The following is a 280,877-nucleotide window of genomic DNA, read 5'->3' on the forward strand; positions in this document are numbered from 1 at the left end:
TCCCAGTCTTAGTCCGTAGGGTTCAATATTGAGTCAGCCCACTCTTTGCAGCTATAACAGCTTTAACTCCTCTGGGAAGGCCGTCCACAAGGTTTAGGAGTGTGTCTATGGGAATGTTTGACCATTCTTCCAGAAGCGCATTTGTGAGGTCAGGCACTGATGTTGGGTGAGAAGGCCTGGCTGGCAGTCTCCACTCTAATTCATCCCAAAGGTGGTCTATCGGGTTGAGGTCAGGACTCGTTGCAGGCCAGTCAAGTTCCTCCACCCAGTATGTCTTTTGGGTGTTAGGAGGAAACCGGAGTACCCCACACAAGCACAGGGTGAACATGCAAACTCCAAGGAAGGTAGTGCTGTGGTTGAGATTTGAACTGATGACCCTAGTGCTGATAGGTGGAAGTGCTAACCACTTAGCCACTGTGCTGCCCGATTTATAGTTATTTATATGTGTATGTAGGAGAGACAGGGGCCTTAGATTGTAATGTGCAGCACAAATGGTTGGCCTTCATTGCAGGATCACCAGGTATTACTTTAGGGCAGATGTGTGGAAAAGACTGCCACTCCCCTGAAAAGCAGGAAGGCTGTCCACAAGGTTTAGGAGTGTGTCTATGGGAATGTTTGACCATTCTTCCAGAAGTGCCTTTGTAAACTCAGGCACTGATGTTGGACGAGAAGACCTGGCTCACAGTTTTGACTCGAATTCATCCCAAAGGTGTTCTGTCAGGTTGAGTTCTGGACTCTGTGCAGTCCAGCAGGCCAGTCAAGTTCCTTCACCCCAAACTCGCTCATCCATGTCTTTATGTACCTTGCTCTGTGCACTGGTCCAAATCATTTGGTGGAGGGGGGATTATGGTGGAGGGTTGTTTTTCAGGGGTTGGGCTTGGCCCCTTAGTTCCAGTGAAGGGAACTCTTAAGGCATCAGCATACCAAGACATTTTGGACAATTTCATGCTCCCAACTTTGTGGGAACAGTTAGGGGGTGGCCCCTTCCTGTTCCAACATGACTGCGCACCAGTGCACAAAGCAAGGTCCATAAAGACATGGATGAGTGACTTTGAGGTGGAGGAACTTGACTGACCTGCACAGAGTCCTGATCCCAACCCGATAGAACACCTTTGGGATGAATTAGAGCTGATACTGGGAGCCAAGCCTTCTGGAAGAATGGTCACACATTCCCATAGACACCCTCCTAAACCTTGTGGACGGCCTTCCCAGAAGAGTTGAAGCTGTTATAGCTGCAAAGGGTGGGTCAACTCAATATTGAACCCTATGGACTAAGACTGGGATGCCATTAAAGTTCATGTGCGTGTAAAGGTGGGCGTCCCAATAATTTTGGTAATATAGTGTAGATAGGGACTGAATAACTGCTACAAGATCCGTGTCTTCATGGACCTCCAATATTGAACCCTACAGACTTATGCCCTGTACACACGACCGGACGGAAAATGTGCGATCGGAGCTTGATGTCGGAAATTCCGACCGTGTGTGGGCTCCATCGGACTTTTTTCATCGGAATTTCCGACACACAAAGTTTGTGAGCCGGCTCTAAAATTTTCCGACAACAAAATCCGTTCGTGTAAATTCCGATCGTGTGTGTACCCAATTCCGACACACAAAGTGCCACGCATGCTCGGAATCGAGCAGAAGAGCCGCACTGGCTATTGAACTTCATTTTTCTCGGCTCGCCGTAACGTGTTGTACGTCACCGCGTTCTTGACGTTCGGAATTTCCAACCTACTTTGTGTGACCGTGTGTATGCAAGACAAGTTTGAGCCAACATACGTCGGAAAAAAATCCGATGGATTTTGTTGTCGGAATGTGCGATCAATGTCCGACCGTGTGTACAGGGCATAAGACTGGAATGCCATTAAAGTTCATGTGCGTGTAAAGACATGTGTCCCAATACTTTTGGCAATATAGTGTACAAAGGCCTATTTATGCCGCGTACACACGAGCGGACTTTTCGACCGGACTGGTCCGATGGACCGAGTTCCGGCGGACAACTCGACCGTGTGTGGGCTCCATTGGACCTGCAGCGGACTTTTTCGGTCGAAAATCTGACGGACTTTAGGTTTGGAACATGCTTCAAATCTTTCCGACGGACTCGAGTCCGGTCAAAAAATCCGCTCGTCTGTATGCTAGTCCGACGGACAAAAACCCAACGCTAGGGCAGCTATTGGCTACTGGCTATCAACTTCCTTATTTTAGTCCGGTCGTACGTCATCACGTTACGAATCCGTCGGACTTTGGTGTGATCGTGTGTAGGCAATCGCGGTCGTTAGAAAGTCTGGCGAAAGTCCGGCGGAAAGACCGTCGGACCTTTGTTGTCGAAAAGCCCGACCGTGTGTACGCGGCATTAGACAGGAGCCAGTTGACCTACCAGCAGGGGCGTTGCTAGGTCTACAAAAGATCTGGGGCTAGAGCCCATTAGCAGCGTAGTAAAGAAAGTTATAGGCTTGGGCAGGCATACACATGTATATAATCTACGCTTGTGTGTGAGTGTATATATATATATATATATATATATATCCCCAGAGAGCCCCCCTTACATCAGGGCCCCCAGAGAGCCCCCCCTCTTGGAGACCCCTGCAGAGACTCGGGGCTATGGGCCCCAGATTCGGGGCTATAGCCCCAAAAGCCACCCCCCTAGCGACGCCACTGCCTACCGGCATGTTTTTAGAAGTGGCGGAGGAAACCTGCACAGGAACAAGGAGAACATGCAAACTCTACACAGGTAGTGTCTTGGTTGGAATGTGAACCATGGACCCCGGTGCTGCAAGGTTAGACCACTAAGGCACTGTGCTGCCCCAGTTATGGGGTGACAACTGTCTCCCAATTGTGCTTCTGCATTTCTCGCTCTCTCATATGTGCCCCGGTGGAGTGACCAGACATTACGCAGGTAGGAAGCCGGTCCACAGCAAGAAATGGGCAGCTGATGCCTATAGACATGAAGTGGCTGAAAGAGGCTGCAGGTGATCAGCAGCACTGAGGTGAAAAAAAAAAAGTGAGTGTGAGTGATTTTATGGAAAATTTTTACTTTTTTTCAATGACACTCAATGCTTCAGCAGACTAAAAGTCTCCCATTCAGGGTTTATATTAAACCTTTGAGGTAATGTGTAATCTCGCGCCTGGCATGGCAGGTGGGTTTTTGCTTTGACCTTTCAGAACTTTTTCCCGGTCTGCAGATTCCAATCTGAACCAGGAAATAAGTGAAGAGAATTTTATTTTGAGAATTTCCTGGTTTCATTTCTCGCCTTCTGCCGTCACTGCCAGCCCTAAACATAGAAAAGTACGTCCGTCCCAAACCGGAGAGAGGAATGCGTCTAGTCAAAAAAACCTGTTCTGTGCGCCTGTTCACCTACATATTACGTGTTCTGTGATCACACTGCATGTTCTGAATACTTCTGGGGCCCCGCTGATTGACAAAAAAAAAAAAAAACGTAGAAGCCCACAGCAACCAATTTTTTTTTTTTTTTTCTCATATCGGTGCGAAAATATAACCACACCCGAAAAAGATACAGCAAACCAATCTAAGAATAAATCCCCCTGTCCTTTTTATTTAATGACTTGCCGAGGGCGTTGTTCCTGATGACGTGACCACTGTGAATGGCTGTTCCAGCGATCACAGGATCGGGAGCCCCTCCCACCAGCTCCTGATTGTAAGCACCGGGGGGCTGTCAGTGACAGCTCAGTCACTGTGCTGGGAACGCCCCCTGAGCGCCCTCTTGACACACGACAGCGGAGCTCCAAGAATGCATCTACAATTTATTGCCAAAAGTATTGGGACGCCTGCCTTTACACACACACATGAACTTTAATGGCATCCCAGTCTTCGTCTGTAGGGTTCAATATTGAGTTGGCCCACCCTTTGCAGCTATAACAGCTTCAACTCTTCTGGGAAGGCCGTCCACAAGGTTTAGGAGTGTGTCTATGGGAATGTTTGACCATTCTTCCAGAAGTGCATTTGTGAGGTCAGCCACTGATGTTGGATGAGAAGGCCTGGCTCGCAGTCTCCACTCTAAGGCTCGGTTTCCAGTATGGCAACCCCAAAGTTGCGCGATTTTACCGCGATTTTTTGCCGCGACTTGAAGCAATGCCTGTGTATTCTTGAGGTCTATGGACCTCAAGTCGCATCAAAGTGGGACCAAAGTAGTGCAGGGACTACTTTGAAGTCACACAGATATGAACGGTACTCATTGGAAATCAGGGGGTATGACTTGTCATGCGACTTTGCAGTCCCAAGTCGCACAACAAGTCGCACTAGTGGAAACCGAGCCTAATTCATCCCAGAGGTGTTCTATCGGGTTGAGGTCAGGACTCTGTGCAGGCCAGTCAAGTTCCTCCACCCCAAACTCGCTCATCCATGTCTTTATGGACCTTGCTTTGTGCACTGGTGCGCAGTCATGTTGGGACAGGAAGGGGCCATCCCCAAACTGTTCCCACAAAGTTGGGAGCATGAAATTGTCCAAAATGTCTTGGTATGCTGACGCCTTAACCTCCCTGGCGGTATGATTATTTCGGATTTTAGGTGCTGAAAGCGGTACCATTATTTTGCATGGAAATTTGGCGTTTTATATTGTAGGTCTGTAATTCTTAACAATAACACACTTAAATCTGTCCAAACCAGAGTCTAGTAGATATCCCGGGTATGATAAAGTTTGAAACACAAAAACATAAATTATAATATAATAAATAAAAATAAATAATTAAAAAAAATTAAAAAAAATAGTAATAAAATAAATTTCCCCACAATTCACTATCGCTCAATTCTGCAAGTGTTCTAATTTACTATCGCTGTTTTCTAGCTGGTCTAAAGCCACTTTTGACGTAAAGGGACACTTTTTGGTTGCTATGGACAATCTCCAGTTTCCAGGCAGAAAGAACAGTGTATATCATGTAAAACTGCATGCAGGGCATGGACCAGAGCACTGGGGACAAAAGGGATGTGAAATCATTTCATACAGTACTGTAATCTGTAAGATTACAGTACTGTATGTGTTATGATTTTGACATTTTTTTGAATTTGCCGCCAGGCTCCGCCCCCGTGCGTCGCGCCGCTCGCAGGGAACGGAGCCTGGCACGGAGAGGCTTCGGAGGAGGACGGAGCCCTCGGACACTGCGGGGGACATCGCAGGATCCCGGGGACAAGGTAACGCCGCCCCAGGATCCTGCAATGCGATCCCGAGTGTGGCTCGGGGTTACCGCTAATGGTACTGAATTTTAACCCCGAGCCACACTCGGGAAAAACCGCCAGGGAGGTTAAGAGTTCCCTTCACTGGAACTAAGGGGCCAAGCCCAACCCCTGAAAAACGACCCCCACATCATAATCCCCCCTCCACCAAATGATTTGGACCAGTGCACAAAGCAAGGTCCATAAAGGCATGGATGAGCGAGTTTGGGGTGGAGGAACTTGACTGGATCTGCATGAGCTGCTACACACATAAGGTTTTTTCTAGGGTTGCCATCTGTCCGGGATTCACCCGGACAGTCTGGGTTTTGAATCATGTGTCCGGGTTTCAGTCCACCTACACAATATTCAGACAGGAATGTGGCTCAGAACAGGGCTTGACAGGAGGGTGAGGGGGGAGGGGGGCACTATGTGCGCCGCATTACTATTCTCTTTGAAGTGCCCAAAGGCAGGGCAGGGTGGTGGGGGCCCCTGGGCTTGAGTCACTTTTGGGCCCTACCCTTCTATACATGTGCACAGCTCTATAAAACAGAAATAGAAATAAAGGACAAGGTGCGCCAGACACAGTGCAGTATTAAAGAACTTCTGTTTAATTGGACAAAACAGCCAAATGGCTACTCACAAAAGTAGATAATATATAAGCGTATAAGTGGGGGATACTGTACTGGTATTCGTCCTGGGTCCACGATTAATAAAAGCAATAAAAATGGATAAAATGATCATTACCGTATTTATCGGCGTATAACACGCACCCCAAGTTTTGGAGGGAATTTTAAGTAAAAAAAAACTTTAAGGAGGGAAGTTTAAGGAAAAAAACTTACATTTAAATGCCCATCAATGCAGCCTTATCAGTGTCCATCTGCAGCCTTGTCAGTGTCATTGCAGCCTTTCAGTTTAAAAATGACGCCGCCGAGATACAGAGCCGGATGTCCTAAAACAGCGGCTTTCGGCCGCTCTCGCCAGCTTTTGAAACGGACGGGGCCCCTATTGGCCGGGGTCCATGGGCTTGAGCCCAGTCAAGCCCAATGGTAAGTCCGGCCCTGCCCAAAAGGTGTCCCAGGTCTGTCACAATCCTATAGTGTATACGAAAAAACTAAAGTGTTCGGGTTTGGCTAGAAAAAAAAGTGGCAACCCTAGTTTTTTCCCTCATACATGAGATATGTGTACTTACATTGTGCCAAGCTGAATAAAAAAAAAAAAAAAAAAAAAAAAAAAAACATGCAAGGAGTTCAGCTTTAACCTCCCTGGCGGTATTCCCGAGCGTGGCTCGGGGTGAATTTTTATGACCAAAAGCGGTAACCCCGAGCCAAACTCAGGATCTCATCGCAGGATCCTGGGAAAGTTACTTACCTTGTCCCCAGGATCCTGCGATGTCCTCCCGCTGTGTCCGCGGGCTGTGTACTCCGCCTGATTCATCACTGTGCCGGGCTCCGTTCCCTGCGAGCGTCGCAACGCATTGGTCGGAGCCCGGCGGCAAATTCAAAAAGTGCAAAAAAAAAAAAACACATACAGTACACTGTGATCTTACAGATTACATTACTGTATCAAATCATTTCACCTCCCTTTTGTCCCTAATGCTTTGTCCAGTGCCCTGCATGTCGTTTTATATTATATATACTGTTCTTTCTGCCTGGAAACTGGAGATTGTCCATAGCAACCAAAAAGTGTCCCTTTACGTCAAAAGCGGTGTTAGACCAGCTAGAAAACAGTCATAGTAAATTAGATCACTTGCAGAATTGAGAGATAGTGATTGCTGAGGAAATTCATCATCAAACACTGAAAGTAACGACAGCGACAATTCTGCAACTGAGCAAATTTCAGTGTTTTTGATTTGATTACATTATTGAATAAAATGTATTATTATTATATTATTATTTGTTATAATTATTTATAGTTATTTATTATAATATAATTTATGATTTTGTGTTTCAAACTTTATTAGATCATGTCTACTAGACTCTTGTTTGGACAGATTTAAAGCGGAGTTCCACACAAAAATGGAACTTCCGCTTTTCGGAACCCTCCCCCCCTCCGGTGTCACATTTGGCACCTTTCAGGGGGGAGGGGGGTGCAGATACCTGTCTAAGACAGGTATTTGCACCCACTTCCGGCATAGACTCCCATGGGAGTCTATTCCTCTTCCTGTCCCTCCGCGCTGTCTCCTGGGAACACACAGCTCCCAGGAGATAGCGGGGACCAGTTACGATGCGCATGCGCAGTAGGGAACCGAGAAATGAAGCCGCAACGCTTCAGTTCCTGATTCCCTCACCCAGGATGGCGGCGGCAGCTGCCGATAACCGAGCGGGTTCTCGGCGTCGGCTGCCGACATCGCTGGACCCTGGGACAGGTAAGTGGCCATTTATTAAAAGCCAGCAGCTGCAGTATTTGTAGCTGCTGGCTTTTAATATTTTTTTTTTTTAGGCGGTTTAGGTGGACTCCCTCTTTAAGTGTGTTATTTTTAAGAATTACAATATAAAACGCCAAATTTCCATGTGAAACATTGTACCGCTTTGAGACGCAAAAAGCTGACAAAATCATACCTCCAGGGAGGTTCAAGCAGTATTAAACCCAAAAACAAACATTTATTATATTACAGCTTACCAACTCTAATTTTTTAATTAAGCGATTCCCAAATAGATGTGTACCTAAGACAGGGTGACACTGCAGGTACACAAGTAGCAGTGTGCCAACGTCCCGATATTAGACATTGAAGACCTAGACAACTAAAAAATGGACTTTGAGGGCGCACAAGTATGTTGTGTATAAAAGATAAAATTGTTTTATTTAGGTATATCTTCCATAAAAAAGGGGGGAACAATTAATGCATATGAGCAAATGTTACATTCTTTTTTCTTTCAGGTATTTTTGTGTTTATATATTGTTATACCATACATTTACTGGTGTATTTTTCTTATGTATATTACTAGAATCTCCTAGGCTCCAGAGGAAGCGTTTTCATGCGCGCAACATGTCGAGCCATTAAGAAAACACATGCCCGGATCCACAACCTGACCCACAATCTGCTCATTCACATCCTTAATTGGAATATCCTTAGGGGAATTTGTTCTCCACCCGTTTGTTGGATGTGTTGTTCTATATATATTGTATGCAGTGCTGGTTTCGTGTAGGGTATACAGTATCAATTGTTGGAAATGTTTTTTGTGTAATGTATTCATATGCATTAATTGTTCCCCCCCCCCTTTTTTTATGGAAGATATACCTAAATAAAACAATTTTATCTTTTATACACAACATACTTGTGTGCCCTCAAAGTCCATTTTTTAGTTGTCTAGGTCTTCAATGTCTTACCAACTCTAATGCTGTGTACACACGGGCGGACTTTCCGACCGGACTGGTCCAACGGAACTAATCCGTTGGACAATCCGACCATGTGTGGGCTTCATCGGACCTTCAGCGGACTTTTCCTGTCGAAAATCAAACGGACTTTAGATTTAGAACATGTTTCAAATCTTTCCGACGGACTCGAGTCCGATCAAAAAAATCCATTCGTCTGTATGCTAGTTCGACGGACAAAAAAAGACGCAAGGGCAGCTATTGGCTACTGGCTATGAACTTCCTTATTTTAGTCCGGTCGTACGTCATCACGTTCAAACGAACGGACTTTAGTCCGTTCATGTGTGGGCAAGTCCGGTCGTTCGCAAGTCCGTCGTAACTCCGTTGAAAGTCCGTCGGAAAGACCGTTGGACGTTTGATGCTGAAAAGCCCGCCCGTGTGTACACGGCATTAGATGTGATGGCTGCATTCGTTTTCTTTTTTAGGCTTTCTTTCTTCTATTTTCATCTGATGATCCAGCCATTAAGTCTGTTTATTTTTTACAAGCACAAGCTCTCCAGCAGAATGTACCGGTTACATGGATGGCACAAACCACTTAACACTGACAGGAGTGATTAACCACTTCCTGCCCTCACTATAGCCAAAAGAGGGCTATAGCGCAGGCGTACTTTGCCAGGAGAGTATAGATGGACGTCCTCCCGTGATCACGCTGCCCGCGCACCCCCTGCAGTGCCCTCTGTGATCACCGAATCCTTCGGACTTAGCTGATCACAGATCGGGGTAAAGGGCCAATCACAGCAGGCCCTTTACCCTGTGATCAACTGTGTCCCATGACAGCTGATCATGGTTGTAAACACACTGGCTTTTCTTTCCTCACGCTGACAGCAAGAGGAGAGAAGAAGAGAGACGATAACTGGCTTGTGTTAAAAGGACATCTACACTGTTAATCAGGGCACTGATTATCAGTGCAGTCCCAACAGTGCCCATCAGTGCTGCCAATCAACCAGTACCCATCAGTGCCCCCTCATCAGTGTCACCTAACAGTGCCGCCTACCAGTGCCCATCAGTGCTGCCAACCAGTACCGATCAGTGCCCCCTCATCAGTGTCACCTATCAGTGCCGCCTACCAGTGCCCATCAGTGCTGCCAACCAGTACCCATCAGTGCCCCCTCATCAGTGTCACCTATCAGTGCCACCTACCAGTGCCCATCAGTGCTGCCAACCAGTACTCATCAGAGCCCCCTCATCAGTGTCACCTATCAGTGCCGCCTACCAGTGCCCATCAGTGCTGCCAACCAGTACCCATCAGTGCCCCCTCATCAGTGTCACCTAACAGTGCTGACTACCATTGCCCATCAGTGCTGCCAACCAGTACCCATCAGTGCCCCCTCATCAGTGTCACCTATCAGTGCTGCCTACCAGTGCCCATCAGTGCTGCCAACCAGTACCCATCAGTGCCCCCTCATCAGTGTCACCTAACAGTGCTGACTACCATTGCCCATCAGTGCTGCCAACCAGTACCCATCAGTGCCCCCTCATCAGTGTCACCTATCAGTGCCGCCTACCAGTGCCCATCAGTGCCACCTATCGGTGCCTCCTCATCAGTGCCTTAAAAAAAGTATTCATACCCCCTTGAAATTTTCCAAATTTTGTCATGTTACAACCAAAATGTATTTTTTGGGGATTTTTTGTGATAGACCAACACAAAGTGGCACATAATTGTGAAGTGGAAGGAGAATGATAAATGTTTTTCAACAATTCAAATAAATATGTGAAAAGTGTGGTGTAAATTTGTATTCAGCCCCCCTTTACTCTGATACCCCTAACTAAAATCTAGTGGAATTACCTTCAGAAGTCACCTAATTAGTAAATAGAGTCCATCTGTGTGTAATTTAATCTCAGTACAAATACAGCTGTTCTGTGAAGCCCTCAGAGGTTTGTTAGAGAACCTAAGTGAACAAACAGCATCACGAAGGCCAAGGAACACACCAGACAGGTCAGGGATAAAGTTGTGGAGAATTTTAAAGCAGGGTTAGGTTATTAAAAAAAAATGGGTAAAGTGGGGGGAAAAAAACTGCGCTAAACCAAATGTGATAGAAGGTGATAAGATAATAGCTGCTAAACACTCAAACAAAGAAAGTCCAAATAAATGTGTAAAAATGAGTGTAGCGCTGAAAGGTGAAATACCTCTGTGTGCACGAAAGCACACAGTAATAAAAATGTACTAATAAGAGAAAGTGATGTGTCACTCACTAAAGTGCATGTGCAAAAGTGCTAACAGAGAACAATTCAAAAAACAATAAACCATCATTTCAATGGTACACAAAAGGTGAATACACTGATATGCATGAAGGAAACAGTTCACTATACTGTATGTTAAAAGAAGAACACATGATGTGTATTTCCAAGGGTTGTAAACAACAAAGTCCAGAAAGCGTCAACAATAAAAAATTCACTTCTGAAGACGAAGGAGGACTCAATTCCAATGAGATAACTGAGATACATGCGAAGATCGATTTTCAAAGTGGATGAGATAAAACGCTCTTACCAGATGTGATGGACACACCTACCATACAGCAGTGAGTCTGACGGGCGTTGGGCGCTATATTCCTAGCGCTCTAGTATAATGGAGATGCAAAAGCGGGATGGAACCGAAAGATGGATCCCAGGACTCCGAACCATGCGACCAGACAGCATCAAGGGACTAACTGGTAGGTCGATCCAGAGGACAGCCGTAAAGGTGAACATTCTCAAAGGAAGGCGGGTAAGCAGGAAAATATAAAAAGAGGGTGGCTCCCAATGGTGCAGGTCAATCAAAAAAAAAATTATGTAAGATCATACATCAAAATGACAGATGCAGAGAAGATAAAAGATGTGATCACAAAAAATCGTATAAAAGCAATGTGGGAGGCATAAGATAAGCAGGTCCGACGCGTTTCGACACCATAGGTCATCAACAGGGGCATATCTCCTGCCTCCCCACATTGCTATGATATTTATAAACTGGTTCATAATTGTGTAAATTGCTGGCAACGCCCCCAACAGGGCGCAACCGAAAATGAGGCCAGAAGCTTGCCCACCAAGCCTATATATCAGTCTCAGTGGCTACATGAGGTAAAAACAAACAAATGGTCTCTGAACTAAACACTAATGTTAAAACACCCCTACTCATACCGTGGGGTGAGTAGCATTTCAGCTCATATATCCAATAGGTCTCGAGCCGCGAGACACCCCGCACACAGGAGTCACCTCGCCAATGTGGTACAAATTTGTCTATGACCTGGAACTGTGTACCTGTGGGATCTTTTGTTGTGATGTTCCAGGTAATGGCATGGCACGCTATGCTTTATACAACCCTTTTTAATCTTAGCTAAATGTTCATTGACTCTTATTCCAAAAGTCCTAATCGTATGACCAACGTACTGTTTCTTGCATGGGCACGTGATGAGGTACACTATGAACCTAGTGGCCTATCTTTATTCAACCCACCCAATAGTACATCACATTTTGTCAATGTGTTTCGTAATCTGGTGCTCAAAGATCTTGATGCACTTCCTAAAAAAAGGGTTCATCAAGATCCTGCTATCGCATCGGGACTTAAAGAGGAAGTAAACCCTCCTGCAAAAAAAAAATTAAAAACACACCCTGCAAGATAAAGGCATAATGAGCTAGTATGCATAGCATACTAGCTCATTATGAATTACTTACCTGAGAACGAAGCCCTCGCAGCCATCCTCGTATCCCCCTCAGGCCGCCGACATGTTGCACTGGGCTTGTTTCTGGGTATCACGGCTCCGGCGCTGTGATTGGCCGGAGCCGCGATGACGTCACTCCCGTGCATGCGCGCGGGAGCCGCTGTGAACGGCACAGTACAACTGAAGCAACGGCACGTACGTGCCATTGCTTCAGTTGGCTAAAGTGCGCATGTGCCTGACGTCGGCACATACAAATACAGGGAAATCTCCTAAACTGTGCAGGTTTAAAAGATATCCAATGCAGCTACAGGCAAGCCTAATTATAGACTTGCCTGTAGTTTAAAGTGGTTGTAAAGGGTTTACAACCACTTTAAATGCCTGTGCGAGAGAAAAAAATCTCATTATCCGCCCTGCTGATAAGGGGGGTGGGATAGTCGTGTTGGACAAGGAGGATTATATTAAAGAAATGATGAGACTTTTAGATGATCGTACTACCTATGAGGTGCTCCCTGGAGATCCAACTGTGAACTACAAAAGGGCTTTGATAGAGATAGTGGACGAGGGCTTTTCTTTGAATATTCTGGACAAGTAAGAAAAAGAATATCTGATCCAATTGAGATGGAAAAGGAAAGGAAATTAAGAGTCCTTAGGGCATAGACGACATCCTCCTCCCACTGGGCCATGAACAAGTTGGCCAAACTTGGGGCATTTTTCGCCCCCATGGCCACACCCTTGATTTGAGAATAGAACGGATCCCCATTAGCTACTATCTACCCAAGGTTCACAAGAATCTAGCTAATCCTCCTGGTCGCCCGATCGTCAGCGGCATCAATTCGGTGACCTCGAGGATTGGACGCTACATTGATTTCTATCTCCAACCACTAGTCAAACTTATCCCGTCCTATTTGAAGGACACTCGTGATACCATCAAACTATTGGAATCAGTGGAGTACCAGGACAGCTTCAATATGGTCAATGCGGATGTCTCCGCCTTATATACGTGCATCTCCCCACGATTTGGGTCTCACTGCGGTTGAATTGTTTTTGTCCCCGAATTCAGCCCTTCCCTTGATACAGAGGAACTTCATCATGGAGTTGTTGAGGTTCGCTACTGAACACAACTATTTTTGGTTCCAGGGTGTGTTCTATTCTCAAATCAAGGGTGTGGCCATGGGGGCGAAAAATGCCCCAAGTTTGGCCAACTTGTTCATGGCCCAGTGGGAGGAGGATGTCGTCTATGCCCTAAGGACTCTTAATTTCCTTTCCTTTTCCATCTCTATTGGTGTCGGTGTCTGTACATAATTGCTGCACCTCTGCGCAGTCAAAGTGACAGAGAAAGACCTGCAAAAAGAAATATGTAGTATTTAGACAGATTAAAATTTTGAAATTTGCATTAACAAAATGTACAAGTAAAAAAAAAAAAACGCATTTCATTGCTTTGCAAAGAACCCGAAACGGTGCAGATCCTCTTTCAGACCAGCCATGCATGTAAATTAGGCTTAGGATGTAAATTAGGGTTAAAAATATAATAATAATAATAATAATCGCAGTGGCATTCCTCGGTTCAGCATCAGGGGCCGGGGACAAAGAGGGGACTATTTACTCAGTTTTGGTATTGGGCGCAGTCAGGGCTTTTGCCAGAACGCGGGTGGACGCAGTCCCGGCACCTCCAGCACTGAATGTATGTAATGACAAGGGGCACTAGGGTGTGAAGGGGGGTCTATTAATGCTGGATTCTGGGGAATCTATTGTCCCTGGGGGAGATCTATTGTTGCTGGGGGTTAAATTGTTGTTGGGAGGGATCTACTGTTGAGGGAGGTGTCTACCGATGCTGGCTGCTAGCAGATTGATTGTTGTTGGTGGGGTTCATTGTTGCTGAGTGTATATTGTTGCAGGGGATCTATTGTTGTTGTGCTAAGGATCATATATTCTTGCTGTGGGAGATCTATTGTTGCTGGTTGATCTATTGTTGCTGAGGGAGATCCATTGTTTCGGGGGGAGGGCTTTATTGTTGCTGAGGGGAATCTACTGATGCTAGGGGAGATATAATGTTGCTGAGGGGGGCTATTGTTGCTGGAAATATCTATTGTTTTAGGGGGGGGGCTCTATTGTTGCTGAGGGAAATCTATTGTTTTAGGGGGGGGCTCTATTGTTGCTGAAGGGGTCTATTGATGCTAGGGGAGAGCTAATATTGCTGAGGGGGGCTATTGTATCTGGAAATATCTATTGTTGCTGGAGGAGATCTATTGCTGCTGGGGAGGACTACTGCTGCTGGGGGAGATCTATTGTTCCTGGGGGGTCTTTTGTTTCTAGGGGAGGTCTATTGCTGCTGATGGGGATCTATTGTTGTTGGTGGAGATCTGTTGTTGTTGGGGGGGCTCTCTATTGTTGCTGGGGGGGAATCTATTGAAGCTGGGGGAGATCTAATGTTGTTGAGGGGGGCTGTTGTTGCTGGAAATATCTATTGTTGCTGGAGGAGATCTATTGTTGCTGGGGGGTCTATTGTTTCTAGGGGAGTTCTACTGTTTCTGAGTGGGGTCTATTGTTGTTGGGGGGGGGGATTTAATCTTGCTGCCTACAGGGGATCTATTTTACTGTCTTACTAACAAATTCCATACAAATTACTTAGCACCACAAAATGATACTTGGTTCTCTAAAAGGGGTGATACTGGAGGGTGGGTAGGGGGCGGAGACAAGGGGTGATAGGCAACGCGGGGGAGTACCTGCACCTATTCTTTGGGCGGTGTAATCCTCCATGCTGTGGCTCCCGACAATTAAACTAAAGTTCCTGCCTAGAATCTGGAATCTGTATCTGGAAATATCTATTGTTGCTGGAGGAGATCTATTGCTGCTGGGGAGGACTACTGCTGCTGGGGGAGATCTATTGTTCCTGGGGGGTCTTTTGTTTCTAGGGGAGGTCTATTGCTGCTGATGGGGATCTATTGTTGTTGGTGGAGATCTGTTGTTGTTGGGGGGGCTCTCTATTGTTGCTGGGGGGGAATCTATTGAAGCTGGGGGAGATCTAATGTTGTTGAGGGGGGCTGTTGTTGCTGGAAATATCTATTGTTGCTGGAGGAGATCTATTGTTGCTGGGGGGTCTATTGTTTCTAGGGGAGTTCTACTGTTTCTGAGTGGGGTCTATTGTTGTTGGGGGGGGGGATTTAATCTTGCTGCCTACAGGGGATCTATTTTACTGTCTTACTAACAAATTTTTCTATGTTGGTCCTCTGTTGCCATTGGGAAAGTGGTCATTCATTTATTTGTCAGGAGCCGCAGCACCGAGGATTACTCTGCCTGATCCTAATGATGAATAAATAGCTTCCTCTCCATCCCCTCTGTGACCAAGTCTATATGACGAAACGCGTAAGCTGCTATTAATCTCAACCTATATGTAACAATAAAGACTTTATATTTTGGATTTCTGGAATTGCCGGCTACGTTTCTTTTCTGAGCCTCCTCTCTATGCCCGCCCCCCCTGCTGTTGAACTGATGGGGCCCCAGGGGAACTTCTATTTAATTACTGGGAGCCGCGGCTGGCTGGAATACTGTTTGTGCAACATCCTCCAGCTTCTGCATTTTCATGCATTCTTTGGATATATTTTGGGTGCATTTTTCATTCATTTTAATGGGTTTTTGTGTGTCTTTTTTTCATATTCCATTGAAGTCTATGGAGGCCAAATATGTGCATGATTGCATAAAAGAAAAGAAAAAAAAACACCTATACTTTTTTTTCAAGGTGCATCCCAGAGAAATACATAGGTGTGAAGGGCCCTATAGAAAAGAATGGTATATCTCTTGCGTTGCGTAGTTGCATCAGCCAAGCCACATAAAATCGTTCAGGTGTCAATGTGGTCTCAGAGTCACTGGTTTATATATACTGTATATATATTTTTTATATAACATATATATATATATATCACACATATAAAGCATAGGTGTGCGCAGCCTATTGCATTAGGGTGTGCACCCCAAAGCTCAAACATATATCTGTGTGTGTGTATATGTATTGTATATATATATATATATATATATATATATATATATATATATACAGTGGTACCTTGGATTGCGAGCATAATTTGTTCCAGAAGAATGCTTGTAATCCAAAGCACTCGTATATCAAAGTGAGCTTCCCCATAGAAGTCAATGGAAACTCAGATAATTCGTTCCACATTGACTTCTATTGTATGCAGTACCGCATTTGGCCAGAGGTGGGGGGCGCCGGAGACACTCGGAAACCGCTCAGAGCCATTTGGATGCACTCGGAGAGGCTCGGAACCACTCGGGAGTGGAGTGTTACCGAGTGCATCCGAACGGCTCCGAGTGTCACCGGTGCCCCCGCACCTCTGGCCAAATGCGGTACTGCACACTGCAGAGGCTTAAATCCTGCTTGTTTTGCAAGACAGCGCTCGCAAACCGAGTCAGGATTTTTAAAAAATAATAGCTCGTATTGTCACCTGTTAACCGTGTTACTTGCAATCTGAGGTATTATTGTGTGTGTGTATATATATATATATATATACACACACACATACACACACACACACACACACACACACACACACACATACACACAGTGTATATTTGTATGTATATATACACAGTGTAGGTAGGGTAAATGACAGTGTCTGTAGAGCAGTGGACGGTGTCAGTGGGGCAGAGATTAATGTTAGTTTATTTTTATTATTTTTTTATTGGTGAAATATCAGGGGAATAAATCGACCCCTGATGGCTCACTTTTGAGACAGAGTTTCCCCTGTCCCTTTCTCTGCAGCCAAGCAGCAGGGGAAATCTGTGCAGCACAAGGTGACTAGGGTGTGCCCGGGCACACCTAGCACACCCTGTGCGCACGCCTATGCAAATATGAGGAATGCCAGTGAATTTGTGGCTAATCCAGGAAGACAGATGCTCCTACATGTGGCCAGACATCCGAAGTTCCCAAAGGTTTCTACTAAAATGTGACTCAGGGTGCTCTCTCTAGGCTTATATGTGTGCGCCACCTGCTGTCCGAAATGCAGTATTACAGTTAAGTGCAACCTATAACTTTCACATCATCAGGTACCCAGTTTTAAATGTTTTTTGGTCAGTTTCATCTGTCATTAATTTTTACGTTTTTAAACTATTATTTTATATTTTTTTTTGGATGTGCAAAGCTATCTGCACCACTGAGCATGCAGAAGAAAAAAGGGAACGGCACTACTGCCTTGCTAAAAGAATATAAATTCATAATACAATAAAATATAAATAAATACATCTATAGACATATACTAAAAACGAAATAAATACAAATATAATTATATAATTAAAAATGAAAGAATAAAAATATATAATAAAATAAAATGTAAGCAAAAAATAAATAAATACAAAAATGCATAATAAAATGAAACATAAATAAATAAAAGAATAAATATACATAATAAAAAGAAATAAACAAATAAAATAAAATGATATAATTAAATATAAATAAATATAAATATATAATAGAATCAAATATAAATAAATAAAAGGATCAAAATACATTATAGAAAATAAAAAATACAAGAATATAAATTAAATATAAATAATTAAGACAATGTAAATATATAATAAAATAACATATAAATAAATCAAAGAAATAAATGCAATATATAAAGGAATGTGTGTGTATATATATATATATATATATATATATATATATATATATATACATTATTCACTGGTTGTCACCGCACACAAATCAGGGGATATAAAATGGGCCCAGAGACACAGCAAAATACTGTAGTGCATATAAATCAAAAAAGAGTGCGGCACTCACGGGTCTTGAAAGGTGAACACACGATGGCGGATTTTATATATATATATATATATATATATATATATATATATATATATATATATATATATATATATATATATATATATATATATACATATACATAATAATTAAATTATTAAAACATAAATTAATAAAACAATATAAATACCTAATAAAATACAACAATGAAAGTAAAGGAATATAAATATATGAGAAAATAAAATCTAAATAAGTAAAAGAATACTATATAAAAATATTTAAATAAATAAATGAAATAATATAAATGCCAACACATATACGTACATAAAAAAACAAAATGCAAAAAAAAATGTTAATACATAATAAAATCAAAATAAGAAAATAAATATAATCTATAATGAAATCACATAAAAATAAATGAAATAAATGTAATAATAATAATACAATAAATAAATGTTATAAATTAAATATAAATAAGTAAAACAATGTAAATGCAGAAAAAAAAGTATATATATATATATATATATATATATATATATATATATATATATATATTAAGTATAAATACATAATAAAATACAAAAAAGAATGCAAATATTTAATGAAATAAATAAATAAATAAAATAAAATATATAATATGAGTAAATAACAGAATATAAAACGTCCCCCCTGTAAAGCTCTGTGATGACAGGTCCTCTTCAATAGAACAGCGGGGTTCAGGGAGGAATGTAGCACAGAATGTATGGAATGGACTATATATCAGTGCTGTATTGTCTGTCATTCTATGACATTCTCATGACATTCCATAGACTTGCCCAGGCCGGTCTGGTCTCCGGGAAGATGGCGGCGCCCCCCCTGTGTTGCGGACATGTTCCGGGGTGTTGGAGGTGATCAGCTGACAGTGACGTTGTTTCCGCATCTGCTGAGTGTGTCTGGGGGGAGATGTGAGCTGAGCGGGGCGGCCCGGGGCCGGAGGTAAGACCCCCCTCTCCGCCCTCTCCCAGACCGGGCATATTAGAGGAGGGGGAGGGGTGAGAGACGTTCTAGGGGTGGAAAATCAGTGCTAGGGTGTGAGAGAAATCTGTGTCTGGGGGTGGAAGATTTGCCCCGGGGGTGGAATATCAGTGGTAGAAGTGGAAGATCAGATTTGGAGCGAAATATCTGTTCAGGGGTGGAAGATCGGGGGTTGGTGTGTAGAAGATCTGTGCTGGGATGAGAGATCGGGGTTGGTGTAGAAGATCTGTCCTGGGATGGGAGATCGGGGTTGGTGTAGAAGATCTGTCCTGGGATGGGAGATCGGGGTTGGTGTAGATCTGTCCTGGGGTGGAAGGTCTGGGTTGGTGTAGAAGATCTGTCCTGGGATGAGAGATCGGGGTTGGTGTGTAGAAGATCTGTCCTGGGATGGGAGATCGGGGTTGGTGTAGAAGATCTGTCCTGGGATGGGAGATCGGGGTTGGTGTAGAAGATCTGTCCTGGGATGGGAGATCGGGGTTGGTGTAGAAGATCTGTCCTGGGATGGGAGATCGGGGTTGGTGTGTAGAAGATCTGTCCTGGGGTGGAAGGTCTGGGTTGGTGTAGAAGATCTGTCCTGGGATGGGAGATCGGGGTTGGTGTGTAGAAGATCTGTCCTGGGATGGGAGATCGGGGTTGGTGTAGAAGATCTGCCCTGGGATGGGAGATCGGGGTTGGTGTAGAAGATCTGTCCTGGGATGAGAGATCGGGGTTGGTGTGTAGAAGATCTGTCCTGGGATGGGAGATCGGGGTTGGTGTGTAGAAGATCTGTCCTGGGATGGGAGATCGGGGTTGGTGTAGAAGATCTGTCCTGGGATGGGAGATCGGGGTTGGTGTAGAAGATCTGTCCTGGGATGGGAGATCGGGGTTGGTGTGTAGAAGATCTGTCCTGGGGTGGAAGGTCTGGGTTGGTGTAGAAGATCTGTCCTGGGATGGGAGATCGGGGTTGGTGTGTAGAAGATCTGTCCTGGGATGGGAGATCGGGGTTGGTGTAGAAGATCTGCCCTGGGATGGGAGATCGGGGTTGGTGTAGAAGATCTGTCCTGGGATAGGAGATCGGGGTTGGTGTAGAAGATCTGTCCTGGGATGGGAGATCGGGGTTGGTGTGTAGAAGATCTGTCCTGGGATGGGAGATCGGGGTTGGTGTAGAAGATCTGTCCTGGGATGGGAGATCGGGGTTGGTGTAGAAGATCTGTCCTGAGGTGGGAGATCGGGGTTGGTGTAGATCTGTCCTGGGATGGGAGATCGGGGTTGGTGTAGAAGATCTGTCCTGGGATGGGAGATCGGGGTTGGTGTAGAAGATCTGTCCTGGGATGGGAGATCGGGGTTGGTGTAGAAGATCTGTCCTGGGATGGGAGATCGGGGTTGGTGTAGAAGATCTGTCCTGGGATGGGAGATCGGGGTTGGTGTGTAGAAGATCTGTCCTGGGGTGGAAGGTCTGGGTTGGTGTAGAAGATCTGTCCTGGGATGGGAGATCGGGGTTGGTGTGTAGAAGATCTGTCCTGGGATGGGAGATCGGGGTTGGTGTAGAAGATCTGCCCTGGGATGGGAGATCGGGGTTGGTGTAGAAGATCTGTCCTGGGATAGGAGATCGGGGTTGGTGTAGAAGATCTGTCCTGGGATGGGAGATCGGGGTTGGTGTGTAGAAGATCTGTCCTGGGATGGGAGATCGGGGTTGGTGTAGAAGATCTGTCCTGGGATGGGAGATCGGGGTTGGTGTAGAAGATCTGTCCTGAGGTGGGAGATCGGGGTTGGTGTAGATCTGTCCTGGGATGGGAGATCGGGATTGGTGTAGAAGATCTTCCCTGGGATGGGAGATCGGGGTTGGTGTAGAAGATCTGTCCTGGGATAGGAGATCGGGGTTGGTGTAGAAGATCTGACCTGGGATGGGAGATCGGGGTTGGTGTAGAAGATCTGTCCTGGGATGGGAGATCGGGGTTGGTGTAGAAGATCTGTCCTGAGGTGGGAGATCGGAGTTGGTGTAGATCTGTCCTGGGATGGGAGATCGAGGTTGGTGTAGAAGATCTGTCCTGGGATGGGAGATCGAGGTTGGTGTAGAAGATCTGTCCTGGGATGGGAGATCGGGGTTGGTGTAGAAGATCTGTCCTGGGATGGGAGATCGGGGTTGGTGTAGAAGATCTGTCCTGGGATGGGAGATCGGGGTTGGTGTAGAAGATCTGTCCTGGGATGGGAGATCGGGGTTGGTGTAGAAGATCTGTCCTGGGATGGGAGATCGGGGTTGGTGTAGAAGATCTGTCCTGGGATGGGAGATCGGGGTTGGTGTAGAAGATCTGTCCTGGGATGGGAGATCGGGGTTGGTGTAGAAGATCTGTCCTGGGATGGGAGATCGGGGTTGGTGTAGAAGATCTGTCTTGAGGTGGAAGATCGGGGTTGGTGTAGATCTGTCCTGGGATGGGAGATTGGGGTTGGTGTAGAAGATCTGTCCTGAGGTGGAAGATCGGGGTTGGTGTAGATCTGTCCTGGGATGGGAGATTGGGGTTGGTGTAGAAGATCTGTCCTGGGATGGGAGATCGGGGTTGGTGTAGATCTGCCCTGAGATGGGAGATCGGGGTTGGTGTAGATCTGTCCTGGGATGGGAGATCGGGGTTGGTGTAGAAGATCTGTCCTGCGGTGGAAGATCTGATTCAGAGTGGAAGATCTGTTCCTGGGTGTGGAAGATCATTGTTGGAGTGAAACATCTGTCCTGGTGTGTAAGATCTGATGCAGGGAAGATCTGTCCTGGGGTGGAAAATCAGTGTCAGGGTGGAAGATCTGATCTGGGGTGGAAAAACAGTGTTGGAGCGAAACATCAGTCCTTGGGTGGAAGATCAGGGTTGGTGTAGAACAGGGGTCTTCAAAGTACGGCCCTCCAGTTGTTCAGGAACTACAATTCCCATCATGCCTAGTCATGTCTGTGAATGTCAGAGTTTTACAATGCCTCATGGGACGTGTAGTTCCGCAACAGCTGGAGGGCCGTAGTTTGAAGATTCCTGGTGTAGAAGATCTGTCCTGGGATGGAAGATCAGGGTTGGTGTAGAAGATCTGTCCTGGGATGGAAGATCAGGGTTGGTGTAGAAGATCTGTCCTGGGGTGGAAGATCTGCCCTGGGGTGGAAGATCAGGGTTGGTGTAGAAGATCTGCCCTGGGGTTGAAGATCAGGGTTGGTGTAGAAGAGCTGCCCTGGGGTTGAAGATCAGGGTTGGTGTAGAAGAGCTGCCCTGGGGTGGAAGATCAGGGTTGGTGTAGAAGATCTGTCCTGGGATGGAAGATCAGTGTTGGAGGGAAACATCTGTCCTGGGGTGGAAGATCTGCTGCATTTGAGGGACATGATCCCTCCTCTCCCACCAGTCATATGTGCTTTTCATCATGTGTGGGCGTGGTCTCCAGGACTGGTATCAGTTTACTGTACTGTTGTCCTCAAATGTGTGAAAGAACAGATCCCCACCATTCCTTTAGATATGCATACTCCTGCCTGCTGACCATTGGATTTTGCAGACTTTAGCTGTGCAAGCTGCTGGTCATTTGCTTGATTATGCTCTATGGCCTCATGCACATGGTCTGGCATGTGGAGCCTGTGTGCTGACATTTGCAGGACCTGCTGCCGCCAAGTACAGCTGATGAGATGCATTAGAAGAGGGTAGCTATGGGGGGGGGGGGGAGGGGTGTGTAAGTCACCCACATGCATACAGTGCTCATGTCAGTGATTTACATAACTCCTGGTGCAGCCACCTCAGAAACATGCACATCTAAAGGGATGCTTGGGACTTGTTCTTTCATCTGTCACTTTTACAGGAACCCCCCACCAAGATTTGATTGAATAATTTTAATTGTATATTGATATTTGGGGGGGGGGGGGTTTAGGGAAGGTATTATATGTGTACAATACACTTCAGCTGTAATGTTGATAATAATGTGGATACAATGTAGAACTAAGAGGGATCCTTATTTGTAAACGGCTCTCTTTTTATCTTTTTTCTTTCTCTTTTTGCAGTTTCCTCTGACTTCTTATCGGTTCTCTGTAGTGTTACACTAAGTAGCGATGTGGTGGTTTGCTATCTTCTAACGTCATCTCTCTCTTCCTCAGTAGTGCAGGAGATCGGGGAAGGAGGGTCCAGTATGTGCGCCTCGGTTAAGTACAACAGCCGGGGTCCCGTCCTGATCCCCAGAATGAAGTCCAAGCACAGAGTGTACTACATCGCCCTCTTCTCGGTGGTGCTCCTGGGGCTCATCGCCACCGGCATGTTCCAGTTTTGGCCTCACACCATCGAACCGTCCAGCGACTGGAGCCCCGAGAAGCAGAGCGTCCAGGACGTCCCCGCCGTGAGGATTCCCGAGGACAGCCCACTGCCGGAGCGCGGGGACCTGAGCTGTCGGATGCACACCTGCTTCGACGTCTACCGCTGCGGGTACAACCCGAAGAACAAGGTGAAAGTTTACATCTACCCCCTGAAGAAGTACACGGATGAGTATGGGGGGTCGGTGGGCAGTACGATGTCCCGGGAGTACAATCAGCTGCTCACTGCCGTATCGCAGAGTGAATTCTACACGGAGGATGTGAGCAGAGCCTGCCTCTACCTCCCTTCCATTGACGTTCTCAATCAGAATAATCTGCGGATTAAGGAGACGGCACAGGCCTTGGCGCAACTCCTAAGGTAAAAGGGTGGGGGGGGGTCAATTCTGTGAATGTTCTCTGAAGAAAGGTTTGACACCTGATCATCATCACACATACCATATACCCAACCGCGTGGACACCTGACCATCATCATACGTACTATGTGACCAACAATATGAACACCTGACCATCACACCTACTATGTGACCAACAATATGAACACCTGACCATCACACCTACTATGTGACCAACAATATGAACACCTGACCATCACACCTACTATGTGACCAACAATATGAACACCTGACCATCACACCTACTATGTGACCAACAATATGAACACCTGACCATCACACCTACTATGTGACCAACAATATGGACACCTGATCATTATACCTACCATATACCCAACAGTATGTGAACACATGACCATCATACCTACAATATGACCAACAATGGGAACATCTGACCATCACACCTACTATATGTACACCTGAACATCACACCTACTATATGACCAACAGTGTGGACACCTGACCATCATCACACCTACCATATACCCAACAGTATGTGAACACCTGACCATCACACCTACCATATACCCAACAGTATGTAAACCCCTTGACCTTCACACCTACATATGACCAACAATATGTACACCTGACCATCACACGTACTATGTGACCAACAGACACCTACCACACACCCAACAGTATGTGAACATCACACCTACTATATGACCAACAGTGTGGACACCTGACCATCACACCTACTATATATACAACAATGTGAACACCTGACCATCATCACACCTACTATGTGACCAGCATGTGAACACCTGACCATCACACCTACCAACAATATGGACGCCTGGCCATCATCACACCTACCATATACCCAACAGTATGTGAACACCTGACCATCACACCTACTATGTGACCAATAATATGAACGCCTGACCATCACACATACTATGTAACCAACATGTGGTCAGGCCAACAGTATGTGAACACCTGACCATCACACTTATATGGCCAACATTATGTGGTCACCTGACCATCACACCCACTATATGGACCTGATTGAGTTCGGGTGTTTCCAGGGAAGGATCCTGTTAATACTTTCTGCACACAAAGACATTTTAGACAATTGTGCTCTTCTAACCTTGTGGTGACGGTTTTGGGGATTCCCTCCTCTGGTAAGGCTTAGACGTTATTTCCTCTATTGATGGATTATTGTTGACTTCAAGCTGTTTTGCATTCTCCTACAAGTTTATGGGAATGTAAAACCCACTTGAATAAGGTCAACTGCAGGTCTGAGGGAGGTTAACTGCAGGTCAGATGCGCCTGTCATTCTGAATGTTCCCAGAAGCGTCTCGCACTGATGCCACCATCAACCAAATCCCATCAACACAAGCTCTTCCAGCCACCAAAACCATTTCTACGTGATACAGCACAGCCGGCTGTTTAACTGGAACTTTGCCCTGAACTGGAAGTCTTATAAGCGGCGAGGATTCTTTATTGCAGAAGAAACCTATTATGGTTTCTTACCTTCCTCCTCGCAGAATGCATGGCATGCTTAGGTGCCGGGAGGAATTATCTCACATGCGCTAGAGTTTCGTTATCCCAGCATGGCCAATCACGGTGGATAAAGTCTCCTAACCTGGAAGAAGCCATGAAGAAGTTGGTGAGGGCGGTGAGGGAGCCTGCAGACGTCATAGCGCTGGATCTGGAGGTGAGTATTGAAGCTGCTTTAGTTCTGCTTTACATTTCAATACAAGGTGATGGCTGGAATCTTTTTTTTTTTCAATGCTTTGGTTGCCATGAAGTGCAGGACACATCCTTGGTCAGCAAAGCATTTAAGTGGAACTCAAACTCGGGGTGGATTTGATTTAAATCTCTAGTAAAAAGGCTGGATTAAAATCAACTCGACTTAAATCATAACTTTTAAAGAGCAACTGTCATCTCTGTCCCGCAGAGGCTCCTCCTCTGACCCGCTGTTGACTCCCCGACAGTCTCATTCATTTTAATGGGACGGCTGGTGATGTGGCAGGGACACAACAAGGGGAGGGACGTGGTGGCAGCAGGTGAGTGGACGCCGTTAACAGGCGCTGCCATGATGGATCTGAAATGACAGGTGCTCTTTAAATGTAAGGACTTATTCTTGCTGGGAGTTAGAATCTTTAACATTTGCAAACAAAATGAAGGTTTTTTTATTTAGAATAATAAGCTGTCAGGTTAGTAAAACAGCAACATCAGAACTGATTCAATCATACAGTTTGTAGTGTACATAGATTTGCAAAACAATGGGATAAAGGAATATTCCTGAACTTTGTTTTATCTCATGGTTACTGTGACATTGTGTGAATGCATCAATGCAGTGCATGTTATCTCAGCTTGCAGAGCTTGGATTCATTGCATGAGTTTACCAAAAATGGAAATCTTGCAGAATATACAGCCTCATGCTACATAACTAAGCTCCATTTCATGCCGAATAAACTAAATTATTAATGCATATTAAATAGAAAACTATCTTTGGATAGATTTTTTTACTCCAAATGCATTTTATTCAAATAAATTTGATCAAAATCAAAAAATCGATTTTAAATTAAAAAAAAAAAATCAGATTTGTTTTTTATTTTTATTTTTATTTTTATTTTAAAAAATAAATAAAAATCATTGATTTATATCCACCCTGCTCAAACCAAAACTTGTATTTGTTTGTTTGGGATAGCGTGTGGAAGGGTTGGAACCCTGCTAAGATAATAATAGTAATAATAATAATGATATCAATAGTATAAAATGTATAATAATAATACTCTTAGCATAAAGTATATAATTACTGATTGTTGTTTTTATTATTATTATCTGAATAGGGTTACAACTCACTAATAATAATAATAAAAACTATAACAGTAATTTTATATATTTTATATTACTACTACTGCTATTAGTATTATTATTATTATTATTATTATTATTAATAATAATAATAATAATAATAATAATAATAATAAATATTAATATTATTAACCACTTGACCTCCGGAAGATTTTACCCCTTCATGACCAGGGCATGTTTTGCTATTCAGCACTGCGCTACTTTAATGGGGTAATTGCGTGGTCATGCAACATTGTACCTAGATTAAATTTATATCATTTTTTTTTTTCACACACATTTTTCCTTTTGGTAGTTTGATCACTGCTGTTGTGTTTTTTTTTTTTTCTAATTATATAAATGAAAAATTCACCAAAGATTTTGAAACCCCCCCCCCACTATATTTTCTACTTTCTGTTATAAAAAATATCCGATAAAATCAAATTTCGTCATAAATTTGGGACAAAATAGGTTTTGCTACATGTCTCTGGTAAAAAAAAAATAAAAATCCCAATACGTGTATATTAAGTGGTTTGTGTGAAAGTATATAGCGTCTACAAACTATGGGATATATATGGGAATTTATTTACACAGCTATACCAGTGATGGTGGGGATCAGTGACTTATAGTGTTACTGTGATAGTGTGGTGGGCAATATGGTGCTAACAGACACTGACTGGGAGGGTCACTAGCTGACTGACATCACTGATGACACTAATACAGTGATCAGTGGTAATACTTAATGATGGGATTGAACCCGCCAGGAAGCCGTCACTGCACACAGCCAATCAGAGGCAGGGAGGCATTTCCTGTCCCGCAGTTGCACATACACACGCTGCCTCTGATTGGCGGTGTGCAGTGCTCGCTTCCTGGCCGGGTCCGATCCGGACACGCTCAAATCCCATCATTAACTTCTTCCTGTCCTCGCTATAGCCGAAAGACGGCTGCAGCGCGGACCTACTTTGCTGGAAGGGGGTCCATAGATGTCCTCCCGTGCTTGAGTGGCCTGGGCGTCTGCTGCAGGGCGTGCGCGGCGCCCTCTGTGATCAGCGAGTCTATGAGCTGATCATGTGATGTAAACAGAGTCGGTATTCACCGGCGGCTGCGAGAGGGACATTGGTCCCGATCGTGGAGAGCCTCTGCAGAGGCTTCTGTGCCACCTACCAGTGCCCACAGTGTCTCGTCACCAGTGCTGCCCATCAGTGACATCTATCAGTGCCCATCAGTGTTGCCTTATCAGTGCACCCTCATCAGCGAATATCAATGAAGGAGAAAAATTACCCGTTTGCAAAATTTTATAACAAACTATGAAACATGTATTTTTGTTTTTTTTTTCAAAAATTTCTGTCTTTTTTTGTTTGTTTAGCAAAAAATAAAACCCCCAGTAGTGATTAAATACCACCAAAAGAAAGCTCTATTTGTGGGAAAAAAAGATAAAAATGTCATTTGGGTACAGTGTTACATGACCGCGCAATTGTCATTCAAAGAGTGACAGCGCTGAAAGCTGAAAATTGGTCTGGGCAGGAGGGGGGTTTAAGTGCCCGGTAACTAAGTGGTTAATAATACTGTACACTCTGCTAATGTCACTGGCTGGGAAGGGGTTAACTGGGTGCCGAACAAGTGTAATGTGTGCTGCTGTGATTCACAGAATCTGGCTGATTTTTCTCCATGAACTCCATGTTGATTTCAGGGAGAAGAAGCAGCCAGATCGCTGTCTGTGCACCGAGTTCTGTGTGTTTGTCCTGTGATTGGCCTCAGCTGATCAGCAGGTGTGCAGCCATAATCATTGGCTGTAACCTGCTGATCAAACTCATGCTGTGTCCAATTACAGCACAGAGCAGCAGGGGCGGTGCGCGCTTGCGCACCTGAAAACCAGGAAGTACGCAGCGGCGTGCCAGTACGTTGGCATGCCTGGCTCTGCAGCCCGCTGTCAGTAAAAGTACTGTGGGCGAGTGGTTAAATGCTGTATTTGATTACTGATTTGTAGTTGATTATTAATATTGTCATAATTTTTAAATAATTGATTCTATTATCTTGTTTGTATTTCTCTGTAAAGGTCACTTGTCAGTTCTAGAACCTCTGAATTGTCTTTTCTCTTTTAGGTGGGATCGAGGGACCAATCACTTACTGTTTAACATGTTACCCGGAGGACCCCCTGATTATAACACCGCCCTGGACGTACCTAGAGACAGGTAAAGGTGTAATATTTATTATTTATATATATATATGTGTGTGTGTGTGTGTGTGTATATGTGTATGTATATATATATCTATATATGGTGCCATCAATGTACGCAGCACTTTACACATATTATACATTCACATCAGCCCCTGACCTCAAGGAGCTTACACTCTAAGGTCCCTAACTCACATTCATACATACACATACTAGGGACAATTTAGATAGGAGCCAATTAAGCATGTCTTTGGAATGTGGGAGGAAACCGGAGTATCCGGAGGAAACCTGCACAGGGAGAATGTGCAAACCCCAGGTGTTGTAATGGTTGGGATCTGCCAGGCGGAAGTGCTAACCACTTAGCCACCGTGCTGCCCAATTATTGATCACTAACTCATTATTATAAAGAGGATTTTTCCAGTGTGGATGGAAAGTTTTGGAAGGAATAAAAAGAGACAGAAAATAATATTGTTTGCAGTTTGTTTATTCTGATCCTTCATTTTTCCGTTCTTTTTTAAAGGGTTTGTAAAGGTTCATGTTTTTTCACCTTAATGCATCCTATGCATTAAGGATGAAAAAGCACCTGGCAGTCACCGCCCCCCCCCCCCCCTCTCCTGTTTTACTTACCTGAACCCCTTCATTCAGTCGGCAGGGATGCGCTGTCTCTCTCTCCACGGGCTCCCATCTCTTGATTGGATAGATTGTTAGCAGCGCAGCCATTGGCTCCCACTGCTGTCAATCAAATCCAATGAATGGGGGCGGGGCCAAGTCCTGCATTCTGTGTCTATAGACACAAATGCTGGACTCGGGAGCGTGCCTGCAAAGGTAACCCCCTCGGGGAAGCGCTTCTCCTAGGGGGTTATCAGATGTGGGGAGGAGGTGGGAGAGTCGACGAAGGACCCCAGAAGAGCAGGTTCGGGGCCACTCTGTGCAAAACGAGCTGCACAGTGGAGGTAAGTATGATATGTTTGTTATTTAAAAAAAAAAAAAAAATTACCCTTACAATCACTTTAGGATCTTAATGATATATTTGTCGTTTAAAAAAAGGCCTTGGTATTCTCTCCGACGTCCACAAGGTGGCAGTCATGTTCCAAAGAAATGGATCAGTTCTGTTCTATAAATGCACATCCAACCTGTTTAGGTGACCCTTCTACTCCTTCATTCTTTATTTGCAGAGCACATCACAGAAATCACTAAACCACTTAAGGACCGGGCCTATTTTTCAAACTTGTTGTTTACAAGTTAAAATCATCTATCGATCTATCCTCTCTCTCCCTCTCTCTCTCTCTATGTATGTGTGTGTGTGTATATATATATATATATATATATATATATATATATATATATATATATATATATATATATATATATATACATAGAAATGTATTTTTTCAGACACCCTAGAGAATAAAATAGCGGTTGTTGCATTACTTTATGTCACACCGTATTTGTGCAGCGGTCTTACAAACGCAATTTTTTGGGGGGAAAAAATACACTTTTTTGAATAAAAAAAAAAAAAACAGAAAAGTTAGCCCAATCTTTTTATATTGTGAAGGATAATGTTACGCCGAGTAAATTGATACTCAACATGTCACGCTTCAAAATTGCGCCCGCTCGTGGAATGGCAACAAACTTTGACCCTTAAAAATCTCCATAGGCGATGTTTAAAAATTTCTAAAGGTTTAATTTTAAGTTACAGAGGAGGTCTGGTGCTAGAATTATTGCTCTCGCTCTAACGATCGTGGCGATACCTCACATGTGAGGTTTAAACACCATTTTCATATGCGGGAGCGATTTATGTATGTGTTCGCTTCTGCAAGCAAAGACGGCGAAACGGGGCACATTAAATTTTATTTTTTAATTTTTTCTTCTTTATTTTACTTTTCATTTTTTTTTTTTTAACACTGTCCTTTTGAAAAAAAATTTGGGTCACTTTCCCTCCTATTACAAGGAATGTAAACTTCCCTTGTAATAGAAAAAAAGCATGACAGGACCTCCTAAATATGAGATCCGGGGTCAAAAAGACCTCAGATCTCATATTTACACTAAAATGCAATAAAAAAATAAATAAATGTCTTTTTTTTTTTTTTTTTTTTTTTCCAAAAATAAAAAATTTCCCCTTTAAGACCATTGGGTGGAAGTGACATTTGACGTCGCTCCCGTCATCCAATGTTATGGAGCCGAGCGGGGGCCATCTTTCCCTCACTCGGTTCCATGATACTGAGGGGAGAGGATCGGATCATCTCCGCCGCTACCGGCAGCTCCGGTAAGTGGTGGAGATGATGGTAGTGCGGTGGGAGGGGCACCTCTCCCACCGCCGATAAAAGTGATCCCGCAGTGAATCCGCCGCAGAGACCACTTTTATCTGAAAGAGGACCGCCCGCCATTTAACCGCTTCCCGACCACCTCACGCAGATATACTGCGGCAGAAGGGCTCGTACAGGCAGATTAACGTACCTGTACATTGCCCTTTAAGAGGTGGGAGCTCCGTGATCGCGGGTCCCGCGGACCCAATGTCCGCGGGGATACCTACGATTGTCTCACAGTGAGGAAGAACGGGGAGATGCTAATATAAACAAGCATCTCCCCGTTTTGCCTAGTGACACTGTCACTGATCTCTGCTCCCTGTAATCTGGAGCGGTGATCAGTGTCGTGTCACACGTAGCACCTCCCCCCCATAGTTAGAAACACTCCCTAGGACACACTTAACCCCTACAGCGCCACCTAGTGGTTAACCCCTTCACTGCCAGTCACATTTTTACAGTAATCAATGCAATTGTTTAGCATTGATCGCTGTATTAATGCCAATGGTCCCAAAAATGTGTCAAAATTGTCCAATCTGTCCGCCATAATGTCGCAGTTACGATAAAAATCGATGATCGCCGCCATTACTAGTAAAAAAAAAAAAAAAAAAAAAAATTACTAAAAATGCCATAAATCTATCCCCTATTTTGTAGACACTGTAACTTTTGCGCAAACCAATCAATTAACACTGATTGCGATTTTTTTTTTTTTTTTTTTTTTTAGCAAAAATATGTAGAAGAATACGTATCGGCCTAAACTGAGGAAAAAAATTGTTTTTTTATATATAATTTTTGGGGATATTTATTATAGCAAAAAGTAAAAAATATTGTGTTTTTTTTTTTCAAAATTGTCGCTCTTTTTTTTTTTGTTTATAGCGCAAAAAATAAAAACCGCAGAGGTGATCAAATACCACCAAAAGAAAGCTCTATTTGTGGGGAAAAAAGGACGTCAATCTTGTTTGGGAGCCACGTCGCACGACCGCGCAATTGTCAGTTAAAGCGGCGCAGTGCCGAATCGCAAAAAGTGCTCTGGTCAGGAAGGGGGTAAATCCTTCCGGGGCTGAAGTGGTTCAGAATATACCGGGGTTACTGCAGCGATCTGCTGCCATAACAACGGTATTCAACGTCAAAGTACCGACATATAACAACGGCGGGCGATCCGTAAGTGGTTAAAGCGGGGGTCCACCCATCAATCGTTTTTTTTTTTTTTTTTTTTGAGTTCATTCACAAACTTTTCTTCTCAGCATTACATAGTCACATATTGTGTGTAATATGTCCGCCTGTGTCAGATTTCGTCGGAAAGAATAACTTTTATTATTCACTGCAGGCGGTTTCCATCTTCATTGTGGGCATTTGAAGCCCACAAGCATTTATTTCCTGGATGCGGTGAATGCTGTGCTCCCAGCATTCACCGCTCATTCCCGCACATGCTCAGTGGCATCCTGGGAAGCCTGAGACTAGCTCCCAGGAGTCTGGGAGAGGCTAGAAACACGCCTACTCCCACGGGAGGAGAACCAGGAAGTGCAAAGAAGAATGGAAAAATAAAAGGTAATTACGGCGATTTAAATTTTTTTAAACGGCATGTCAACATCTAGGCAAGGAAGAGAATACATACAGATATTGTTCAAAATTTGGGTGGAACCCCGCTTTAAATCTGACCCCCGACCTTCTCTCCAGTCTTGCATAGTTATACCGGCTCCTCTCCTGGACTGGAATGACTTACTCTGACTTCACTGCACACTGTGAGCTTCTCACAATGTGCATTAGAACCTGCTGCATTTCCTGGCTGAAGGGGCACTCAGCATCATTTAGCACTTTCCTCCCAAGGGTCGGTCCACAATAGAATGTCCGGTTTAGTTGAATATCCATGTATGTAATTGATAAATTGTAGCCTCACAAAATAAGTATAAAAATCTCCAATCACTTTATCTGGTATAATTCAGCAGGTGGAGGGAGATGGAGGCTGATCCTACAGTCCAGCAGGCGCAGCAGATCCCCCTCCTAGACGGGAAGGGGCGAACTCCCAGGAGCAGGGTGACAACACAGGAGGACAGTTTGTGAGATAAACCTCGAGCGTTGTCACCCTGTGACAGGAAGTGCCCCAGCAAGGACCTTCATGGCAGGATTACCAGATGGTATATGAATTCCTTCCCTTTTTAACTGGGTCTTGACGTCCAAGGGGGTTGGAAGGACCACCCAATCATGTGACCACTATGATTGACTGTGAGAGCGATCGCCTTATCAGGAACTGGTCAACGATCATTACTAGAGATCAGAAACAATCTATGACCGCTCGGTCACTGTGCAGGGGGGGCATATACCGTATATACTCGAGTATAAGCCGACCCGATAATAAGCCGAGGCACCTAATTTTACCACAAAAAACTGGGAAAACGTATTGACTCGAGTATAAGACGAGGGTGAGAAATGCGCAGCTACTGTAAGTGGAAAAGAGGGTCAGCAATGCCCATTTGCAGTCATAGGTCCCCCGAACTTCAAACTCGGTAGTTAAGGGTTCCTAGATGCCCCCTAGCTGCAGCCAAAATTTGGGGTCTCTGAACCCAAAGGGTCCCGAAATGACATTGCTGCAGATGGACACAGTTGGCCGATATTGGGGCCCTGTATCTCGGGGCCACTTAGTGCTAGTAACCCCAAATTTGCTGTGCAAACCCAGTGGAACTAGCACCACAATATACTCAAAGCTGGGGTTCCTAGCATCAAGTGGCCCTGAGATACGGGGCCGCAAATCTGGTTCAGAAAATGTCAAGCACTTTTCTGCAGCAGAGAATGACATTTTCCGAACTGACTTTGGGGCCCCGTATCTCGGGCCACTTGGTACTAGGAACCCCACATTTGGTGTGCAGACCCAGTGGAACTAGCACCACAATATACCCAAAGCTGGGGTTCCTAGCACCAAGTGGCCCTGAGATACGGGGGCCCCAAAGTCGGTTCAGAAAATGTCAAGGACTTTTCTGCAGCAGAGAATGACATTTTCTGAACCGAATTTGGGGCCCCATATCTCGGGGCCACTTGGTGCTAGGAACTCCAGCTTTAATTATGTTGTGGTACTGGTTCCACTGGGTTTGCACACCAAATTTGGGGTTCCTAGCACCAAGGGGCCCCAAAATCGGTTCGGAAAATGACATTTTTTGCTGCAGAAAAGTGCTTGACTCGAGTATAAGCCGAGGGGGGCACTTTCAGCACAAAAAAATGTGCTGAAAAACTCGGCTTATACTCGAGTATATACGGTAAGTGGTATGTGAGTGTTAAAGCCCGCCCTATTTGCTGCTGGACCTGTGTGTTACGTGGGCTGCAAGGGGTTAAAAAAAAGCTGCTGATTAAATAGGATTGAAAGTTACTTTTGAAACAACATTAACTATGTTAAAACTTTATATGAAATTTAAGGGGTATATTTATTAAACAAAAAAAAAAAAACAAAAAAAGTGCATGTGATCTGTGGGGGACAAAATGAATGTTATTGGGCTATTTCCAGTGCTGTTCGAATGTTATTAGTTAAAAGAGGAACTTGATTTCCCTTCATGCTGGTCCCATCCCCCCTCCCCTCCCCCTCCTTACTGGCACTGCCATCCTTGATGGTCCTGGAGCAATAAAACAATGTGAACAAAATCAAATTTCTTCATCACTTTAGGCCAATATATGTATTCTGTTACATATTTTTGGTAAAAAAAAATCCCAATAAGCGTATATTTATTGGCTGCACAAAAGTTATTGCGTCTACAAACTTTGGGAATTTTTTTTTAATTTTACTTTATTTTTACTAGTAATGGCGGCGATCAGCGACTTATAGCGGGACTGCGATATTGCGGCGGAGAAATCGGATACTAAGGCAGGCCATACAGCGGTCCCGCTTATAACTACCTTCAAATACGTAGTATAAGGGCCTGTCTGATCGCATACAAATTAAAAGTGTTTAGATCTGACCTCATATTATAGGGTTTTTGGTAAATCTAAAGGAAAATTGTACAAGGAAGTTGTATAATGTGTGGCCAGCCTTAGTGATTGGGTTTACATCTCTATTACTTATTTCAAGTTTCTTAAGAGCTTTTTCCCCTCCAGGTACAGGTTTTATATTTTATAAGTATGGGCAATATTCCTTGAATATTACAGAGAAGAGCCTCATCATAGCAGAGGACGTCTCCAGCCTGACCTGATAGTGACATTGATGTCTGTGGGGTGTACGCCCCCCCCCCCGCCCCCCCAGGACCTCTTCTGTCCATTGTTTTTGCTCTGTAATTATAGTTGATGGGGCGGCTGGTGTCTCTGCGCTGACAGCTCCTCACACTGACTCTGATCATCAGATGTTATCACCGTCTATAGGGGTCATCAGTACTATATGTCAGTCTGTATAGAGATCACAGCACACGCCAATATTGCTTGTCCCATGAATAACCCGTGTGGATCTTATCTGTGTAATGTGCCAAAATCTTCTATATTGTGTATTCACATCACCCGTACATTGTGTCATTCTGCACTAGGGGGCGCTATTGTTAGAGCTCTGCGGAGCTCACCATTAAATCTGACTCCGGCCTTCCCTTCAGTCTTGCTCAGTTGTACGGACTCCTCTCCTGGACTGAAATGTCTTACTCTGATTTCACTGCACACTGTGAGCTCGTCACAATGTGCATAAGAAGCTGCAGCAAGTCAGACTGGAGAACATCCAGCATCATCTAGCTCTTTCCAACCCAGACTGCCTGTCCCTGGCCCGCCCAACATTCAGTTCTTTCAATGGTGGAGGCTCAGCATCACCTATGCAAATGCAGCTTGTCTTGGAAAACCCATTCCTCCAGACTGAAAACCAACCATCAGAGCGTTTTGATATTTGCATAACTCCTCCCAAGAGCCAGCCCACTGCTTGCATTTTAATATTTGCATAACTCCTAAGAGCCAACCCACTGCTTTCATATTTGCATAAATCCTCCCAAGAGACAGCCCATTGGTTGCATTTTATTTTTTGCAGAACTCCTCCCAAGAGCTAGCCCACTGCTTTCATTTTAATATTTGTATAACTCCTCCCAAGAGGCAACCCACTGCTTTCATTCTAATATTTGCATAACTCCTCCCAATGACCAGCCCACCGCTTGCATTTTAAAATTTGCAGAACTCCTCCCAAGAGCCAACCCACTGCTTTCATTTTAATATTTGCATAACTCCTCCCAAGAGCCAGCCCACTGCTTTCATTTTAAAATTTGCAGAACTCCTCCCAAGAGCCGGCCCACTGCTTGCATTTTTAATATTTGCATAACTCCTCCCAAGAGCCAGCCCACTGCTTGCATTTATAATATTTGCTTCCGGCCCACTGGACTGCTGTGATGTTTTCAGGAACCTATGTACAGCACCCTCTCAGCCACTCCTACCAGCCATGATCTACCTGTATCGTATAGAGAAGCACAGAGACTCGGTGATGACTTTACTGGGTCTATGATAAGACATGTAATAAAAATACAAAGGTGTTGTTTAAAAATGTAATTAGCATGTTGATGAGGGGGGAAATATAAGCAGATTAAACTTTAGCTTTAGTTATTAGACTAGTAATATTAAATGTATATTAGATCTCTGCCATCTATATTATTATTTATATTTTACAGTGCCTTGAAAAAGTATTCATATGGTATTTGATAGGATTTTATGTGATAGACCAACACAAAGTGGCACATAATTGTGAAGTGGAAGGAAAATGATAAATGGTTTTCCAAATTTTTTATAAATAAATATCTGAAAAGTGTGGCGTGCATTTGTATTCAGCCCCCTAGCTATTGCCTTCAGAAGTCACCTAATTAGTAAATAGAGTCCACGTGTGTGTAATTTAATCTCAGTATAAATACAGCTGTTCTGTGAATCCCTCAGAGGTTTGTTAGAGAACCTTAGTGAACAAACCGCATCATGAAGACCAAGGAACACACCAGACAGGTCAGGGATAAAGTTGTGGAGAAGTATAAAGCAGGGTTAGGTTCTAAAAAAATATTCCAAGCTTTGAACATCTCACGGAGCTCTGTTCAATCCATCATCTGAAAATGGAAAGAGTATGGTACAACTGCAAACCTACCAAGACATGGCCGTCCACCTAAACTGACCGGCCGGGCAAGGAGAGCATTCATCAGAGAAGCAGCCAAGAGGCCCATGGTAACTCTGGAGGAGCTGCAGAGATCCACAGCTCAGGTGGGAGAATCTGTCCACAGGACAACTATTAGTCGTGCTCTCCACAAATTTGACCTTTATGGAAGAGTGGCAAGAAGAAAGACATCGCTGAAAGAAAGCCATCTTAGGCTTGAAGAAGGAACCAATCAGAAGTTCCGAAACGCGTCCCTCTTTGATGACCCCATTTCCTGTTTGCGGTCCATGCTGGTTGTAGGTCCCCTTCTGCTGACGTCACTTTCGGTATTCACGTCCAACGCTGATTCTGACAGCACAGCCGCTCCATTGGTGCCTCCAAAGCTGTGGCGTCTTCCTGCTGGCCCGGCTGGGACGTTCTTTTGCTGCATAGTGACTTCTCTGGGAATTCCTGATATACACTGGGACCACATGATGCCGGATCACCCTCATTCATACATATGATGCATTCTTCTTATCATCCATTCTGTAAGTGTTCTTAATCTCTTTTGAGATATTAAAAGTTTTTTTTAACATTGCACTTGGAGGCGCCTCTTTTTTATTTATCCTGAAAGAAAGCCATAAGAAGTCCTGTTTTTAGTTTGCGAGAAGCCATGTGAGGGACACAGCAAACATGTGGAAGAAGGTGCTCTGGTCAGATGAGACCAAAATGTAACTTTTTGGCCTAAAAGCAAAACAATATGTGTGGCAGAAAACTAACACTGCACATCACCCTGAACACACCATCCCCACCGTGAAACATGGTGGTGGCAGCATCATGTTGTGGGGATGCTTTTCTTCAGCAGGGACAGGGAAGCTGGTCAGAGTTGATGGGAAGATGGATGGAGCCAAATACAGGACAATCTTAGAAGAAAACCTGTTAGAGTCTGCAAAAGACTTGAGACTGGGGCGGAGGTTCACCTTCCAGCAGGACAACGACCCTAAACATACAGCCAGAGCTACAATGGAATGGTTTAGATCAAAGCATATTCATGTGTTAGAATGGCCCAGTCAAAGTCCAGACCTAAATCATATTGAGAATCTGTGGCAAGACTTGAAAATTGCTGTTCACAGACGCTCTCCATCCAATCTGACAGAACTTGAGATATTTTACAAAGAAGAATGGGCAGAAATGTCCCTCTCTAGATGTGCAAATCTGGTAGAGACATCCCCAAAAAGACTTGCAGCTGTAATTGCAGAGAAAGGGGGTTCTACAAAGTATTGACTCCGGGGGGCGCTATACAAATGTACCCCACACTTTTCACATATTTATTTGTAAAGGATTGTGAAAAACATTTATCATTTTCCTTCCACTTCACAATTATGTGCCACTTTGTGTTGGTCTATCACATAAAATCCCAATAAAATACATTCACGTTTTTGGTTGTAACATGACAAAATGTGGAAAATTTCAAGGGGTATGAATACTTTTTCAAGGCACTGTGTGTGTGTATGTGTATATATATATATATATATATATATATATATATATATATATATATAATATATATATATATATGTGTGTGTGTGTGTATGTATATATATATATATATATATATATATATATATATATATATATATATATATATATATATATATATAATATTTTATTTACAGAGAAATATACACATTGACTATGAAGCTCCCGGCACATTATTTTATAGCGTCTGTCATTGATCTCTCTTCCAGAGCGGTGTTGGCCGGCGGAGGATTCTCAACGTGGACTTACCGCCAGGGATATGATGTCAGCATTCCCGTCTTCAGTCCTCTGTCTGAAGTGAACCTACCTGAACGCTCCCCAGGGTCAGTGTGTCTCAGTTTCTGGCTTGGTGTTGTGTTTGAAGCGGAGTTCCGGTGATCTGGTAATGGTGCCGGGATGAGCTTATGGGGAAGGGAGATACTTTGCAACTCACAAAATATACTCCAGCTTTAAGTGGATTGAACATCATATATATATATATATATATATATATATATATATATATATATATATATATATATATATATATATATATATATATATAATTTCAATTTATGTCCATGCATGACAAGTAATGTGTCCAGGTATTACCTCCCAACAGAGATCAAAGTACTCCCCCTGACAATGCCTTCATCTGCTTCTCTCTCCAGTAGAACGGTGCCTTTATTGTTCAGGCATCATCTAGGGTCACCACCTACGTCCCGGGCACAGAGATTACACCATCATGTAAATCCTGGTGTCTGGGCATTTCTTAGCAGTGTTCACAAATGCCTGACACAGATCAGCCCCTGCTGCAGCCTCTCACCTCGTGACTTGCTACAAAGTTACAAGATTGCAGTCTGATCAGTGAGGAAGAGAGGAGACTGAGGAAATGCTGCAGCAGGCTGATGACATCATCTCATTCTAGGCAAAATCACTGATTGGTGCTCAAGGACAGCTTTGTAAGGATAAAAGTTGAAGCTTTTTTTTTTTTCTGCCAGTAACACATCCTGTCCTCGGTTTCAATGCTCACCCACTGTATGGTATGTATGGAGGAGCAGCGTTGTCACCCTAAGACAGGATGCACATTACGACTACAGAACACTCCCTCTTCATCCCCATAATATAACGGATAGGTATTTGGTGGTGCACAAAGATCGCTGAGAGCACTGTAACTGATAACAGTACAGCACAGGCGGAGAGCTAAGGAAGTTTAGCTCACAGGATTTCCGGCAGGATCAACAGGTAACCCAGGATAAATGCTTAAGCATCCCACCTAAGGCTATCAAGGTCCAATAAGTTGGATGCCGCTGAGGAGAGGTCTATCCAGACCCACAGCATGCTGCAGAATGAGTAGTTAGCAGGTAAAAGCAGCCTCAGCTCGATTCATCCAGGCCACGTCCCCAACATGTTTCGCCCCACCGCTGGGACTTATTCATGCAGGGTAGGGCGAAACATGTTGGGATCATGCCCTGGATGAATCGAGCGGAGGCTGCTTTTACCTGCAAACTATTTGGCCCGGTTGAGGTGTGCGGCGACCAGGCTATCTTTTTCTTTCTATTCCTGCAGGATCAACAGGTAACAATCAACCCTTCCAATTTTTTTTTTACCACTTAAGGACCAAGCCTATTTCTGACACGTTTTGTTTACAAGTTAAAATAAGTATTTTTTGCTAGGTTATGGCAGCTATATACCCCGGTATTTAACATCAAAGTAGCGATGAATATCCACGATGGGCGGTCCAGAAGTGGTTTTAGCAGACCAAAAAAGATCAATTAGTAAGAGTTCATTGTTGGGTTTTACAAACACTTAGGAGTTTATTTATTAAACATTTGTTGCACAAATGTCAGGAACTTTCATGCCAGCTGAGCAAAATGCCACTGTATGTTTTCAAATAGATCAATTCTTGAATCATCAGCTCCATCTAATAACCAAAATGCGGTATCGTTTTTTCAATGAGAGGTATCACATTTTGGCCACTAGATGGAGCTGATGATTCAGGAGTTAAAGGGGTTGTTAGGTTTCAAGATTTTTTTTTACCTTTTAATGCGTTCTATGCATTAAGATGAAAAACCTTTTGTGCTGCAGCTGACCCCCCTCCCCCCCCCGAGTCCCCCTTTTCTTACCTGAACCTGATCGTTCCAGCGACGGGGACGAGCCCAGCAGCTCCAGACACTGTCTCGGGTCCTGATTGGATAGATTGATAGTAGCGGGAGCCATTGGTAAAGAGGGGGGGGGGGGGGGGCCTGAGTCCTGCTGTCTCTGTCAATGGATGCAGCAGCAGGACTCAGGAGCGCGCCTGCACGGGTGCCCTCAGGGTAAGCGGCTCTCTCAGGGGGCACGCGATGAAGGGGAGGAGCCAGGAGCGCCACCAGGGGAACCCCAGAAAAGGAGGATCGAGGCCGCTCTGTGCAAAACCCTTACACAGAGCAGGTAAGTATAACATGTTTGTTATTTAAAAAAAAAAAAAAACCCTTACAATTACTTTTAATATTTTTAAAAGCATAAGATGACACTTCATTCAGTCTGCATACAGTACACCCGGAAAGTATTCACAGCGCTTCACTTTTTCCTCATTTTGTTATGTTGCAGCCTTATTGGGACTTTTTTCTGTTTTTTATTTTTAAAAAAATTTGCAAAGATTTCAAACAAACTCTTCTCACATTGTCATTATGGGGTATTGTTTGTAGAATTTTGAGGAAAAATAATGAATTTAATCCATTTTGGAATAAGGCTGTAATGTAACAAAATGTGGAAAAAGTGAAGCACTGTGAATACTTTCCGGATGCACTGTATATGTGACTGACATTCGCGCAGGGAATGTTTTATACGGCTCCATTCACACTTGTGTGACTTGTCGTGCAACATTGGACATCAAAGTTGCATGAACAGTCGTTCCCCTTAGTTTTCCAATGATAACCGTTCATAGATGCGCAACTTAAAGTTGCAGCGACTTCAATGTAATTCATTCACTACTTTTTGTCCGACTTTCGTGCAACTTGAGGGCCATTAACGTCAATGTTTTTTTTTTGGTTTTTTTTTTAATTCTATTTTTTATTTTATTTTTTCCATCAATTTTTATACATATAAACAAACACACTTTAGTTGCATGCGTATCACAGAGTATATCTTAACATAAATCAATTCTATTTACATCCGATATATATATGACTGATGTTAAGGAAAAGAAAAAAAAAAAGAAATGAATTTGTCCATTCTACCATTCATAAAAAAATTTACTCCAATGTTAATCCTCAGAAGTTGCATGAAAGTCGTACCTGAATGTTATGCAATGCAACTTGTGTGCAACAGTTGTCTATTATCATTGGTCAAAGCCAAAGTCATATCTAAGTTGCACCCATCCAAAGTTTCACCAAAGTTGCACCCCAAAGTTGGTGCAACTTTGGAGTTGTACAAGTGTGAATGGAGCCATAAAGTAAGCTTATTATTATTATTATTTTTTTTTTTTTTTCTTACCCCGTTTAGCATTAGTGTTGCTCAAAGGTCTCAGAAAGAACCCCCCCCTTAGTATTTTGGGGTTCCCAGGAGGCTGCCAATACATCTGCCTCTAAAAATGCTTGCTGCCTGGCTATTATTGTGACAGGTCAGTATTGAAGCTGGGCTAGTCTAAATAACAGTCATGCGTTTGCACAATGAGGTCACCAATGGTGGTCCCTGTATATTTCTTATAACGAGGTCTGGAAGCCTCTTAGGAACTAGATGACATTATAGAGAATTGTATGATGGGTGTGTTCTTCATACCGACGGACATCACTGTACGGAGTCTGACCATCCTTTCCTCTCTCTTTGCAGCCCCCGGACATTCTTCCTACTCTCCTCCCAGACGGCTCTGCACCCCGAGTTCCGCGCCGATCTGGAGGCGATACGAGCGGAAAACGGAGAGTCGGTGCTGATCCTGGATAAGTGCAGTAACCTGTCTGATGACGCATCGCCGCATCGGAAACGCTGCTATAAGAATAATGTCTACGACTACCCGCAAGTTCTTCAGGTAGATGTTGTCATTGAGGGGGCGAGGTGTGATAGGTGCAGAGGTCCAGTGTATATTTAAAGTGATTGTAAACCTTCAGTTTTTCTTTTCCTTTAAAATAAAAAAGATGTTATACTTACCTGCTTTGTGCAGTCAGTCGTATTGCAGAGAGCAGACCATTCCTCCTCTTCTGTGGTCCCCTGCTGGCCAGTGGACTTTCTTTCACCTAGGGCAAAGACCCCATTCTTTTGCATCCCCTGACACCTCCCTCATCATGTTCTTCTCCCCTTCCCCCCACCTTGTACACCCCACCACCTTGTGCAGTATCTCCACCCCCCTTCCATGTCCTCCTTCACCTTGTGCAGTTTCCACATGGCCCCTGGAGCCTTGACCTTGTGTCTGTGGTGCCGGATCTCCTCCAGACACAGGTAGAACACGGGGTCTTACGCTGCAGTACATATTGTGGTTCTCCAGCTTGTATCTGTACAGGTGGAGATCTTCCAGTGGCTCAGTCTCCGGCTCACCTTGTCCTGGGCAGGCGGTACCAGGCGGTGTTTGGCCAGCTGTTTCGGGGCTGATGACAGGGGAGGTGGAAGGACAGTTGAAGACGTCACACTGCTTTGGGCTTTGGAGGTGGGCCGCCTTGCTCTGCTGGTAGAGCTCCAAGATGCCCTCCAAGACCTGGTGTAGCTACACTAGTTCTTGGTGATGCTGCAGAGGCAGGAGAAGGGAACAATGACACTGCAGGCAGGTCAGGCACTGGTGGTGGGGAAGGGGGAGCAGGGCTCAGGAGGAGTGGTGGCGAGGTTGGTGCGGGGTGAGCATGGTCAGAGGAAGAACAGCACTCCTTTTGGGGATCAGTGCAGTGCCCGGGGCACATGCCCCCCTGCCCCCCCCCCTTATTTTCACCTCTGGCTCCAGCGCTATCTGCTTGTCTTTTCTCTTTTCCTGCGTGTGCCCCCATAGCAAGCTGGTTGCTGTGAGGGCTTACATGCAGGTTTGCTGCCCACCCAGACTGTGTGCGTCTATAGACACATACAGCACGGCTCAACCACTCCCCCTGCTCCCTCCTCTGAGCAGAGAGTAAGGAGAGCTGCAGACAGGCACAGCGCTGGATCGTGAGAGGGCTCAGGTCATTGTTTAAAGTGGTTGTAAATGCACAAAAAATACCCCCTGCAGAACAAACGAATAATGAGTTAGTATGCAGAGCATAGCATACTAACCTTAGATAAAAGCCAACAAGCATCGGTTCCTGTACACTGCTCAGGTTGGCGACATCGCTCCCGGAGTTATTTCCGGGTATCGCGGGCTCCGGTGCTGTGATTGGCCGGAGCCACGATGACGTGCATGTGCGCGGGAGCCGCCAGCAACGGCACGTCAGCTGAAGCAACGGCACGAATGAGCCATCACTTCATGCGCATGACGTGCAGGTTTAGGAGATATCCACAGTAGCTGCAGATAAGCCTTATTATAGGCTTACCTGTAGTAAAAAGTGGATTGTAAGGGTTTACAACCATTTTGGCGGGGGGGCTGCACTGGTATAGAAAGATTTTTTTTTTTATCCTAATGCGGAGAATTTGATCCCGCTGAGCAGGCGGATGACAGATCCGTGTCCACTCCGCTATACAGAGCAGACAAGGACTGAGCCCGCTCTCCTCTATGAGCGATCTGATGGAAGCGTGCTGCATGTCCGATCCATCGCCATCTGTCCAGCGAGTCAGATCAGAACGTATCTCCATACATCTCTTTTTAGCGGATTTTGTTGGATTGGATGCCCTGCGGGTGTCCGCTGAAAGCCGTCATCCCATAGAGGACGATGGGTGGCCCAAACGGGTCCTCCTGAAAAAACAGACAGGCGGACCCGATGGGCCTTAATCTTGCAAGGTATTCTTATCTATCCAAGGGCTCTTGTTGGCTCCTCACTGCAGAAGTTCACCCTGGTGTTGGAGTCTAACCAGGTGGATGACGTCTCTGCCCCCATCCACCCACATGCCTGAGCACTGGTATATGGGGAAGGGGCAAGCGTGGGGGGGGGGGGGGGGGGGCACATGCTCCTTCATATATAGTAGACCCCCCACTCTGTTAGAGCAGTAAAGCTAGGGCTTACATGGAACAGGGGGAGGGAGCACAGATGGGTACAAATAACTTGCTGGGGGGGTGTTGCACATCCTAAGTGTAGAGAGTGAAGCTGTGGGAGGGGCCATCATGCTCCACCCACTACAGGCTGCCTGCAGAAAACCACAGGAGGGGGCGGAGACCAGACCAGTCACCTTGCACAAGGAGAGAAATCGGCAATGAGCGGTCTTTTATTACAGAGTAAAAGTCTCACACTGGATTACTGCACAGATCTGGAAGAAATGCGCACTGAGATTCAAGAAGATTCAATACACGACAAATGTACTTGTATTAAAGTGGTTGTAAACCCAAAAATAAAACTAACGGAAAAAAAAAACCTGCAAGACAAAGGCATAATGAGCTAGTATACATAGCATACTAGCTCATTATGTATTACTTACCTGAGATCGAAGCCCCCGCAGCGGTCCTCGTTCACCGCTCCAGCCGGCGACATCGCTCCCGGAGTAACCTCCGGCGATATGATTGGCCGGAGCCGCGATGACGTCACTCCCGCGCATGCGCACGGGAGCCGCCGGTAACAGAACAGTCTAACTGAAGCAACGGCACGTACTGCTTTGTGCATCAGTGTGCATGTTCCGATGACGTCGGCACATGCAGATACAGGGGATATCTCCTAAACCGTGTAGGTTTAGGAGATATCCAGAATAGCTACAGGTAAGCCTTATTATAGGCTTACCTGTAGCAAAAAGTGTGTTGTAAGGGTTTGCAACCACTTTAAGTACAGGTAAAGGTCCAATGTACTGGACAGTATCAGTAGCGTACTAAGGGCTACTTGGTGCCTGCATTCACCTGCCGTACAAGCAGCTGCCACAAGGAGTGCAAGGGAGCCATGCTGCATTTTGAAATGGAAAGTTCAGGATGACTTGACGGAAGCTGGAGAAGTTGCCCGTTGTGTCCAACCACATTTCTTGGTTGATGAAATTCTGGGGTAACTGCTTGACTGCTTTACACTGGCCAGTCACCCCAGCTGCTTCTGCTGTTTGGTTCTAGTAACATGATATAAAATAATAATGCTTTGACCTGTCCTCTGTTTCCATTTGTAGGAGGCCACATTCTGCCTGGTCTTCCGTGGCGCCCGCTTGGGTCAAACGGTTCTCAGTGACGTCCTTCAAGCTGGTTGTGTCCCCGTTATCTTGGCCGACTCCTATGTACTGCCCTTCTCTGAGGTGCTGGACTGGAAGAGGTAACATTCCCCATTTATTAGGTTTCTTTATCCAATCATTACTTAAGTGATTGTAAAGTGTTGTTTTTTTTTACCCTATAAAAATAATAAACATGTCATACTTACCTGCTCTGTTGCAGTGGATTTGCACAGAGCAGCCCGGATCCTCCTCTTCTCAGGTCCCTCTTCTGTGATCCTGGCCCCTCCCTCCTGTTCAGTGACCCCACAGCAAGCAGCTTGCAGTGGGGGCACCAATGTTGAGTCACAGCTCCCTGTGTCCATTCAGACACGCAGCCCCGCCCCCTCTCTCTGTTGATTGGCTAGCCAACTTTGATTGACAGCAGCGGGAGCAAATGGCACTGCTGCCATGTTTCAGCCAATTAGGAAGGAGAATTTCGGATGGCTGAGGCACTCGTGGACATCGCCGGACAGAGAGGGACCTCAGGTAAGTGTTAGGGGGGCTACACACAGGAGGCTTTTTATACTAATGCATAGAATGTATTAAGATAAAAAACCTTCTGACTTTACTACCACTTTAATATAAAAGCCCAATGAGCTCCACTTTAGTAATGGGTGTTTTCTACCTTAAAGTATTAATAAACTCAATTACATTTTTTTTTTGTTAAATAACAAACATGTCATACTTACCTGCTCTGTGCAGTGGTATTGCTCAGAGCGGCCCCGATCCTCCTCTTCTGGGGTCCCCAGAAGCAATCTTGTCTCCTTCTCTTCTTCTGCGGGACTACCATAGCCAGCCACTGGCTATGGGCAGAGGTCGTCCCCGTGCTCCCGACCTGTGTGTCTACAGAAGCCGTGCTCCATAGACTTACACTGCGGGACTTAGGTCCGCCCCCCCCCCCCCACTTTCTCTGATTGACAGCAGCAAGAGCCAATGGCTCCTGCTGCTGCTCGAATGTGTAAAGAGGAAGTAAGGGGAGAAATGATGTAGCCGTGTACAGCGCTGATCTCTTCTCCCCTCTCTTCCCTTTCACACAGCGAGGGGGAGGGGCACAGGGACACTTAAAAGATTATTAAAAGATTTTAAAAGATTTTTACCCTAATGCAAGCAATGGATTAAGGTAAAAAACATTTTTAGGTTTAGTAATATTTTAACCCAGGGGTCTCAAACTGGCGTCCCTCCAGCTGTTGCGGAACTACAAGTCCCATCATGCCTCTGCCTGAGGAAGTCATGCTTGTAACTGTCAGCCTTACAATGCCTCATAGGACTTGTAGTTCTGCAACAGTTTGAGACCCCTTTAACCACTTCCGGACCGCCCGCCGTCGTTATGCGTCGGTACTTTGACGTTTGGTATCCGTTGTTATAGCAGCAGATGGCTGCCATAACCCGGGTTTTTTTAAAAACGGCGGGTGGACGGCTTTCAGAAAAAAGTGGTCTCCGTGGCGGATTCGCCACGAGATCACTTTTATGGGCGGTGGGAGAGTTGCTTCCCCCCCCCCGCCGCATTCCGGTCGTCTCCGCCACTTATTGGAGCCATCGGTAGTGGCGGAGACGATCCGGTCCTCTCCCCTCTGAGGCTGGAAGTTGAGTGAGGGAAAGATGGCCCACCACTCGACTCCACCATACCATTGGATGACGGAAGCGACATCAAACTTCACTTCCGGCCAATGGTCTTAAAGGGAAAAAAATTTTTTATATATATATATATATATATATATAATGTTTGGGGGTTCTAAGTAATTTTCTAGCAAAAAAAAAAATTATTTAAATATTTTAACTTAAAAAATGTAAAAATAGGCCTGGTCCTTAAGTGGTTAACATATCAAATTTATTAAAGGTGGAGTTCCAGGCGATTGCTAATCAAGCTGAAAGCAAAAATGCAAAAATGTATTATATTGCAGCTTACAAATTCTTAGATGTGATGGCTGCATTCGTTTTCTTGTATTAGGCTTTCTTTCTTCTATTTTCATCTGGTGATCCAGACAGTAAGTCTGTTGTTTTTCAATAGAACTTGCTTTCCAGCACAATGCATCAGAGATGAGACAAACCATTTAACACTGGCAGGGGTGCTTAAAATGATCAGCTTTTATTTATTTATGTAAAACCTTTATCCCAAAAGGAAAAACACTGTTTGCTGTAACTTCTTATAATGTATTAGCAGAAGTTTGTCTTCGGTTTGTTAGTATTTAAAAAAATTGTATGAAATTTGTATTTAAATCTGATAGTTCATCTAACACTCCCCTTCCCACAGACTGATGATGCTGCTGTCCAGTGGGTGCCCCCTGTGCTCCTTCATCCGGGGGGGGGTCACTCTAATACAGGAGGTGTGTTACTGGCCAGATCACCAGGTGAAAACGGAGGGAACAAATAATTTAGCAGTTATGCAGCGGGACTTTTAATTGTTAATGACACCCCATGCTTCTGCAAACAATGTGCCATGCTGCGCTCACCAAACTGCATGGTGCGGCATGTTTTTTTTTTTTTTTTTTAAACGTCTGGGACTTCTGTTCTCTGTTTCTTGCGGAAATAAAATGAAAAAAAAAAAAAATCGATCGCCCTACACGTTATGGTACGTATAAGACATGTCCATTCCTCTGATTCCAGGGCGTCGGTGGTGATTCCAGAAGAGAAGATCTCGGAGATGTTCAGCATTCTGCAGGGAGTTTCTCAGAGACAAGTAGAGGAAATGCAGAGACAGGTAAGGATGTGTCTTATGCTGAAATAAATGTATCGTTTTAAAGTGTAACTCCAATTTTGTTTGGGAAAAAAAACATTCCTCTCTGGGTGATCGATGTACATTGCAAGGATTTTAACAAACTTTTGTTGCAGATTCCTATCTTTTTGTTATGGAAACCATAAGGAGACACACTCCCTACAGGACCTCAGATTATGTGCTGAGTGTCCCCAATAGGAGTTTCCCATCTTCGTGTTCATCTTTTTTTGCCAATTAGACTCTCTGGTCTATTTATGCCCTCTATGATTGCCTGCAGTCTGGTGTTTGGTCTTATGGTATCTGCCTGTCCCCTTGAACCATTATCAATTGCAATATATCTTGGGAAGGCTCTGATACTCATTTGGACAGTGTCCCCCGAGGAAGCCCCATTGTAGGGCGAAACGTGTTGGTAACCACACCATCGTGCTGTACCTTTAAGGACTGCACTGTATGAGTCCTTTCTAATGCAACTGCGTTGTTTTAATAAAATGTACACTTTTTAACAAATCTCCAATATACAAATTATTTAAAGCGGAGTTCCGCCGAATTTTTTTTTTTGAAAGTCAAAAGCTACAAATACTGCAGCTGCTAACTTTTAAAATATGGACACTTACCTGTCCAGGGCACCCGCGATGTCGGAACCCGAAGCCGATCTGTCCCTCAGCTCTCGGGTGGAGTCACCACCATCTTCAGTAAGCCTTGCAGCTTCACAGCCTGGTTCCCTACTGCGCATGCCTGAGTCACGCTGTGCAAACTCACTGGTCCCTGCTGTCTTCTGGGACCTGTGTGTCTCCCAGAAGACAGCGGGTGGGGGGGGGACGGAGGAGACGCCGGATATGGCCTAGATATCCGGGGGTACTGCGGCTATCTATGCCCAGAAATTGGAGCAAATACCTGCATTACACAGGTATCTGCTCTCCCCCCCCCCCCCGCCCCCCCCCCCCCCCCCCCCCGAACGGTTCCAAATGTGACACCGGAGGGGGGGGGGGAATCCAAAAAGTGGAAGTTCCGTTTTTGGGTCGAACTCCGCTTTGAGGTATGTGGTGCTATATTGTTGTTGGTATAGTGTCCAGAAGCTGAGTGAAGAAATAGCTGTTTGTTTGTCTGTGTCCATGTGCTGAGTGAATGTAAATGGGGGTCGCTTTATAAATGATCAATCAGCTGCTGGGTTCTAATGAGGAAAGTGGCAGGCTCTGCATCCCTTTAGAGGTAACTTCCCTTTGGTAGTATCTCACCAAAAAAAATGACATTTGAGTTGCAGGGGATGCTCAAAATCGGACTTGTATCTTAGTGTAGACTTCTGGGAAAATCAGTGAGCCAATCACACAAGCAGGAAATGACATATAAAGAGGGGGGGGCGCTCTGTATACCATCTGTGTACAGAACGCCTCCAGGTGACCAAATTGCATTTTACAGAAAATGACAGCGCTGCAGATGGACAAGGAGGCATGATGTCATCTCCTTGGAAGTATGGGCGCCGGTACTCGGTTGAGGGGGAGGAGGGTCCCTTTTCTCCACCCAGAGCTGACGCCACTTGACTGGAGGTCACCGGGCATCATTTCCTTTACAGTCGCCGGAGACATGGGATCGGTCTCATGGGGGTGCAGGAATGTAGGGTGGACCAGCTGGTTCTATATCCGGGCGTCACAGCACAGGTTTTTGAGCACCGGATAGGCCTCATACATGCAAGCTTGGGGGGAAGCAGGCGCTGGGTAGGCGCACAGAGGTTGTCTTTATGTTGCTGTAATTCTTGGTGGAGGTAGTCAACTTTTCGGGGGGTTGGGGAACCTGGGACCCCTTGGTATTGAATTGTCACCTATAACTGTTGTTTGTATTGTTATTGCTATGCTGTTGATGAAAGTTTATGCTGTGACCAGTGCCAGGACAAGGTCACCTAGAGTCCAGGGCGAAGATGCCAAATTGTGAGCCCCCCCAAGATAAAAATCCCCCCCCAAAAAAAAAATATTTGAGTGCTAATCTGCATGCTCAAATCCATTCAACATATGCTCCCAGCACAACCTCCCCCCCCAAGCGCAAACCCAAACCCCCCACTCCAAACCCCCCCCCCCCTCTCCAAATTCCCCTCCCCCAATCCCCCATCCTAGCACAAATCTCCAAATTTCCCCTCCTAACTCAAATGCACCCCAATCATCCCTCCTACCACGAATCCCCCTCCCTAAGAAAAAAAAAAATCCTCTCCTAGCACAAATTCCCCCCCCCCCCCCACCATATTACCTATTCTAGCACAAATCATCTTCCCCCATATCCCCTCTCAACACAAACCCCCCTCCAAATCATCACTCCTAGCGCACCTCCCCAAATTTCCCCTCCTATCACAAATGCCTCCCAATCAATCCCTACTAGCACAAATCCCCCAACACCATATTGCCTTTTCTAGCACAAATCCCCCCCCCCCCCCCCCCCATATCCCCTCTCAACACAAATCCCCCCAAATCATCACTCCTAGCACACCTCCCTAAATTTCCCATCCTAGAACAATTCTTACCTCCTGCCGCCCCCACCTCCCCATTTTCCCCCTCCTAACACAAATCCCCCTCCCCCCGAATCTCCTTGTAATGCCCTCCCACCTCACATGGTACCACAGTGCCCGGGCAGCCACCCCTCCTGCCCCCCCCTTGTCCCGACCCTGACTGTGTTCATAGAACTCGTTTAATGTATATGTCAGTGCAAAATGTAACAAAAAATATATATGATTAGTACTCTGCAACACATGCACATTCCCCGTGTTTATCCCTTTTAAATATGTTGCAAGTGCAGAAAAACACCAGCTGAGTGAATCCAGTGAGCTCCAGACTTCCTGTTTGAGCTGACAACACAGCGCTTCTGTTGCACTGATATACCGACCCGGGTTGTCAGCCCTGCCCGCTGGACTTCAGAACTCCTCCCCTCCCTTCTCCCTCCCTCTTTGCCCCTCCCTTCTCCCCCCCTCTTTGCCCCTCCCTTCTCCCCCCCCCCCCTCTTGGCCCCTCTCCGCGTGTATGCATTCATTTTTTACCCAGCAAAACAGTGATGCTGCCTTAATGGGCTGGTCCACACATTCTGTATGAGGAAAGGGCTCTTGGGAGATGTAGTTCTGGGTGTGTGCCTACATCAATAGGAACTGAGCTCACTGCAGCTGCCCCTGCTAAAAAAAATAAAAAATTCTCCAAGTCTAGTGATGATGTCACAGTGAGTAATAAAAGCTGACTCTCACTGCAGGAACAAAGCAAAATAAATAAATAATGCTGGTGCATCCTGTAGTACGGAGTACATTTGGTGTAATATCTGGACATTCACTTTAAAGTGTGAAAATGCAGTTGGTGTTGATTTTACTAAAACTGGAGCACACAGAATCTGGTGCAGCTGTACATAGTAACCAATCAGCTTCTAACTTCATAACTACTTTATACACGGGATTCAAATTTTTCTAGATGACAAAAATGTTATTTTTTTGCTGCTATTTTTAGATTGAGTTTGTTGTTCTTTTAAATTACGCTCCTGTTTCAGTGGTTGGATTTTTTTGTGGTATGGTGGCAGTATAAGTAAAGCCACGTCTTGATGTGCTGGTGAGTACAGAGCTGTTTGACGTTCGGTGAGAAGTAATACAGAAGAGTTCATTTCCTCGGCTTCATGTGAAAATATTGTTGTTGGAGTTGGTTGGCGGCTTGCAGTTCGCTCAGCTGCCTGCACATGTCTCCCGGATCTCAGGTTATACACTGAGGACACAGATGTCTGCGAATGGACGACTTCCAACCAGAGAGAGCAATCGGTTTATTTTTCTTTTTAATATTTCAATGTATTCCTTTGACATTTTCTGATGTGTTCTTAAATGAACGGATCTGATTTATTATGTGCAATTTCTGGAATTTTATCTTAGTGTCTGGTCCTGTTATCTGTCGGCGTGCCCTAGGTCCCGAACCCGGCGTGTCGGCGTGCCCTAGGTCTCGGACCCAGAGTGTCGGCGTGCCCTAGGTCCCGTACCCGGCGTGCCCTGGGTGTTGGACCTGGCGTGTCGGCGTGCCCTAGGTCCCAGACCCGGTGTGCCCTAGTGCCCGGACCCGGCGTGCCCTAGGTGTTGGACCCGGCGTGTCGGTGTGCCCTAGGTGTTGGACCTGACGTAACGGCGTGCCCTAGGTCCCGGACCCGGCGTGCCCTAGGTCCCCAGACTCGGCGTGTCGGCATGCCCTAGGTCCCCGGACTCGGCGTGTCAGCGTGCCCTAGGTCCCCGGACTCGGCGTGTCGGCGTGCCCTAGGTCCCCGGACTCGGCGTGTCGGCGTGCCCTAGGTCCCCGGACTCGGCGTGTCGGCGTGCGCTAGGTCCCAGACCCGGTGTGTTCTAGATCCCGGCCCAGCGTGCCCTAGGTCCCAGGGCCGGCATGCCCTAGGTCCCGGACCCGGCATGATGGCGTGCCCCAGATCCCAGACCCGACGTGACGACGTGCCCTAGGTCCTGGACCCGGCTTGCCCTAGGTCCCCGGACTCGGCGTGTCGGCGTGCCCTAGGTCCCCGGACTCGGCGTGTCGGCGTGCGCTAGGTCCCAGACCCGGTGTGTTCTAGATCCCGGCCCAGCGTGCCCTAGGTCCCAGGGCCGGCATGCCCTAGGTCCCGGACCCGGCATGATGGCGTGCCCCAGATCCCAGACCCGACGTGACGACGTGCCCTAGGTCCTGGACCCGGCTTGCCCTAGGTCCCCGGACTCAGTGTGTCGGCGTGCCCTAGGTCCCGGACCCGGCGTGTCGGCGCACCATTGCTCCGGTATCCAAAGTGTCCATGTACTACAGTTTCAGAACCCTGAGTGTCCGTGTACCACAGCTCTGGGATGCCAAATCCCTGGCACCCTGCATTCTGCCATGCTTTGGACTCCACACCCCAGATTTTTAGCCATGATTCTGTCACCATCGCAATGCCCCTGACCTTGGTGTCCATCACAAACCCAAAAGTGCCATCATTTTGATGTCCCACGCGTCTTAAATTAGCAAAATGCTATGTTCTCTTCCTTTAGTTAAGAAAACTGTTAAAAGAATTAGCAAAGAGTTCCGGTATTTTTAATGGGTGTCATAGAACAATTTCTACTTGGACATCCAACTCCACCCCCCCCCCCCCCCCCCACACCAGGTACGCAGGGAATGAGCATCTGACAAGTGAAATAGTATCTGTGGGTCGGTGAGGAGCAGAGCAGCATGTGTGGGTCAGGAGGCCTGGAGAGGTGCAAACAGATCTGTGATTTATCTACACGGCGGCTTCTGCAAACAAGCTTTTATTTGGCCAGTGGATTTTGCTTGAGTAACCTCTGACCCCCCCAGAACTCTGAAGTGCCGCGGCTGACGGCCCAGCTCCCCTTTCAACCATCCCACCCCGGCCTCACTGTGTTTTTTAGGTATATGTTTCTGCACAGCAGGGTACCTGCAACAGAAGAATCTCATTCCTTCCTCCCCGCATGGCACTTCTGGGCTCCAGGCACAACAAAAAAAAGGACAAAATAGTATTGCCTGTGCTTCCATGGTAAAGGATTTGGGTGTGGGGGGTATCTGTCAGCTGCATAGTCTCCAAATTCTTGTTATCCTGGCGTGTTGGGTGACCATTCCCTTTTGCTTGACGCTCCAGGAATAAGAGCCTGGTCACGGACACCCCCCCCACCCCCCCCCAATGGGACCTTAAAACTGTATAATAATAATGTACCTTGTGTCATCAGTGTTATTACATTGGGTAGGGTATTGCCCTTGTGTACCCGTCTAGGGGCACAAACGTTTCTGAATGTGGCTTTGATTACCAGGGCTTACCCCCTCGAAGACCAGGCCCTTTCTGGCACTTTTTGGTTAACATGTAATCCAGTATTTTTTGCTAGAAAATTAGCACACCGAAATATTATAAACTGAGGCCCTAGAGAATAAAATGGTGGGTGTTGCAATTTTTTTATGTCACACGGTATTTGCACCGCAAATTTTCTTTTGGAAGAAAAATAAACTTTTTAAAAAAATTTGAATGCAAAAAAACACAATATAATGCCCAATTGTTTGGTATATATAAAAGATGATGTTACGCCGAGTAAATACAGCGGATATAAAAAGTCTGCACACCCCTGTTAAAATGTCAGGTTTCTGTGATGTAAAAGAATGAGACAAAGATAAATAATTTCAGAACTTTTTCCACCTTTTTAATCTATAAACTGTACAACTCAATTGAACAACAAACTGAAATCTTTTAGGTGGAGGGAAGTAAAAATAAAAAAAAATAAAATATGGTTGCATAAGTGTGCACACCCCTTACACTAATACTTTATTGAAGCACCTTTTGATGTTATTCCAGCACTCAGTCTTTTTGGGTATGAGTCTATCATCATGGCACATCTTGACTTGGCAATATTTGCCCGCTCTTCTTTGCAAAAACACTCCAAATCTTTTAGATTGCGAGGGCATCTCCTGTGCACAGCCCTCTTCAGACCACCCTACAGATTTTCAATGGGATTCAGGTCTGGGCTCTGGCTGGGCCATTCCAAAACTTTAATCTTCTTCTGGTGAAGCCGTTGCTTTGTTGATTTGGATGTATGCTTTGGGCCGTTGTCGTGCTAAAAGATGAAGTTCCTCTTCATGTTCAGCTTTCTAGCAGAAGCCTGAAGGTTTTGTGCCAATATTGACTGGTATTTGGAACTGTTCTTAATCCCCTCTACCTTGACTAAGGCCCCTGTTCCAGCTGAAAAAAAAAACAGCCCCAAAGCATGATACTGCCACCACCATGCTTCACAGTGGGTATAGTGTTCTTTTGGTGATGTGCAGTGTTGTTTTTGCGCCAAACATATCTTTTGGAATTATGGCCAAAAAGTTCAGCCTTGGGTTCATCAGACCAGAACACATTGTCCCACATGCTTTTTGGAGACATCAGATGTGTTTTTGCAAAATTTAGCCGGGCTTGGATGTTTTTCTTCGTAAGAAAAGGCTTCTGTCTTGCCACTCTACCCCATAGCCCAGACATATGAAGAATACGGGAGATTGTTGTCACATGTACCACACAGCCAGTACTTCCCGGATATTCCTGCAGCTCCTTTAATGTTGCTGTAGGCCTCTTGGCAGCCTCCCTGACTAGTTTTCTTCTCGTATTTTCATCAATTTTAGAGGGACGTCCAGTTCTTGGTAATGTCACTGTTGTGCCATATTTTCTCCACTTGATGATGACTGTCTTCACTGTGTTCCATGGTATATCTAATGCCTTGGAAAGTCTTTTGTACCCTTCTCCTGACTGATACCTTTTACTCTGAGAGTGAGAGTGAGAGCTGTGTATGATGTCATAAGCCTAGGCTAATGACCAGACAAGAAACAGGAACTGGGCTGTATAAGGGATTTAAAAAAAATGTTTTACTATCCAAAGTTAAAACAACAACAAGGGCAGAAGATTTAATAGATGGAAAGATAAAAAAAAATGACTGAAGGTTCCGCTTTAATATCACTTTAATTGCACAAGCTGAAGTTAGAAGCTGATTGGCTACCATGCACAGCTGGGCTAGCACCCTCTCAGTTTTTTAGTAAATCAACCCCTTTGAAGTCTTCATCGGAAGCCTGCATTGCATGACAAGGTGACAACGCAGAAGCACAATTGGGAGAGAGGGCCGTGCGTTGTCACCTTTTAACCAAAAGTGGGCCTTGATAGTAGGATCACCAGGGATTGTTTTTAATAAAAGCTGCTCACCTAAAAGAAAATATTGAAATGAGTTTTGAAATGATGTTAACATACTAGAACTTATGTGGGAGTTGATTTATTGGGGTTACATTTAAAACTGTTGGCAGGTTTGCTTTAACTTGCTGAGTTTTTTTTTTTGTTTTTTTTTTTTAAGCATTATGGAAAGTTTTGTGTTTGAATAGTCAGAGGAGAGTGTGCGGGGACAGACCTTTGCACCAGATGTACGGACGGACGTCTATTCGCTCTTATGTACAGAGAATTCTGCGCCCGGGGAACAGCAATAAATTATGTCTTGCATGACGATTTTTTTGTTTTTTCCCCCCTTAATAGCAAAGGAGAAAAAGCTGCCATTTGAAAAGTCCTGCCACTGATTACCGGCGAGTCCCCGCAGTTGTTAGCGAGACTTTCACCAGGGGATTGAATTTAATAAGTAGGAAAGAAGCCCTGACTTCGCCTTAGATCTTTTTCAGTATTTATTGTATGCCTGTACGACTCCTTGACCCGTGCTCCTTTTGAGCCGGCGGAGAGAAGGGCTGACTGATGGGCCGGCAAGCCCCGCAAAATAAGAATTAACAAGGAAAACAGGGTTTATGTAACAGGAGTAAAAAAAAAAAAAAAAGCGCACCCCGCGTCACTTCGGGGGGCGCCGCGTCCCACCGCGACACCAGGAGAGTTAATCACGGGCCCCGAGTGAAAGAGGAGCGAAGTTCAAGGAGCGATAAATAATCCGCCCTGAGTTACGACCGCGCCGTATGTAAAACGTCAGCTATGATTTGCCACTGAATATTTAAAGTGTGCAGCCCTTTTAATTTAAAATCCAAACCCCTCGCAGGCTCGCGAGCCGGCCGAAGCCAAATTAGGAGCTGCCTAACAAGGCAGGTTGGAGGAGTGATGGATGACTCTTGGCGCGGGACCAAAACCGCAGAGCGTTTAAAGGGGGCTGCAAAGCTGGGAAACTGTTTATTTTGCAGAAATGCGTTCGGACAAACGGGACACGGTGACCTGATGAAGGAGAACATGAGCCGGTCCTTCAGACTGTTTCCAGTGTCTGTAGGCAAATCCGCAGGATTGACCTGTGTAAGTGATACCCCTTTTTTTTCATCAGTCCTACAACTAAGCCCAACAATGCCTGAACTCGTTAGTAAGGTTGAATAAAGACACCAGCCCATCCAGTTCAACCAGAGTGAGTGTCTACAATTGTTCCTGTCTCTGTACATTGTGTCTCATTAAGATGCTCACCTATTTATATTATTATTTATTTTAGGTACCTATCAATTTACGCAGCGCTCCACACATACATCGCACGCTCACATCGGTCCCTACCTTCAAGGAGCCCACAATCCAAGGTCCCCAACTCACGTTCATATACTAGGGCCAATTTTGGACAAAAGCCAATTAACCTACCAGCATGTCTTTGGAGTGTGGGAGGAAACCGAAGTACCCGGAGGAAACCCACGCAGGCACAGGGAGAACATGCAAACTCCAGGCAGGTAGGGTCGTGGGTTGGGATTCGAACCAGCGACCCTTTTTACGGCTAGGCGAGAGTGCTACCCACTACACCACTGTGCCGTACAACTCGTCTTGTACTCTAGATCTCAGAATGTTAAGCTGGCCATAGATGGCATGAAAAAATATGGTTGTACCCAAGTCGATCGATTGGGGTACAATCAGTTTGCCCACGCAAATCTCAGCTGGTCCCTGCTTGAACCGTCCAGGATTCTAACCATCTATGGGCATTCTGATTGCACTCCATCAATTGACTTGTTGTACAACCAGCCTGCAGATTTTTACATGCAATTATTGCCAGAGGCTATAGCCGCTAGCAATAGTAACTGTGTTCTCCCGGCCGGGACAGCTCCCTGCAACCCCCCCCTGCCGGGAGAACACAATAGTTCCACGGGAGGGATTCCCCTATCAACACTGACTCTGCAAATCAAGTGATTTTCTTTCCTGCAACCCGTGGTTGCAGGAAAGGAAATCACATCATCTGTGGCCTGCCTTAAAATGTATAGACTATGGTCAAAGAAAGAGGTGGCCTGATTTACCAATAACTGACATAGACATGACCTGATGATTACTGATAGAGATGGGCTTGGGCGTGTTCGAAATCCCACATGCCTGATCCCTCCAGGAAGCCGACACTCCAGGAAGCCGACACTCCAGACGGCTAATCACAGGCGGTGAGACATTTCCCGGTTCGCAGCTGCACAGATCGGGAAATGTCTCGCTGCCTGTGATTAGCCGTGTGCAGTGTCGGCTTCCTGGCGGGATAGGGCACGTGGGATTTCGAATACGCCCGAGCCCATTTCTAATTGCTGATATTCTTGTCCATTTGTTAGGAACTTTTTTGCAGATGGAAATTCTCAAAACAGGACCCTGTTTATGTAGCTATCTTGTCAATGTTCTGTGATCATGCTGCACAATATCAACAGAAACACAAGGAGATTGATCTATTCTTTGGTCATATAGACACCGTATTGGCTATGGGGCTTCCTGGCAGTCAAAGAATTCTGTGAAGAGATCAGGACAGGAGCCAGCCTAGGATCATGAGGATCTACTTGATATTTTGTGTGAAAATGATCTTTGACCAGGGCCACCCAATACCTTAACCCGCTTCTTGCATATAAAAACCGGTTTCGTTGTAAGAGTGGACGTAAAATGCTCCGATCATAAATCATTTTGCTTTCCTAAGCACTTGAGATCCTCGAAAAACCCAAGAAGCCTATTTATCCAACAACAAGCTAGAGCTTGGAAGGTAAAGATCTGGCCTGTCCCCTTAATTTGGTGACAAAAAGGCTATCCAGAGGCTACTCAGTGTATGTGACTGGTATACCAACAGCAAGAACAAAACAAGATCCGTGTTGCCTTGAAATGTACTGTGGAGCTCTAAAGCTCAAATATGCAAGGACCAGTTTGAGTATGGAAGGTCAGACTCTGGCAGAGTAGCAAAGGCCAGATATGTGCCACAGGAGTCCTTGTGAGCAAAATAGACAATAGAGAGTGCCCAGAGCCTTTTGTGAAAGTGTGGCTGCCAATCTGTGCAGCTCTGAAGTATATGCTATACAAGTCCCGAAGCAATGGAACCTGTTACCTCCTGTATGGCTAGTCTCATGGTTGTTGGATCGAATCCTTGAAGTTAGAGGACACTGCAGGTGAATCAAGTCCACTTTTGGCAGAAGATTTACATGAGAGTAGACCTGTTACAGTTTCTGGGCAGATGATGATAGGCAAAAGCAGAAGTTGCCGATCCTGAAGAATGCTTTTCAGAACGTTCATCAGATCTTAAAAAATTAGAATTGCGCAATCTGTGCCCAAAAAAAGGTGAGCAGACGGCAAAGGACTAGTTACTGGTATTGTCTGTAGGCTCCCTACAGCTGGTCTTTTTACCATTACTGGGTCTGTGTATGTAACTATCTTGTCCATTTTCTTTGTTTGTGGCACACCTTATCAACAGAAACACAAGGAGATTAATGTATTATATGGTTATTTACAAGATCCCATACCCTGCCTCAGTAAACTACACAGTATTGGCTATTCGAAACCCATGAGTCGAAGGATTCTATGAAGAGATCAGGCCAGGAAAGAGCCCAGGAACACGGGAGACGTGACTTGGTCCATATTGTGTCTCTGTGTGAAGCTGGCCATGATGGTAGAGGAGCATTTTGGAACTCTCCCATTGATAACAGGTAGGGTAAAAATTATCAAGAAGCAGCCGCTGAAAAAAAGTACATATCTCAAGAATAAATGAAGCAGAAGAAGGGGGAATCTTGCACTTCAGGCCCTCAGGTACAGCTTCCATTCCAGCAAGGAGAACACTGAGCAGCACAGTGGAGACACCACCAAATTTATTATAACTAACAGCGTGAAGCAGCAGTTATGGCACTGAAGGGAAAGGAAGTTCAGCTGCACGGATAACATTTCTAGATGTTTCCCTATAACTGAGGAAACCTTCACTTTTTGAGTTCAGGTCTAATATTATTATTATTATTATTAAGCATTTATACAGCGCCAACAGTTTAAACAGCGATTTACAATATAAAGGGAGACGATGCAGGTACCTTACAATATTATACAGTACAGAAGGGTTACGAGGGCCCTGCTCATAAGAGCTTACAATCTAATAGGGTGGGATAAGAGAAACAAAGGGTTATATGTGAGGGATGAGCTGATGGAAGTGATAAAAGTTTAGTTAGTTGGAGGTGTGATAGGCTGTCCTGAAGAGATGAGTTTTCAGGGATCTCCTAAAGGAAGCCAGAGTAGGAGATAGACAGACTGAGGTAGAGCGTTCCAGAGGATGGGAGAGGCTCTGGAGAAGTCCTGGAGATGAGTGTGGGAGGAGGAGACAAGAGCAGGAGGTCTTGGGAGGAGCGGAGAGGACGGTTTGGGTAATATTTGGAGACAAGGTTGGTGATGTAGCTCAGGGTTGTGAATGGCTTTGTATGTTGTTAGTATTTGAAATTGAATTCGCTGGGCAATCAGAAGCCAGTGGAGGGCCTACTTTTAGATAAAGATATCAGAATTTATATACAATATCAACGTTTCCTGTAAAAGTTGACCGTGAGGACTCCCTCTCCTGCCTCCCAATAGGTCGACACAGGCCATTGCAATAAAGTATCAATAGGGCGATTCGGGGGGGGGGGGGGGGGGGCAAAGCCAAGCTTAACTTTTTTAAGGAAGTCAAGATTTGCATACAACACCACCTGTAGGTTTTGGATCTACAAAATACTTTTGACATATTGTATTGATTTAAGGTAACCTCTGCTATGCTTTTTTTTTTTTTATCATCTGCTCAGTTTGTGACAGTTTTACGCTCATCCTAAATAAACTTCCCCTTAGCGGATTCGTTCCAGCGCCGTTGCCTTGTGACTTTATTTCGATCGCATTCACCTACACATCTAAAGAATATTTTGGATAAAGATTTACTGTAACTGACGTTTTTCTTTTCGAAAAAAAAAAATTCCTCTTGCGTTTTGGCCTTTGGGAGCATATAACGGTTAGGCGAGCGGAACCCTGTAACGCCACCAGACTAAACCATCATCTCGGGTTTTAGACAGACGGATGGCCCCCTTAACAGGCTATTAATCTTTATAACCGATCCCGGCATATCTTCTGCTTTCCTTGTGCATTTAAGTGAGGCGTTCCCTTGGGAGTTTCTTTTCAAGTGAATTTCGGAGGCTTTACAAGCGGTTCTCGTGCTTTGCTCAACATGCCATTAAGAAGTGTTACACGATGTCCTTTCCTTATTGTACTTCTCCCACTATGTTTATTGGCCTGTAAACTGCACAATCATTGTGTCGGTGCCGCTCTTTTGGGGCTAAACAAATAGATCTCATTTTTTTTTTTTTTTTTCTTCTTCTCCATCCGGCTTAGGCTTTATTCACACGGGCCCTCTGCAATTTGTTTTATTCCTGCAGGAGAAAATTGATCTGGGAAGTATGTCTGCTTTTGGGTTTATATGCAAAAACAATTGCATTAGGTGCCTTCAATGGATCTTTTGCATGCAAAGATTTCTATTTTATGTAAATGCAATTAACTTGAACGCACAGTGTGAGTTGTACCATTTAAAAATCATTACATGCACTGCTTTAGAAATGTCCTATATAGGCCTGTATGTCATTGCCCATGAGAATGAGGCCTTAAAGCAACCAAAAATGCACCTCTCCTTTGAAATGCTTTGAAAACTCAGCAAGAACGCATCAATAACGCACCAGTGTTGCGTTTCTACGTTTTCGGCACCATTATCGGCACCTTTTTCTTAATCGGCAAAATGCCGAAAGCACCAGTTCCGGACGATGTTTTTCAACCGAAACATATCGAAATTTTTCCGGATTTTTGGTGCATCTCTACTTTCTAAGCAAAGAGTCAGTTTACTGTCCTTCAGACTTTAGAGGGGCTGGACTGTGGCTAGAGGAAGTAGAAAATGGCTTAGCGTTGGTGGGAGTTAACAATGCCCTATTTTTGGGGTATTAGAGGAATAGTGCCCCATTGATGATGTTAGTAGGAGGAATAGTGCCCCATCGTTGGTGTCAGTGGGAGGAATAGTGCCCTGTCGTTGGTGTCAGTGGGAGGAATTATGTCTCAATGTTAATGTCAGTGGGAGGAATAGTGCCCTGTCGTTGGTATTGGTGGGAGGAATAGTGCCCCATTGTTGATGTTAATGGGAGGAATATTGCTCCATCATTGGTGTCAGTGGGAGGAATAGTGCCCCATCATTGGTATCGGTGGGAGGAATAGTGCCCCAGAATTGGTATTGGTGGGAGGAATAGTGCCCCATCATTGGTATCAGTGGGAGGAATAGTGCCTCATCATTGGTATCAGTGGGAGGAATAGTGCCTCATCATTGGTATCGGTGGGAGGAATAGTGCCCCATCATTGGTATCAGTGGGAGGAATAGTGCCCCATCGTTGGTGTAAGTGGGAGGAATAGTGCCCCATCGTTTGGTGTCAGTGGGAGGAATAGTGGCCCGCCATTGGTGACAGTGGGAGGAATTATGTCTCATTGTTAATGTCAGTGGGAGGAATAGTGCCCCGTCATTGGTATTGGTGGGAGGAATAGTGCCCCATCATTGGTGTCAGTGGGAGGAATAGTGCTCCATCGTTGGTGTAAGTGGGAGGAATTATGTCTCATTGTTACTGTCAGTGGGAGGAATAGTGCCCCGTCATTGGTATAGGTTGGAGGAATAGTGCCCCATCATTGGTGTCAGTGGGAGGAATAGTGCCCCATCATTGGTGTCAGTGGGAGGAATAGTGCCTCATCATTGGTGTCAGTGGGAGGAAATATGTCTCATTGTTAATGTTAGTGGGAGGAATAGTGCCCTGTCCTTGGTGTCAGTGGGAGGAATAGTGCCCTGTCATTGGTATTGGTGGGAGGAATAGTGACCCATCGTTGGTGTCAGTGGGAGGAATAGTGGCCCGCCATTGGTATTGGTGGAAGGAATAGTACCCCAAGGGCCAGAAGAAAGCAAGCAAAGGGCCACATCCTGGTTTAGAGACCACAGCCCTATATACAAACGATCAGTTGACCCGTACGGTACGGGCACAGCCCCACTTCATGAGAAAACTTTCTTCTTTTTTTGCCCGGAGTTTGGCTTTAAATGACACATTTTAAATTGGGGGAAAAAAAAAATACACGAAATGTCACCTTGTTCACCAACAAGCTCTTCTTTTATGGGGCTAATAGGCTTTGTATCAGGTTAGCCATGGCTTCTCTCAGTCACTGTTTTCAGACTAAACAGACCTGGATACTCACATTCATCCAAGTCGTAGCAGCGAGCCTGATTCCTGCCAGTAGAAGTCGGAGCCCCTCCACCCCCCCCAGCCTCTTCTCTCTTTTCTCTCTCCTTCACATGCAATTTCCACCGGCCCATTGGTAAACCCAGGAGGCTGTAAATTAAAACCACTTTATTTGATAGTCAGCCCGTCAGAGGGGCCCCCTCTCCTTGAAACTTTTGTAACTCAAGAGGCTTTAAGCATGAGGTCAGCATCCCTCAAGGTATAATTCTTGGCAAACTGGGATTTGGAGCGGAGGAATTCTGGGAAAGGAAGGATGATTTTTGGAACTCCGGTTACAGGGTAGCGATTCAAGCGCTCTGATCCAAAAGACAAACATCCCCCCCTTTTTTTTTCTGTGCGGGTTGGGGGGGGGGGGGGGATTGATAGGAGAGATCTCAGAACATGATGTCATGGACGCTCTCTGGATGTGTCAGTCTTGTGGCCTCTGTGACCTCTTCTGTAACATGGACAGAAGAATGATGGCGGCTTAAGGGCTATGCGACTGAATAAACAATGGAATTGTATCATTTATTATTTCTTTAAAGTAGATGTAAACCCAATCGCTAAAATCTCATCTAAGCTTTAACATGTTAAATGTCATTCCAAGTCATTTCCAATTTTGTTAAATCTGCAGCTTTTTTCATTAAAAAAAATACCTGATGATCCTGCCATAAAGAACCTTGTTCAGGCACTTCCTGTTATCGTGTGTGTCCCAGTTGTGCTCCTGTGTTGTCACCCTGGTATCCATTTGATTTCCGGAAGATTTACGCCCCTTCATGACCAGGCGATACGGCACTGCGTTATTTTAACTGACAATTGCGCGGTTGTGCGACGCTGTACCCAAATAAAATATTTGTCCTTTTTTTTCCCCTCAAATAGAGTTTTATTTTGGTGGTATTTGATCACCTTTGTGTTTTTTTTTTTTTTTTTTTGCGCTATAAACAAAAAAAAAAGAGCGACAATTTTGAAATAATAACAATATTTTTTACTTTCTGCTAAAAAACATATCCAATTAAAAAAAAAAAGTAAAAAATTAAATTTCTTCATAAATTTAGAATAATATGTATTCTTCTGCTTATTTTCGGTAAAAATCCCAATAAAAATATATTGACTGGTTTGCACAAAAGTTATAGCGTTTACAAACTATGGGATATTTTTATGGAATTTTAATATTATTATTTATTTATTTTACTAGTTACGGCGGCAATCAGTGACTTATAGCGGGACTGCAATATTGTGGCGAATATCTGGACACTAACTGACACTTTTGGCACTTTTTTTTTTTTTTGGGAACCAGTGACACCAATACAGTGATCAGTGCTAAAAATATACACTGTCTCTGTACTAAAAATAAGAAGAAAAGGTGCCCCAAGGGGATTGTGTGGGTGAGGGGTATTGCCCGTAAAATAGTACGATAAGTATTGGAAAAATAGTAAATTTTTAATGAATTATAAATATTATAATATAATAATAATAATTAATATATTTAATAATGAATTATAAATAAAAATGTACTATTTTTCCAATACTTATTGTACTATTTTACGGGCAATACCCCTCACCCACACAATCCCCTTGGGGCACCTTTTCTTCTTGTTTTTCTGTATTTTTTGGGATGAGGTGCGGGGTTATACTATTTAGGCCTAGTATAGATTTGGTAAGGTTACAATTCCTCCTGTCTCTGTACTAATGACACTGGCTGGGAAGGGGGTTAAACATTTAGGGTGATCAAAGGGTTAACGGTGTGCCTAGCCATTGTTTGTGTACTGTGGGGGAGGGGCTTTTACTAGGGAAAGGCATGGATCCATGTCCCTACTTTGCGGGAACACAGGATCCATGCCTTCTGTACTGACAGAACGGCAATCTGCCTTGTTTACATAGACAGACTGCCGTTCTGCCTGTGTATCAAATAATCGGCGGGTGCCGGCAGACATTGAGTACCCGCTGATAAGCTTATACTGTGTATAATCACAGCGGGAGAGAGCCGCCGGCAGCGTGCATTTGCACCCGCTACCCGGAAATCACGTATATACAGTATCTCACAAAAGTAAATACACCCTCACATATTTGTATTTTATTCTATCTTTTCATGTGACAACACTGAAGAAATGACACTTTACTACAATGTAAAGTAGTGAGTGTACAGCTTGTATAACAGTGTAAATTTGCTGTCCCCTCAAAATAACTCAACACACAGCCATTAATGTCTAAACCGCTGGCCACAAAAGTGAGTACACCCCCTAAATGAAAATGTCCAAATTGGGCCCAAAGTGTCAATATTTTGTGTGGCCACCATTATTTTCCAGCATTGCCTTAACCCTCTTGGGCATGGATTTCACCAGAGCTTCACAGGTTGTCACTGGAGTCCTCTTCCACTCCCCCATGATGACATCACAGAGCTGGTGGATGTTAGAGACCTTGCGCTCCTCCAACTTTCGTTTGAGGATGCCCCACAGATGCTCAATAGGGTTTAGGTCTGGAGACATGCTTGGCCAGTCCATCACCTTTACCCTCAGCTGCTTTAGCAAGGCAGTGGTCATCTTGGAGGTGTATTTGGGGTCGTTATCATGTTGGAATACTGCCCTGCGGCCCAGTCTCTGAAGGGAGGGGATCATGCTCTGCTTCAGTATGTCACAGTACATGTTGGCATTCATGGTTCCCTCAATGAATTGTAGCCCCCCAGTGCCGGCAGCACTCATGCAGCCCCAGACCATGACACTCCCACCACCATGCTTGACTGTAGACAAGACACACTTGTCTTTGTACTCCTCACCTGGTTGCCGCCACACAGGCCTGACACCATCTGAACCAAATAAGTTTATCTTGGTCTCATCAGACCACAGGACATGGTTCCAGTAATCCATGTCCTTAGTCTACTTGTCTTACTGTTTGCGGGCTTTCTTGTGCATCATCTTTAGAAGAGGCTTCCTTCTGGGACGACAGCCATGCAGACCAATTTGATGCAATGTGCGGCGTATGGTCTGAGCACTGACAGGCTGACCCCCCACCCCTTCAACCTCTGCAGCAATGCTGGCAGCACTCATACGTCTATTTCCCAAAGACAACCTCTGGATATGACGCTGAGCACGTGACCTCAACTTCTTTGGTGGACCGTGGTGAGGCCTGTTCTGAGTGGAACCTGTCCTGTTAAACCGCTGTATGGTCTTGGCCACCGTGCTGCAGCTCAGTTTCAGGGTCTTGGCAATCTTCTTATAACCTAGGCCCTCTTTATGTAGAGCAACAATTCTTTTTTTCAGATCCTCAGAGAGTTCTTTGCCATGAGGAGCCATGTTGAACTTCCAGTATGAGAGAGTGAGAGCGATAACACCAAATTTAACACACCTGCTCCCCATTCACACTTGAGACCTTGTAACACTAACGAGTCACATGACACCGGGGAGGGAAAATGGCTAATTGGGCCCAATTTGGACATTTTCACTTAGGGGTGTACTCACTTTTGTTGCCAGCGGTTTAGACATTAATAGCTGTGTGTTGAGTTATTTTGAGGGGACAGCAAATTTACACTGTTATACAAGCTGTACACTCACTACTTTACATTGTAGACAAGTGTCATTTCTTCAGTGTTGTCACATGAAAAGATAGAAGAAAATATTTACAAAAATGTGAGGGGTGTACTCACTTTTGTGAGATACTGTATATGTGATCCGGCACACAGCTGCCGCCCTGTAGCAGGAAAACTGCTATAGGGCGTTCAGCAAGTGGTTGATTAAAAAACATCTAAGTACAGTGGAACCTCGGATTGCGAGCATAATTCGTTCCAGCAGAATGCTTGTAATCCAAAGCACTCATATATCAAAGCGAGTTTGCCCATAGAAGTCAATGGAAACTCAGATAATTAGTTCCACAGTGACTTCTATGGTATGCAGTACCGCATGTGGCCAGAGGTGGGGGCACGGGAAACACTCGGAGCCGCTCAGATGCACTCGGAGAGGCTCGGAAACACTCGGGAACCGAGTGTTTCTGAGTGCATCCGAGCGGCTCCGAATGTCACCGGTGCCCTCGCACCTCTGGCCACATGCGGTACTGTACACCGCAGAGGCTTGAATCCTGCTCGTTTTGCGAAACAACGCTTGTAAACTAAGTCAGGATTTTAAAAAAATAATAGCTCGTATTGCGAAACACTCCTTAACCGCGTTACTCGCAATCCAAGGCGTTACTGTACCTTTTTTCCCAATGGATATACAGCCGTCACATGACCAGATCTCTCCCAGCCTGTCTGCAGGTAAACATAAACAAGGAGCTTCTAGTCCCCTGCTGCTAGTCACATGTTCAAAAAAATAAAATTAAATTAAAAATCATTAAAAACCACTATGTATACACCCACATGTGTGACTCTATAGTCACATGGGCTGCTCAGATGTGATAGGGAGGAAATGCTCAGCATAGAAACTCACTGAAAACTGAGCATGTGCAGAGTTGCCAACACAGCTGCAAAATCCCTAGCTGAATTGGCGACATAGACAGAAGGGGGAGATAGAGAGCAGCAGGATCAACCAGGTTTTTTTGCAGAATACAGAAAGCGAATGTCGCAGTGACTGACTATGAACAGAATGTTATACACCATTTATTGATAGTTTTTTTTTTTTTTTTTTTTTTTTTTTTTATGATGTGCGTTTAGTGACACCTTAAGATTTCCTGTGTCCCTCAATGGATCCCAAGAAAAATATTTTACGGGAAGTATAAAATTATTGTGTGTAAAGCAGTGTCAGGTCAATAGCGACATTGTTACAGCCAACTTGAGGTATGTAAAGCCGTTTTTGGTGACAAGCTGCACATTCTGTGGTCAAATCAGTGTTGGAAATGCCGTGATAAGTTAACATTAAAGCAGTTATTATTATTATTATTATTGTTGTTATTATTATTGTTATTATTATTGTTGTTATTATTATTGTTATTATTATTGTTGTTATTATTATTATTATTATTAGCATCATTGCTATTATTATCATTATTAACGTGAAATGGTTGTCTGGATGATAACATCCTTTTTTTACTTCTTGTTCTCAGGCTCGCTGGTTCTGGGAAGGTTACTTTAGGTCAATGAAGACCATCGCCTTGACCACACTTCAAATCATAAACGATCGGATCTATCCGTATGCTTCAAGATCTTATGAAGAATGGAATGACCCCCCTTCTGTGGTAGGTTACATCCCTGTACTTTCCCATATGGATAACAATATGGAGGCAAAGAGACTCTCCATAAAAGCCAATCAGATTCCAGCTGCTGTTTTTCTGTTTGGAACATGAAATGATTGGTGATCCTAGACAACGCAGATCCTTTTATTTCTCTTGTTTGTGTGTTTTGGACCTCCTTAAAGAGGATCTCCCCACCCCCACCCCTTCCCTTTTTCACTGAGTAATCCATCATACTCACATTCCCAAGCAGTCCAGAGGTGTTCTGTAACAATCCACTGCGCTGCTGCTGCTGCACACCGTATCCTGCTCCTCTATCTTCTTCTGTGACGTCATCGGGGGCTGACTGGCTTCTCAGGGTTTTTTGCAGCTGGGCTTCTAATGATGAGCCACGTTGCATCATCAGGAGGCTGGCTACAAGTACGAGGAAGAAAAATCCGCCCCCCACCCCCAGTAGCAATCACGCTAGGATAAACTTTGGTCTTCTGGAATGCATGATGTGGGTATCCCAGGAGGATGCGGATAAAGGAAGTCTCATTCTTGCCTAGGCTGTAATCCAGAAATTAGGGGGGGGAGGAGAATTCCATATAAAAAGATAACATTTGCAAATTTGAGAGAGGAGGAGGGTTCAGGATGAGATGAAAAAACGTGGCCAGTGAGGGAGAATATTCATTTTAAAGTGGTTGTAAACCTCAGGCATGAAATATGAACAAAGCTCATCCCTTTATAGTGTGTACTTGTCTCTATTAAGTGTACTAAGTGTCATTTCTGTCTGCTGTCTTATTCCTCTGCTATCTGCACGAGTCACTTGTGACAAGTTATCCTGACACCAAGATTAAAAAGGTGACAGGAGGGAGCACCAGCACACAGCCTGTGATTGGCAGCCTCGGCTCTGCTTCTGTGTGATGTGTGAAGGGGGGTGTGTCCCTTCCTTCCAATCAGATCTCAGATCTCTCCTCACTGAGCTCTGCAGTGTGTAATTTCAGCTCTCAGAATCGGAAAAGTTTAATTTAAAAATGTCACTGGAATATTAATGGGGGGGGGGGGGGACCAGAGAAGGCAAAATATAAGCAGAATAAACTTTAGCTTTCAAGTGGTTGTAAAGGCTCAAGGTATTTTTACCTTCATGCATTCTATGCATGAAGGTAACAAAAAACTTTCTGTGTGCCGCCACCCCCCCACCTCCCTATACTTACCTGAGCCCCCCCCCTATACATACCTGAGCCCCCCCCTATACATACCTGAGCCCCCCTATACATACCTGAGCCCCCCTATACATACCTGAGCCCCCCTATACTTACCTGAGCCCCCCTATACTTACCTGAGCCCCCCTATACTTACCTGAGCCCCCCTATACTTACCTGAGCCCCCCTATAATTACCTGAGCCCCCCCTCGATCCAGCGACGTCCACGAGAGCCTTGGCTCTCCGGGGACTCTCGCTCTCCTGATAGGCTTTTGGCAGCAGCAGGAGCCATTGGCTTCCGCTGCTGTCAATCACAGCCAGTGAGCCATTTAGGAGACAGAGGGGGTGGGGCCAAGCTGCGACTCTGTGTGTGAATGGAGACACAGAGCCGCGGCTTCGGGAATGCGCCTTCTTGGGTGCCCTCCAAGGGCACCCGGCAAAAGGGAGGAGCCAGGAGCATCTGCGTGGGACCCGGGAAGAGCGGGACCCGGGCTGCTCTGTGCAAAACCACTACACAGAGCAGATTAGTATAGCATGTTTGTTATTTTTATTATTTCTTTTTTTTAAAACAAGGCTTTAATAATATCGCTTTAAGCTTTTAAGGGGCCTATTAGAGCCCCCGAGACACATTGGCGTATCCATTTGATGTTTCACAATGCAATAAATTATGCGCGGCCTCTGAACGATCGGCGCTCCTGTTTTTTTTTTTTTTCTGTCCTCCTTGAAATCTATCCAAAGCGCCCCCTAGAGGCCGTGCCTCTGATCTCCCATCACAGAGTCCTTGTATCTTCTAGTTTTCACTGTTAATGTCCAGTCTTCTTTTGGATCCCAGCGCTTCCTTTTTGGGCTCGCTACCTCCTCCGATTTGCTTATCTCTGACACTTTTTTTTTTTTTCCTTTTTCGACGTAAGCCAAAGCGTGTTTGATTTGGAAACTACCGATGAACCTCGGATAATAACCATCCCTTCCAAGCCCGTTCACAAAGAAATAAAAATAGCATTGCTTTCCAATTCTCACTAGGGTTGGCTTATCTCTTTTTGGAAAATTGATAGCAGATCAGCCCGTCTATTGCTTCTGCTCATTATACGCCTAATTTCGCGTCTTCCCTTGATGGGAGAACACAGGCGGGCCCCGGAGAAAATCGCGCCGCGCCAGAGCGAAAAAAAAAAAAAAAGTCTCCCGTCAGCGAAGGGGTTAATCAGGATCCCCTCCTGCCCTTTAACCATCGCAGGATGAGAATCACGCTGACATTCTTTCTCAGAGTATGCCGTGGAAATACATTGTGCATAATTGGACCAAAACACAGAATAAATCAAGGCTTTTCCTTTTTCTAAGGTCTGGTTATTCGTAATTGAAACCACATTGGCGGTTGAGGGTTGGTATTTAAGGAGAAGGGAAAAAAAAAGAAAGAAAACTTAAAAATACCAGGGGAAACTAAAAAAGAGTTGCATTCTTCATCTGTCATGACACTATGTTCATCTTGGCGGGTGGATCGTTAACGGGCCGAACCACTGCTAGGTGGGACATTGAAATAGATTATAATAGCTGCCGTTACTATTAAAGCTTAACTTCGGCCCCACAAACTTAAAAGTTAAATATATTCCTCAATAGCTACAAAGGATCTAAATCCATTTTGTGTGTGCCAAATACACTATATTACCAAAAGTATTGGGACGCCTGCCTTTACATGAACTTTAATGGCCTCCCAGTCTTAGTCTGTAGGGTTCAGTATTGAGTTGGCCCACCCTTTTGCAGCTATAACAGCTTTAACTCTTCTGGGAAGGCCGTCCACAAGGTTTAGGAGTGTGTCTATGGGAATGTTTGACCATTCTTCCAGAAGCGTGTTTGTAAACTCAGGCACTGATGTTGGATAAGAAGGCCTGGCTCGCAGTCTTCACTCTAATTCATCCCAAAGGTGTTCTATCGGGTTGATGTGCAGGCCAGTCAAGTTCCTCCACATCAAACTCGCTCATCAATATCTTTATGGACCTTGCTTTGTGCACTGGTGCGCAGTCATGTTGGAACAGGAAGGGGCCATCCCCAAACTGTTCCCATAAAGTTGGGAGCATGAAATTGTTCAAAATGTCTTGGTATGCTGACGCCTTAAGAGTTCTCTTCACTGGAACTAAGGGGCCAAGCTGACTGGCCTGCCCTCAACCCGATAGAACACCTTTGGGTTGAATTAGAGCGGAGACTGCGAGCCAGGCCTTCTTATCCAACATCGGTGCCTGAGTTTACAAATGCACTTCTGTAAGAATGGTCAAACATTCCCATAGACACACTCCTAAACCTTGTGGACAGCCTTCCTAGAGGCGTTGCTGCTGTTATAGCTGTAAAGGGTGGGCCAACTCAATATTGAACCCTACGGACTAAGACTGGGATGACATTAAAGTTTGTGTGTGTGTGTGTGTGTGTGTGTGTGTGTGTGTGTGTGTGTGTGTGTGTGTGTGTGTGTGTGTGTGTGTGTGTGTGTGTGTGTGTGTGTGTGTGTGTGTGTGTGTGTGTGTAAAGGTTGGTGTCCCAATACTTTTGGTAATATAGTGTATTTGGCACTCACAAAATGGATTTAGATCCTTTGTAGCTATTGAGGAATATATTTAACTGAAAGTTTGTGGGGCCGAAGTTCAGCTTTAATGTTAATGGCAACTATTATAATCTATTTCATTGTCCCACCTAGCAGTGGTTGAGCCCATTAACGATCCACCCGCCAAGATGAACTAAGGGGCCAAGCCCAACCCCTGATAAATTATCCCAAACCATAATCATCCCCCCCTTCACCAAATGATTTCGTTAACCAGTGCACAAAGCAAGGTCCATAAAGACATGGATGAGCGGGTTTGGGGTGGAGGAACTTGACTGGCCTGCACAGAGTCCTGACCTCAACCCGATAGAACACCTTTGGGATGAGTTAGAGCGGAGACTGCGAGCCAGGCCTTCTTATCCAACATCAGTGCCTGAGTTTACAAATGCACTTCTGGAAGAATGGTCAAACATCCCCATAGACACACTCCTAAACCTCGTGGACAGCCTTCCTAGAGGCGTTGATGCTGTTATAGCTGCAAAGGGTGGGCCAACTCAATATTGAACCCTATGGACTAAGACTGGGATGCCATTAAAGTTCATGTAAAGGTTGGTGTCCCAATACTTTTGGTGATATAGTGTATATAGAAAAAAAAGTAAGGGCTCCGCGCTTAGGATACAACTATGGTTTTTAGCCTCCCCTAATAAACTCCCACAAGGGGCTATAATGACAAATTAAAACAAAGGTGGGGTTGGTGGCATTACCTATAGGCCAGAAGGTGATTAATTAAAACCCTCTATATGTAAAGGTAGATAAGCAAATGGTGCGGCAACCAGTATGGGTATAATACTCTACTAGTTTATAAAACCTTGTGCTAGATAAACATAAAAACATCCTATAAACTAACATATAGTGAGATGTCTATGTGTGCAAGCAGCAGTGTGTGAAGCAACACCTAACTTCATAGATAAGTGATGCAAATTGGGGTTAAAGGTTCCTAATAAACCCAAAATCTTCTACCTGTAAATTGACACCAAATTTGTATTAAATTATATTCGTGCAAAAACTTTATTAAACCACCGTAATTAGTGATCAAAAATAGAAAAATTAAGATAAATATAAACGTCCATATGTACAGTTCAAAAAGAAACAAAACAAAAAAAATTATATATATATATTATTACTAATGTATATTTAATGTGAGAAGGAGCCCATGCAAGGGTATGTTTTGTTGTGCCCGGAGCTGGGCATTAACATCTGAGTACAGATTAAGCAGTGTCCCTTTTCTTCCTGTCGGTGAGCAGTCACCAAGTCCCCTCCCTTCTGACCCAACTAAATTATTGGCTGTCGCCGGTGCCTAATTTTACCTTTTGATGCAGAAGAGGTCAAAAGGTCTCAGACAGCAGACACGCAGGCAGGCAGGCAGGCGGCCCGACTCCCCATTGCACTTGAGTGTAAGCCTTGAAAGGCCTATTTGCAAGTGTTTCTCTTGTAGGCCACTTGTTAAGTGGAAGTGGTTAATGACCAGCTAGCGCGGACTGTCAGGGTGTTAATGGTTCTGCGGAGTAGGACGGGTGGGGGGGGGACCTCTGTTCACTTCTTTTCAGTTGGCTCTGGAATTCCAGACCCCCGGGCGGTTCTTGTACACGCCATTGTTCTGCCCTGAAGCTCCGGGCTTGGACAGTTCTGGTTGGACACATGGATGCTTCTCTTCCAGCTCATGCTGTGTCCTCTGTGTCCTCTCGGGGTCAGCAGGTGGAAGCAGACAGCTGCTCTATCTATGGGGATTTGGGATGACTGGGATTTCGCCAGCACCTGTTAATTAGCCAGATTTGTATCGCGTTACTGAGACGGGAGCTGTGGATATAGTTTATATGGTTGTTCTATGGCTGGTGGACTATTTGGGAACTGATACAGTGCAGGTACAGCATTAGAAATCTTAAACTCACATGTACAAAAAAGAATAAAAAGGTATACTACAGCTGAGATTGACTTAAAGCCCAAGTGATCGCTATCTCCAAAACCCCCCTCCCCTTTGAGTCCCCACCCCTCCGTAGTATTTTGTGATTTACATCCATAGGATATGTCAGTAACTAAGCGATGGAGACTAAAGGTGTGAGTTGAAGAGTAAGCATAGAAATAATATTTCATGGGAGGCTATCAACTGACCAATCTGCATAAAATCAAACCGGCCAAGTTTTCAAATTGATATAAAATTGTAATTTAAAAAAATACATTTTACATGTGCCTGTGAAGGGTATAGAGAACCTGCCACATTGTTTTTGTTTTTTTTTGCCAAAATTGTGTTGGTCTATGTGGTCAGTTTATGTAAGATAGCCCTTAGCAGAGTTTTTTTCCTCTTACTTTCATTGATGGACACAGCTCTTCTGATTCTTGACCATAGGGTTATAGTGCCACCTACAGGAGTAGACACTAGGCAGAAAAAGAGCCCAGCACCACCTATGGGCAGTCATAGCTGGTATAAATCCCCTCTCTGCTATAGGCAATCCAGTTAAAGGACCTTCTGCCCAAGGGTTTGGTCTTCCACCCATTGTTACTGTCTCTGGCTTTTGGGACCAGGTTTTTGAGGTACAGGGGGTTGTTGGGTTTGGTGATCCGTGCAATTTTGAAGGCATGCAAGTGTACGTCTCAGAAGATATTGTTGCTCCAGGATGGGGCTCTAGGGGTCTGTCCATGTTCCTTCTCTATGCTTGGGTTTTTGGCATTTCTCTTATGGGGCTTTGCGCAACAGCTTGCTTTGCGCACCATTACAGGCAAGTTTTTGTTGATGCTATAGTACCTGAACTTGGTTCTTCAGCCCTCCAGCTGCCTCCCTTTGGGAGTATTTGGGGTATCCCCAGCTTACTTTTTCTCAAGTTGCCTTCTTGATTGGCATCAGTTCTATGCGATGGATGTCGGCACTGGCAGCCGTATCTTTTGAGTCTCCCTTTCTGGTCTTGCACAAGGATAAGGTGGTTTGCCGTTCATGCCCATCCTTTTCTCCGAAGGTGGTTTCGGATTTGCACCTGAATGAGGATATTGTCCTGTCTTCCTTGTTTCCACCATTGTCGCACTATAGGGCGGTTGTGTTGCACTTCCTGGATGTGGTCCGGACAGTTCGTGTGTGCCTGTCTGCTATGGCCTCCTTCGGGAGGGATTCTCTTTTGGTGCTAATGGACAGTCCAAGAAAAGGCGTGGCAGCCAACTCTACATATCTATAATAAATAAGAAAATGATATAGTAAAAAGGTAGTCCCAAAGCAAAGGCAGTGATCTCAAATGTCCCAAAAAGATGGTGAGTGAATGAAGAAGATCCTAGGTATATGCCATCAATCCTCCATGTGTTCTACCACCTATGTGTACAATAACAATGCTTACCAGATTTGGTGGACTCTTAAATTAAAACTATGAACTAATTTGAGTTAATTGAGGGACACAACACCCACCCCTCTATTGGAGTTTCTCCTTCTAACAGTGCTTTGTAACTAACCGGCTTGCCCATAGCAGAGAGGGGGTTTACACCAGCTAGGACTGCCCATAGGCGGAGTTCTTTTCCTGCCTAGTGTCCTACTCCTGTAGGTGGTGCTATAACCCTACAGTCAGGAATCCAGAAGATCTGTGTCTGTCAATGAACTCAGAGAAAAACTCCCAGTGGTGATATAGTGGACAAAAACATTGATCCAATCTACCCACAAAAAAACTGGTTATTAACCAACAACACATCTGCACTTCCATTGGCAGTTGCTGCTCTCCATACTTCAAAAATCATACCTTGTTAACGATATAGAGATGAGGGCTTAGCTGCTGACTTTTGGGAAAAGTCTAAATTTGCATGTTCACATTGGCTCTGTTCAGTCTACCTTGTTGCTCCATTGGATTAGATCTGGTGACTTTGAAGGCCATTGCAGTACAGGGACCTCATTGTCCAGTGGTGAGATGATCGGAGCTTTGTGACATGATCCTGCTGGATGCAGCCATCAGAAGATGGGGACACTGTAGTCATAAAGGGATGGACATGGTCAGCAACAATACTCAGGTAGGCCATGGCATTTAAACGATACTCAATTGGTACTTAGGAGCCCAAAGTGTGCCAAGAAAATATCCCCAACACCATTACACAACCACCAGCCTGAGCCGTTGATACAAGGCAGGATGGATCCATGCTTTCATGTTGTTTACACCAAATTCTGACCCGACCATCTGAATGTCGCAGCTGAAATCAAGACTCATCAGACCAGGCAATGTTTTTCCAATCTTCTATTGTCCAATTTTGGTGAGCCTGTGCAAATTGTAGCCTCAGTTTCCTGTTTTTAGCTGACAGGAGTGGCACTTAATGTGGTCTTCTGCTGTTGTAGCCCATCTGCTTCAAGGTTCGATGTTTTGTGCGTTCAGAGATTGTATTCTGCATACCTGGCTTGTAACAGGAGGTTATTTGAGTTACTGTTGTCTTTCTATCATCTGGAACCATCTGCCCATTCCCCTCTGACATCAAGGCATTTTCCTCCACACAACTGCCACTTACTGGATATTTTCTCTTTTTTTGGACTATTCTCTGTAAACCTGAGAGATGGTTGTGTGTGAGAATCCCAGTAGATCAGCAGTTTTTGAAATCCTCAGACCAGCCCGTCTGGCACCAACAAACATGCCATGTTCAAAGTCAGTTAAATCCCCTTTCTTCCCCATTCTGATGCTCGGTTTGAACTTCAACAAGTCGTCTTCACCACGTCTAGATGCCTAAATGCATTTAGTCGCTGCCATGTGATTGGCTGATTAGCAATTAGTGTTACCAAGCAGTTGAACAGGTGTACCTAATAAAGTGGCCGGAGATTGTATATCTTGCATTGTACTTTTATCATTGTGTATATTACATGGCATTATAGCCTATGAACAGCTTTGTGACTGATACAGTTATACCCATCTGCACTTTTTTTTTTTTTTTACTAAAATTTTGACTGATAGCCCGGAGTTGCCCCCAGAAAACTGTTTTGGCATAGTTCACGTGTTGTTAGCGGCTGGCCTGGGTCACATCATAAAGCTAGGTGCTCAGAAGTCTGGCTTGTTTATACCGTGTTCCACAGCGGGGTAATTGGTAGTGGCAGGGACTCCTGACTGCTTCCATATGAACAGCCATGCTTGTGAATATGTATCAGTACGAGCGGACAATAGAGGCCTTGTGTACAGGGAATGGATGGAAGATGTACACCTATTGGCTGCATAAATCTGTCCTCCTTATTTTGTACAATGTCTGAGTTACAGCGAACCTAAAGACAGAAACTGGATATAGGTGTGCCTTTGTTCACGCTGCCTGCTGTCACGAAAAACCTTAAAGTGAGCCAGTTGCAATCCATGGACATTCCAGTATTTACGCATTCTTAAGCAGTAAATGAGCTTTAGAAAACGTGCTTGTGACATACCGGTATGTAACTGAAAGCACTGTGGAGTAGTTCATCCTCAAAGTTTACAGAAGAAGCCTTGAAGTCCATCTCTCGACAGCTCAGCACCCCTGTCCTAGCAGTTATTTAGCAGCTCAGCTCCCCCCTCCTAGCAGTGATTCAGCAGCTTGGCTCCCCGTTTCACCCCTCCCACCAGAAACTCGGCAGCTCAGCAGCCCCTGTTTCACCCCTCCAACCAGAAACTCAGCAGCTCAGTTACCCTTGTTTTACCGCTCACACCAGAAACTCAGCAGCTCAGTAGCCCCTGTTTCACCCCTCCCACCAGAAACTCAGCAGCTCAGCTCCCCCTGTTTCACCCCTCCCACCAGAAACTCAGCAGCTCAGTTACCCTTGTTTTACCGCTCACACCAGAAACTCAGCAGCTCAGTAGCCCCTGTTTCACCCCTCCCACCAGAAACTCAGCAGCTCAGCTCCCCCTGTTTTACCCCTCCCACCAGAAACTCAGCAGCTCAGCAACACCTGTTTCACCCCTTCCACCAGAAACTCAGCAGCTCAGCTCCCCCTGTTTCGCCCCTCCCACCAGAAACTCAGCAGCTCAGCAACACCTGTTTCACCCCTCCCACCAGAAACTCAGCAGCTCAGCTCCCCCTGTTTCGCCCCTCCCACCAGAAACTCAGCAGCTCAGCTCCCCCTGTTTCGCCCCTCCCACCAGAAACTCAGCAGCTCAGCTCCCCCTGTTTCACCCCTCCCACCGGAAACTCAGCAGCTCAGCTCCCCCTGTTTCACTCCTCCCACCGGAAACTCAGCAGCTCAGCTCCCCGTGTTTCGCCCCTCCCACCAGAAACTCAGCAGCTCAGCAACACCTGTTTTACCCCTCCCACCAGAAACTCAGCAGCTCAGTTACCTTTGTTTCACCCCTCCCACCAGAAACTCAGCAGCTCAGCTCCCCCTGTTTTATCTCTCAAAACCTTCTAAGCTTTGAGATGAGCACAGAACAGATAATCTGGAAGGGGAGAAAACAGGTACTTACCAGTGCCTTGAATCCAGTGGCAGAACCCCCTGTGCCCCCATCTTGGACATGGGACCTGGCTGTGGTTTCGCAAGGAGCCACAGCTCGCCCCCCACTGTGATGGCGTGAGCTTATGTGGCGCTCTGTGAATGCAATGTAACATGTCTCATGAGGCTGTGTGGGGGGGGGGGGGGGGCAGGCCCCCCTAGAAAAAAAAACTGTACAGGCTGAGGGGAGGAAGTGAACCAGTGGGACTTCATTTTTTTGAGGGAAGTTCCGCTTTAAACCATTGAGTTCCTGCCAGGAGAGGGAAAGAAGCGAGAGCTAAGCTGCTAAGTCACTCCTGGAAGGTGGGAAAAGAAGAGCCCGGTTGCTGAATCACTGCTGAGAAGGGGGAAGAAGGGGTAGCTGAGCTTCAGTGTCACTACTGGGAGGGGGAAGCAGGAGGAGCTGAGATGAAGAACCACTGCTGGGAGAGGGAAGCAGGGAGAGCTGAGTTGCAGAGTCACCGGTGGAAGGGGAAAACGGGAGGGGAGCTGAGATGAAGAACCACTGCTGGGAGGGGGAAGCAGGGGGAGCTGAGTTTCAGAGCAACGAGGTGGGGGGGGGGGGTAAGCAGCGGGAGCGGAGTTGCAGAGTCATTGCAGGAAGGGGAGAACAGAAGGAGCTGGGCTTGATTTCACTGCAGGGAGGGGAAGCAGGGGGAGCTGCGTTGCAGAGTCACCGGTGGATGGGGAGTATAGGGGGCGCTGAGATGCAAAATAGGCAAACCTTTTTGAACAGATCATTAGAACTGTCCTCCCATTCAGCTACCACATAGAACAAAGTTGAGTTTTTAGCACCAAAAAAAACAAGTGGCCTGGGGGGTTATAACGAGAGTAATGCTCGTACTAAAGTGCAGCAAGGTTTATAAAAATACAATTTTTTTTATTAGAATTTGACAAACATGTATATAAAAAGGTAACATAAACATCCAGGGCTGGACTGGGGCAAAAATTTGGCCCTGGACTTCATCCAGAATGGCCCCCTTTAATTTTGCAAACGCGCACAAAAACAGTATATAAACTTTACGCAATTGCGCAAAAAAAACATAAATAAAAACATTCCACTATTGGGCATAGGACAGGGCATAGCCACATCAGTGCCCATTAATGCAGCCTCACCAGTGCCCGTCAGCGCAGCCACCCCACTGCCCGTCAGCGCAGCCACCCCAGTGCCCGTCAGCGCAGCCACCCCAGTGCCCGTCAGCGCAGCCACCCCAGTGCCCGTCAGCGCAGCCACCCCAGTGCCCGTCAGCGCAGCCACCCCAGTGCCCGTCAGCGCAGCCACCCCAGTGCCCGTCAGCGCAGCCACCCCAGTGCCCATTAATGCAGCCACACCAGTGCCCATTAATGCAGCCTGATCAGTGCCCATCAGTGCAGCCACACAAGTGCCCATTAATGCAGCCTGATTAGTGCCCATCAGTGCAGCCACTCCAGTGCCCATTAATGAAGCCTGATCAGTGCCCATCAGAGCAGCCACACGAGTGCCCATTAATGCAGCCAAACCATTGCCCATTAATGCAGCCACACCAGTGCCCATTAATGCAGCCTGATCAGGGCCCATCAGCGCAGCCACATCAGTACCTATCAGCGCAGCCACGCCAGTGTCCAATAATGCAGCCACACCAGTGTTCAATAAGGCAGCCACACCAGTGTCCAATAATGCAGCCACACCAGTGCCCGTTAATGCAGCCATACCAGTGCCCAATAATGCAGCCACACCAGTGCCCAGTAATGCAGCCACACCAGTGCCCATTAATGAAGCCTGATCAGTGCCCATCAGCACCGCCTCAAAGGTGCCTAAGTCCCGGGTGCAGTGCTCGTCCTGCAGGTGGTTCCTCTGGAGCTGGGAGCCCGGGACCAGCTGTCCACTGCTGGTACATCTGGTCCTCTCCCTTCCTCCTGGGCACCACAGAGCTGGGAAACCTGGGCTGGAGGAAACTGAGTGGGGGGGGCGAGGTGATCGGGTGGGGACTCCCAAATCCTGTCCACCAATCGGCTAATCTCCCGACTCCTGCTGTGTAGCTGTTTAGAAAAAAAAACTTCTCAGGGTCTCCCCCTTGCAGGGGACAGAAAGTGGACTATTTCATCACTTTCGGCTTTAGGCGGATTATTCCGCAGCAGCGCTCCCGTCGGCTCCAGTATACTGATATAGCACAGGCCAGCCTTCAACTGTGTAGTGCGCTGCTGCAGATTAATCCGCCCAAAGCTGAAAGTGATGAAATAGTCCGTTTTCTGTCCCCCGGCCCCTTCTGAACAGAGGGGGCCCGATGAAGTTTTTTTTTCCAAACGGCTGCACAGCAGGAAATTAGCTTATTGGTGGACAGGGTTTGGGAGTCCCTGCCCGCTCCACCTCTGCTGTCGCTGAAACCATCCCACCGAGCCATCAGCCCACCGGGAAACTCCCGGGAGTCCCGATCGCTAGTACATGCCTGTAAACATCACTAAATAGCGATTCCCAGACTCTCTCCATATTCGCTCCCCTAGGCTATAGCATTGTACAGAGTTTGCTTTTGTGGCTCGTTTTTAATGTATTCATTATTTTGCAAGTTATTTTTTTATTTTTATTTTTTAAATCAACATACCTATGTGTTTATTGATTCCTGTCCAATGGTGACCATTACCCACGATCACCCCCCCCCCACTTGTCTGCTTGATCCATGCTGGCGCTGTATTAGGAACAGACTGTGTATGCCCTCGCTTGCCAACCCCTCTGGGTTCCATCTCATTGGCAGCATCCAGGGACGAATGCTTTACAGTTTTGGTCTGCCTAATTAAAATTCAAATCTTGTAAACTCTGTAAAAATCAATCTTAGAGAAGTACTTTTAGTTATTTTGTGCCCCCCCCCCCCCCCCCAAAAAAAAAAATTCTTTAATGGGTTCCTTGGCTATTTTTTCCTTTCCAAAAGCACAACTGTCGTTTTGTTTGAGTCATTTAATCTGTCTGTACCGTGGGCGCTTTTATTTACTTTGTGCTCCCGCATGCCCACTTTGTGTCAGCGTCCCGTCTTTGCTACACTGCGTCGCGTTTCCTTTCCCAGGGAATTCTGTCCAGCTCCGGAGACGCGGGACTAAGGAGGGCAATTTCCACTGGACGTGGAAAGTGTGGGTGCCCCCATTGGCTGTAATGAGCTGCGCATTTGTTTATTCGACTTCCAAAACTTCGCCCTGCTGTGTACATTAGCACAGTATTGTCATTGTCACATACAGGGATCTCCTTACACAAAATTTAACTTTTTTTTTAAAGTATCTTTCTATATCAACCTTTTTAACACAGAGGAACAACCCTTGAAATAACTTTCTGGTCTTGGGGCACTCCTGCTAAAAATGACTATATCTACAACTCCATGATACATTAGTTGTTATGGTCAGTGGGAAGAAATACCCCTTTACAGATAGCTAAACAGATCAGTGGGAACTTATCTAAGAGTCAGAAAATGCTCATTACTCAAGGACTCCCTAGCAAACCTCTGGAGGAACCCTAGCATTTCATGGAACCCTGGTTAAGAAACCCTATTCTATAGTGTTCTTTGGGGGACAGTAAAGTATATTCCATACTATGGGTTATGCTGCCACCTACAGGAGGATTGGACACTAGGGGGCATTCCCACACACCATAATCCCATCCCTACCAAACATGCTCAGTTTTTGCAAGCACTAGAGTTGACAAACAGCCATATCAACAGGTCTACTTAACAAGATGGGAAGAAGCTGTGTCCCTCAGTGACCATCAGAGATGAGGATTTTATAGTGAGTGCAAAAAAAAATCTCTTTTGCTCATTGCAGTTCAAAGCATTGTATATTTCATACAATGGAACCCCCAAATGTTACTTATTGGTTAGCACTTCTGCCTTGCAGGACTAGGGTCACTGGTTTGAATCCTGACCAGGACGCTACCTAACCAAGCTCATATCTACTCATACTGTAGGTTGACAACCATTTGTATCCATGTTAAGTTGTCACATACCAGCTGAAATCAGGCTTTAAGTGGGAGTACCCAGTACACAGTACTGTTGATAAAGAGGGCTCACAGAAGGGAGGTGAGGATTTGAGGTGGGCATCAACAGTGCGTTGGTGTTCACTAATAGTCTATAGAGAAAGTTAAAGCATGATTCATGTTCTCTGGGTTCTCCATAATTTGTTTTGTATTTGTATTGTGTTTTCTGCGATCTCTATCAATTTTCTTTTTTTTTTATATCTCTCGTAGAAGTGGAGTAGCGTGAACAACCCACTCTTCCTGCCACTGATCCCACCCCAGTCCCAAGGCTTTACTGCCGTTGTCCTGACGTACGACCGCATTGAGAGCCTCTTCCGGGTCATTACCGAGGTGTCCAAAGTCCCCAGTTTGTCCAAGCTACTGGTTGTGTGGAATAATCAGAACAAGGACCCACCAGAAGGTAAGTTCTTCCATAGCAAGACTTATTTAAAGTGAACTTGTGCTTCGGTAATGCGGGAACCCTGTCAGCTGCTTATGCTTGCCTTACCATCTCTCCTCACCCTGTTTAGTTCAGCCACCAAAAGCTTAGAGAGTAAGCCCTGTGTAAGCGCCAAGAAATTTTTCCCCATCTCCTTTTAATGCCCGATCAGCCATACCACAAGAGGAGTAACTCACATTCTCCTTTATATAGAGTAAGTCACTTCACTTTCGTAAAGAACAGATCATCACAGGAGCAAAGGGAAGTTAGGTATGAATAGATAGGGAGACCAGGATTAAAGTCAACCTGTTACTTTGCCCTGCAAAGGCACGCACTAGTTTACTCTACTCCAAAGGGTAACCATTAATTTTTTTAGGTGATAGTACACTGTAGGGCCAAAAGTGTGTGCAGACCCTTCAAAATTGTTGAGTCCAAGTGCACAAAGCATAGTCTATAAAGACATAGTTTGGTATGGTGGGAACTCTAGTCTTCTAACCTCAACCCTATTTGAACACCTTTGGGATGAACTGGAAGGCCCATTGTGAGACATGCTTTGGTCAGTTTAGTGTGGAGGAAAGTGAGAGTCCTGGCCACAACCCTACTGAAGACGTTTGGGATAAATTGGAAGGCCCATTGTGAGACATGGTTTAGTGTAGAGGTACATGAGCGTCATGACCTCAACCCTACTGAACACCTTTGGGATAAATTGGAAGGCCCAATTGTGAGAAATGGTTTTGTGAGTTTGGTGTGGAGGAACACGAGAGTCCTGACCTCAACCCTACTCAACATGTTTGGGATGAATTGGAAGGCCCATTGTGAGACATGCTTTCGGGAGTTTGGTGTAGAGGACGCGAGTGTCCTGATCACAACCCTGCTGAACCCCTTTGGGATAAATTGGAAGGCTAATTGTGAAACATAGTTTGGTGTAGAGGAACACAAGATTTCTGACCCCAACCCTATTGTGCACCTTTTTGGGTGAATTGGAAGGCCCGCTGTGAGACATGGTTTGCTGTAGAGGAACATGAGATCCCTGACCTCAACCCTACTGAACTCCTTTGGGATAAATTGGAAGGCCCAATTGTGAGACATGGTTTGGTGTGGAGGAACACAACAGTCCTGACCTCAACCCTACTGGACATCTTTGGGATGAATTGGAAGGCCCATTGTGAGCCAGGTCTTCTCATCCAACACCAGTACCTGACCTCAGAAATGCGTTTTTTGGCTAAATAAGTACAAATCCCCCGCAGACATCCTCAAAACTCTTGTGGAAAGCCTTCTCAGAAGAGTGCTGGCTGTCATGCAAACAGAAGGGAGTTATAAACAGCAGACCTTCTGCTACATGCAAGTTTTAATGGCTTTGTCTGGAGTTCACTTTTCATTATTTGCATCCCATTTGCTCACTGAAAAAAAAAAAAACTGGCATGCAAAGTTGTCCATCAAACTAAAGTTTCTCCACCCCAAGGTACCTGCACATAGCTGTACCCGTGAACTAATCTTACTGGAGTTCAAGACCTGTAAGTAGGCAGGCCTCAGTCCTGTAATGTAAGCATTTTGTTATTGGCAGCTTCTGTGGGTTACCACACATGCTGAAAGTTGAAATAAGCCTTTCAGTGGAAGTGAATAAGTGTGTCTGCTTTGCTTGATAACTGTCAACAAATCAGTGTTGTCAGTTTGCTACATAGTCTAAAGCAGTTGAGGCAGTGACCACAGAACCTGCATGCTGCTTTGAAAAGTGTTGTCACCCTCCTATTGCTATGGCACAGTAGTGAGGGGGGAATCAAAAGAGTATGTGCAAGTCCTCCACCAGGTAAAACTATTCCTGTCTTTGCTTTCCATGTGTGCCGAAATTGCCCTTTACAAGGCAGTCACAGGTTTCGCTCCAGCTCCTATCGCTCTCTTATGGCCCTCATCATTTAAAGGCTGCTGTCATTTAATGACCATTAAACGCAGGATGTTTCTGAGAAGTTAAGCCTGAGGAATGAGTTTGAAGTCGGTATTACTCCTGACAGTGGCAGATAAGAGCCCCCCCCCCCCCCCCCCCATGACTCTTCTGAGATCACCTTTTTATGACCGCTCCCCCCCACCCCCATCCCTGTAATTGCACTGGGAAAATAGATGACTTTAATAGTATTCCACCTTCCAGCCTATGACAACAAGAATTCCTCGACCTCCCTTCTACATCTGAGAGCCATGCGTGAGCAGACGGGGCAATAAAAGGATTTTAGCACTTTTTAGAACTAATGGAGGGATGTACACTCGTAGGAGCAAAGATTTAATCGCCCTTGTATTAAAAAAAAAAAAGAAAAATTACTTATACAGTATATTATTTACAGATGAACGACATCCCTCTCTTCAGTCTTGCACAGTTGTTCAGTCTCCAGATTTCACTGCACTCTGTGAGCTTCTCACAGTGTGCATTAGAAGCTGCAGCAGGTCAGACAGAGCCCCGCCTCCTTTCCTGGCTGGAGGATGTCCAGCGTCATCTAGCCCTTTCCCTCCCCAGCCTGACTGTCCCTGGCCCGCCCTTTCCATTCATTGAATTTCATTTTTTTCAATCGTAAAAGGCTCAACGTTACATGTTGGCGTTACCTAGCCTGCCAGGAAACCCCTCTTCCTCCAGACTTGACATCCACCCATCAAGACATTTTGATATTTGCATAACTCCTCCCCAAAAGCCCGTCCGCTGCTTGCATAAGTGCAGAAAAAAGTGTCAGTCACCGCACAAGCCCCCGAAAATGAAAGCTGCAGATTTGAAAACCAAATAATAACTTTTGAAATGACATTACCATGTTAAAGCTGAACGCAAGGCACAAACACATTAACCACTTTAATACCGGGCATTTTCACTCCGTTCCTGCCCAGGCCAGTTTTCATCTTTCAGCTCTGTCGCACTTTCAATGACAATTGTGCGGTCATGCAACACTGTACCCATATGAAATCTTTATCATTTTTTTGAGACTGAGCTTTCTTTTGGTGGTATTTAATCACCACTGGGGTTTTTTATTGTTCGATAAACAAATGTAAAAAGACGGAAAATTTTGTTTCTGTTTTAAAATTTTGCAAATACATAATTTTTCTTCTTCACTGATGTGCACTGATGAGGCTACACTGATGGGCACTGATGTGTGCTGATGAGGCTACACTAATGGGCACTGATGAGACTGCACTGAGGAGGCTGCACTGATTTGCACTGATGAGGCTGCGCTGATGAGGCTGCACTAATTTGCACTGATGAGGCTACACGGTTAGATACTGATAAGGCTACACTGATGGGCACTGATGAGGCTGCACTGATGAGACTACACTGATGGGCACTGATTAGGCTGCACTGATGTGTGCTGATGAGGCTGCACTGATGTGTGCTGATGAGGCTGCACTGATGTGCGCTGATGAGGCTGCACTGATGTGCGCTGATGAGGCTGCACTGATGTGCACTGATGAGGCTGCACTGATGAGGCTATACTGATGGGCACTGATGAGGCGGCACTGATAAGACTTCACTAATATGGCACTGATGAGGCTGAACTAATGGGCACTGATGAGGCTGCACTGATGAGGCTACACTGATGGGCACTGATGAGGCTACACTGATCTACACTCATGGGCACTGATGAGGCTGCACTGATGGGCACTGATGAGGCTGCACTGATGGGCACTGATGAGGCTACACTGAGGGGCACTGATGAGGCTACACTGATGGGCACTGATGAGGCTACACTGATGGGCACTGATGAGGCTACACTGATGGGCACTGATGAGGCTACACTGATGGGCACTGATGAGGGTACACTGATGGGCACTGATGAGGGTACACTGATGGGCACTGATGAGGGTACACTGATGGGCACTCATGAGGCTACACAGATGGGCACTGATGAGGCTGCACTGATGTGTGCTGATGAGGCTGCACTGATGAGGGTACACTGATGGGCACTAATGAGGCTACACCGATGGGCACTGATGAGACTACAACGATGGGCACTGATGAGGCTACACCGATGGGCACTGATGAGGCTACACCGATGGGCACTGATGAGGCTACACCGATGGGCGCTGATGAGGCTACACCGATGGGCGCTGATGAGGCTGTGCTGATGAGGCTGCACTGATAAGGCTACACTGATGGGCACTGATGAGGCTGCACTGATTTGCACTGATGAGGCTGCACTGATTTGCACTGATGAGGCTACACTGATGCACAAGGAGAGGGAGAAGAGCTGTTAGAGGCGCTTATCAGGCTCCACCCACTGCAGGCTGCCTGCAGAGAACAACAGGAGGGGGTGGAGACCAGACCAAAAATGGAAAGAAAACGTGCCGACAAATCAAATAGAAAATCTCAAAACGTGATGAACAAGCAGCTAGCAAAAAACAGTAAAGTTCATATAGTAGTGCAGAAACAGTAGTTAACAAATGATGTGTGTGATCCAACAATCACCAGCGTGCTCCACCACCCAGTGTGAGATGGACTCTTACCAGAGTTCGAGAACTCTATCACAGAGTCAAATATGCTCAGATAAATGAATTATCAGCAATCAGCCATCACAGATCTTTCCAGGAACAGATGCTGTTCAGTGATCCCAATAGAAGGCAAATGGACATAGGGCAAACGATGTGTTTCATATATGAAAATGAAGGAGAACATCCACATAGTGTAGTAACGTAAACTCAAGTTTATTGCACACAGACGGGATAAAAGGTACTCGCATCTCAGAAGATAAAAGCAGGCATGTATGCAATGTAAACCATGCATAGAGAGCGATCAGTTGGTGTACACAACAAAGCAAGCGTGGCAACAGCACATACATAGGCATCACCCTACATGTTTCGTCACAACTGACGTCAGCGGGGGGGCATGTACGTGCCGATGCCGCCACGCTGTATTTAAATCAACCCAGCAGGGGCAGGCTTCAAAGTACTTATTCAATCCATGATGTAAATTGAAGATGGCCACTATGGGAGCCAAGCCTCGATGTGAGTGAATGCACTCTAAACCTCGATCTGATGGTAAATCAGCAGAAGAATAGTGTTAGTGACTCTAACACTCTGACAAGAACAGTCATCCTGCACAAGCAGAGAGAGGTCTTTATTACAGAGTGAAAGTCTCACACGGGATTACTGCACAGATTTGGAAAGAAAAAATGAGATTCAAGAATACACATGAAGAATGGTTTAAGACCATATTTGCTGATCCCGGAGCTTATGTGATATTTTTAAATCTACTTTAAAGCCCCTTCATATGCAGGTTTTTGGGCATCTGAACACATTGACATGTACAGTATCTCACAAAAGTGAGTACACCCCTCACATTTTTGTCAATATTTTATTTTATCTTTTCATGTGACAACACTGAAGAAATGACACTTTGCTACAATGTAAAGTAGTGAGTGTACAGCTTGTATAACAGTATAAATTTACTGTCCCCTCAAAATAATTCAACACACAGCCATTAATGTCTAAACCAATGGCAACAAAAGTGAGTACACCCCTAAGTGAAAAATGTTCAAATTGGGCCCAATGAGCCATTTTCTCTCCCCGGTGTCATGTGACTTGTTAGTGTTACAAGGTCTCAGGTGTGAATGGGGAGCAGGTGTGTTAAATTTGGTGTTATCGTTCTCGAGGATCTGAAAAAAAGAATTGTTGCTCTACATAAAGGTGGCCTAGGCTATAAGAAGATTGCCAAGACCTTTAAACTGAGCTGCAGCATGGTGGCCAAGACCAGCAAGCGGTTTAACAGGAAAGGTTCCACTCAGAACAGGCCTCGCCATGGTCCACCAAAGAAGTTGAGTGCACGTGCTCAGCGTCATATCCAGAGGTTGTCTTTGGGAAATAGACGTATGAGTGCTGCCAGCATTGCTGCAGAGGTTGAAGGGGTGGGGGGGTCAGCCTGTCAGTACTCAGAACATACGTCGCACACTGCATCAAATTGGTCTGCATGACTGTCGTCCCAGAAGGAAGCCTCTTCTAAAGATGATGCACAAGAAAGCCGCAAACAGTTGGCTGAAGACAAGCAGACTAAGGACATGGATTACTGGAACCATGTCCTGTGGTCTGATGAGACCAAGATAAACTTATTTGGTTCAGATGGTGTCAGGCGTGTGTGGTGGCAACCAGGTGAGGAGTACAAAGACAAGTGTGTCTTGTCTACAGTCAAGCATGGTGGTGGGAGTGTCATGGTCTGGGGCTGCATGAGTGCTACTGGCACTGGGGAGCTACAGATCATTGAGGGAACCATGAATGCCAACATGTACTGTGACATACTGAAGCAGAGCATGATCCCCTCCCTTCGGAGACTGGGCCACAGGGCAGTATTCCAACATGATAAAGACCCCAAACACACCTCCAAGACAACCACTGCCTTGCGAAAGAAGCTGAGGGTAAAGGTGATGGACTGGCCAAGCATGTCTCCAGACCTAAACCCTATTGAGCATCTGTGGGGCATCCTCAAACGGAAGGTGGAGGAGCTCAAGGTCTCTAACATCCACCAGCTCTGTGATGTCATCATGGAGGAGTGAAAGAGGACTCCAGTGGCAACCTGTGAAGCTCTGGTGACCTCCATGCCCAAGAAGGTTAAGGCAGTGCTGGAAAATAATGGTGGCCACACAAAATATTGACACTTTGAGCCCAATTTGGCCATTTTCACTTAGGGGTGTACTCACTTTTGTTGCCAGTGGTTTAGACATTAATGGCTGTGTGTTGAGTTATTTTGAGGGGACATCAAATTTACACTGTTATACAAGATGTACACTCACTACTTTACATTGTAGCAAAGTGTCATTTCTTCAGTGTTGTCACATGAAAAGATAGAAGAAAATAATATAACATAATATAAAATAAAAAATGTGAGGGGTGTACTCACTTTTGTGAGTAACTGTATGTTGATTCCAGCAAAATTTCGACCCGTCCATCCATGACGCGCAGCATTCACAACCGTGCAATATCAACAGCGGCAGCTGCGTCGCAGTACTAAGCGAGCATTGTCTGGGCCGTTCTAGCGCTCATCCCCACATTACCATAACAGCCAAGCACATGGGCGGTGGGGCCATGTAAAGTGATCTTCCTGCTCAGCAGGCTGGGAATGTTTGCGAGGGAAGGATAATTATATCTAAATAATAAGTTATCATGGAGGGAAACATCAGAGCGCACACACTTCTGCGAGGTCCGCTGCCTCCTTACAGTAGTCGACAAGGGTGATAATTAACAAGGCCGCATTTGGCCGCGGCTTGGATATGTCTGCTGAGACGTCAAGGTCTACCCCCCCAAGCCCCCCCCCCCGCCCTCTAACATTTCGTTTTAATTTCATTTAAATAAATACTGCGGTCAGGCACTTGAAAACTGCAGGGAATATACACATGGGCTACAGCGGAGTGATGTTTTAAGAGTATTTATCTTAATTTTCTCTCTTTGGTGTCTCCGTCTAGTACAGTCATTTATTTTACTTATTTCTTTTCCTAAGGTCAAATTAAACGAAGGAAAGGGAATTCTTCCACGTTTAATGTCTCCTAGCCGGGGATTTGTGAGCACCGAGCTGCCTTTCATCCAAACAGGCCAAGCTCTAAAAGAGGACCGGTCACGATTAGGCTTAAAGAGGTTCTTCAGTACCCCCCTCTCAAAAAAATAAAATAAAGTTTGCAGCTACAAATACTGTAGTTGCTGACATTTGATAAAAGGGTACTTACCTGTCCTGGGATCCTCACCCAAGCCGCTTCTTTGTCGGTCTTCAGGTCCCTGGTTCCACCATGCAAACTGATGAAAGACAGCTGTGACTCCTTGCTGCTTCACAGCCAGGTCCCACTGCACATGCACGAGCTGTACTGGGCCCTGTGAATGGTCCCGCCACCTCCTGGGACCTATGACGTGTCCCAAGAGGTTGCGGAGGGTGGAGAACTTCCGCTTGGATCGCCTCGGTGATCTGGGTGGAAGTGAGAGCGGGTACCTATCCAAAACCAGGCACCAGCCATGTATTTAATTGAGATTTTATGTGATAGACCAACGCAGAGTGGCACATAATTGCGAAGTGGAAGGAAAATGATAAATGGTTTTCAAATTTTTTTTACAAATAAATATGTAAAAAGTGTGGTGTACATCTAAACAGGTTTTCTTCTAAGATTGCCCTGTATTTGGCTCCATCCATCTTCCTCTCAGCTCTGACCAGCTTCCCCGTCCCTGTTGAAGAAAAGCATCCCCACAACATGATGCTGCCACCACCATGTTTCACAGTGGGGATGGTGTGTTCAGGGTGATGTGCAGTGTTAGTTTTCACCCACACATAGCGTTTTGCTTTTAGGCCAAAAAGTTAAATTTTGGTCTCATCTGACCAGAGCACCTTCTTCCACATGTTTGCTGTGTCCCCCACATGGCTTCTCACAAACTGCAAATGGGACTTCTTATGTCTTTCTTTCAACAATGTCTTCCTTCTTGCCACTCTTCCATAAAGGTCAGATTTGTGGAGAACACGACTAATAGTTGTCCTGTGGACAGATTCTCCCACCTGAGCTGTGGATCTCTGCAGCTCCTCCAGAGTTACCATGGACCTCTTGGCTGCTTCTCTGATTAATGTTCTCCTTGCCCGGCCTGTCAGTTTAGGTGGACGGCCATGTCTTGGTAGGTTTGCAGTTGTGCCATACTCTTTCCATTTCCGGATGATGGATTGAACAAGAGCTCCGCGAGATGTTCAAAGCTTGGGATATTTTTTTAAAACCTAACCCTGCTTTATACTTCTCCACAACTTTATCCCTGACCTGTCTGGTGTGTTCCTTGGCCTTCATGATGCTGTTTGTTCACTAAGGTTCTCAAACAAACCTCTGAGGGCTTCACGGAACAGCTGTATTTATACTGAGATTAAATTGCACACAGGTGGACTCTATTTACTAATTAGGTGACTTCAGAGGGCAATTGTTTCCACTAGATTTTAGTTAGGGTTATCAGAGTAAAGGGGGCTGAATACAAATGTACCCCACACTTTTCACATATTTATTTATAAAAAATGTTGAAAACCATTTATCATTTTCCTTCCACCTAAAATTCCAATAAAATACATTTACGTTTTAGGTTGTAACATGATAACATATGGAAAATATTAGGGGTATGAATACTTTTTCAAGACACTATACATAGTTACACTGGGCCAACTTTGACCAATGTAACTAGGTATATACAGTACAATACCCGGACAATGCCCCTGGAAGCTGGAAGGTAGACAATACTGCTCTATTGATCACCATGCGGAGCCGCTGCCCTGCTGCATTCTGAAAACAAGAGGTTGGCCGCTTCGCACTGGCGCCATTCAGAGATCACTTTGTGTTGTTCTCAATGAATGGGAAGTGTTCTCTGATTGGATGAGGCGGAGAGGAAGGGGAGGTGTGGTCACGCTCTCCACCTCATCCAATCAGAGAAATGCAAGGCATTCTCTAAATGGCACCAGTGCCAAGTGGCCGACCTCCTGTGTTCAGTCTGCTTGGCACAGGACCCGGAAGCAAGTGGAGATCACTGGAGTAGCGATGTCTACTTCAGTCATTTCCAGTTTTTCAGCGGCATCTGCCAGGTATGGTATATAGTTACGTCGGTCCAAGCTGTAACTATGTATAAAATTTCCTTATCTGCAATTCAGCTTTAATATATTCCTCCTAGGCTGCTGCAGTGCATAGTCTGTGCAGAGAGCAGAGCTGTGGGAGGGGCCCAGAATGCTCCACCTACTACAGGCTGCCTGCAGAAAACTACAGGAGGGGGGCGGAGACCAGACCAGTCACCCTGCACAAGGAGAGAGAGCAGCAGTGAGCGGTCTTTATTAAAGAGGGAAAAGTCTCACACTGGATTGCTACACAGATCTGGAAGAAATACACAAAGCTCACCGAGATCCAAGAAAGAATACAAAGGACAATATTTCCTTGTTCACAAATTTAGCTTTTTTTTTTTTTTCTTAATTTTTTGCTGCCTTGGTTTTGGCTAGGGAGATTCACCATCTTTATATGGTCCTGGTGATCATTGTCACTGGGATGGAAAGTAAGGGAGAATCCAAAAGAGTTGTCACCAGATCAGGAAAAGAGGGGAAATCTTCTAATGGGGACACCTGTTCTGGTGACAACTAAGAGGACGTTTTTCTCAGTGTGGAGAGACTTCCTGTCCCACTCCTCTTTGCAGATCCTCTCCAAGTCATTAAGGTTTTGAGGCTGACGTTTGGTAACTTGTACCTTCAGCTCCCTCCACACAGTTTCTTTGGGATTAAGGTCTGGAGACTGGCTAGGCCACTCCAGGACCTTAATGTGCTTCTTCTTGAGCCACTTTTGGCCGTGTGTTTAGGGTCATTGTCATGCTTGAATAACCATCCACAACCTATTTTCAATGCCCTGGCTGAGGGAAGGAGGTTCTCACCCAAGATTTGACGGTACATGGCCCCGTCCATCATCCATTTGATTTGGTGAAGTTGTCCTGTCCCCTTAGCAGTAAAACACCCCAAAAGCAGAATGTTTCCACCTCCATGTATGATGGTGGGGATGGTGTTCTTGGGGTCATAGGCAGCATTCCTCCTCCTCCAAACACAGGGAGTTGAGTTGATGTCAAAGAGCTCAAATTTGGTCTCATCTGATCACAACACTTTCACCCAGTTCTCCTCGGAATCATTCAGATGTTCATTAGCAAACTTCAGACTGTCCTGTACATGTGATTTCTTGAGCAGGGGGACCTTGCAGGCGCTGCAGGATTTCAGTCCTTCACAGTGTAGTGTGTTACCAATTGTTTTCTTGGTGACTATGGTCCCAGCTGTCTTGAGATCATTGACAAGATTCTCCCGTGTAGTTCTGGGCTGATTCCTCACCGTTCTCCTGATCATTGAAACTCCACGAGGTGAGATCTTCCATGGAGCCCCAGACCGAGGGAGATTGACAGTTATTTTGTGTTTCTTATATTTGCGAATCATCGCACCAACTGTTGTCACCCTCTCACCAAACTGCTTGGCGATGGTCTTGTAGCCCATTCCAGCCTTGTGTAGGTCTACAATCTTCTCCCTGATATCCTAGGACAGCTCTTTGGTCTTGGCCACGTTGAAGAGATTGGAATCTGATTGATTCTGTGGACAGGTGTCTTTTATACAGGTAACAAGCTGAGATTAGGAGCACTCCCTTTAAGAGAGTGCTCCTAATATCAGCTCGTTAACCTGTATAGAAGACACCTGGGAGCCAGAAATCTTGCTGATTGATAGGAGATCAAATACTTATTTCACTCACTAGATATAGGAGTTTTGAACTATTTCCCACTTTATCCAAAGTAAGCAAAATAAAGTTTTGGCTGGAAAGGGGCTTTAATCCTCAAAGCCCAAGTGCCGTTTGCTGCACCTGAATCGCATCGCATGGGTGTTCACACCCATGCAATCCGATTCTGGCAATCGCACTGCGCTTTGCGAGCTGTTTCAGGGTGTCGTTATGTAACATTGACACCCACAGCAAATCGCATGGATGCCATGCGATTTCAATGCAGTGCGTTGTTTCAATGTGAACTGGTGCTGAAAATAATGCCACCTGAACCTGCGTTTTGAGATTGGTAGTGCATTTGCCATCCCAAAACGCCCATGTGTGAATGGGAGTCTAAGGTCTGGTTCACTCACATGCGATTCTGAATGCGTTTTCAAATGCACGGATTCGCATGACCAGCTAGATATTGGTGGTTCATACAGATGTTTCCCACACACATTGTGTTTTGAGTTTGGAGCGGTCTGTTCAGAGATAGGACAAGAATTTTTGCATTGAAGTCAATGGGAGACAGTTGTCGAGAGAGAGAGAGAGAGAGAGAGAGAGAGAGAGAGAGAGAGAGAGAGAGAGCTGGCAAAACCGCACCTGTACTGAAATCACACAGAAACTGGAATGGTATTCACAAAGAAATGCATGCCTAAATCGCATTGCAATTTCGGCATGCATATGTGTAAACCCAAGGTAAAGAGGTTGCTTGCCTGCAGCAGGGATAAATGTAAAAAAATTACAAACACCTGCCCGACATGAAGTTCCAGGCGTCAGGCGATATGATTTGCGCAACCCTATGGATTCTCTGCATGCTTTGATTCTCCTCAGTGCCTAAGGACTACATATCCCATGGTACCTTGCTGCCTGCAAGCAGTGGTTCCTATGCTGACTCCGCCTCCTGAAACTCCTCCTCTCGGCATCTCGGAATCGGTAGTTCATTTTGAATATAGGTACGCTTTAATGGGTTTCCAGCTTTGTTAAACACAACATGCTAGCTTTTATTTTTTAAATTTTTTTTTCCTGATTGGTCATCTCTATCATGTTGACCTTCATCTTCCAGAATCCCTCTGGCCCAAGATCCGGGTGCCCCTGAAGGTGGTCAGGACACAAGAGAACAAGTTGAGCAATCGCTTTTTTCCCTACGATGAGATTGAAACTGAAGCCGTCTTGGCCATCGATGATGACATCATCATGCTGACATCTGATGAGCTACAGTTTGGATATGAGGTACGTGGCCTTCATGTGACTTGCCTGTGTACCATCTATGTAGTAGCTTTATTCGCGTAAATATGATGGGGGAGGGGAGCTCCAGCAAACAACAGGTGATTGACAGCCTCAGCTGTTCATGTTTTCCTACGAGCTGCGTAGGGGGGTGTCTCTTCCCTCCACTCAGATCTCAGATTACACTCAGCTCTATGCTTTGCAGTGTGACATCAGATCATTGCCCCCTGCCTTCTGGAGCTCAGAGATGCTGTGTAAACTGTGCTTTAGGAGGCTGTAGAGAAGTGATTGCTGCAGATAAACAGGTACAACTTATGTAGGAGGATTTGTTTAATCTCTGTGTATTACCTGAGGTCAGTTACTTCACTGGGTATATGGAAGGGTTTATAACCACTTGCTGACCACCCGCCGCAGATATACTGTGGCAGGGTGGCTCCATTGCACGAATTACTGTACCCGTACGGCACTTTGTGTAATAGCTATAGCAGGCGTGTGGCTGGTGGCTGCGATGTCCGCCGGCCACCCGCGATCGCTCCACAGAGAGCCAGAACGGGCATTTGTCAGTGTAAACAAAGCAGATCCCCGTTCTGACAGGGGAGTAGAGAGAGATTGTTTGTTCCTAGTGGTCAGGAACAGCGATCTCCCTGTACTCCCAGTCAGTCCCCTCCCCCCACAGTTAAGAAACACCTCCCAGGGAACACTTAACCCCTTGATCGCCCCCTAGTGTTAACCCCTTCCCTGCTGGTGATATTTATACAGTAATCGGTGCATTTTTATAGCTCTGATCGCTGTATGAATGTCACTGGTCCCAAAAAAGTGTCAAAAGTGTCCGATCTGTCCGCCGCAATGTCGCAGTCCCGCTAAAAATCGCTGATCACTACCATTACTAGTAAAAAAAAAAGTAATAATAATAAAAATGCCGTAAATCTATCCCCTATTTTGTAGACGCGATAACTTTTGAGCAAACCAATCAATATACACTTACTGGGATTTTTTTAATCAAAAATATGTAGAAGAATACTTATTGGCCTAAATTGATGAATACATTTGTTTTTTTATATATTTTTTTTTTTTGGTGATATGTGTTATAGCGCAAAAAATAAAAACGCAGAGATAGTCAAATACCACCAAAAGAAAGCTCTATTTGTGGGAATAAAAGAACATCAATTTTATTTGGGTACAGCATTGCACGACTGCGCAATTGTCGGTTAAAGTAACACAGTGCTGTATCACAAAAAATGGCCTGGTCATTAAGGGTGTAAGTCCTTCCGGGGCTGAAGTGGTTAATGTGTTATGTTTATATTGCTCTCTCCTATTTGGAAATGGCAGCTTACCGCCTAACAACCTTTACACAGGTAGACAATGGCTTATGTACCTGCAGCTACAGTGCTAAGAGTATACAGAGTATACAGTACTAAGAGTATACAAAGTATACAGTGCTAAGAGTATATACAGTGCTCAGAGTGTGCAGAGTATACAGTGCTAAGACTGTACAGAATATACAGTGCTAAGAGTATATACAGTGCTAAGAGTGTACAGAGTATACAGTGCTAAGAGTGTACAGGGTATACATTGCTAAGAGTATATACAGTGCTATGAGTGTACAGAGTATACAGTGCTAAGAAAATATACAGTGCTCAGAGTGTACAGAGTATATACAGTTCTAAGAGTGTACAGAGTATACAGTGCTAAGAGTGTACAGGGTATACAGTGCTAAGAGTGTACAGGGTATACAGTGCTAAGAGTGTACAGGGTATACAGTGCTAAGACTGTACAGAATATACAGTGCTAAGAGTATATACAGTGCTAAGAGTGTACAGAGTATACAGTGCTAAGAGTGTACAGAGTATACAGTGCTAAGAGTGTACAGAGTATACAGTGCTAAGAGTGTACAGGGTATACAGTGCTAAGAGTATATACAGTGCTAAGAGTGTACAGAGTATACAGTGCTAAGAGTATACAGAGTATACAGTGCTAAGAGTATACAGAGTATACAGTGCTAAGAGTGTACAGAGTATACAGTGCTAAGAGTGTACAGGGTATACAGTGCTAAGAGTGTACAGAGTATACAGTGCTAAGAGTGTACAGAGTATACAGTGCTAAGAGTGTACAGAGTATACAGTGCTAAGAGTATATACAGTGCTCAGAGTGTACAGAGTATATACAGTTCTAAGAGTGTACAGAGTATACAGTGCTAAGAGTGTACAGGGTATACAGTGCTAAGAGTGTACAGGGTATACAGTGCTAAGAGTGTACAGGGTATACAGTGCTAAGAGTGTACAGAATATACAGTGCTAAGAGTATATACAGTGCTAAGAGTGTACAGAGTATACAGTGCTAAGAGTGTACAGAGTATACAGTGCTAAGAGTGTACAGAGTATACAGTGCTAAGAGTGTACAGGGTATACAGTGCTAAGAGTGTACAGGGTATACAGTGCTAAGAGTATATACAGTGCTAAGAGTGTACAGAGTATACAGTGCTAAGAGTGTACAGAGTATACAGTGCTAAGAGTGTACAGAGTATACAGTGCTAAGAGTGTACAGAGTATACAGTGCTAAGAGTGTACAGAGTATACAGTGCTAAGAGTATACAGAGTATACAGTGCTAAGAGTATACAGTGCTAAGAGTGTACAGTGCTAAGAGTGTACAGTGTATACAGTGCTAAGAGTGTACAGAGTATACAGTGCTAAGAGTGTACAGAGTATACAGTGCTAAGAGTATACAGAGTATACAGTGCTAAGAGTATACAGTGCTAAGAGTGTACAGAGTATACAGTGCTAAGAGTATACAGTGCTCAGAGTGCTAAGAGTATACAGTGCTCAGAGTGCTAAGAGTATACAGTGCTAAGAGTGCTAAGAGTATACAGTGCTAAGAGTATACAATGCTCCGAGTGTACAGAGTATACAGTGCTAAGAGTATACACAGGTCCCACACTGCTCACTTGCAGACTTATCTGTTGTCAGCTCAGGCTGATTGTAAACAGCGCACTCTCCGGGTAGCTTGTGCTCGTTAGGCTGGCCATAGATTATGCACTTTTCTTCAATCATGGGTTGCAGAAAAGAAAATTGCTAGATTCTCCCATCAACACATTCAGTGTTGATTAGGGAATCCCTCCTGCTGCGATATTGTATTCTGACAGCAGGATACAATGACATCAGAATACAATGATCCCTGCTGGGGGCTATAGCCCCCAGCAGTGATCATACAGAAAAAAAAGACAGGCTGGTTCCTGCTGAACCAGCCAAAATTTAAATCCGTCTATGGCCAGCTTTAATTTAACCTTGACCATTGTTGAGGATGGATGCTGACTGTACTGCCTTATGTACAGTAAACCACTAGAGGGAAAACCTACAAATCTGTATGTGAATAGGTTCTGGATACAGAAGAACATGTTTTATAGTTACTATACTTTTGGACCCCTAATGACAGTGGCCCAAGCAGGGCCCACTGTGGGAAGCCATTGAAATACAAGGGTTAGTGCATCCCAGATGTTACATGCAGTGTTAAGGGTTCTTCTGCATTTGTTCACTAATTATCAGTTTAAGGGGGTACTTCTTAACTGACGTCCAATTTTAAGGGGGCAGTCCTTCACTGACCACCAGTGTTAGGGGGCACATTTCCACTGACCACCATTGTAAGGGGGGACTTCTTCCCTGATCACCAATGTAAGGGGGTACTTCTTCACTGATCACCAATGTAAGGGGGTACTTCTTCACTGATCACCAATGTTTGGTGATCAGTAAAGAAGTACCCCCTAACATTGGTGATCAGTGAAGAAGTACCCCCTATGTAAGGGGGTACTTTACTGATCACCAATGTAAGGGGACTTCTTCACTGACGTCCAATTTTAAGGGGGCAGTCCACTGACCACCAGTGTTAGGGGGCACATTTCCACTGACCACCATTGTAAGGGGGGACTTCTGGGGTACTTATTCACTGATCACCAATGTAAGGGGGTACTTCACTGATCAACAATGTAAGGGGGTACTTCGCGGATCAGCAATGTAAGGGGGTACTTCTTCACTGATCACCAATGTAAGGGGGTACTTCTTCACTGATCATCAATGTAAGGGCGTTCTTTACTGATCACCAATGTAAGGGGGTACTTCTTCACTGATCACCATGGTTAGGGGGTAGTTCTTCACTGATCACCATGGTTAGGTGGTAGTTCTTCACTGATCGCCATGGTTAGGGGATAGTTCTTCACTGATCACCAATGTAAGCGAGGACTTCTCCACTAACCACCAATGTAAGGGGTACGTCTCTGCTGACCACCAATGTACTGGGATACTTCGCTGACCACCAATGTAAGGAAACTTCTCCGTTGACCAGCAATGTAAGGGATACTTCTCTTCTGACCACCAGTGTAAGGGGGACTTCTCTTCTGACCACCAATGTAAGGGGCACACCTCCACTGACCACTAATCTAGGGGGGCACTTCTTCCCTGACTGCCAATGTAAATGGGCACTTCTTCAATGACCATCAATTTAGGTGGGTATTTTTTCACTGACTTCCAGTGTAAGGGGGCACTACAATCTGCACTGTCTGTTTCTTATTATGAATTTATTACTTTTTTTATTTGCTGACAATATTTTTTTTTGTTATGTGGAGGGTGTAAAATATGGTCCACGCTGGGTATTTTCTTTTTAATATAACTTAATGATCAGGCTATTGTACTGTGTGATGGGGTTATAATATTTTTTAGCAGAGGATCCCAGAGACCTCAATATTATTTCATGAGTTTCACAGTAGTAAAAAGATATAGAGAGGCTTCATTACGCCCTGCCAGGCACAGTGGTCGGCAAGTTCTTGGAAGGTGTTGAAAATGTGCCAGCAGCCTCCTTTTAGCGTCCGTGTGAACCAAACCTATGAAATGCCATTGTGAAAATATGGCTGAGCAATCAGAGAAAAATGTCAAAAAACGTCAAATAATTTTCAGAGAAGCTTCATAATCCGAAATTCTCTGAAAATTGACAGTAGTTCGCCTTTTTAAAAAGCCATCTTTTTTTTTGGAAGGAGAGGAAAAATAGTAAATATGTTTTATTTTGTCTGTGGGACAAAACCAGACCGTGCCCTCAAATGTTCCCCATCTGTGATCTCGAATCCAAAATATGCATTGGCAGGTACGGAGGATTTTCTGAAACATTCAGGCCTGGGGTCTGTTCTTCAGAACGGTTACGCGTCTCCGGAGAGTTGGGAAATAGTGGTGTTGGTGCCAGCTGCCAGACTACTGGGTTCTGTGGGAAATACAGCCCATACCCTCTTCCACATTGCTTCATGCTGAGACCTCCTATTGCAAATTATTGGCTCGGTTCCTCTGTGGCATCTGATGGGGAGGATTACGTTATTCACAATTTATTTTTAAAGGCTAGTATTATTTGTGGGTCCTGTGCTGATATGTCTTTGTCTCAAGGGCATGTTTGTTGTTAAAAAAGCAACCAGAAGTGGAATCTGCAAATGCTAGTTTGGAAGCGTTGCCTCTTTGCTATGTTTAAATAATCTTTTAATTACACTTCAAGAGATGCTGTCACTTTACTAATTCGGGGAGACGTGGCAGTGTTTGTTGGTAGCCCATCCTCACTGTAAGGTATACTCACCTATCCACACTCCCTTGCCACCTTCCCACTGCAGGAGTCTACTCTGGGTAAGCTCACCTGCGTGGTAGATATCACTGCTCTTCCCCCCGGTGACCGTATTGGGGCCCAGCAGCTGGCCTGAACCATGTCTGTTGGGGTTGGCTACACTGCCCCCCCGATACCTGAAAGCACTACTCTGTTAGAGCAAATCAGCAAGAGCTCTGATGGCGTGGGGAGGCAGTGAAGAACCACAGATTAGTAACTATAAGTTGCGGGGGGGGGGGGGGGGGGGCGACTGACAACTAATAATGCTCTCTTGACAGACTACTGCTAAGTGGTGTCTTTTTTTGTGGCATAGGTACCTGAGCTTGTCTATGGATTGGTTCGTAGGTTAAAAAAAGTTTTAATTTTCTTTATCGTACATCATAGGACACAGGGCCTCAAATAATTACTTGGTGGGTTATGGGCCTACCTTCAGGTGTTGACACTGGTATAACCAATACAGGAAGTTGACTCCCCTATATAACCCCTCCTCCTTCCAGGAGTCCTCAGTTTTTTCCAAAACCATGTTGGTTATTCATGACAGAGTGGTGTTACGCCCTCTTCCAGGCTTTCTGCCAAAAGTGGTTTCAGGCTTTCATCTGAATGAAGATATTGTCCTGCCATCGTTTTTTCCAAAACCATGTTCCAAAGAAGAAAAGTCACTACGTTGTCTTGATGTGGTGAGAGCAGTGAAGTTCTATTTAAAGAAAACTGCTCAGATTCGTAAGACTGATGTCTTATTTATTCTGCCAGAGGGTCCTAAAAAAGGACAGGCAGCGTCAAGATCCACTGTGGCTAAGTGGATTCGGCAAGTTATAATTCAAACTTATGATTTAAAGGGAAAGATTCCCCCTTTTCAAGTTAAGGCGCACTCTACCAGAGCACTCTACCAGAGCGGTTGGTGCTTCTTGGGCAGTGCGTCACCAGGCCTCCATGTCTCAGATCTGCAAGGCCGCGACTTGGTCTTCAGTGCATACATTTAAAAAATTTTATCAAGTAGATGTAAGATGGAATGAGGATATCGCCTTCGGGCACAGTGTGCAGCAGTATAATTCCTCAAGGTCTGGGGGTGCCCTACGGGTTGTGTCTCCCTCCCCTCAAGTAGCATTGCTATGGGACATCCCACCAAGTAATTACTTGAGGCTCTGTGTCCTATGATGTATGATAAAGAAAATAGGATTTTTAAAACAGCTTACCTGTAAAATCCTTTTCTTGGAGTACATCATAGGACACAGAGCTCCCGCCCCTCTGTTTTATGGGGTCAGAGTATATTGCTTATATTGCTTGGCTACAAAAACTGAGGACTCCTGGAAGGAGGAGGGGTTATATAGGGGAATCAACTTCCTGTACTGGTTATACCAGTGTCAACACCTGTAGGTAGGCCCATAACCCACCAAGTAATTACTTGAGGCTCTGTGTCCTATGATGTACTCCAAGAAAAGGATTTTACAGGTAAGCTGTTTTAAAAATCCTATTATTAATAGTTTATAAAATAGTAAATAAAAAAAATCAGCAGGAAAATAATTAAATGGAGAAAAATAAGGAGTCAATAAGGCTGATTAGAGTAAATTAAGGAGTTAAACAGAGTAACAGTTTAATAAAAACCTAAAAAAAGAAAAAAATTATTTTTTGCTTGACAAGGTTGCTTTAAACTGACTATATTTAGAGACCGAAGTTCATCCCTTTGTTCTGTAAATAAACAGAAAAGATACAATGTTTCTTTTTATCTCTCTTTCAGCACTGAGCAATGTTGTTGATAAACATTGCCTGCTGTTTTTTTTTTTTTTTTTTTGACAGCTGTAAGCAGAGAACTGCTTTGCATTTGTTACATGCATCGTGGAAATGCTGGATTAAGATTGTGTGGGGGGTTGAATCGAGATCACAATCTTTTAAAGATTAATCGTGCAGCCCTAGTGGATCCTGACAATTAATTAGGGATCACTCCTGAGCCTGGACCGTCTGGGTGATGTCAGCCAACAGTGGACTTTAGCCTGCTGTAGGCTTAATATGGGTCACAGGAGTGCAGAACTAAGTGCACTCCTGTGACCTATAGGAGAAGTAGGACCAAAAGAGCTTTGGCCCAACTTCTACTTTAAGGCTGACTGCTAGATTTGTGAGCGCCTCATGGGCGTATCCGTATTTGGCAACTGTAAGGTTGTCACCTGGTCTTCTGTTGACATGTTCTCTTAAGTTCTACCAGGTAGACATTTCTGCCTCATCTGATGCCAGCTTTGGTGTAAGGTCCTTCAGACGGCTCTTTGAGCTGCAGGCAGTCCCCAGTTTTCATGTTGTTTACGTTGGGCCTGCTCACAATTGTTTTTTGGGTTGCCCACCACTCAGTTGGTCAGTTTTCTTTATCGTACATCATGGGGCACAGAGCAGCTATAGTAATTACTACCTGGGTTATACACCATCTATAGGTGAATGGACACTGGTAGATCCATAAAACAGGAAGTCCTCCCCTATATAACCCCTACTTCACAGGAAGCACATCAGTTTTTTCGCCAGTGTCTGCAAGGTGGTGGTCACTGATGTGATACATGTGCTCTTGGAGCATACTTGAAGGTCTGGACGATTCTATTAAGAATTATGGGCCTCAATCGGATCCATTCGAAAACGCTATCAGCCAAAATGGATGGTACCTGAGCCTCATTGGAAGGAGAGAAGATTCCTCGAGGTTTGCTGTAATGCAGCTTCATGGCGCTGGACCCTGCGTAATGGTGCCTGTGCAGTGTTTGTTCTGACCACGGTGCTTTCCTGCAAGGTGCTATACAGGTCCAGGGGAGTGGACCCCATATTAAGGGGGGCCCAGTCTCTGAAGGTCTTTTATGACAAAGTTCACCGTGATGGGTAAAGATTGGACTCCTGTTATGTTCAGAGTCCTGCAGCGGGAATGGTAAGTCTGCTTTTTTTGCAGTTTCTCCTTTGTTGAAAAAAAAGAAAAAAGAGATCTGACTGTCAGTTGTCCCAGTGGCCACTGGGAGCAGTGTGATGTTTAATCGTGCTACCGTATGTACTTCTTACTCATGTGGGCTGTTGTTTCTTCTCCAGCCACTTGAGTGCGCAGGCTCTCTCAGTATGGCCTATTTTTATATAGGCAGGAAGGACAGCCATGCCATGTGGCAACAGGTTTAGTAGGCCTCTGAAGACATAGCAGCAGCCCATGGATACTAACAAAGTGTGAGTACTTAATATGGGAGAACTGTGTGACAGACAAGTCATGATTATATGCTGCATATTTACTGCTTATCCGGGGGGGCTGTACAACTGTAAGTCGATACACCCCTGGATGGTTAGCAGTTCACTTTAGAGTGTTGTTGACTGCTCTGTAGCAGGTGCAGCGTAGTATACATGCTTGCAAACTTGTTGCTTAAATGCATGTTTAAATATACACGTTTGGAAAAACATGAGCATGGGTGCATTTTAAGGAGTTGGATCTCCAGTATAGTGCATATGTGCTTGGCTAAATCCTGCAGGACTAGTATGGGGCCAACTGCAGTTAAGCACGTGCTTGCTTGCAAACTAGCTGGAACGCACGGTTGCTGGAGATACAGGTTGTTTTACATATTTGCATATATATACATGGTTATACATGTTTGCATAAAGATACATGATCATGGTTGCACAAGGATGCATGGTTGCATAAAGATGCATGTTTATTCATGTTTGTATAAATATAAATAGTTATACATGGTTGCATAAAGATGCATGTTTGGATATGTTTGTATAAATATACATGGTTATACATGATCGCATAAAGATACCTGATCACATAAAGATGCATATTTATACATGTTTGCTTAAATATACATGGTTATACATGACCGCATAAAGATACATGGTTGCATAAAGATGCATGTTTAGACATGTTTGTATAGATATACATGGTTTTATATGATCACATAAAGATACATGGTCGCATACAGATACTTGATCGCATAAAGATACATGGTTGCATAAAGATGCATGTTTATAGATGTTTGCTTGAATATACATGGTTATACATGATCGCATAAGGATACTTGATCGCATAAAGATGCATGTCTGCATAAAGATGCAGGTTTTTACATGTCTACATAGATGCGTGTTGCATAAACATGTTTCATAAACGCATGTTTGCTTATTGCGTAAATGCATGTTTCCACGGGCATGTGTTGTATAAATGCATGTTTACAGGGATGCACACTTTCATGTTTTGACTAAATACATAGTTGCATAAGCACATGCTTACATGCTTCCATAAACGCATGTTTCCATAGATGCATATTGCTTAAACATATGCTGACGTGTTTTCATTTGTATTGCATTTTTGCCTAGGACTACATGCATATGTGCTTATTTGCCTAGGACTACATGCATATGTGCTTATTTACCTGGGACTGCAAGCATATGTGCTTGTTTGCCTGGGGGTACATGAGTGTGTGATTATTGGCCTTGTACTGCATACATAAATGCATGAATGGCAAGAATACTTGTATACCTGCATGTTTGCATACCTAGGCACTTGCATGGTAGCAGTTCCAAAGCCAAATAGGGAAATGAAGTCTATCTGAAGATCTCAAGCCGCTGAACATCCTTCTGTTTTAGATGGGCTAGACTGTTCAGTGATGACCTCTCTGCAAGAGGTAGATTTCGAGGTCCATAATCATCTGTAAACGCACATCTTCATGTGGCGGTTTGTTTTCAGGCTCATCAAAGATTTCTGTAATTGCGGTGGAAAGCAGTTTTTTTTTTTTGTGAATCTTCCCTTTGGGTTGGTCACAGCTATGGAGGGTTCACAAAGCGTCTAGCTCAAAGCGTACACCTCAATACTCTTTATCCCAATAATCTTTGCTCAGGAAGCAGTCAATTCCAGGGGTGCCTTCGATATATTTCTACAGGAGGAAGCTGTGTTTTAGGTCAAAGCACATTCCCTACATACAGCCCTACTCCAGGTCTTGGTAGAGGTTCATTCTCTGTCTGGAACTTGAAGATCCAGGCATTGCATTGCCAGCAGGCTCTGTTTCTGGGGGTTTGCAGAGCAAAAATTGGTGCTTGCTATTCTTCCTTTTCAGGAATTTGGAAAATAATAACCACTGATGCCAGTCTCTCCAAGTTGACTTGAGGCTGGCTACAGTTCAGTTGGCTTGGTCTCCACAGGAGAGAATACTGTCCAATAGCTTGGAATTTTTGGCCAGTATGCCTTGCTCTGGATTATAGGACAAACCTGTTGTAGGTTCAATCTGGAAATGCCTCTGCAGGCATATATATATATATATATATATATATATCAACCACCAGGGCAGCACCAGAGATCATGCGACTCAGGGAGGTGTACCACATTCTGTCTGGGACAGTACAAGTGCTGTCTCTATCGCCAATACATATTCCAGGTATAGGATAGTGGCAAGGGAAACTCTGCAGGGGAATCTACTAGATTCCAAATTCTACAACAGTTTGGGACAGGTGTGTCAGGGACAAGAGTCCCACTGTCAATAGGGGTGCATGTACTGGTAACACCTTAAGGTCTGGTTCCTCCCTTATTTGACCCTTATTTTTCGGATTCTGCCACATCTTTTGCGAAGAATCCGTGAGGTGGTAACACTGATGGCCGAATTAGCCCAGGGGAGCTTGGTACACAGACATAGCGTGTCTTGCGGGGGTTGCTCCTTGGACACTCCCAGTCCAGCTGGACCTTATGGTCTTGAGTCCTGTATCTCAGCACTGTTAAGCCCCTGGAAGCCAGCTTCAGGAAACTTCAATTACAGGACTTGAAAATATTTTTTTTTTTGCCTGGGGTGAATCCAGGAAGTGGCACCCGCAGAAATATGTGAGTGGGAGATTTTCATTTTCTTTCCCCAATCTGTAGAGGAAAGGAGTTTGACCTTACGTACCGTTAAGGGTCAGAGTTCGTCCCTATCCATTTTTCTTTCCGGGGGCCGTTGTTTCTCACTCCTTGTCTCATACCTCATACAGCATGTAACTTGGACAGTACCGCCTGTCAGGCCATTCTTGTGTCCTTGGGACTTGAATAGGTCTTGGATTTCCTTTTTCCCTTATCGGACAAGAAAGAAAATAGAATATTTGTACTCTCTATTAGAGATGAGCTTGGGCATGTTCGGACTTGGACCTAAGCCCTCATGTGCAAGCCCACCAGGAAACCACAGATATACAAGGGTCATTTGTACATGTAGCTGCATGGTGGGGAACGCCTTGGCCACGGATTGGCCCCTGTAGTTGACAGCTTCCTGGTGGGCTGACACACTAGAGTTCGAATCCTAGTCTGAACATGCCCGAGCTCATCACTGCTCACCATAGCTAATGCATCTTCATGCACCACGGTGCAGTGCGTGTAGTACATTGCAACACACTGCGTTGTGTAAAAATGCATAATGTCCTACTTTTTCTAATGCACACCACTGCAGCACCATGTTTTGAACTAAACTCATAGGACTTAGGGAACATTCAATTGTCTATGTGTTGGGACTGCGCTGGATAAGGCAGATATTGTCCAAATGGGCCCCTTACCTAAGTCACTGTGTAGAGATGACCTCCGGTTAAGTTTGGCCTGTTGAACACTTGTATTCTAAAGTTGTGCGACTCCAGTGACCAATCTCTCCACTTTCATCTGAGTGTCCTGCCAGACCCCCCCCCCCCCCCAATGCTTGTAAATCAGGCCTATTAATGTGGCCAGTAGCGTGTTTAACATTTCGGGGTGCTGCTAATGATGGCGCAGCCTGCTCTGACTTTCCTGTAGTTTTGATCCTGTTGTCAGCGGTCAGGTTATGAATGAAGTGGCAAGAGACCTAGGCCTGATTGTATCCAGCTGCACATTCGGGGTGGGGGGTGACATGTCTGTATGCGGCACCATTACAAAGCCTTCACACCGCCATCACCTCCCTTTATATGCATGGTATATCCCTGCTGGTCTCATTGCTGTATACAAGGTTCTGTCACTCTTTTTCCAGTAACAGGTCCTCACTTATGAAAGCTAAATGTTTCAGATGGTCTGTATTTCCATTGACCAATCTAGGGAAAGTATTTTCTCAGTCTGTAGTGCACTACGGGACCTGTTGTTGGGAGAAAGTCTGGATTACGCCACATGAACCAGTATATCAGAAGAGTTCTCAGACAGTCCATATTGCAACACAGGACTTATTTGTAGCATGACAGCCTGCTTTGCTCGACATGAACCTGTATATCAGAAGTTTTTTTTTACAGACAATCCACATTACACCACAGGACATATTTTTAGGAAGGTAGTCCATATTGCTTCACATAAACCAGTTATGGGAAAGATTTCTTTCAAAGAGTTCATATTATATGACAGGACCTATTTGTAGGAAGACACTGTTGCTCTACATCAGCCTTTTTCAACCTTTACAATACAGATGAACCCTTGAAATAAGTTTCTGAGCTCAGGGAACCCCTGCTAAAAAAAATACCAGATCTACAACTCATGATACATTAGTGTGATGGTCAATGGGAAGAATGCTCTTTATAGAATTACCCCCTTACAGATAGCTAAAAAGATCAGAGAGGGAGAAATTGCTCATTGCTCAGGAACCCCTAGCAACCTCTGGAGGAACCCTAGGGCTCTGGGGAACCCTGGTTGAGAAACTCTGCTCTACATGGACCAGCATGGAGGATCATTTCTCTCTGGCAGTCCATGTTGCCATAGAGGGTGTATTTGTTGGAAGACAGTCCATATAGCTCCACATAAACCAATCTAGATAAGAAATTCTCTCAGACAGTCCATATTGCTCCACATGAACCATTCAGGAGGAAGAATTCTCTCAGTCAGTATTACACCACAGACCCTATTTGTAAGAAGACAGTCCCAATTGCTCCTGGACCAGTATAGGGCAACATTTTCTTCAGACTGTCCATGTTGCGTCACACGAACCAATATAGTGGATGAATTCAATGACAGTCTGGATTGTACAGCGGTTAATCTTGGGGGAAGATTGTTCTCCAACTGGCCTAGGCACCTTAATAAAAGGGACCAATGTTTCTGATTTTAAGCATTGCACAGGAAGAGTTGGAGATTGCCCTTTTGATCAGATTCTGATCCTTCAGTCGCATACAAAGATTTAAGGTTTTACAGTACCAATGAACATGCATTGCCCCCAGTTTTTGCTTTGTAACGGAGTAGGTTCAGGTGCTTGCTGGAGTCTTAGGAGGACTGGCAGATGTTTCCCAGCCCTTCTTTCTTAGATATCTGCCTATATATGGGCAGCGGAAGTCTGTATAGCCCCACACCAGCCAGTCTGAGGAAAGAGTTCTCTTATACAGTGAACAAATTCCCCTGGAGAATTGTCAGACCAGCCATTTTCAACCAAGGTTCCATGAAACCCTAGGGTTTCTCTAGAGGTTGCTAGGTGTTCCTTGAGCTGTGGCTGATTGGCCTCCTATTTGATAGTGCCTGTATAGTTCCAGGGCCAAAGCCGCTTGGCAGAGCCAGCGGCATAACACCAGTGATCTTGTCTTTAAGGGTGGCATTTTGACCACCACTGTTAAGGGTTGCATTCTTCTTGACCATCAATGTAAGGGGCATTTTTGTCATTGACCCCTGATGAATTGGTTTTAGTAAGGGTTCCCTGAGACCTGAAAGCTATTTTAGGGGTTTTTCGGAGTAAAAAGGTTGAGAGAGGCTGGATTAGACCCTCGGTATCTGTGCACCAGGAGACAGCTCCTGCCCATACCAACAATGCCCAGGATCAGCTCTGTTCTTCTCCCACCATTGGAGAAATCAGAAGGTCACAGAAGATACTAAAAATCTTTGTTAGAAAAACATATGGCAATGTCTGTAGGCCATAAGAGGAGCACTGAAGACTACTATTCTTCGTGGTCATTAGGGTAAACATTCCAAAGAAAGATAGTCAACCTGCTAAGGCTGTAAGGATGGCATTCTGACCACCACTGTAAGGGTTGTATTCTTCCTACTGACCACCATTTTTGCCATTGACCTCCAATTAGTTGGTTTTAGTAAGGGTTTCCTGGGACCTGAAAGTTATTTTACAGGTTCTTCAGAAGTAAAAGGGCTGTCTCAATAAGGTTTTTTTTTTTGTTTTGTTTTTTTTGTTCTTCTGAGTTATCGACCCGAAACAAGCATCCAGCTCATGGAAGTCAAAGGAAAGTTGGATTTGTTCTATCTCTGCAAATATGTAAGCTGTTGGATCAGCATGGCAGCCAGAGAACAAGCATTCTTCGAATGATAGGTTTGCGATGGCAACATACATATTTCTCTAAACAAATTATAATAAAGCTGAACTCCAGGCAGATAAATGAAAATCTCAATTCATATAGGTGTGTGCTCATTAAAATATCTTTTAAATTTGTTTCCAAAAGCAACTTTTGCACGTGCCTGAATTTAGCTTGGTACCAGTCCCTTGCAGTCCCTGTGCAGTGAAGTTCAGATAGGGGAAGGCATAAGCAGCACAAGGAGCCAATCAATTATTCTGCAGTGCTCATGTGCTAACAAGTCACAAGCTGATCCGAGGAGAGGATAAGTAGTTTGCAGCTTGTCTTATTCCAGCTGATAGTACTCTATTGCAATAAAAAAAAAATGATCTGACTGCTATAGGCAACATTGGCCTTTTCTCTTGCTTATTAAGACTTAGTCTTTCTCCTGGAAATCAGTCTTTTTTTGTCATGTCATTGCAGGTTTGGCGGGAGTTTCCTGACCGGCTGGTGGGCTACCCGGGCCGTCTCCATCTGTGGGACCATGAGATGAACAAGTGGAAATATGAGTCGGAGTGGACCAATGAGGTGTCTATGGTGCTAACTGGGGCCGCTTTCTATCACAAGGTAGGTTCCTTGCATAGTCATTTTGTTGTAGTGCGTGTAAATAATCCTCTTGTGTTACTGGCCGTTCCAAGATGAGGTAACAGTGTCCTATTCCACTTTATGGTCATCTTACCCCTGATCTTCCGCTCAATCGACATCTTCAATAACCTCGTTTTTTGGTGCTTCTGGATATGAAGGAGTAGTGACCTCCTTCCAGGAGGCAATGCTCAGGCCTGACCGACCGGTCACCAGGCCTGACCACTGTCACGTGAGTAGGACCAAGACTCATTTACCCCGTGTAAGCCTCCAAACAATTCGACACGGAGCTTACAAAGTGTTTGGTTTCCTGACTCTTATTTAGCACGGGCAAAGGAGTTGGGCTTTCAAGAGACCTTGTCACTTTTAGACCCCTTTCACACTGGGGCGGGGGTGCGTTAGCGGTAAAGCGCCGCTAGTTTTAGCGGCGATTTACCATCGTTTTAGTGGCGATTTTTGGCCACTAGCAGGGCACTTTTAACCCCCCGATAGCGGCCGAATAAAGGGTTAATAGCACCCGTGTGGCGGCACTGCCGAAGTGCTTTGCAGGCGCTTCGGCAGCGTTGCCCATTCATTTCAATGGGTAGGGCATTTTAGGAGGGGTGTATAAACCGACCCCAAAGATACGGCTTGCAGGACTTTTTATCCCATCCCGCAAGCGCACCGCCCCAGTGTGAAAGCACTCAGGCTTTCACACTGGGGAGGCATGAGAGGCGCTTTAGAGGCGCTATTTTTAGCGGTGAAACGATTGAAAAGCGCATCAGTGTGAAAGGAGTCTTGGACACACAAATTCAGGTTTGTATTCATTAATACATAATTCAATAATAATTCATAATTGGCGTATTAGCCACGAAACGCGTAGAGCTACCTGATGCTGTATTTCTACCTATCTTTACCTACTACGTACCAGGTCTTGGCTTCCCTAAAATGCCCCATTTTCTTACTCAACATAATTCAAGCAGTACCCGAATTTAACCTGATAACAGCCTCTTGTAATCAATGTACAGCAGTATTCAGACCGGGGGGGGGGGGGGGAAGCAGCACAAGGAGCCTACTGAGAGAAGGAGAAAGGAGAGAGCAGGGTGTGTCTAGTCACAAGCTGGGGGATGGACAAGACCTGTAAGTGTTAGGAAACTGCAGAATATTAACCTTTTGCCGACCGTATAACTTACATATACGGCAGCAAGGCAGCTCTCCTGCAGAGGATCACGTACCTTGTATCCTGCACTCCTGGGTCTAGGGCGCGCGCGCGTGGTGCCGGTGACCCGCTTCCACTGTGATTATACACAGTGGGAGCTGATCTGCGGGTACCGCAAACTTAATGTCCGCCAGGACCCGCCGATCAATAGGCAGAGAGCCAGAATGGTGATCTACCTATGTAAACAAGGCAGATCGCCGTTCTGTAAGTAAGATATTGATCCTGAGTTCCTGCAAAGCAAGAACATGGATCAATGCCTTCCCCTAGTGAAAGCACCTTCCTCACAGTGCTCAAGCACTGGCTAGGTACACAGTTAACCCTTTGATCGCCCCTTATGTTAACCCCTTCCCAGCCAGTGTCATTACTACAGTGACAGTGCATATTTTTAGCACTGATGTATTCATGTCACTGGTCCCCAAAAAGTGTCAGTGTCCGATTTGTCCACTGCAATATCCCAGCCCTGCTATAAGTTGCTAATCGCTGCCATTACTAGTAAAAAAAAAAAAAAGAAAAATTCCATAAAAATATCCCATAGTTTGTAGACGCTATTGCTTTTGTGCAAACCAATCAATATACGCTTATTGGGATTTCTTTTACCAAAAATATGTAGCAGAATACATATTGACCTAAATTTATGAAAAAATTAGATTTGTTTAATTGTGTATTATAGCAGAAAGTGAAAAATTATTTTTTTTCTTTTTTTCAAAATTGTCGGTCTTTTTTCCACTAGTGCAACTTGTCATGCGACTTGGAGCTGCAAAGTCGCATGACAAGTCGTTCCCCATGATTTCCAATGAGTACCGTTCATATCTGTGCGACTTCAAAGTAGTCCCTGCACTACTTTGGTCCCCACATTGATGCGACTTGAGGTCCACAGACCTCAAGAATACACAGGCATTGTTTCCAGTCGCGGCAAAAAAAATGCTGCAAAATCGCGGCAAAAAATCGCTGCAAAATCCCCCGCGACTTTCAGGTCGGGACTTTCAGATATAAATATATCTATCTATATATAGATATAGATATATTTCATCTGTGTATTTATCGGTTTGCTTGCAGCTCAACTTTAAAACCATGTCATTGACTGATGGATATTGATGACACCTAAGATTGGCTTTATACAAGAAAAGAAAATCGATTTTGTTGCCCCCCGCAGGTCATTATGTCTGTTTGGAAACTTTTTTTGCTTATTGCTTTGAAGCTGTCAGTACCTCCTCATTGCAGCCTTAATAACCGGTATGGATCATCTGTCAAACGCCTGGTGATTCACTGGCCTGTGTTACAGTAAAAGCTGCTTTTAAGGCTTGTTCTGTAGCACACACTTTAGTGCATTCCTCACTGACTGTACGGTTCCCAGGAGGGTCTTTAAAATGTTCAGATGTTCCTATGCTTAAAATTAACACGTTGGTGATACCTATATAAGAATTTTAATTAAATGCATACTTGCAATTTTTTCGATTGTTTTCCTGTGACTTTTTTTTTATTAATGCAAATAAACATATTTACAGTATGTAATGACAGCCATGTTTTTTTTTTTTGTTTTAAGCAATTCCCGGTCATATCAGGGAATTTATCATGGCATTTATCATGGTAATTGGGCAGGTTCATGCAGGGCCAGGACAAAGGGGTGGGCAGGAGGGGGCGGATGCCCTGGGCACTGTGGTATCATGTGAGGTGGGGGGGGGGGGGCACCACAAGGAGATTGGGGGGAGGTGTTAGAAGGGGACATTTTTGGGGCTGCAGGGGGGTAAGTATTATTCTAGGAGGGGAAATTTGGGGAGGTGGTAAGAGTGGTGATTTAGGGAGATTTGTGTTGGGAGGGGGATGGGGTAAGTAGATTTGTGCTAGGTGGGGGGATGTGGGGACAATTTGTGGGAGAGGGATTTGAAGTGGGGGGTAAGAAGATGTGTACTAGGAGGGGTAATTTTAGGGGTAGAGAATTTAGTGCTAGGAGGGGTGAATTTGGGGGGGATTTGGGATGTGGGGGGCAAAGATTTGTGGCGGGGGGGGTTTTGAAGTGGGGAGAGAAGATGTGTACTAGGAGGGGTCATTTTAGGGGTAGAGAATTTGTGCTAGTAGGGGTGAATGTAAGGGGGGGGGCAAAGATTTGTGCTGAGATGGGGGATTTCAGCAGGGAGGTGGATTTGTACTGGGAGGAGGGGGGATTTATGCTTAGGAGGTAAGCAGGCAGATTGGTGCTCAGTGTCTTTGTGGGGAGATTTTTGCTGACACATAATGCTCATACATCTTGGGGGGGGGGGGGGGGGGGGGGCACAGTTTAGCATATTCACCCTGGGCTCTAGATGACCTTTGTCCTGGCACGGGGTTCACGTATGCAGTTTAGGCACGTTGAACAAAAGTCACAAAGTTTGCCTAGTACTTCATCCCTAATGTAAACTCTGGCTCATAGGACTCATTCACACAAACCATAAGCTATAAAAATCTGTTGTAGGCCTTCTTCACAAAGGGCGGATGGGGGTAGCAGTAAAATCAGGCGGTTGAGCTGTGATTTTGCAACCCACCTAAAGCCTGCTATACCGCTAGGGGTGGCTGTTGTGTCACGGCCGTGATGCTTTGTGTTGCGGCATGTCGAATAGACAGGTGGCACCATGTTCCCATCTTGGCCATTCAAGTCAATAGGGCCACACTGCTGCCATGAGCCAAATGCTTGGCTCGCATTTGTGGTGTATTAGTCCCATTAAAAATTGCCATTCAGCAAAAAAAATAAAAATAAATAAAAGACCGGGTAATGTTATAATCATGGAGGACTTCAACTATCCTGATATTGATTGGGCAGATGGAACTGCACACTCAGCTAAGGCTCATCATTTTTGAATGTGATGCAAACCGATTTCATGAGTCAACCTGTGGAAGCCCCAACTAGAAATAATGCTCTGCTGGACCTTTATAATATCAAACAACACAGAGCTGATTGCAGATGTAGAAGTAAGGGATCATTTAGGTAACAGTGATCAGAGAGTAATTACGTTTGCCATGATAGGAAAGGGAGACACGAGGGAAGGATAAGAACACTATCAAATAATCCAACTTTACTAAGCTTCACTCCATAATACATAATACATTCGGGAGGCAGTAGTCACACCTCCTGAACGCCTGACAGTAGCTGTTAATCCACACCAGTGAACTTAGCCTGCCCAAGCATTACAGAATATCAATTCTGTGCTGGTGGTTGGGAGTGGTGCCTTGCATTTTTGCAACATTTAACTTTTTTTTTCTTTAAACTTTGCAAATGAACATTCCCTGTTTTCCGACTACAAGCATCAGGTTTAAATTAGTGTTTTTTGTTATCCCACAGAGCTCAAATAGCTATAGCCTAATTCTAATGTCATTATATTGCTAGACTAATGCAGGTTTTATCTTCTGACCCTTTTATGTTCCAATGGGCAGTATTTCAACTACATGTACACCTACAAAATGCCGGGAGATATTAAGAGCTGGGTGGACGCACACATGAACTGCGAAGACATCGCTATGAACTTCTTGGTTGCCAATGTAACAGGGAAAGCTCCTATTAAGGTAAGGCCTTAATTATTGTTCTTCCTCTCGAGTAACAGTGTAGTAAAGAAACCCACGTGGTAAAAAAAGAGTGGCAAACTTTTTTTTTTTTTTATTATTATTCCTTTTATATAGTGCTAACATATTACCTAGCATTATACAGAAAGCCCGTTAACCTTAGTCTCCGCCCCAGAGGAGCAGAGAGTCTAATGCCCTGGCTGCAGATACAACTCTAATGCCTATTTGGTCAAACACAAGTTAGACTATCAGCCTGTTTTTGAATTATGGGAGGAAAAACGCATACTCAGGGAGGACATAGATGTTCCCTAGTAGGATTGACCCCAGGACCCTGGCCCCCACTGGATTCTTTTTAACTGTTTCCTCCAGTATGGTGCCTAGTCTTTTATTCTGCAACTGAAGGGGGGCCCCCGAAACGCGTTGGTACTTCTCTCGCTTTCATTTGAGAAAATTAAAATCAACTGGACTTATTAAGCATAGTTTGTGCTCACTTCCTGCCTGTCTTTTTTGCATACCTTTATACTAGTTGGAATGCTAGGTTCCCCAGTTATACAGTGCATCCGGGAAGTATTCACAGTGCTTCACTTTTTCCACATTTTGTTGTTACATCCTTATTCCAAAATGGATTAAATTCATTATTTTCCTCAAAATTCTACAAACAATATGACAATGTGAAAGATGTTTGTTTGAAATCTTTATAAATTTATTAAAAATAAAAGACTAAAAAAATCCCATGTACAGAAGTATTCACAGCCTTTGCTCAATACTTTGTTGAAGCTCCTTTCCCACCAGTTACAGCCACAAGTCTTTTTGAGTATGATGCTACAAACTTGGCACTCCTATTTTTGGACAGTTTCCCCCATTCTTCTTTGCTGGACCTCTCAAGCTCCATCAGGTTGGATGAGGAGAGTCGGTGAGCAGCCATTTTCAGATCTCTCCAGAGATGTTTAATCAGGTTCAAGTCTGGGCTCTGGCTGGGCCTATCAAGGACATTCACAGAGTTGTCCTGTAGCCACTCCTTTGTTATCTTGGCTGTGTGCTTAGGGTCGTTGTCCTGTTGGAAGATGAACCTTCGCCCCAGTCTGAGGTCCAGAGCACTCTGGAGCAGGTTTTCATCAAGGATGTCTCTGTACATTGCTGCATTCATCTTTCCCTCAATCCTGACTAGTCTCCCAGTTCCTGCCACTGAAAAACATTCCCACAACATGATGTTGCCACCACCATGCTTCACTGTAGGGATGATATTGGCCAGGTGATGAGCGGTGCCTGGTTTCCTCCAGACATGACACTTGCCATTCAGGCCAAAGAGTTCAATCTTTGTTTCATCAGACCAGAGAATTTTGTTTCTCATGGTCCGAGAGTCCTTCAGGTGCCATTTGGCAAACTCCAGGTGGGCTGTCATGTGCCTTTTACTGAGGAGTGGCTTCCGTCTGGCCACTCTACCATACAGGCCTGATGGGTGGAGTGCTGCAGAGATGGTTGTTCTTCTGGAAGCTTCTCCTCTCCCCACAGAGAAATGCTGGAGCTCTGTCAGAGTAGCAATCGGGTTCTTGGTCACCTCCCTGACTAAGGCCCTTCTCCCCGATCGCCCAGTTTGGCTGGGCGGCCTGCTCTAGGAAGATTCCTGGTGGTTCCAAACTTCTTCCATTTATGGATGATGGAGGCCACTGTGCTCATTGGGACCTTCAATGCTGCAGAAATTTTTCTGTACCCTTCCCCAGATCTGTGCCTCCATACAATCCTGTCTTGGAGGTCTACAGACAATTCCTTGGACTTCATGGCTTGGTTTGTGCTCTGACATGCACTGTTAACTGTGAGACCTTATATAGACAGGGGTGTGCCTTTCCAAATCATGTCCAATCAACTGAATTTACCCCACAGGTGGACTCCAATCAAGTTGTAGAAACATCTCAAGGAAACAGAATGTACCTGAGCTCAATTTTGAGTGTCATGGCAAAGGATGGTAATACTTCTGTACATTGGATTTTTTTTGTTTTTTTATTTATAGCCACAAATATTTTGAGTATGATGCTACAAGCTTGGCACACCTATTTTTGGTCAGTTTCCCCCATTCTTCTTTGCAGGACCTCTCGAGCTCCATCAGGTTGGGTGGGGAGAGTCGGTGCAAAGATTTCAAACAAACTTCTTTCACGTTGACATTATGGGGTATTGTTTGTAGAAGCATTGCTTGCCCTCTTATAACATCAGGGTGGTGCCAGTTACTGCTCCTCTTCTTGGTTGAACATTCAACCCACTTTCTTTGTGCCCAGGGCGTCAAGGGCACACCTCCTGGGGGTGTGTCATCAAGCCAGCCTGGGCTCACAGGTATATAGAGAGCAGTACCCACATCTATATGTTTTGCTGTTCTCAACATCATTTATTACAAAAAATTGCCTCCGAAGACAGTAGAGGATCCAAGGACGTTACAGCTGGACTGAAGAAATCTCTGAAAAAGCTACATACACAGCAAATGTAAATAAAACGTAAAGCCTGCTCCATAGGGAAAAGTGGGTGTCCTTTAACCTTTTAAGGTCTGACCTTTGATAATTCAAATTTGTTGACACTTGTCTATGTGGGCACCGCCTTGTGTATCCAATCGCTGTGTTTCCACAGTCGCCAAAACCAACCGTTGTTAGATTTTGGAAGAGGAATCACTGGAAGCCCTATATAGATGACCATCTGTCCGGCCCCGGGACAGCTGACTCAAGGAATGTTAATTACAAATTTCACTCCTCGCGAATGTTAATTTAAAAGTGATCTCGCAATCAACTTCCCCAATCCCCCCGCATTACCGGGGTATCTTGGCCGTAGCGCCTTTGCTTTGATCGCTGGCCCTTCGCGCATTCATTTCCTGTGCTGTCACATACAGCCCCCTATCAAATGCCGCGGTGACACCTCTCAGCCTGTGATCGCCGCTGTAGGTTGGTGGCTCCGGGACCCCTGCCATCTCCGTGGACGGTTTAAGGACCAAATGGTTGGCCCCCTATATCTTTTCTGGCAGGGATTACTCCTGTGCTGAGGCACCACATGGTCATCTGCTGTGGTGGGTGAAGGGTACAGAGGAGCCGCAAAGCAGCTTGAAAACTCCACCACACCATATGATGTTTACACAGGGACCTTAGCGGTGTGAGAAGTCATTAAAAGGGAATTAAAGGGCTTGTCATCGCCAGTTTTTTTTTTCACCTCGCATAGAAATGGGAGAGGAGGAGAGCATGCAAATCCTGCAGTCTGTTTTCCTTGGATTTCAGGCTTAGCCGTGAGCTACTCGAGCCGTGTAGCCTCTAGCCAGAGGATGACAAGCTGCATATCATAACAGAGAAATGTCCTGTGCTGGGTAAACAATATTTCATCTGTCGGTTGTCACCCTCAACAATATATTTTTTTTTTTCCTTCTCCATTCCCACAGGTCACGCCAAGGAAGAAGTTTAAATGTCCAGAATGCACTGCGATCGATGGCCTTTCCCTGGACCAGACGCACATGGTGGAAAGGTAAGCCGCCTATAAAGTGGTTCTAAAGGCTGAAGCTTTTTGCCTTAATGCATTCTTTGCATTAAGGTAAAAAAAAAAAAACTTCTGCATGCAGCCCCCCTGAGTTTGATCACGATCCAGCGCCGCGCACAAGAGCAGAGGACTCTCCCTCCTCATTGGCTTTAGAAGCTGCGGGGAGGGTGGCGGGGGGTGTCCGTGCCCCTCTCTATGTGTCTGTGGACACACAAAGCTGGCTCATGAGTGCCCCCATTGCTGCAGGGGGGGGGGGGGGACGGTTCGGACCAGGAGGAGCATATTGCATACCTGCATATGTAATGAGCATATATAGCTTCCCACTTCATATATTAATACAATGCTAAACGGAGGGGGGGGGGGGGGGGCTCAGAACTGGGGCTTGAAGCAAAGTCAGTATTTGAACACAGTCCAGGTCTTCTTAGGCTGAGAAGGCATTAAAAACGTCCTTGACCTGCATCCTGATTTTCTTTCACCCAATGCTTTATGCAGGTTTCGTCAAGTGGCAGATCTTGTCAACCTGTCGGTCCTTTTGAGTTTTTACAGCCAATGCAAGAACACTGAGAACGACCGGTCTAATAAAATATCCATTATGACAGGACTTTAAATCAAAGATTGCTAGGGGTTCCTTGAGCTTATGGTAATTGATCATCCATCTTGATGGTGCTTGCATAGTTCCAGGACCAGTGCCACTTTAGGAAAACCAATGACAACAATTTAATTTTAAGCTGTCTGTAAGGGTGGCATTCTGACGATCGCTGTAATGGTTGCATGCTTTGTATTGACAAGCAATGCAAGGGGAATTTTAGCCATTGACCCCCCAATTAATTGTTTTTTGGCCAGAGTTCCCTGAGACCTGAAAATTATTTCAGAGGTTCCTCTGGTAAAAAGGGGCTGGATTAGACCCTCGGTGTCTGTACACCAAGAGACGCTCGCTCCCATGTTCTGCTGCTGCATCCATTGACACAGACAGCAGGACTTGGCCCCGCCCCCCGGCTCCCGCGTCATTGGATTTGATTGACAGCAGTGGGAGCTAATAGCTGCGCTGCTATAAATCTATCCAATCAGGACCCGAGACAGCGGCTGGAGCTGGTGTGCTCTTCCCCGCCACAGGAAACACAGAGTTCAGGTGAGTAGAAGAGGGGCTCTGGGGGGGGGCAGCTGCATCACAGGAGGTTTTTCACCCTAATGCATAGTGAAGTGTGGATATTACTGTGCTAAACCAAAATAATTGAAGTATCAAGCAGCTTCATAAAAATGTGACAAACATAAATAGAATCTAGGTAGTAAATACAGCAGCGCTAACCAATGAACACAAATGCATTAGTGAAAAGAATGGTGGATAAAAATAATAAAACAAATCAGATATACAAAGTGTCCAGTGGACGTACAAAGCTCTATGAATGGGTACCCAAACACCGGTGAGCCCTGGAAAATGTGAAAATCTAAACAGTGCAAACAGGTGTATAGGTTAAAGTCCAACAAAGGCTGATCTTCTAGTGAAGAGTGGTGAAGAATCAAACACTGTCTGATATGGAGGACATCAAAGATATTGCGTCATCAACAATGGAGAAGTGCGTGTGCCCTTACCGGAACTGGTGGACTCCAATGTCAGCGACATGGAGTCTTACAGGCATGGCGCCAACAAATGGCCAAAGTGTGGAGCTCAGCAGGGTCCAGGAACTCCGGGGTGGAATCCAGAGAAGAGACGGAAAACCTCCAAATGGACCTCCAATCTTCGGTGCATCAAACTGGATCTGGATGGTAGGATCAACAGGACCCCGGAGCCACTCTCAGCAAAGTCGTTTTCTCCACATACTACTTTGCTGAGAGTGGCTCCAGAGTCCTGTTGAACCTATCCAGTTCGATGCCCCAAAGATTGGAGGTCCATTTGGAGGTTTTCCGTCTCTTCTCTGGATTCTCTGGGCACACGCACTTCTCCATTGTTTTTGATGCAATATCTTTGATGTCCTCCATATCAGACGGTGTTTGATTCTTCACCACTCTTCACTAGAAGATCAGCCTTTTGTTGGACTTTAACCTACACACCTGTTTGCACTGTTTAGATTTTCACATTTTCCAGGGCTCACCGGTGTTTGGTTACCCATTCATAGAGTTTTGTACATCCACTGGACACTTTGTATATCAGATTTGTTTGTATGTTTGAGGGTTTACAACCCCTTTAAGCCAAAAGGCAGCAGCCCATGACCCAAGAGGGTCTACGAGCATGCCCCACCATTGGGCGCATTCCTACCAGAAGGAATTCTTTCAATCCGCCCACATACCCAACCACACACCCTCCCAGGGCCAGCGACTAATTCAGTCAATCCAGCGAAGTCTCCAACACATAATATATACAATGCCCATGATCAGCTCTGTTGTTCTCCCCACCATACAAAAAAAAAAAAATTCTCGTTCTTAAATATTATGTGGCGAGGTCTGTAGGCCAAAAGAGGAGCACCGGAGACCTACTATTAGTGTTCATTAGGGCAAACCTTCCAGAGAAAGATGGTTGACCTGCTGAGTCTATAGAAGGGCCCAGCTGTGAAGTGGTTAACAGGTTCTCTGAGTTATGTAAGCCGTCATCTCTGTCCATATGTCGGAACTTCACTATTCAGGCCTTATCTGTAGCTGGGGCTGAGGGCTGATTGCTCTCCTGTCAGGCAATCGGCTGCAGGAATGGCAGGAATGTGAGGGGGGGATTGGAAGACCCACAGGAGGGAATAGGGCTGGACGTATCCCCTGTGCAGGTCTCTTGTTGCCTGTCGGATTAACCCCTTCTCCACCTAGCAAGCTGACGCCTATGCTTTTCCCTAGATCTCCACTATGGATGTGTCTCCTATACTGCATTGGGAAGATAGGGAGAATCTGATTGATATGGGAAGCCAGACAGCATCCATCTTGTACTAGTCTGGCTTCTTAAAAGTGGAATCTGATTGATTGTGATGGGTCACTGCTCTGTGCACTTAGCATTATTATTATACAGATTTATACAACAGTTTGGCCAGCGCTTTACAACATGAGGGCAGACAGTACAGTTACAATACAATTTAATACAGGAGGGATCAGAGGAGCTTACAATCTAGAAAGGAGAGTCAAGTTAAACAAAAGGTAATAACTGTGGGGGGTGAGCTGATGGAGAAAACAGACATACAGTTGTTAGGTGTGGGTAGGATAGACTTCTCTGAAGAGGAGGGTTTTCAGGGATCGTCTAAAAGCTAATAGAGTAGGAGATAATCGGACAGATTGGGGTAATGAGTTCCATAGGATTGGAGAGGCTCTGAAAAAGTCCTGGAGGCGAGCATGGGAGGAGGTGACGAGGGAGCTAGAGAGCAGGAGGTCTTGTGCTGTTTGCTTCTGCTTTGCCCATAGCAAGAACTAAAAACCTGCACTAAAAAACACATAGAGCAATTCATAAAAATAAAGAATTCATACAAATTAATTTAAAAAAATCTTTAAAGTTAATCTTTAAAATCTTTAAATCTTTTAAAAAAATCTATAAAATTAGTTTTTTGAAAAAAAATTCATAAAGAGCTATCTGTCATAAAGACAGATTATCTGTCTCTTAGCGTAATAAATGTCAGAGCTTGAGACAGATTCATGTTGGAATAATGTATTTGAATCTGTTGCGTCTCTCTGACAGAATAGTCGCGCACAGCAGCTGTTTAACCGCTTCAGCCCCGGAAGATTTTACCCCCTTCCTGACCAGAGCACTTTTTGCGATTCGGCGCTGCGTCGCTTTAACTGACAATTGCGCGGTCGTGCGACGTTGTACCCAAACAAAATTGACGTCCTTTTTTTTCCCCACAATAGAGCTTTCTTTTGGTGGTATTTGATCGCCTTTGCAGTTTTTATTTTTTTGCGCTATAAACAAACAAAGAGCGACAGTTTTGAAAAAGAAACGCATTATTTTGTTTTTTTGCTATAATAAATATCCCCATTTTTTTTTAAAAAAAGCACATTTTTTTCTCAGTTTAGGCCGATATGTATTCTTCTACATATTTTTGGTAAAAAAAAATCGCAATAAGGGTATATTGATTGGTTTGCGCAAAAGTTATAGCTTCTACAAAATAGGGGATAGTTTTTATAGCATTTTTATTATTTTCTTTTTTTTTTTTTTTACTAGTAATGACGGCGATCTGCGATTTTTATCGTGACTGCGACATTATGGTGGACACATCAGACAATTTTTACACATTTCTGGGACCATTGGCATTAATACAGCGATCAGTGCTATAAAAATGCACTGATTTCTGCAAAAATGTTACTGGCAATGAAGGGGTTAACACTAGGGGGGCAATCAAGGGGTTAACTGTGTTCCCTGGGAGGTGATTCTAACTGAAGGGGGAGGGGACTGACTAGGGGAAGTGACGGATCGTGGCTCCTAGCTAATAGGAACACACGATCTGTCACTCCTAACAGAACAGGGAAGTGTGTGTTTACATACACTCGTCCCTGTTCTGTGTCTCCTGCTCACGATCGCTCGTGGCCAGCGGTCATTGTGACCGTCAGCCACAAGCATTGGCACCCCCCGCTGTGCAGCGAGCGCGTGCCTGTTATCCCTACCCCGCGAGCCGACGTATAGCTACGACGGCTCGCGCAGGGGAGCCAACCTGCCGCAGTATAACTGCAGCGGTTGGTCACGTTAAAGTGGTTCTAAAGGCTGAAGGCGATGCAGGCCCCTCCTCTTCATCAGGTGCCCCCCATGGAAAACCGCTTTCCCTCCCGAGTCCTGCTACTCTATTGACGCAGACAGTGGGACTCGGCTCCGCCCCCAGCTCCCGTGTCACTGGATTTGACAGCAGCGGGAGTCAATGTCTCCTGCTGCAATCAGATCTGTCCAGTGAGGAGAGAGACAGCGGCTAGAGCCGCTACACTCGTGCACATCGCTGGATCAGATCGGGCTCAGGTAAGAAAAGGGGGGGGGGGTCTGGGGCAGCTGCAGCACAAAAGGTTTTTCACCTTAATGCATTAATATGAAAAACCTTGAGACTTTACAATCACTTTAAGCGAGTGGGGCGTTTCACCCCTATTGGGCTTCGTTGTACAGGTAGCTGCAAGTGCTTGTGCCGAACATATAAAGTTGATTTTACCCTCTGGGGGTGGTGAGGGGCTCCAGAACATTGCTAGGAGTTAGGAGAAGTTGCATTTAAAGAGGTCGCTGGGGCTGTCATCCCGGTCCTGAGCCTGACCCCTGCAAATCTACTTTTTAGTTTAATTTTACAGTGCCTTGAAAAAGTATTCATACCCCTTTTTCCACATTTTGTCATGTTACAACCAAAAATGTAAATGTATTTTCTTTAGATGTTATGTGATAGACCAACACAAAGTGGCACAAGTGGAAGGAAAATGATAAATGATTTTCAAAATGTTTTACAAATATGTGAAAAGTGTGGTGTGCATTTGTATTCAGCTCCCTTTTCTCTGATACCCCTAACTAAAATCTAGTGGAACCAATTGCCTTCAGAAGTCACCTAATTAGTAAATCTGTGTTTAGTTTCATTTCCGTATAAATAAAGCTGTTTTGTGAAGCCCTCAGAGGTTTGTTAGAGAACCTTAGTGAACAAACCGTATCATGAAGGCCAAGGAACACACCAGACAGGTCAGGGATAAAGTTGTGGAGAATATAAAGCAGGGTTAGGTTATAAAAAAATATCCCAAGCTTTGAACATCTCACGGAGCTCTGTTCAATCCATCATCCGAAAATGGAAAGAGTATGGTACAACTGCAAACCTACCAAGACATGGCCGTCCACCTAAACTGACAGGCCGGGCAAGGAGAACATTCATCAGAGAAGCAGCCAAGAGGCCCATGGTAACTCTGGAGGAGCTGCAGAGATCCACAGCTCAGGTGGGAGAATCTGTCCACAGGACAACTATTAGTCGTGTTCTCCACAAATCTGACCTTTATGGAAGAGTGACAAGAAGAAAGACATAAGAAGTCCTGTTTGCAGTTTGTGAGAAGCCATGTGGAGGACACAGCAAACATGTGGAAGAAGGTGATCTGGTCAGATGAGACCAAAATTTAACTTTTTGGCCTAAAAGCAAAACGCTATGTGTGGCGGAAAACTAACACTGCACATCACCCTGAACACACCATCCCCACTGTGAAACATGGTGGTGGCAGCATCATGTTGTGGCGATGCTTTTCTTCAGCAGGGACAGGGAAGCTGGTCAGAGTTGATGGGAAGATGGATGGAGCCAAATACAGGACAATCTTAGAAGAAAACCTGTTAGACTCTGGAAAAGATTTGAGACTGGGGCGGAGGTTCACCTTCCAGCAGGACAACGACCCTAAACATAAAGCCAGAGCTACAATGGAATGGTTTAGTTTAAAGCGTATTCATGTCTTAGAATGACCCAGTCAAAGTCCAGACCTAAATCCAATTGAGAATCTGTGGCAAGACATGAAAGTTGTTGTTCACAGACGCTCTCCATCCAATCTGACAGAGCTTGAGAAATTTTGCAAAGAAGAATGGGCAGAAATGTCCCTCTCTAGATGTGCAAAGCTGGTAGAGACATCCCCAAAAAGACTTGCAGCTGTAATTGCAGACAAAGGCGGTTCTACAAAGTATTGACTCAGGGGGGCGCCATACAAATGCCCCCCACACTTTTCACATATTTATTTGTAAAATATTTTGGAAACCATTTATCATTTTCCTTCCACTTCACAATTATGTGTCACTTTGTGTTGGTCTATCACATAAAATCCCAATAAAATACAATAAAGTTTTTTGGTTGTAACATGACAAAATGTGGAACATTTCCAGGGGGTGTGAATACTTTTTCAAGGCACTGTAGCTTTGCGTTCCCGGCCTGTATTCATTTATTGTATGTTCTTGTTTCACAATAAAGGTTTATACGCTTTTGATGAGCAACAGTAAAGTTATCTATAAAAAACAAAAAACAAATCATAGCTGTATAGATATCAAAGCACTGAAAGTAGAAGTCTGCAGTTTGGTAGATTGCTGAAATATCTATAAATGTTTATTAGCAGTTCCTCTCTCCAGCATCATAAATCACGTTGTCTTCGCTCTCTTCTTCCTCCCCTCCCCTCCCCCCTCCAGGTCAGAATGCATTAATAAATTCGCCAGCGTCTTTGGCACCATGCCCCTGAAGGTGGTGGAGCACCGGGCAGACCCCGTCCTGTACAAAGACGACTTTCCCGAGAAGCTAAAGAGTTTCCCCAACATCGGCAGCTTGTGATGGGGGAGAACGGCGGTATGCCCCCCCCCCCCCCCCACCTCTCTGATGACATCATCGCAGCGCACCCATTGGAGGAGCTTCATCCATCTGCGCGGGTATCGATCTTCACGGTTCATTTTCCTTCCAAGTGCATCTCAATGACTTCAGAGACGGTTTTTAGGACATTATTTATGTAGGCGGTCACGTCGACGAGCTTTATAGTATCTGGAGAACATCTGTTTGACTTCTTCACATCCGAAGAAATCTCGGTAACGGTTTTCCCCCATTGAAGTTGCGCTCTCGTGTCACCGAGCTGAGGGGGAGGAGTTACTGTGTAATGCGGTTATTTGCCTTTTGGAATTGCCAGGATTGCCCAATTTGCCTTCACAAATCTGATTCTGGCAAAAAGAAAAGCCTTTGCATTTTATGTTTCTATTTTATGTCAAATTGTATAGTTTGTCCTGGATTCATTTCAGTTGTTTTTGCCTTTTTTTTTTTTTTTTTTCAACTTTAAAGCTGAACTCCGGGGCTTTCAATCTTTCATTTTACGTATATTTTCTCAATAGCAACAAAGGAGCTAAATCCACTTTGTGTGCTGCAAATGCCTTTGCAAACGTAGGCTTTACCTTTTGAAAAGCAGCGGTGACATCATCTCTGTGCATAGCCTGAGAGCTGTGGGAGGGGCTCCAGATCCTTCCGCTGACGCGTTTCACCCCCTCCTGGGACTCAGAGCTGTATTCTAGTCACAAAACCATTTATTTAAATATATTCCTCAAAAGCCACCAGAGTAGCAGTGACGCCATCGCTGTTCCTCTACATAGCCTCTGCAGAGAGCAAAGCTGTGGGAGGGGCTCCAGATCCTTCTCTAACGCGTTTCACCCCCTCCTGGGACTCAGAGCTGTATTCTGGTCACAAAACCATTTATTTAAATATATTCCTCAAAAGCCACCAGAGTAGCAGTGACGCCATCGCTGTTCCTCTACATAGCCTCTGCAGAGAGCAGAGCTGTGGGAGGAGCTCAGATCCTTCCACTGACGCATTTCACCCCCTCCTGGGACTCAGAGCTGTATTCTGGTCACAAAACCATTTATTTAAATATATTCCTCAATAGCCACCAGAGTAGCAGTGACGCTATCCCTGTCCTCTACATAGCCTGTGCAGAGAGCAGAGCTGTGGGAGGGGCTCCAGATCCTTCCACTAACGCGTTTCACCCCCTCCTGGGACTCAGAGCTGTATTCTGGTCACAAAACCATTTATTTAAATATATTCCTCAATAGCCACCAGAGTAGCAGTGACGCCATCGCTGTTCCTCTACATAGCCTGTGCAGAGAGCAGAGCTGTGGGAGGGGCTCCAGATCCTTCCACTGACGCGTTTCGCCCCCTCCTGGGACTCTGAATACTGGTCACAAATAGTTTCAACACTTTTTTGTTTTGTTTTATTTTTAAGTTTGGAAATTTGTTCCTCAATGGCCACCAAAGTAGCAGTGACGCCATCGATGTCCTCTACATAGCCTAAGCAGAGCTGTGGGAGGGGCTCCAGATCCTGCCACTAACGCGTTTCACCCCCTCCTGGGACTCAGAGCTGTATTCTGGCCACAAAACCATATATTGAAATATATTCCTCAATAGCCACCAGACTAGCAGTGACGCCATCGCTGTCCTCTACATAGCCTGTGCAGAGAGCAAAGCTGTGGGAGTGGCTCCAGATCCTTGACTGACGCGTTTCACTCCCTCCTAGGACTCAGAGCTGTATTCTGGTCACAAAACTATTTATTTAAATATATTCCTCAATAGCCACCAGAGTAGCAGTGACGCCATCGCTGTTCCTCTACATAGCCTGTGCAGAGAGCAATGCTGTGGGAGGGACTCAAGATCCTTCCACTAATGCATTTCATCCTGGGACTCTGAATACTGGTCACAAATAGTTTCAACACTTTTTTTTTTTGTTTTTAAGTTTGGAAATGTGTTCCTCTTATGGAACTTTGGAGGGAAAAGGCTACTCTGAAGTATTTACGAGTGTATTTATTAGAAAAGGAGTGTAGATATAACAATTCTACAATGCACACAGGTAAGAATACACAGAAAAATACAGGATGCGTAATACAACAAACAATCAGGCAATACAATGTATGGTTTTCACAATCATTAGACTCCGTAACATATGGAACACACATACGGGGAATACCCGACGCGTTTAAAGTTTATACTCTTCTTCAGGGATATCTGATTGGAAACAGCACAACAAAGGTATGTCATATAGTATTGCTGTGGGATATCATGAAATACTAATCCAATTAAAAACAGCTTGAAGGACATTAGAACACTGATTCCGTACTTGCTCCTGGTTCGGACTGGGTATGCCCTAAGTGTCGGACCCAAACAGGACCACCTGGTGTGTAGGTGGGTCCTACGGTGAGACTCCAAACCCAGAGAGGGTGTCCACGTGCTGGACTGAGGGGTCCTGTCCAGCAGGCTAAGCCATCTATAGGGTATAGCAGGAACCCGGGGGTCCCAGAGCCTGGACCGAGGTCTGATGGGACCCAGTGTATAGGGGGTCCTTGTGTGTGTTAGTATGGCCTTGAACCGGGAGGTGCAAGGAGAAAGGCCTCTAAAATGCTGCTGTGGGCGGCTGAGGGTCGGTGCCTAACCCCGGGTGCAGTGTCAGTGTGGCTCTGGGTATGAAGGTCCGGCCTGGTTAGTGCTGAGAGGGAGAGAGGCGAGCGTGGAGCCAGGGATCGAGCGGCCGGGCTTTATGGAGCAGGATCCCTGGCTCCTGTTTGGGGGTACTTGAGGACAGGGTTGAGAACCACTGATCTACATTAATGTTTCTCAACTCCAGTCCTCAAGTACCTCCAACAGGTCATGTTTTCAGGCTCTCCATTATGTTGCACAGGTGATTTGATCAGTTTCACTGCCTTAGTAATTTCCACAGCCGTTTCACCTGAGGGAAATCCTGAAAACATGACCTGTTGGGGGTACCTGGGGACTGGAGTTGAGAAAAATTGCTCTACGTAGCCTGTGCAGAGAGAAAAGCTGTGGGAGGGACACAAGATCCTTCCTGTAACGCGTTTCACCCCGTCCTGAAAATCACAAAACCATCTTAATATATTCCTCAATAGCCACCAGAGAAGCAGTGATGTCATAACTGTCCTCTACATGACCTGTTGGGGGGGTACCCGAGGACTGGAGTTGAGAAACATTGCTCTACATAGCCTGTGCAGAGAGCAGGGCTGTGGGAAGGACCCAGAATCCTTTACTAACGCATTTCACCCCCTCCTTGGACTCAGATCTGAATACTGGTCACAAAACCATTTTTTAAAATGCATTTCTCAGTAGACACCAGAGTAACAGTGATGTCATCCCTGTCCTCTACATAGCCTGCGCAGAGAGCACAGCTGTGGGAGGGACCCAGCAGGCCCCACCCACTACAGGAAGGGGCGGAGACAAGACCAGTTACCTTGCAGAAGGAGAGAGAGCAGCAGTGACCGGTCTTTAGTACACTCCTGCACAGAGGTAAAACTGGATTATTTCTCAGATCTGGAAGACATACACGTGTATTCGCTTATCCCAAAGTTCAGCTTTAATGTTTTATTAATTTTTTTTTTTTTATTTAAAGAAAAGGTTATATACTACTGTGTATTACTCGGTTATGTTTATCATTTTGATATTATCTTGATCCTGTGGAAATTTCCAGAAAGATTTATGTGCAATAGAAGCCTTGGGACTGTCGGTAGTTGGTAATCTGTTGAACCCGGTCTATGGGGGCAATCTGAAGAAAACGGTATGAATTACATTACACAGCAGCTATTGGTTGTTACTGTTAGACGGTTAGATGTAAACGGTTACTGTAAACCCTAATGCCTGATACACACGATCGAACATTGATCGGACATTCCGACAACAAAATCCATGTTTTTTTACTCCGACGCATGTTGGCTCAAACTTGTCTTGCATACACACGGTCACACAAATCTTGTCGGAAATTCCGATGGCCAAGAACGCGGTGACGTACAACACGTACGACGAGCCGAGAAAAATGAAGTTCAATAGCCAGTGCTGCTCTTCTGCTTGATACCGAGCATGCGTGGCACTTTGTGCGCCGGAATTGTGTACACACGATCGGAATTTACGCAAACGGATTTTGTTGTCAGAAAGTTTAAGAACCAGATCTCAAATTTTGTGCGACGGAAATTCCGATGGAAACTGTCCGATGGAGCCTACACACGCCCGGAATTTCTGACAAAAGGCTCTCATCGAACATTTTCCGTCACAAAATCTGGCCGTGTGTACGGGGCATTAGGCTCTGTTCACACCTGAGGCATCCGACTTGCGGACGGAACCGTTGCGATTCTGCCCGCGATTCTAAATCGCGGGACGCTTGCGCAATGCCGTTACTTCTTAATGGCACCCCAATCGCAGTGCAAATTTTGCTGCCCGCTGAATTGCGCTGCAATCGCGGCAACACGCGATGCTGTCGCTCAAAAGAAGCGTCGCGATTTGCCGTGATTGCAGTGCGTTTTATCGCGCCACAATCGAGCCAAAATTGCGCCGTGATTGGGGTGCCATTAAGAAGTAATAGCATCACACAAGTGTCCCGAGGTTTGCCACAAATGAGAATCGCGGGCGGAATCGTTGCGACTCTGCCCGTGATTCTAAATTGCAGAACGCTTGTACAATGCCATTACTTCTTAATGGCACCCCAATTGCCCGACAAATTGCGCTGCAATCACAGCAATGCACGATGCTGTCGCTCAAAAGAAACGATGTGCGTTGCGATTTTCCGCGATTGCAGTGCGTTTTATTCCGCGACAATCAAAGCCAAAATTGCGCCACGATTGTGGTGCCATTAAGAAGTGATGGCATCGCACAAGCATCCCGAGGTTTGCTGCAAATGCGAATCGCGGCGCAAAGTTTTCCGCCCGATAAATTGCGTTGCAATTGCGGCAACGCGGGATGCTGTCGCTCAAAAGAAACGATGTGCGTTGCGATTTTCCGCGATTGCAGTGTGTTTTATTGCGCGACAAATCAAAGCCAAAATTGCGCCGCGATTGGGGTGCCATTAAGAAGTGACGGCATCGCACATGCGTCCCAAGATTTGCCGCAAATGCGAATCGCGTCCGGAATCGTCGCGATTCTAAATTGCGGGACGCTTGTATCAATGCCATTACTTCTTAATGGCACCCCGATCACGGCGCAAATTTTTACCGTCCGACAAATTGCACTGCAATCGCTGCAACGCGCGATGCTGTCGCTCAAAAGAAGCGTTGCGCTGTGCGATTGCAGTGTGTTTTACCATGCTACCATCAAGCTAAAATCGAACCGCGATTGGGGTGCCATTAGGAAGTAATGGCATCGCACAAGCGTCCCAAGATTTGTCGCAAATGCAAATCGCGGGCAGAATTACGGTCGATTCCAATCGTAATTCGAAACGCTCAGGTGTGAATGGAGCCTCAAATTTCGTTTGCAAAAATACTGTGTATCATAAACAGTTGCCTTTTTTCTTTTTTTTTTTTTTTTTTTCTTTTTTTTTCATAAAATACCTTTTTTGCCTTTTTTTTCCCCCCTAATTTCTTTATTGCATCTCTGTGCTGCTGATCCCCTCCAGTCTTTCCTTGCTGATCCCCTCCAGTCTTTCCTTGTCTCCAGGCGCGCTCCAACGTCACTGATCTGGACCAGCTTCTTGACTGCGGTGAACCACGCCTGCGCATCGTCCTCGTGATATTTTAAAGAGCGGCATGTCATTCATTTTTGCGGAAACCATGTAAACAGTTTTTTTGGGGAGGGTTGGCCTTTAATGTTACCTGTTCTTTTTTTTTTTTCTATCAGATTTATTGTGGCCAGAATACAGAGCGATAAGCTGATCTGTTGAATGTTAGTTCATTAACACGCCTGATACGTTTAATTTTCTTTTTTATAAACCTTTTTTTTTTGTTATTTTTATTTATTTTATTATTTTTTTTAAGAATTGTTTTATTCTAAAGAAGAAACTAAATCCACCACCAGAGTCTTCCTCTGTATTGTAATATCACTTTAAATGATGATGGATCTTTTGCTGAAACTATGTAGAAAGCTTTTGCCAAGTTCTGTATGATGGAGGGGGGGTTACAGCTAAATTCCAGGCGAACCATTAAAGTGATTGTAAGTGAAAAATGAACAAAGCGTATCTCTCTAGAGCACATGAGTCAAACACAAGGCCCGTGGGCCCGATCCGGCCCTCATGTGGCCCTCACAGTTCCATGCTTCCAATCAGCCATAAATGGTTGTATCTGATTGGTGACACAATGGGGGGTTGATTTTAGAAAAACTGGAGAGTGCAAAGAAACCAATCGGCTTCCAGATTTTTTTTTTTTTGTCAAACCTTAACTACTTCAGCCCCCAGAAGATTTTACCCCCTTCCTGACTAGGCCTTTTTTTTTTTTTTTTTTGCGATATGGCCCTGCGTTGCTTTAACTGCGACGTTGCACCCAAATAAAATTGATGTCCTTTTTTCCCCCCACTAATAGAGCTTTTTTTTGGTGGTATTTGATCACCTCTGTGGTTTTAATTTTTTGCGCTAGAAACAAAAAAAGACCGTCAATTTTGGGGAAAAAAAAAAAAAACAATATTTTTTACTTTCTGCTATAAAACACATCCAATAAAAAAAGAATTAAAAAATCAAATTTGTTCATCAATTTAGGCCAATCTGCATTTTGCTACATGTTTTTGGTTAAAAAAAAAAGACAAATAAGCGTATATTGATTAGTTTGCGCAAAAGTTATCACTACAAACTATGGGATATTTTTATGGCCTTAATTTTTTAATTTTAATTTTTTTCATTGTTTTTACTAAGAATGGCGGAGATCAGCGATTTTGCGGCAGGCAAATCTGACACTAAGGCTGCTTTCACACTGGGGCGGTAGGAGGCGTCGGCGGTAAAACAGTGCTATTTTTAGCGCTGTTTTAACGCGGTATTCGGCCGCTAGCGGTACGGTTTTAACCCCCCGCTGGCGGCCGAAAAAGGGTTAAAACCACTCGTATAGCGCGGCTATAGCCACGCTGTCCCATTGATTTCAATGGGCAGGAGCGGATTAGGAGCGGTGAATACACCGCTCCTTAACCACTCCAAAGATGCGGCTTGCAGGAGATTTTTTCTTCTCCTGCCAGCGCACCGCTTCAGTGTGAAAGCCCTCGGGCTTTCACACTGAACAAACAGCGGAGGCTGTTTTGGGGCGGTTTGCAGGCAGTATTTTTAGCGCAATAACGCCTGCAAACCGCCCCAGTGTGAAAGGGGTCTAAGTGACACTTTTTGGGGACCAGTGACACCAATACAGTGATCACAGCGGGAAAAAAATGCATGTCACTGTTGTAAATGACACTGGCAGGAAAGGGGTTAACACCAGGGGCGATCAAAGGGTTAAGTGTGTTCCCGGGGGGGGGGGGGGGGTTTAATTGTGGGGGGAATGCTGTGACTGGAGGAGAACAAAGATCCGTGTTTCTGCACAAGATCTCCATTTTCCTTCCTCACAGAACAGCGGACCCGCTCATTGGCTTCTGCTTTGTCCAATCATAGCAGAAGCAGGTCGCCAGCACCGCGCGCACCCCAGACCTTGTGCGCGAAATCATGTACAGGTGCTGGAACAGCTTTGTTTTAAGGTAAGTTTCACATAATGTGCTAGTATGCTATGCATACTAGCACATTATGACTTTACCTTGCAGGGGGAAAAAAAAAAAATTGTCCGGCGGTATACAACCGCTTTAACCGCTTGCTTATACGGCGCAAGTAAGTGATCCTGCACTTCTGGCTCGCCTGCGCCGCTGTTGGCCTGCTCCAGTTGATCGATGAGCACCCGCCAATGCTTCGGTACAGAGGAAGAATGGTGATCTACCTGTGTAAACAAGACAGATTCCTGTTCTGTCAGTACAGAAGACATGGATCCTGTGTTCCTGTAAAGCAGGAACACGGATCCATGCCTTCCACTAGTAAAAGCCCCTCCCCCACTACACTGAAACACCAGCTGGGCACACAGTTAATCCTTTGATCGACCCCAATGTTAACCCCTATTGTAAAGCGCTGCGTAAACTGTTGGCGCTATATAAATCCTGTATAATAATAATAATAACCCCTTCCCAGCCAGCGTCATTAGTACAGTGACAGTGCATATTTTTAGCACTGATCACTGTATTAGTGTCGCTGGTCCCCAAAAAGTGTCAATGTCCGATTTGTCTGCCGCAATATGGCAGTCCTGCTATACGTCGCTGATCGCCGCCATTACTAGTAAAAAAAAAAATATAATAAAGAAAAATATCCCATAGATTGTAGACGCTATAGCTTTTGCGCAAACCAATCAATATACGCTTATTGGGAATTTTTTTTTAACAAAAATATGTAGCAGAATACATGTTGGCCTAAATTTATGAAGATATTTTTTTATTGGATATGTTTTATAGCAGAAAGTAAAAAATATTGTTTTTTTTTTTTTTCAAAATTTTGTTTTCAAAAGTGTTTATAGCACAAAAAAATAAAAACCGCAGAGGTGATCGAATACCATCAAAAGAAAGCTCTATTTGTGGGGAAAAAAAAATTACATAAATTTTATTTGGGTGCAGTGTCGCACTTGTCAGTTAAAGTAATGCAGTGCCGTGTGTTAAAAATTGGCCTGGTCATGAAGAGGGGTAAATCTTCCGAAGGTCAAGTGGTTAATTGAACCAGCTGAAGTTAGAAGCTGATTGGCTCTCATGCAAAGCTGCACCAGATTTTTCACTCTCCAGTTTTAGTAAATCTCCCCCTGTTATGTGGAGAGGTTACACAGCAGAGATTTATGAGGTAGACCCGTTCACCATGTGAAAGAAACTCCTTCAGTGGGCTATTGGGCTGTCTACCGGGTCTATTGGATGGGCAGAACAGCGACCAATAGAAGGAGCTCACAGGAGCAGGCTGACAACACTACTGCCAATTAAAAGGCAGTATCTTATACCCCATGCACACTATTATTAGATTTTCTGCAGATTTTTGTCTTCAGATTTACCAAAACCATAAAATATGAGGTCAAACCTTAAGAGTTTCAATTTCTATGCCATCAGGCAGGCCCTTGCACTACATGGTTTTGGTAAATCTGAAGACAAAAATCTGCAGAACATCTAATAGTGTGTATGGGGCTTAAGTGTTGTCAGACTACAACAGGAAGTACAATTACTGGCAGGATCTCCAGGTAAGAAACTTTGCAGCATATTTGTAAAATTGATTTGCATACAGTGGGCCATGATGCTAAACATAAATGTGGGTTTACATTCACTTTATCAAGTGTAAGTTCATCTTCGGAAAGATTTTTCCAAAGATCCACCCGAGTAATTCCATATCCAGTTAATAGTACATACCATAGTCCTCCTGTTGTAAATGGTGAAGGTCCTCCCATTACAGATTCAGCTGTTGGGATTCCCCTTCAGACCCCTCATTCCCCATTTGGAAGAGGGTTGGGTGGGGTTTGTTTTCTGAAGAGCTGTCAAACCCAAGCTGTTAGGCTCAACTAAAGACTTGTTTGTATTGTTAACTGATCGGTATCCTAATCAGTTAGCAACCTGACGTCTGTTCTAACCCCTCATCACTAAATTCAAATGAAAAAAAAGATTGGTTTTAGATATTCTTTGACCCAACCCCTAAAAATGTGGACTTTTTTGGCACCAAAAAACTACCTAAGCCAGTAATCTGATGCCAAAAGCAAGAGTTCCCCAAACGACCTTACACTCTAATCCTTGTGGTGTGGCTTTGGCTCTGTAAGCAGCTTACTGTCCATACTGCCAATCCAGTCCTGGGATGGGTTCTTCTAGCACCCAGGTCAAGGATGCAAAACTGCGCCCCTTTCCCCACTGTTAATGCATGCCTTTGAATGGGTTTACAGCCCTGTGTCCATTCTCTGTCCCCTTGCTCTGCTGTGCCCAGGGCAGATTTCTCTCCTGCCCACCCCTTGTCCCGGCCCTGCGCCTATCTGATAACCATGCAGATTCTAGATGGGTCTGCTGCCTACTGCTTATCTCGAGAGACTCCTCTGACCTGTGACCTACTTCCACCTTGGTTAAAAAAAAGTAGCTTACACTCTAATGCCTTTGGTCACGGGCACAGCGAAGCTAGACGGAAGACATTTTACCTTCTATGACTTTGGGATGTAGAAAGAAACCAGACCATCTGGAGGAAACCTCCACATCCAACTTGGAGAACCTACAAACTCTATGTAGATAGCACTGCTTGTGACTTGGAAGTGGTTCCTACAAAGTCACAATGCTCACTAGTCCACTTACCAAAGTCACCGTTTGCCAAGTTGACACCTTTTTTGGCACTAATAACTGATGCTCTCTGAACACAGTCTACACCACGGGACTCCAAACATTCTAAACAAAGGGCCAGTTTACTGTTCTTCGGACATCAAGGGGGCTGAACTGTGGGCAGTGGGAGTAGAAAAAAGCATAAGGCTCAGTATTCGCTGGTGATAAAAAAAAAAAAAATTACATAGCACATGTGGTTGGTAGGAGGAGGAAGAGTGCCTCATCATTGATGTCAGTGGAAGGAATTATTTCCACTGTTGGTGTCAATGAAGTGTTCCTCATGCCTGGTATCCCCATAGTGGGAAGCATAGTGCCCCAAGGGCTGGATAAATGGAAGCAAAGGGCCACAGTTTGGAGACCACTGGTCTACACCAAATAGTAAACTGTTCCTACAAGAATACTGCTTATTTGAATCATTTTTTTTATGTCTGATAAGTTGTAGAGATTCCCAGAGCTAACAATTCATTTTCCCAGGAAAGTTATTAATAACTGTCCAGTTCTTCAAATGAAGCACCAGTTTTTTTCACTCCAATTCCAGTGTTATATCATCTTTTTTTGGAGTATTAAAGATTTTTATTGAGAATATTGAAAAAAAACACACAGCTGTAACCACTTAAAGGATCAGTCCATCTGATATTTTGAGTTAGGTGGACCCTGACTTGGATGCTCCCCACAGCGAAATATCTCTGCCATAATTCCCAGCTCTGTTCCTGACCACCTAGGAGTTTTAAATGTTCCCAGCAACCTTTGTATCATTACATTGTAAAATGAATATAAAATCCAGCAGGGATTGTGGGAGCCCATCAAAATGGGCACAGCAGGTGTATAGACCCAGGAACGTAGCTCAGGGATAGTTAGAACCCCTCATAATGGGCACAGTGGGTGTATAGCCCAGGAACATAGCTCAGGGATGAAGAGAACCCTCATAATGGGCACAACAGGTGTATAGACCCTGGAATGTAGCTCAGGGATGGTGAGAACCTCTTATAATGTGCACAGCAGGTGTATAGATCCAGGAATGTAGCTCAGGGATGGTGAGAACCCCTCATTATGGGCACAGGTGGTGTACACACCCAGGAACGTAGCTCAGGAATGGTGAGAACCCCTCATATTGGGCAGCGCAATTGTACAAACCCAGGAACTCGGTACAAGGATGGTGAGAACCCCTCATAATGGGCACAGCAGGTGTACAGGCTCAGGGACAATAGGAACCCATCATAATGGGCACAGCAGGTGTACAGATCCAGGAACACAGCAGAGGGAAGTGAGAACCCCCTAATAATGGGCACAGCTGGTGTGCAGACCCAAGAACTTAGCTCAGGGATGGTGAGAACCCCTCATATTGGGCAGAGCAGTTGTACAAACCCAGGAACTCGGTACAAGGATAGGGAGAACCCCTCACAATGGGCACAGCAAGTGTACAGACCCAGGGACTTAGCTCAGGGACGGTAGGAACCCATCATAATGGGCACGGCAGGTGTACAGATCCAGGAACTCAGCAGAGGTATAGTGAGAACCCCCTCATAATGGGCACAGCTGGTGTACAAACCCAAGAACTCAGCTCAGGGATGGTGAGAAACATCTCTTATAATGGGCTCACCAGGTGTATAGACCTGGGAGCTCAACTCAGAGATGATGTGAACCCCTCATATTGGGCAAAGCCGTTGTACAAACCCAGGAACTCGGTACAAGGATTGGTGAGAGACCCTCATAATGGACACAGCAGGTGTACAAACCCAGGGACTTTGCTCAGGGAAGGTGGGAACCCCTCATAATGGGCACAGCAGGTGTACAGATCCAGGGACTTAGCACAGGGATGGTGAAAACCCTCATAATGGGCACAGCAGGTGTACAGATCCAGGACCTCAACACAGGGATGGTGAGAACCCCTCATAATAGGCGCAGCAGATGTACAGACCCAAGCACTTAGAACAGAGATGATGGGAGCCCCTAATAACGGCCACCGCAAATGTACAGACCCAGGTATTCTCCTACAAACAATTTGTTGTTCTAACCCTTTTAAGCCATGTGATTTAAAAATAGAACTTCTGTCGACTTTTAATGTCGTCTGAGTCTTCATTGTATAGCTCTCCCCCTGCTTCCTATGTGGTCATCAAAAGATGAAATATCTCTAGTGGGAGTCAAAGCAATAAAAAAAAAAAAAAAACCTAACAGTGACTCCAACCCTTCCCAGCTCAAGTTTTGGTAGTGGCCAGGTGTTAATTCTCCACTCACCGGGCTTGTGACCTGCCGAAATTAGCCCTATTGTTTAGCTCCATTTTATTACATGTGGTATATTCAGTTTTGTTCCATTATTACCTGCCCCTTATTATTTATTTGCTGTGCTGAATCACATATGGAAAATGTAGTCATATTGTTTTGAGTGATGTTTGTGGGGAATTTTGTTTGAACAAAATGTGCATCCAAAAACACGAAGCATCGCCAGGGAGGGGGCACTTTTCGCGTGGCGTATTTATTAACAAAAGTGTTCTGTCTGAAGTTCGAGAAAAATTATATGGATTCTGGGGCTTCATTTGTCAAGCAACGGGGTACCCTCTCCTCCTCCTTTGTTCTGCAAGCCTCTGCTCTCATCTGGAGCCGCTCCCATCCATTGTGCTGCTCATCAGAAGCTCCGTGGGACACTCTTAAAGGTTTTTGCCAAGACGCCTGGACCTGGTGTCGACCTCTCATATCATACATTACCTGAGCCTGTCACAAGTTTGGCGGGGTGGGGCGGCCATCCACTTCCTCCGGAATCGATTCATCACAACTCTTTAGTGTCTCTGCTGGATCCACATCCAGGAAACCTAACTGAAACCAAACATGACGCTCAGCCTTTCCTTAAAAAAAAAAAATAAGTCACTTTGCATGATAGAAAAATGTGGTCAATCTCAGTCGTTATAGAAAATTTGTTGCATCAACACGATCTGTTGGATGATTTAGAAAACCAGAGGATCAACATGACACCCAAATTCCAGAAGGTATTTTACTCATGGCTGGTTTTGTTTAAAGCAGGGGTCTGCAAACTTTATAAACAAAGGGCCAATTTTCTGTCCTTCAAAATTCAGGGGGGCGGACTGTGGCCATTGGGAGTAGAAAATGTCCTGGCGTCCGTGGGATTAAACAATGGCCCATCATTGGTATCGGTGAGAGAAATAGTGTCCCGTTGTTGGTGTCAGTGGGGAGAATAGTGTCCCATTGTTGGTGTCAATGGGAGGAATAGTGCCCCTTCATTGGTGTTAGTGGCAGAAACAGTGCTCCATCGTTGGTATCAATGGTGTCAGTGGGAAGACTAGTTTTCCATTGTTTGTGCTAATGGGAGGAATAGTACCCCATCATTGGTGTCAGTCGGAGGAACGGTGCTCCATCGTTGGTATCAATGGAAAGAATAGTGCCCCTTCATTGGTGACAGTGGGAAGAATAGTGTCCCATTGTTGGTGTCAATGAGAGGAATAGTATGTATGAATGCGAGTTAGGGACCTTAGATTGTAAGCCCCTTGAGGGTAGGGACTGATGTGAATGTACAATGTATATGTAAAGCGCTGCGTTAATTGACGGCGCTATATAAGTACCTTCAATAAATAAATAAAAATAAATAGTGCCCCATCATTGGTGACAGTGGAAGGCATAGTGTCCCATTGTTGGTGCCAATAGGAGCAATAGTGTCCCATCATTGGTGTCAGTGGGAAGAATAGTGCCCCATTGTTGGTATCAATGAAGGAATAGCGCCCCATCGTTGATGTCAGTGGGAGGAATAGTGCCACATCCTTGGTGTCAGTGGGAGGAATAGTGCCCCATCGTTGGTAATAATGGAAGGAATAGTGCCCCATTATTGGTGTCAGTAGGATAAATAGTACCCCATCATGGGTGTCCGTGAGAGTAATAGTGCCCCATCATCGGTGTCAGTGGGAACAATATTGTCCTATTGTTGGTGTCAATGGGAGGAATAGTGCCCCATTATTGGTGTCAATAGGAGAAATAGTGCCCCATCATTGGTGTCAGTGGGAGGAATAGTTCCCCATCGTTGGTGTCAGTGGGAGGAATAGTGCCCCATTGTTGGTATCAATGGAAGGAATTGTGCCCCATCGTTGATATCGATGGGAGGAAGAGTGCCCCATTGTTGGTATTAATCAGAGGAATAGTGTACCATTGTAGATGTCAGTGGTAGGATCTATACCCCATTGTTGCTGACAGTGGGGGAATAATGCCCCAAGGGCCAGATACAAGCAAGCAAAGGGCCACATTTTAGAGACCACTGGTTTAAAGCCTAATTCCAAACATATTTTTTATTTTTTATTTTCAGAAATGAAGGGAAGAGTCAGAATTTTTGTGAGGTTTCTGAATAATCTTTTTCTTATTTTTTATTTTTATGTTGAGCCATAACCCTTCACCTTCTGTTCTGTAGCCCAACAAGAATGAAATCTCTCCAAAGTGAAGCTGGCCTTAAACTGGTAGATTTTCATATGAACATTCATATAAAAATCCTTGGCAGTACACTTGATAATGTCTTTAGAGACTTGATAATTGTCATTCGAAAGAACTTCAAAATTTCTTTCCTTTTCACATTTGATTTTGGAATAAATGGAATTTCTCAAACGAAAACCACATTCATCGTTAGAAATTCAAGAACAATTGACCATCCTGCTCCTTCTAATTTTTTCGTCACAAATAGGGGATAAGTACAGCGCTGCTAAGAAATACTAAAAAATATATAATACAGTAAGCAGCTAACACACCTCTAAGACAAAGAAGTAAAAAATTCAACAGATATATATAAAGTGTAGCGCTATGTGTATGGATAGATCAGGATGAGATGTTAAGATCGAGCCATCTAGCAATGGCCAGAAAACAAACAAATATTACTTTAAAAAAGTGAATTAAAAAAGTTATAGTTGCACAAATACAAAATCATATATAAAGCATAATAGAATACACCTGTGAAAGAGTGAAAACACAAAACACAATATAAATCAACCGTAAATAAAGTCCATGTAAATAAAATGTGTCCTTGATGAAAAGCCACCACCCACGGTCTCTAAGGGTAAGTTGATGAAGGCAGCAACAAGGTGTTACTGGTGGGTGAGACGGAGGAACACCAAATCCAATGTGACGTCTATATATGTGTCAGAACCACCACCATAACATCTGAGGAGGCTTACCGGACATAGAAGACTTGTAAAGACATACGTCTTGCAAGTCACAAAAAGCTTGTTTAGCCGCCGGGGCTAGCAGGGTGAAAATATCAGAAATCCAAAACTTCAAGTATCCAAAACTTCAATAGATGAAGAGGAGGGATCTGTAGGCAACTTCAACCGTCCAGAGGTATCAGCAAACCATCCGGATGTATAATTGGAACCATGAGAGAAAGAAGACTCACATGGCGTGATATCGTTTTAAAAGGCATGCATTTATTAAAACATTAAAAGAAAAGCACTCACATGGTATACGATCATAAACAGCTTAAATGATATCGGACGCGGTGATCATAGGAAGTCCACCCAACATGTTTCGGTTACTCAACCTTCATCTGGGGTGAAGGTTGAGTAACCGAAACATGTTGGGTGGACTTCCTATGATCACCGCGTCCGATATCATTTAAGCTGTTTATGATCGTATACCATGTGAGTGCTTTTCTTTTAATGTTTTAATAAATGCATGCCTTTTAAAACGATATCACGCCATGTGAGTCTTCTTTCTCTCATGGTTCCAATTATACATCCGGATGGTTTGCTGATACCTCTGGACGGTTGAAGTTGCCTACAGATCCCTCCTCTTCATCTATTGAAGTTTTGGATACTTGAAGTTTTGGATTTCTGATATTTTCACCCTGCTAGCCCCGGCGGCTAAACAAGCTTTTTGTGACTTGCAAGACGTATGTCTTTACAAGTCTTCTATGTCCGGTAAGCCTCCTCAGATGTTATGGTGGTGGTTCTGACACATATATAGACGTCACATTGGATTTGGTGTTCCTCCGTCTCACCCACCAGTAACACCTTGTTGCTGCCTTCATCAACTTACCCTTAGAGACCGTGGGTGGTGGCTTTTCATCAAGGACACATTTTATTTACATGGACTTTATTTACGGTTGATTTATATTGTGTTTTGTGTTTTCACTCTTTCACAGGTGTATTCTATTATGCTTTATATATGATTTTGTATTTGTGCAACTATAACTTTTTTAATTCACTTTTTTAAAGTAATATTTGTTTGTTTTCTGGCCATTGCTAGATGGCTCGATCTTAACATCTCATCCTGATCTATCCATACACATAGCGCTACACTTTATATATAATTTTTTCGTCACTACAGATGAAAATGATCATCGATCGACTTGACCCAACTAACCACCAGAAAATTAAATGAATGTTCCGTAAACACAAAAATGTAAAACAAAATTGTACTGGTGTATATAGTCAACTCTAGAGTACATTCTGGAGTAAGGTCAAATGTTGAATTTCCCATCACAGTGATAATGGTCACCAGGAGAAAATATAGAGGGTGAAATTCCCAAGCAGGGTGGCAAAACTCTTTTGACCCTACTTCTGTAGATCACAAGAGTGCACTTCTCTCTGCACAACTGTGACCCATATTCATTCATCTGCTGTCAGCTGTCCACTGTGACCTGCATTCATTCATCTGCTGATGCCGCTGTCAGCTGGCATGATTCAGTCGGTCCAGACTCTGGAGGAATCCACCCAGATGCCAGACCGGCAGCTGGCTCTACCTCTTAGCAAGCTGCTAAGAGCCTAAGCCAACTGCTCCCACCCCCTCCACAGCCCAGCGCTCCAGTGAGCGTTGGAGGGGCAGGGCAGAGAGTCACCGGTTCCCTGCTCACTGAAGACCAAGAACTGAGTGATCGGTGGTCTTTGATTGCTCAGCTCTCAAAACCTGCACTTCTCTTTTAAGTATAGCAATTTTTACAGAGTTATGTTGGGCCAACTTTGACCACTGTAACTATGCATATACCATTCCTGTTGGATGCCTGTGGAAGCTGGAAATCACTGTAGTCGGCACCCTGCTGCTTACAGAACACTGGAAGTCGCTTGTTTGGACAGGCATCATTCAGAGAACACTTTGCATTTTTTCAATGAATGCATTGGAGATTGCAATGTCATTGCCCCACCTAGTCCAATCTGAGAAGACTTTGCATTTATTGGGAATGAAACCCAAGCTGAGTGAGCGATGTCCTGTGTCATGTCCACAATGCGGTGTCTACCACAGTGATTTGCGGCTTCCACGGGGATTCCACTGGTACATACATACTTACATTGGTCCAAGTTGGACAGTGGGTACAGTGATGCATGACCGAGTAACCGTCACTCAAACTATTACAGCACTAAAAAAATGGCCTGCTAATGAAGAGATAATGCAGGCTGGTACTCAAGTGGTTACCAAAACCAAAAAGAACACCAAAAAGAAAAAGACATTTTTTACCTTTAATGGAGACATTGTCAGTCATTGTCAGTCTATAGAATCTGAGATTCCTTGTTATAGAAGAGGTAGTATGCTCTCCTCCCTAGCAGCCCACATCACCTACCTTTCCCTCAATAAGACCCCTTTGGCACTGGACACTTCCAGAAGCGTTGGATTCACCCAGGCAGTCCGGGTTGCGAATTATGTGTCCAGGTTTCAGACTGTCTGAAACCTGGACACATTATTCAGACGGGACTGCAACCCTGCCCTCCAACTTAGGCGTGCCAGGGCACTCCCTATTCACCGGGTGTGGCGCAGAGTCCCTCTGTTTCCCAGGTTGCACCCACCTATGCTCCCCATTAACCAAGTATCACAACCACCCAGTGCATAGGCCCCCCTTCTCTGTCCTGGCCCTGAGCAAGTGAGTACACTAAGGTAAGGGGGACTCAGATGTAAAAATGAATGAATGAATGAATTATTTGTATAGCACTGCAGTTGCGAACTGAATCGCCTCAAGGCACTGGTAAGAGGTACTCTGTGGACTCTGATGTAAGGGGGAGCTTTGGGAACCCTGGTTTAATGGGGAATGCTGGGAATTCAGATGTAAGTGGGTGCTTTGGTAAGCAGAAACCCCCTTACATCAGAGTTCCATTTTATACCACAGTCCACAGTGTTCCACCATAAAAAAATTTAAAATTGCTGTTTGCCGCTAAAGTGGTCCGGTTTGGCGTGAAGAAAAAGTGGCAACCCCAGTTGGATGTCTGGACCACCCACTATGTGCTATGGCTCCATTTTTCAACCCCTACCTCACTGGTGAGTCTTGTAGTGCTATAGGAGTTGAAGGATGGAACCACAGTCTGGGGAGGGAACACAGGCATCTGACACGCCAGGAAGTGTTGAATGCCGAAGAGTCCTTTGGAGGAAGAGTAGAAGGCATAGGCCACCAGAGAGGTGAGTTTAACACTTCTTCTATTACAGGGAGCTTCTGAATTTTTAGGGATCGGCAGGATCTCTGTAAACATAATGTACAATTTTAGGGTTTTTTTAAAAAAAAAAAAAGCAAGCTCACGTCTTTTTCTTTTTTTTTTGGAGAACCACAATTTTAATAGTTCATTGGCGTAATACATACAGAGATGGCAACAAGGCTATGTACAACTTATTCAATTAATTCTTTAATGTTAAAATGTTTTCAACCCAGTCATGTTAAGCAAAGCAAATAACTTTACACAAGTCAAACTTCTAGGAAGAGGAACAGGGTCACGCGGAGGATCACGCCTCCTTCACTCACTCGGCTCTCCCTCGCTCAACGTCTCGATTTTGCTTCCAAAAGAAAAAAAAAATTAAAAAGCGGGTTTTGCTCCAAAATGGGAACTGCTCTTTAGAATCAGTAGTATGTAAAGGGGATGTCCTAGCTGCGGAATTCTAGCATGAAAAAAAGTACCTTGACAACTACAGGCAAAAATCAGATGTATAGCCCCACCCCCTTTCTGTACTAAATTATAATTCCAGCAAGATACAGACATGTGGTAGAGACCTACTACAGACTGATAACACTGATTTTTAATAACATTTCTTTTAACCATTATATAATTATACAGCCATTCAAACCACTTGGAGACCAGAGCTGACCTCACACATTACAATTTGATTGTGCAAACTGTACAACAGCTACTAAATATGATGTAAAAAGCTTAGTGCATGATGTGTAGTTTGCTAAAAAAAAATCTGGGTATCATAAACAATTTATTAATACTTTATTCCACATTTTTTTCATAATTTTGGGCTTTAATGCTGTTTATCACCTCCAGCCTCTTTGAAGGCCACTTCATATCTACATGTACTCCGGTGATGGCTGGCTGCATAGCATTTCTCATAATCAGTTCTCTGTGTGTTGGGTGGGTTGAAAGAGACACTTTTAGTCTTCAGTGGAAGACAGGAGGACAACACAGGAGCATGCTTGTGAGATTGACAGAGTGTTCAGGAAAATAGAGGGGTAGTGCTGGAACCCTACGAATAACCAAATATTATAGGAGTTGGAGTGGTATCTGGTTTCTGAGCTGGGACCTTCTCCATGCCAAAGAATGTCAATAATTACCTTGGATTCTTAATCATACAGTACAGGACACAGGCTTCCATTAATCAAAATCATGGGTTATATGCTGCCACCTACAGGTAAGAACACTGGCAAACAAAGTTGTCAGGACAGCCCATATAACCCTTCCCATTCCCAGCAATCCTCAGTTTTTTGCTACTGTCCTTCAGTAATAGACAACCCTCTCTCTACTGAGGGCAGGTTTCTGGATTATACAGTGAGGGAAAAAAGGTATTTGATCCCCTACAGATTTTGTACGTTTGCCCACTGACAACGAAACGATCAGTCTATAACCTTAATGGTAGGTGTATTTTATTAGTGAGAGACAGAATAACCACAAAAATATCCATTTCAAAAAAGTTATAAATTGATTTGCATTTTAACCGTTTAAGGACGGCCTACCGCAGATATACTGCGGCAGGGCGGCTCTATTGCGCGAAACGACGTACCTGCCTAGCCAGTCTCCAGAACTTAATCCCACAGAAAATATATGGAGGGAGCTGACAGTTCAAGTTACCAAACGTCAGCCTCGAAACCTTAATGGCTTGGAGAGGATCTGCAAAGAGGAGTGGGACAAAATCCCTCCTGAGATGTGTGCAAACCTGGTGGCCAACTACAAGAAACGTCTGCAAATCAATTTATAACTTTTTTCTGGATGTTTTTGTTGTTATTCTGTCTCTCACTGTTAAAATAAACCGACCATTAAAAGTATAGACTGATCATTTCTTTGTCAGTGGACAAACGTACAAAATCAGCAGTGGATCAAATATTATTTTCCCTCTCTGTAATTCCGATTCTACTTGAAAAGGCTACACTCTTTGCTTGACACTGAAAAGTCCTTTTTCCAATTGACTACCTCTAAAGGTATTGTAACTAATTCTTGCAACATCTGGAAAGGTTGTCCCTTGGCAGTGCCTCAGACAACCATGACTCAGACCCCGCTGGACTGAAGAAAAGAAAACTACCTGTAACTTTGCCTTTGGCATCAGACTCTGCATTTAGTGCTCACCCTTGGTTGGGCAGTACAGCAAGGTGCAGTTAGTTAGTGGTGCTCTACAGGTCCAGGACAGTGGCAATCCGAACCACTGTGACCCAGTCCTGAAAGACCCTCTCAAAGCAGAGAGGATATGCCCTCCCGAAGTAAGGAGTCTTTACCTTTCCCTTGGCAGTGAGTTTGGGTCCTTGCACATTTTCCTCTGGAGTCCACCCCCTCTCTCACACCCCAGCCCCTTCCCAGTCTGGGGGTAGTCCCTGGACACCGGTCACCTGCCTTGTGCATTTTGGAGTGGGCGATGGGAGTTTTTTTAGGCTGGGAGCAGTGTGTAACTGTAGCACCAACCAACTGCATCAATCACAGCCAGTGAACCAATGAGGAAAGAGCAGGGCATGGAAGCGAGAAGGCACCAGTGGCTTGTTATCGGGGGCACTGTTTAAGGGGAAGGAGGCGGGGGACTTGAGAAGAACAGGATCCGGCTGCTCTGTGCAAAAACACTGCACAGAGCAGGTATGACATGTTTGTTATTTCTTTTCTTTAACTGTAATACCACTTTAACTCTCACACGCTGGACATATGGGTTCATGGATGGCCAAAGTTTCTATGCCATGAGAGTGTGCTCACTACGAGCTCCAAGCACAGTGACCAAGCTGTCATAGACAGCTCTTGAGGTCTAGTCATGATCAGGTGCCATCAGGACGAGCGCATGATCATGTGGCCACTGTGACAGCCAATCAACCTGGCTTCAACTTATAATGTTACCAATCTCCAGCTGGTAGCTGCTACGATACTCCCTTACTCCTTACCATTTCCAAGAATGTGTGTGATCACAGTGTTCATGGGATCCAAACGTCTTTCACAAGACCACTTGAAGTGACCCACCCTGGGCAGAAAGGAGTTAATCTCCTTCAGGCATGAAACGTGTGGGATGAGCCTGTATGGAACACTAATGTGGCCTCCATATGATGGCTTCCTTCATCCTAGTCAACCAACATCTGAAAGAATTTCCGTTGGCTTGACCCAACCACAATCCAGTCTCAAACAATTGCTCACTGTTAGTAATCTGCCTGCTTTCGGCATTTTGTAGAAATACAGTTACTGGCTCCTAATGGACAGTAATATTTTATAGCCAGTTTTAGACCTCCAAATGTTTGTCACTTACCAGCACTCATGTCACTGAAATGGGCTTTTGGAGTGTGACAAATGCAGCCACCAACAACCTGAGCCAAGATAGCTCTTTCTTTTATTCATAGACAGAACTGCTTTCAGGGCCAGGAGGGCAAATGACCCTGGCCGGTGATCAAATAGTGTTTTAGCTTTAATGGTCCTTAAAACACAGCCCTGAAATTTGGCCCCGTGTCCCAGCCACAGCCGCGAGCAGCGCTCTCCAAAACAAGGCCCTGATTATAGTTTGATCCATCAAGTCACTCTCCCAAAAATTCATTTGTTTTAAAGCTTTTTGGAAGGAATACAGCTGTGTACAATGCTGGGTATTTGTTTTCCTTCCAGTTTATGAAATGCTCTTTAAATGTCAAGGTCTGTTTATTTCAACAGTACCCAGCATTGCATTATTCCGCTGAAACATGAAACAGGCTGATCTTCGTCCTTTGGCCGGGAGAGCCAAAAAGCTTTTTTTTTATTTTTTTCCCCCTGTGTTGACGCCACTTCGTTAAATCCCGGGATGCAGCATTAGCCTCTAAACTTCTGCTCCACTGAAACGCAAACGTTTCCTTTTTAGTTTCTTGAAATCCTCAGCTGACCCCGGAGACGAGCGGTGTCACTGCGTTAGCACGAGAGGGCAATTTACAAGCTGGGTTCTGTCTTATTGCACTGAAACATGGAGAGCAAATATGGTTTGCTTGGAAGACTTCCAAAAACCTTAAAAACACAAGAAAAGCTTTAATGCAGAAGTCAACGCGAACACTTAATCCGGTGGAAGAGAGGGAACCTTTCTTGCGCGCCTTTCTAAATTGACTGGATTATCATAAGTTATGTGCCTCATTCAACAGTTAGCAACGTGAACATCACTCATGCTATAATAGCATCAATGAGCGCCATCGGTGATTCCATTTACTCTCCATTCAGGGTTTGAAGACCGCCGGACTGTGTCATCTCACTCAAGATTCCACCCAGTGCCCTCTCTCCGATTCCAATGTCCGAGTTAAAGCCAAACTCCAAGCAAACTTCTAAATACAAATACTTGGGAATTATTTTATCTGCAAAATGCAGCACAGCTCTATCAGGACTAGGGATGAGCCCAAACTTTTAGGGTGTTTAGGGCTTTTGGCGCAGATGAACGTGACAGCTTCTGGCTATCAATGGTTGCCAAGGAAGCAGCAGCTGCTTGAATCTTTAGCAAGCAACGACGTCACTCAGCCCACTCACTTACTTGGCCAGGTATCCTCGGAACTGGAGTTGTTCCTGGGATATGTAGTCAACAGCACACCACCTATCCCCCACAAAGCTGTTCAACCATACATCTATCAATTGATCTAGCAAAAAGAACAATATTTAATTAGGGGTGATTGACAAAGTGACAAAAGTGATTAACAAATTTACAAAGCCACCTGGCGACCCGGCTTCATTCGTTTTTAGAACGCAGGCTGCCTAGAAGCATGGCATCATTGGTTGCTGGGACGTAGGTGACCGGACGGAACAGCATCCCTGGCTGCTAGGATGCAAGCAGCTGGGCCTCACGCCATAAATGTGTTTCCATGCTGCCCCCACCATAACAACCAGTTAACATATAAAGCATGGCCACCTGGGTGCTAGCAACAAGTGAAGCTGCATCATCAGGTGGCAGAATCAGCTGAGCCTGCTTGAAAAGACAGAAGGGGCAGAACAAGGGAACTGATAACACTTTCAATGGGCATGCTCAATGATCAGGGGTTTGCGGCAACTGAGCCCAACATTAGTACCCCCCCCATAAATCGGGCTTTTATCAGGGGAGGAGCAGAGAAGCTGGAAAACAATGGAATAATTAAGGGCTTTTCCTCACAGTTTAATAGCAGTCCATTGAAGAGGCCAATGCAGGTATTTAGACCCGTCTTACATTTTTAATGGTCATGAGAGTTCTACCCTAATCTATTCTTTCACTTTGTTCGGCATTATGCCTTACTGGCTTGTTGCGTTGTTTTGAAACTTTCTGTTTCTTCTTCTCTAAGCCTTATTTCCCAGCTCCTCCCACTTGCTTTTATTAGAAGGAGTCTCACTCTGAATTTTGGGAGTCAGAGCAGCAGAGCTTTGGCCTCCAGTGGGAGGAATCTCACCATTAAAGTTATAGAGAAAGCTACAAAGTCATTCAGGCCACCATCCTCCACCACAGAAGAAATATCTGTTTTGAATTGACTGACCCTTTAAAGTACCATACGTGGCTCCACACTGCAGTATTAGCAGAGTGCCAGTTAGTTTTGCTCTGAGACTCAAAATCAGACATTCTCAACCTTTTCAACAAAGAGGAACCCTTTGGAATAACTTTCTGGTCTCAAGGAACCCCTGCTAAAAATGACTATATCTACATCTCATGATACATTAGTGTGATGCTCTACACTTGTGGTCACTGGGAAGAATTACCCCCTTACAGATAGCTAAAAAGTTCAATGGTGTCAGTGGGAACTTATCTGAGAGGCAGAAATTGCTAATTTCTCAAGGAACCCCTAGCAACTTCTGGAGGAACCCTAAGTTGAGAAACCCTGTTCTAAATATTGGATTTCCCATAGTTTTAGGAAGACTGAAAAAAAAAAAAAAACCTCAGTATAAAGTAATGGAATTCTTTCATGATAAACCACATCCAGCAATTATCCTGTAAAGGTTCACAAAGCTTTTCTGATCTATGACTGCCAATAATAAGACATTTGACAGAATCCGTAATGCAAGGGCCAAATCGGAAAATTTAAATGTCCTAATATAGTTTTATTCCAAGATTAGTCATAGAGCCTACACGTTCGGGGGGGGGGGGGGGTTGGGTTTGAAAAAACTATTTATCACTGAATGCTAATGCATAGTGGACAAATGTAGATATATAGCTGCTGAACTAAGGAAGGGGGTGTTTTCTGACCCCTGAAACGCGTTGCCTCTTTGAAGTTTTCAGAGAATGGGAGCGCCACACCAGCTTGTACAGACTTTTAAAAAGATTTTTATTTTGGAACAGCCCAACGTTTTGCCTCTATGACAGATTCTGTTATCTAATTTTGGAATAAACCTCTATATGGATGTTTATATTTCTAGTGTGGCACTTTAATCTCAGATCCTGTCAGTTACAAACCAAGGAAACAATGGACATTCTTTGGCATTGAGAAGCTGCCAGGACTTAATCCAGATACCCAATCCAGATACCCAATCCAAATAACATTATAACCCTTATATTTAATAGGATAACCCTATGGTCCCAGTGCTTCCATTTCATTTCCTCCAATAATAAGGCACATAACATACTTGTGGCTGACTCCTTGATCATACAGCACTGTGTATGAAAGATCGGACCATAAACAGTACAAACTTTTTGTGCTGAAAAAAGATCTTATATTCACAAAATAAACACAACCATGCCAGATAATATGGAAACCATGTACCCAGGTATAGAAAAGGTACATGCATGATGTGTGCAAACTTTTTATTATCTTAAAAGAAAAAAGTGGCCTTAGAGTTTGACCGTTCCTGCCTGACTTCTTCTGCCTATAGGCCTCAGCTGAGGGTGGGTACTTTGGGAGGCAGAGGCAGTCATTATCTGCACAGGTGAAGGCAGCCAATCAGCACGTCTGTCTCATAAGGAGCTCATCTCCGGTTGCAGCTTAAAGATGGGAAAAACAGCGAGGAGAGTATTTAAGAACCCACATGAAAGGCACGGGGTGCCACTCCAAGCTCCTGTTCAGTCCAAGTCCGGTAACAGCTGCTGGAAGCGCAGGCTAGGAAAAAGCTTGTCTCAGCCCAATAAGTGTAAGCAGGGGAAATAAACTGTTCCAATGCCGCACAGCCGACAAAACCAGAGATAGTAAAAGTAGCCTCAGCCCAGATTCCATCCAGCCCACAACCCCTGATGTGTTTTGTCCCACCCACAAGTTTTAGACATGGAGAAATGCGTCAGTACATGGCCTGGATGGAGCCTGGGTTGAGGCTACTTTTACCACTGTTATCTCTGGCTTTTGTTGGTTGTGCAGCATTGGAATGATTTCTTCCCCCTGCTTACACTTAGTAGTCAGTATTTAGGAATTGCCAAACCCCCCAAAAAATTTGGCTTGAGGCCCACAGAAGCCCACTTAGATCTGCAATGAGATTGTTTATTTGTCCGAAACCTCACAAAATGTTACCATATTCCAGCTCTACATGTCTCTGGCAATGTTTGTCTATTGCTAGGCTCGTTCGCCTAAAGTGTGTTCATAGCCATATCCTTTTTTTTTTTTTTTCAGTTTTGGATAGACTAGGGATAAGTAACATAACACCGTCAGTTTAAGTTTTTGCTGTCTGTGTCCTGATCGAAAGATTTTCTTTACTTCTTGTACCAGAGATGCAACCAGAAGTGAGGAGAACTTCTTTCTTAGTTGTCACTGGACCAGGTGCCACCATTAGAAGACCTTTCCCTCACCCCTTGTTTTGATGACAGGTCTAAAACTTTAGATTTTCCATCACTTTCTTTTAGTCATAATGGTCACCAGGACAACAAGATCCACATGTCCTAATATGAAGACCAAACAAAGCCGGTGCTGTCTCACTGATCCTGGATGTCTTTTCACACATCAAATAAATAATCCTGGTAACTTTTTCAACTCCTAGGGTAAAGTAGCTGCACTGTTCCAGGTCCGTCTACCTCAATCTAGCCTATAATTCCAGATGAAGAGGTGCCGGTCTGGCTGGCAACCCTAAATTGTCTGGAAGGAAAAAGTGGATGACCACACTCAAATACGCAGAAGATCGCATGAGTTTATTGGAAATAATCCATTAGATTGTAAGCTCCTTGAGGGCAGGGACCGATGTGAATGCATAATATATATGAGAAGTGATGAGTAAACTGACGGCGCTATATAAGTACCTGTAATAAATAATTTTTTTTTTTTTAAAAGACACATATACGGCACCTACAGGACAGGAACAGCGTTGACGCGTTTCACATTCCAAGCTTCTAAGCTGGCCACACATGGATCGAAAATTTGGCTGGTTCAGCAGGAACTGGCTGAATTCCATGTATGATAAGGCTGATTGTACCCAACCACTTGGATGCAACCAGCCTGCCAGATTTTTGCCATGCGGGAAGGCAACCCCCCCCCCCCCGGAGAACGCAATAGCGCTGCAGGAGGCATTCCCCCATCAACACTGACTGTGTTGATGGGGGGATCAAGTGATTTTCTTTCCTTCCACCCATGGTGAAGGGAAAGAAAATCAAATCATCTATGGCCTGCCTTAGTCATTGCTACTAAGATGGTCCAGAGGTGGGCAACAAAATGAATAAGGGCACTGGAGGACCTTAATTACAAGGAACAACTACAAGCACTACATTTATTCTCCCTGGAGAGGAAACGCTTGATATGATACCGGTATACGAATACCTCAATGGTGATCCCAGCGTAGGTAGGATACTATTCAGTCTCAGGGAGTGTAAGAGGACACGGGGCCACACAATGAGATTGGAGGAGAAGCAGTTCAGGGGGGTTTTCACTGTCTGGGTGGTAAGGATGTGGAGATCTCTTTCACGATTGGTGGTGTCAGCAGGCAGTATGGATAGTTTTAAAAGACTCTTGGACGTGCATCTTAGCAAACACAATATACAGGGATATGGCAAATGATTGTCGACACTGACACACATACATACAGGTTCAACTGGGTGGACTAATTTCTTTATTCAATCTTAGCAACTATGTAAGCACTTGGGGCGTGAAACGCGCCAATGCTGTTCTTGTCCTGTAGGTGCTGTATATATGTTTGTTTTGATGGATTATTTCCAATAAACTCCTGTGATCTTCTGCATATTTAGGTGCGATTGTCCACCTTTACCTTCCAAGTAACTTTGCCAAGTCCTCCAACCTGCACATCTAAACATCTAAAGGATCTGAAGGACATTGGAAGTTTTATGGGGTTTTTTTGGTTTTGTATTAGTATTAAGAACTTCAAGATCAAGGGCCATCAAGGAACTTCAAGATCCATGTGTAGACTTTGTACACATCTCCAGCTCTTAAAACCCTCCCCAAGGGGTATCCCGTTTTTGGTTGGGAGTAGCCTCACAGGAGCTATTGTCTCAATCTGATTGTCCTACTGATAACCTGAATCCAGTGCCTCGTTTTCACTTATTTTGGACCAGGACAAATCAGGTGAATCTATGTTGTTGATACACCGACAGCAAAGCAAGCAAAATGGTGGTCCTGATCCACCCCTACTTCATCCAAAACCAAAAAAAAAAAAAGTTTTGGCTATACAATTTTTAAAAGACGGAAAAAAAAGCACAATTTTACAAGAGAAACTGATACATTTATTACAACTGCCATTTTATGTCTATAGGTAGGCTAAGTGATTTTTCACACTTTATGAGAGTGGAATTGGGATGAGCGAACAGAAATCAAATGAACTGCACCCCTCCCACTGCTGAGACACAACAACAAAAAAACACAAAAAACGCAAAGCAATCCGATTCCCAACTGTTACAAACAAGAAAGCAAAACAAACTTCTTTAGGGTCTGCGTGACTTTGGCAGCGACATCCCACCCAGCCTGAAGCCTCTTTGAAAAATATGTAACACAAAGGCACTTTCCAGCCTGGCCTGAACACCAATCTGGGCAGCATCTCAGCCCGCCAATGCTGTTTGGTCGGTTGTGTGACGCCTGCAATGGCCTAAACAGGAGTCACCTGATGCCTTGAAGGAGCTTGTCAATGATGACGGGTTTCAAAATGGTTTACCGCCGTGTCATGACGGTAAGAGATCCCTGATTGTTAACCTTTTTTTTTTTTCACCCGGATTTGCAGTGAATTTGAACCACGTTCGGTCTCTATCTGGTGAAAACCATTTTTGTAGCAATCCCAGAGTTTTTTTCTTGGAAGCGGACATCTCAAACATTGCAGGGTTAGCTTCTAGTCCTTGGGAAACTAAGTAGCGGGCGCCCCCATGATATTCCGCCAGTCTGCGGCATGAGGTCGGAGTAGTGTCAGTGTTTGGCGGGTAGCGCTGTCATGTGGCCCAAGACATGGCGGCGCTGTGTTCCTTGGCCTTCATCCTGAGTGCCGCGATGCTGGAGCTCTTGCGGTCGGGCTCAGTGTTCAAGTCGTACCCATTTATGCCGGGTGCCATGGCGGCGGCGCTGAAGAGCCCGCTCATGTGCGTCTGGCTGACGTGAGATCCGGGGCCCGGGACGCTGAGGAACTCCGAGACTCCCCCGGCGGAGTGCGGGTGGGTGTGCGGGGACATGCAGGAGGAGACGGTGTCGCAAGGTACCACGCAGGCTGGGACTGGGGAACCACCGCCGTTGTTTCCAATCCAGGACGGGTTCTGAATCTGCAGGAAAAGGAGAGATAAAAAATGTGTAAGAAAACAATTAAAAAAAATAAATTTCCATTTTTTTAAAATACCCCCCTTCTGTAAAAAAAAAATGCCAAGGAGCACTTTACCACTGCACGCTCTAGCACTGCCCAACATGTTTCAGTGTCATTCATGCAACCCGCTTACTGTGAGCCCAGGGCATCAAGGGTGCACCATCAAGGCCCTTTGCTCACAGGAGGACGCTGCAGAGAACAGTGCCATGTTATTACAATTTGTCTAAAGTGTTCAGGACCTGCCCGAGGAAGACGATGGAGAAAGAGGACCCTTGGTGTCACATGACCAGACTGAAGACAAAAAAGAAAAAAACATTTTTTTTGGAAACATAATGTAGGTGAGGGATCTCCATGAAGGGGTGTGGTCAGCATGGTCAGCAGTGCTTTTGGACCACACCTACCGAGTGAAAGAGATCCTCAGGGGAGGGGGCAGGCACAGCTTTAAACTTGGAATTGGACCACACCTACCAAGTGAAAAAGTTCCTCAGGGGAGAGGGCAGGCAGCTCTTTAACCCTGGAATTAGGCCCCGCCTATCAAGTGAGGGAACTCTTTGGGCAAGGGGGAAGGAAGTGCTGCAACCCTGGTATTGGGCCACGCCTACCAAGTGAGGGAGTTCCTTGGGGGGAGGGGGCAGGAAGTGATTTAACCCTGGAATTGGGACACACCTACCAAGTGAGGGAACTTCCTGGGGGAGGGGGCACTTTAACCTTAGAATTGGGACACACCTACCAAGGGGGAGGGGGCAGGAAGAGCTTTAATTCTGTAATTAGGCTACACTTACCAAGTGAGTGAACTCTTTGGGAGAGGGGGCAGGAAGTGCTTTAACCCTGGAATTGGGCCCCACCTACCAAGTAAGGGAACTTCCTAGGGGAGGGGGCACTTTAATCCTGGAATTGGTCCACACCTACCAAGTGATGGAGTTCTTTGGGGGAGGGGGCAGGAAGAGCTTTAATCCTGGAATTAGGCTACACTTACCAAGTGAGTGAACTCCTTTGGAGAGGGGGCAAGAAGTGCTTTAACCCTGGAATTGGGCCCCACCTACCAAGTGAGGGAACTTCCTAGGGGAGGGGGCACTTTAATCCTGGAATTGGTCCACACCTACCAAGTGATGGAGTTCTTTGGGGGAGGGGGCAGGAAGAGCTTTAATCCTGTAATTAGGCTACACTTACCAAGTGAGTGAACTCCTTGAGAGAGGGGGCAGGAAGTGCTTTAACCCTGGGATTGGGCCCCACCTACCAAGTGAGGGAACTTTCTAGGGGAGGGGGCACTTTAACCCTGGAATTTGTCCACACCTACCAAGTGATGGCGTTCTTTGGGGGAGGGGGCAGGAAGAGCTTTAATCCTGGAATTGGGATATGCTTACCAAGTAAGGGAGTTCCTTGGGGGAGGGGGAGGGGGCAGGATGAGCTTTAATCCTGGGATTGGGACACACCTACCAAGTGAGTGAATCCCTTGGGGGAGGGGACAGGCAGCTCTTTAAACCTGGAAATAGAGCACCCCTCTCAATTGCTGAGCTTCCACGGCAGAGAAAGGAAGCAGAAGGATCTGCATTCCAGGGAGTGCACAAAGGTTAGCAGCAAAGTCACATGATATGCACCCTGTTCATTCTGTGCTTACATCGTGAACAGAACACTGTAGCAATCCCCATTTTATGTTAAGTGGGCAGACAAAAAAAAAATCAATTTATTTAAATTCTTTCAATCATGGCGGCTCAGCATCACATGTGGGTGTTGCCTAGGACCATCTACATGTAGATACAGTCTTCTTAGAAACACCCATTGCTCCAGGCTGGCACCCACCCATCAAGGCATTTTGATATTTGCATAACTCCTCCCACGAACCTGCCCACTGCTTGTATCAGAGTTGAGGGCTTGTGAGGGGAGTACTGAGGAACCCTGCCGACCCCTCCAACCAGATCTGCATGCATTGCATAGAGAAGCACAGGGACCCAGTAATGGCATAACTGAATCTAAAATCAGAAATATTTATTTAAAAAAATGTATTAGCATGTTAATTGGGAAAGGGGGGGAGCAGGGAAGGCAGAATATAGGCAGATTAAACAGTAAATATTTAATATAATTATAGGGAAGAGAATCTAGAATTCCACATATGACACCATACAGAAGAGCAAGCAAATACAAATATGTGAGCAACATGAAGGATACATTTCAGACAAACTGTACAACAATAATTAAAAATGTGTTTTTTAGTGAAAACACCAGCGCCGTACTTCCCCTTTAAGAGGATTTATATTTTAAAGTTGGATTTATGATGAATGTTTCCTGACTACTCCCGGCTGTCAAATATCCCTTTCCTCCGAGCCCCTGTACAAATAATTCAGAGTCAGACGATTTGGAGGCTCCTGTTATAAGCCCAAAGGTGAATTTCTCATCCATAATGTGCGTAGCGGTGAAACGCGCGGCTAAGGCAGAGCACACCACCTCTAGATTTCCGATGTCACTGACGGATTACATAGCGCAGTCCCAGCATTCCACAGGGAGTGCGTCTAGGCAGCCATCATTAATATTCCCGTTCTGTACTGGGGATCCTTCATCTTTTATCATGTGCTGTGAAAGCAGGGGAAAAAAAAAATGTGTATTTTTTTTCATTTACGGATCTAAAGAACTTCAAGTGTATCTAAACCCAAGAACCAGTCCTTAGATATGGTGGCCGCATTCGTTTTTGTTTTTTGTTTTTTTTTCAGGCTTTTTTTTTTATGATCCTGCCAGTAACACACTTCCTGTCCTAGGCTGCTTGCTCCCGATTAGCGCTACAAAACACCTCCTCTTTTGCTCATCTCCGTAAGGAGGAACTCCACCCAAATATGGAGAAAAGAGCTAAATGATGCTGGACGTCCTCCATCTATGAAATGAGGTAGGCTCTAAATGACTTCTAATGTGAGAAGCTCACAGTGTGCAGTGAAATCAGAGTAAGCCATTTCAGTCCAGCAGAGAAGTCGGTACCAGGTGGTCAGATTTAGGGGCCCTTTCACACTGGTGCGCTAAAATACGCCTTTCCAGAGTGACAAAAGTGCATCAAAATTATTCCCATTTAACCACTTAAGGACTGACAACCCACAATGTACTGGGGATGGGCGGCCCGTGCTGGCAAAACAAGGTACTGGTACGTCGCTGCCTGCCTCCAGGTTTAGGGTGCACAACTGCAACCCCCCCCCCACCGCCGACACCCGCTGTGATTGTAGACAGCAGGAGTCTGTCAGCAAGTCTCGGCTAATGATTCATGGCTGGGACCTGCTGATCAGTTGTGTCCAATCACAGCCCAGAGCTCTGTGTTGACAATCAACACAGAACTCTGTACAGAAGGGAACAATCTCTCTGTTTCTTATCCCTGCAAAGCAAGGATAAGAAACAAAGAGATCTTTACTAAAAAGCAGCATACATTGCACACATTATACATTGTTAGACACACATTTAACCCTTTTATTGCCCTAGATGTTAACCCCTTCACAGTCAGTGTCATTAGTACAGTGACAGTGTATAGTATTATCACGGTATTAGTGTCACTGGTGATGTCAGTGGCAGTTAGCCAGTTCCCCCATTGTCAGTTAGTTTCAGATTTTCCGCCACACTATCGCAGTCCCATCATAAGTTGCTGACCACCGCCATTTGTAATATATATATATATATATATATATATATATATATATATATATATATATACAGGCGGTCCCCGGGTTACAAACAAGATAGGGTCTTTAGGTTTGTTCTTATGGTAAATCGAATCTGTTTGTAAGTTGGAACAGGTAGATTTTTTTAAGTGTAGCTCCAGCCAAAAAAAACTATTTTTAAGCTTTTTGGAAAGCATAGTTTGTAACTGGTTGTATTTTGTGATAACGTCCCCTCCCTCATTACAAAACAATCTCCTCTTTGTACTCTGGATTTCTTCTTTAATATTTACAGGATCCGAACAACTGGCGATGTAAATTAATGAGAGCCTATTAAGTCCGCGTTGGCCTTTCTTCTCTGCATTCTCTGCCACTCAGTGTCCCCGGAATTCACATCTTCGTCTGATTGGTAGAATACATTAAGGAGTGTAACTGGAAACCACAAATTTCCCGGAAAACCGCTCCATTATAATACGGCCTGGAATGACCCCAAAGCACCTCGCGGACACCAAGACCACAAAAAAACATTTAATGCACTTTGTGGGGTTGCAGGGAAACGATACAAAAAAAAATGTTACTTTAAAATATAACAAAGCCAGGGGAAGGGACATAAAAGGGCCGGCCTATCGAAAAGTGAGGCTCACCTTCCCACCCAGTTATTACATTCTACATAATGGGAGCCCCATCCTACTGACAATGACGAAGGGGTGACCCCAAAATATTGGGGTGTAAAGATCCCATAGATAGATAGATAGATAGATAGATAGATAGATAGATAGATAGATAGATAGATAGATAGATAGATAGATAGATAGATAGATAGATTAGAGACGGGATTATTGAGATTTTATGTGTTTATGTGATAGACCAACACAAAGTGGCTCATAATTGTGAAGTGGAAAGAAAATGATAAATGGTTTTCAAATTTTTTTTACAAATAAACATGTGAAAAGTGTGGGGTACATTTGTATGGCGCCCCCTGGAGTCAATACTTTGTAGAACCTCCTTTCTCTTCAATTACAGCTGCAATTCTTTTTGGGGATGTCTCTACCAGCTTTGCACATCTAGAGAGGGACATTTTTGCCCATTCTTCTTTGCAAAATAGCTCAAGCTCTGTCAAATTGGATGGAGAGCGTCTGTGAGCAGCAATTTTCAAGTCTTGCCACAGATTCTCAATTGGATTTAGGTCTGGACCACAGATTCTCAATTGGATTTAGGTCTGGACCACCATTCCATTGTAGCTCTGGCTGTATGTTTAGGGTCGTTGTCCTGCTGGAAGGTGAACCTCCAGTCTCAAGTCTTTTGCAGACTCTAACAGGTTTTCTTCTAAGATTGCCCTGTATTTGGTTCCATCTATCTTCCCATCAACTCTGACCAGCTTCCCCGTCCCTGCCGAAGAAAAGCATCCCCACAACATGATGCTGCCACCACCATGTTTCACAGTGGGGATGGTGTGTTCAGGGTGATGTGCAGTGTTAGTTTTACGCCACACATAGCGTTTTGCTTTTAGGCCAAAAAGTTCAATTTGGTCTCATCTGACCAGAGCACCTTCTTCCACATGTTTGCTGTGTCCTCCACATGGCTTCTCGCAAACTGTAAACTGGACTTTTTATGGCTTTCTTTCAACAATGTCTTTCTTCTTGTCACTCTTCCATAAAGGTCAGATTTGTGGAGAACACGACTAATAGTTGTCCTGTGGACAGATTCTCCCACCTGAGCTGTGGATCTCTGCAGCTCCTCCAGAGTTACCATGGGCCTCTTGGCTCTTCTCTGATTAATGCTCTCCTTGCCCGGCCGGTCAGTTTAGGTGGACGGCCATGTCTTGGTAGGTTTGCAGTTGTGCCATACTCTTTCCATTTTCGGATGATGGATTGAACAGAGCTCCGTGACATGTTCAAAGCTTGGGATATTTTTTTATAACCTAACCCTGCTTTATACTTCTCCACAACTTTATCCCTGACCTGTCTGGTGTGTTCCTAGGCCTTCATGATGCTGTTTGTTCACCAAAGTTCTCCAACAGACCGCTGAGGACTTCACAAAACAGCTGCAATTTTACAGAGATTAAATTACACACAGGTGGACTCTATTTACTAATTAGGTGACTTCTGAAGGCAATTGGTTCCACTAGATTTTAGTTAGGGGTATCAGAGTAAAGGGGGCTGTATAAAAATACAAGCCACACTTTTCACATATTTATTTGTAAAAAATTTGAAAACCATTTATCATTTTCCTTCCACTTCACAATTATGTGCCACTTTGTGTTGGTCTATCACATAAAATCCCAATAAAATACATTTACCTTTTTTGGTTGTAACATGACAAAATGTGGATAATTTCAAGAGGCACGAATACTTTTTCAAGGCACTGTAGCTAGATAGATAGATAGATAGATAGATAGATAGATAGATAGATAGATAGATAGATAGATAGATAGATAGATAGAATAGACCGATAGAACTAATGCCGCGTACACACGGTCGGACTTTTCGTCTACAAAAGTCCGACAGCCTGTCCGACAGACTTCCGGCGGACTTTCGGCGGACTTGCAGCAGACTTTCTAACGAACGGACTTGCCTACACACGACCACACAAAAGTCCGACGGATTCGTACGTGATGACGTACATCGGACTAAAATAAGGAAGTTCATAGCCAGTAGCCAATAGCTGCCCTAGCATGGGTTTTTGTCCGTCGGACTAGCACACAGACGAGCGGATTTCGGGGTCCGTCGTAGTTACGACGTAAAGATTTGAAGCATGTTTCAAATCTAAAGTCCGTCGGATTTGAGGCTGAAAAAGTCTGCTGAAAGTCCGGAGAAGCCCACACACGATCGGATTACCAGCCAGCTTTAGTCCGTCGGCGTCCGTTGGACTTTTGTAGACGAAAAGTCCGACCGTGTGTACGCGGCATAAGAGATAAATGTATTATTAATAGATGATAGATGAGATGAATAAAGTGAAGAGTGTATGTGATCCTCTCTGGAAGGTAGGTGTGTGTCCCCTTCCCCTGGTGGGTCCTGTCTGTGCCCACCATCTCCACGTCCAGTCTGTCTGGGGTTCATATTTCACAGATGGCCCCCCATCCCTGAGGAGGGAGTGGAGGGGAGTGTGCGGAATGCAGGAGGACCAGGCTCCAGATGTGGATGGAAGAACAGAGCTCTCCTGCTCATCAAACATCTGACCTCTCCTCCCGCTGTTCCAGCTCATTCTTCTCCCCTGACTCCTCTCTGACTGCCTGGTGATGAAATGAAGAAATGGACGGGATGTCAGGAGTTTGGGGAAATCTCATCCTGACTCATCAACTGCTCTCAATGTGCCAGCCCTTCTTAAAGCACACCTACCGGTACATCAAAGTGGAGGCTTCCATCATTTAAAACATAATTTGTTTCCTAATCCAGCCATCTGTTACATACAGTTATTTGTGATTTATTTATAGCTTTTTTTCTTGTATCATGTCAGTATAATATTTATTTTATGGATCTGCCTATAATCACATGACTGAGGTTTTGGTATAGGTCACATGTCTGTTGTGCCAAGTCAGACTTTGAGACATTTCCTAAAGTTTGGCATTAACTTTCCTATGTTATAGCTTGGTGGGAGTGAAATTATCAGTGGGTGCTGGTTACATGCCACCTCTATATCTGACCCAGTAGATGGATGCCAGTTACTTGTATCCAGGGGCGGACTGACCATTGAGCCACTCGGGCACTGCCCGAGGGCCCTGGGCCAATAGGGGGCCCCATCAGGGTTGCCAGCCTCAGTAAAACCAGGGACAGTATGTATAAATCTGTGTTTTTTTTTACATCTGTCTGTGTATACTGTGTGTACATGTCTGTGTATACTGTGTGATTGTACACTGTGTGTGTGTATACTGTGTGGCCCCATAATCTCTGATTGCCTGGGGGCCCCGTAATCTCTTATTGCCCGGGGGCCCCATGAGTTATCAGCCTGCCCCTGCTTGTATCTCTGTTTGTCTCTCTGTATCTGGCTCAATAGATTGGTCCTGGTTACAAGTTGCCTCTCTAGGTGGCCCAGTAGATAGGTGCAACTTTCTTGTTGAATTCCTACGTGGCTTACAAGATAGGTCCTGGTTGCCTGCTGTCACTGTATCTACCTCGGGAGAGTAGTTCTGGCTAAATGCTGACTCTCTATCTGACATGTTGCTTGTCTATCTGGCTCAGTAGAATAGGTCCTAATACATGCTAATTCTCTATCTGGCTCACTATATACATGCTGCCTCTAGATCTGACTCAGTATATGGGTGCCAGTTACTCGTTACATCTCTGTCTGGCTCATTAGATTAGGTCCTGGGTATCTGCTGACTCTCTTTATGTGATAGACCAACACAAAGTGGCACATAATTGTGAAGAGGAAGGAATATGATAAATTGTTTTCCAATTTTTTTGCAAATAAATATGTGAAAAGTGTGGGGTGCATTTGCATTGAGCCCCCCTTTAGTCAATACTTTGTAGAACCGCCTTTCACTGCAATTACAGCTGCAAGTCTTTTTGGGGATGTCTCTACCAGCTTTGCACATCTAGAGAGGGACATTTTTGCCCATTCTTCTTTGCAAAAAAGCTCAAGCTCTGTCAGATTGGATGGAGAGCGTCTGTGAACAGCAATTTTCAAGTCTTGCCACAGATTCTCAATTGGATTTAGGTCTGGATTTTGACTGAGCCATTCTAACACATGAATATGCTTGGATCTAAACCATTCCATTGTAGCTCTGGCTGTATGTTTGGGGTCGTTGTCATGCTGGAAGGTGAACCTCCGCCCCAGTCTCAAGATTTTTGCAGACTCTAATGGGTTACCCTGTATTTGGCTTCATCCATCTTCCCATCAACTCTGACCAGCTTCCCTGTCCCTGCTGAAGAACAGCATCCCCACAACATGATGCTGCCACCGCCATGTTTCACGGTGGGGATGGTGTGTTTAGAGTGATGTGCAGTGTTAGTTTTATACCACACATAACATTTTGCTTTTATGCCAAAATGTTCAATTTTGGTCTCATCTGACCAGAGCACCTTCTTCCACATGTTTGCTGTGTCCCCCACATGGCTTCTCGCAAACTTGGGCGGCACAGTGGTGTAGTGGGTAGCACTCTCGTCTAGCAGTAAGAAGGGTCACTGGTTCAAATGCCAACCACGACACTACCTGCCTGGAGTTTGCATGTTCTCCCTGTGCCTGCGTGGGTTTCGTCCGGGTACTCCGGTTTCCGCCCCCCACACTCCAAAGACATGCTGGTAGGTTAATTGGATTCTGTTTAAATTGTCCCCTAGTATGTATGAATGTGAGTTAGGGACCTTAGATTGTAAGCTCCTTGAGGGTAGTGACTGATGTGAATGTACAATGTATATGTAAAGCGCTTCGTAAATTGACGGCGCTATATAAGTACCTTAAATAAATAAATAAATAAACTTCAAACAGGACTTCTTACGGTTTTCTTTTAACGATGTCTTTCTTCTTGCCACTCTTCCATAAAGGCCAGATTTGTGGAGAGCACGACTAATAGTTGTCCTGTGGACAGATTCTCCCACCTGAGCTGTGGATCTCTGCAGCTCCTCCAGAGTTACCATGGGCCTCTTGGCTGCTTCTCTGATGAATGCTCTCCTTATCCGGCCGGTCAGTTTAGGTGGATGGCCATGTCTTGGTAGGTCTGCAGTTGTGCCATACTCTTTCCATTTTCAGATGATGGATTGAGCAGTGCTCCGTGAGATGTTCAAAGCTTGGGATATTTTTTTATAACCTAACCCTGCTTTAAACTTCTCCACAACTTTATCCCTGACCTGTCTGGTGTGTTCTTTGGCCTTTATGATGCTGTTTGTTCACTAAGGTTTTCTAAAAAACCTCTGAGGGCTTCACAGAACAGCTGTATTTATACTGAGATTAAATTACACACAGGGGGACTCTATTTACTAATTAGGTGACTTCTGAAGGCAATAGATTCCACTAGATTATAGTTGGGGGTATCAGAGTAAAGGGGGCTGAATACAAACGCACGCCACACTTTTTAGATATTTATTTGTAAAAAATTGTTAAAACCATTTATCATTTTACTTCCACTTCTCAACTATGTGCCACTTTGTGTTGGTCTATCACATAAAATCGCAATAAAATCTATTTACGTTTTTGGTTGTAACATGACAAAATGTGGAAAAGGTATTCATTTGACTCAGTAAATAAATGAGTGTTGATACATGCTGCCTTCATACCTTGTTCGGGAGACAGGAGCTGGTTACAACATGGGAGTTGTTTGCATGCTGCCTCTTTATCTGGCTTAGTAGCTAAGTACTGGTTAGAAGTTACCTCGTTTTCTGGCTTACTACCTAGGTCAGCCTTTCTCAACCTTTTCAACACAGAATAACCCTTAAAATAACTTTTCAATCCCAGGAAATGCCTGCTAATAATCTACAACTCCTGATACATTAGTGTGATGGTCATTGGGAAGGATGGTCCTTACTCTTGTGATCATTGGGAAGAATTACCCCTTACAGATAGCTAAAAAGATCAATGATGTCAATGGAAACTTATCTGAGAGGCAGAAATTGCTCATTGCTCAAGGAACCTCTTAATTTGTGGAAGAAACCCTAAAGTCCCATGGAACCATGGTTAAGAGACCCTGATCTAGGTGTTAACTACCTCTGTTGGCAAATGTTGTTTTCATGAACAACATACAGCAGAATAGAAGGAAACATGAATTACCTGGGCATAGTTTTCAGCTCGGGTCAGTAGTGGCAGCTCGTAGGCAGAAGAGAAGTGAGTTCGTACTTGTTGCATTTGCCCAAACCTCTCTCTTTTCCTCCACTTTGCCCTTCGATTCTGGAACCACACCTAGGAGACACAACAATGACACATAGGTCAGTTCTATGACTGTTGCAGATGCTTTCCACCAAGAACTTGTCCTTAGGTTTTGGGTGGGCAGGGATGTTGAGACTTTAAAATCTTAAAGCACCATAGACTTTTATAAGGTTGTGTCTTGGGGCTGTATATAAATGAAAATCTATGGGACTGTGCCCCAAGGCTGAAGATGATCCCATAGATGTCTATGAGGATGTATCCCGAGCCCAGTGACTATCCCAAAGAACTCTACGGAGCTGTAATACCCAGTCATACCCAAGACAGTGAAGACTTGCACCACTTGATAGAAAAAAACATAGGAGACTGAAGGGTCATTAGATGGAGGTAAGTAAGCATCTCTGGAATGGGAGGGTGGGTTAGGTTAGTTCAGAGAAGGGGCAAAAAAAGAAAAGTGAACTTTGTTTATGGTGTACTTATCGTTTAAGGCAGCCATTAGTTGCTCCAGAGGTTGCTAGGGGTTTCTTGAGCAGTGACTGAGTGACCTCCCATTTGATAGTCTTTGCATAGTTCCAAGGCCAAGACCACTTGGCAGAGCCAGTAGCATGGCACCAATGATCTTTTTAGTTGTCTGTTAGAGGGGAATCTGCCCATCATTGTAAGGTGGGATGGGGGAGGGCATTTTCCCACTAACCCCCAACTGGTTTTATCAGGGGTTCCCCAGACATCTGAAAATATTCAAGGCTTCCTTTGGAGAGAAAAAGGTTGAGAAAGGCTGGTTTAAGGGGTGACTTCAGCAGGCAAAATTGACACAGGTTACGTAGACCAGCCTTTCTCAACCTTTTTATCCCTGAAAACTGCTAAAATAATTTTCAGATCTTGGGGGAAACTTAATAACACCAATTTATTAGGGGTCATGGGCAAAAATGCCCCTACAAAGGTGGTCAGAATGCTAGACAGACAGACAGCTGAAAAGATAATTAGTGCCGTGTTGCTGGCTTTGCCAGGTGACTTTGGCTCTGCAACTATTGCAGGCACCATGACATTGGAGGTCAATCAACCCCAGCTCAAAGAAACCCTAGCAGGAGCTAAATAAATCCTGGTTGAGAATGGTTAATGCAGATGGTACCATCAAGCTGCAATGACATGTTTGGATTAATACTGTATGGGTAGAATCAAAGCTGACAGCTTAGATCTGAAGTAAGGTTTTGGAAAACTTTAATGTGTTGAAATAGCAAACATACCATATCGCAGTCTTGGAAAAAAAAGTCTACTGATATTTCAGACCCAATAAAAACAGTGAAGCACCTCGGCTGCGGAGAGTATTTTCCAGCACTGTAGTGGTTCATTTATCACCTATTGCAATCTTCAAGATTCCAGTGCAGAAGCACGTTCATGGAGAAATCTGCAGGAGGGGAGAGGGCACTTGTATGACCCATTCACCATATCACAGGAAAAGCCATCCATCACACCCTGTGCACGAGGGAGTCTTCCATGCCAGGTAGACAAAGAGGCCCCCACAGTCTCTGCTTTCCATTTGACATGGAGGATGAATGGTGATTAGCAGAGGCCACCAATGTCAGCTCAGTGACCATCATCACACCCAGAGCTTAACAGGTGATGGAGAGCATTGGTGGGTTCTGAGGGACCCTCGCTGAATCCATCAGCCACCAAATCCCTGTTGCTAATTAATTTTATGCATCACGGAAGAAGACATGCCTGACACCAAATTCCAATTCACGCTTGAGAAGTCAACGAGGGAATGTCAGTGTTCAGCTGTCTTCAGAACATTTTTATCAACTGTTGCGCAGACCCTCTGGCTGGTCCCGCTATCTTGTCCCAGTTTCTCTTTCCCATCAATGTAATGGCAGCCAGGCACATAGTAGTATCCACACTTCTTGCCCAATTAATAGTCTAGGGGTTGCCTTTTTTAAAGTTTATAGCTGGATAACTTGGATAGAACACAGGGAGTTGTGGGATACTCCAGAATGTTAAACTTATGTCATAAGAGGACACCCTTTCTTCTGAAGCGACTCCGTAAAAAAGTCCCTTTCGCAATAGCTCTGGGAATAGACAGCCCTTGGACACCATAAGCAAAGTTCCAGGCCAGGCAAGCCTTAGTCTTAAGTGCACCAGGGGCTTAACAGCAGCAACAGTCACCCAGATCCTGTCCTCAGGTCTGTACTCACAAGTACTTGGGTATTAGATGCCTCCCTTGGAGTCAGGTAGACACTTCCTTACTGGATTCCTTGCATTAAGGTAAAAAATGTTTAGGCAACCGCATCCCTCCTCACCCCCCACCTTTTATTTACCCAAGCCCTCTTTCGATCCAGCACCATGCTCAACTGCAGCTCTTCTCTCCCCTCTGTCTCCTCACTTCCGGGTCTAGCTGGCTTTCTTGTCCTTCTGGACAAGAACCGAGACTGCCCCAGCCCCAGACTATTTATGCCACCTGCAACCACCTATTGGACATATCTCCCCAGGGATTTACTGAAAACTCCATAAATATTCAGGATGCTCATTGACTACTCCGCTCCACTCCTAGGGAGAAGCATTCAAGCCTGCAGCCTGTGAGACCCTGATCAGTCCAAAGCAATCAGCAACAGCTTCACTGATTATAGAGGAGCTCAAAAAGAACTAAATTTACCTAACAGCATAGCACCTCACTAGGAGGGTGCTACACAAAAAAATTATGTTATCTTTCAAAGAACCATTTAGCACATACTGTATGGCAAAATGTATGTGGACACCCTCCAATTGATTGAATTCATGTGTTTCCAGTGAAGGTACTGCTAATGCTATATCTTATCCAACCTTGATGGAACATTTTGGGTTGAAGACCCTTTACTGTTCCAGCATGGCTGCACTCAAAAGTTTTTTTTTTTTACCACAATGCAGATAATGCATTAAAGAGGTTGTAAACCCTCAAGGTTTTTCACCTTAATGCATTTTATGCATTAAGGTAAAAAAACCTCCTGTGATGCAGCAGCCCCCCCAGAGCCCCCATTTTACTTACCTGAACTCGGTCTTTCCAGCTCCTGCTGCTGTCAATCAAATCCAAATCCAGTGGGGCCGAGTCCTGCTGTCTGTGTCAATGGACGCAGCAGCAGGACATGGGAGCAAAGTAGGTATGTGTACAGAATAATTGGGGGCTTCTGTTATGGAACTGGAAGGGTATTAGCGCTAAAGGTACTAAATGTCTTGAATGAGCTAAATGAGCGGAGAAAAGCCCACGGTGCTCATGCCCTTGGAGTGGCAGTCCAAGGGTGCCAGAAAAATTCACTATGGGATAACCACTGAGTTTTTAGTACGGCACCTTGGTCACAGCACCCCTGTGCACTTTTTTCCATACCTGCCTCCTGGGCTGGGCCTTTTGGGTGGGACAGGAGAAATTTTTATACCATCCGGAAGGACAGCTATTGTCTTGTGCTTTGGCACCCTAAAGCACTTATTTATTTTGCACAGCGCAAGGTACTTTACTCACTCCTGATTAGTGGGATATAGGTCCTCAGACTTGCCCTGAAAGTCTTGGAGGGGTGGGCATGTGGCCTTATGGTTGGGTTCTCCCCTCCCATGGGGTCTCCCTTTGGGGGAGCCCCGCCAAGTACTTGAGTGGAACTTGTTTCGGCAGGTTTATAAAAAGAATGAGGTCCCCCTGGTTTCGGTTGGGTAGCACAAGAGTACCCTTAGGCCCCAACAGGAGTCTTGCACCCTGGTGACCAGGGCCAGGGTCCCTTCTTTTCAGAAGAGGACCATGTCTACATCCTGTCCTTGGAGTAATCACAAGCTGATGATCACAGGATTTAAACTGTGATATTTATCTAATGCTAATATTCTAGATGACACCCCGGTCCAGGCTCAGAGCTCACCGACATAACCCTATCCTGGGAAAACAGCCTGGGATGACAGGCTGAGATAACTTTTGCTTGTTTTCATTACATCTTTAATTTCCTGCGGCCTGTGGATCTCCGCAATGCAACCCCCCATGGTCTGTATGAGGGGGAGGGGATGGACGGGGGAATACAGCATACACAGAACAGAGAGAAGTCAGTAAAGACATTGTTGTCGTCATAATTCTTCTCGTTTTTCCATGACTAATTCTGCCAAAAATTACTTTAACATATAACTAAAATTTTTTTTGGGTTTTGGATAGAGTAGAGAGGGATTAGAACCCCTGTCAATGATACTCCTATATGGCTATGCTGGGTTCTATATGAGGACACTTTTGCTTACAGACGCCTCGTGCTCCCGGGGATGTCCTGGGTTGCTCATCCCGTGGGGTGTTGAGGCTAGCGCCAGCATATCCCTTATGCTTAAGTCCCTTTCTTCACAATTCCTATATGTACTTTATTTTTACTTTTCCTATTTGTTCCTTGTTTATTGCATTATGTAAACATATATATTGTGTCCTGATAAGTTGGCAGAAATGCTAATAAAATTTTTTTGAAAGAACCCCTGTCAGTATTTATTGCTGTCTGTGCCCCCGTTAAAGAGATTCACCCTCTCCATTTGTCCCATTTACCATTAAGATTGAAAGTGAAAGTAAAAGAAATTACCAAAATTTTGGGTTGTCCCCAGAAAAGTAATAGAGGGGAAATCTTACAATGGGAACACTAGTTCTGGTGATCTGGGGGTCCCCAAGAAATTCCCTTGATTTACAGGGATTTCCCCTCATTTCCTGTTTTGGCTATGGGACAGGAAGTGAAGGAAAATCTCCCCAATGGGGCACAGATGGTAAAAAAAAATCTGATAGGGGTTATAATCCTCCCTTGCTCTATCCAAAATGAAAAAAAAAAATTGCCTATAGTTCTACTTTGCCAGCCATGCAGAGTGCAGCTCATAGCAACCTTATGGCTGGGTTCACACTGGAACACGCAGCGGCTCACAGCAGGAGTTCGGTGCGTCTCCATTCATCGTTTCAGGTCTGATTTCAGCCCAAATTTTGGGCTGAATTCGGACCTGAAACCAACCAAAAGATGCACAGGACTCCTGTGCAATTTTCACCGGAGCCACTGCGGAGATGCGTGAACCGTCTCCATAGAGAGCCCGTCACAATCTTCTGCTATGTGAATTGGATGCGGGGAAAACCCACATCCAATTCGCAATAGTGTGAACCCAGCTTAAAGCATACCTCCCAACTTTATGAGATGGAAACCATGGACATCTATTAGCAAAAGTATGTAGGAATAGGACACACCCCCTGCCACACCCCCCTTAAAGGAGAATTATACAAAAAAGATTATTTAAACTCAAAAGTGCTTTTGTACCACTACTATTCTTTTATATTGGTTTTTGAAATTTACGAATGCAGCAATTTGGAAATTGGATGAAAGGTTTAGCACTGGGAAACACTTTTTGAAATATAAATTGCGCATTTTATATACATCTATATAGATCAGACCAAAATGAGGGACAAATGAGGAGGAAAGAGGGACAGAGAGACTTTGTACCAAATCAGGGACAGTCCCTCAAAATCAGGGACAGTTGGGAGCAGGGGCGGCCCATCCATTAAGGGCGCATGGGCACCGCCCCCTCTATCCACGCCACCCCCTGTACGGTTAATGGATAGATTTGTGCATAGCATGAATCTATCCACGGGCACCCACTATTCATGCGTCCGGGCCCCATCCAGGATGCCGAGCACATGAATTACAGCGGTGGGGGTGTTTTTTAAACACCTGATTAGAGCCATAGGCTCTAATTGGCTTCAAAATAGGGTGGACTCGGGGCGCAGAGCAGTGCGCTCGGGGCCCACCCCGGTGTGTTAGAAAAGAAAATGAACATTCGCCAATCAGGAAGCGCGGGTCTGATACCTGCTTGTCTCCAGGATTTCTCCAGAGCCTCTTCCATCCTCTGGAACTCGCTACCTCCACCTGTCCGGCTATCCCCTACTCTTGCTACCTTCAGGCGATCCCTGAAAACTCATCTCTCCAGGAAAGCCTATAACGTCTCTAACTAATCTTTTACTACTTCCATCAGCTCATTCCCCACAGTTACAACCTTTTGTACCACCTGCCCCCCCCTATTAGATTGTAAGCTCTTCTGAGCAGGGCCCTCTTAATCCTCCTGTATCTTATTGTATTATAACTGTATCGTCTCCCTTTTATATTGTAAAGCGCTGCGTAAACTGTTGGCGCTATATAAATCCTGAATAATAATAATAATAATAATAATACCTGTTTCCCGGCTGAAAAGTCAGGTGATCCTATTGAACACCTAGGAGGAGGAAGAGGGGGATGCACGGTGGAAGGCACCGTGGTCCACACCACAGGAGGAGGAAGAAAGCCGCCGGACACGCTGCCCACCCGCTTCCTAGATGGGGTAAGTGTGGGGCTTTGTAAAGGTAATTAAAAAAAAATGTCTGTATTTACTGTTGTAATATGTTGAATTTCTGCTCAATATGGTACTTTAATACAATATCCTACATAAATCGGCCAACATATTACAACATTTACCTGCTCTGTGCAATGGAATTGCACAGAGTGGCCGTAAGCCTCCTCTTTTCGGGTCCCTCGCTGGCACTCCTGGCCCCTCCCCCTGTCCAGTGCCCCTATGGGAAGCCGCTTCCCATGGGGGCACTTGTGCATGCTCACACCCGAGCCCCGCTGCCGCATCCATTGACACAGACAGCGTGACTCAGCCCCCTCCCCGCTCCCTCATCACTGACTTTGATTGGCAGCCAATGCCTTCTGGTGCCCCAGCAAAGCCAGCGAGACCCAGAAGTGAGGGGAGAGAAGAAGTGCAGACGTGTACAGCACTGGATCGAATGAGGGCTCAGGTAAGTAAAAGGGGGGGGGGGGATGCTGACACCTAAACATTTTTTACCTTAATGCAAGGAATGCATTAAGGTAAAGAACGTTTAGGCTTTACAACCACTTTAAGCGAGCAGAAACGCAGACAGGGAAGCACCACTTTTGTATTGTCATCTCCAGCCTATATAACGCCACGATCAGACAGAGATTGTAGACATAGAATCACATAGTGGGGGAAATTTCTACAACCCACAAATCACAGACTCTCATCACACAAGAACGCTTATTCTTCAAATTGTGTATTTGATGTATTTGTTGACATGGCAGTGCGGCTTCATCAGCTTGTGCAAAGGTATGCAACAAAGACCTCTGTTTTTGATTAACATAAATATTGAAACGATTTAATGAATGTGTTTTTGTAGGGCTGACTAACTGGATCGAGTGCTGGAGAGAGTTCAGGGAACTGCCCCATCCATGTGCATCTTTCCTTTTGCTAGTTACGTTGGCCACACATGCATAGATTTCATTCATTCCTCAGCGTGGATGGAGGAATCTCCCGTTTGAGCTATTGTAACCTCCATTATGTATATACACTGTTTTTTGCTTGGAAATACATCAATGCTATAAAACATGAAATAACCACATATGAACAAAAATAACAGCCCAATCCACTGGTGAAACCGTCCACATCATGAATAAGTGTCATAAACCTTTGGATTATTATTATTATACAGGATTTATATAATGCCAACAGTTTGCACAGCGCTTTACAATATAAGGGAGACAATACAGCAACAATACAATTTAATCCAAGATGGGTTAATAGGGCCCTGCTCCTGCGAGCTTACAATCTAATCAATAGCATCCCTGGGGGGGGGGGGTGGCCAGAGGGGGCCCTGGCCCCCCCAACATTATGCTGTGCCCCACCATGTACCCCCCCAATTTAATTTTTTTTTTTCTTTTATAAAAAGGCAGTGTCTTTTTGTTTGCATTCGCCGCATCTTACTGCTCCCTCCTCTCTCTGCTCGCTGACACTGCATAATGCGAGCGCTCACACAACCATGGCCGCCCGATCTGCTCCTTCCCCTGCATCCTCATTGGCAGGGAGCGAGTTGCAGGAAGGACTCCACCAGGACTCTCAGTTACTGAAAAAACAGACTGATTTCTCCAGTCCTTAGGACAGGAGAACCAGCCTGTAAATTCCAAGAGATGCCGGACCAGCGCTCAATAGTAGGGGCAGAACAGCAAGAGGAAGCTAGGGAACCCCACAGTGGCAGAACACCAGGGCCCAGTGGCAAGACAACCTTTGCAACCCTGATAGTTCTCCCACTGCTTTGGACCCTTATATTTTCTTAGTATGCTGGTGACATATATCTCTTGTTTTCTGCCACCCTGGGGGGCTCCAATACAGTAGGAAGGGAGCTCACTGCAGAACATGTGAAAGGGCCCGTTGTGGGATCGTAGTAAAGGGCCCCACCAGGATGGGCCCCACAGAGATGGTGGGAGCCCCTCATAATGATAAATGTATCATAACGAACTTTCGTTATTGTTACGAAAAGTTTAGGAACCTAACGAAAATTCGTATTTCGTACGAATCCGAATTGTATTTCTGACACGAATTACGAATTAATTTTAATACGAAACGGAACGAAGCGAAACAAATTTATTGATTTATTTTAAATTTTTTTTTTTTTTTAAAGTTCCAGGACTTGTTTGAGCTTCAGGCGTTTTGGAGCTTCTGGCTTCAGGCGTTTTGGAGTGGAGATGTGAACCATCTCCATAGAGAATATTTGATTTTTTTTCCTCTCCGGCGTTTTGTAGCTTCAGGCTTCAAGCTACAAAACTCTCAGGTGTGAATGGGGCCTTAGGGATGAACTGATGGGCGAGATAGAAGATTTGGTTATTAGCCGAAGGCAGGATAGGCTTCCCTGAAGAGATGAGTTTGCAGGGATCCCCTTAAAGTGGACAGAGTAGGAGAAAGCCAAACAGATTGGGGTAGTGAGTTCCAGAGGATGGGAGAGGCTTTGGAGGAGTCCTGGAGATGAGCATGGAAGGAGGAGACAAGGGAGCTAAAGAGCAGGAGATCTTGGGAGGAACGGAGAGGACGGTTTGGGTAATATCTGAAGATAAGAATGGTGATGTAGCTCGGGCACTGTTGTAAATGGCTTTGTATGCTATTGTTAGTGTTTTGAATTTTATTTGTTGGGCAATGGGAAGCCAGTGGCGGGATTGGCAAAGTGGTGGGTGGACACTGAATGGTTGCTAAGGTGGATACGATTGTGTGTCCAACGGATTGGGGTAGTGAGTTCCAGAGAATGGGAGAGGCTCTGTAGAAGTCCTGGAGACAAGCATGGAAGGTGGAGACAAGGGAGCTAGAGAGCAGGACGTCTTGGGAGCAACAGAGAGGATGGTTTGGGTGACATTTGGATAGAAGGAGTGTTTTAAATTTGTATTTGTTGGGCAATAGGAAGCCAATGGAGGGATTGGCAGAGAGGAGTGGTGGACAGTGAACTGTTGGTAAGGTTATTAGGATTGTGTATCCAACACAGGAGAAGATCTCAACCACCCTATAGCCAGGACTGAAGGCTTATCGGAGATAAATGACTCTCACAATTTAGAGAAGTCATATACAGCATGTGGTAATATTGGTCAGCCAAAGGTAAGTCTCCAGGTTCTCCTCGACAGGATCCACAGCTAGCAGGAAGCAAAATTGCCCACAGGTATCCATTGTCAACCTCCATCATGTATACAAAAGAGGAGTCACTGCGCAGTAAGAATAACAAACCGGACCTTACTTCCGGGTCCACTTCTGAGAAAGCGATGATGTCAGCATGTAGTTCTTTCTGATGCGTTTCATCAGAGATGACATCTTCCAGGGAACTCCAGAACAACATACTCAAAGAGGCGCTGGGAAATTTTAAGGTGGCAATAGATGGATAGAAATTTAGCCAGTTCATCAGGGACCATCTAAATTTCAATCCATGTGTAGCCACTGCAATTAAACATAGGTCAATCCACCAATCAACTTCTGTTCAAGCGCCCTGTTGGATAAAAGCTGCACGATCAGCAGAGCAGGCAATAGGCTGCAGCACTTATCTCTGTATTCTGATGGAATACGCAGATTCAATTCAATACAACTTAATAAAATTCTGGCTGAACAAAAAAAAAAACAGAACCATGTATGTGTCACGCTTACCCCTAACGCAGGTGGTCATGCACTATAGCTGGCTTCTGTGTTCTTCACCTATAGCTGCCCTTTTTCCCATAAGGCAAGCAGACCTATCAGTACTGGGTTGCCCCTAGGACTTAAAAGACAATGCTATAGTGCTAGGCTACCACACCAGGGCAGGTGCAAACTGAGCACAGCAAACAGGTACTTGCGGTTGGCAGACAGGCAGAGTGGTTCAATGATAGTCCAGATACAAGGCAGGCAAGGTTTAAAAAAGTCGGGATCAAAACAGCAGTCAAAAGGCAGGCAGAGTTCAGAGAGTAGTCAATATTCGATCCAAGATCATAAACAAGGAAATCCAATCAGCATAGCAGACAAATAGGGAGCTTGGAGCACGTGTTACAAACACAATATCACAAGTCTGAGAATGCAGGCTTGGCTGGCTTAAATCACGTTTGATCTCCACCCAGAGACTGGCCACATCAATAACCTTGTAGGTTGACAGACAGACAAGGAGAATGCATCATAGCCAAAACCAGGATGCTGGAAGGAGCCCAGCAGCTATCAAGGATCAGGAGCGCAACACGCTCCTGATAGTATGGCGATCTTTAGACTTGCAGATGTAGTCAGATCATGAAGGAAGACTTCAAACAAGCTCAATAACTCTGGCGAGGTGGCTCCCACACAGCAATGGCTTCTTTTGATGGGCACCCAACAGTAGCTCAAACCATAGAAAGGGAGAAAGGAGCGCCAGACAAGAATCAGATAAAAGACTCCAAGATAATTTTGTCGATAAAAAAAGTCATATAAAACACGCAATGCGTTTTGGGGCAACATTGCTCCACTTTCATCAGGTTCAATACAGAATAAAACTTGGATGACTTGGATGACAATGACTTCACTGACTTATATTAGAACCAGTATTGAACTCTCCTCATTGACGAACAACATGATAGTTTAATACTGGTTCTAATATACAGTAGATCTGTGAAACCACTGGTTTCTCCATCCAGGTTTTATGCTATGTTGACCCTTCGTGAAGGTAGAGTGGTGTTGCCCCCAAAACACGTTGGAAGACCAGAGGAAACCCATGCAAGGAAAGGGATGTAGCGCTCAGGTAAAATTTTACCTGGCCTGCCAAGAAGGGCAGCAGTCCTTCAGACTGTGAACTTCTCCTCCTGGACAAGAACAGGGCTCCAAACTATTTATGCCCTCCCCCAGCCCCCTTCTGGGCACCCTTCCCCAGGGATTGGCTGAAGCTATATAAATATTCAGGCTGCTAATCTGCCTCATCCCACCCACTATATTCTGCTATATTCTCCAGAAAACAGGGGGACGCACTCAAACTTGCAACCTGCAAAGCCTAGAACAGCCCAAAGCAATCACAATCTGCTGCACTGATTGCAGGGGTACCAAGAAGAAACACTAAATTGACCTAGCCTATCTAGCAGCCTGTCTAGGAGGGTGCTACAGGGGGATATATGCAAACTCCATGCAGATAGTGTCCTGGCTGGGATTTAAACCGAGGACCCCAGTCCTGCAAGGCAGATATGCGAGCCACTGTGCTGTCCATTATTCATAAACAAGTATTACATGGCATCATTCTAGAAACATCTCTGCAAATGATTTTCCAAATTGTCCTAAAATCATTTTCTAAAGGCAATCCTTTTCAAGAAATGTTATCAGTACAATTTTTAGCATTTGGGGCAGTTACTGTCTTAATATCTGCCACAAAAATACACACAAAAAATAAATAAAATAAATAAAAGACTCTCAAATAATAAAAAAAAAAAAAAAAAAAAAACAATGGTAAATCCTATTTTCAGAAACAATGTTTTTCAATAAATCATAAAAAAGTAATTTCTATAAATAATGTTTTCCAATAAATCATACAAAAATAATTCCCATAAATAATATTTTCCAATAAATAATAAAATTTTTTTTCCATAAATAATATATTCCGATGGATCATAAAAAAAAATAATAATTTCTATAAATCATTTTCTCTAATAAATCATAAAAAATAATTTCCATAAATAATATTTTCCAATAAATCATTAAAAAAATAATTTTCATAAATAATATTTTCCAATAAATCATAAAATATGATATCCATAAATAATATTTGTTGAATATTTAAAGAGTATTAGTGAAAGATTTATTCATAAATTATAACCATGGGCCTAATCTTACCAACAATCATCCTGTCTATAGACAGTCCTGGCACGGTTGCAACATTCCACGTATCTGCCTATCTATCTCTATCTATACAGACATATAGAAAGGAAAGTTCTGTTTTCATTAGCCGATTACTTTGGGAAGAATAAAATTAAGCCAAGACCATGTCAACGCCAATTTCAGGGCGAGATGTCACCTAGAACTAATCGCTATGAATGGCTTTATTTATATTTCTACTACAGAAAAAGACGCTGGTTTATATAACTCCATCCGTCAGATATTTTAATTAGAGAATCATTTTTAAATTTATCTCTCCTTTGAGACTTCTTTTTGGCAGGAAATCATTGTTATGCTTTTTTTTTTTTTTTTTGCTTGCATCGTTGGACAGGAAGTAAACTTTTTCCATGTTAACCGTTTAGGCCCCTTACACGTGGCTGGCAGTCTCTACCGCCCTCTGAAATGAGATCAATGGTGGATCACTTTTCATACTGGGTAAAGTAGTGTTATCCTGCCGTTCAGGAGGTGATATTGCTGCCTTCTGTGTGTGTGTTTTTTTTTTGTCATCCCAAGGGCAATTTTATATTGAAATACCGTGCTGCATTCATAATCCAAATGTTTGGCTCATAGTTGCGGCACAGTCCGATTGGCCTTCAATGGCCGAGTTTGACAGGCAGGGCCACCTGTCAAACTTGGCAAGCAGAGTAAAATTTGCTGCAGTCACGGCATGGGTACTACTCCCTTCAGCTGCCATGGTAGGCTTTAGATGGCCATTTATGGGGGGGGGGAGTACTTTAAATGGGGATCAACCACCTGTTTTCCCACCCCATTGCTGTCCATGTGAAAGGGGCCTTAAAGTGTATCTATAGCCAGGCCTTTTATTTTCAGCTTTGGATAGAGTGCAGAAGGGTTGGAACCTCTGCTAAGTTTTTGTATTGCTCAAACAAAAATAAAAAAACATTGGGTCTATCAAGCTGGCACTGGGTGCACAGGCTCCATTTCAATAGCACACCAAATGGGGGAACCCCTTAGGAAAGAAAATCCCTTCTTTGATTATTTTATGATAAACTGTATTTTATATTCTTTTATTATTATTTTTACTTTTTTTTATTATTATTATTATTATTACTATTTTATTATATTATATATTTTTCTTTTTATTATTTTATGATTATTTGACCTTTTAGGATTATTTTTCTTTATTATTATTATTATTATTATTATTTTTACTAGTATTATATCTTTGAAATCGAAACTATGTCTTGAAACCTGTTAGTTGTTCTGGGTTCTTTTACTGTGAACTAATTTTAAAAGTTGTGTAGTCTCGAACATTGTTTGGCCCTCTCATTAGACTATTTATCTTTCTTTTTTTTTTTCCTGGTCCTGGTGACCATTGTCGCGGACATAGAAATTGATATTGGGAAATCCAAACTTTACAGCTGTCACCAGAACAGGAACTGGTGATAAAGGTTCATCTTTCAATGGGACACCTATTCTAGTTACAGCTGTTTGAGAATGGAAAGAATTTTTTGCAATTGTACTCCAGGGGGAGTACAACTGGGGGAATCCATGGTGGAGAAGGATCTGGGCGTTTTGGTAGATCATAAGCTCAATAATAACATGCAATGCCAAGCTGCAGTTTCCAAAACGAGCAAAGTCCTTTCTTGTATTGAGAGAGGTATGGACTCCAGAGAAAGAGATTTCATTTTGCCCCTCTACAAATCATTAGTAAGACCTCATCTGGAATATGCAGCTCAGTTTTGGGCTCCAGTTCTCAAAAAGGATATCGGGGAACTGGAGAAAGTGCAGAGAAGGGAAACCAAACTGATAAGAGGCATGGAGGAGATCAGCTATGAGGAAAGATTAGAGGAACTAAATTTATTTTCTCCTGAGAAGAGCAGATTATGGGGTGATATGATCACCATTCACCATGTATAAATACAGAAGTGGTCCATATCGTGAACTTGGTGTTGAGTTATTCACTTTAAGGTCATCACAGAGGACAAGGGGGCACTCTTTACATCTGGAGGAAAAGAGATTTTATCTCCATATATGGAAAGGTTTCTTCACAGTAAGAGTTGTGAAAATGTGGAATAGACTCCCTCCAGAGATGGTTCTGGCCAGCTCAGTAGATTGCTTTACAAAAGGCCTGAAATCTTTCCTAAATGTACATAATATATCTGGTTACTAACATTTATAGGTAAAGTTGACCCAGGGAATATCGGAGTGCCTCTCAGGGAATCGTGAAGGAATTTTTTCCCCTGCTGTAACAAATTAGATCATGCTTTGCCAGGATTTTTCGCCTTCCTCTGGATCGACTGTGTATATGGGATTGTAGGTTTTTTTTATTTTTTTATTGGTTGAACTAGATGGACTTTTGTCTTTTTTTGACTTAACTATGTAACTTTGTAAAGAGTTTCTCTCATTTCCTGTTGCATCTCCAAGACAGGAAGCGAATGGAAACTTCTCCACACTTTCTCAACCTTTTCAACATAGAGGAACCCTTGGCAAAACTTTCCAGTCTCAAGGAACCCATACTAAGTGTTACTATAGCTACAACTCATGATGCATTAGTGTGATAGTCAGTGGGAAGAATGCTCCTTACACTTGTGGTCATTGGGAAGAATTACCCTCTTACAGATAGCTAAAAAGATCAATGGTGTCAGTGGGAACTTATCTGAGAGGCAGAAATTGGTCATTGGTCAAGGAACCCCTAGCAACCTTTGGAGGAACCCTAGTTGAGAAACCTTGCATTAGTGTGATAGTCAATGGGAAGAATGCTCCTTACATTTGTGGACATTGGGAAGAATTACCCCCTTACAGATAGCTAAAAAGATCAAGGGTGTCAGTGGGAACTCAAGGAACCCCTAGCAACCTCTGGAGGAACCCTAGGGTTCCACGGAACCCTGGTTGAGAAACCCTGCATTAGTGTGATGGTCAGTGGGAAGAATGCTCCTTACATTTGTGGACATTGGGAAGAATTACCCCCTTACAGATAGCTAAAAAGATAAAGGGTGTCAGTGGGAACTCAAGGAACCCCTAGCAACCTCTGGAGGAGCCCTGGTTGAGAAACCCTGCATTAGTGTGATGGTCAGTGGGAAGAATGCTCCTTACACTTGTGGACATTAGGAAGATTTACCCCCTTACAGATAGCTAAAAAGATCAATGGTGTCAGTGGGAACTCAAAGAACCCCTAGCAACCTCTGTAGGAACCCTTGTTGAGAAACCCTGCTCCAGTGGGTCACAAAAAAACAGCAAAAAACAAACAGACCCTTCCCTTACTGTTCTCAAAACCAAAGAAAACAGTTGTGATTATACACATTTTCTTTACGCACTATTAATGTGTAAGATGGTCACAAAACCAATTAGAACTTAAAAACAAGTCCTTGAAAAAATACATTTTTAAATGGACAGTGCAGGTCCACAAACCTCCATGTCTAATAAGAAAAAGTTCCCAGTGCATTGTGAAGTTTTTATTTACTTACTTCAGACTGGGGATGAGAGAAATTGGAAGGGCATTTGAAATGATCATTTCCCACCTTTGGCATACGGTACTTTAATGGGCCAGTCCTATGGACAGCACACCCGAAGGACCTTTTTCCTGGCAATGCCTTAATTGTGAACTCTGTCACCAACTATTGTACATGGGATATTGTTCTCCCCAGTATTGTTTTTATTTTAAAACCTCAAAAAAAAAAAAAAAAATCCAACAGGAGAAAAATTTTGGCAAAAATTGAGTGAATTTGGTAAAATTTCACCATTTTTGCAAAATGCAGTGGAGTTAATGGCAGAGGTTAAATGGATTTTTGGGACTTTCTTTAATTGGATATCAACACAGATTTTTTTCTATTAATTTTTTTGAACAACTGTTGAAAGGATGTCATACGAGATGATTACACTATAGCACTTTATGTTGTTTTGCACAGTACATTGTCCTGTATGCACTTTATTACATCGCAGCACTTTATGACAGGATATATTAGTTGCATAATTTTTTGAATATAATATCTGTATAAAATTTGCACCAGCAACTTTTTATGTTAGGTGATACATTATATAAGTAAAAATACAGCATTTTATTCGTTAATAAGAATACAGGATGGTCAGGCCAGCGCTGTTCATTATTATTACACTACTATGATTTGATTTTTTTATCAAAATTAGAGTAGCAGCTGCCTTTTTCCTTAGCTTTTTTTTTGCCTTTTGGTTGTTGGATTTTTCTTCCTAGTCTTTTATGAGTGTCCCATATGTGGTGCAGTTACTTTTATAGTATTTGAAAGGTGAAATGGAGGTGGAAGTGGTTTTAAGGGTGAAATGATTTACAGAAGCCCCTTTCAACTATCACAGGCCAGTTCTTCTACCAAAAACCAGCCCCTGGTAAGCCTCATTATCTTACTTTTTTTTTTTTTTTTAACAGAGAAAGAAAAACAGGCAATAAAACTGAAAATAAAAGGAGGACTCGATAAATTCTAAACACAAAAAAAAGAAAAAATGCAAATACAAAGAACACTGAATAAAATATACTAAACGACCCTAAATACACCCCCCTGCAAAACCAAAAATGTTAAATAAAAAAAAAAAATTGGTGGAATTTCACTCTTTTTGATAAATAGTTACATATATAGTTACATATAACTGGTCATTAAAAGTAGTGGAGTTAATGACAAAGGCGAAATAGAGGTGGTGTTTTGTAGTGGTGCAATGATTTACAGATACTCCTTCTTTCAACACAGACCCGTTCTTGTGCCAAAAAAAGTCTCCTCGTTGGCCTCATTGTTTTACTTTTTTTTTTTTTTTTAAAGTACTTAAAGACAAAATACAAACACAAAAAAAGGAGAAAACGCAATTACAAAGAACATTTATTAAAATATAATAAATGACCCTAAAAAACCTCTAAATTGAAAAGTAAAAAAAAAAAATATTCAAATTGTTTCAAGTAAATTAAGTTTACTTTTTGCCAAAAGAAATTTTGTGAAATTTTTTTTGTCCTTATTACATATATACTTTAGATCTTTACAGCTCCAACATGCTCACGCACAAGAAAAAGGAAATGTATCCATATGATCAGCTTTGGAAGCCATAAAAAAAAGGAAATTTATTCACAGAATTTAGTTCCTAAAATTAGATCGTAACATGGTTACTTTATGTTGCTTAGCAGAACCCTTTCTAAGTAAATATTAACAGTATCCATCCCCATTTTTAGAACCAGCGGCGGGGCCCTTTTGTGGTGCATGCCTGGATTTTGCTCATATCTTCCGCCAATAAATCACGTTACCTGCACTCTGGCCTCTGTGAGGTCAGTCCTCATCGCCAGCTGTTCCCGGGCGTAAACATCTGGGTAGTGTGTCTTCTGGAAGACTTTCTCCAGCTCCTCCAGCTGGTAGCTGGTAAACGTAGTTCTGTTCCGCCTTTTCTTCCCTTTGTTGCTCTCGGACTCGGTCTTATCCATGGGAAGGTCACTGCTCCCCCTGTCCTGGGAGCCCTTGGCTGGGGCCTCTTTGCTGGTCAGGTAGCCGCTATCCATTCCTGGGGCGTCGCTGTTTGGCGTCAGGGAACTTTCTTTGGCTAGGGGGAAGAAAAATATTTGCTAATTACAATAAAATTCTGTAAGAAGTGGCTTTGTTGCAGAAACAGCGTTGTATATAATTCAATTAATAATATTAATAATAATAATAATATACTTACATCATGGGTGGTCAACCTACGGCCCTTCAGCTGTTGCAGAACTACATGTCCAATAAGGCATTGCAAGTTGCTGACAGTTACAAGCACGACTCCCAAAGGCAAAGGCATGATGGGAGTTGTAGTTTCGCAACAGCTGGAGGGCCACAGGTTGAGCACCCATGACTTACATTATATATACATTTACATCCATTAATATTTTTGAGTTTATTGTGTGTGATTAGGGAGGAAACGATGGTTCGATTTGAACCTAGGTAATTCTACTGCTTCCATTATTGACAGCTTCCCACTATCACTGATTCCTCAGGAAGCACCCGCCGCGTCCCTAGCAACCACAGACGTTACCAGGGATCCTTGCCACTTAAGCAAAGTGGGTGGGGAGAGCAGTTCATTACTGTCCATATATGGCCACATCCAAACACTGGCTGTTTTGGGCGTTTGTCCGAATGCTGAACGCATTAGAGCGTTTGACGCGAACATATGTGACAGCTTTAATGGTTGCTAAGGAAGCAGCAGCTGCTCGCAGCTTCTGCATCCTTAAGAAGCACTGGTGACACCCAGCCCATTTGCTTATGTGGTTGGGGATTCCTGGCCATGTAAGTGAAGAGGTCGGGTGCCGTCAGTGCTAGGTAAGGATGCAGCAGCAGCTGCAAAGCAGGTATCTACTTTGCCTAAGTATGACCACACAGCCATATTTGGACAAAGTTGTCAATGGTTGTTAGGGAAGCAGCAGCTGTTGGCAGTTGCCGCATCCTTACCAGCCACTGACATCACCCATCCCATTCACTTACATGGGCAGGAATCTACGGCCACTAGACATGTGCAATTCGTTTCATTCCGTATTAGTTTTTTAACCAATTTAAACAAATTAGTTAATTCGGAAATATCCAAATTAACGAAAACCCGTTTACCAAATTTTTCTGAATATTCGTAAATTCTAAAATTCGTAAATTCATAAATTTGAAAATCAGAAAACCCAAAAATTCGAAAATCTGAAATAATAACTAACTAATAATAACTTAACTGTTGCTAATTATTTAAGTATAGGTATTGGAATTTCCTTTCAAATTTGGCTGTTAATGAATGTAACGAATACGAATTTATCCAAAGTTACGAATTATCCAAAATAACAAATGCCGTATCTAAACGAATAGAACGTAACAAATTAATAATAATAAATAACAATAATAATAATTGTACATATTTTTTTATTATTATTATTCATTATTTATTTGTTCCCTTCCATTTGTTTAGATGCGGCATTCGTTATTCTGAATAATTCGGAACTTCAGATAAATTCGTATTTGTTAGGTTCACTAACAGCCAAATTTGAAAGGAAATTCCAATACCTATAATTTAATAGTTAGTTATTCTTTCCAAATTTTCGGATTTTCTTTCTTATTTTCGGATTCTCAAATTTTTGAATTTTCGAATTTACGAACAGCGATCTTAACGAATGACTCGAAAAATGAAAAAAATCCAAAAACGAATGAAACTAAAACAAACAAATTTTTCGGCAGTGCACATGTCTACCGACCACATAAGCAAATGGGTGAGGAAAGGTGACTAACATCACTGCCTAAATATGGCCACATTGAGCAATGACACTGACCAAATATGGCCATATTTAGACAACGATGTTACTACTAATCCCACCCCTTCCCTTATACTGCTGATGACACACTTCCTGTCCTATTGTGACAACCCTGCTCTCCATAGATGCAGTACATTGAGTGTTGTCACCCTAGAACAGGAAGTGTTTTATGGGTGCGAAAACTAGGTGAAAATGAAGGGAAAAATAAGGCTAAAACACATTACATTTTGTATTTACGTTTAGATGCAATTTTAGGCGGAGCTTTAGCCCCGCCCCCCCTCCAAAAATTAAAAGTCAGCAGCTACAAATACTGTGGCTGCTGACTTTTAATATAAGGACACTTACCTGTCCACGGATCCCGCGATGTCGGCACCCCAGCCGATTTTTCAATTGGCTCTCGGGTGCTGCTGCTGCCATTCCTCGTAGGAGAAACCAGCAGTTGAAGCCTTGCGACATCCCAGCCTGTTCCCTACTGCGCATGCGCGAAGCGCGCTGCACTTTCTGAATGGCCCGGTGGTGGTGGAAGGAGTAGGGGGGGCGAACTTCTGGGGGACCTCGCCACGGCGAGGTCTCCTGGAAGAGGGGACAGTTACCTGTCAAAAACAGATACCCGTTTCCCCTCCCCCTCACAAGGGGGGGCAAACAAGCGGAGCTTCCCCTTTTGAGCGGAGCTTCGCTATAAATGTCAAAATAATTACAAAAAGTCATCCTTAAAGCATGAGGAAGGGTTAGACCCTCTGATAGTTTTTTTTATTGCTGTCTGTCCCTGCTTGGAGATTCCCCTCTTTATTTGTCTCCTTGTTTATTGTTACCAGGAACGAAAGTTCTGGGAAACCTAAAACTTTGAATTCCCAAATCTTCCAATGGGGACAATTGTTTCGGTGACAACTCTTCAAAGCCTAGTACACACTATCAGTTTTTTTTCATTCAACCCAGCAGGTTGAACAAAAAAAAAAAAAAAAATGACCGGACCTGCTGTACTAACATTCCGATGTTAGTACATCGATCTCCCCCACTGAGCTATTGTGTTTCTTACAGGGGGAAGGCCCCCCTGCCAGAACACTCCGATTAGCGCTCTCTGCCATTGGCTGAGAGCGCTGATCGGGAGACGATCGGCTGCTGGTTTTCCAGCATGCACGTCCGACAGAAGCTGGCCGTACCGGCTGCCATAGACACGGGTCGAATGTCGGACAGTTTTTATTGAACCGGCTGATATTGCCCAGTAGACATGTGCACTGGTGAAAAATGAGTTCGTTTTCGTTTTCTTCTCATTAGTTTTTTCATTTTTCAGGTCATTCGTTATGATCGCAATTCGTAAATTGGAAAAATTTGTAAATTCGTAAGTTTGTAAATTCGAAAAATTCGAAAAATTCGTAAATTCGTAAGTTCATAAATTCGAAATATTCTTAAATTCGAAAATTCAAAAATAAGAAAGGAAATTTGAAAAATTCTAAAGAATGAAAATCCGAAAATTCTAAAGAATAACTAGCTAATAATAACTAACTATTAAATTATAGGTATTGGAAATTTCTTTCAAATATGGCTGTTAGTGAACATAACGAATACGAATTTATCCGAAGTTAACGAATTATCAGAAATAACGAATGCTGCATCTAAACAAATGGAACAGAACAAATTAATAATAAATAATAATAATACAAAGTTTTATTATTATTGTTATTATTATTATTATTATTATTATTATTAATAATTCATTCCATTCCATTCGTTTAGATACGGCATTCGTTATTTCGGATAATTCGTAACCTTGGATAAATTTGTTATGTTCAATAACAGCCAAATTTGAAAGGAAATTCCAATACCTATAATTTAGTAGTTAGTTATTATTTCAGATTTTCGAATTTTCGGGTTTTTGGATTTTCGAATTTACAAATTTTCGAATTGACGGATTTACGAATTTACAAATTTTTGAATGTTCGGAAAAATTTGTTAAAACGGGTTTTCGAATTTGTTGGAATTCGTTAAAAAACAAATTCGGAGGGAATCTAATTGCACATGTCTATCACCAAGCATTCGGTGTATAGGGGGCTTTAGAGTCAACTCCCTTCACTTTGTAGAGATTTCCTCCTATTTCCTGTTATAGCTTTAGGACAAAAGGTAAACTTAAATCTCCCTATAAAAGACAACAAAGGAAAAAAAAAAATCCTACTATATTCAAAATGATAAAATAAAAAAAATAAAAAAAGTTTTACTTATTTACCTATTGACTTGGAAAGTTTTGGGTCTGAGCCAGGCGACTAATATATTCAGGAGGTCAGCAATGGCATCCCCTGTATTTATCTCTGTACTCTGTACTCTGTACTCTGTACTCACTGAGAACCTATCACTTTGTCCATCTATAAAAAAGTGACAGGTTCTCTTCTTAGTGAGCACCAATTAAAAAAAACTTCCCCCACTAGGAACAAATAGAAAAGTATATCAATAAATCATAATTTGGAGCATCACAGTGTCGGTCCTAAAAGGGGCCCCCCAGTAGAAATAACCTTCATATGATTTGGTGCGGTAGATCACCGGATTCTGAGGGTGCAAACTTTACTTATCGAAAATGGGCCAAGCGACTTCCCCACTAATCTACTAAAAATCGCATGAATTCTATTTTCCACTGAGGGGTCTGTTTTAAGACTAACCCTATTACGCTTGGAAGTAGGTTTCCTTGATTTACTTCTTTGTTTGTTCTTGGTGGATGTAACATTTATTTAAATGGTATAATAAATGATCAATAAATAAAATATTGATAAAATATTAAAATGATGATGATAATAATATTTTTAATACCAAAAATAATATACTAAATAATATATTTAAATAATAATAACAACATCTTTTATTTTATTAAAATAGTAATATTTTAAATAAAATTTAATAAATAATAAAATAAATAATAAAATTATATAACAAGTATAATAGATGATCAAATCATGATTTATTGATATACTTTTATACTTGTTCTTAGTAGACGCACCATTCTCTTTTAATGGTATAATTAATTGTCAAATAAATAAAAAATGTATATAATAATGATTATGGCGATGCAATAATAATAGCTTCTGAAATATATTTTATTATATTAAAATATATTATATTAAATAATAATATATGAAATAACATAAAATAAATAAATGATCAAATTATATAACAATTAAAATAAATGATCAAATCATGATTTATTGATATACCTTTCTACTTGTTCTTAGTAGATGTAACATTAAATGGTATAATAAATGATCAAATAAATAAAATATTAATATAATACTGATTATGGCGATGAAATAATAATAATTTCTAAAATATATTTTATTACATTAAAATATATTATATTAAATAATAATACATGAAATAATATAAAATAAATAAAAAAAAATAACTTATTAAATTATATAACAAGTATAATAAATGATCAAATCATGACTGATTGATATACTTTTTTACTTGTTCTTAGTAGATGCAACATTCTCTTTTAATGGTATAATAAATGATCAAATAAAAAAAATGGATATAATAATGATTATGGCGATGTAATAATAATAGTTTCTGAAATATATTTTATTATATTAAAATATATTATATTAAATAATAATATATGAAACATTTTAAAATAAAGGATCAAATCATATAACAAGTATAATAAATGATCAAATCATGACTGATTGATATACTTTTCTACTAAAATAATTTTAAAATAAAATTTTTAAATTTAAAATAATATTTTAAATTACATTATATATATATAGTATACTAAAACAATAATATATTAAATTATATAAAATAAATAATATAATAAATGATCAAATCATGTTTTATTCATGCACTTTTCTACTTGTTCCTAGTGAATGTAACATTTCTTTTTATTGTATAAAATAAGATAATTTTTTTTTTTTTTATAGTGCATGCTTTTGGTAGCACGATACTATTCAGGAGGTTGGGGAGCATTCTTTTTCAGCTCTGTATCCAGACAGGTAGAATGTGACTATCAAGGGAAGAGAATGCCATGTAATGTTGAATAGCTAGGGAGATTTATTTGAGTCACCTTGTTTGAGGAAGAGAACTTTGCTTCATGAAACAGGTGAAAGTTTCCAATAGTTCCTATTGTTTTCCTATATGTCATTGGGACACGCTGAACACTTTAGAATGTGTAGATGGCTCTATGGCCTAGTTTATGGTGTCATAAAATGGTTACAGCAGAACTGCAGCAAAAAAAATAACAAGATAAAAATGATTAGCTCATTAAAAGTTAAAATGATAAAACCAACTTTTGCTGCAATATTCATCTTCAAGCCAGAGATTTCCCCCACAGTCCTTTTTTCCCCCCCACTAAATGTCCTCAATATGATGTCCAGCATCATTTAACTCACTTCCTCTGAGCCCAGGTTGTCCTAGACTTGCCCTGAGCTGTGATTGGACGGTGGAAGGAGAAGGAGCACAGTGATGACTCGGCTCTCTCCTCCTATCAGCATGGTCCTTGTTGGTACATGAACTGATTGGCTCCTTGTGCTGCTTCTTCCTCTCAGACTCCAAACCTGCTGTACAGAGACTGCAAGAAGCTGATACCAGGTCACTTTCAGCTACTTTTACAGCTTGCATGTATAAAATACATTTAATGATGAATTAATGATTACAGATCTACATTCATTTTTGTCTTTTATATCTGCCTGGCAGGACCGGCCCTACCATGGGTCCCAGTAGGTCCATTCGACCCAGGCACCACTTTGAGAGGGGCAGCAAATTGAACCACGGCCGCCTCTCCTTCTCTTCTATTTACCCAGCAAATTGATGTCCAAGATTTACTCTCCAGCAGTTTTGTGTGTCATGATGACAACTGCCCCCCGGGCTGCTCCGCCTGCCCCTATACTACCCTAGCCCACCCCTATATACTATCCTAGCCTGTCTATATACTACCTAGTCTCTCTATATACTACTCTAGCCTGTCCCTATACTACTCTAGCCTGTCCCTATACTACCCTAGCCCACCACTATATACTATCCTAGCCTGCCTCTATACTACCCTAGCCCACCCCTATATACTACCCCAGCCTGCCCCTATACTACCCTAGCCCACCACTATATACTATCCTAGCCTGCCCCTATACTACCCTAGCCCACCACTATATACTATCCTAGCCTGCCCCTATACTACCCTAGCCTGCCCCTATACTACCCTAGCCCACCACTATATACTATCCTAGCCTGCCCCTATACTACCCTAGCCCACCACTATATACTATCCTAGCCTGCCTCTATACTACCCTAGCCCACCCCTATATACTACCCCAGCCTGCCCCTATACTACCCTAGCCTGCCCCTATACTAACCTAGCCCACCCCTATATACTACCCTAGCCTGGTTATATACTACCTAGTCTCTCTATATACTACCCTAGCCTGTCCTTATACCACCCTAGCCTGCCCCTATACTACCCTAGCCCACGCCATATATACTACCCTAGCCTGTCTATATACTACCTAATCTCTCTATATACTACCCTAGCCTTTCCCTATACTACCCTAGCCTGCCCCTATACTACCCTAGCCCACCCCTATATACTACCCTAGCCTGCCCCTATACTACCCTAGCCAACCCCTATATATTATCCTAGCCTGTCTATATACTACCTAGTCTCTCTATATACTATCCTAGCCTGCCCCTATGCTACCCCAGCTTACCCCTATATACCATCCTAGCCTGTCTATATACTACCTAGTCTCTCTATATACTACCCTAGCCTACCCCTATATACTACCCTAGCCTGCCCCTATACTACCCTAGCCCACCCCTATATACTATCCTAGCCTGTCTATATACTACATAGTCTCTCTATATACTACCCTAGCCTGCCCCTATACTACCCTAGACTTTCCCTATACTACCCTAGCCTGCCCCTATACTACCCTAGCTTACTCCTATATACTACCTTAGCCTGTCTATATACTACCTAGTCTCTCTATATACTACCCTGGCCCGCCCCTATACTACCCTAGCCTGTCTATATACAACCCTAGCCCGCCCCCATACTGCCTAGCCCACCCCTTGGCATTGAACATAATAGCATTACAAATAATTTTGCATATAGACAAGGTTCTGTTGCATGTAAATTTGACTTCCTGATCAATGACATTTTAATTTTAATAATCATGATATAAAATAATGGATGTGGGGGGGCCTTTTTTTTTGGGGGGGGGGCAGCATTTTATTTTATTCTTGCACCTGGGCAGCACAATGTCTTGGGTCAGCCCTGCTTCTTTGAGTTCATTTTGAACACTTTATGATAAAATGTATCTCAGTAAGATGTAAGGTGGGTTTCCTTCATCCTGCCGGTGTCGCAGCAGTGAGACCCCTTAGTATTAAGACCATAGCTGACCACAGCCTCGAAATAATAGTCTTATCTACAATTTTTTTTTTTTTTAATAATATCGATTTGCAGAGTTTTTGTTGAGTCCTCTCTTATTACTCTTTGCAAGGTTAAATCCGTGGTTCAATGAAATATTTTTCTATCTGCTCGGAGTTCTTCTTTAATAAATCCCAAGTGTTTCATCACACAAATCCCTGGCTTTGGGCTATGTGTGTTTCCATCACCGGCATGTCAAGCAATTCTTAGCTTCAGACTTGTCAGTAAGCCCCCTTCCCCACTTCCCCCTCTTTGCTGTATGTGCAGGGGGCCAAAGTTCAACGAAATCAAACGCTCCCTGGGCTCTGGGATTTGGAAAGGAGATTTCACAACTCAACTCTGCCTGACCCCCTTGGAGTCATTTTATCTCGCTGAGCCCCCACAGCGCCACATTAGATTGTCAGCTCATGTGGTGGCTCTGATTCATGGCCACCATTCAGATCACAATAAAGGGGAAATGGATGAGCTCTTAGATCCAGCAAAGATTTGGCTAATCCTGTAAGTGCCGAGGAGACCTGCTTAGAGCTATCTCTCCGAGTTTATGGTGGTGGGCCGAGACGCGAGGTCTGCGGCGGACGCAACGGAACAAAATGGAGGAAGGAAATGTTCGGCTTACAGGATTGTGCTTTTTTGGTTTCTGGTATTTTTGCAGGCGGCAGTGGCTTTCAACTTAGCAAAATGTAACATACCTAAAAATACGTTTATTCCATTTAAAATAAAAAAATGGTCAGAGTTAAAAAGACTAACCCTATAGAAACCCGGTCACCAGACCATTACATTCACCAAAAACCTTCCTTGTATTATATTATCATTTAATGCATTTGATTTATTATATTTATTACAATTACATTTATTATTTTGTATTTTTTATATTATTATTATTATTATTTTGTATTATTTGTATTTTATTTTGTATTATTGTATTTTTTTAATTATTTATTATTATTATTATTATTATTATTATTATTATGTATTATTTGTATTTTATTTTGTATTATTGTATTTTTTTAATTATTTATTATTATTATTATTATTATTATTATAATACGCAATCTATATAGCGCCAACAGTTTACGCAGCGCTTTACAATGTATAGGGGGGGTACAACACAATTACAGTACAGTTCAATACAAAAGGTACAGGAGGTCCCTGCTCGTAGAGCTTACATTCTAAAGGGAATGGGTGGTGGTACAAAAGGTAATAGCTGCAGAGAATGATTTGATGGGGGTGGCTCGGGGACAGTTGTTATGTGGGTGTGGGATGGGCTTCCCTGAATAAATGAGTTTTCAGGGATCTCCTAAAGGTGGACAGGGTAGGAGCTGATCGGACATACTGGGGCAGGGAGTTCCAGAGGATGGGAGAGGCTCTGGAGAAGTCCCGAAGGCGAGCATGGGAGGAGGTAACAAGGTAACAACAATTTTTTATGCTATTATTATTATTATATTGAATTTTTTCTAATACTGTTATTATTATTAATATTTGTACTATGTTATTTTGTCTTCTTATTATTATTATTTTGTATTATTTTATTTTTTATTATTATTTTATTTTTATATTATTATTATTAAATGCAATAATATTTACATGTATATGTGCATTTTAATGCTATTGTTATTATTTTTATTATTATTTGTATTGTATATTGTATTATTATTTAAAAAATATTTTTATACTATTAATATTATTATTATTATTATTGTTTTGTGTTATTTGTCATTTATTTTGTAATATTGTTTTTCTTTAAATGATTATTTTTATACTATTATTATTTAGTATTTTTTAATACTATTATTATTATTATTAATAATATTTGTATTATGTTATTTCTTCTTATTATTATTTTGTATTTTTTTAATACTATTATTATTATTATTTGTATTATGTTATTTCTTATTATTATTTTGTATTATTAAATTTTGTTATTATTATTTTATTTTTATATTATTATTATTATTATTATTATTTAAATTATTATTATCATTATTAAATGCATTAATATTTACATGTACATGTGCAATTTTATGCTATTATTATTTAAATTATTTGTATTGTATTTTGTATTATTATTTTGTTATTATTTTTATACTATTAATATTATTATTATTACTATTATTATAATTTTGCATTTTTGAATACTAATAACTAACATCCCTCTCTCTGCTCTGCAGTACAGCGAAAATGAGCGAGCGGCGGAGGCTGCGCGGAAGTACCAGAAAAGCAGGGGCGTGTTCACTTTAATACCTGTTGGCTGCCCGTGGTCGACAGGTAGATCGCAATTGACGGCTTGTCGACCCCCCCCCCCCCCCCCCCCCCCCCCGTATAAATGTATGGTCTTAGATTTTTAATCACTAAAAAAAAAAGGGTATTTTGGGGAGGTGGGGCAGGCATTTTGGCATCCTCGCCATGGGTTCCAGAGAACCTTGGCTCCTCACCCCAATAAAAGTGATCAGATCCATTTATGGGCGGTCTGTTTATAATAGTCATTTATTACAATAATAAAAAAAAAAAAGATTCTAGGTTCTATATATGGGCGGTCATCTTAAAATAGCAGTCCTCATTATATAAATACAAGTTACATTCCCAAATATCTATGGAGAAGTTCTCATAACTACATGGAACTTTGAGATATTGGAAACATCTGCCTTGGCAGGACTGGGAGTTTTTAAAGGGAATTCATCCTTCCCCCAAAAACACGATGTGCCTGTCAACACGTAAAAAAAAAAAAGTCTTTATATTTACAAGGTAATAGTACATAAAGCCAATCTGAATTATTATAAGCTGGGGTCACTTGGGGTCACCAAATAGCTTCAATTGAAGAGTGAATTTAAAGCGGAGCGAAATTTTCTCAATCAGCATGATCTATTTCTAATCCTTATGCTGCTAGTGTTAGTAAATAGACAGGAAGGTGTATTATATTAACTTGTTTTAAACTTTTTTTTTTTTTTTTTTTTTTTCATTTCTTCAGTTGCTTCCTGGTTTCTGGCCCAGGGCAAAATAATGTAATACATCCAGGAGTCTTCATTAACATTTTTCTTCTTCATCTGGAGGAGGGACTTTCTCAGTTAAGCACACCCTCCTGCCTGCATGCCCGAGCTAAGGGCAGATGGGTTCCAGGAAGTAAGAGCTACATGAATCATCTGCCCTTACTCAAGATGACTGCAGCCAAAAAAAATACTAGGGGTGGGGGGTGGGGGGGTTTTCAAAAGTGATTTCTCTACCAAATAAAGCATGGGTTGCCACCTTTTCTTCAAGTCAAACCCAAACACTTTAGCGGCGCACAGCAATTTTTTTTTTTTAGTATACACATAGCTCCAAACTGTCCCTGATTTGGAGGGACTGTCCCTGATTTGCAACAATGTCCCTCTGTCCCTCATTCCTCCTCATTTGTCCCTCATTTTGGTCTGATCTATATAGTTGTATATAAAATACACTTTTTATCTTGAAAAAGTGTTTCCCAGCGCTAAACCTTTCATCCGATTTCTAAATTGCTACATTTGCAAATTTCAAAACCAGTATAAAGGAATAATAGTAGTAAAAAAAGCACTTGTGGGTTAACAAATCTTTTTTTTTTACGTATAATTCTCCTTTAAGGGGGCGTGGCAGGGGGTGTGTCCTATGCCTACAAACTTTTGCTAATAGGTGTCCCTCGTTCCCATCTCAAAAAGTTGGGCGGTATGGTATAAACTATAGATATATTTTTGCTATTAAATACCAATTCTAATCATATGAAGTTAAAAACAAGAGTCCCCCTTTACATCAGAGTCCACAGAGTTCCCCTTTTACATCTGAATTTGCAGAGTTCCCTTTCACTGTAAGGGGGGACTCTGCAGACTCTGATGTAAGGGAGAACTCTGGGGAATCTGACATAAGGGATGCTCTGGGAACCCTGATCTAAGGGGGAACACTGAGAACTCTGATGTACGGAGAGGACTCTGATGTAAGGGGAACACTGTGGCCTCTGGTGTAAAGGGGAACTCTGATGTAAGGGGTGCTCTGAGAACCCTGAATTACCTTAGTGTACTCACTCAGATAAATACATTAATTGAATACACTGTGCTAAAAATTATATAGATTGTAGTGTATACTAAAACTATGTAGAATTAATCAAATTAATATAACTAATAAATGGATATGATATATACACCAAACCAATTTAAAGTGCCTCGTTCATAACTGTGTTTAAAACCATAAACATAAACAAATAATATATAGAAAAAGTGCTCCTGTGCAATATAAAGGGGTTGATTTACTAAAGTCATATTGACTGTGCACTCTAGTTGCTCCAGAGCTTAGTAAATGAGCAGAAGCTCTACTTTCCATCATCCAATCACGTGCAAGCAAAATGCATTTTTTTTTAAATTTTCCTTGCATGTGATTGGGCATTCCTTGAAAAGTGAAGCCTTACCTCATTTACTAAGCTCTGGAGCAATTCCACTAGCAGAGTGCAACTGCACTTTGCAAAGTGCACAGTCTAGTTGCCTTTAGTAAATCAACCCCATCGCATCCAAATCGCATCCAACTGCGTCTCTAGTAACGTGATAAAAGTTTGTGTAATTCGGGAATAATAAAAAGTGTGATCCAAGACGTGCTGGGGTGTCTTCACTCAGGTGCCCCCCCCCCCCCTTAAGTAGTAAACGCTCACCTTGGAGCGTGCGACTTTGCGATTAAGCTAGGTCAAAGCACGCATGTGAACCACCTCTGGGCTCTTTAAAATGCCAGGTCATTGCACCATTGAGTCTTTCCTTTCACATATCCCGGATAACTATGCTGAGGAACCCAGGAGCCTGACATTTTAAAGAGCCCAGAGGCGGTTCACATGCGTACTCTGACCTAGCTTAATCGCAAAGTCGCACGCTTCAAGGTGAGCGTTTAATACCTAAGGGGGGGCACCCGAGTGAAGACACCCCAGCACGTGTTGGATCATACTTTTTATTGTTCCTGAATTACACGAACTTTTATCACGTTACTAGAGACGCAGTTGGATGCGATTTATATGCCCATGAGTACTTTGTCTTATGATCTGAATCACATATCCCCTGCAGTGTTGTTTATTTTCAGCACGGTCATTTACAACATATTTGGACACTATGTACAGTATTGAACATGAGCACTTTTTTCTATATATTATTTGTTTATGTTTATTGGTTTTGTGTATATCATTTCCATTTATTAGTTATATTAATTTGATTCATTTTACATAGTTTTAGTATAAACTACAATCTATATAATTTTTAGCGCGGCGTATTCAATTAATGTATTTATCTTTTTGCACGATATATGTGACGTGTTCAACGCTAGCAGCTTTTAGATCATTTACAGTGGGGATCGAAAGTTTGGGCACCCCAGGTAAAAAATGTGTATTAATGTGCATAACGAAGCCAAGGAAAGATGGAAAAATCTCCAAATGGCATCAAATTACAGATTAGACATTCTTATAATATGTCAAAAAAAAGTTAGATTTTATTTCCATCATTTACACTTTCAAAATGACAGAAAACAAAAAAATGGCGTCTGCAAAAGTTTGGGCACCCTGCAGAATTTATAGCATGCACTGCCCCCTTTGCAAAGCTGAGATCTGCCAGTGTCATGGATTGTTCACAACCATCGTCTGGGAAGACCAGGTGATGTCAATCTCAAAGGTTTTAAATGGCCAGACTCATCTGACCTTGCCCCCAACAATCAGCACCATGGGTTCTTCTAAGCAGTTGTCTAGCCTCCCTGGCGGTATGACTATTTCGGATTTTAGGTGCTGAAAGCGGTACAATTATTTTGCATGGAAATTTGGCGTTTTATATTGTAGGTCTGTAAATCTTAACAATAACACACTTAAATCTGTCCAAACCAGAGTCTAGCAGATATCCCGGGTATGATAAAGTTTGAAACACAAAAACTTATAATATAATAAATAAAAATAAATAATTAAAAAAAATTAAAAAAAATAGTAATAAAATAAATTTCCCCACAATTCACTATCGCTCAATTCTGCAAGTGTTCTAATTTACTATCGCTGTTTTCTAGCTGGTCTAAAGCCACTTTTGACGTAAAGGGACACTTTTTGGTTGCTATGGACAATCTCCAGTTTCCAGGCAGAAAGAACAGTGTATATCATGTAAAACTGCATGCAGGGCATGGGCCAGAGCACTGGGGACAAAAGGGATGTGAAATCATTTCATACAGTACTGTAATCTGTAGGATTACAGTACTGTATGTGTTATGATTTTGACATTTTTTTGAATTTGCCGCCAGGCTCCGCCCCCGTGTGTCGCGCCGCTCGCAGGGAACGGAGCCTGGCACGGAGAGGCTTCGGAGGAGGACGGAGTCCTCGGGCACTGCGGGTGACATCGCAGGATCCCGGGGACAAGGTAAGTAACGCCGCCCCAGGATCCTGCAATGCGATCCCGAGTGTGGCTCGGGGTTACCGCTAATGGTACTGAATTTTAACCCCGAGCCACACTCGGGAAAACCGACAGGGAGGTTAAAAAACTGAAACTGAAAATAGTTGACGCTCACAAAGCTGGGGAAGGCTATAAGAAGATAGCAAAGCGTTTTCAGATTATTATTATTATTATTATACAGGATTTATATAGCGCCGACAGTTTACGCAGCGCTTTACAACATGAGGGCAGACAGTACAAGTACAATACAAATCAATACAGGAGGAATCAGAGGGCCCTGCTCGTTAGAGCTTACAATCTAGGAGGGAGGGTCAAGTGATACAAAAGGGTAATAGCTGTGGGGGATGAGCTAATGGAGAAAATAGTGCAGTTGTTAGATGGAGGCAGGAGAGGCTTCTCTGAAGAGGAAAGTTTTCAGGGATCGCCTAAAAGTGGATAAAGTTGGAGACAGTCTGACAGATTGGGGTAGGGAATTCCAGAGGATGGGCGAGGCTTGGGAGAAGTCCTGGAGGCGGATATGGGAGGAGGTGATGAGGGAGCTAGAGAGCAGGAGGTCTTGGGAGGAACGGAGATGGCGATTAGGTTGGTATTTTGAGACTAGGTTAGTGATGTAGCTGGGGGCAGAGTTGTGGATGGCAGATGTCAATATCCTCTGTTCGGAATGTAATTAAGAAATGGCAGTCATCAGGAACAGTGGAAGTTAAAGCAATATCTGGAAAACCAAGAAAAATATCAGACAGAACAGCTCGAAAGATTGTGAGAAAAGCAATTCAAAACCCACGTTTGACTGCACGATCCCTCCAGAAAGATCTGGCAGACACTGGCGTTGTGGTACACTATTCCACTATAAAGAGATACTTGTACAAATATGGTCTTCATGGAAGAGTCATCAGAAGAAAACCTCTTCTATGTCCTCACCACTTTGCAAATGAACTTGAACTTTGCAAATGAACATATAGACAAGCCTGAGGCATTTTGGAAACAAGTTCTGTGGACCGGTGAGGTTAAAATAGAACTTTTTGGCCGGAATGAGCAAAGGTAAGTTTGGAGAAGAAAGGGCACAGAATTTCATGAAAAGAACCTCTGTCCAACTGTTAAGCATGGAGGTGGATCAATCATGCTTTGGGGTTGTATTGCAGCCAGTGGCACAGGGAACATTTCACGAGTAGAAGGAAAAATGGATTCAATAAAATTTCAGCAAATTTTGGATGGTAACTTGATGCCATCTGTGAAAAAGCTGAAGTTAAAGAGAGGATGGCTTCTACAAATGGATAATGATCCTAAACACACCTCAAAATCCACGGGGGGATTACATCAAGAGGCGTAAACTGAAGGTTTTGCCGTGGCCTTCACAATCTCCTGACCTCAACATTATTGAAAATCTATGGATAGACCTTAAAAGAGCAGTGCGTGACAGACAGCCCAGAAATCTCAAAGAACTGGAAGACTTTTGTAAGGAAGAATGGGCAAAGATACCTCAAACAAGAATTGAAAGACTCTTGGCTGGCTACAAAAAGCGTTTACAAGCTGTGATACTTGCCAAAGGGGGCAGTACAAGATATTAACTCTGCAGGGTGCCCAAACTTTTGCAGACGCCATTTTTTTGTTTTCTGTAATTTTGAAAGTGTAAATGATGGAAATAAAATCTAACTTTTTTTGACATATTATAAGAATGTCTAATCTGTAATTTGATGCCATTTGGAGATTTTTCCATCTTTCCTTGGCTTCGTTATGCACATTAATACATATTTTTACCTGGGGTGCCCAAACTTTCGATCCCCACTGTATTTATCTTTCACGATACAGGTGACAGGCTTAATACCATTAGTCTTTGGGTTATTTAAACCACTTTAAGCATCTAGACAGTAGCGGCTCGCAGGATTTCTTTCTATTTTTGTTCTCACTCAGAGGCAGGAGATAGAAGGCATACCGCCCAACATTTTGAGATGGGAATGAGGGACACCTACTAGCAAACGTATGTAGGCACAGGACACGCCCCCGCCACGCCCTTAAAGGGGGAAATAATAATTAAAAAAAGGTTAATTAAATCCATAAATGCTTTTTTTACCACTACTATTCCTTTATATTGTCTTTTAAATTTGACAAATGCAGCAATTTAGAATTTGGATGAAAGGTTTAGCACTGGGAAACACTTTTTGAAAGATAAAAAGTGCCTTTTTATATACATCTATATAGATCAGACCAAAATGAGGGACAAATGAGGAGGAATGAGGGACAGAGGGACATTGTACCAAATCAGGGACAGTCTCTCGAAATCAGGGACAGTCCCTCCAAATCAGGGACAGTCCGTCGAAATCAGGGACAGTTGGGAACTATGTAGAAGGAGAGAGACTTCAGTCACAGACAGGGATGGATGGTGAGCTCACTCAACCCTTGGTAGTCAGTACCTCTCGTCCAGATGCATCTGGAAGCCATACTCCGGTCTGAATAATGTGTCTAATGGGTTTTCAGGCAGTCTGAAACCCGGACGCATAATTCCAAACCCGAACTGTCCGGGTAAATCCCGGACAGGTGACAACCCTTAATGGAGACATAGCTGGATGGGGGAGTTTGCTTTGAATATGGCCCCCTCCCTCCTGCCTAGTGCCCCCCATAGCAAGCAGCCACATGGAGCGTAGCTCGGACCCTTCACCGCTCTCTCTCCTTATTGGCTCTCTGGCTGTGATTGACAGTAGCGGGAGCCAGTGGCTGCTGTCTGAGCCAATTAGGAGGAAGAGACCCAGAAGGGCTGAGGCTCTTGAGCACATTGCTGGATCAGGATCGGGCTCAGGTAAGTTTTAGGAGGGGGGCTGCTGCACTGAGAAGGTTTTTACCTTAATGCGGGGGTCTCCAAACCTTCTAAACAAAGGGCCAGTTTATTGTCCTGCAGCCTTTGGGGGGCCACACTATGGCCAGCGGTAGTGAAAATCTTCCTGGCATCAGTGAGAGCAAACATGACCACATTTGGCATTTGAGGAGGAGCAGTGCCCCACCATTGGTATCATTGGGAGGAATAGTACCCCATTATTGGTGTCAATTGGAGATATTGTGCTTCATTGTTGCTGTCAGCTGGCAGAATAGTGTCTTGTATCAGTGGGAGGAATAGGGCCAGATAATGGCAGGCAAAGGGCCACATTCGGCCCCATGGCCGCAGTTTTGATGCCACTGCCTTAATGCATAGAATGTATGAAGGCACGAAAAAACCTTGTGCGTTTACAACCACTTTAACCGCTTGCCGACCACCGCACACAGATATACGTCGGCGGAATGGCACAGGCAGGCAAATGGGCGTACCTGTACATCCCTTTAAGTTTGCTGCCTATCGGGCGCGCCATTACGAGTATAAAAAAAAATATTCCAGTATACAATATATACCATAGTTTGTAGATGTTATAACTTTTGCGCAAACCAATCAATATACACTTATTATGTGTTTTTTTTACCAAAAATATGTAGCAGAATAAATATTGGCCTGAAGAAATTCAATTTTTAATTTTTTTTTTTTTGGATCTGTTTTATAGCAGGAAGTAAAAAAAAAAATTATTAAAAATTGTTGGTCTTTTCTTGTTAATAGCGCAAAAAATAAAAAACACGCAAAGGTGATTAAATGCCACCAAAGAAAACTCAATTTGCGGGGAAAAAATTACATAAATGTAATTTGTGTACAGCGTTGCACGACCGCGCAATTGTCAGTTAAAGTAACGCAGTGCTGAATTGCAAAAAATGGCCTGGTCATGAAGGGGGGGGGGGGGGATTTTTCAGAGGTCAAGTGGTTAACGGTTATGTGTTGTCGTTTGTTGTGCCAAAGAGTACAATATTTTCTTTGGGGGCCTGTGTTTTGGCCCCATAGACTTTAATGGAAGCACCTAAAAAAATGCGCATAACATGCGTTTTTTTTTTTTTAGGGACTTTTGTGCCTAACAATCAAACACCTTCTCCTAGTTCTTGCTTTCCATTGGCCTAAACAAAAAAGGTTACTCCTGAAAACGTGTAAAAAAAATGCACACAAAAAAAAAAAAATGTGTAAAAAATGCCCAAAAAAAGCCACCCCTCAACCTATCCTTACACTCACCTCTTCCTACATAATTGCCTTGTCCTGTACTGATGCAGGAATCAGAGGAAGGGGCCACAGTGCACAGCGGGGTCCACAGACATCCGAGTATAATGGCGTTTGTCTTGCAGAAAACCTTATTATTTTTTTTAGAGAATGATAGAGTCTCTTTAAGGTAGATGTAAACTCTAATTTGATGACATTGAAGCTAGGTTCATATCTATCCGTATATTGGTCAAATTGTATGCTTTCCTGATACGCACAGAAACGCGCTGCCCTTTAGCAGATGGGCAGAGGTGCCATTAATTGTGGCCTGAGTCTTTTCCACGTTTCTCACGTGCAGGGTAACCAATTGGAATGAATAGGCTATCCTTCAGGTAAAGTGCGGGGACGTGGGTGTGGTGTGCACCATCATACCTGAAGGTGAGAACCAAGCCTGAGTTTGATGAAGCATTGAATATTATTAACAATGGTTGTTGTTTTTTCCCTTTAGAAACTATTGTTTCCACCACCACTTTCTTGTTACCTAAAAAGGAGTATGTAGGAAATAGTGGAAAACATATGTGAAAACGCAAGAAGTAAGAGCGAGTGACAAGTGAAGAAGAATGAGAATAAGGGGTGGGGGAGGGAGGGCACGAGGAAAGGGGAGTAGGCTAAAGGGAAACCCTTACTCCCAGGGGTTGACCAACAATCCCACACAGTCTATATGTATAAGGCTCCAAGGTTAGGTTGGTAGTAGACTATCTATTGGACCAAATTTTGGGAAATTTCTCCTGGCTATCAAACAAGAGAGAGTGACAAGTGAAGAAGAAAGAGAATAAGGGGGGGGGGGGGGGGCTAAAGGGCAACTTTTGCTTCCAGGGGTTGACCAACCATCCCACACGGTCTATATGTGTAGGACTCCAAGGTTAGGTTGGTAGTAGGCTATCCATTGGACCAAATTTTGGGAAATTTCTCATGGCTATCAAACAAGAGAGAGTGACAAGTGTGGGGGAATGAGAATAAAGGGAGGGAAGGAAGGGTAACCTTTGCTCCCAGGAGTTGATCAACCATCCTGCACTGTCTATATGTGTAAGACTCCATGGTTAGGTTGGTAGTAGGCTATCCATGGGACCAAATTTGGGGAAATTTCTTATGGCTATCAAACAAGGGAGAGTGACGAGTGAAGAAGAATGAGAACAAGGGGTGGGGGAGGGAGGACATGGGGAAAGGGGAGAGGCTAAAGGGTAACCTTTGCTTCCAGGGGTTGACCAACCATCCCGCATGGTCTATATATGTATAGGGCTCCAAGGTTAGATTGGTAGTAGGCTATCCATGGGACCAAATTTGGGGAAATTTCTTATGGCCATCAAACAAGGGAGAGTGACAAGTGAAGAAGAATGAGAATAAGGGGTGGGGGAGGGAGAACATGGGGAAAGGGTAGAGGCTAAAGGGTAACCTTTGCTTCCAGGGGTTGACCAACCATCCCACACGATCTATATGTGTAGGGCTCCAAGGTTAGGTTGGTAGTAGGCTATCCATGTTACCAAATTTTGGGAAATTTCCCATGGCTTTTCTAACAAGAAAAAGTGACAGGTGCAGAGAAAATAGAATAAGTGGATGGAAGAGAGGATGTGGGTAAAGGGGAGAGGCTAAAGGGTAACCCTTGCTCCCAGGGGTTGACCAACCATCTCGTATTGTCTATATGTGTAAGGCTCCATGGTTGGGTTGGTAGTAGGCTATCCATGGGACCAAATTTTGGGAAATTTCTTATGGGTGTCTAACAGGATAGGTTTTCACCTTTTCACTTTTTTTTGTATCTCCACAATCCTTGTCCCTTTGCGCTTGCAGTGGACCATGCTTGCATAATGAGCACAGACACAGCAGCCTATAGTACATTAGAAGTGCATGTGACCAGGTGACAACAGAGAAAAGCAAATGGGGGACAAGGGTGGAGCGTTGTCACTAAGGATGAGTGGAGTGATTTTGGCAAAATGGAAATTGAAATGGAAATTTTTAGAGTTGCTGATTGAGCTGCTTAGATGAGAAAATATCTACTTTTATTTTATTATTTTTTAGAAGGTTTTTTAAGGGGGGGGGGGGGGGTGCATTTTGTATATGAGTATTTTTGTATATTTCTTTTGCTGTTCTTTGCACTGTTTCCATCTTTTGTGTATATCCTCCATATTTGTTTATGGTAACTTAACATTTTTTTGTCTTTTTTTTTTTTTGGTGGGTGGTGTTGGGTGGGGGCTGGGGTGCCTAACACCCCTCGCTTAACATTTTTTAAATAATGAGGTTAACAAGGACCCTACAGTAATTGGCATAATACGGGCTTGTTTACACTTGCATTTTTATGCCCCCCCTGCCCTAAGTAATACCAGGTGTGTGCCGCTCAGTCCTGGAGTACTGTGAGCCTGCTTGATATTGCACCCCCTAGAGGGTGCGTAAATGACAGGTTGGGCTCAAAGGAAATGGGCTGAATGACATTACTGTCATCCTACCCAAAAAGGAGCACTGGCACTGGACCGAAGAGGAAGTCGTGGACAGTGTTGGAGAGTGGAGATTAGCAACATATATTTTTATTTGTATATATAGGATAACAACCTGAAAATTCCTACTTTAAGGCCGGGTTCACACTATCTGCGGCCGCGGCTCGCAACGGGCGGTCCGGTGTGTCCCCATTCACCGTTTTAGGCCCAAATTAGGTCTGAATTCGTACCTGAAATTCCGGCAATGTGTGAACCGGCCCCACTGAGAGCCAGTCACACTCTCTTGTTATGCGAATTGGATGCGGGGAAAACGCTGCATCCAATTCGCATAAGTGTGAACCCAGCCTAAAACTACCAACAATTACCTTCATTCCACCCTCCCACCCTGTTGACCACCCTGTTGACAAACTTTCACCTAAATCTCCTGAAGTTCATTCATCTTCAAAATTCACCCTAGAACAGGAAGCTTCTGAACAAGGACCTTCATTGGCAGGATCACCAAGAATTTTAAAGAAAGCTGCAGATTTTAAAAAATGTTGGCTCACTTACACATTTGCGCTGTGGTAACATGCGTTACTACATTGCAGCGCCATTAATTCTACCTGCTTTAGGCTCCTTGCACACTAGCGTTTTTTTTTTGTTTTTTTTTAAATAAAAATTATAAGAAAGTTACAAAGCAGAAGCAATGATAATAAGCAATCTAATGTATCAATATAGATTCTTTATTACAAAGATTCAGGTACCAAAATAATATCTGGTTTTGAAAGAATTGCTATGTTTAGTCTCGAAGCATGGAAGAATAGTATATGAAGGTGATACACCGTAGTATTAACCACTTCAGCCCCGGAAGGATTACCCCCCTTCCTGACCGGAGCACTTTTTGCGATTCGGCACTGCGTCGCTTTAACTTACAATTGCGCGGTCGTGCGACGTGGCACCCAATTAAAATTGACGTACTTTTTTTCCCCACAAATAGAGCTTTCTTTTGGTGGTATTTGATCACCTCTGCGGTTTTTATTTTTTGCGCTATAAACAAAAAAAGAGCGACGATTTTGAAAAAAATGCAATATTTTATACTTTTGCTATAATAAATATCCCACAAAAATATATAAAAAAAAACATTTTTTTTCCTCAGTTTAGGCCGATATGTATTTTTCTACATATTTTTGGTAAAAAAAAATCACAATAAGCGCATAATGATTGGTTTGCGCAAAAGTTATAGCATCTACAATATAGGGGATAGTTTTATGGCATTTTTATTATTATTATTTTTTTATTAGTAATGGCGGCGATCTGCGATTTTTATCGGGACTGCGACATTATGGCGGACACATCGGACACTTTTGACACTATTTTGGGACCGTTGTCATTTATACAGCGATCAGTGCTATAAAAATGCACTGATTACTGTGTAAATGACACTGGCAGGGAAGGGGGTTAACCACTAGGGGGCGATCAAGGGGTTAAGTGTGTCCTAGGGAGTGATTCTAACTGTGGAGGTATGGGCTACAACTCACATGACAGCGATCACTGCTCCCGATGACAGGGAGCAGTGATCTCTGTCATGACACTAGGCAGAACGGGGAAATGTCTTGTTTACAAAGGCATCTCCTTGTTCTTCCGCTCTGTGACACGATCGCTGGGAGACTGGCTGACATCGAGTCCGCGGGACCTGCGCTCACGGAGCACACGGTGGGCGCGCTCCCACAATGCCGCATCTTAAAGGGGACGTACCTGTACGCCCTTTTGCCCACCCGTGCCATTCTGACGACGTATATCGTCGTGCGGTGGTTGGGAAAGGGTTAAGATTGCTTTAGTATGGTATATATAGCGAGATGCTCATAAGAGCCACATGGAAAATTGTATCTGCTAAATAAAAGAAACAATCAAAAAACAAATCAAAATCAAATAAATCTAAGTAGGTAAGTAGTCACTCCTGAACCCTGCAATCTGTACGTAATTCACTCCTGAACTCTGCACTCTGTACGTAATTCACTCCTGAACCCTGCACCCTATACGTAATTCACTCCTGAACTCTGCACTCTGTAAGTAATTCACTCCTGTACTCTGTACGTAATTCACTCCTGTACTCTGCACTCTGTATGTAATTCACTCCTGTACTATGCACTCTGTACGTAATTCACTCCTGAGCCCTGCACTCTGTACATAATTCACTCCTGAACCCTGCAATCTGTACGTAATTCACTTCTGAACTCTGCACTCTGTAAGTAATTCACTCCTGAACCCTGCACTCTGTACGTCATTCACTCCTGAACCCTGCACTCTGTATGTAATTCGCTCTTGAACCCTGCAATCTGTACATGATTCACTCCTGAACTCTGCACTCTGTACGTTATTTACTCCTGAACCCTACACTCTGTAGGTAATTCATTCCTGAACCCTGCACTCTGTATGTAATTCACTCTTGAACCCTGCAATCTGTACGTAATTCACTCCTGAACCCTGCACTCTGTACGTAATTCACTCCTGAGCCCTGCACCCTGTACGTAATTCACTCCAGAACTCTGCACTCTGTACTTAATTCACTCCTGAACTCTGCACCCTGTACGTAATTCTGCACTCTGTACGTAATTCACTCCTGAACTCTGCACTCTGTACGTAATTCACTCCTGAACTCTGCACTCTGTACGTAATTCACTCCTGAGCCCTGCACCCTGTACGTAATTCACTCCAGAACTCTGCACTCTGTACTTAATTCACTCCTGAACTCTGCACCCTGTACGTAATTCTGCACTCTGTACGTAATTCACTCCTGAACTCTGCACTCTGTATGTAATTCACTCCTGAACTCTGCACTCTGTACGTAATTCACTCCTGAACCCTGCAATCTGTACGTAATTCACTCCTGAACTCTGCACTCTGTACGTAATTCACTCCTGAACCCTGCACCCTGTACGTAATTCACTCCTGAATTCTGCACTCTGTAAGTAATTCACTCCTGAACCCTGTACTCTGTACGTAATTCACTTCTGTACTCTGCATTCTGTATGTAATTCACTCCTGTACTATGCACTCTGTACGTAATTCACTCCTGAGCCCTGTGCTCTGTACATAATTCACTCCTGTACTCTGCACTCTGTATGTAATTCCCTCCTGTACTATGCACTCTGTACGTAATTCACTCCTGAGCCCTGCACTCTGTACATAATTCACTCCTGAACCCTACACTCTGTACGTAATTCACTCCTGAACCCTGCACTCTGTATGTAATTCACTCTTGAACCCTGCAATCTGTACGTAATTCACTCCTGAACCCTGCACTCTGTACGTAATTCACTCCTGAACCCTGCACTCTGTACGTAATTCACTCCTGAGCCCTGCACCCTGTACGTAATTCACTCTGGAACTCTGCACTCTGTACGTAATTCACTCCTGAACCCTGCACCCTGTACGTAATTCACTCCTGAACTCTGCACTCTGTAAGTAATTCACTCCTGAACCCTGTACTCTGTATGTTATTCACTCCTGTACTCTGCACTCTGTATGTAATTCACTCCTGTACTATGCACTCTGTACGTAATTCACTCCTGAGCCCTGCGCTCTGTACATAATTCACTCCTGAACCTTGTATTCTGTACGTAATTCACTCCTGTACTCTGCACTCTGTATGTAATTCCCTCCTGTACTATGCACTCTGTACGTAATTCACTCCTGAGCCCTGCACTCTGTACATAATTCACTCCTGAACCCTGCAATCTGTACGTAATTCACTCCTGAACTCTGCACTCTGTAAGTAATTCACTCCTGAACCCTGCACTCTGTAAGTAATTCACTCCTGAACCCTGCACGCTGTATGTAATTCACTCTTGAACCCTGCAATCTGTACGTAATTCACTTCTGAACTCTGCACTCTGTACGTAATTCACTCCTGAACTCTGAACTCTGTACTGTACATAGCGCACCCTTGAACCCTGCTCTCTGTACATAATGCACTCCTGAACTCTGCACATAGTGTATCCCTGAACTCTGTATTCTGTACATAGTGTACTCCAGAACTCTGCACTCTGCACATAGCATACTCCTGAACTCTGCACTCTGCACATAGCGTACTCCTGAACTCTGCACATAGTGTACTCCTGAACTCTGCACTCTGCACATAGTGTACTCCTGAACTCTGCACTCTGCACTTAGCGTACTCCTGAACGCTGCACTCTGCACATAGTGTATTCCTAAACTCTGCACTCTGTGCATAGCACAATACCGAACTCTGCTCTCTGTACATAGCGCACCCAGATACTACTGGCTCTTTGAAGACAACCATATTGCTGATTCAGCCTGCAATCAAATTGAGTTTGACACCCCTGGTCGATGACAAACGGGTTTAGCTTCTTAAGAATTAAATAACCTTGTAGGTACGCTTTTTAGAATTTTAGTTAAAACAATCTTCATTTAGCTACAAACAAAATAAAATAAATACATGATTTTATTAAATAAAATATAAATACATAAATAAATAAATTAAACTAATAAATCAATAGGTAAAAAAATATATAAAAAAAAAAACGAATAAATAAAACAAATGAAATAAATAAATAAAACGAAATAAATGTCATAAATAAATACAACTAAATAAATAAATAGATAAAAGTAAATAACTACAGTGAAAAAAAGTTATATAAATAGATAAAACTAAATGAATGCCAACAGCAGTAAAAAAGATAAAAAAGGGCCCCCCCCCTCTCTCCATAGTTGCCTGGTACATGCTGTGCAGCTTTCCAGCAGTTGTAAATAAGAATTTGAGAAGCCAGCATTAACCTCAAAGGAAAGAGTGACAGTGCTGAGCCGGAGCAGAGTCAGCTCCCTGTGATAACCTGTTAACTAGGCCATAATTCTGCCCTTTGAGGCCTTTCCTGTCGATAGCAAAGACTTTGAATTTTACTGAGAGACAGACAGGCGGCTGGGGCCCCGAGGGCCCGTCACCGGCTCCTCTCACAGCCAATAAATGAACCCAGTAAAAAGGTATCTCATGGGAGATAAGGTGGAGGTGCTGATATATCCTCACCTAGGCCGGCACGGTCAGGAGATGACTTATTACTGTACAATGGACCAAGGCCCAGACTCACAATGCTCAAAGTAATATTTTTTAGATGATAGAAAAGTAATATAACTCGGATAGCGCCAGTACAATTTAAAATGATAGAATTTGCAGGTTACATCTCCTATAAAAGTTTGTATCTGTGAAGCACAGAAGCTCTGTAAAAAAATACAAAAAAAAAAAATTAAATATTTTTAAATCATATATTTGAAATATAATTTTTAAAGGATATGTATGTTACCCCAACATACTCCTGATATGTGCCAGTTGTACCATGTACATGTAAAGAAAAGGACCCAACGCTTTGTATTGCTTCCTTTGTGTGAAATCCCTGGTGTTCCTACTAGTCCCTCTGCTTTTCTATTAACAACTGACCACAATAGGCAGGAGAGCATAGTGTGGTCAGTTCTCTACTCAGCCTGTCCTCCTCTAATGATTAGACTTGTCCTGACTACCTCCCGTCCCGTCCCCCCCACCTCACACACACACACAGCCATTCGCTGGGAAGGGTTCACATATACTCGAATGCAAATAGTATACCTACTTAATAGAGCTGCACGATTCTGGATAAAATGAGAATCATGATTTTTTTTTGCTTAGAATAAAGATCACGGTTCACGGCTTAACATCATCTTTCAGATCATACAAAAAAGTTGGGCTAACTTGCATTTGAAAGACCGCTGCGCAAATACAATGTGACATAAAATATTGCAACGACTGCCATTTTATTCTCTAGGGTCTCTGCTAATTATATATATATATATATATATATATATATATATATATATATATATATATATATATATATATATATATATATATATATATATATATAATGTTTGGGGGTGCTAAGTAATTTTCTAGCAAAAAAAAACTGATTTTAACTTTAGGTGGTTAAACTGACCTCATTTACAGACCGAAGTTCCTCCCCTAGATCTAAAAGAACCAAATGATACAATGTTTCTTTTTATCTCAGCGCTGAGCAATGTTGTGATAAACTTTGCCGGCTTTTTTTTTTTTTTTTTTTACATCTCTGAGCAGAGAATGGCTCTGCACTTGTTACATAGAATCGTGGAAATGCCGGATTAAGATCATAAGGGGGGGTTGAATCGAGATTGCGATTTTTTAACAATTAATTGTGCAGCTCTACTACCTGATCTCAGTGAATTGCAATCCCATGAACAGCAGCACTCAGACTGGCAGAGATAGGAGCAGCACTGGGGAGTCAATCAAGGGTGCTGCATTGACATATGCTGACCACAGAAGAGAGCAAAGGGATGACCTTTAATAGTCTGCTGCTGCTCTGTCACTCCCCATTCATAGGCTGGAGGCAGAAAGGTGACCAAACTGTGTTGCCTAATAGCCAATTTGTGGACAGTGTGCAGCAGTCCAGCCGGTCAGCACAGGACCCGGTAGTAGCTGTGGTCACTGTAGTAGCACCAACAACTACAGTGATTGTCAGCTTCCCCCTCGGGTAAGGGATATGCATGCTTACATTGTGCCAAGCTGGACCACTACAGATTTTACCCGAGGGACCACTGGGGGCACTGTAGTAGCAATCTTCCGGGGTCTTGTGCCAAACAGCTGCCCAATTGCACATTGACCATAGCTCAGCATTGCCACCATTCATAGAACACCTTGTATTTTTTTTTTTAATGAATACAAGATATTATCTGATTGGATGAGGTATAGAAGAGGGGCAGAGACAAAACGATCTTCACCTCGTCCAATTAGAGAATGGCTTGTATTAACAGGAAAAACACAAGGTGTTCTGTGAATGGTGGCACAGAAATGGTTTTGTAAAAGTGAGCGCCCCCCTGTGGTCAATGTGCAGTGGGGCGACAGCTTGGAGCAAAACCCAAAAGATTGCGAAACTACATGTCCCATCATGCATCTGCCTTTGAGAGTCATGCTCGTAACTAGACATGTGCACTGCCGAAAAATTAGTTTGTTTTCGTTCTTGTTTTTTTTTGGTTTTTCGGGTCATTCGTTATGATCGGAATTCATAAATTCAAAAATTCGTAAATTCGAAAATTAGTAAATTAGTAAATCCTTAAATCCGTAAATCCGAAAGTTAGAAAATTAGATAATCCAAAAATAAGAAAGTAAATCCGAAAATACGAAAGAACGAAAATACGAAAATTCGAAATAATAACTAACTATTAAATTATAGGTATTGAATTTCCTTTCAAATTTAGCTGTTAGTGAATGTAACAAATACAAATTTATTCGAAGTTACGAATTATCTGAGATAACGAATGCTGCATCTAAACGAATGGAACGTAACTAATTAATAATAATAATATTTTTTTTTTATTATTATTGTTATTTATTATTTCTAGATTGTAAGCTCTAACGAGCAGGGCCCTCTGATCCCTCCTGTATTGATTTGTATTGTAATGCCCTGTACACACGGTCAGATTTTCCGACGGAAAATGTGTGATAGGACCTTGTTGTCGGAAATTCCGACCGTGTGTGGGCTCCATCACACATTTTCCATCGGATTTTCCGACACACAAAGTTTGAGAGCAGGATATAAAATTTTCCGACAACAAAATCCGTCGGAAATTCCGATCGTGTGTACACAAATCCGACACACAAAGTGCCATGCATGCTCAGAATAAATAAAGAGATGAAAGCCATTGGCCACTGCCCCGTTTATAGTCCAGACGTATGCGTTTTACGTCACCGCGTTCGGAATGATCGGATTTTCTGACAACTTTGTGTGACCGTGTGTATGCAAGACAAGTTTGAGCCAACATCCGTCGGAAAAAATCCATGGATTTTGTTGTCGGAATGTCCGATCAATGTCCGACCGTGTGTACGGGGCATTAGTGTACTGTCTGCCCTCATGTTGTAAAGCGCTGCACAAACTGTTGGCGCTTTATAAATCCTGTATAATAATAATAATAATACTTATTAATTCGTTACATTCCATTCGCTTAGATGCGGCATTCATTATTTTGGATAATTCGTAACTTCAGATAAATTTGTATTCGTTACGTTCACTAACAGCCAAAATTTGAAAGGAAATTCCAATACCTATAATTTAATAGTTAGTTATTATTTCAGATTTTCACATTTTCGAGATTTCGGATTTTCAAATTTTGAATTTACGAATTTGTTTATTTTCACATTTTTTAATTTTCTAGTTTACGAATTTTTGACATTACGAATTAACGAATTTGTCGAAATTCGTTAAAAAATCTAATTCGGGACGAAACGAATTGCACATGTCTACTTGTAACGGTCAGTGGCTTGCAATGCCTCATGGGAATTGTAGTTCTACAGCAGTTGGAGGGCCGCAGGTTCATTCCTCGCCCACACTCTATACAGTCTTCATAACCTCGGCACAGGTCCCCCTCTGCACGGCGACACCATAGTAGCTGTAACCATACAGGAACGAGAGCAGCTGCCTTGTCCGCACACACCGCGGCCCTGGCTCCGCTTATGTCTGTATTGCTATCATTAAAGCACATCTGGAATACACCGAGCAAGAGAAACTGGAAAAACAAATTATGTCAGTAGTCTCTCATTAATAATGATGTCAAATTACTTCCCAGATCGGCTACGACAGTCACGTCCGAACAATGAAATGCTTACTAAATAACATCCAAAACGGCTGCTTAGCGTTTACTTGGCGGAAAAATTCTCCCTCTGCGTGCGGATTGGTCCTAAAGGGAGACGCTTTTGTTTTTTAAAAACATGTGCGAAAGAGAATAGAATTGTGTAAAGAAAGGCGTCGAGTTGTGTTGATGTTCATGGCGGGGGGGGGGGGGGGGCAGCCATATTGGCGGATTACATAGGCAGCCTCTGATTCTTACTTAGTAGGGCTGCACAATGGTTGTGCTTCACTGCCGATCTCTCTCATTGTAGGTCTATCCGTATGGAGAAGATTTTATCTCAGCAGTGGTGGTTGAAGGATTGCAGTGATATACAGATCAATAAACATCAAGGGAAAACAATACTGAAAATATGGTACAGCAAGAATGTGTAATTGGAAAGTCACAACAACCTCTTTTAGATGCATACGGTGGGTAAAATAATTATTCGATCCCCTGCACTTACAAAGAAATGAAGGGTCTATTATTTTTATCATAGGTGTAGTTTAAATGGTAGAGACAGAATATCAACCAAAAATCCAGAAAAAACACATCATACAAATGTTATAAATTGAGTTGCAGTTCAGTGAATAAAATAAGTATTTGAGCCTCAAGCTAAACATGACTTGGTGGAGAAACCCTTGTTGGCAAGCACAGAGGTCAGATGTTTCTTGTAGTTGGTGACCAGGTTTGCACATATCTCAGGAGGGATTTTGGTCCACTCTTCTTTACAGATCTTCTCTAAATCTTTAAGGTTTCTTGGCTGTCGCTTGGCAACTCGAAGTTTCTGCTCCCTCCATAAATTTTCTTTAGGATTAAGGTCTGGAGACTGGCTAGGCCACTCCATTACCTTAATGTGCTTCTTATTGAGCCGCTCCTTTGTTGTCTTGATGGTGTGTTTTGGGTCATTGTCATGCTGGAAAACCCATCCACGACCCATCTTCAGTGTTCTGGCCGAGGGAAGAAGAAGGTTCCCATCCAAGATATTACAATACATGGCCCCGTCTATAGGCCTCTCAATGCGGCAAAGTTGGCCTGTACCTTTAGCAGAGAAACAGCCCCAAAGCATCATGTTTCCACCTCTGTTCTTGACTGTAGGGATGGTGTTCTTAGAGTCATAGTCCCTAAGATTTCAATCCATGGCGGTGTATTGTGTTACCAATGGTTTGTTTGGTGACTGTGGTCCCAACTGCCTTGAAATCATTCACACTGACCATTACACTAACTATCCTTGAAATATTCCCTCCCCTCTCCTGCTATATATCCTGCCTACCCTATGCAAAAAAAGATCTGCATACTTACCTATTCTTAGTTCACTCCGCTCCGGTCATGTGATCCCACAGCTCCAGCTCCCCTGTGTCAGTGAGCGGCAGCTGCAGGGGAGAGGAGGGAGCTCCAACAATGGCTGGGACACGGGAGCCTATGGGAGATGTCATGGCTCCAGCCATTGTCGAGCGCTTCCTCCTCTCCCCTGCAGCTGCCGCTTACTGACACAGGGGATCCCATCACTGATCCGACGCAGACCAGGATCGAAAAGGTAGCAGGAGGGGGGAGGGAACATTTATAACCATAATTCCATTTTAATATTCAGTCGCCGCACTTATGTGTCCACAGCGGTCTGAGGTTGTTGCTCGCTGTACGCTCCCAGCACACTGATCGCCTCTGACAGCGCTTCTGAATGGGGACCAGTGGGACAGGTGCCAGATCACGTGACCGCTGTTTTAGCCAGTCATCGTGGTCATGTGATCAGGAAGCTGCTCCGCCTCCAGGCATTAAAGCCCAGTAGAAGGCGCCGTCGGGAGGTGGCATGAAGGGATTTTAGTGAATCCAAAGCCAAAGCTCCTCTTTTTGCTTTGGATAGGGAGGGAAACAGTTTGCAACCCGGTCATGTTTTTATTATTGATGACATTTAGAATTGAACTGCCACACCATGTAATATTCCGGTCCAAGTTTATTTCCTTGATAGATTGTTTGCAAAGCCAATGCGTTTCGGGCACTGTGTTGATGCCCCCTTCGCCCGGGCTTGTGAAAATGAAACAATCACACATTGGGGTTCATTTACTAAAACTGGAGAATGCAAAACTAGTGCAGCTGTGCATGGTAGCCAATCAGCTTCTAACTTCAGCTTGTTCAATTAAGCTTCGACGATAAGCCACATCGGGGTGATTTGACACGTCAAATCGCATGCCAAATCGCAGCCTATTGCTGGCAACGGCACCGCCCAAATCGGTGCGACGCCGACTTTCAAAAGTAGTTCCTGCTCTACATTTGGCAACTTGGGGGGGGGGGGGGGGGGGGGGTGTGATTTCAATTGACATCTGTGCATGAGCCCGCACAGATGTCTCTCAAATCGCCCCCCCCCCCCCCCGAACTCGCACTGAAATGCCGGTTTGAAATTCAGCTGAACTCGCACGCATTTCAAATCCGCCTTCAGGGCCTGTTCACACCATAGAAACACAGTCCGCATGCGTTCCAGGTGCTTTTCTGCATGCGTGTTTTGGGAGCATTTTTGATGCATTCCAGTGCTCCCCCCCCCCCCCTCTATTTTTTAAACTTAAGATCCAGTTCACACCACATGCAGTCCAGTGCATTTTTTTTTCTGCATCACAAGTGCATGGAAAGTGGGTTATGTGGTTTTCAATAGCATCACACCAGTGCTTGCAGTTTCAGTTCCAGAAAATAAAAAGTAGAAGATGTTGCATTTTTCCTGCACTGGACTGTATTGGAACGCACCGGAACTCACCTAAACCCAAAATAACACACCGGAACACACATGTCCTTATTTAAGGTTAAGAAAAAAATGCATTGGACTGCATTAAAAATGCGACAAAAACACGCATGCAGAAAAGCATCTGGACTGCGTTTCTATGGTGTGAACTGGCCATAAGGACATGTGTGTTCCAGTGCATTTTTAGTGCATTTAGGTGCATTCCGGTGTGTTCCAGTGCGTTTTTGATGCGTTTTTTTACAATGTTCCAGTACAGTCCAGTGCAAGAAAAATGCAACATGTTCTACTTTTTTTTTTCTGGAACTGGAACGCACTGGAACTGCAAGCACTGGTGTGAACTATGCCATTGAAAACCATGTAACCTACTTTCCATGCGTTTTTGATGCAGAAAGAAAAAACGCACTGGACTGCATGTGGTGTGAACTGGCTCTCAGTGTGAACCTAGGCTCAAACCTGGAAGCTGATTGGTTTCTATGCAGAGCTGCACCAGGTTTTGACTCTCCAGTTTTAGTAAATCCACCCCCTATGTATGTGGATTCGATAATAAATCCAGCTACAGGTGGATGCCGTGCGAACTCACAAGACCTCAATAACGCCCAGCTATAGAATGATTATGGAATCCACATATACTGGTTCATACTCATATTTCCAACCCCCTGAAACATGTTGGCTTTGCAAGCAATCTATCACATGAATAAACTTGGATTTGAACTTGAATATTTTGATGTTCTGCTTTAATTCTAAATTCACTCGTCCCTGCCACAAAGGTGATCGTGAAAGCCCTGCAGCGCGCCTATGCTGCCAGCCCAACATTCACATTCTCTACATTCACACTATTGCCATTTTATTGTATATTAACAATATAATATAAATATATTTATAATAATATAAATATAATATTAATAATAATAATAATAATAATTATATATATATATATATATATATATATATATATATATATATATATATATTAACAATTTTATATCTATCTATATATATATATATATATATATATATATATATATATATATATATATATATTATATATATATATAGATATAAAATAATATAAGCATATATATATAATATAAATAATATAATAATATTAATATAAATATATTTAATAATATAAAATAAACATATAAGACATTTTCAGTGTTCTTATCTACTTTTCCAAATGCATTTTTATTGCTGTCCATGTCAGACTGATTAAATGTTTCTTCCTGCCTGCAGCAGACAGATGACATCATCACAACCTAGGCAAAATCACTAAATTGGAGCTCAAGGTTGGCTTTTTATTTTTTATTTTTTAGGCCCCTTTCACGCGATCGGCCCGCAAGGATCCGCCTGTCCCTTTTTCACGTGGATCTGAGCGGGCCACCTATTGATTTGTGTGGGCGGGGCGATATCAGCGGAGATGTGTCCACTGACACCCGCCTGCCATTAGATTCCGCCAAGATTCGCTCAAAACAGATGGATGGCGATACGTTCGCCATCCGTCCAGCGGATCGGATGAAAACGAACAGGCTGTCCGTTTCCATCCGATCTTCCCATAGAGAACAGCGGAGCTCTGACAGCTCCGTCACCGGCACAGTGAGCGGAGATGGACCGGTCATCTGCCTGATCAGTGGGGATCAATGGAGCGGACCCCCCCAGCTGAGCAAAGCGGAGTTCGCTGTGAAAGGGGCTTTACACATTTTTTTGGGGTTAATATAAAGCCTCTGTATTTGTAACATTTTAGGATGTGATCAAGCCATTTTTTTGTGTTTTTTTTTTTTTTTGCTGAGAAACGCGTTAAGCAGAGGTGACCTCCAGGCGGGAGCTGTACAATAGACAGTTTCAGATAGTGAGAGATGGGGAAGAATGTCTGAGGGGGGGGGGCACGTATTGCCAACTACACCACTGTTCATGGCACTGCTTGTCCTAAAGCAGTGGTCTCCAAACTGCGGCCCAGAGACCAGATGCGCCCCTTTTTGGCTGCCTTTATCTGGCCCTTGGGGCACTATCGCTTCCAACAATACCAACAATGGGGCACTATTCCTCCCCTCATACTAAACATGGGGCACTATTCCTCCCACTGACACTACCAATGGGGCACTATTCCTCCCATTGATACCAATGATGGGGCACTATTCCAAAGCAAGCAAAGTCCTTTCTTGTATTAGGAGAGGTATGGACTCCAGAGGGAGAGATATCATTTTGCCCCTCTACAAATCATTAGTAAGACCTCATCTGGAATATGCAGTTCAGTTTTGGGCACCAGTTCTCAAAAAGGATATCGGGGAACTGGAGAAAGTGCAGAGAAGGGCAACCAAACTGATAAGAGGCATGGAGGAGCTCAGCTATTAGGAAAGATTGGAGGATCTGAATTTGTTCTCTCTTGAGAAGAGGAGATTAAGGGGGGATGTGATCACCATGTATAAATACATAAATACATAAGGGGTCCATATAGTGAACTTGGTACTGAGCAGTGGCAGCCGGTGGTATATTTTCTTGGGGGGGGGGGGGGGGGGCAGGAAACAGTGCAAAGCCAGACGTGCGTCTCCTCCTCCCTTCTAGCTTCTCCTTTCAGCCAATCGGGAAATGGGTCTTAGGACCAGGTGGGAGGCAGAATCAGTGTTAACAAATGAATATTAACTATTGTCACACAACTGGGTGAGCCCGGAGTGCAGAGCACTATTCCTCCCACTAATACCAATGATGGGGCACTATTCCTCCCACTAATACCAATGATGGGGCACTATTCCTCCCACTAATACCAATGATGGGGCACTATTCCTCCCACTGATACCAATGATGGGGCACTATTCCTTTCACTCATAACAGCGATGGGGCACTATTCCTCTCACTGATATCAATGATAGGGCACTATTCCTCCCACTAATACCTATGATGGGGTACTGTTCCTACCACTAACACCAATGATACAGACATTTTCTACTCCCACTGACCACAATCCGGCCCCCCTAAGGTCTGAACGTCGGTAAACTGGCCCTTTGTTTAATATATTTGGAGACCCCTGTCCTAAATGTACCCAAGCAGAAAGAGAATCCATACCCGTCCTCCACTACCTAGTGAATCCCTCACCTGGAACACCTATGATAGTGTGATATTTCACTGGCCACATGCTTGCCTCAGGTTGGTTAGCACACTTCATCACTTAGCACAGCATTTGCTTTCCTTCACATATCAAAGCTTTTCTGCATTCAGGCCACCCCCCCCAGAATATGAGGATCCATGGACAACGCCATTCTTCTTGGCTGGAAACACTTCAGCAACCTTCCTGGTGTCTGCAGAGCCAAAGCCGGGGGAGCGATGGAGTTAACGGGAGGCTTGTTTGTCCAATTAGGAGAATTACTCCACAGCATTTCCCTGTGTGAGAAGGTGATGATGTGGCTACTGTGTGTACAATGTGTGGGAAGGATAAAGGCCGCTCCGCAGTGTATTGGAAGTGACAGGGAAATCCCTTTTATCTCCAGCAATATAAAAATTCATGATATTTTCTTTGGCATGGTCGTGCGGTTTGGGGGTAACAGAACAGCCGGCTTTTATGCACTTTCACAGCGTTTGTGTTTTCGATCGCCGTTCTCTAGAATGGGATTAAAGGTGTATGTGAAGGGTCTGTGGCGGTGACAGGGCCGCATTTAATATTGATTTAATCCTAGACAAACATTTTCTTGGGCCCCCCCATGCAATTTTGCTCTCCACCCCAACATCCCAAAAAACAAATAATACTACCCCATCATTACACCCCCCCCCATACTACCCCATCATTACACAGGACCCCCTCCCATACTACCCCCATCATTACACAGGACCCCCTCCCATACTACCCCCATCATTTCACAGGAACCCCTCCCATACTACCCCCATCATCACACAGGCTCCCCCTCCCCCATACTACCCCCATTATTACACAAGACCCCCTCCCATACTACCCCATCATTACCACCCCCTCCTATACTACCCCCATCATTACACAGGACCCCCCCCATACTACTCCCATCATTACACAGGACCCCCTCCCATACTACTCCCATCATTACACAGGACCCCCTCCCATACTACTCAGATGATTACACAGGACCCCCTCCCATACTACCCCCATCATTTCACAGGAACCCCTCCCATACTACCCCCATCATCACACAGGCTCCCCCTCCCCCATACTACCCCCATTATTACACAAGACCCCCTCCCATACTACCCCATCATTACCACCCCCTCCTATACTACCCCCATCATTACACAGGACCCCCCCCCCATACTACTCCCATCATTACACAGGACCCCCTCCCATACTACTCCCATCATTACACAGGACCCCCTCCCATACTACTCCCATCATTACACAGGACCCCCTCCCATACTACCCCCATCATTACACAGGACCCCCTCCCATACTACCCCCATCATTTCACAGGAACCCCTCCCATACTACCCCCATCATCACACAGGCTCCCCCTCCCCCATACTACCCCCATTATTACACAAGACCCCCTCCCATACTACCCCATCATTACCACCCCCTCCTATACTACCCCCATCATTACACAGGACCCCCCCCCCATACTACTCCCATCATTACACAGGACCCCCTCCCATACTACTCCCATGATTACACAGGACCCCCTCCCATAGTACCCCCATCATTACACAGGACCCCCCCATACTACCCCATCATTACACAGGACCCCTTCCCCATACTACCCCCATTATTACACAGGCCCCCCCCCCATACTACTCCCATCATTACACAGGACCCCTTCCCTATACTACCCCCATCATTACACAGGACCCCCTCCCCAATACTACCACATCATTACACAGGACCCCCCCATACTACCCCATCATTACACAGGACCCCTTCCCCATTCTACCCCCATTATTACACAGGCTCCTCCCCATACTACCCCCATCATTACACAGAACCCCTTCCCTATACTACCCCCATCATTACATAGGACCCCCTCCCCCATACTACCCCCATCTCTACACAGCACTCTCCTCTCATACTACCCCCATCATTATGCAGGACCCCCTCCTCCATATTACCCCCATCATTACACAGGACCCCCTTCCATACTACCCCCATTATTACACAGGACCCTTCCCCCATACTACCCCCATAATTACACAGGCTCCCCTCCCCCACACTACCCCCATCTCTACACAGCACTCCCATCCCATACTATCCCTATCATTACACAGGACCCCCTCCCCCATACTACCTCCATCATTACACTGGACCCCCTCCCCTCTCTTCACAGACCCCTGCATTGCCCCTCCCCCCCAGCGGTCTCATCTTGATAGTGTCCAGAAAACGTCAGGTGAACACCAGGCACGCCCCACAAACCCCTTCGACAAAAAAGTTGAGAGGTGCCAGTCTGACTGTGCCTAGAACTGATAGACACTCTCCCCGCACAAGGTTTACCTTACTGAGTTGGCCAATCAATGCACAGGCTGCAGACATAACACCCAACCAATCACCAGTGCCCCCAACATTCAATTCACCAACATTCACTCCTGAGTGATAACCAAATCCACATATCAAGTATTTGTGGGCAGTGAAGGCGCAAGGGACAGCTGCTTTGGGACCCACAACAAAGACTGGGCCTGGGGCAGTCGCCCCTTTTGCCCAGCGTTAAAGACGGCCCTTGGCGGTGAGTGCGTGCTGCCCAATCCATGCCATGGCTTCCTTACCAGATGGAGAAGAGTCCTAAGTGTCCATTCATGAACAAAAGCTGAACTCTAGGCAGATATAAAAAAAAAAAACACAAAAAATTAGGCTCCATTAATACCTGCGCATTATGTAAACAAAATTGCATGTTTTTTTTATGCGCGTTTACAAAACTCACAAAAAATGCGTGTCACGTTTGCAGTGCCCCTTTTTGTTAATGGCACGCCAAACGTGGCAAGCAGGCGCACATTTTTCCGCATGGTAGAGTGCGCAACAAATGCGACAAAGCACGCAGTAAGAATGTGCAAGGCTCAACGCAGTATAAAGCTACATGAGCTACTTTGTCGCATGTAGGGCAGCCCACTGAAATGGCCAGGTTGCTGGATGCACGTAGCACCAGAATGTGCACCAACGTGGCTTGATTTTGCATGTATTCTTAATACACTCAGGGTTCAGTAACCCTAAAGGGCTCGTTCACAACACTCAACATGCCTTATATGCGCATAACGTACAAGCGCTGGTGTGTGTTGAGAGCGCAGGCTTTTATATATAAAATGATATTAATATTAGATGACCCTTTTCCAAAATCGTGCTGCACCAAACATATGCCATGTAGATGGCATTAACAATCAATTGCACCGCCACGTGTCTGCCGGCATGTCTCTGTGCCCTTTGGCATTCCTGACACGTAGTAGGTTTAGTCATTTTTTCTTTCATCTTCTAAATTTTCTCGTTACTGCTGCGAAAAAATGAATGTCGATTTGACCCTGTTAACTATTAGAAAATCGAACGGACATTCATAATAATGTATGCTCAGTTTTTGGCTAGTTTTTTCCACCATACAGGTGTGACTAAGCATGCGCGTATTTCCATTGCGTCCCCGTGCGTTGCGCGTAGGGATATCCGTTCATGTCAGTGGGCTGCCCTACTCATGAGCAACACAGAAAAAAAGTCCCTGACCCTTTTCCAAATAATACGCCGTACCAAACCGCAGGACCATGCGGTTTGGCGGGCGAAAAAACGCACGCATTAGCAGATGCGTGGGGGCACCAATAACAATGAATGGAACCACTGCCTGTCTGCTAATGGGCAGCGTGTTTCTATGCATGCAATATTGCGCGCGCTCCCGACACACGCAAGGTGTGAACCTAGCCTAAGACTTTTGGTCATTTGGTAGCACTAGAGGGAGCAAAGAGCAGCATTTTCTCTCCAGAAAATAAGATCAGAGTTTTTGAAAACATTTTTTATAGATGGGTCCAGGCAGAGCCGATGCAAGGATTTTTGTCTACTTAGGCGAAGGTGCATTTTACCCCCCCCCCCCCCCCAGCCCCCCCCCCACACACACACACACACACCATCCTCCTTCTTCAAATTAGTTATCTTGGCTATTTTGTGCGGAATTCCCCTTTAATTAAGGCCGTAGGTGCAGATTGGCGTGCATCAACCCGACTTCTCCTCCCATTTTAATCGTCCACAATAACAGGAACGACTCCACCATATGGGAGCCAGAGGGTCCTGACGTATGAACGGTTAACGAGAACTCCTATTAATCATGTGACCATAGCCGCAGATGTTTGACGTGGCCGCGACCCAGAAATAATAGACGTGATTCCTTGTATCAGAACGAACCTAAAGTAGCTGAAAATGGCACTGGAGCGTTTTATGGTTCATAAACATTTATAGAAGCGTATAGATTTATCTAAAAAGCATTCCAGTGATTTAAAGGGCGAAGAGAGGTTTTCAACCCGTTCCCTCCCTTTTTGCGCTAAAGTTATGGTAGGAAGCAAAAAGTTTACTAAAGGTCAAAAGTTAGAAAGGAAAAATAAATGCAAAATGCATATTACAGTATATACGTCGAGGATTTTTGCCTCATTTAGGGCTGATGAACATGGACGGTTTACGGCAAAAATATGCTGTAGCGTAAGAATTCAGGCATTTTTTATTGGCTCCATAGAAGCTGGCCATAGAAGTCAATGATGCGGTGTACTTGTGGTGTGGGGTCGCCCGACACCGGCAGCCCAGCGTGCAGTGGGGTATGGAAACAGCCTCAGTTCCTCCTTGGCCAGGCACTGACGCGTTTTGCCCCACTGGGGCAAAACGCGTCAGTACCATGGCCAAGGAGGAGTTGAGGCTGAGGCCATTTCCATAACCTACTACACGCTGAGCTGCTGGTGTCTGGCGTCCCTACACCGCATGGTTACACTGCTCTCTGGATGAAGCATTTTGGATGCCTGCACCCTTCTCATATGGTGGATCACCGGACCAGTAACTTAGACACTTAAACTAGGCTCACATGTATGCAGCTGCGCTTGATACGTTTTTCCGGTACGTTTTGAGCTTTTAAACCCGCGTTTTTGATGCATTTCTGCATGCAGTTTTCATGCATTTTACGTTTTGCTTGTTTTTTTTTTCTCTTTAAACACACTGGTTGCTAAGGAGGGGGCCGGGAAGCCGGCCACCACGTCCTTAACAACCAATGAGTCATCAGCTGTCAGTGGGGTTCCCGCCGACTGCCTGCTCCTCTCTCTGAGAGTCCTTAATTAGGTGTGGCTACCCAGTGACGTCACCTGGTGGGACCTCCCCCCGTGACGTCAGCGGCCCAGCATGCACCGGTCGATGACTTCACAGGGGGAGGTGCCCAGCCCCTTACCTATTTAAAGCGAACCTTCAGTAATTTTTTCTACTTTCCATCTATTAAATCTTCTACCGTGGTTGTTGTTTTAACTTTGGATAATAAAACATTTTTTTTTTCTGCCAGTAAATACCTTATACAGCCCACTTCCTGTTTCTTGTCTGGAAAAAAGCCTAGGCATATGACATCATGCACAGCTCTCTCTCTCACTGTTGTGAGAGTTTGCCAGGAAGGGAGGGGGGGTGAGTCATAAGAGGGCCAGTGAGAGCTGCAGGGCTGCAGAGCTGGAGGTGTGCCTCTGTGTGTCTGTGTAAATCCAGGAAGTGAACAGGCAGCAGCTTCAGCTACTGAATGGAATGGTACCAGTCTACTGATTGGAATGGTACAAGCTAACGTAGCACCAATATTTAAAAAAGGGCCAAAATACATCCCTGGGAATTACAGATCGTAGTTGGTAGGGGTGTAGACCAGACAGTCAGCCTAGAGCAGCCATTCTCAACCAGGGTTTCAAGGAAGCTCAGGGTTCCTCCAGAGGTTGCTAGGGGTTCCTTGAGCTGTTGCTCCCATTTGATGGTATCTGCACAGTTTCAGGTCCAACACCACTTGGAAGAGCCAGAAGCATGACACCAATGAGCTTTTGATCCTTTAAAGAATTGTAAGGTGAGCATTCTTCCCACTAATTACCAATGTATGGGGTATTTTCCCAATGACCACCAATCTAGGGGGCATCCTTCCCACTGACCAACAGTCCCTTACATTACAGTGCCTCTTACATTGGTAGTCAGTGAGAAGAATATTCTTTTACATTAGTGGTCAGTGGAAGAATGCCCCTGACATTGGAGGTCAGTGGGAAGAATGTCTTCCTACATTGATGATCAGTGGGAAGAATGCCCCTTACATTGGTGGTCAGTGGGAAGAATGGTTCTTCCATTATGTGGACAGTTAGAAGAATGCTCCTTATATTGGTGGTCAATGGGAAGAATGCCCCTTACATTGGTGGTCAGTGGGAAGAATGGTTCTTCCATTATGTGGACAGTTAGAAGAATGCTCCTTATATTGGTGGTCAATGGGAAGAATGCCCCTTACATTGGTGATCAGTGGGAAGAATGGTCCTTCCATTATGTGGACAGTTAGAAGAATGCTCCTTATATTGGTGGTCAGTGTGAAGAATGCACCTTACCTTGGTGGTCAGCGGGAAGAATGCCCCTTACATTATGTGGCCAGTGGGAAGAATGCTTCTTTATTTAACAAACAATTTGGTCTTTATTGAAAAATATGGCATGTTACAATCCAGAATATGAAAGTAATGACAAAGCATAATACAATAGTGGTCGGAGGACATCAAGTCAAGTCAAGCTTTATTATCATTCTACTACACGTGAGGACATACGGTACAACGAAATGTCGTCTCTCACAGGGCCACGGTGCTACATACGAATTAAACATAATTATAAATATACAAAGAATAAAACACAGCGAAAAACTTAAAATAAAAAAAAAAATTATAAACCTATACATATCTGGGAACTATGTAACTGTACATATAATAATTATGAATAGGTGCACTAATCTCAAATAATTGAACGGTGCAAAAAGGCATACAATCCTCAATTCTCAATGAATCAAATAAAATTATCAAAAATCAAGTGAAAAGAAAAATATGTGTTAGTGAAAACTTATGAAATACACAACAATAAAGTTCAATCAAAAAAATATATGAGTGAATGTCCAACTGGAAGTCTCCTTTCCCAGTCGAAGCCTATTATGGGGAAATGTGTCGGGTAAAGCCCATTGTGAGCCTTCAATCTGTTTAGAGCAGGTTGAAGCAGACTGCTGCTCTGTTTGAAGTTTCTTGCTGATTTTAAGTTGCCTTGATGTAAGTGTGTGGTGTTTTTTTTTTTTTTTTAAATCCCTTGTTAAAACTCACTGCACTACGAGGCTTTCTGCTTCTTCCTACATATGCTTTAAGCCCACCTCTGAGCCCTTCCATTGGATGCCTGCATATCCATCGACACGGAGGTTCTGGGGATTGCTGGAAAATTGGATCTGCCCAGCTTGCCAGAGCCTGTCAGGATTTTCATTAAGCATTTGAGATCTCTATAATTTGAGATCCATTCACTCCGGTAAGAGGCACACATGTGTGCTAATTGGATATATACAATATTCACGATTCTTGGTCTTGGAAATTTGAAGGACACTGAAGTTTTTATCCACTGGGTGTATCTCAATCCCTTGTTTAAAGTGTCTTCCAGTTGGACATTCATATATTTTTTTGATTGAATTTTGTTCTTGTGTTTTTCATAAGTTTTCACTCACACTTATTCTTCTTTTCACTTGGTTTTTGATAATCTTATTTGATTCATTGAGGATTTTATGCCTTTTTGCACTGTTCAATTATTTGTGATTAGCGCACCTATTTTTAATTATTTTAGTTTTCTGTCAGCGGTTGCAGCTTTTCTAAATTATTTAAATTGTTTTAATCATTGAGTAGTCACACTCCATTCACCTACGAGGGAGGACAAGCGCAGGATTTTCCTATTTTTTTTTAGGTAACTGTACATATAATGTGTATTTCCAAGAGTCTTTGTAGCAGCAAGTGTTTATAAAAGTGTCTAGTGCATATCATTTATAAAAGTGACATACATCCAATTCAGCAGTACTTTTATACATCTTTTCTTTTTATACTTTTATACATCAGAGGAATATGACGTAAAAAACATTTTGAAAATAGGCCCTTGTTTTCACCAGGGGAGGGGGGTTGCATGACAGCATAGTGCACTGTACCACTTATCTTTGCCAAGAATGGACATCTAGAGAGCCAATAAAGAGATCAATCTTGTTCTGTCCACGGTTGCCAAACCCGGTCGTATTTCCCCCTGTTAATATATGTCAGCTTGGGTAATACGGCATCAATAGATGATTCTAATGATTTCACCATAGGGGGGAGAGGGGGAAGCCGATTCAACCACTATCTCTTTTTTAGCATAATAAAATAAAAAGGAAATCAAAATCTTGGTGTATCGCAGTCGCTGTTCATCTTCCTGAATACTCAACAAGGCTAATTCAGCCGACAGCGGGAGGGGCAATTGTAAGCGGGCATTAATGCATTATTGCCGTCCAGTATTGTACCAATTTAGGGCAGGTCCAAAATATATGGAAAGAAGTGCTATCAGAGGACTGACACCGAGGGCAATTTTGTGATCGCTGTGGGTATATCTTATGCAGTCTCTGAGACGTATAGTAAACTCTGTTCAGAAATTTTGCCTGTAGTAAGTTTGAGTAAGCACTCAGTCCTGAGTGCGAAACGCGTCAGCTTATCTGTACTTTCTGCATGACAGTCTTGTTATTTTGATGATCCCATTTTTTCAATAAAGTGAAAATTTTTTGACTACATCCGGTGTGCGGCATCCGAATCTTCTCCTCCATTCAAGCCTGCTTTGCCTAGCATTCAGCCAGCACCTGGAGCTCTTCTGCTCTGAAACTTCTACTTACACCTGGGTCAGTGTCAGCCTGAGTGGTGGAAATATTTTCTTAAGGTTTCTTTAGCGGGAAGAGAGGGATAAGCTTTTTGACCTCTATACACCAAATGACCACGTTCCCAAAGAGAGCCCAAGATGGCCACCTTCAGGCAAGCAGCAGCATTAGTCCTAGATTGTTCGATCCACCATCTCACTGTCACTAGGATGTCCGCCCAGTAATATACCATCAGGTTGGGTAGCCACAGCTTACCGGGAGCTGGAGGGTTGACTTAGCTAAGCGTGGAGGAGAACCCCGCCACAGTAAGGAGCCAACCAGATCCTTAAACAAGGAGGCGGGAACCCATACTGGGCAGTTTCTAAAGACATAATTACATTTAGGTAGGTAAATCATCTTCAGTATATTTATGCGGGAAAAATGCTTCTTACATTGGTGGTCAGTGGGAAGAATGCTTCTTACATGGGTGATCAGTGGGAAGAATGGCCCTTACATTGGTGGTCAGTGGGAAGAATGCCCCTTATATTGGTGGTCAGTGGGAAGAATGCCCCTTACATTAGTGATCAGTAGGAAGAATGTTCCTTACATTGGAGGTCAGTAGGAAGAATGTTCCTTACATTGGAGGTCAGTAGGAAGAATGTTCCTTACATTGGAGGTCAGTAAAAAGAATGCTCCTTACGGTAATGGTAATGTGGATGTTACCGCAACTCAACAGTGGGATAAGCCCACTAATATTATTAATATTAATATTATTCTGCAGTGTCTCTTTGTTTTAAAATGTAAGTGTCGTCCTCACATCTTCCCCTGGTAGACTCCGGGACAGGTAAACGTTATTGTTCTTTGCGCACTACGAGGGTCAGCATTACCCAAACACTCCCTTGTGTTTCCTCTGCAGCTGTTAACAGTCAATGAGAGGGATGGAGTCATGGCAGATGTGCGTACCGCGCTGTTTGCGGTGGATGTAAAAACAATGGGAATTTTCTTTCCTCTTATAAAACAAGTGATAATGACAAATAGTAGCAATAATACCGCTAATTGTGAGTTTTATTAATACCACATGTCCCTCCGCGCTCCCCGCTGATTCCTTTAAAACGTAAGCTGTAAAAATGTGAAGTGTGCATTTTGGAGAATAAGGGCCCGTTCACATTTAGGTGTTCCCCAACAGCGCATTAATGCACACGGGTTAACGTGCGTCGTGGCTCTTGGTAACATTCGGTGTGTTAAAACAGCCCAGCGTGCAACAACAAATGGAAAAAAAAACCGCACATGACCTTTTTTGACAATGCAGCGCACCACAACGCTTGGTGTAAGCATTGTTTCCCCGACGGTGCATTAATGCACTTAGTTTAACATGCGTCATGGCGCTTGGTAACATCTGTTGTGTTAAGGCAGCCCAATGCACCATAACAAATAATAAACATGCATGACCTTTTTTTAACAATGCGGCGCACCACAATGCCCGGTATATGCATTGTTCCCCAATGGCGTGTTGATGCATGTTCCCCAATGGCGTGTTGATGCACATGGGTTAATATGCATCATGGCTCTTGGTAACATCCGTTGTGTTAAGGCAGCCCAATGCACCGCAACAAATAAATAAGTGCATGACCTGTTTTTAACAATGCGGCGCACCACAACGCTCGGTATATGCATTATTCCCCATTGGCTCGTCAATGCACACGGGCTAACATGTGTCATGGCTGTTGGTAATATTTGTTGTGATAAAGCAGCCCAATGCACCACAACAAATGAAAAAACACGCATGACCTTTTTTTAACAATGCGGTGAACACCACATCGTTCAGTATATGGATTGTTCCCCAACAGCGCATTAAAGCATGCGGGTTAACATGTGTCATGGCTCTCAGTAACATTCGTTGTGTTAAGGCAGCCCAATGCGCCACAACAAATTACAAAAACACGCATGACCTTTTCCTAACAATGCGACGCACCACAACGCCCAGCAAATGCATTGTTTCCCAACAGCATGTTGATGCACATAGGTTAACATGTGTCATGGCTCTTGATAACATGCGTTGTGTTAAGGCAGCCCAATGCACCACAACAAATTAAAAAACACGCATGACCTTTTTTTTTTGCAGCCCACCACAACACATGGTATATGATGTGGAATTTTGCGGGGTGTTGTGCATTGTACTCTACTGCACAGTGCGTCGGGGGTGTCATTCACGATTTGCACTGGCAACGCTTTTTTTACATAAAGTACGTATGTTGCCATTAGTGTTGCACCGATACCGTTTTTTTACCGGCATGTACCGATACTTTCGGTCAAGTACGCGCCGATACTGATTACCAATACCTTTGCAGTGCGATTTGAGCCCATACAAAATTAATGGGCTAAAATCACGTTGCAAATGATTGCATGGGACTTGAACAGGAAGGTGATGCGATTCCTGTCCGAAATTCATTGCAGTGCGATATATATATATACAGTTCTCAGCATAAATAAGTACACCCCAACAGATTTGTCAGAAAACCTTTACTTTCCTTTCAGAATGAACATTTTCTATGGGACACTATATTACAAAATACTACCAAAAATGCAGGCCATTGATTGAAACCAAGATGTGTTAATTTGCACACACAAAAAAGTATTTTTCCTAACAAATTCCTTCAAGACCATGTTGCAAAAATGAATACACCCCAATGGAAGTCTTAGGGCCCTTTCACACGAGACAGGTCCGTTTTGATGGACTCCACCAGCTCAGCTGAAACTCGCTGAGCAGGCGGGTGACAGGTCTGTCTCCACTCACTGTGCTTAGACTGACCTGCCAAAGTCCCATTCTCCTCCGCCTGTCCGTTTTCATCCAATGTCATCCGCCAGACGGATGGTAAATAGGACCACCATCCGTCTGGATTTGGCAGACAGGATCGGATAGGATAGTGGCAGATATCAGCAGATATACAGTATCACCGCCGACATCCGCCGCTCCATAGGAGTGAATGGATGGTCCAATCAGGTCTGCCTGAAAAACGGACAGGCGGACCTGATCAGACAGCCCATGTGAAAGGGGCTAAGGAGCAAAGCTAAATTTTAGACAACAAAATCCTAATTAACAAGAATTCAACTACAGGTGAGTGTTATTATTCATTAATAATGTGTCCAGCAGACAGTTAATTATAAAAGGAGTGTTGCTTAACAAAGAAAACCCCTCCCATTTCATGCGGTCAGCAATGGCACCACATGGAACAGAAGTCACAAGGCCAGAGAAAGAAAATAATTTCTTTACATGAGAAAAGTGAAGGCTACAAGAGGATCAGCAAAGCTTTACTTATCAATCAGAATACTGGAGCCAATGTGATACAAAAACGTAACAAAGATGGAACTGCAACCATCTCACAGAGACGTCCAGGCCGTCCACGGAACTTATCACCTCGACAGGAGCGTCTTCTGATGAGAAGGGTTGAAGAAAATCGCCATGCAAGTTCACTGCAGTTAGCTAAAGAAGTAGAAAGCCAAACTGGGATGATTGTTTCCCGAGACACAATACGGCGTACACTGCAGAGGAATGGCATGCATGGGTGTCGTCCACGAAGGAAGCCTCTCCTAAAGCCCATGCACAAAAAAGCCCACCTAGAATTTGCCAGGGTCCATGCTGAAAAAAAGAAGAAGACTACTGGGACTCTGGAGTGATGAGATCAAGATAAATGCTTTTGGAACTGATGGCTTCAAAACTGTATGGCCTCACAAAGGTGAGGAGTACAAAGTAAAATGCATGGTGCCTACAGTGAGACATGGTGGTGGCCGTGTCCTTCTGTGGGGCTGCATGAGTTCATTGATGGTATCATGAATTCACAGATGTTCTGCTCTATACTGAAAGAGAAGATGCTACCATCACTCCGTGCCCATGGTCGTCGTGCACTTTTCCAACATGACAATCATCCAAAACACACATCTGAGGCACTGTTGCATTTCTGAAGAACAGGGTGAAAGAGATTCAGTGGCCAAGTATGTCTCCTGATCTGAACCCAATCGGGGAACACCTATGGGGAATCCTGAAAAGACAAGTGGAGCATCACTCTCCATCCAGCATCCAGGCTCTAAAAGAGGTCGTTCTTGAAGAATGGAAAAAGATTGATGTTACAATATGTCGCCAACTGGTTCATTCCATGCCTAGAAGACTTGGTGCAGTCCTTACAAATCATGGAGGTCATACAAAATACTAGAAGGAGTCGTTTTTGTTGTGGGGCGTATTCATTTCTGCATCAACTAATTTGAGATTTTGTAATCTAAGTTATATCATTAACCTAGCTAAACAAATGTTCTTTAGAACTTAGTTTTGAAAAAAAAAATGGAAATTGTTCTTGTGTTCACTGAGATATCAATTAAAATGTTACTTTTCAAAAGGAGTATACATTGTATATATATATATATATATATATATATATATATATATATATATATATATATATATATTGTCTGGCTGAAGCTTAGCTCCAGCGCAGGCTCTCCATGCGGTCACATCAGAGGGAGCCATGTGATTGATATTTCAGAATGTCCAGCTTTTCTGCACACCACCGCCGTGGAATTTTAAAGATTTCAGACACGAACATCTCTTGCACATTATCGCCACACCTGGGGTGCCGTGATAAAGTATTGTCTACGCACTGCACACAGCAAGGCACGTGCAACGCATCCAGTTACAGGCCCCTCCAGCGCTCAAAAAAAAAGAAAAAGCCGGCCTGATATCACCCGTCTGGAGGCGTCCGAAGGAAATCAGTGTCTCCTTCAAACAGTGCGAGATGTCGGCCCTTCTTGTCCCAAGTTATTGAATATCCGAAGGTTCAGCTCTGAAGCCAGAGCCTCTCAATTTCCCCGCATTTGCTTCCCATGTGTGGACTGACTTTAAAGGAGAAAAGTTCTCCCTGCCACATCTGGCCAAGTTGAAAAAAAAAAAAAAAAAAGAGAAAAGGCAGAGGGGGGGGCCCCGCGCAGAAATCAGAACCTTAGAACATGTGGTTTCCAGTCCTCGCTATGTCAGTCTTAACTCTCTGCAAGACTCCAAAACAAGGGGGGAGATATATATATATATATATATATATATATATATATATATATATATATATATATATATATATATATATATATATATATATATATATATGTACACAGTGGAAAGTATTGTGATTGGGTTTGTGAAGCAGGTGCCACAATCGTTTTGTCGATAAAGGAGGAAGGTACTCACAAATGTATGTTAATTTAAGCATGAAAACACTGTAACGCTTTCACAAGATGGCGGGCCTGATGATGTCACCACTATAGCGCCTCCCTACGCGTTTCGCACACAGACGTCTTTAAGGGGCACTTTTTTCAAGTGGTATTGTATTTAGATGCCAGTGAGTGCTGCAGGTCACTTATTAGGCTTAATATTATAAGATATTTGAGCACCAAGTGCAGGTTCCTCCTATTGTTCCTCCGGAGGTTGCTAGGGGTTTCCTGAGCTGTGGATGATTGACCTCCCATCCGATGGTGCCTGTATAGTTCCAGAGTCATTGTCACTTGGCAAAGCCAACAGCATGACTCTAATGGTCTTTTTAGCCATCTGACCACAAATGTAAGGGAAACTTTTCCCCTCGCTGAGGAGAAGGAAGTATGTTCCTCTTCCACTCACCCCTAATAAAATAGTGCATTATTTTCACAGTCCATCAATGTAATGGGCATTCTTGTTCTCACTCAGCACTGACCATCAGCGTAAGGAGGCGTGTCTCCACTGCCCACCAATGTAAGGGGGCCCTTCTCCACTGACAACCAATGTAAGGGGGCCCTTCTCACCTGACAGCCAATGTAAGGGGGCCCTTCTCCACTGATGTCCAATGTTAGCAGGTATTTCTTAGCTAATCACCAGTAAAAGGAGGCATTTTGTCATCGACCACCAGTGTAATGAGGCATTTCTCCACTGCCTACCACTATAGGGAGGCATTTCTCCTGTGACCAACAATATAAGGAGGCATTTCTCCTGTGAACACCAATATAAGGAGGCATTTCTTCATAGACCACCAATATAAGGAGGCATTTCTCCACCGACCACCAATATAAGGGGGCATTTCTTCATTGACCACCAATATAAGGGGGCATTTCTTCATTGACCACCAATATAAAGGGCATTTCTTCATTGACCACCAATATAAGGAGGCATTTCTCCACCGACCACCAATATAAGGAGGCATTTCTCCTCTGACCACCAATATAAGGGGGCATTTCTCCACCGACCACCAATATAAGGAGGCATTTCTCCTCTGACCACCAATATAAGGGGGCATTTCTTCATTGACCACCAATATAAGGAGGCATTTTTCCTCTGACCACCAATGTAAGGAGGCATCTCTCCACTGACCACCAATGTAAGGAGGCATTTCTCCACTGACCACCAATATAAGGAGGCATTTTTCCACTGACCACCAATATAAGCTGGCATCCCTCCTCTGGCCACCAATATAAGGAGGCATCCCTCCTCTGACCACCAACATAAGGGGGCATTTCTTCATGGACCACCAATATAAGGAAGCATTTTTTCTCTGACCACCAATGTAAGGAGGCATCTCTCCTCTGACCACCAATGTAAGGAAGCATCTCTCCTCTGACCACCAATGTAAGGAAGCATCTCTCCTCTGACCACCAACGTAAGGAGGCATTTCTCCACTGACCAACAATATAAGGAGGCATTTTTCCACTGACCACCAATATAAGGAGGCAATGCCACCAATATAAGGAAGCATCTCTCCTCTGACCACCAATGTAAGGAGGCATCTCTCCTCTGACTACCAATGCAATTGAGTTTGGTTGTTTCTTTTTGGAATAATATTATTATTTTTCAGTATAATTGTGTGCTTGCTGCTGAAAAGTATTTAATACAAAGCAGAAGGTGTTAAAATATTCCAGTTATGCCACATTTTTTTTATATTCCTTTTATTAATATGTCTGTAACTTTTTGACCTTTGAACTATTGAGCTGTGAGTTGTAGATATAATTTTTAGCAGTGTTTCCCTGAGTCCTGTAATTCAATTCAAGGGTTCCTCAGGGCTAAAATGGTCGAAAAGACTGCTTTGGGTGGAATGTTTCTATAATAAAGACTAACCAGCTTCCTTTCTTTATATATATTGATATAAGCACAGCACTGGCTCAAGAGAGAGAGAGAGCTCCGGGGTATCAGCCAAGATCCATCTGTGTGGCTCACATGTTTTATCAATAAGGAAGCAGAGGGAGCCAGCAGGGATGGTGGAGCGGTGATTGCAGACACAAACAAACACGATTTCTCGTATTCTTTGTGTTCGGAGATGCGCTGTTATCTTCTCCGAGGCCGGAGAACCCAGCGTTTAAACTCATACCTGCTGAGGGTCTAATTTTCATTGTGGAATTCTTCCTGTGCTTTTGGCCTCTCATCGCTGAAGGAGATGTAGATCCAATCACAAACATCTTGTATTTATATATATATATATATATATAGGCTTTACCATAACAGGACTTGTCAAAATCCCTACCATACTGCAGAAAATGAGCACAGAGCTGAAGGTCAAATTATAAGTATTCCTTATAATATCCCATTGCTTACTATAGGATTTATATTTGATAAGATACTTTAAAGAGTGTTGTGTATCTAAAGTGATGATTGGTGGTGCCCGATTTCCATGACACATTGTACCCCCAATCAAACACAGTACTTTCCATTTGGCACTTCCTGTTATAAGGTCACAATTCTCTGTCCCTGACTCGCAATTTTGCTCCTGCGTTGTCACCCTTGTCACACTGGCTTCCGATGGAGACAACAGTTGGCCATTCCAACACACATTGCACAGGCATGGTCCTTCCCTAACAAATGCCATGTATCCATCACTGGGGTTCATGTAGAAAGCAGTGGCGGTTGGTGCTCCATTTTTTTGGGGGGAGGGGAGGCAAGCAAACCAACCTTATGGACGGGCCGTTACTGGTAGACAGGAATGTTTTATCCCTTTAAACACCTTGCAAGTACAGAAAAATAACTATGATGGGCCAGAAAGATAGTGAGCTCCTACATGATGTGACAACACAGTGTCACGTGGTATCAGCCCTGCCTACTGCATTTCTGATTGATTACAAAGAACACAGGCCTCTTCTCATCTCCTCCTCCCTCCTCATCTCTTTAACCCCTCCTCCTCATTTCCTCCCCCCTCTTCATCTCCTTAACTCCTCCTCCTAATCTACCCCCCCTCCCCATCTCTTTAACCCCTCCTCCTCATTTCCTTCCCCCTCTTCATCTCCTTAACTCCTCCTCCTAATCTACCCCCCCTCCCCATCTCTTTAACCCCTCCTCCTCATTTCCTTCCCCCTCTTCATCTCTTTAACTCCTCCTCCTAATCTACCCCCCCATCTTTTTAACACCTCCTCCTCATTCCCTCCCTCCCTCTCATCTTTTAATCCTTCCTCCTCATCTGCTCCCCCCTTCCTCCTCTCCTTAACTCCTTCTCCTTATCTCCCTAACTCCTCCTCCTCATCTCCTTCCCCCTCCTTATCTGCCTAACTCCTCCTCCTCATCTCCTTCCCCCTCCTTATCTGCCTAACTCCTCCTCCTCATCTCCTTCCCCCTCCTTATCTGCCTAACTCCTCCTCCTCATCTCCTTCCCCCTCCTTATCTGCCTAACTCCTCCTCATCTCCTTCCCCCTCCTTATCTGCCTAACTCCTCCTCCTCATCTTCTCCCCCTTCTTCTCTGCCTAACTCCTCCTCCTCATCTCCTTCCCCCTCCTTATCTGCCTAACTCCTCCTCCTCATCTCCTTCCCCCTCCTTATCTGCCTAACTCCTCCTCATCTCCTCCACCCTCCTCCTCATCTCCTTAACTCCTCACCCCTTCCTCACCTCTTCAATCCCTCCTCCTCATCAACTCCCTCTTCCCCATCTCATTAATCCTTCCTCCTCATCTCCTCCCCCTCCTAATCTCATAATCCCTCCTCCTCATCTACTCCCCCCTCCCTATCGTCATAATCCCGCCCCCTCATCTCCCCCCCTCCTCATCCGATTAACTCCTCCTCCCTATCTCTTTAATCCCTACTCCTAATCTACTCCCCCTCCTCATCTTCTTAACCCCTCCTCTTAGCCTCCAACCACCTCCTTCCTCATCATCTCAATCCTTCCTCTATATCTCCCTAACTCCTTCTCTACATCTTCTCCCTCTTCCTAATCTCCTTAGCCCCTCCTCTTTATCTCCTCCCCCCTCCTCACCTTCTTAACTCCTCTTCCTGATCTCCTCAATCCTTCCTCCTCATCTCCTCCCCCCTCCTCGTCTCTTTAAACCCTCCTCCTAGCCTCCAACCACCTCCTCATCATCTTCTCCCTCTTCCTCATCATCTTAATCCTTTCTCCTTATCTCCTTCTCCACATCTCCTCGCTCTTCCTCATCTCCTTAGCCCCTCCTCTTTATCTCCTCCCCCCCTCCTTATCTTCTTAACTCCTCTCCCTAATCTCCTCAATCCTTCCTCCTCATCTCACCCCCCTCCTCATCTCCTTAACTCTTCCTCCTCACCTTCTCCCTCCCCCCTCCTCATCTCCTCACCCCTCACCCCTTCCTCACCTCTTCAATCCCTCCTCCTCATCAACTCCCTCTTCCCCATCTCCTCAATCCTTCCTCCTCATCTCACCCCCCTCCTCATCTCCTTAAACCCTCCTCCTAGCCACCAACCACCTCCTCATCATCTTCTCCCTCTTCCTCATCATCTTAATCCTTTCTCCTTATCTCCTCCACATCTCCTCGCTCTTCCTCATCTCCTTAGCCCCTCCTCTTTATCTCCTCCCCCCCTCCTTATCTTCTTAACTCCTCTCCCTAATCTCCTCAATCCTTCCTCCTCATCTCACCCCCCTCCTCATCTCCTTAACTCTTCCTCCTCACCTTCTCCCTCCCCCCTCCTCATCTCCTCACCCCTCACCCCTTCCTCACCTCTTCAATCCCTCCTCCTCATCAACTCCCTCTTCCCCATCTCCTCAATCCTTCCTCCTCATCTCACCCCCCTCCTCATCTCCTTAAACCCTCCTCCTAGCCTCCAACCACCTCCTCATCATCTTCTCCCTCTTCCTCGTCACCTTAATCCTTTCTCCTTATTTCCTCCACATCTTCTCCCTCTTCCTCATCTCCTTAGCCCCTCCTTTTTATCTCCTCCCCCCCTCCTCATCTTCTTAACTCCTCTCCCTCATCTCTTCAACCCTTCCTCCTCATCTCCTTAAATGCTCCTCCTAGCCTCCAACCACCTCCTCATCATCCTCTCCCTCTTCCTCATCATCTCAACCCTTTCTCCTTATCTCCTTCTCCTCATCTCCTCTCTCTTCCTCACCTCCTTAACTCCTCCTTAACTCCTCATCTCCCCTCAACTTCCTCATCTAATTTATCCTTCCTCCTCATCTCCTATATCCTTCTTCCTCATCTCCTCTATCCTTCTTCCTCATCTCCTCTCCCCCTCCTTATCTCCTTAACCTGTCTCTTCATCTCCTTAACTCTTCCCCCTCCTCTCCTCCCAACTTCCTCCTCTCATCTCCTTAACTCCTCATTTGCTTAACCCCAGCTTGTGCATGGGCAGATAGCACAGGAAGTTATCAGCTCACTAGATTTCTGGCAGGATCAACACAGAATTTGTGCACTTATAAAACAGATATAACAAAACACTTTCGGTGTTATACTTAGCAGACCAAAAGAGAGCAAATAAGAGAAGGTCGTTTTTTGGGTTTACATCCACTTCAAAGCTCCAAGAAAAAAAAAGATTCTTGCAGTGGGTCCCCTTTCCCTCTGCAAGGGTTAACAGCTAGCTTTGCCTAGGAAATAATGAATAAGGTGATAAACTGTATTTACCGTATCCCTCCATCCCTCAGCAGCCGGGGATCTCCACCACCATTCGGTTCTCCAGATCAGTGGTTGTCAACTTATGAGCCAAAAGGGGCCTCAAATGTGGCCCCTGACATCACCAAAGGACCACACATAATGTTCAATATACACTATAATACCAAAAGTATTGGGACACCTGCCTTTAGTCTTAGTCCGTAGGGTTCAATATTTGTGAGGTCAGGCACTGATGTGGAAGAGAAGGCCTGGCTCACAGTCTCTGCTCTAATTCTTCTCAAAGGTGTCCTCTCAGGTTGAGATCAGGACTCTGTGCAGGCCAGTCAGGTTCCTCCACCCCAAACTCGCTCATCCATGTCTTTATGGACCTTGCTTTGTGCACTGGTCCAAATCATTTGGTGGAGGGGCGAATATGCTGTGGGGGTTGTTTTTCAGGGGTTGGGCTTGGCCCCTTAGTTCCAGTGAAGTAAACTCTTAAGGCTTCAGCATACCAAGACATTTTGGACAATTTCATGTTCTCAACTTTGTGGGAACAGTTTGGGGATGGCCCCTTCCTGTTCCAACATGACTGCACACCAGTGCACAAAGCAAGATCCATAAAGACATGGATGAGCGAGTTTGGGGTGGAGGAATTTGACTGGCCTGCACAGAGTCCTGACCTCAACCCGATAGAACACCTTTGGGATGAATTAGAGCGGAGACTGCGAGCCAGGCCTTCTCATCCAACATCAGTGCCTGACCTCACAAATGCGCTTCTGGAAGAATGGTCAAACATTCCCATAGACACACTCCTAAACCTTGTGGACGGCCTTCCCAGAAGAGTTGAAGATGTTATAGCGACAATGGGTGGGCCAACTCAATATTGAACCCTCCGGACTAAGACTGGGATGTCGTTAAAGTTCATGTACATGTAAAGGCAGGTGTCCCAATACTTTTGGTAATATAGTGTAGTTGAAGGTAAATCTAAAGGAAATTGTATAATGTATGGCCAGTTTAAAGCGGATCTTCATTGCATCTGAGCACCACAAACCAAAAACACTATTTAATACATTTGTATTATTCAAAGAAAACTCCCCCCATCCATCCATGTCTCCATGCTTTATTTTGTTGAGAAATCACTTTGAAAAACTCCCCCCTAGCATTCCTGGCCATGGCCATCTTGAGTAAGGGCAGATGATTTATGTAGCTTTTACTTCCTGGAATCCATCTGCCCTTTGCTCAGGCATGCATGCAGGAGAGTGTGCTTAGCTAAGAAAACCCCTCCTTCTCCCCTTCCCTCCTGAAGACTCCTGGGATGTATGACATCATTTGCCTAGGCAAAAAAACAGGAAGTAAGTGAAGAAGATTAGGTGACCCATCAGAACGTGTAATGGAAGTGACGTTTAGTCGCCGCCATCTTGCTACACCCCGCACTCCTCTACAGTTTACACACACATAGGTTGGACTTGATGGACTTGTGTTTTTTTTCGACCTCAGCTAATATGTAACTATGTAAGGATACACTGAGAAGGGGGAAAGCGGACATCTTGTTAGACCCACCTACAGTTTTGCATTTTACACTTATTTTTAACAGCAAAGTGAGTTTATATAGTGAAATACAAGACTTAGAACTCCGTCTGAATGTTTAGATGTTGCATCTTAACCGCTTCAGCCCCGGAAGATTTTACCCCCTTACTGACCAGAGCATTTTTTTTGCGATTCCGCACCGCGACGCTTTAGCTGACAATTGCGCGGTCGTGCGACGTGGTACCGAAACAAAGTTGAGGTCCTTTTTCCCCACAATTAGAGCTTTCTTTTGGTGGTATTTGATCACCTCTGCGGTTTTTATCAATTGCGCTATAAATAAAATAAGACAGACGATTTTGAAAAAAAAGCAATATTTTTTACTTTTTGCTATAATAAATATCCCCCAAAAAATATATATAGAAAAACAAATTTCTTTCTCAGTTTAGGCCGATATGTATTCTTCTACATATTTTTGGTAAAAAAAATCGCAATAAGCGTATATTGATTGGTTTGCGCAAAAGTTATAGCGTCTACAAAATAGGGGATAGTTTTATGGCATTTTTATGATTTATTTTTTTTTATTAGTAATGGCGGCGATCTGCGATTTTTATCGTGACTGCGACATTATGGCGGACACATCAGACACTTTTGACACTATTTTGGGACCATTGTTATTATACAGCAATCAGTGCTATAAAAATGCACTGATTAATGTGCAAATGACACTGGCAGGGAAGGGGTTAAACACTAGGGGGCGATGAAGGGGTTAAGTGTGTCCTAGGGAGTGATTCTAACTGTAGGGGGGGGGGGACGGGCTTCCACTCACATGACAGCGACCACTGCTCCCAATGACAGGGTGCGGTGATCTCTGTCATGTTGCTAGGCAGAACAAGGAAATGGCTTGTTTACAAAGGCATCTCACCGTTCTGCCTCTCCTCGCCACAATCGCGGGCCGCCGGCGAACATCGAGTTCCCAGGACCCGCGGGCATGATAGGTGGCAAATTCAAAGGGACGTACAGGTACGCCCATTTGCCTGCCTGTACCATTCTGCCGACATACAATCTGTGTGCGACGGTCGGCAAGCGGTTAAAAGCAGCGATCTTCCGTCAGATCAGCAAACCTATGAGATCAGCAGGCTCGCCGCTGCTTTTAAAATTCAACCATCTAACCAGTCAGACGGAGTTCTAAATACTGTATTTCACTATATAAACTCACCGTATTGTTAATAATAAGTGTAAAATCCAAAACTCCCGGGGGTGTAACAAGATGTCCGCTCTCCCCCTTTGCACTGTACAGGAGGTCCCCGAGTTACGAACCTCCGACTTTCGAACGACTCCTACTTAGGAACGGGAGGCGGCGTGACATTCTGCGCATGCGCGGCAAATCGGAAAACATCGGAAAACATTGGAATACATCGGAAAACGACGTCTGCGCATGAGCGGCTACTTGACAGAACATCGGAAAACATTGGAAAACGACGTCTCTGCCGTTCTGTGCATGCGCTTCCGACTTACGAACAAATCTGACTTAAGAACAAACAGGCAGTCCCTAACCCATTCATAACTCGGGGACTGCCTGTATCCTTATGCCCCGTACACACGGTCGGATTTTCCGATGGAAAATGTCCGATCGGAGCGTGTTGTCGGAAATTCCGACCGTGTGTGGGCTCCATCGGACATTTTCCATCGGATTTTCCGACACACAAAGTTGGAGAGCAGGAGATAAAATTTTCCGACAACAAAATCCGTTGTCGGAAATTCCGATCGTGTGTACACAAATCCGACGGACAAAGTGCCACGCATGCTCAGAATAAATAAAGAGATGAAAGCTATTGGCCACTGCCCCGTTTATAGTCCCGACGTACGTGTTTTATGTCACCGCGTTCAGAACGATCGGATTTTCCCACAACTTTGTGTGACCGTGTGTATGCAAGACAAGTTTGAGCCAACATCCGTCGGAAAAAATCCTAGGATTTTGTTGTCGGAATGTCCGATCAATGTCCGACCGTGTGTACGGGGCATTAGTGTTCAGGAGTGTGGGGTGTAGCAAGATGGCTGCGAAGGAACGTCACTTCCGTTACACATTCTGACGGGTCGCCGAATCTGACGAAACACAGGCAAATGTCTCCCAACATTCCGCCTGTGTGTACGGGGGCTTAACGCTCTTCATACCTTTTTGTTTTTTTTTATTTACAGAATAATAGAAGTTGCTGCTAGCACTGTGTTTAGTCTGCAGGGTGGAGGGGGAGGGGGTGTTGGCTTTAATTGTCCCAGACAGACCGACCGTCTCCTGTTTATCATCATTACAGATTTGATTGTAGCCGTATTAGTGCAATTGTGACAGAGAAAATTGAGTACTGTCCGTGATACTTTTTTTATTTGCACTAACATACAACACAAAAATTGTATGTTAGTGCAAATAAAAAAAGTATCACGGACAGTACTCAATTTTCTCATCATTACAGAAAAACAGCAACAATGTGCTAAAGAGTGCGCAAACAATATACGAAGACGTTACAGCAGATCCATTGTAATTCCTCCTGAAGGGGTCACTCTGCACAATGCAAAAATACTCTGAAGAGCATATTATGGCAGGCATGTGGTTTCATTTATAAAGCCGGCAATAGACGGTTCACATCCTGCTCAACCGGCCGAGATTCGAACCAATAATGGGCAGGCTGAATGTACCCAAGTTGATCGATCGATCTAGGCTTACCTCTAGGTTAAAGTGGTTAAAGTTAAAGTGGTTGTAAAGGGTTTACAACCACTTTAATTAGCACCCCTCTTATTACGGTCTGATTTTTTTTTTTTATTGAAAGCCTATGGCGTGCAAAACACACCCCAAAAACTTCACCCGGTGCATAAAAAATGTGCACACACATAAAGAGTGCTCACAAAAAAGTGCCACGGGTACACAGACGTGCCAATTCCCTGATCCCCCGGGGCGTTAGGCTCCTGCGGGGACAAAGGTACTTACAATGGTCTATCCGGCCGAAACCAGACAGACCCCGTTCTCTGGAGGGCCTGCCGAGACAGGACCCACCCAAGTACTAGGTGGGGCTCCCCCGAAGGGAGACCCCATGAGAGAGGGCGAACTAAGCCAAAAGGCCATGTCCACCCCCACCCAAGACGTTCAGGGCTGGCCCGAGGACCCGCATCCTTACTAGTCAAACGTGCAAAAACGTGAAAGACAAGACGTGACAAACATAGGGTTTCAATCAAAAAATAAATAAAAAGTGGGGAAAGGGATAGTGAAGAGGAGAGTGAAAGAAGTGGCCATTGTGTAACACAATGACCAGGCCCTCCGGCCAGGAATAAAAAATTCCTCTGGTCCTAGCCAAAAGGCCCGGCCCAAGAGGCAGGTGCTTAAAAAGCGTGTTATGTGCAGTGACCTTGGTGCCCAAAATCAAAGTGTCTGCCACACACAGTGATTCTATGGCACCCCTGGCCTGCCACTCCAGGAGCACTACTCCATAGGCTTTCAAGTTCAACCCCGACCCACAGCCCAGACCACAGCAGCCCCCACCACAGGCAGAAAGGCATGGAGATCCAGAAGCTTGGTGAGAGCCCTTTACCATCAGGCTCCACCGTCGCTCCCATCACTCCTACCTAATTACATTCGGGAGATACTAGCCACTCCCCCCCCCCTCAAAGGGGTAGTAAGCGTTCTCTCCCAAATAACTGTCCGTAGCTAGAGCTACCACAATCCAGGCCAGAAGGCCAGGGACCCGACCCTCCGGCCAGACCCATGTGCAGCACCCATCCCCACCAGGAGGTCCTTTCTAGACTGGTTGGGTAGGCCCACTGAAGCCCCCATGGGCAACAGGTGATGACTTTCCCTCAACCGTCTGTCCAGGTCCAATTACACCATCGGATTTGCATGCGCCCTTCCCACTATTGGTCGGGCCAACATCGCCTCCTCTGGAAACTGATAAGAACAGATACTACACTTGATCTTAGCCAAAAGGCCGAGAAGCGAAAAAGTGTAAATAAAAATAAAATTATATTTATAAAAGAAAATAATAATATAAATATATATATATAAAAATAACACTACTGACACCACTCTCCCCTGCCCTACCAACACTGTCCACTGCCCCAACCCCCTCCCCCCAAAAAGCATTGTGAAAAACAATTAAAAAGAAATTACATTTTAAAAAAATCTATTATTAAAAATAAAAAACTACTGACACCGTCCACTGCCAGAATCATTTAAATCAAAGTACCTGGAAGAAGGTACTCTGGTCAGATGAGACCAAAATTGAACTTTTTGGCCTAAAAGCAAAACGCTATGTGTGGCGGAAAACTAACACTGCACATCACCCTAAACACACCATCCCCACTGTGAAACATGGTGGTGGCAGCATCATGTTGTGGGGATGCTTTTCTTTAGCAGGGACAGGGAAGCTGGTCAGAGTTGATGGGATGATGGATGGAGCCAAATACAAGGCAATCTTAGAAGAAAACTTGTTAGAGTTATATTATATTAGGTTATAAAGCCCATGTCTCCCCTCCAAGGGTCCTCTGAGCTCCAGTTTCAGCATTGCACCTCTTATCCTCTCCAAAGCAAAAATACTTCGTAGTGCTTTACTGTTTTTAAAAAATGGTATTAAAACCAATTTCTGGTGAAAATACACTCACATTAACTAGTGCACTTAGTCCCAGTGCATAGAAGAGATCTCAGCTAAGAGTCAGGCTTACAGTAAAATCCTAAAATCCCACCCTTATGCCTACATTCTTCTTTCCAACTTCCTTTCGCTCTCTAAAGCCCCGTACACACGATCGGATTGTTGGCCAACAAAACCATGGAATTTTGTCCGAAGGTTGTTGGCCCAAACTTGTCTTGCATACACACGGTCACACAATTGTTGGCCAACAATTACGAACGAAGTGACGTACTACGTGGTTTTTCAGCTCTTTAGTGCCACCCTTTGGGCTCCTTCTGCTAATTTCGTGTTAGTAGAAGTTTGGTTCTTTTGTCCTTTTCATTTAGCGCTTTTCATATGGTGCTTTTCAGTTCGTTTCTGAACGCCGTTCGTCAAACAGCCATGTTGCGGAATCGGAGGAGATAACGTGTTATTTATTATTGGCCTTGGAGTTATTGCTTTGACATTTTTTTTTGGTTGAATAATAATGATTTCATTTGTTATATTTTCTATATTTTTGGATGTATAGAATGCACTTTTTGGTTAAGTTCTATTGGCAGATATCATGTCTAATTTTATTTGTTTTCTTTTTTTAATGCACAATAAAAAAGTTGTGTAGAATAATACTTGGCTATGTGTTTTACAGTTTGGGAGTAGCAGTTACATTTTAAAAAATACAATGTAAAATTGACAAGGAACACCAACATAGTTGTATCTTTATCTTATAAACTACAAGATAATGGTGTTGTGGCCAAGTAAAAGAATAAAAAAAACATAATAATATTATTCTTGATATCACTAGAAAAAAAAAAAGCCTTTGAAAATTCATTTGCAATAACTCCATCAGTATCACCAGCAAAGCAGCTTCATTATTATCCCATTAAAGAAGAAGAGAATTGTGCGCTGCATTTGGAGATTTCATAATTTTCCCGCGTCACGAATGTTAATTCTCCATTACGAACGCTAGTTTACAAGACCAATCCGCTTCTGGCTCGTCCTTGCTTCAGAGCACGCGTGTTTGTAATTTGGACTTTTGTCCGATGGACTTGTGTACACACGCTCGGAAAATCCGACAACAGACATTTGTCTGCGGAAAATATTAAAACCTGCCATCCAACATTTGTCCACGGAAAATCCAACAACAATTGTCCGATGGAGCGTACACACGGTCGGATTTACCACCAACAGCCTGTCATCGAACATTTCCCGTCAGAAAATCTGATCGTGTGTGCGAGGCTTTACAGTAAAATCCCACCCTTGTGCCTACATTCTTCCTTCCTTTCTCTCTCTAATGCCGTGTACACACGAGCGGAATTTCCGTCGGAAAAATCTTGGATGGTTTTTCCGACGGAATTCCGCTCAAGCTTGTCTTGCATACACACGGTCACACAAAAGTTCGCTGAACTTTCGACCGTCAATAACGCGGCAATGTACAACACTATGACGAGCCAAGAAAATGAAGTTCAATGCTTCCGAGCATGCGTCGAATTGTTTCCAAGCATGCGTAGGAATTTTGCGTGACGGAATTGGTACTGACGATCGGAATTTCCGGTTGGAACTTTTTCCGACCGAAAAATAGAGAACCTGCTCTCAATCTTTTGCTGGTGGGAATTCCGCCAGCAAAAGTCCGATGGAGCCTACACACGGTCGAAATTTCCAACCAAAAAGCTCACATCGGACTTTTGCTGGCGGAATTTCCGATCGCGTGTACGGGGCAGAAGGGTCCATTCACACCTGACATTTCCAGAACACACAACAAAGCGCACAGAAAACGCGTTCCATAAATGCGTTGCACATGCATGTTGTGCTTGCGGTGCCATTAATTGTTAATAGCACCCCAAGTGCGGGTAACAGGCGCATGTTTGCTGTGTGTTCTGTTGCACGGCGCTACAAATACACAGTGAAAAAAAAAACGCGCTACGCTTTGCTCCAAAAAAGGTTTAGGAGCTTCTTTGTGGCATTTGTCATGCGTAGGGCAGCCCATTCACGTGAACAGGCTGCCCTTTGCGCAACATATGGGAAACGCTCGGAAATGTGCAGAAAAAGTAAAAGTCACAACCACGGGCGCGAGTTCCCGCTACGCTCAGATGTGAACCCAGCCTTAATGATGAAATTGAAGTATGCCAATTTTTACATTGATTCTTCTTGGACCATATATCATACCTGTGGGAGCACTGCAGAAGTTGAAAATCATTGTAACTGGCACCACTACTCCAGTGATCTCCGGCTCCTGTGCCAAGCGGTTACCCTGCTGCCTTGTGAACACAGGAGGTAGCTGGTTTAGCACAGGTGTCATTCAGAGAACACATTGCATTCTCTCGTATAGACGAGGTGGAGATTGTGACATCACCGCCTCTCCACCTTGTCCAATCCAACAACACTCTGCACTCGCTCTGCATTCGTTGAGAAAATGCAAAGTGGTCTCTGAATGGCTCCCTTGCCAAGCAAGACCTCCTGTGTCCAGTGGGCAGCAGGGCAGCCGCTTGGCCCCGGGACCCAAAAGCCAGCGGCAGTCATTGTAGCAGCAGTGCCTTCTAAAATTTGGAGACGTTATTGTGTAAAGATACATTTTTTACATATATACACTCACTGGTCACTTTATTAGGTACACTTTTTTTAATTGCTTAGTAACACAATTTGCTAATCAGCCAATCACATGGCAGAAACCCAAAGCATTTAGTCATTTAGTTCAAACCGAGCATCAGGATGGGGAAGAAAAGGGGATGTAAGTGATTTTGAACATGGCATGGTTGTTGGCACCAGACGGGCTGGTCTGAGTATTTCAAGAACTGCTGATCTACTGGGATTTTCACACACAACCATCTCTCGGGTTTACAGAGAATGGTCTGAAAAAGAGAAAATATCCAGTGAGCGGCAGTTGTGTGGAGGAAAATGCCTTGTTGATGTCAGAGGTCAGAGGAGAATGGGCAGACTGGTTCCAGATGATAGAAAGGCAACGGTAACTCAAATAACCACTCGTTACATCCAAGGTATGCAGAATACCATCTCTGAACGCACAACACATCGAACCTTGAAGCAGATGGGCTACAACAGCAGAAGACCACACCGGGTGGCACTCCTGTCAGCTAAGAACAGGTAATTGAGGCTACAATTGGCTAAATTGGACAATAGAAGATTGGAAAAATGTTGCCTGGTCTGATGAGTCTGGATTTCAGCTGCAACATTCAGATGGTCGGTCAGAATTTGATGTAAACCACATGAAAGCATGGATCCATCCTGCCTTGTATCACCGGTTCAGACTGGTGGTGGGGGTGTAATGGTGTGGGGGATATTTTCTTGGCACACTTTGGGCCCCTTAGTACCAATTGAGCATCGATTAAACACCACGACCTACCTGAGTATTGTTGCTGACCATGTCCATCCCTTTATGACTACAGTGTCCCCATCTTCTGATGGCTCCTTCCAGCAGGATAATGCACCATGTCACAAAGCTCCAATCATCTCACCACTGGACAATGAGGTCCCTGTACTCCAATGGCCTCCACACTCACCACATCTCATCCAATAGAGCACCTTTGGGATGTGGTGGAATGGGCAATTCCCATCATGGATGTGCAGCCGACAAATCTGCAGCAAATGTGTGATGCTATCATGTCACTATGGAGCAAAATCTCTGAGGAATGTTTCCAACGCCTTGTTGTATCTATGCCACGGAGAATGAAAGCAAAAGTGGATCCAACCCGGTACTAGCAAGGCGTACCCAATAAAGTGGCCGGTGAGTGTAGAGTAACAGCGGCACCAATATAACGTGATATAAAAAAATTGCAACTGCCATCATTTTTTTTTCTATAGGCCCTTTGCTTTCTATAAATGCATAATGGTTTGAGGCTTTAAGTGAGTTTTCATGCAAAAAAAGTGTGGAAAAAAAGACTCTGGCATTAGAAGGGTTAAATCTATGTTGTCAAACATTACAAAAAAAAAAAAAAAAAAAAACAAAACAAAAAAAAAAAAGTAAAAAACAATAGCGCATTTCTTACTGTCCCGAAGTGCTGTTTTAACCCTCCGTGGCAAGGCCTGCCCCTGAAATATGTCCCTGGGCCGATGTTAATTTTCTGAGCCATTTGCTGTGTTAACCATCTCCCCATCTGTACAAATAGGGCTGCGGTATCAGCGGATATTATGTTGTAAACCGAGAATAACAACTTTTGAATAAAGCCTCAGTTTAGTGTAAGTGCCCTGCAGGGATTATTTCCTGTGCTAAGAGGTTCAGCTCAATTGTTTCTGTAACTGTGCATCATGCAGATATCTCGATATTCACTTCATTTAATACGGGGGGCCCCATGGCTGTCCAGCTGCCATGATGCTGGAACTTGTAGTTCAACATGAATTGGATTCCTGCCTTCGTCTAAATTCTGCAAAATATCCCATAAAGAGCAAAAATTCCTAAGCCCCGGTTTACACTGCTGTGACTTTCAACATGATAAGTCAAAACACATTTATTTTAATGGGTGCCGTCTTAATTATTTGGGACTGGTTGCAGCGCCAAAAAAAAAAAAAAAAAAGGTTCCTGCACTACTTTTCTGCAACAAAAGTGGCAAGGAAGTCACAAGGAAATCGCAAGGAAATGGCAGACAAGTCGTAAGACTAAGGGGTCGCAGCAGTGTGAACCAAGCCTTACAGTCCCACAGCTGTCTTGGCCCCCCCCCCCACAGTGGTGGAACACCAGGGCCCAGTTGCCAAGTTACAACCTTTGCGACCCTGGTAGTTCCCTGCTGGTGTAGCCCTTGGGCCCAAGCAGTCAGTACAGGGAGCATCAATTTGTAAATGGCCCCTTAACTGTAGTAAAGCCCAGTGACATACCTCCCAACATTTTAAGATGTTGAACTTGTAGTTCAACATGAATTGGATTCCTGCCTTCGTCTAAATTCTGCAAAATATCCCATAAAGAGCAAAAATTCCTAAGCCCCGGTTTACACTGCTGCGACTTGCAACATGATAAGTCAAAACACATTTATTTTAATGGGTGCCGTCTTAATTATTTGGGACTCGTTGCAGCGCCAAAAAAAAAAAAAAAAAGGTTCCTGCACTACTTTTCTGCAACTTTGGTGCAACTTAAGTGCCGTTAAATCACAAAAGTCGCAAGGAAGTCACAAGGAAATCGCAAGGAAATGGCAGACAAATCGTAAGACTTAGGGGTCGCAGCAGTGTGAACCAAGCCTTACAGTCCCACAGCCGTCTTGGGCCCCCCCCCACAGTGGCGGAACACCAGGGCCCAGTTGCCAAGTTACAACCTTTGCGACCCTTGTAGTTCCCCGCTGGTGTAGCCCTTGGGCCCAAGCAGTCAGTACAGGGAGCATCGATTTGTAAACGGTCCCTTAACTGTAGTAAAGCCCAGTGACATACCTCCCAACATTTTGAGATGATGGGAATGGGGGACACCTACTAGCGAACGTATGTAGGCATAGGACACACCCCCCGCCACACCCTCTTAAAGGAGAATTAACCAAAACAAAAGGTTAATTAAATCCACAAGAGCTTTTTTTTTACCACTACTATTCCTTTATATTGGCTTTTAAAATTTACAAATGCAGCAGTTTTAGAAATTGGATGAAGGTTTAGCTCTGGGAAACACTTTTTGAAAGATAAAAAGTGCATTTTATATGCAACTATATAGATCAGACCAAAATGAGGGACAAATGGGGGGGAACGAGGGACAGAGGGCCCTTTGGAGACATTAGAGGCCACATCTGAGGCCCCCTTTCCCTTGCAAGTTGACAATCACTGGTCTGGCAGAGACTCACCTGAACATAAAAGGAAAAAAAAGAAAAAAATCCCCCAAAAAAAAGTAAAAAAAAAAAGATCTAGCTTCGAGGGTCATCATAGTTTTGCAATTTGGGGTCACAGAGACTCCTGCCACCTATAGTTCCTGGAGATATGGGGCTGCTTGTGCAGCCTGTCGGAAGCTACAATTCTCCTTCTTCTTTCGCAGCCACTTTAAATACAATCTGGCACGTTCTGTTTGCAGCGGACTGAGAGGATGAGCTCACAGAGCCTCTTCTCACTTTTTTTGCACTGAGCTCAATGGACAGCTTGGAGCCTTGGACCAATGGTAAAGCACCATTGGAACAAGCTGTCCAATAAAAATGCTACAGTGGAGGTTGTCCTCTCACTGCAGTGTCATAGAAGGGGGTGTGTCTAAAAGACAAATAAATACCTCCTTCCAGCCCAGCCCTCTTAACTACAAGGAAAAAGCATGGGTTTATGGATATAAGATTTACCCACAATCCCATGTTTTTCTCACACAGTTAAGAGGGAGAATGAGAATCTTCTGCTGGTGAAAATGTAAAAGCTAAATCATATAATATTATGCTATATGTTATAAGATAATAATTTATTATTTATCTATTTACTGTGAAATTATTGGTTGGAAGTTATAACTTCAAACGTCAGCAATTTGTCTGTTAAGCCCCCTGCTTGAGTACAGTTTTTGAAAATGTAGTAAATTACCTTAAATTCAATATATTTTAATTATTTGTATATTACTTATGGTAATTAACTGCTTGCCACCCAGGCCAATTCGGACACTTCTCTCCTACATGTAAAAATCATTTTTATTTGCTAGAAAATTACTCAGAACCCCCAAACATTATATATATATTTTTTTAGCAGACACCCTAGGGAATAAAATGGTGGTCGTTGCAACTTTTTATGTCACACGGTATTTGCGCAGAAATTTTTCAAACGTGTTTTTTTTGGGGGGAAAAAAACTGTTTCATGAATATTAAAAAAAAAAACAAAAAACACTAAAATTAGCCTGTGTATATATATTAGAAATTGTTGGACCAGTTCTAGGGACAGACTGTCATATCCACATCCCTGAGAAATCGATTAAAACAAGATTAGAGAGAGCGCCACTCTCTCATAGGGTGATGGGACTTTCCCGGGTATTTCACTGTCTCTGAGGTAAGCACATACACAGTGGGTGATAATAAAATATAAATTTATTACAAAGTATACACAGTATAAAATATTTTTGGTCAATTCTGTATTTGAGGTATGGGAGGGTATGTCAGGGGCTACTCCAACAATTGCCCTATGACAAGGACATTTTTATGGACTTTTATCTCAGTACCCAAAAATTGAACAATTGAATATAATATTTTTAATTTATTGTAGAAAAAACAACTTAGTACATACAGTGGAACCTCGGATTATGAGCATAATCCATTCCAGGAGTATGCTCGTAATTCAAAGTACTCGCATATCAAAGCGAGTTTTCCCATTGAAGTCAATGGAAATGAAAATAATTAGTTCCGCATTGACTTCAATGGGATGCAATACCGCATGCGGCCAGAGGCGGGGGGCGCCGGAGAGCATCGGAAACGGCCGAAAAGGCCCGAGCACACTTCGGCAAACCTCGGCAAACCTCGGAAAGACTCCGTTCACGAGCCTTTCCGAGGTTTGCCAAGGTCAGCCGAACTGTCCTCGGGCCCTTCCGTGCATTTCCGAACGCCGACGATCGGCACTGCTCCGGCGCCCCCCACCTCAGGCCAAAAGCAGTACTGCGCACGGCTTTTGGCCTGAATCCTGCTCATTTTTGCAAGCCAACACTCGCAAACCGAGTTAGGATTTTTAGAAATACAGTGCTCGTTTTACGAAACGCTCGTTAACCGCGTTACTCGCAAACCGAGATTCCACTATATCAATATAAATCACATATAAAATATATAGTTACATACAAAAGCAGTATGTTACAGCCTTTAGACAGTGGGAACCCCACAAGTTAGTGGAGCCTCTGAAGATGTAGGTGCAGGGTGTAATCCTCTACATGTTTCGCGAATAAATTCGCTTCTTCAGGAGGCCCTCCCATACCTCATCACTGTTAATATAAAGATGATGGTACCCGCCCCTATCTTCATCTATTGATTGAGGCATTTTTTCTATCCCAATTCTGTATATGGCCTAATGCTATCATCAAACAAGTTTTATACTGTGTATACTTTGTAATAAATTTATATTTTATTATCATCCATTGTGTATGTGCTTATCTCAGAGACAGTGACATATCTGGGAAAGTCCCATCACCTTATGGGAGAATGGTGCTCTCTCTAATCTTGTTTTAACTAAAGTTAGTCTGATTTTTTTGTATAATGTGAAAGATGATGTTACCCCGAGTAAATAGATACTTAACATGTCACGCTTTAAAATTGCGCACACTCGTGGAATGGCGCCAAACTTCGGTACTTAAAATTCTCATTAGGCAACGCTTTAAACATTTTTACAGGTTACATGTTTAGAGTTACAGAGGAGGTCTAGTGCTAGAATTATCGCTCTCGCTCTAAAGTTAGCGGCGTTAGTATCCTGTGTGTATCTGGCTCCGATACTAGCCAGTGCCTCACCAGCCACTAACCTCACCGCACTTCCCTGGCGTGTTGTCTGAAAAGCTTCCCGGAAGACCAATGTAGATAGCTGTTCAATTGTACTAGGTGTAAAAAGTCCAAGTGAGTTGCAAATTTAGGCTAGCCATACATTATGGAGTTTTCTTTCCTTCAACCATGGAAAAAACCCAACAGAATGGTCGTGCTGAAGTCAATCTACCACCATCGGCCTGCAGAACCAAAAAATTGAGATCTATCTATGGCCAGCTTTAGTCTCCAATTCTAGTTAAGGGGCGATTACCCACAGAGAACAGAGGTGGGGGGGGGGTGCCGGAGAGCCTCAGAAACAGCCGAAAAGGCCCGAGCACACTTCGACTGACCTCGGCAAACCTCGTCAAGACTCCGTTCACGAGCTTTTCCGAGGTTTGCCAAGGTCAGCCGAACTGTCCTCGGGCCTTTCCGTGCATATGAGAGTATGAAATTAAGGGTCAGGTTGACAATGGCTAAATTCTCCAGAAGCTAAGACTGGTATCGTTGGGTTTGGTGATGGGGATAGGGAAGTGGTAAGAAAAATTGTACAAAGTATTTGAAGCTGTTGTCAACGGTTGTTTGTTATTTGGTATACATGACTGATTGGGAAGTAAGGGAAGTTCTGCTAATGGAGGCTTTATCAAGGCATGCGCCAGTTTAACCCACAGCTTATAGTCCAACTGGGTACACCAGTTGAGCAATCTAGTCAAATGTGTTGCGTCGTGATATTTTATTCTATTCTTAGGCAGAGACAAAATAGAGCATATTTCATTTCCCAGGTTTTTCCTGCCCCAAACATATGTGAGAAATCTCGATCTCAAACTTTCTAGAAAGCCGGTCGGCAGTTGAATTAGACAGGCCTGCATTAGATATGACAGGTGTGGAAGAACTTTCATTTTCGTGATGCTGTTACGGCCAAACCACGTGAACACTTCCCTATCCCATCTTTGCAAAATTTTGTTTGCCGGATTTGGCTAAGGGGCAGATGTTTAGTTCAAAGACTCTGCGAAGGATGATGGAAATATTGGTACCAAGTTAGTGAATACGGGAGGTAGATATATTTAATTTTAACCTTTTTTTTTAACATTTTTTCAGTTACTTCCTGATCTCTGGCATAGTCCGAAATTATGACATCCCAGGAGTCTTCATGGCCACCTTTTTGTCTTTCATCTGGAGAAGAAGAAGGAGGGGCATTTTTCTGCTACCCTCCTGCCTGCGTGCCTGAGCTAAGGGCAGATGGAATGCAAAGCAGGGATAAGAAACAAAAAGATCTGTAGTAAAAAGCAGCACATATTACACACATTACACTTTGTTAGGCACCATTTAAAGGAGTTGTAAAGTCTCATGGTTTTTCACCTTAATGCATCACCTTAAGAGCCCCCAGACCCCTCCCCCCCCCCCTTTTCTCACCTAAACCCGATCGCTCAGTGACGAAAACGAGCCCAGCAGCCCCAGCCGCTGTCACGGGTCCTCATTGGACAGATTAATAGCAGCGGGAGGCTGTCAATCAAATCCAGTGACACGGGAGTCGGGAGCGAGGCTGAGTCCTGCTGTCTGTGTAAATGGACGCAGCAGCAGGACTCAGTAGTGCGCCAGCACGGGTGCCCCCATGAAAAGCGGCTCTTTGTGCCAGCACCCGATGAAGAGGAGGAGCCAGGAGTGCCGCTGGAAAAACCCCAGAAAAGGAGGATCGGGCCTCTCTGTAAGTATGACATGTTTGTTATTTAAAAAAAAAAACAAAAACCTTTACAATCACTTTTACCCTTTGATCGCCGTAGATGTTAACCCCAGCCCAGCCAGTGTCATTAGTACAGTGACAGTGTATATTATTATCACTGATCACTGTATTAGTGTCACTGGTGATACCAGTGGCAGTTAGTTCCCACTCAGTGTCAGTTAGTGTAAAGCCTCGTACACACGATCGGATTTTCCGCAGACAAAACCTCTGACTTTTGTCCGAAGGAGTGTGCCTGGATTTTGTCTTGCATACAAACGGCAAGGAATTGTCGGACAACAAACACGAACATAGTGACGTACTACGTGGTTTTTCAGATTTTTAGCGCCACCCTTTAGGCTCCTTCTGCTAATTTCATGTTAGTAAAAGTTTGGTGAGTGTTTATTCACGCTTTCATTTCGCGCTTTTCAGTTCGTTTCTGAACGGTCGTTCGTCAACCAGACATGTTGCAGAATCGGAGGAGATAATGTGTTATTTATTATTGGCCTTGGAGTTATTGCTTTCACCCAAGTCCAGTCCAGGAACAGGAGGAGGAGTTCTTGGACCAAAAGGTGGTTGCATTATTAATCGTGACCAATTCTGCTGCGGGAGCTCTAGGAGAATAATCCAGGAGATTTTCGGAATTATCTCTGGATGACGGACCCCTGCTTTCACCAACTCTTGGCATTGCTGACCCCCTATATTAAGAAGCAGGACACATGCATGAGGCTTTTATTTAATTTTTTGGTTGAATAATAATGATTTGATTTGTTATATTTTCTATATTTTGGATGCATAGAATGCACTTTTTGGTTAAGTTCTATTGGCAGATATCATGTCTAATTTTATTTGTTTTCTTTTTTTAATGCACAATAAAAAAAATTGTGTAGAATAATACTTGACTTTTTGTTTTACTTTAAATGACTGTTTGGGAGTCGGCAGTTACATTTAAAAAAAATACAAAAGTGTAAAATTGACAAGGGACACCAACATAGCTGTATCTTTGATCTTAAAAACTACGGGATAATGGTGTTGTGGTAACTTGCCCCCCCCCAAAAAAAAAAAAAGCATAATAATATTATTCGTGATATCACTAGAAAAAAAAAGCCTTTGAAAATTCACTTGCAATAACTCCATCAGTATCACCAGAAAAGCAGCTCCATTATTATCCCATTAAAGAAGAGAATTGTGCGCTGCATTTCGTCACGAATGTTAATTCTCCACTACGAACGCTAGTTTACAAGACCGACCGCTTCTGCTTACAAGCATGCGTGTTTGTACTTTGGACTTTTGTCCGACGGACTTGTGTACACATGCTCGGAAAATCCGACAACAGGCATTTCTCCGTGGAAAATGTTAAAACCTGCCATCCAACATTTGTCTGCGGAAAATCCGACAACATTGGTCCGATGGAGCGTACACACGGTCGGATTTTCAGCCAACAGCCTGTCATCGAACATTTCCCGTCGGAAAGTCCGATCGCGTGTACAAGGCTTTACGTTTTAAGGTTACACTTACAAATACGTATTTGTACAAATGTTATTATCTTTCTCTCTTGCAATAAAAATTTTATTGAGAAAAAAAAAGAAAGATATATTTGTATGAAAACAATAATATAAATGTCATTTAGGTACAGCGTTGCATGACCGCGCAACTGCCAGTTAAAGTAGCGCAGTGCTGTATAGCAAAAAATGGCCTGGTCATGAAGAGGATAAAACCTTCCGGAGCTCAAGTGGATAAGTGTTCACCAACACAAAGCAGGGGTCTTGCCTTGTCTTTGCATTGGTGCTGTGTTGGGCAAAGTTGGGTCTTTAGCCTGGGTCCACACCTGAGCATAGAGGGAATTTACGGCACGGGGGGGGGGTTGCGCATATTTTAGCGTTTCTGCTTGTCCTGCATAAGGCAGCTCATAGGCTTGAATGTGCTGCCCTATATGCGACAAACGCCCCCACAAAAGCTCCAAAACCTTTTTCGGGAGCGGAGCATGGTACGTTTTTCTTCACCACGTGTCGCATGACAAAACGCGTATCTTCTACCCACATTAGGGGTGCCATTAACAATTAATGGCACCACAAGCATGGCGCGCATTTCCAAAATGAGCAGCAAAACGCGTGTTTTCTGTGCGCTTTGTCGTTTGTAAATGGAGCCATAAAGATATTTAAAATTACTCCAATACCACGTATAACCATAGATGGGATTCGATTGATTTGGCTTACATACACTAATAGTATGTTGATAAGACTATTTAAGTCACATCAAGCGGATTGCTTTCAGAAGTATGAAAAAAAAAAAGTAAAAAAAAAAGACCCTAATGCCTTCGGTAATGGCGGTGTGAACGTAAAAAAGTAAAAACCGATTTCTACATTGTTTCGGTCTGTTCTACACATGTGACAAATTGGCTTTAAAATAAACTCGAAAATGAAATTACTTTTTTTTTTTACAGTCAGCGGAGCGGAGCCAAAGCCGCTATGTTTTCCTAGCGGATCTGAAAGCACAAAGGGGTGCAGAGAGATGAAGAGGCAGAGAAGGTTATTAAGAGTAATTCTATATACAAACCAGATCACCTCTTAATAAAAAATGATTGTGGGGTACCAGATTTCATCAGGCGGCACGCCAAACCAGAAGGGGCAACAGAGATTACAGGGAATGCTTGTACAGCCGGAATATATACTGCTCGCTCGCTTGTACATGACACCTCTCTCATAACACACTCACCGTGGGGGGTTTATAATCCGGCCGGAATCAAATTCAAGGCTTGATAAAACGTGGGAAATTTTGGTTGAGCAAATAGAGCGTTTGGCATTTTTTCCTTTTTATTAGGTTTCTCTTATAAGTGCGCGGTTATTGATCATTTTCTTATGGAGACATTTTCGGATTGCAATAAAAGTTTTGCAGTTTAAGACCCCCCCCGCCCCCCCCCGCCTTGAACAATTGTACACACACCTGGACCCCCGGAGAGATGAGCCTTAATGTATGGACCCCTTTTTCTTTTTTTTCTGTTTACCTCTTTCACTTCCCTTTTCTTTCTTTTCTTCTCTCTCTCTTCTCTTACTTCCTCTTTGAGAAGAATGGACCAAACAATTTTCATAAGTCAGTCTAGATTTCTATGGTCCGCTCTCTTTTTTTCTAGAGAAATTTGTTTTGAATACTATGCTTTTATTGCCTCTTTTTTTGTTGTTTTTTCACATGCAATGTTACTTTCAAAACAATTGTATTGTATACTTGGAGGCTTAATAAAAATTGTCAATTATAAAAAAAAAAAGTTTTGCAATTTAGAGAACCATTCCATTTATGCCGAAATATTTGATTTTATATATTTATACTGTATATATATATATATATATATATATATATATATATGTATTGATGGTATGGTGCCGGGCACCACGAGACATCCGAGGGCACCTCCAACCAGGGGCGGATCCAGAGTCTAGTCGTCTCGGGAGGGGCACTGCCAGAAAATATGTTTTTTTGCAGGCAATTTATCGAGGAAATGGCTGGTGTTAGCGCTTTCATCATCACTGCACCATGGTTGTTATGGTGTCAGGATGATTGAAGAGCATTATTTATATTATTAAATTGTAATATAAAATGAAATGGTTTAACTCACCATAATGCAGAATCAGTGGGAGCCCCGAGTGCGTCACTTTCCACGTCGACCTGCCTTCAGATGCAGCTTGTCACGTCCCTGCCACAAGCTGCAGATTGTCACTTGCCTGCTACCAGATACTGATTGTCACTTGCCACGTCCCCTGCCACATGCTGCTGACTGTCACTTGCCACGTCACCTGCCACACATTGCGGATTACACTTGCCACTCCACCTGCCACATGTTGCTGATTGTTACTTGCCACGCTACCTGCCACATGTTGCTGATTGTTACTTGCCACATCACCTGCCACACATTGCGGATTACACTTGCCACGTCACCTGCCACATGTTGCTGATTGTTACTTGCCACGTCACCTGCCACACATTGTGGATTACACTTGCCACGTCACCTGCCACATGTTTCTGATTGTCACATCACCTGCTCGTTGTCGTTGGCCTGCTAAGGTGCAGATATTGTCAGAGTGAAGGCAGGCAGCAGAGATATGATGTAATCTCTCTGCTGCCCACGGCTGTACAGTGAGGGCGGAACTGCAGTGATGCAGGGCGGGCGGTGAGAGATGATGTCATCTCTCTGCTCCCCGCCCGCTGGCTCACTGAGGGCCAGTCTCTCCGCTCACCTGTGGACCGGCCTGCCCCCTCACTCAATGTCTGCCCTGCACGCCCGCCCAGCTGGCAACCCCCCCTCACTCGTCCGCCGACCTGCCCGCTCGTTAACCTGCACACTCGGCTGGCGACCCCCCCTCACTCGTCAGCCGACCTGCCCGTTCAGGCTCTCTCTCACCTGACCCGCCTGCTCATTAACCGGCACACTCTGCCTCCCGCCCACTCACTCATCCGCTGACTGGTCTGCCACAAATTTCTTGGAGGGGGCAATTGCCCCCCCTGGATCCGCCCCTCCCTCCGACCGGGAGCTGTGGCGGACAACTCGGCGGGGACGACACACACGGGCATCAACCATGGCAGGCATGGAACCACGAGGCACTCCTGTGTAGGAAGAGAAAATATGAAGTGGATCTGGGAAGTCTCTAAGAGATATGAGTGAGGGTGAGAAAGTGGTCTAGTCCTTTTTACTAGCACGGGTACCCTGCCCACTTTCTCACCCTCACTCATATCTCTTAGAGACTGGAGTAAGCCAAGTGTATACAGTTGTCCCAACTGATTGATATACAATCAACCAATTGCTTCTTCTACTGGGCATCCCATATATTCCTACCCCTATCCAAGTTCAAATCCCTCAATAAAAATACAAAACAATCACATGGACTGTTCATTGTCTCAAAAGTGACTGGGAAAGAAATGCCGGGCTGGGCAGGGTGACAGGTGGGCCACATCACTCAGCAGCCCCTACGGGGGTACCGCCACACGTGTCCCCTATTGTCAAATGCAAATCGTGGCAAAACATGATGAGAACGAAAGAGCGCAAAAACTTTCACTGAAACATATTCCTCAGTAGCCACAAAGGATGTGAATCCATCCACTTTGTGCACACCAACGTCTTTGCAAATGCAGGTAGTATCGTGTAATAGTAGCAGTGACATCATCACTGTGCTGTACACAGCCTGTGCAGAGAGCAAAGCTGTGGGAGGGGCCAACAGGCTCCACCCACTACAGGCTGCAGAAAACTACAGGCGGGGGGCGGAGACAAGACCAGTCACCCTGCACAAGGAGAGAGAGCAGCCGTGAGCGGTCTTTATTACAGAGGGAAAGTTTCACTCTGCACACACCTGGAAGAAATGCACTAAGATTCAAGTGAGAATACACATTATATTTAGACAAAATTTGCTCAGCTTTAAATTTGAATCCAGGAAGATTTCCTATTAATTGAAAAAAAAAAATTAATGTTTTGCCAACTTACAAACTGTTATCTGTTTTGTAGACATGATTCCTGGAAGTCTCATCCTCCCTTCTGCAGTGGCGTCTCCAACTTTCATATTTAGGGGGGGCACATGGGGGGACAGGGACAAAAGTAGGGGGGCAACTATAAAATGCATATATATATATATATCTATATATATATAGATATATATATATATACATAGATATATATATATATATATATATCTATATATATATATATATATATACTGTAGATACATATATATAGATATATAGATATAGATATAGATATATAGATATATAAATATATACTAGGGCCCTTTACTACGACCCCACAATGGGCCCTTTCACATGTTCTGCAGTGAGCTCCCTTCCTACTGTATTGGGGCCCCCCAGGGTGGCAGAAAACAAGAGATATATGTCACCAGCATACCAAGAAAATATAAGGGTCCAAAGTAGTGGGAGAATTATCAGGGTTGCAAAGGTTGTCTTGCCTCCGGGCCCTGGTGTTCCACCACTGTGGGGTTCCCCAGCCTCCTCTTGCTGTCCTGCCCCTGCTATTGACAGCGCTGGTCTGGCATCTCTTGGAATTTACAGGCTGGTTCTCCTGTCCTAAGGATGGGAGAAATCAGTCTGTTTTTTCAGTAACTGAGAGTTCTGGTGGAGTCCTTCCTGCAACTCGCTCTTCTCCCTGCCAATGAGGATGCAGGGGAAGGAGCAGATCGGGCGGCCGTGGTTGTGTGAGCGCTCACATTATGCAGTGTCAGCAAGCAGAGGGAGGGTGGGGCACAGCATAATGTTGGGGGGGGTTCAGGGCCCCCTCTGGGCCCCCCTAGGGACGCCATTGCTCTTCTGCTTTTGTAATTGGCTGCCTACTTTTCCGAGAAGTCTAAAGAGAGCTTGAGGTCTAATTATAGGCAACCCCCTTAATGTCCTGTGGGAAGGTTCATCATTGGAGATTTACTAGAAAGGGTGCTGCAGATCTATAGGGCACCGGACGGGTGAATTTTTTTTTTTCCAGAACCCTGTAAGTTGTCAAAGGCAGAAATGTCCTGTTTCTATCCCTGCGATGCAACAGATAATCTCCCCCACTTGGAATTAAAATTTGATATATAAAAGTTAAAGCTAAGCCCTAGGCAGATATTAACTGCGCAAATGAATTCAACTCCGTAATCATTAATACATTGTTGAACTCATTTTTTTAAATGCAAGCCCTGCGAGTGCCTAAATGTGACCTAGTATCAGCCCTTTGCAGTCCCTGTACAGCAGGGCTGGAGTGTGAGAGATACAAGCAGCACAAGCCGTCACTCAGTTTATGTGCTGAAATGAAGCATGCTGAGGGAAGGAAAGAGCAGAGTGACAGAGGCATGAGCTCATCACTGTGCTGCTTCTCCATCCACTGTCCAATCACAGGCTGAGGGAAGGTCCAGGGTGACCTGGGCTTATAGGAAGTGGGTTAAATGATGCTAACCTTCAGATTAAGGACATCTTGTGCCATATAAAAGCACTGCGGGGATAATCTCTGGATTGAAGGTGAATATTGCAGTGAAAGCTGGTTTTATTTTTGTATCTTTTAATGGACTAGACATTTTTATCTCTTTGTTTTTGCCAGGAGTTCTGCTTTAAGATTGTCCCTGGCCAGGCACTAGCCAGCAATGAGATCGTATGAGGTCACACATTATTTCTTGTGGTGAAAAGATTGGTGCGCTGGTTTGGGGTCCTATGAAGTCTGAACTGGGGAATACTGCCCTCGAAAAAAAAAAAGGTAGGGGACATTAAATGAACACAATCAAAAATGTATCCCATCTGAAAATAAAAAGCCACCTAAATAGTAAATTACCCTTTTAACAAAAAATGTCAACCCCTAAACACAACTTTCACCTGAAAGCAGAACTCTGGAAATTTTTTGGGTGGAGTTCTTCTTTAACAAAACCCATAAATCCAAAACTTAAAGTGAATCTGTACTCCATTTTAAACTTTTAAAAGTTAAAGTTCTGCATAACAGCGGACACCTCAAGATGCCTCTTGTTCCTTTTAGTATCCTAAAAAAAGCCTCTTCTGTGTGCCTCTCTGATTTATTTTCACTTCATACTAGGGCCCGACTTTCTCTGACTTCAAATTGAACTCTCCCCTCTAGAACTAGTGTCCTGATTGAAACATCTCTCTTTTAGAACTAGTGTCCTGATTTGAACATTTCCTCTCTAGAAATGATGTCCTGATTAGAACATTTCCCTATTAGAACTAGTGTCCCGATAGGAACATTTCCCTTTTAGAACTAGTGTCCTGACTGAAACATTTGCCTTTTAGAAATAGTGTCCTGATTGAAACATCTCTCTTTTAGATCTAGTGTCCTGACTGGAACATTTCCCTTCTAGAAATAATGTCCTGATTGGAACATTTCCCTTTTAGAACTTGCATCCCGATTGGAGCATTTCCTCTCTAGAACTAGTGTCCTGATTGGAACATTTCCCTTTTAGAACTTGCATCCCGATTGGCGCATTTCCTCTCTAGAACTAGTGTCCTGATTGAAACATTTGCCTTTTAGAACTAGTGTCCTGATTGGAACATTTCCCTTTTAGAACTTGCATCCCGATTGGAGCATTTCCTCTCTAGAACTAGTGTCTTGATTGGAACATTTCCCTTCTAGAAATAATGTTCTGATTGGAACATTTCCCTTTTAGAACTTGCATCCCGATTGGAGCATTTCCTCTCTAGAACTAGTGTCCTGATTGGAACATTTCCCTTCTAGAAATAATGTCCTGATTGGAACATTTCCCTTTTAGAACTTGCATCCCGATTGGAGCATTTCCTCTCTGGAACTAGTGTCCTGATTGGAACATTTCCCTTTTAGAACTAGTGTCCTGATTGGAACATTTCCCTTTTGGAACTAGTTTTCTGATTGGAAAATTTCCCTTTTAAAACTAGTTTTCTGATTGGAACATTTCCCTTTTAGAACTAGAATCCCGATTGGAACATTTCCACTCTAGACATATTGTCCTAATTAGACACTTCTATTCCTGTTCTGGTGACAACCCAAAATTTGGCATTTTACTTTCACTCTTGGTGACAGGGACGTGCCGTCAGGGGAGGCAGGGCCTTACCTATAAACATTTAAAAAAAAAATCGAGCTTCGAGGGTCATAGCTTGGCGACCTGGGATCATAGAGACCCCAAATGTGGGGGGTATGTAGCCTAAGTCTTACCCCAAAAACTCCTACGACCTAAGGTTCCAGAGATATGGGACTCCTTGCGCAGAAACTAAACACGGAGCGGCCACTTTAAATACAGGCTGGCACACTCTGTTTGCAGTGGACTGAGAGGATGAGCTCACAGTGCCTCTCACTTCTTGTCAGAGGTATTAAGCTCAATAAATAGCTTGGAGTCTTGGACCAATGGTAAAGTACCATTGGTCCCAGCTGTCCTATAAAAATGCGGCAGTGGAGGCACACCTCTCTCTGCAGTGTCATAGAAGGGACATATGTCTAGAAGACAAAAGCTCCCTTCCAGCCCTATTAACTACAAGGAAAAAACATGGGTTTATGTGTATAAGATTTACCCACAATCCCATGTTTTTCTCACACAGTTAAGAGGGAGAAGGAGAATCTTTTGCCTGCTGAAAAGGTACAAGCTAAATCATATAATATTATACTATAGGTTATAACATATAGCAACATATGTTATAACATAATAATTTATTATTTATCTATTTACTGTGAAATTACTGGTTGGAAGTTATAACTTCAAACTTCAGTAATTTGTCTGTTAAGCCACCTGCTTGAGTACAGTTTTTGAAAATATAGTAAATTACCTTAAAAACAATATATAATAATTATTCGTATATTACTTACTTATAGTAATTAACCCCTTGCCACCCAGGCCAATTCTGACACTTCTCTCCTACTTGAAAAAAATCATAATTTTTTTTGCTAGAAAATTACCGAGAACCCCCAAACATTATATATATATATATATATATATATATTGTTTTAGCAGACACCCTAGGGAATAAAATGGTGGTCATTGCAACTTTTTATGTCACACGGTATTTGCGCAGCAATTTTTTTTTAACGCGTTTTTTTGTGGGAAAAAAACAGTTTCATGAAAAAAAAAAACAACACGAACCTTAGCCTGATTTTTTTTTTTGTATAATGTGAAAGATGATGTTGCGCTGAGTAAATAGATACCTAACATGTCACACTTTAAAATTGCGCACATTTGTGGAATGGCGCCAAACTTCAGTACTTATAAATCTCCATAGAAGACGGTTAAATTTTTTTATTTACAGATTACATGTTTAGAGTTACAGAGGAGGTCTAGTGCTAGAATTATCACTCTCGCTCTAACGATCGCGGCGTATGTAACCTGTGTGTATCTGGCTCTGATACTACCAGTGCCTCACCAGGCACTCACCTCACCGCATGTACCAGCTCGGTGATAATGGTCACCGGGGGGGGGGGGGGGGGGGGGCACGGCACAGACAACAATAAAAAACTGACAGGTGTTCTAATCCCTCTCTGCTCTGTTCAAAATTAAAGAAAAACAAAGAACAAGTTTTGCCTTTAATTATACTCAGCAGGATTTGACCTTCCTACTTTATCAGATGGCCAGTAGTTCCTGTTTAGTTCCCAGTTACAGCTGTGCGACAGGGCTAAATATGTGCGAGACAGAGGCACTGATTGGCTGCTTAGTCAAAGACAGCCAGTTACTTTACTACACGGTGCAAGTTTCTCTTGAACTTGTTACACAAACTTTCCTTTCATGTTTTATCAGCTACAATACTTTCCAGCTTGTACAATAAAACGTCATCTGAAAACATGGAAGTTTTATGTTCTGTACAAGAACACCTGTCTGCGTACAAACATTTCCATTTTATGGTCACCCTAAAAAAAAAAAAAAAATGTTTCTGCTTCTAATAGTTGGCAACAATGTTGCATTTAAAATTTTTTTTTTTTTTAACAATAAAAATTAGAAATCCTCAGCTCGTTCAATTGGGAGAAATTATGTCTCGGAGGTAGTCACCTTCCTTTGAAAATTTAGCAGCCTTATGATCCCTTTCTTATTATTAACGTTGGCAAAAAGTTACATTTTTACCAGTCAAACCAGTAAAATATTGGCCACGTAACAATGTGATTTAAAGTATAACTAAAGGCGCCTTTTTTAAAAAAAAGTTGGATAGAGTTAAGAGTAATTAGAACCCCCGTTAGGTGTTTATTGCTGTCTGTGCCCCCCACCGTTAGGAAGATTGACCCCCTCTATTTCTCCTGTTTACCGTTATCACCAAAAGTGAAAGGAAATATCAATTTTTGGTTGTCACCAGGACAGTAATAGAGGGGAAATCTTCCAATAGGAACACTAGTTCTGGTGACAACCAGGGATTTCTCTCACTTTGGAGGGATTTTCTCTCACTTCCTCTTTTGGCTATGGAACAGGAAGTGAAGGGAAATCTCCAAATGGGACACAGAGGGCAAAAAAACAAACAAAAAAACCCTAACCCTCCCTTATTCTAACCAAAATGGAAAAGAAAAAGTTTTACATATAGTTCTACTTTAACCACTTGCCAACCGGGCCAATTGTGACACTACTCTCTTACAGGTAAAAATCTAAATTCTTTTTTTTTTTGCTTGAAAATAACTTAGAACCCCCAAACGTTTTATATATATATATATATATATATATATATATATATATATATATATATATATATATACATATATATTTTTTTTAGCAGAGGCTCTATAGAAAAAAAAAATAATAAAAAATAATTCTACATGATACAATTTAATGAATTTTTATTGCACACAAACACTATATAATACCTATTTTTTTTTTGTAAAATATAAAAGTTGATGTTACACCGAGTAAATAGATGCCTAACATGTCACGCTTTATAACTGAGTCTGCCCGTGGAGTGGCAGCAAAAGTACGGTACTTAAAATCACCATAGGGCGACGCTTTAAACGTTTTTGCAGGTTACCAGTTTAGAGGTCTGGTACTAGAATTATTGCTCTCGCTCTGACATTCGCTCGCTCTGACAATACCATACGCGACTAGGTACTTTACCGGTATATCCACTCAAATCACTTCTGCAGTACAGGGAATGGCCGGCTGAAATTTTTCATACCGGGATGATGTCCGCTCTCTAAACTGATAACCTGTAAAAAATGTTAAATCATCGCCTATGGAGAATTTTAAGAAACTAAGTTTGGCGCCATTCCCAGAGTGTGCGCAATTTAAAGTATGTCATGTTAGGTATCTACTTTACTCAGCGTAACATCGTATTTCACATTATACAAAAAAATTGGGCCAATTTTAGTGTTTTGTTTTTTTTTTTAACTCATGAAACATTTTTTTCCAAACAAAAAAACATGTTTGAAAAATTGCTGCGCAAATACCTTGTGACATTAAAAGTTGCAACGTTTTATTCCCTATGTTCTCAGCTAAAAAAAAAAAAACATATATAATGTTTGGGGGTTCTGAGTAATTTTCCAGCAAAAAAATTATAATTTCTACATGTAGGAGAGGAGTGCCAGAATAGGCCCGGTATGGAAGTGGTTAATAAAAAAAAAGTACTAAGTACCTTTTTCCTAATGGATATACAGCCGTCACATGACCCAGCTCTTTCCCAGCCTGTCTGCAGGGAAACAGTGGCAGGAGGAGCTTCTAGGAGCTGCTGGTCCCATGTTCAAAATAAAAAAAAAAAAAAAACAGCCTTTGGAGTACAGAGTAAAAATAAATAATTAGTATAATTATATATATAATATATATATATATATAATTATATAATATATAATTATATAATAATTAAACTGTTTTAAATTGTCATACAAATATATATTTGAAATCAATTCTTTATCAGCGAGCGCTGACCGCGGGGTTGGAAAAAAAAAACTGCTAGTGAGTACCTAGCCTTGGGGAGACGAGGAAGGGGTCTGCAGGGTTTTGATAGGGGCCCCAACACAGGTGAGTGCACTGTAGAGCGGATACATTCAGGTTTCCGTATGCACTAGCGCTTGTGCAGGGTTGTGCCTGCTCACATGGATACCAGGTACTTTTCAAGTGCTGTCTGAATCTGTCTTACTGTTTGCAAAAAAAAATAAAAATTGTGGGTTCATAGTGCTGTGACTCTGAGGTTGGACTGAATGAGGGTTTTGTATTGTCGTCGTTGTGCAACTGTTTGATGGTGGTATGACTATGGGGCATATGAATATTAGGCGGGCAGCTCCTGCACACCAAAGGATTCCCACGGTCGCCTTGGGTCGTGGTGAGGATGCATACATTTGAAATTGAAGCTCCACACCATAATAATATTCAAGTCCAAAAATAGGCTTACTCCAAACCCAGATTGTAAATAAAAAGCCAATGCCTTTTGGGGGTTCTACCCCCCCCCCTTTCTTCTTCATCAGGGCTTTATGAAACAAAATATTCAGTAAGGATCTTTTGGTCGTGTAAGGATTGGCACAACCTTGGTCAGCAGCTGGGTCAAGCAATCTAGGCTGATGTACAGGCCATGAAACATGTTGGCTCCTTATATGCAATTTGTGTTTGGAATAAACCTATTTTTGGAATTGAACCTTAATGTTTGTTAAAATCAGCCTTCAGATGGACCTCGTTGCATGTGATTTTTCCACACCATGAGATTATTTTCCTCCTTGTCAGCGCAAGGCTAGTGATTATTACATTCAAGTGTGCACATCCAGTAGGGCAGTGGTTCTCAACCTCGGTCCTCAAGTACCCCCAACAGGCCATGTTTGCAGGTTTTCTTTTATCTTGCACAGGTGCTTTAAATGAGAGTCAATGGCTTGGTATTTTGGACAGCTATTTTATCTAAGAGAAATTCCCAAAACATGGCCTGTTGGGGGTACTTGAGGACGGGGTTGTGAACCACTGCTTTAAGGGAACCTCTTAGGATACCGTTATGAGAGTTCAAACTGATGACTTATTTCTAAAGATACATACTCTAAGATTGTCATGATTATCTTTCCTTTACTACCTAGTGACCTGGAACAAGCAAGTCTATTAAGACATCCATGCTTTTTTTTTACTTCACTGGCTGCATGCTTCTTTAATGTCTCTGCTTTTCCCTCTCTTGCTATTTTTCTTCCCCCCCTCTCTCTTTCTCATTTTTCTCTCCCCCTACCTACTTCTATCTCCCATTTTGTCCCTGTACCTCCCCCCCACCCCTTTCTCCCCCTCGGTTTTTCTCACCCTCCTACCCTTATTTTTTCTCCATCTCTCCTGTTCTCTCACTCCTTTCCCCCCTATTTTTCTCTCTCATTTGCTCTCTTCCTATCTCTATCTCCCTCCTCACCTCTCTCTCCCTCTTTCCCCCTCCTTCTCTCTTTATATACCCATATTTCTCTCTCTCTCCCTCTCCTCCATATTCTCTCTCTCCTTCCTCAACTCTCTTTCTCTCTCCCCATCTCTCTCTATGTTTCCCTCTCTCTTTCTTCTCTCCTTATGTCCCCCTCTCTTCTCTCCCCATGTCTCTCTCTTCTCTTCTCATGTCTCTCTCTCTTCTCTCCCCATGTCCCTCTCTTCTCTCCCCATGTCTCTCTCTTCTCTCCCCATGTCTCTCTCTTCTCTTCTCATGTCTCTCTCTCTTCTCTCCCCATGTCCCTCTCTTCTCTCTCCATGTCTCTCTCTTCTCTCCCCATGTCTCTCTCTTCTCTTCTCATGTCTCTCTCTCTCTTCTCTTCCCATGTATCTCTATTCTCTCCCATGTCTCTCTCTCTTCTCTCCCCATCTCTCTCTCTCTATTCTCTCCCAATGTCTCTCTCTCTTCTCTCCCCATGTCTCTCTCTCTCTCTCTCTTCTCTCCCCATGTCTCTCTCTCTATTCTCTCCCCATCTCTCTCTCTTCTCTTCCCATGTATCTCTATTCTCTCCCCATGTCTCTCTCTCTTCTCTCCCCACGTCTCTCTCTTCTCTCCCCATGTCTTTCTATTCTCTCCCCATGTCTCTCTCTCTTCTCTCCCCATGTCTCCCTCTCTTCTCTCCCCATGTCTCCCTCTCTTCTCTCCCCATGTCTCTCTATTCTCTCCCTCTTCTCTCCCCATGTCTCTCTCTCTCTCTTCTCTGCCCATGTCTCTCTATTCTCTCCCCATGTCTCTCTCTCTTCTCTCCCCATGTCTCCCTCTCTTCTCTCCCCATGTCTCTCTCTTTCTCCCTTCTCTCCCCATGTCTCCCTCTCTTCTCTTCCCATGTCTCTCTCTCTCTCTCTCTCTCTCTTCTCTCCCCATATCTCTCTCTCTCTTCTCTCCCCATGTCTCTCTCTCTCTTCTCTCCCCATGTCTCTCTATTCTCTCCCCATGTCTCTCTCTCTTCTCTCCCCATGTCTCCCTCTCTTCTCTCCCCATGTCTCTCTCTTTCTCTCTTCTCTCCCCATGTCTCCCTCTCTTCTCTTCCCATGTCTCTCTCTCTCCCTCTTCTCTCCCCATGTCTCTCTCTCTCTCTCTCTTCTCTCCCCATGTCTCTCTCTCTCTTCTCTCCCCATGTCCCCCTCTCTTCTCTCCCCATGTCTCCCTCTCTTCTCTCCCCATGTATCTCTCTCTCTTCTCTCCCCATATCTCTCTCTCTTCTCTCCACATGTATCTCTCTCTCTTCTCTCCCCATGTCTCTCTCTCTTCTCTCCCCATATCTCTCTCTCTTCTCTCCACATGTATCTCTCTCTCTTCTCTCCCCATGTCTCTCTCTTCTCTCCCCATGTCTCTCTCTCTCTTCTCTCCCCATATCTCTCTCTCTTCTCTCCACATGTCTCTCTCTCTCTCTTCTCTCCCCATATCTCTCTCTCTTCTCTCCACATGTATCTCTCTCTCTTCTCTCCCCATGTCTCTCTCTTCTCTCCCCATGTCTCTCTCTCTTCTCTCCACATGTCTCTCTCTCTCTTCTCTCCCCATGTCTCTCTCTCTCTTCTCTCCCCATGTCTCTCTCTCTCTTCTCTCCCCATGTCTCTCTCTCTCTCTCTTCTCTCCCTATGTCTCTCTCTCTCTTTTCTCTCCCCATGTTTCTCTCTCTCTTCTCTCCCCATGTCTCTCTCTTCTCTCCCCATGTCTCCCTCTCTTCTCTCCCCATGTCTCTCTCTCACTTCCCTCCCCATGTCGCTCTCTCTTCTCTCCCCATGTCTCTCTCTCTCTCTTCTCTCCCCATGTCTCTCTCTCTCTTCTCTCCCCATGTTTCTCTCTCTCTTCTCTCCCCATGTCTCTCTCTTCTCTCCCCATGTCTCTCTCTCACTTCCCTCCCCATGTCGCTCTCTCTTCTCTCCCCATGTCTCTCTCTCTCTCTTCTCTTCCCATGTCTCTCTCTCTCCCTCTTCTCTCCCCATGTCTCTCTCTCTCTCTTCTCTCCCCATGTCTCTCTCTCTCTTCTCTCCCCATGTCCCCCTCTCTTCTCTCCCCATGTCTCCCTCTCTTCTCTCCCCATGTATCTCTCTCTCTTCTCTCCCCATATCTCTCTCTCTTCTCTCCACATGTATCTCTCTCTCTTCTCTCCCCATGTCTCTCTCTCTTCTCTCCCCATATCTCTCTCTCTTCTCTCCACATGTATCTCTCTCTCTTCTCTCCCCATGTCTCTTTCTTCTCTCCCCATGTCTCTCTCTCTCTTCTCTCCCCATATCTCTCTCTCTTCTCTCCACATGTCTCTCTCTCTCTCTTCTCTCCCCATATCTCTCTCTCTTCTCTCCACATGTATCTCTCTCTCTTCTCTCCCCATGTCTCTCTCTTCTCTCCCCATGTCTCTCTCTCTTCTCTCCACATGTCTCTCTCTCTCTTCTCTCCCCATGTCTCTCTCTCTCTTCTCTCCCCATGTCTCTCTCTCTCTTCTCTCCCCATGTCTCTCTCTCTCTCTCTTCTCTCCCTATGTCTCTCTCTCTCTTTTCTCTCCCCATGTTTCTCTCTCTCTTCTCTCCCCATGTCTCTCTCTTCTCTCCCCATGTCTCCCTCTCTTCTCTCCCCATGTCTCTCTCTCACTTCCCTCCCCATGTCGCTCTCTCTTCTCTCCCCATGTCTCTCTCTCTCTCTTCTCTCCCCATGTCTCTCTATTCTCTCCCCATGTCTCTCTCTCCCCATGTCTCTCTCCCTTCTCTCCCCATGTCTCCCTATTCTCTCCCCATGTCTCTCTCACTTCTCTCCCCATGTCTCTCTCTCTCTTCTCTCCCCACGTCTCTCTCTCTTCTCTCACCATGTCTCTCTCCCTTCTCTCCCCGTGTCTCCCTCTCTTCTCTCCCCATGTCTCTCTCTCTCTCTTCTCTCCCCATATCTCTCTCTCTTCTCTCCCCATGTCTCTCTCTCTCTTCTCTCCCCATGTCTTTCTCTTCTCTCCCCATGTCTCCCTCTCTTCTCTCCCCATGTCTCTCTCTCTTCTCTCCCCATGTCTCTCTCTCTTCTCTCCCCATGTCTCTCTCTCTCTCTTCTCTCCCCATGTCTCTCTCTCTTCTCTCCCCACGTCTCTCTCTCTTCTCTCCCCATGTCTCTCTCTCTCTTCTCTCCCCATGTCTCTCTCTCTTCCCTCCCCATATCTCTCTCTCTTCTCTCCCCATGTCTCTCTCTCTCTTCTCTCCCCATGTCTCTCTCTATCTTCTCTCCCCATGTCTCTCTCTCTCTTCTCTCCCCATGTCTCTCTCTCTCTCTTCTCTCCCCATGTCTCTCTCTCTCTCTTCTCTCCCCATATCTCTCTCTTCTATCCCCATGTCTCTCTCTCTCTTCTCTCCCCATGTCTCTCTCTATCTTCTCTCCCCATGTCTCTCTCTTCTCTCCCCATATATCTCTCTCTCTTCTCTCCCCATATCTCTCTCTCTCTTCTCTCCCCATCTCTCTCTCTCTCTTCTCTCCCATGTCTCTCTCTCTCTTCTCTCCCCATGTCTCTCTCTATCTTCTCTCCCCATCTCTCTCTCTCTCTCTCGTCTCTCCCCATGTCTCCCTCCCTCCCCATTTCTCTCTCTCCCTCTTCACCACCCATCCCCCCATCTCTTTCTTCCCCCATCTCTCTCTCTCTCTTCCTTGTCTCTCTCTCTTCTCTCCCCATTCTCTCTCTCTCTCTCTCTCTCTCTCTGACTCTCTCTATCCACCTTGTCTCTCTCTCCCCATCTCTCTCTCTTTTTCTCTGTAACAGTGATAATTGATAGATTTCTCAATATAGATCTTTCTCTCCCTCCTCCTCATCTCTCTCTCTCTCTCCCCCTCCTCCTCATCTCTCTCTCCCCATCCCTCTCGCTCTCTCCCTCCTTGTCTCTCTCTCTCTCTTCTCTCCACATCTCTCTCTCTCTCTATGTAACAGTGATAATTGATAGATCTCTCAATATAGATCTCTCTCTCCCCATGCCACTCTCTGCCTCCTTCTCTCTCTCTCCCCCCCCTCTATCTTCTCTCTCTCTCTCTCTCTATCTATCTTCTCTCTCTCTCTCTCCCTCTCTCTCTCTCTTCTCTCTCTCTCTCCCCCCATGTCAATCTCTGCACCCCCTCTCTCCCCTCTCCACATATCTCTCTCCACATATCTCTCTCTCTCTCTCCCCCACACTCTCTTTGTAACTATTATATATTTGAAAGAACTCTACAAGTTTCTCTGGTGGTGTGAACGCCTCCTCGCCATCTCCCATCAGGCTCTGGGAAGTCAGAGCTCGTTCTTCTTTGCTTTATGAGATTCAAATCGAATCGCCTGCTGAGCGCAGCAATCTGTTCCAGGCCCCGGAGGCAAGAGCTGGACTCAAACAGTCGGGGAGGAGGGGGGCCCTTTACATTATCACTCACAAAACGGTTGGGGATAAAATGCGCAGGAACAATACATTCCTAATGTAATATTTATATGGACCTTGTGTGCGCACATATGGAATACATATCTCCCCACCGACATATACAAAACGTATACAGGCTGGGGTAGTGAAAGGGCCGCAGGTGGCTCGCCATGGCCAACGCTTCTGAGATTAAACTTTATGGTCTTCAAATCCTTCTATTTGATGCCAACAATTACGTTTACAGTGGTGTCATAAAGAAGCAATCGATCGGCTTTTAAAATATATACTTACCTATTAGAAAAGTCACCCATTATACATATGGGACTAACCATATAGACCAGGGGGCATTTGTAACACTTTTGCAGGATGAAAACAATGAGACTGAAAAAGGCACAAAGTCAATCAACTGTATCTACACCCAAAAACGAAAAAAACATAATATATTGCAGCTTCACAGCCCTTCAATGTGTTTTCTGGATTTGTTTTCTTTGTTCAGGCTTTTCTTTGTTTATTCTACCTGGTGATCCTACCAGTAACATACTTTCTGTCCTAGGCTGACAACCCTCACTGTTGTACTGTATCTATGGAGGAGCAGAATAGTCACTCTAGGCAGCTATCCTGATTGGACTACAAACACCTCCCTGACACCTCACCTCTATAATATAGAGGGGCATTGCTTTGTAGTTCACAGACGACAGCTGCAAATGCTGATAACTTTGTTTGAGACGGTAGTTAGGTGCACATAAAGTTACAAGGACATTGGATTTCTGGCAGGATTTTTCTGTATTTGCAGAAAATGCACTTAGCGTGAAAAAGGAAAACCTTTCAGCCACCATATTAAGGACTGGTAAGATGCAACAGGAGAGATTTACTAAAATGGGTGCACACATAATCTGGTGCAGCTGGGTATAGTAACCAATCAGCTTTTAGGTTTTATTGTTAAAGCTTAACCATTATCCTGACTGGGCGTCATATGACATCCAGCAGGATAAGCCACTCGTGCGCACCCCCGGGGGCGCACAGCAAGGCGATTGGTAGTGCGGTCTGTCATTCCGATCTTGGCAAAGAGCCTATGACGTAGGCTCTTTACCATGTGATCAGCTGTGTCCAATCACAGCTGATCACAGCGTAACCAGAAAGTGCGGCTCTCCTGACGGGGGGGGGGGGGGGGGTCAGCGCATTGGGTGGGATGCCAATCAGTGCCCATCAGTACTGCCTGTCAGTATCTCCTCATCAGTGCTGCCTATCAGTGTCATGTATCAGTGCCCATCAGTGCTGCATACCAGTGCTGCCTATCAGTGCCCATCGCTGCTGCATACCAGTGCCGCCTATCAGTGCTGCATACCAGTGCCGCCTATCAGTGCCCATCACTGCTGCATACCAGTGTTGCCTATCAGTGCCCATCAGTGCTGCATACCAGTGCTGCCTATCAGTGCCCATCGGTGCTGCATACCAGTGCTGCCTATCAGTGCTGCATACCAGTGCCGCATATCAGTGCTGCACACCAGTGCCGCCTATCAGTGCCCCTTAGTGCTGCATACCAGTGCTGCCTATCAGTGCCCATCGATGCTGCATACCAGTGCTGCCTATCAGTGCTGCATACCAGTGCCGCCTATCAGTGCTGCATACCAGTGCCGCCTATCAGTGCTGCATACCAGTGCCGCCTATCAGAGCCCATCAGTGCTGCATACCAGTGCTGCCTATCAGTGCCCATCAGTGCTGCATACCATCAGTGTCCGTCAGTGCAGGAGAAAAACTACTTATTGAAAAAAAAAAGTATAACAGAAACAAAGAAAATCTTTTTTTTTTCCAGATTATTGGTCTTTTTTTATTTGTTTATTTTTGTTAGAATATCCTCCAGATACATTTTTTTTTCCCATTAAAATATAGGGGTCACTTACTTTTTTACCATTATGTAGTAGTAAAATACATATCTCAAATAAATCCATAACTTTTTCTATTACTGCAGCTTTATATGGCCTTTTGTGGGTCTGATTTACTAAAGGAGTAGAGAGACTCTTCACCTAGCTTTGTTATCTGCAAGCTACAATTTCACTTAAAGCATAGAAAATCACACTTCAAACAAGCTAAAATGTTGTGCCATAGTGTTGATTGAGAGGTCACTTTAGCACCCCTTAGGCATAATTTAAGATGCCTAAAATGCTATTGCATCTTTATAAATGAAGGCCACGCTCACTTGGAGTGCCCAATCGTGTTCAAGGGGAAAAAAAAAAAAACGATTTTGTACATGATTGGATGATTGGAATGAACATAACTACCACTCAGTTAGTGAATCAAGCCCAACGAATCATCTTGGTGAATTACAAAATAATAATAACAATATATATATATATATATATATATATATATATACAATGCAGACCAGACTTGTCCAGTCTGTACATGATCATACTATTTAAGATTTAAGAATCATGATGGCCTACATTTTGAAATTGCGTAATTCTTTGCAATTCAGAGAACTCGGCGTACAATTATTCAGGCAAATAATGTCTTAGCCAATCAGAAGCTTCCCTAAATAGGACTGCACACTTACTTTTTAGTTTACAGAGTTGTAAATCATGGTGGCACTGTATAGAACAGTAATAATAAGGAGCACAGGTGTGCACAGCTTATTGCATTAGGGTGTGCACCCCGAAGCTCAAACACATATGCACGTGTATAAATACTGACAGTGTCAGTAGAGCAGTGGACAGTGTCAGAAGGGCAGAGATTGGTGTCAGTAGGGCAGAGGACGCTGTCAGTACTTCTTTTTTTTTTATTCTATTTTTTTATAATTTTATTTTTTTTTATTATTTTTTTTTTTTTTCAATTTTTTTTTTTTAGGAGCTCCATTGGGGGGGGGGGGGGCTTTGGTGAAATATCAGGGGTCTAAACAGAGGGAATCTGCGCTGGACCGAGTGATTAGGATATGCCCAGGCACACCTGGCATACCCTGTGCACATGCCTATGATAAGGAGAACAAAGGAAAGAAAGGCAGGTACAGTAGATAGAGATCGATAGATAGACTATGGATTTACTAAAATAGTAGAGAATTGATATTTAGCAAAATGAATCTATGTTTGCTTTGAATACCCAATCACGTGCTGAGGAATAAAAAAATGAATAAAAAAAACAACAGGATTTTAATGTGTGCATGATTGGATGACTGAAATTAACATTCCTTACTCATTTAGTAAATCAGCCTCAATAATTATCAATCTCAATAATTAAATCAAAATTATGCAATTGATTACTTCAAAGGACAAATATTATGTGGATCTTAAAGGACCCATTAGATACTATGTTAATATAAGGGAAGGTGGAGAGCTGTACATAGAGCAATATATCCACCACCGCCCTTTAAAAAAAAATTATTTTTTTTTACTTGTGAATGGATATGTTGTAGGTAAGTCTATACACTTCCCGCTGAATTCTTATTCATTTCATACATCTAATAACCTTAAGGGAAATGTAAAAAAAAAATGGGTGTTTCCTTCAAACCTAATTGAACGTTTGAAGCAAAAAAAAAAAAAAATACTTCTATAGCAATCCACCCCCCCATAGCGTAATATTATCAGTTGTGTTTGAAGAGTCAAACGAGAATCTGCAGCTCTGGGCTGTTTAAATTGGAAACATGTCTGAGCTGTACATATCTGTATAGACATTATTTTATATACATATGTCCAAATGAAATGTGTACGAATTACACAGCCCATCAAATAAATAAATACCAGGGGGACTAAGCACAATGCAAATAAAAAAAAAAAATATGTTTGTAATATGTGAAATGTACAACATAGTAGACCAAAAAAAGTTGGGTTAAACATTTCTATTAAAATATTATGGGACAAGACCGTGGAATATGATGTCTGGATTTTTAAAGAAAAATATGTCATGGTAAGGAAATTGAGATGTGAAAATTGCAAAAGTAGCGTCAAAACAATACAAGTGGAAAAATTCAGTGGCAATTTTTTTGTAACATATTTCAAAATGTAACAAAAAAATTGATTATATAATAAGTAATCACATAGCAAATTTTGTTTTAGCAATGTTAATACAGTTTTTTTTTGTTTGTTTTGCTTTTGTTGTTGTTTTTTTTTTTTTTCAGAAACAATCAACTCTATGGTCTACCACTACTTATTACTACCACTACGCTTATTTATGTCAAGAGGTAAACATAAAAATAAATAATATAGACAATAATGAATACTATTGATGTAGATAATTTTATTAACGTTACAATGACAACGTTAGCAATGCAACATATATCTGATGTGGAAAATTACTAAATAATATAAACATATTTGTATTTTAAACTTTGCAACAAACACACCATGTACCATATTTCAAATTAACTATGTTAAATTTGTCTTTTTTTAGAATGTTTTTTTTTTTTAAATGTTAAAGTCACAAAAAAGGTTATTTGTTAATTCTTCATTACAATTTCAAATCAGAGTCCTTGTTAAAGTATCTAAATTTTACCCCTTCCTGCCTTTTGATGATAATAAATATTTAAAAAACACCTCAAAATGATTATATTCTATAAATATGTATTATTTATTTAAAATGTATTATATAAAAACAGAATTTTAACAACTGAGATGGGCTATTACTCCAAAAAAGAGTGTTTTTTTTTTTTTTACTTATAATACTTTTTATATATATATGTTTTTCAAAGGTACACTAATCACTAAATATTTTTTTTTTTTTATCCGCTTGTTTACCAAAACTATAGACTCGTAACTTAACAAATTAGTCAAGTTAAAACAAATTCACATAAAAGTATGCAAAGTGTGTAAATTTTTAAAAAATTTTTTTTAACAGAAAGGCAATGTGTATGCATGCTAATTGTTTTCTTTTTCACATTTTAGAAAGTGCACAATTGGAAAAAAGTCCTAAGTTCTATTTGCTTATTTAAACAAAAATACATTTTTAATACTTGCTAATCCCCCATCCCTCTCTAATCTAAAAAAAAAAAAAATCTGTCTGATGCCACATAAGGTGGCCAGATAGTAAAATGTGTGTGTGTGTGTGTATATATATATATATATATATATATATATATATATAAATATATAGATGTAGATATCTTTATATATCTATATACATAGATATAGATCTATATATTTATATCTATATATCTATTATTTGTCACTGGTATGTAAATGGCATTACAGAGAGCCAATTAAACTGTATAAAATGTTATTTATTTTTCTTTAGAGAATAAAAGGCTGAATGAACTTAGATAATCTGCTTAATACATACATTATGTATAACATAGTATATAACTGGGCAATGACAGACAGCGGAAACACCCCATAATATCATATTAGTGAGTGGATTCCAAACGCTCTTTCGTTTTTGCCAGATACCCTTTAAATAAATCTTTATATATGTAGAAATTAATTAATGACAATTAATGAGTTATTAATGACAATAATAAATTGTAAAATTGTAAAAGTAAATAATAAATAATAAATAATATTATTACAATAATAATTTATGCTTTTCTTATTGTCTTCATGCCTTTTTTCTGTCTTGATAATGAGTAGCTAAATAGATAGATATTTGTAACAAAAAAAAAAATTCTGTAAGCGTTAATGGTTTATAAATGGTATATACTTCTTTGTGTCAATAGTTTATAAGTATATATTCATGTGGTTGTAGTTGCTCATTATATACGCAGGCTTGGTTTTCTACTTAGTCATTTTGCGAAGTGACTGTACTTTACTGTTTTTCTCTAGTACAGTATATGGGATTGATTTACAAAGGAAGATCATTTTTACTTTTTTTTTTTTTTTTTTTTTAAATAAAGTGACTGAGGGCATTCGATCATCCAAATATATTAAACAAAATACAAAACTTGCTGCATTGGGATAAAGATCATATAAGGTATAGAACCTTTGTGGTATTTCTGTACAATAAATTATAATAAATAATCCTAATTCTAAACAGATGAGGAAATGTTATTTTTTATCACTGTGTCTTTTTATTTGACAGTTGCTGCAATGTTTTATATATTTGTACATATTTTTTTTTTTTTTTTTTTTTAGTAAACCTTCAATAATATACATTGTATATGTTTTATTTTATCTTGGTCTGCCAACACACTGTCAGATGGATTTACTGAAGGACTTTTTTTATTTCTTATATTTCCTATAATTTATTTCTTATACATATGTTGCAAGCTGCAGTTTAGCACAGCATCCCCACACTGGGGGGACAGGACTTGCTCTGTTGCATGGCAGATGCAACCAAAATAACGATTTGCGATTTATAATAATAATTTTAATTCTGCTTTAGTTTAGTTATCTTGTGCTGTTTTGGGGCTCATTCACGCATTTAGACATGCACAGCGTGCGCATCTGAACGTAGCACTATAGTAATCAATGAGCTCATACACACAGCTCGACATGCATAAATGCGCAAACATGTGTAGTCATTGATTGGAATGAAAGAGTTGTACATGTCTACATGCTGTACGCGTCTAAACGCACCAAAATGTGAAATGTGAGGATCTTGTGCTAACTCTGCCAGCAAGAACCTGCATTCCATGCAGAAAAATCCGCACATACTCATGTGAATGTACCCTGAGATGGCCAATCGGTTCAGTGCACAATTTCCTTTAAAAAGACAGTAATGGAAAATATAGAAGCCTCTATGTATGGGAGACAATTGTACTTATGTGTTAATCCCACTATGTTTTGTATAACCCCCCCCCCCCCTTTTTTTTTTTTTTACTGGAAAATAATAAAAAAATTATTGGATAAGAAAATATGGAAGTCGCCATCTCTACTTTCTTTCTGTAAATGCAAACTATCATAATGATCCCTTAGCTTCAGCTGGGTTTGGTTAGAATAGAGAATGTTCACTTAGCAAAGCACGTTTTCTTGACTTAAACCCCTTTCACACTGGGGCGGTGCGGGCGTTAGCGGTAAAGCGGCGCTAGCTTTAGTAGCGCTTTACCGCTGTTATAGTGGAGCTTTTCAGCCGCTAGCGGGGCGCTTTTAACCCCCCCGCGCTAGAAGTCGAAGAAACGGGTTAATAGTGCCCCTGTTGTTGCAGCGCTGCCGAATCGCTTTGCAGGCGCTGCCCATTCATTTCAATGGGCAGGGGCGGTGGAGGAGTGCTGTATGCACCGCTCCCGCACCGCCCCAAAAATGCTGATTCCAGGACTTTGTTTCCCGTCCTGCAAGCGCACCGCCCCAGTGTGAAAGCACTCGGGCTCCCACACTGGGGTGGCTTATGAGGCACTTTACAGGCGATATTTTTAGCGCTAAAACGCCCGAAAAGCGCATCGGCATGAAAGGGGTCTAAATGAATGGGGTGAAGTTGTGTTCACTGCAAACATCCAATTATTTGGAAGAAATAGATATACATTTATCTCCCAATCAGCACATCGCCCACAGTTATTACCTCTTGTATCTCTTGACCTTCCCTCTTAGATTGTAAGCTCTAAGGAGCAGGGCCCTCTGATTTCTACTGTATTAAATTGTATTGTATTTGTACTGTCTACCCTCAAGTTGTAACGTAAACTGTTGGCGCTATATAAATCCTGTATAATAATAATAATAATAATATAAAAAAATAAAAAAGGGGGGGGGGGGTGATTTGATAAAGGCAACTAGGCTGCTCACTTTACATGGAAAATTGCAATTTGCAGGGGAATTTCC

General features: G+C 43.7%; 2 protein-coding genes and 1 pseudogene across 5 annotated transcripts; 1 reads left to right on the forward strand and 2 right to left on the reverse strand.

Moving 5' to 3' along the window:
* The first annotated feature begins 18,843 nt into the window (after positions 1-18,843).
* EXT2 (exostosin glycosyltransferase 2) lies at positions 18,844-132,553 on the forward strand. Of its 4 annotated transcripts, none has more exons than XM_073604160.1 (14): positions 18,844-18,922; positions 23,046-23,610; positions 28,549-28,638; positions 38,723-38,836; positions 42,306-42,501; positions 45,660-45,799; positions 48,342-48,435; positions 68,421-68,552; positions 82,901-83,090; positions 95,397-95,563; positions 110,823-110,966; positions 115,585-115,713; positions 119,117-119,199; positions 126,278-132,553. In XM_073604160.1, exons 2-14 carry the CDS (start codon positions 23,075-23,077, stop codon positions 126,414-126,416), a joined length of 2,154 nt encoding a protein of 717 aa, XP_073460261.1. In that variant the 5' UTR covers positions 18,844-18,922; positions 23,046-23,074; the 3' UTR covers positions 126,417-132,553. The 4 variants fall into 4 exon arrangements, with proteins under 4 accessions (XP_073460261.1, XP_073460260.1, XP_073460263.1 ...); XM_073604159.1 differs by having other exon boundaries at positions 18,845-18,922; positions 23,043-23,610; XM_073604162.1 differs by lacking the exon at positions 18,844-18,922 and adding an exon at positions 21,312-21,665 and having other exon boundaries at positions 23,043-23,610.
* A 12,646-nt stretch (positions 132,554-145,199) lies between these two features.
* ALX4 (ALX homeobox 4) lies at positions 145,200-183,775 on the reverse strand. The gene is made up of 3 exons (XM_073604164.1): positions 183,491-183,775; positions 166,027-166,155; positions 145,200-155,663 (listed from the first exon to the last, which is right to left on the reverse strand). The coding sequence occupies exons 1-3, from the start codon at positions 183,737-183,739 to the stop codon at positions 155,340-155,342; spliced, it is 702 nt and encodes a 233-aa protein (XP_073460265.1). The 5' UTR covers positions 183,740-183,775; the 3' UTR covers positions 145,200-155,339.
* Positions 183,776-244,200: 60,425 nt separating this feature from the next.
* Positions 244,201-244,285, reverse strand: LOC141113028 (U2 spliceosomal RNA; annotated as a pseudogene).
* Positions 244,286-280,877: the final 36,592 nt, after the last annotated feature.

The sequence above is a fragment of the Aquarana catesbeiana genome, linkage group LG11 (genome assembly GCF_042186555.1).
Source record: "Aquarana catesbeiana isolate 2022-GZ linkage group LG11, ASM4218655v1, whole genome shotgun sequence".
In the NCBI taxonomy this organism is placed as follows: domain Eukaryota; kingdom Metazoa; phylum Chordata; class Amphibia; order Anura; family Ranidae; genus Aquarana; species Aquarana catesbeiana.

What these genes read in the sequence shown, in the direction of transcription:
- EXT2 (XM_073604160.1), top strand. Translation starts at nt 23,075, where the DNA reads ATGTGCGCCTCGGTTAAGTACAACAGCCGGGGTCCCGTCCTGATCCCC. An exon ending in GCCTTGGCGCAACTCCTAAG is followed by an intron (nt 23,611 to 28,548) that starts GTAAAAGGGTGG and finishes TTTCTCTTTTAG; the next exon opens with GTGGGATCGAGGGACCAATC. An exon ending in TAGAGGAAATGCAGAGACAG is followed by an intron (nt 48,436 to 68,420) that starts GTAAGGATGTGT and finishes TCTTGTTCTCAG; the next exon opens with GCTCGCTGGTTCTGGGAAGG.
- ALX4 (XM_073604164.1), bottom strand. Translation starts at nt 183,739, where the DNA reads ATGGATAGCGGCTACCTGACCAGCAAAGAGGCCCCAGCCAAGGGCTCC. An exon ending in TCACAGAGGCCAGAGTGCAG is followed by an intron (nt 166,156 to 183,490) that starts GTAACGTGATTT and finishes TGTGTCTCCTAG; the next exon opens with GTGTGGTTCCAGAATCGAAG. An exon ending in GAGCTGAAAACTATGCCCAG is followed by an intron (nt 155,664 to 166,026) that starts GTAATTCATGTT and finishes CTTTTCCTGCAG; the next exon opens with ATTCAGAACCCGTCCTGGAT.